Source organism: Camelus ferus, chromosome 14 (genome assembly GCF_009834535.1).
Source record: "Camelus ferus isolate YT-003-E chromosome 14, BCGSAC_Cfer_1.0, whole genome shotgun sequence".
Classification (NCBI taxonomy): Eukaryota; Metazoa; Chordata; class Mammalia; order Artiodactyla; family Camelidae; genus Camelus; species Camelus ferus.
Genome location: NC_045709.1, coordinates 6,003,634 through 6,291,991, shown reverse-complemented (window position 1 = coordinate 6,291,991; position 288,358 = coordinate 6,003,634). Strand labels below are relative to the sequence as shown.

General features: G+C 40.5%; 2 protein-coding genes and 2 long non-coding RNA genes across 15 annotated transcripts in view; 3 read left to right on the top strand and 1 right to left on the bottom strand.

Moving 5' to 3' along the window:
• The first annotated feature begins 33,006 nt into the window (after positions 1 to 33,006).
• On the top strand, positions 33,007 to 41,648 carry LOC116668523. The gene is made up of 3 exons (XR_004325635.1): positions 33,007 to 33,102; positions 38,047 to 38,461; positions 41,456 to 41,648. It is a non-coding gene; the product is annotated as an uncharacterized LOC116668523 (long non-coding RNA).
• Positions 41,649 to 46,185: 4,537 nt separating this feature from the next.
• Positions 46,186 to 55,246, top strand: LOC116668522. The gene is made up of 3 exons (XR_004325634.1): positions 46,186 to 46,706; positions 50,332 to 50,435; positions 54,608 to 55,246. It is a non-coding gene; the product is annotated as an uncharacterized LOC116668522 (long non-coding RNA).
• A 71,742-nt stretch (positions 55,247 to 126,988) lies between these two features.
• TSC22D1 (TSC22 domain family member 1) lies at positions 126,989 to 237,946 on the top strand. 8 transcript variants are annotated; one of them, XM_014551992.2, is made up of 3 exons: positions 126,990 to 131,146; positions 154,501 to 154,657; positions 155,560 to 158,607. In XM_014551992.2, exons 1-3 carry the CDS (start codon positions 128,256 to 128,258, stop codon positions 155,575 to 155,577), a joined length of 3,066 nt encoding a protein of 1,021 aa, XP_014407478.2. In that variant the 5' UTR covers positions 126,990 to 128,255; the 3' UTR covers positions 155,578 to 158,607. The 8 variants fall into 8 exon arrangements, 6 of the variants coding, with proteins under 6 accessions (XP_032352008.1, XP_014407478.2, XP_032352009.1 ...); XM_032496118.1 differs by having other exon boundaries at positions 155,513 to 158,607; XR_004325629.1 differs by having other exon boundaries at positions 126,991 to 131,146; positions 154,488 to 154,657.
• Positions 237,947 to 270,140: 32,194 nt separating this feature from the next.
• SERP2 (stress associated endoplasmic reticulum protein family member 2) overlaps positions 270,141 to 288,358 on the bottom strand; it is a 22,724-nt gene continuing 4,506 nt past the window's right edge. For 2 of the 5 annotated variants that reach the window (XM_032496114.1, XM_032496113.1), the window contains 3 exons: positions 287,791 to 287,863; positions 276,968 to 277,121; positions 270,141 to 270,562 (listed from right to left, as the gene is read on the bottom strand). In XM_032496114.1, coding sequence (XP_032352005.1) covers positions 270,466 to 270,562; positions 276,968 to 277,121; positions 287,791 to 287,863 — 324 coding nt within the window. In that variant the 3' untranslated portion in view covers positions 270,141 to 270,465. Of the gene's footprint in view, positions 270,563 to 276,967; positions 277,122 to 277,231; positions 277,288 to 286,462; positions 286,629 to 287,790; positions 287,864 to 288,358 lie in introns of those variants that run through there. The other 3 variants (XR_004325627.1, XR_004325628.1, XM_032496115.1) reach the window with 3 other exon arrangements.

Here is a 288,358-nt window from a genome sequence, read left to right as displayed (position 1 = left end):
AGGACTTCTTACCATCTGAAAATTTTAAGGTACCTTTAAATGAACAGTTTCTAAATAGAACACTACAAGTGGTTTTCTTGTTACTTTCCTGACAATCAGTGTGTGCAGATGTATTTGTATGTAAAACTAACATAGATATACCTATGAAGTATGTCATAGTCTGATGTAGCCAGACAGAAAATAAACAAAATGAGAAGCCTGTAGAAACTTCTTTGATTTGGAAAATCTTGGCCTTTTTGGACTTATTTCTCATGGTTTTTCCATTGGCAGTGGTTAGAACTGCGATGGTATTAAGAGTTGCCTGCCCTGAATTTCTTATTTTTTCTTTTCTCTTTCCATGTTCTACATTCACAGTATTTATCAAACCATAGTCTGCTTTATACTGGGAGGACAGTTCGATTTTTATATTCTGATGACAAAACCACTTCAGGCATTCCTGGGACTCCTGACACAGGAAGTGAGCTTCACCTCATTACATCAGGATTTTTTTTTTAATACATGAATGAGGTACAAACCGAAAAGTAAAATAAGAGTTTCTGAAATCTCTGCTCAAGCTCCCCAAATCAAGATGGAGTAATAGCTACTTCTGTAATTTCTGCCAATTAATCCTCCCCCACACCACAAACCAAAGATCCTAAAATAAGTTAAAGAGCAGCGTTAGTGACTCAGACAGAATGACTTCACCCACATGGCCCCGATGCAGTGGTTTCTCAGTGACCACTGGTATTTCCCTTTGTACTAACAGTGACATTTACCTGGGGAGATTGATGGGAGAACAGATGACATTACTTTCCCAGCAGCCCCTGCAGTCAGAGTCCTGGGACTTAGAAGTGAAGGAAGCAAACCATGCCTCAGGGGGTTTGGGTGCATGACGTCATGCTGTTCCCTGTTCAAGCCTTTCTCTGCTCCCCACTTGTATAGAACAGATCCCACAATAAAGCATGACAGTCGAGGCTCTCCCTGGTGATCTGCCCTGGTCTGCCTTTCCTGCTGCCCCATCAAACTGAATTATTCTAGTTCCCCCCAAAATGTCACATGCTTTTTTTTTTTTTTTTTTGCTTCCATCTCTGGCGCATGTTTTTACCCCTCCCCGGATGTCTTTCTCTCTCCTGGCTGAAAACCAAATTATGTTCATCTTTTAAGGCCTCTGAACTGTCTCTTAATTTCCCACAAATACGCGCATTCCTTAAAGCATTGCCTGCCACCTCTGCCTTATAATCAGATTATTTGTTTATATTTGTTTTAAGCTCCTTGAAGCATAGATCTCCTGCTATGTCTTTGTGTGTGGGACTCTGCTTAACATCGTTTTTTGCAGGGACTCAGTGATGACTTATTGACTTGAATCTCAAACTCAACATGTCTAGGGGGAGGGTATAGCTCAGTGGTAGAGTGTGTGCTTAGCATGCAACAGGTCCTGGGTTCAATCCCCAGTACTTCCATTAAAAAACAAACAAATAAGTAAATAAACCTAATTAACTCCCTCCACAAAAAGAAAACACCCATACAAACCCACAGCAAAACAAATCAAACTCAGTGTGTCTGAACTCAGCATTTCTTTTCTCTGCACCCACCCCACCTTCTTCCTCCTGAATTTCCCAGCCCGATGGTGGAAACCTCATTCATTGCACTGCCCAGGGCAGAGGATTTAGTGTCTTTCTTTCTCCTCTGTCCCACAATCCTGCAGTCTCCATTTAATCAATGACTGGGTCACTGGGTCCTGTCAACTCTGCCTTCTGAATAACTTTTTTTTTTTTTTGGTGGGTGAAGTAATTAGGTTTTTAATTTTGTTTTTTCAATAGAGGTACTTGGGATTGAATCCGGGACCTCCTGCCTGCTCAGCTTTACCACTGAGCTATACCCTCGCCCTCTGAATAACTCTTACATTTACACCCCTGTTCTTTCCTGCCACAGTGCTATGACTTTCTTTCTGGCCACCATCAACCCTCACCTGGATGACCACAGTCCCTCCTCCCTGGTCTGTTCTCTCTCTCCTTGCCCTCCCCTTCACCTCCACCCAAGTCCATTTTCCACACTGCAGCCAGTGTGATTTCTCCAAAATGCAGACCTGATTATGTCACTCCCTTGTCCACGAGTCTCAGAATCTAGTTCAGACTCTTTAACACGGTACAGAAAGTCTTTTAGAATCTGACACTTTCTCTCCCTTACCATTCACATCTCTCTTCCCATCCAGAATCCAAACTCTACCCCATAATGAACACACTGACTTCTTGGAAGGCTCTTTAGGAGTTCTGCAAGTCTGATTCAAATTTATGTTTTAATCATTTAAAATACTATAATGAACAGTATTCATTTCTATGTTTATATACCAGATTTCCATACATTCAGGACCATCGATGCATTCATTTGGACTATCAAATTAATTCTTCAGTAGGAACTTCTACCTTTTTTTGTAAATTTACATGAAATTCTTGTAAATGTGTCACTGATTTGAAGAGTTGATAGTGTTTTGTTTTGTTTTTTAACTAGGCCAGTGCTGTCCTGCTCAAGTACTAGTTGTGCGCCATTACTACAGACTCAATTAATGGAACAAGGCTAAGGCCCAGAGCTTCGGCGCCTGCGTCACTACATGGCAAAGCACCATCTTTTACGAGAGATATTTTAGCACTGACTTGAAGGTTAGGGTGTTTGCTGCTGACTTTTATATTGTGAGGAGAAAGGCAAACCATTGTTAACTATTGTTGTGATTAAATTTTGAAACTGAAATCTCTTCAACTTCTTGCCCAAGTTTTCGGATTAGTTCATTTGAAGGGTATACTCGGAAAAGAGCTGTTAAAAAAAACAGAGTTTCCATTTGTATCTACTTCTCTGTGTGAATTCACATTTTCTAGTTACTTGGAAATACAACAGTTTTCAAACCAGAGACAACTGAAATCATTTGGATGCAGAGACTGATACGAAGCAAAGCGTAACACCTCACTTCAGATATTTCTTTTCATCAGCATTATCTTGCTGTTCTTAGTGATTGATAAGTACATGTTAAAAATAGAAATGTTCCAAATAAATTTATATTAGTAAAATATCATTGATCTGTTTTATAGAATTAAGCACTAAGAAAAATTTCATTTAAAAAGGTAGGTTCCAGGGCTTAAGAAAAGAAAACAAGTGAGAAGCATTGAGATCTTAGCACAGCCTCTTTCTCTTAATCTGAGTAAGGCATTCACAATATGTCCTCCTTATGCGGAAGAGAAAGAACCAGCAGGTGCCCACAGCCACATTTTCGGTCCCAACCAGGATCAGCTCTGATTCAAATGGAGAACTGTCCCTATCCTGTTGGCACGTCTGTCTCAGGGGAACATGTGAAGGCATGCTGACTTTCCCATGGGATGTCCCCCATCTCTGCCCCATTTTCCCCAACTTCTCGTGGGGTTATACCTTTGAGAAATTTCTGGGGGCTGAGAACATGGACATACATATTCTTTCCTTTTGCTTTGACCGCACATCTCAAAACATGCACACATTACTACACCATTTCCAAATACTCCAAAGAACAGAACTTGCTCTGTAGAACCAATAAACTGCAACAAAGTCAGACACTTACCGTATGTATTTTTTTTTCAATAAAGAAGATACCACACCTTAATGTGGGATTATATATTTCTAGAATTTTTGACCCTTCCATGACCAGTAAGAAAATGTGTCAGTGTTGATTTTTGCTGAATCTTGCCTCCCTAAGAAGCACGAAATTAGTGGCATGTTTGGTGCTTATGATCGGCCAGTTAGATACTAGCTAGACTGCTCATGGGCTGATATGGTCTAACTGAATCCACCAAGGCATGGATGATAGTAATGCTAATTTCACTGGGTCAAATTCTAACAAGAGGACAGGTGCTCACAGCTGCCCAGAGTGGCACTGAGAAATACGAGTTTGTCCTTGTCCTTTTGACCACCGTATTGGCTGGATTCCTGAGAGCTTTAATTATCGTCCTGTGAACAGAGCCAGTCGTTGCCTGGGTGTTTATCAGCTCCAGAGCTGAGGAAATTGGGCCTTATCTCTTTCAGATTAGATCACTACAAGCCTCATTGGGTAAGGGGAAGGAACGATGGGGGATGGGATGGTAAAGCCCTTACTCCTTTTACTCAGAATGCTCTGCAAAGCCCATACCCTTTGTAGACAGAGCCCTAGAACTCCCCCCACGCCCACCTCCACCCCCCAACCCAACCAGGACAGCTAGCTGGGGGGGCGGGGGAGGTGTTATTTCTTTGTTTCTTTCATGGGCCTTTTAATCGGTAAACCTTTCCTTTAACTAAAATGCTGATCTCTTTCACGATAAGGCACTTTTGGCCTCAGGTCTCTACATCTCTCGTTTCCATTTCCTTCAGGTCTTATTAACTCTGTTGCCAGGTTGGGGGTGGCAGCTGCAGAGTTGGGGCATCTGCCCACTAAGCAGTTTGGTACTTACCCCTGCCTGCTAAGAGATTCCGCTCCACCCTCCACTCCATCCCCTTCAAGAAAAGAAAAGAAAAGAAAAGAAAAGAAAAGAAAAGAAAAGAAAAGAAAAGAAAAGAGAAAAGAAAAGAAAAGAAAAGAAAAGAAAAGAAAAGAAAAGAAAAGAAAAACAACCCCCCTCCCCGAGAAAAACAAACAAACAACCCCACCCTGCAGTTTTTCTATTTGATTCTGAGGTTAAAAGGAAACCTTTCCTCTGGCTCCCGGTTTGGCTGGGTGCTGACAGTATTCCATGGCTTTAGATCGTCTTAGGATGGAGAGGTGCGGGCCCCAGGTATGCTGTTCCGGGGGGGCGGGGCCTGCATCCTGCATAAGTGACAAGACTGTGGCTGCCTGGCCTCCACAGAGCATCTGTCTGTGGCTCAGCCCCTTCTGAACAGCTCTGACTCCCGCCCGCCATTTACTGTCTCTCTGCGCTGCACCTCGGTTCTTTGACCTCTGGTGATAGAACGACTACCAGGTTACCAAAACCCGGCCCCACCCACTTTCTCTGCCAGAAGCCAACCAAGAATTGCATGGGCTTCCATCGAAATTCATGGTTCGACTGTGAAGTTACCTCCTTGGGCGCTTTTATCCTGGGGACAATTGGGCTGCACTGAAGCTCCTGGTTATGAATCATCTCTTCTTTTGCTTTTTTTTTTTTTTAAATACCCACACAAAGGTTGGGAAAGGAAAATTCAATCCTTGACATTTTTATAGTGTCCAGTGGCAGGGTGGGCTGCATGTCTGTCTACAATACATCAGAGAAATTGGGGGTCCCCAAAGAGAGGTGGGCAGTAGCTAGACTGAGAGAAAAAAAAAGATCACAAACTCTCTGAAACTCAATTCAGCTGCATTCATGAGCAAATCAGTCCTCTCCTGGTTCTTGACCTCCTTTGGGCATTGTGAGGGCTGATGAGCTCATGCTTGTAAAGAGTGCAAGCCTTTAATTGAAGTGTAATTAATAATCATCTGATAAGTGAATAACAATAATAATGATGATGTAATCCCCTTCCCCCACAGCCCCACTCCTGCTTCCTTGGGTAGTAGTAACCTTATGAGACGATGTCCCAGTGGACTCAATTAGATGAACGACCGTACATGCAGACGAATCACCACTGCCTTGTGCTTGCTGGCACGGCCCAGGGTTGGCTGCCACTGGGAACCTGAGGGCACAGAACAATGCAGCAATGTTCTCTAAGTGTTGGGCTGTTCAGGTAATGGGAAAGTTCATGCTGTTTCATGACTCAGGCACTGGGACAGCCCATCTGCTTCTTGCCAATCTCGTGGCCTCCCAGTCGGGAGAGCTGAGTCTGGAAGCCTTGAGGTTGACAGATACTTATTTCCCTTGCTCCTCTGTCTCCTTGACATTCCACAGAGACCTCTACCCAGTTGGATGAGTGAGTGAGCCTCCCAAGGAGGGGGATAGAAATGGATCCAGCCACAGCCCTTATACAGTTGATTGTTGGAGGGACATTTGGATCAGTCACCGTGGTCAAAAGTCAAGTACCTAATGAGATGAATGAAGAAGCAATAGGTTTTAGAAAAAAGACAGAATCTTTTGAGTTCTTAGGCTTCTCATAGTTTAATGGAGAAAACAGAGTCCTCAAAGTAGAACCAAGCTTAAAAGAAGTGCCTAGAATGGGAACAGGAAAAAAAAAATTATGCAGGAGACAGTTCATCACTTACTTTTGCCCTAAAGGGCTTCTCAGGCCAACAGGGTGAGGTAGGCAGAATGGAATCCCCAGCTCGAAAAGATAATAACAGCTTTCATTTGTGAACAATTTACAGTTTACAAAGCACTTTCATATAGCATGACCTCATTTGAGCCTCTTTGTAAGATTGGCTGAGTTTACTGTCCCCAGTTTACAGATGAGGAAACTGAGGTCCAAAGAGGTTAAGTGACTCACTTGCACAGAAAGAAAATGGCAGTCAGAGCCAAACCCACATTTCTAGTAAGACGCTAAGACTTGTTCTGTGATGGGCAGATTCTGCAATCTTCTCTCCATTGGGAAGATTACTATTCCATTTAGTCAACAAACAGGTAAGGAACTCTGTGTTGGGCACTGTGCTAGGTGTTGGGGAGACAGCAGTGAGCTTGACTTCCAAGTTCGTTCCAGAGCATTCTCATCATTATACTAGCTTTGTGCTTGTGCTGCTGATATCTCTAGGCCGTGGGATCCTTCTAGAGAGAGTTTTAGTAAAGTTCTATTGGCCGCAAGAGTGAAAGTCAGGTTCTGGCTAGCTAATGTGCAAAAACAGGATTTATTAGAAAGATTATGGGTGTTTCATGGAATCTAAGCACTTATTAGTCCATCCCAAGCTTTGGGAAGGCCACGAACCTTCCCAAGTTTCCCAGGGTTTGGGAAGGGCAGCTTCTGGGCTCTCTGCAGAAAAATTAAGGAGACCTTTTCTTTCAGTCTAGAGTTTTGCCTGATTCTGTCTTTCTGCTTCCAAGTTCAAATTCCCAGCAGAGAGAATCTCATTGGCCCACTTTGGCCCAAAGTCTCTACCTTGAAGCAACCCAGGCTACCTCTAGGGGTCTATGCATGGGTCCTGGGGTAGTTCTCAGGGAAAAGAAATCACTTTAAGCTGAGGAAGTGAAGACTGAATGGCCTCACAGTAGAGCAGGTAGGCAGAATGAATGTCCCAAATTCTCAGTTATTGCCTCCCTCAGGCCCTTTTCTCCTAATTTTTCTCTTTAAATTCTCAATACTTCAGATAGAAATTTCTGTAACAAATGCAAATGAAAGAATCTTTATCAATATATTCTGAGATATTTATGGGTTAAATAGCAAAAGATCTGGGATTTTTCTTTAAAGTATTCCAAGGGAAAAAAAGGGATAGGACCAGATAAAGTAAGAAGGTCATATTTTGATATTGCTTGAAGCTGAGTGATGAATGTTCGGAGGAGGGAGGTTCCATTTTATTATTCTCTCTACTTTTCTATATATTTGCAAATGTCTATCAACAAGTTAGAAAAATACAAAGGGATTGTTCTGTGTCACTATGCTCTTTCCTTGGACCCTTTTGAAATTAATATATTTTTCTGTATAGATTTTTTTCCCAGTGATTCCCTATATGCTGGGTCTCCATTATTTGTTGTTTCTTGAAGGGCAGAATTATTTAATCAATTTTACAAGTTCAGTGTAGGTATTGAGGGCTTCCTATGGCTTAAGCAGTGTCTCTTGCTTCCAGGGCTAACAGCCCTGGCAATTTGGGATGTTTGTGTATTTCCTTCACATGACATCAGCCTTTTGTGCATGTTCTGTAAAATGTCCTGGGGACTCCCATTTCTGTGGTGGCTGGGCTGTCCCTTCTATGTTGACCCTTCTGCGACAGGACAGCACCAACCTGAGGAATGATTGAAATGAGGGCTTATGATGCCTCAGGGCATTTGCACCTGCAAGTGGCATTTCCTCCCCTGGCATCAGATGCCCAGCACACCTTCACATGGCGGTCAATGGCTCTGGGGTCAGGCCAGGTTCTGAAAAACATTTAGGAGCAACCTTTATTTTGACCCAACAGGAAAGAAGAAAATTGAGAGAGATGGCTCGCTTGGCCACAGCTCAGATGGGGTGGGGCCAGGTCAGGTGGCTCGAGGCAGGTGCCCAGTTTTCTCCGTTTCCAGCAGTTCCATTAACACTTGGCAAGTTTCACTCACCTTCAGCGTTTGCAACATGCAATCGTTGACATGACTAATATTACCTCATGCTCTTGGGTCTTTCTGTGTTTCTTTGGCCCTGTTGTCAGAACTCGAGATCTGAAGGGTTCATTTTCTGTGTGTGCATATTTGTTCATGGCAGGGAGACAGTTTAGACCCCCTTCCTCAGCCTTCCCATCCCAAACATGGTGCCGTCATTTTTCCTTTTGGGATTGATGTTAAGCACTTAACGTAATTGCCTTGCAGAAAAAATACCCAAAGATGTACAGTCAGCCACACCATGGCCTCATATTTCAAAACCAGCCAGGCTTCCTTGTAAATACTCCTTCTCGGGGTGTGAAGTCAATCATGTCGTGGCCAGGTCTCCCATGGCACAGGGGAGGCATCCGTCTCGGCTGACTTCAGAAACCCAGCCAATGACTTGATTCCTTCTGCCACCCACCACCCATCCCTAGCCATTCACCCCACAACTTCCCCACTGGCTCCTCTCCAGGGAGCTTCCTCTTTCAATTGGGCTGCTTGCTCTGTGATTCTCGTTCACTGTGTATAAAGAAACCATGACCAAACTGTTAACAGTCCACTCTCATCCCTGGTGTTGACCTGTCCCTTGGCCTTGGCTTCGGCTTCAGATAAAGCCAGTGTCATTCACACCGGCTAATTTCTCAGTGTGAGTCAGTCCCTGAACCCCGGCCATCCTCTTTACCGTCTCCTTCAATTCTTCATCCTTGGAATGCCTTCTTCCTTAGGATGTCCCCGGCTTCAAGCAGACCTGTCTCTTCCCCCAGCAACACTCTCCTCCACCTCTGGAAAGTCCAATTGTAGACATGGAAAAGGAGGAGGCTTTGGACAATCTGTTTTTGCTCATCTGTTGTCTCAAAGGGTGGGGCCAGGAGTAAAGTAAAAATAGCTTGGAAAAGTGAAACCTGCATCGAATTAACTCAATAAACCAACAGCTAAGCAAATGACATTCCATCTTTTGCTGGGAGTAATGGTTGGCAACTAAAGATAATAGCTGACTTCTACTCACTGCTTATCTACTAATGGAGACCGATCAAGGCTTATATTTAGAAAATGTAGGCAGAGAATGGTGTGGGGCGGCAAAGAGGGTGGATAATCTGTAAACCAGATAGACAGCTCCTAGCTGTAACTAAGTTTCATGCATTTCTTGGCCCTGCTAAATTGTTTCACTGCTGCTTGGGCAGAGCCAGACCATGTTCTGAAAGTCATTCCCTGCCTCTGTCCTGTTTGGTGGCAGCTCTCTTCATCTTATCACTTCTGTGATGTGTGTGTTGAGAGATCCCAGGAGGTGACGATAGGGTTATTATTGCTCCCTAGTAACCCTGCTTTGTAGAAAAAAAATCAAAACACACAAGTTTTGCTCCTTGATCTGACCTATTCAGATCAGCTTGAATATTTGTCCCGAGCCCTGTCCTAGGTGTGCACGTGCACCCTCACACACTCACCATCTCTGTGTGTCTTACAGTTACTAACTTAAGATCTGGATGGGATGATACCTTTTCTCCATAAGTCATGAATTAAGAGTTTGTAATGGTTTGTCTTGTCAAGATGCTTATGGCTATTTCAGAATAATTTGCGAGTGATATAAAGGATTCGGTTGGTTATAAGAAGCCTTGTGCCAACTCAGGGAACTCGCATCCCAGGTAAGGTAAGAAAGTCCTGAGTCATGAAACACTTTCAGATCCTGTAATATAATCTGTAGCCAGTGTTCCCGGAATATTCCTTAACGTTGACATCTTCATAACTCCATCTGGTTACTTAGGATATGAAATGTGGAAACATGATTTACTCTTAACTTGTTCAGTTGAATTAAAAACTTAAAATTTGTTGTTGTGTGTTTAAAAAATGAAGAGCTTAGAGTACAGAAAATAAAAACCCCTCTACTCCATAAGTCCATATGTTAGACAATAAATTCAGTCTCAAATGCCTCTCACCGTATCTCCTTGTCAATCTGGGCAGGTATTATTTCAGCCTCTAGGATGTAAGACTTGCTCCTGAGGCCATTCTGATGGTTGATTCCTCCTGACCTATTATTTTTCAGGACTGTAGCTGTCAATAGTTCGCTTTTTCCTTGATGAGAATGGTTTTTATCTTTGTGTGTATATACAAGGTTGTCAAAGGAAGGAACTTGCTTTTGATCTCAGAAACTTAACCTTTTCCTTTCTGCCCACACATCCCTGAATCACTCAGAAATCCTTAGTTTCTTTTTCTGAGAAATCTATTTAGGTGGCTTGGCATTTATTTTGTCATTTCTTTGACCACTTACCCTGTCAGAATTGGTGAGCAATTCCGGTCCCTTTCACACGTCTGTCTGTATGCTGTCTTTCCAGGTTTATCTCTTTGTGCTCGTCCCTTTTCTTTTCTGTCTCCAAGACATACTGTAGTCTCTCACATACATGCACAGATTTAAACTTACAAGAAATTATGTATTTACAAAGACTATGTACAAGAACCCAAACTCATCAAACTGAACACTGAAAATCTCTACATTTTGTTATATGTAAATTTTCCCTTAATAAGAAAAAGGAGCTTGGTGTTTACAAATTTGCAGTAAATTTAAAGAGAGTTTAAGCATCTCTTGAGTGGACTTATGAATTGATCACTGTTCCCAACAATATCCCAGGTAATATTACTGTGCAAAGATAATGCTTGTTGCTATGAGAAATGTCATAAACAATCATTTTTCAAAGGTCACATGTGCTCAAGTTTAACTTTAGTAATTTCTGCATATATGATCAGAGCCATTGGAAGCCCATTACCACCAGGAACTTGAAAACCCCAGAGCAGTTTCATTGCAACGAGACGCCATGTAATAAAGACTACATGAGGAATCTAGCAAACACCTTCTCCCAGTATGCCCAAGACAAGTAATTTTTTTCTCTCATCCTCAGGTTCCTTATCTGCAAAAGAGGACAGCATTTAATTCCCAACATCATTATGAGGATAATTAAATGTAAGTCAATTAAGCATATATTTAGTGTCCCCTAAACCACAACAAATTCTGTGGGCACAAAAGAAGGAAAAAGGATGCTTCCTGCCTTCCTGGAACTTCCCGATCTGTAGAGGAGGGAAGACCAGTACATAGTGTGTTCACAGTGGAACGTATCACGCAATCTACGTAATAAGGGTGCAGGATGATCTAGACACAAGTAAAAGAAACATGATTGGGGAAGGCTTCATGGATGCAGAAGCATTTGGAAAATACCTTGAAGGAGACGCTTTGGAAGAAAGTCTTTCCACGTAGAATGAGAGCAAAGCACGGAGATAGGTCATCAAGAGAATCAGATGAGTCTGTAAACTGTAAAGCACTATTTAGTTGTGAAGTATTACTTGTTTATGTCTACTGGGTACTGGAGCCGCTATTCAGCCTTCCCAGTTGTCATGGCTTCCTCTAGGTAATGGGATAGCATGGTGATTTAGAGAGAAATGTTCCCCACCAAAAAGGAAATCAGAAATGATCTTCTCTGTGCTGAAAACCTTGTCATTATACAAAGTGAGGAGTGTGACATTTACAGCAGACCCCCCTATCCCCGGATTCTGCAGAGGGCCGTTTGTACTATGTGTCCTTGGATTTTGGTATCCATGGGGTGGGGGTGTTCTGGAACCAACTCCCCTCTTCTCCCTGCTCCACCTACAGATACCAAGGGGTGACCGTTTATTATTATAAAGGCACAACCACTCAAAATATCCATGCTAAGTGCAGAATTCAGAGCAGAAGCATTGTGGGTAGAGGGGGCCTGGAGGTGCTTTAAGGTACCTAAGTGAAGAGTTTGCCTCAAGAAGAATCTAACTTGAAAGTTGTAGAAGAGCCCTATGAGGAGGTCTGTCCTAGAAAGTTCTAACATCTTAAGCCCCTTGTTTGACAGGGGCCACCGTCCAAAGAAGAAAAAGGAACATATTCTTTAATGAAGGTTCAACTTGCTGTTGCATGGCCAAGAAGACTCAATAATTTAAATAATATTCTCCAGCTTTAATAGTATTTGAGTGTGAAAAGTAGCCATTCAATTTGGGTACCTGCTGGGTTACAGTAGGTTGCAGACATTTCTGTGTAGTTGTAGAATTTTATATGCAATGTTAAACACTCAGGACTATGATAAAAGCAGGAGAACTTAGTTCAAGTAAATGCACTATTGGAGTTGACAATAGAAGTGTGAACTCCTTCCTAAGCAGTGTGCTCATTGCCCCTTCCTGGTAGGGAACTAGGAATGCATCTGGAGATAGAACCGCTTGTGAACTTGTCTCTGTTCTTGGCATAGATGCCGATTTGGTACAGGCTAGGCTCTTTCAAGAAGCCCTCTACTTGATGGATTAACTACAAATCTCTGAAACTTTTCTTCAGTTGTGGGAAGTGTTTGGAACACTCACCTACAGATACACGAGCATGGTGATATAGCCACCTTAATAAACCACAGAAACCAGCGTGTTTTAAATATGCACAAGTTGTATTTTTGCCTGACATCCCGTTACCGGTATAAACATATCATCTGCTATTTTGGTTATTTGCATAAAAAATTAATTAGGTGACTTTAAAATTCCCATTCCCCTCAAAGCTACTTTTTATAAGTGCTCAGTTTTTTTCTCTCAATTTCGTGAGAGAGTGATCCGTGTTTTACCAAATAAGTATTCTCCTGTGTAACTGATAAATGCACACAGACATAAAAAGTATTAACAGTTAAGAGCTAGTAAAATACTCCCATTATTTTTTAAATCAGATTTTATTTTTTTTTAATTTAAGTTGTTTTTTTTTTTTTTAATAGCGGTACTAGGGATTGAACCCAGGACCTTGTGCATGCTAAGCATGCACTTTACCACTGAACTATTTCCCTCCCCACTCTAAGCAGCTTTTAAACAGACTTAACGTCATACATACACACATCCACGTGGTTATCTTGATCAGTGAGGTTATCCTTGAACTATTCTTTCAAGGATACTGTCTTATTAGATGACAGTCCCTATCAGCTCACATGGAGAGAGTCAAAACCTCCTGCAACATTTGGAAATATATTTTCCCCAGATGCAATTGTAATGGAGTAAAATTAATGGATATGGAGGCTGGATTTTTGCTGCAAGTCTGTCAACAACCCAGATTACCTGTTACTAAGAGGGCCTTCTGTTTAAGCCATCAGAGCCTCAATTTTGCCGTCCTTGTAATGGAGAAGATAATAAATTTTTCCTTTTATATAGCTCATTGAATTAAATAATATTTAATTACATAATATTTGAGAAAAGCACTTGGTGAAAACTCTTAATATTAAACAGATATAAGACCTGCTGTTACATTTTATTTACCACACCACAACTTTGTAGCCCTTGTCTATTTTAACATACCCAAGCATTAATAACCACTAGCCACCTGCAGGTGCAGCTCTGCCCAAAACAAGGCCAGAGAGACTCTGTTTGATAGAATGTTAATCACTCACTGCAGAGAAAATCTTTCGGTTTTGCCTATCCTCCATCCAGGGCTCTTCTTCTGATAATAGTATGCCAGTTTTCCCTGGAGAACCACTTCTCTCCTACTACTTAATCCATGTGAATGGCTAGAGATTGTCTGATGTGATGTGTGTGGCCAGTCAGAGTAAGAGAATCCTCTGGACACAGTGACTGGTTCAGGAATGAATCTAAGATCAAACGAGGAAATAAAAACTGGATTCTGGAATTTATTGGGGACTCTGATTCCACTAGAAGAGGAAGTAATAAAGGTAAGAAGTAAGTCTGGAGGTACTAACACTCGTCTTATCACCACGTGGACTGAACTATTTAAGCTTATGATAAACTAACTACTGAAAGTAACACAGAGCAAAGCAGGAGATGAAGAAGGACATATCCTGGATTATATCATTTGAGTCCCTGGATCCAGCCATTCCTGAAGTTTTACCCATGCACTTTTTAGTTATCTACCCCATGGATTTCTTTCTCCACCTTAGTGTTTGGAGTTTAGTTTCTGTCCTTTGCCATGACTAATATACTTAATTCTTACTATGAAAGAGATGCTCTATAAAGAATTCATGGCTAAGCTATGACTCATACTTGCACTGATAGATACAGACCTAGATACTAGTGATAGTGTTGTGTGGTGGCTTTCATCCGACCTTCCTGTGTGTGGCTAGCCTGACTAACAGACCTTGAGCCTGGATCAAGCCTACTTCAACCCAGCCAACAGGTGAGTCTGTCCTTTTGTCAGGTTAATACCAGATTTATTTATTTATTTATTTTTTAGTGTTTCTAAAGAAAGATCTACATCAAAACATGCAGATATCAGCTTTTAACCCTAGGGTTAGGATAAGCTTCTAATAAATCCTCGTAGAATCTTTTCTGATGTGTCAGTGCCTCCTTGATCTAGTCAAGATTTCTGATTGGCCACAGTAGCTTAAATATTGCCCAGACTTGCCACTCCCTACCTGCTTGGCTCTCTTGGATTTGGTACCTGCCAGGACTGGATTTGAGCTTGTTCTGAATTACTCCTGAATATAGCACTGAATTTGAGCTCCTCACCATCCTCCTCTTCCACCCTGAACAGGACCAGCCTTTCTTTCTCAGTTTTCCCTGGTTCCTACTTAGACAATTCTTGTTTACCTTTCTACCTTTCTTTGGGAGTGCTGAAAACAATTTCATTTATAAACTCCTACACTTAGAAACTGGTATCCTGAGTCTGTATCAGGACTTTGTATCCCCTTTGTGAAACTAAATGAGATTTTCAATTTTCTATGTATCCTGTATGCCTCCCCCTACATCTCTGAAACCACTCTGGAGTTCTCTGATCAGACTCTACTTTGGAAACCAGTCAAAGGAAATCTCTGCCTCCGATTGGTCCAGTCTCATTTATGGCAGGGCAGTTGGAGAACACGTGACTCCAACAAGACAAAGTCTGCCTAGAATCCTTCAACACATCCTCATCCTGGCCCTGCAAAAGCAGAAAAAGTGGAGAATGCCCACTGAACCCAGGAGTGACTTGATGTTCCACTCTTGGAATTGCCTCTGAACTTGTCCTCAAAGTGGGTGTTGGGTGCTGACTAAGAGGTCTTTGATGATAGTTGGTACAGCTGCGGCATCTAGGTCCCTTGGTGGGACCCTCCTCTCGTTCTCAGGTTGGTGCATGAATCTCCCTGTCATCTGAAGGGATGAGTGCTGGGTTCCCTGCTTGGATGTGGGAAGCTGAGCACAGAGGTCTCAGACCTCATCTATCTTACTTATCCTGAGGAACCCTGGCAAACCTCCTGCCCAGACCACTGACCCAGCTGAGGTTTTCCTCTCTCCTGAAGGGCTGGCATCATCTCTGATCCCTATCAGGACCAGCCTGTGGAGCTCTGGGACTTCTGAGGGCCAATGGAGAGGATGTGGGTCCAAGAGAAGAGCCCAGAAGGCCCAACTCAACCTGCAACAGGAGAAGCTGAGTCGCAAAGCTGAAATCACATGTGGGCCCAAACTCAAAGGGGGCCAGCTCTCTCCTTAAGAACTGACAGAGTGGCTGAGCACCCAAGGAGCCAAGTTCAGAGGAAGAGACCCCAGAAACCAAAGCAGTGATCTGGCCCCTCCCACCGCAGTCCTGGGTTCTTTCCAGGGCTTGGGGAAGGGAGCCGGGTGGTGAGTCCCAGCCACTGAGCTATACACTGAAACGTGGGTAATACTTCCCATATAAACAATATGCTGGCCTACGCGCTAAGCCAGCCCACAAAAGTCTATTTAACACATAATATAGGAAACAAAGATGTATGCCTACAAGAAATCTGTTCTGAAATGTTTCTGTTTTTCTTTTGTTTTTTGTTTTTAGAAACAACCTACTAATGAACTTGGGCACACCTTCTGTGCAGCGCCAGAGATGGCCTGTACTATACTTGGGTAAATGCAGAGTGGTTCTGAACACGTGGTAAGTGCTTGATGACTTCTTTATGCTTGATATGTTTTTATTCTGTAAAAGTTTACCCATGTTGTTTCATTTGTTTTCTTTTTTTTGTAACTCGCTTTCAATTAGCTTTAGCATATGACACTCAGAATCCTACTAACAGGGACATCTTTAAAGGTGTACAATCCATATGTCAGTGCATCTCAAGCCTTCTTTTTCTTGGAATATACTTGCGGCTACATGTATATTACAAGGCAAACATGTGGGGTTTCTTTTGAGAGTTAACTGAAGGCTTGACTCTTACCATTCTTATAATAAAGTGCAAATTTTTCCTTAAAGGTAAATTCTCCATTTCAAAAAGGCTGGTGACAAGGGCAGCAGATAATAAAGAATTTCAAAAGTTTAAATTTAAGGTCCTAGAAAGAGTCTTAATGGAAGATATTTTCTGATCATGGGAAGATAGCATTTTTATTTGATTGTTTTTTGCAAAAGCAGAAAAAAAAATCCGGAGTGCAGTCAGTGGGGCTGAGAGACAGCAAGCCCTTCTGGTGTTTTTCCCCCACTGTACCAAGACTAAAGGGCACCACGTGACCAGCCAAGCTCACTGGGTGGAGGGGGTTCAGCTTTGGGAGCCACACAGATATAGTCATTCAGGCCCAGTTCTTGAATTTCAGCTTATTTTGTTTCTGAAAAGATAATAAACAATTATCGATAGCTATGCCGACCTCAGATATGCAGCGTATCATAGTGAAATTATCTTTTCCCACCATATTATTGCCAGTTAAAGGTGACCCTGAACTTGTTGACATAAGAGCAGTGAAAAAAAAAATACCCCACACACAACCACCAAAAAACATATTTTCTTTGCGTTTTGTGTGTTCAGTCAGCAACATGGTTTTGATCCCCTTCCAAAGGGTCCCCTTCGCCCTCTTTGCCAGCCCTGCTGTCTCTTACGAGGCATCCTTTGTAAGGCCATCCCCACCTCCACTGGTATCCCTAGTAGAGGGTTATTACACCATAGAGTTAGCTGTGTCCCACCTCTGTCTCCTCCGAAACAACGTGTCCTGAAGGGTGTGAGCCACAGCCGGCTCAGCGCTCTCCTCCTCTGGGGGCAGCAAGTGCTTTGAACATAGTGGATGTCGTAGATGCTCAGTAGAGGTGCTCTGGAATTTTGAAATCGAAGGGAACTCGTCTTTGCCAACATCAATTTATGACTAAAACAAGATTCAGATTAGGAGTTTCTCCTTCCTAAGCTCAGCCCCCACAACGCGACTCTCAGCTTCCTGTGGACTCCCCGGGAGCCCCACCCTGATGGTTCCCCCGCTCCACACCCTCCTGAGCTGCCCGCTCGCTGGACCCCTCAGCTCCTCCCCTAGGCAAGCAGCAGCCACCATCCCAGGGCTTTCCTCAGCCCCTCCACCTGTGTTGCCTGCTCAGCCTCTACCGCCCTGGGCTCTGGGCCCTGCTCTTAAGAAGGGTTGGAAGCCTTGAAGTCAGGGCTTCTGACATTTCATGACATCTATAAATAATAGTCATTATAAAGCTACCGTTTATTAAGGATCTGCTGTGCTGGACATGTTTGAGACATGTTATTTATTTACCTAGCCTTAAGCCAGAAGAGTCATTCTTTCTGCTTATTCATTTGTTTAAAAAATCTCTAATGAAGAGGACAGTGAAGATGCCTGCTCTAACAGAGCTTATACGCCTATGGAAAGAGAGAGACAATAGACAAGTGAGCAAGGTAATTCAGGGAGTGACTACACTGTGAAAGAATGACAACGGGTGATGATGTAGTGAGTGCTGCTTTAAATCTCAGGATCAGGGGAAACCTCTCTAAGGGCTGACGTTAGTGTTGAGGCCTGAACGTAGTAAAGGAGACTGATGATGTAGAAGCATTCCTGTGCAGGGACCAGCATGGGCAAAGGCCCCGTGGAGGGAGTGAGCTTATCACATTACTGCTGTTATCCTGTGGCTCTGTCTGCTTTCTCTGCTGGAATTTGAGCAATACCCTAGTGCCTTTGCACACGGACTGCAGGAAGGACTATGTTTTCCTTGCTCACCAGCCTTGTCTTGGCTCAGCTGGGCACCCTATTATACCCATCAGCATTTCCTCTCCCCTTTGTAATAAGTCAAATCCCTACCTCTGCTTGACCCAACTTGGTGTCCAGCACATTCACTTTGTATTTATTTTCTCCTGGCTTATTTATTTCACCATGAGAAACGTGGGTCATCGCATCTCCCCTGGCAGCTCTTGGCACTTATGATGCTCAGTGGGGATCATTCATTCAATAGGTTCCCCAATTTCCTGTCTTCATTGAGTTCTTATCCTTTGCACTTGTAACTCTGTCTTCAGTGACAGATGGACATTAGCCTAAATATGGAACTCAGCCATTTTTCTTGATTCACATATACACACGCATACAATATGAAGTCAAGTCACCCTTGCATGGTGGCTTTACTGAAAGCAAACAGAGGCAGATGGAACCTACGTCTGCCATCCTTTCTCTGCCCACTCAGAACACCCTCAAATGTCTACCATTTTTCTTATGCAAAGCAAGACTACGCTACCCCAGAGCTGCTTCCAGGCCTGTATTTACACGTCCAAGGATTTAGCAGATGCTTTGTGGTTTCACTTTAGGATCTGATTAAGTTCCTAGACAAGGGCTGTCTTCTTCCCTAGTCTCTACCCAGAGAGGGGGTGGTTTTACTCAGATATAGATAGACTATGGGGATAAATACAAAAATGTTTACATAAAAACTTAAACTATACATACATTGTTAGTAAAAAAATGACATCATTCTCTACATATTTTTTATTGCCTGCTCTTTTCCATCATAAGCATATTTTAATTATTTTCAGTGCTAATAAGTCTGATCTGGAACATGATTTTTAATGGCTACGTGTAATTCCAGCTTATGGCTATAGTGTAATTTTCATATGTAATTTTGACGGTTAGGTTGTTTTCAGTGTTTCCCCAACATAAATAATTTACTGGAGAACGTCTTAGGGTCGATACACTGTTGTATCCCTGCCACTTAGTAAATGCTCATTAAAATATTTGTTGAGTGATTGAGTAAATACGTCAATTCAATTTCTATTCTAAGCACTAGCCTTTCTTTTCATACTCTGTATTATTCAAGTGCAAAGGGTTTTTTTGTTGTTGTTTCTTTGTTTTTTGGTTTTGTTTTTTTTTTTAAATAACTACAGTTAACACAGAACTGTGCAAATCAAGGTCACCGTTCCAATGTGCAGAGTTTCAGTTAACATGACACTGTGCAAAGCAAGGACTGCCTGTATATACTTGTTTCCTTAGTTCAAAAGCAGTCCATGTTTTTGAAGAAAGGAAGAAAGGTAAAAATCACTTGTAATTACAACACAGTTCAGAGTTGACATTTTGATATATATCCTGTTAGTCTTTTTTTCTGAGCAAATACATGCTTTTATTATTTGTTTTAACAAAAAAGGGGTGATAATACTGAACATAATAGTAACTAGGTTTATTTATTTAATTTTCTAAAAAATAAAGGTACTAGGGGTTGAACCCAGGACCTCCTGTGCACTAAGCATGTGCTCTGTCACTGAGCTACACCCCACCTGAGTGACCTTTTCTATGAAAGACCTGACCAGCCCTCCACAGAACTATTAAGGTTATCAGAAATAAGGAAAATCTGAGACACAGTCACAGACTGGAAGAGACTAAAGAGATGTGATGACTAAATGCGGTGTGGAAACCTGAATCCGATCCAAAGAAGAAAAAGGACATTCCGTGGAAAAACTGGGGAAGTCTGAATAAAGTCTGGAGTTCAGTTAACCTCACTGAACCAACATTGGTTTCTTACTTTTCGTAAGTGTAGCACAGTTTTATAAGAATGATATTAAGGGTAACTAGGTGAGGAGTCTACACGAACCCTCTGTACATGTCTTTGTAATTTTTCTGTAAATATAAATCTATCATAAAATAAAAGTTTATTTTGAAAAATAAAAAATGTTTGCACCAATAAAAATGCCTATCCAATTATAAATAATGTTGCTGCTAATAGCGGGGTATATGTATCTTTTTGCATTCGTTCTTATTTTGTGGTTGGTTTTATTCCTTTGCTAACTATGTAAGTTTAAAAAGCTAAAGCTCTAAATGTTCTCAGAAACAATGAACAGTACATATATGTAAATTTTTAAAAATATGCAGTATATTGTGTATGTGTATTTATATGTAATATATTGTATATGTGCAGTCAATTTGTAACAATTCTACCTAATAAAACTGAAAAATGAAAAAAACCCTATCAGCAAGCATATTTATATATTAAAATGAAAGTGTTACTTTCCACCCTTTAAATGATATTTAATCATGTTATTATAAATACTATGAATTAGAATCATTTCTTTAGGCCCACATAGTCCAAAGCCTACATTTTTAATACTGTATTTTTCTCCTTTTTCAATAGTGTGGCCTCAGGCATGCCTGTGAGGTCATGGCTTTGTAAACATCCAGCTGGGACTTCTGATGGAGCCGAGGTCCCATCCTCTGTGCTGTATCTTAGCTGCCTGGACTCCCAATGGCTAGAATTCAGCCTGGGTGGATTTCTGCCTAACAGCCGAGAAGACTCTGGACCGCTTGCATTTTAATCTACCTTCTCTCAGTCAGTCGGGTCTTGGTAAGGATAAGAGCTAGTCTTGTTAAGGATCTTAAACTGTATTCTAAGAGCAACAGGAAGCTTTTGAAGGTTTTAAGTGAGAGAGATGAATAACCAGCAGAGTATGAGACAGAAGGGGAGGGAGAGAAGAGTATCTTTAGCAGCAAGTATTGGAGTCATCCAGGCAAGAGACATGGGCGCTTAGACTGGGGTGCTGGCATGTTGGACGGGGGGGTGGGGGTGCTTGTGATAACATGACAGTGAGTAATGGTAATAATAAACATGTATGTAATCCTGTAGAGTTTACATGGCAAATGCTTTGACATTCTTTGTCCATTAATGTTTACAACTTTGGGTAGAATTTTCATTTTGCAAATGAGGAAAACTGGAACCATAGGAAGTTAAGTGAATTGCTCAAGGCCGAGTAACCATTATTTTTTTAACTGAAGGCAATCTTTTTATTTTTACATATATGTAAATCTATTCTTTTTCAGATTCTCTTCCATTATAGGTCATTACAAGAAATTGAATGTAGTTCCCTGTGCCACACAGTAGGCCCTTGTTGGTTATCTATTTTTATGTATATTAATCCTAAACTCCTAATTTATCCCTCCTCCTCCTCTTCCCCTTTGGTAACCATAAGTTTGTTTTCTAAGTCTGTGAGACTATTTCTGTTTTGTAAATAAGTTCATTTGTATCTTTTTTTTTAAAGATTCCACACAGTGATATCATATGATACTTGTCTTTCTCTGTTTGACTTTAAGTAGCATAATTTTAACCCAAGCATTTTGATTCCAAGTCCAACGTGCTTTCTGGTGCCTGACTGTAAAACTGCCGTGGGTGGAGGGTGGGAGGCAGAATGTGTATTAACAATTTGTTTTTTCACCCTTTGGGTTAATGGTTTTCAAAATCACCCTACTTAATAAGCCTAAAAAAATACAGATTCCTGGGCCCCGCCCTCAGAGATTCTGACTCAATAGTTCTGCAGGGGGGCCTGGAAGTCTGTGGCACCCTTGAGTGATGCAAGGAAATAGGCTTGTGGACCAGGCTTTGAAGATTGGTACCACTGTGGGTCTCTTGTTTTCCCAGTTCCCATGCACAGGTGACCCTGAACCTGGGCAGTCGTTCTCCGTGTACACATTGTGATGATTTAAAATGAATATAGATTTTTAAAAACTATTGTTGGAGCAATCATCTCTTCTAGTCTGGATAGCATTAGCAAACTTTTCTTTGAAACTATCTTTGCTGTTTAATAACTACCTTGTCTCTTTGCTCCTGTCCCCTGGTCACTGTCCACATGTCCCTGGTCCTTCTCTCTGTGTGGCAGCAGGTCTCTAAGCCGCAGGACTGGCCGTGACTACCCCCCGCCCCAGGCCTCCCTGAACTCAGCCTGGCATTACCTGCCACATAGTCACTTTTTCACCGCAGAAGCCTCAGCCTGTAAGAATTAGTGCATGAGGTTTTTTTGTAGCCACAGGGAAAAGGGAATGGCAGAGGCTGGTTTGGGTATTTTCCCATCTTAAAGCTCTCCAGCCCAACTGCAGGTTATGACTTCAGTGTATTTGTCATTCTTCCTTTAAGAAAAGAACTAAGTTGCCGAAATCACTCCTTGTCTTATTTGGCCTGAAAAATGGATTTTCTTTGTATTTTGTTTAGCTTTTTGGCATGTCTAAAATCAGATGGAGTTCTTTCTGTAATTGCTTTTTGTTACTACTCCATGAGAAGGTCACTTAAGGCATGCAGCTCACTGTTTATGAATTTTATCTACTTTTCCATCACTACAGGAAAATAAATACCTGTGTGCTTGTACCTCAAGTTACAAAAGACAGCCAACTCACATGGTTTAGGTGCTTTGAAGAGCAAGACTGCAGGGATCTGTCAATGGTTTATTCTCACACGGTTCCCTCGGTCTCCATGGGCTCACCCTCCCCTCACCGTCCACAGAAATGTTCTCCTGGAAGGCAGAGTCAGGGGGAGAGGTAGGGAACCTGGAGAGAACTATTCTTTCCACGTGGTGTTGACTTTTCAGTCTCTCCCAGAGGCACGGCCTGAGTAGGAGGGGTGGAGGGGCATGTTTCCACTTCACCCAGAGGAGCCCTGGCTGCCGCATGGGGCACCTGCCAACCTCAGGGGATGTGACCCTCTCTCCACCTTGGCTGCTTGGTCTCTGAGGGGTTGAAGCTGTAAATGTTGATTGAGAACCTATGAACCAGGCACCGCAGAATTGGCTTTGATCAGTTACAAGCATCACTTCCTTTCAAGCAGGTGGATCTATGGTGGTGGCTGTCTTGGGGGTTGGTCTCTGGGATGCTTCAGCCCTAGGGAGCACACACCACACCACTTGGGCTTGGCTGGTTGTGATCCTAGAGGTCACAACTCCTGGCCGTGCCCATTGCAGGGACACCTGTAAACCCCATCTCAGCAGGACACAACTGGCTGTTACAGCCCCACAGTTCCCCTGGCTCCCAGCCTTGGATTTATCTGAGAACCCATTGCAAAGGGTTTTCCTCTCGCAGCAAGCCCCTCAGGGTCTGGAAATATCTCAGCTCTTGCTCAGACACTCCTTACCTCACAGGGGGAGCCTGGAGGGGGTCTTCTCCCAGAATTTCCCTCCAAGGAGCACGTATTCTTAGACCCTTTACAGTAGCATGGCCAGGTGAAGGCAGCAAACCTTGTTCCCTCAAATGCAGTGTGTAATTCTGGACCCTTTTGAGTCAGTCCTGTCTGCTGGTGGGGTTGAAGCACAGCCCTGTCCACAGTCACGGTCCCACAAACATGCCCCTGAAGTTGGGGGGCTGGATGCAGCCTCCACGTGGGCTACTCTAGGAAAGATGAGACCGCCATCTGTTTTTATAGCCTTTTTAAACAGTGGTTCAGCAGGTAAAGGGGAGGATCCAGGATTAATCTGAGCTGCCTTCTAAGGAGGACAGCCAGGAATTGACATCATGACTCTCCAGGGGTCTGGTTGGACGTGGGTCTAACTTTCCAGGGTATTTAATCAGAGAGGTGGAAGCATGGGATTGTTAGGGTTTCTGGGCAGAGGAGCATGCATGACAGGCAAGTGGTCTGATGGGGGTGGAATGTCTGGAGCATCGGGGTGGAAGCAGGACCCCTCCAAGCAGCTGAGGGAAGAGTGAGAAGACAAGTTCCAGGCCTTTAGAGGGAGAGAGTACTTGGGCAGGGAACGGGCAGATTTTCAGGCCCCCAGCCAGGCAGCTGCGGTTTGGGGCAGGCTTCCAGGGCCAGCAGGGAGCCGGAGTGCCAAATGGGAGCTGAGCAGGTGCCCAGTCACATGCCAGGCTTGGCCCACACGGTGGGTTTAGACACAAATACTCTGGCTGTAGGGCACCTGGGTGCCAAAGAGCTTTCCTCAGGCACCTGGATCCTGGGCCCAGGGCAGCAAGACTGACCAACTCCCCTCCCACCACTCGTGGCCAAAGGTCCCAGATTATGAAATAACGGATTTGTGTAGGATCAGCTCAGGTAGCTAGCAGGACATAATCAGGGTACAGACGTCCCTGGGATGTGGGGTTACCTTTGCCCCCATCCTTCCACCAGGTCCTTTCTCACAAGAGGCAGTCATTTCTATAAACTGAAACAGATCAGGTCTTGCAAAGGCTTCTGGTATTTTTTTTAAATCTATGAAAAACACTAAGAGACTAGAGATGATAGATTGATATGTACATCCATACATACACAGAGACATACTCACACATATTTAGGTCTTACACACATTGTAGCTGAATTCCTGAAAAGCTGCATTTAAATTCGGTTTTTGCAAATAATCCCTACTTGAAATTTATCAAGACAACGTCACCTAATGAATCTGTCTGTTCTCTTTAATTAAATAATGGAACATATGCAGCATAACTTTTTTTTTTCCTTTCTATTTTCTTGCCAGGAAGCTCAGAGCTAAACTTCATACTTCATTTCATTACTTCCTTAGTGTAAATCTCCTAATATAATTGTTTTCTTCTTTCAACCCATTTTATTACTTTACTTCTGTCAATAGGTCCTTGATATAGCAATTTTACGGATATCTATCAAAGGCAATTTTCAATGATTTTAGAAGTGATTAATGAATACGTAATAGATAAATGACTTGAATAGTCTAGAATCTGAAAAATAACTACCAATGAAAACACAACCGTACAAAATCTATGGGATGAAAAATGTGTACCAAGGAAGTTTGTCCATTGATGGATTGCTATGTTCTGGCAAAGCAGAGTTCTGTTGTAATGAACAGCATGCTATTATACAACCCACCCGGGTAGAGTTTGGAGTGTAGGATTCCCCTCTGCGGTTGAGTGTGAAAGTGCACGTACCACTGAGTTGTAAGGATTAATCAGTAGTACCTTTGGCAGGAGAGAACCTCTGGTCTCTGGATATGGGTGTGCTTTGCCAGCATCGCTCACTTTGCACCTACTCTCTCTGCCGTATTTGCAAACACACCTAGGAATGTTGGCCACATCCTCCCTGGGCAACTCGGACAATGTTTTTGCAGTCCTGTATCTGACCCACTTGGTCAGCACGGCGCCTTGACTCAAAGATAGCGGGGAAGAGAAAGGCCTGCAGTGTCACTGAGCCCATTCCTCTGGGTGAAGCAAGAGTGGAAAGCAATATGATCTGTCCCCTCCACCTCTGGGGAGCAGTGTGCGGTGAATCTCCTCTTTCTCCCCGGAGGCAGCCCTTGGCACCAGCCATCTTAGGAGGAACCAATTTAGTTTCCGACTCTGGCATCTCTCCTTCACCTCTCTGTATCCTCACTGCATTCTTGGAGATAATTTGCTGAAGCAGGAATGTGTGTTCAGAGATCTTCCAGAAGTCTTTCATGGGGCTAGTGGCTGATGGACCTCTGGCCTTGTTAACACTAGTTGAGGGTACAAGCTGAACCTACGCTTGGCTCGGGGAGTGGTGGGGCTGGATCTAGGAGGTTCCGCTGACACTCTGGGCTCTGGGGTGAGTGTGGTGAGCAGTACCGCCCCCTGGACAGCGAAGGTAAGCCATCGCCTTTAGCAGCTCTCCAGGGGGAGGGCGGCTGGGAGGCATCATGGTGTAATGAGAGGCACTGTGATGTTGAAGAGAGATTCTTCCCAGACATTCTAGGTTCTAGTTTTGTAGTTATTCAACCTCTCGGAGCATCACTTTCTGTGCCTGTAAAATCGGAAGGGTACTTTTTTTTTTTTTTTGCATAAATATAAAAGTAGTCTCTGAAAGTATCAACCACATAGTGATTTCCCGTTATTTCCAATAATAGTGATGTTCACACAATATTCATTTTTTCAAAAAGTTTTACATTTAAAAATTTTTACCACGACTTGTCTGTCAGTGATGAGGTTCTTGCCAAATTCATCAACCAGGAAATGAAGTCGATGCTGCCAAATATATTATCCTTGTTCTGTACTGACACGTCGTTGTCACCCTGCATTATTTGGGACACTCAGGAGTGTTTACAAAGGGAAGGTGATTTCATCTTGTTTGGGTTTCACTGAGACTCCCCCTAGGGTCCATCAGCAGCAGAGCTGAGACTTAGTCTCTTGACCCAGGAGACCCTTGGCACCACCGCATGGCTAACCACAGGGTCCTCCAGCTCTTGCCTAATTGCCTTAATTAGAGACTCTTCTGGTAGTGGTCCAAGAGGTCCCACATGAGCATTCAGCATCCCTGCCAAAGGACAAGTGGGAAAGGGAGGCCAAAGCCAACCAGGGGAAGTGAAGGCAGCAATACTTTATCCTAACTAACCCATCAGCATTTTGATGCTGTGGGGATCTCCTCCCTCTTAGCCAATCCCTGTGTGTACCTGCTTGCTGTTACCCAGGGCTTGAATTGATAAACTGCTAGAACACAGTGAAACCTCCACAAGGATTCGAGGGATAGAAAACTGTGAAATGTGAAGCCACTGTTCTAACTTGTCAATAGCACCTTGGGGCCGTGGGGGTACCTGCCACCAAGGCACAGAAAAGGAGATTTTGGGTTGTGTTCAAGCCAGCATGAAGTCCTCCACCCATTTCCCCACTTCCACTGAGGTGTATTTGACAGCACCTCGAAGTGATGACAGGCCGTAGGTAGGGCTGTCCAGCATTATCCACCAGTGGCCCAGGCTTGGATTTTGCCTGGTCCCCACCATCTAAGGCTCAGATACTTGCTGCCTCTCAGATGAGGGTAGCAGCAGGTTTTTGGGAGAGGGGCTCTACTCTATAAATCACCAGTTGTTTTGCCATGTACCTGACCATTTCTCTATACTTCACCCCCTTCTTGGTGTTTGATATAAAAGATTGCTTAGACCTACTGGTGACAGAAACCCAATTCAAACTAATTTAGGCAAATATGGGAACTGTCAGGCTCTTGGGAAATCTAAGGGTCAATCTAGGTAGCTGAATCCAGGAGCCCAAATCATGTCATCGTAATAATATTTTGTACTCCCTTTTTTCTCCACATTTCCTGTGTTGCCTTCATTCTTACATCTTTCTTACAAAGATGACCACCAAGATCTCCAGCTTTTTAAGCAGAAAGAGAGCTTCTTTTTTAATCATTCCGTTGTCAGGTGATTTTCTAGAGGTTGATCAAACACCAAAAATAACATTCAGTTCCTGTTTTCAAGCTTCTTACAGTGAATGGGTTAAGCCTATGAGATAATTGGAGCTTGACTGGTTTGTAAGAAGGAAGAAAAGATAATTTTGAAAGAGGATGTGCTTGTATGTGGAGCCTCTAGAAGGGCTTTTGGAGAACCGGGGAGCATAAAGTCAAGGAATAGGGGCTCCAGACAAGGGAGGAGAAGAAAAAGAGAAGGGCCCTCAAGAGAATTCTTGCTTTCTCACAACTCTGATTAGGGTTCTGAGGGTAACCACCATTTATATATCATTTCCAACAACTATCGTCAGTTCCTGGGCTCTAGATAATTGTGATGTATGGCAATCTAAACATGAAAACACTGGTCACTGCATAAAGTGTATGTGAATGAGTTGGTGAGACTCAGACCTCAAGGATCTGGCAAGGTGTCAGGAAGGAAATAGGAAAGAGAACCTGCTACTAGTATGACCAAAATAAAGGTTCCAGCATGATTAGTTATTATTAAAACACCTTCAGACTTGGAAAGGAACTCTAGAGTCACTAGGGAAGATTGTAAAAAAAAAGCATTCTTAACCACAAACATTCATTGAAGGGGATCAAAAGACTTGCTCCTGGCCAAGATAAAATAACAGAAAATGGATTCACCCTGTTGCCTTCAGTAACTAGAAAACTGGACAAAATATGTATAACAATACTTTTTAGATATTGAACAACAGGCAGCATAGACTAGGGCCTGAGAGGAGGGGGAAAAAGAGGTGACTCCTACAACTGTTTCAAGTTGCTGCCTGGAGACAGTTTCCAGACTGCAGTGCAAGGAGGGAGAAACAGCTCAACAGTCTCACTGCAGTGAGGAGCTAGATAGAGATTTAGGCAAAGGAGGTGGAAGCCACTGGAACTTAGGGATCAGGGTACTGGAAAGTGGGGAGCTGCAGAGTGAAAGCAAGATCCAGAGGTTTGCAGAGGGGTCACTTTGAAACTCTGGCTGAGCACTGCTCTATGTACACACGAGACTAGCGTATCCGAGAGGAAAGAACTACCCCAAAGCAGCAGGCTGAACGTTTCTTGGGGCTCACACAAGGCTGGGAATAGTTTGTGTTCCCACCAGCCAGAGTAGAAAGACCTCCTAGTCGAGGTCTGAATACACCCCAGGACTGATAACCATTATTAGTTATTAGCCATGCTCTAGACCCGTGATAATGAAAGTCAAAATCAAACTTGAAAAGATCCAATTGATCTCAGGTAACTTAACCCTCTGCCATAATATAGCTCAACGCTGTTTAAAGGAATATAACAAAATTCAGAAAACAATGATGTAGAATTACAGTTACCAGGTGTCTAGGCAAAAATGACCAAATATGCAAAAAAGCAGGAAAATATTATTCATAACCAGGAGGAAAACTGATCAAGAGACAGACCCAGGAAATTGTAGAAATAATGGGCCAGCAGAAAAGAACATTAAAACAGCTATTTTAAATATGTATAAGTAGAAGAAAACATAAACATGATGAGAAGATAAATTGATGATATAAATGGATGATGGGATACACCGAGATGAAGAATACAATATCTGAAATGAAAAATACTGGATGGGATTAATAGTTAATCAGACACTGCAGAAGAAAAGATAGTGAAGTTGAAGGCAGAGCAATATAAACATCCACATAGAGATATAAACTCTCCAAGCATAGAGGGCAAAAGACTGAAAAAATTAACAGAGCACTAGGAATTGTAAATGATATAGGTATAATCGAAGTCGACTACACATGTATAATTAAGATGCCAAGAGAATAGTGTGAGGGGTGGGCGTGAAATTATTTGACAAAATAATGAATAAAAATGTTCTAACTGATGAAAACTCAAAGCTGACAGAGTCAAGGAGTTCAGCAAACACCAAGCAGAATAAACAAGAAAATCATGTCAAGACACCTCATAATCAAACTGTTGAAAATCAGAGATAAGAAAATCTTAAAAATAGTTGGAGGATAAAGAACACATTTTATATATACACACCTGGGAATAAAAAATGACAATGACAGCAGATTTCATGTCAGAAACTACATAATCCAGAAGACAATGGAGCAACATCTTTAAAGTGATGAAAGAAAAACTGTCAATTTTGAATTTAATACCCAGTGAGCCTGTTTTAAAAATAAAAGTGAAATAAAAACTTTTCAAACAAAAATGAAAAAGCTCATCACTAGAAGTTCTTCACTGCAATAAATGTTAAAGGAAATTTGGGGGGGCAAGATATCATACAAGAAAAGGATCTAAATAAATGATTGAAGAGTGCCAGAAATAGTAAGTATATGTGTAATTTCTTTAAAAGATGATTGGCTATTTAGAGCAAAAATAATCACAGTGTATTATGGGATTCATAACACATGTTGAAGCAAAATGTATGAAAATAGCACAAAGATAGTAACAGAGAAATAGAAACATTCCACTGTAAGATTCTCATACTATACTTAACGTGGAATGGTATTATTTGAAGTTAGACTGTTATAAGTTAAAAAGTAGAATATGTACCTTGTGGGGACTAAAATATATTACACAGATCAAATCCTGTTAAACTCTAAAGTGCTATTTCAATGATTGTGTCATTCTCAAATCCGTGTCTTTCGTTTTGGCTTTAATTAGATATAATGACATTTGCAATTTTAAAATTTAACCTGTCTCTGTAGATCAACATCTGCTCCTCCTTTGTTAAACATTGTCAAGTAACAGCCGAGGAAGTATTTTCAGCATCACACTGGTCTCACCAAGCTAAATTTGGTACTGTGGAATTTGTTGGTGAGGATAAACTATGTGAGAATTCCTATGCTTAAAGTAATGCTGGCTTTGGGCCATTTCTATTTAAATAATGGGCTTGGAAAAAATCGTGTTTTCAAACAGATTCTGCCATTTACAAACCGCACTACCTTCTGTTGGGGAAAATATGTAAGATGTCTGTGCCTTGGAGGTCTCATGTCTTGCAAAGAAAACATACACTTCTCTGGTGCCTTTCCTTACTCATTTCACAATGAATAAGGCTTTCGGAAAACTTGATTACTTAGTAAGTAACCATTCTTGTCAGATGAGTAGTAAGTGATACTGACCTCATTGATTTTTTCCACCAATGTGTCTCCCTATTCAGGGCTACAAGTGGGTCATATTTGGAATGACGAGCTTTAAACAAAGCCTGCCACTTAGGGCTGGATAATTTGATAGTGGTACAACACGGTAAGTGGTAATGGATGGCTTAGAGAATTAAGATATATAGTTAGTAAGTATATCTTGATAGAAGTCCAGGCAGCCTGGCTTAAGTGGTAAGAACAGGTAAGGGATTCAGGAGGTCCAAAGAATTTCCTGGTTCTGCCATGTGTTAGACCTAAAGCATGTAACCTCCCTGGACCTTAGTTTCCACGTTAGACCAGAATAATGTTTCCATAGGTGGAGTGCATGCCACTGGTGATGTAACAGATTTTCTTCTTTTTAATATATATTAATGTCTTCTAGAATGTAACTATTTTAGAAAGTCTATGCAATCATAATTTTATGAATATCATCAAATAGGATGAGTTAAAACACAAAAATCAAGTCAATATAAAGAAAAATATTATGTAAATGGTAGCCTAAACAATTTCCACAGGAAAAAACTGAAAAAACTTATAATGATGTGTGTTAAAAAGATTGGTTTTAAAGCATACACAATTGTAGGGGAGAGGGTATAGCTCAGTGGTAGAGTGCATGCCTAACATTCACGAGGTCCTGAGTTCAATCCCCAGTACTCCCAATAAAAAATAGATAAATAGTTTATACTGTATAGCACAGGGACCTATGCTGAATATCTTGTAGTAACTTACGGTGAAAAAGAATATGAAAACGAATATATGTATGTTCCTATATGACTGAAGTTTTGTGCTGTATACCAGAAATTGACAAAACATTGTAAAGATTATATTTCAATAAAAATACATAGAAGAAAATAAATAAAAAAATAAAAACCTAATCACCTCCCCTAAAAAAATTAAATTAAAAAAATAAAATAAAGCATACACAATTGCACATAATTGGCACCTAGTAGGACGAATAAATGAGAGAAAGATGATGGCAATAAAATCTTCAAAACTAGACATCAGATGGACATGGGGTAATTGATGAGCAGACCTAGGAAAGATGAATCCTAAGCCAGCAGTGGGCGAAGTTGAGAGGCAACCTGATCTCAGAATTTCTGAAAGGCCTAAAAATTTGTAGCATCAATTATCTCTGGGAGCAGAGATGGGAAAGTAAGATTAAAAACAGAACAAGTGTGGTTAAAATCTGCTTAGGATCGAGTAGGACTCCAAACAGCCAGAAATCTGCCACTCCTCGCCCAGCTGGTCAGAAGACTCCAGAAAAGAATTCTTCAAGAAGATGAAACCATTGGGATACCAAAAGCATGAATGCAGAGAGAAGATTTATGCAACTAAGGGAAAGTTTGGAGGTATATTAGTGAAAAGTGTATAAAAATTCTTGTCCGACTTTAGTACTGTTATTTACTCTGCAGAATGTTTTCCAAGGAAAACAAAAAGCTGTGCAGAAAAGGAAAAGGAATCACACTTTACTACATGGCTCAGATGTCAATAGTTCATCCTTAAAGTAGTGTCAACTGAGTATTGATTTTATCCAAATGTCTCTATTGAAAGAATGGAGAAAGATGGGAAGTAGGGGTGAAAGCTGGGTAAGCAATATTGAAATTAAGCTTTATCTGAATCTTCCACAAAAGAAAATCAATAAATAATGCTAAAATGAAAAATCAAGTAGAAATATCAGGACTTGTTTTTTAAAAAATAAAGAATTGGAGGTAAATATAAAAATAATAATTTAGAAGTTTTAAAAGTGGTAACTTCAAGGGCTATAAGACAACTTTACTTCTTGTAATAATTATAGAACTTTTTAACTGCTGTTTGCAATAAAATTTTGATACAACTTTTAAAATTCCATTTAAAATATTATGAAGATGTTATGCAAATGGCTGAACGTTGGAAAAAACAAGCTGGAAGATTTTTAAGCTCTAACAGTCTGTGATTGATCTAAAGAAACAGTGAATTATCACTCTCCATTGCCACTTGTCCATTGTCATAATACCCAGACAGCATAAGTCACACACGTTTATTATTTAAATTATTTTGGGGATGGTGAATTGTTTTGGGGATTGTGTTATAGAGGAGTATAACAGTTATAACATGGAAACGTTATAAGGGTTCATAAATCAAGGCTGCAAGATCCCTGGGACACTTGAAAAACCTTAAGTGCTCATTTATAAAGGTGTATTTATACATTTTTGCCTGGTGAATACTATTTCCCACCCCACTCCTCCCCCACTTTTTAAGGTTAATAATGACTTCTAGAATGGCAGGGACCAGGATGCATACACCACAGCTGCATGTCTTTACCAGCTCCTCTGTGTGACTGTTGTTAAACTGAAAATATAAGAGGGGTGGGTAGGGGTGGGTGGGCATCTATTATAAAATGAGATAAAACATCTAAGATAGCAGGTACTGAATGAACATTTGCTACTTTCTCTCTCACCCACCTCCTCGGGAAAGGAGGTTAACTGGCAACCAATCACTCACATTATGATGAATCATTTCTTGGGTTTCTGGAATCTGGGACCAGAGTGATGGTTAGGATGGGAGGTGCTTCTTCCATAAAGCAGAGTCTGAAGAATCTAAAATTATATCAGAAGGAAGGAAAAATTAATGGGAAATAACTAGACTTTACACCCGATGGTTTGGAACATTCCAGAGCCAAGGAAAGTTCTTCTTGTCACACAAGATTTTGTAAAAATTAGGGCCAGCTGTAACTGGGCAATTCAGGTCAAGCCAGATGCCAAACCCCAACTCAAATGCTTACAGGAAGATCTTCATCATCCAAAGCTCCAAACATCCTGGAGAAAATCAAAAGAAGGTAAATTATGTTATCTCTTCCATTCTGCCAGAATGTTTCTCTCTTGAGTACTGATAACTTCTATGGTATTCCTTTGTACTTTGTATAAGACGATAATACAACTGATGTTGTTATATTGTGAATACATGGAAGAATTCTTTTTTTTTAAAAGTCTTCATTAACAACTTTTCCTTTCTGCTGGGATTTGTTCTTGGATTACTGCCCTAACACATAAGCCAGACCAACTCAGCCATAAGTCATGTATTTGTTGGCCAGTAAAGATGAACTGTCTCGGTATCTCTCTGACTTGGAGACGAACTGAATGTCTGGGAGGATGGGTTGTTAAGAGGGAGATTTTTATTATGCTCTGTTGTCAGTTTTGGATTTAAATGAAAAGATGTACAAGAATTTCCCATTCCAAATAGTAAGTACTATTTAAAAAAATTTTTTTTTCAGTAGAACATATGTATTTGTTTGCTGACTGACTCACTTCACGTAGAAGTTCGAGTGGACGTGAACTCTACTTAGAGACTGGAAACTTCTTTTCCTCCAAGTCATTTATGTTCTTTCCATTGAATTCTGGATTTCTTGGAGTATTTTAAATGGCAGGTCCTTTCATCAGCTGTTTCTTTTACTTCTTCTACTGCAGGAGTATTTTTTTAAAGCTACAGCTGACAGAGACTCCCAGTGAAGCCGCACAGCGATTTGCTTCAGTAGAACAAAAGTAGACCAAGGCTTAAGGCAGTGCTGGGAGGTTGCTTGGTCCCAGGGCGCCCTGCTTAACTCAAGCTGGTCTGCTCCTTCTCCTGTTTCCACTGGTCACTTTGTTGCAGCTGAAAAGGAAGTAGCACAAAAGCTACGGCTCTACTGCTATTTGCCATGGTGACTAAGTTGGGGCTAAATGTAGAATTCACTGCATTCCTGAAGTTGACTCACTTCCATCCAGACCCCTTGGGTTGGGGTTGGAACTCAGCTCAGGCTCTCTAAGGGGCTGCTCCTATGAGCCGGCCTTTGAGGATCTTTTCTGGACCAGCCTGGGGTGGTTCTCCACCTTGAGGACCTGAATCCAGCTTGTTCTAGAGCAAGTTGACTTAAAAAAAAAAAAAAGGCTTAGATATTCTGAGATGGGAAAGAGAATTCAGACAAGAAGATTTCGAATGGATCTTACACTCATCTGGGTTCCTTGACCGTAGAAGCTTCAGCAAAGCAGCCTCCTCCATCTGTCCTAGGACCCACTGCAGTGTCAAAGGTACAGCAGGAAACAGGCCATCTTCAGAAGTGTAGGGCACTCACATTTAATTTGCTCCCTAGCTTTGGTTGCCATCAGCCACAATCCTAGATTCCCTCAATTCCTGCAGCAAGACTAGTTTGAGAGATGCAATAATATTTTTCTTAAAGGCTTTTTAGTCTTTTTCCTGAATAATTCAACAATGAATAATAGAGCTCATACCATTGACCCCCAGATTTCCTCTGTTTAGAAGAAACATATACTCATTTTATAGATCAGTGGTCTCTAAAACGAAGTATTTATATCTGGTGGACATGCAAGACATTCTTTTGGAGCAGAGTAATTAACTATTTCAACTAAGATTTATTTTACCCAAGACAAAACAGAAATTAAGCTTTACTAGTACTTAATACATGGATTAAAACTGGTCCCCTCTCTACCCTACTTGGCAGAAGGTCAAGTGTTCTGGACAGTAGAGGAGAAAGCCTGAGGGAATCCTGTAATTCAGGGATGTTACAAGCATCACCATAACATGTTTGTTTTCAGTGTAGGACATACTGCAGTTTTGTGCAGCAGGTTGCGTGGATTTGCAGGATTTCTAAACTGGTTTTGATAAAACTAACCCTGATAAGAAATAGGCTAATGGCATACAATTATTTCTGTAGTGGAATTAGAGAGTAAAGCTAATAACAAATGCAAGCATAAGGAAACAGCATAAACACGGCAGCACAGACACCTCTCTTTAATTCATGTTACAGGAGATAAAAATAAGGACAATCTAACTCATCACATGGTCCCAACTAAAAATACTAATGAAAGCAGAGTTATAGTTCTTTTATCTTCATCTCATCCTTTTGAAATTTTGATTTAAGCAAAAATTTTTTGAAATACAGTCAATTACAGTTTGTCAATTTCTAGTGTACAGCACAATGTCCCAGTTATGCATATACATATATACATTGCTTTTCAATATTTTTTCATTAAAGGTAATTACAAGATATTGAATATAGTTCCCTGTACTATACAGAAAAAACTTGTTTAAAGTCTATTTTTATATATAGTGGCTAACATTTGTAAATCTCAAACTCCCAAATTTATCCCTTCCCCCCACTTTCCCCAGTAACCCTAAGATTGTTTATACTATGTTTGCGAGTCTGTTTCTGCTTTGTAGATGAGTTCATAGTGTCCTTCTTCCTTTCTTTTTATTTTTAGATTCCATATATGAGTGATATCATATGATATTTTTCTTTCTCTTTCTGGCTTACTTCACTTAGAATGACAATCTCCAGGTCCATCCATGTTGCTGCAAATGAAATTATTTTATTCTTGTTATGGCTGAGTAGTATTCCATTGTATAAATATACCACAACTTCTTTATCCAGTCATCTGTCAATGGACATTAGTAAATATTTTTAACATACATAAATGTTAGTGGATCTTTATATATATACATATTTAATTTTACAAATAGATAAACATTTTGTGAATAAGTGTGCTGAAACATTTTTTTACTGATGGGATATACAGTCAAAGCAGTTTGGAGACCACTGTTAGTTAGAGAGAGGCAAATTAAAGCAAGAGAACATTGAATTACTTCTCCAAATTCACAAGGCAATTAGTAGGAGCCAGAAATAAGTTCTGTCCTCATGTCCCAATCCCAGCAGGCCCCCACCTCTCAGGGTTTCTCTGATTCTCTAAACTGCCTCCTTCCTAAAACATTATTGCAAATCTTATGCATGACTTAGATCCCTGAGGCAGTAAGATAAAGCTGTGGAAAGAATGAAGGTTCTAGAGTCTGAGCCCTGGGACACAACCCAGATCCTGCAATGTCAGTTTTCTCATCTGTCAAATGGGGTCAATGAGCTCTCAGAGTTGTGAGGATTAAATAAGTGAATAAATACAAAGTCTCTGGCACATGTTAGCCTTCCCTTCCCTCCCCAACTCATTATATTTTAATTATAATTCATGAAATTTAACTCTATGTATTTGTCAAAATCCATTGAACTGTATAATCCGAAGAATGAATTTTACTGTATGCAAGTTAAAAAAAAAAAATCAACCAGGTTGTCAGAGGCCTAAAGATTCAATGCAGACTGTGGTAAGTAAATCTAACAGTATTACATATGAGTGATATCTCCATGCTTAAGGCGGTGAGGGAGAAAGGAGGCCATCTGAGTGGTTTTGGAAAATAGTGTTTTGAGTGGATACGGTAAGGCTAGAGACACAAAATTAGAGAGAAAGTTTATTTCTCACAACACAGAGTTTAGCAATGTTGAAGCTATTTTGCCTGTATATCAGGGTTGAGCAAATAAGTAAATATATTGTAGATGATGAGTCAGGGTCCTCCCTCTTGGAGAAGGAAGTTATACAAAAGCAAAGGAAGAACGCTAGAACAAAGCCAGTGGTGCTGGGTTGGATCAGAGGAATCAGTATGCACTCATGTTCTTGTGCGTTTTTGATACATAGACAGAACAGAGCTTCTCAGCTTTGTCACTACTGACATTTTGGGCTGCATAACTCTGCTTTGGGGGCCTGCACTGTGTATTATAAGATGTCCAGTAGCATCCGTAGCCTTTACCCAGCAGATCCCAGTAGCACCCTCCCCTTGAGTTGCGACACACCAAAATGCCTTTGGATGTTGCCAAATATCCCTTGAAGTGGGGCAAAGTTGCCCCAGATTAAGAACTACTGAGTTAGATCTATACAGAAGTAAATACAGATGTGTGTATACGTGTGGGTTAGTACACATTATTTCCTAGCTCTGTTCACTAAGGGCCTAGAAAACTGACACCACAGTAAAATTCAGCTCCCCTAACACCCAGATCTTGATTTCGAAATACCATCCTCCAACAAAAAGAATGAGGGCTCCTTAGAGAAGCAGTTGATTCTGGGACTGGGGCAGGAAGAGACAAAATGAGCCAGAAACATCCGCTGCTGTAAAATGAAGACGTGTTTAAAAATAAGGTGGGGAGCTTGTTGAAACCTGAAAGCACTTCCAATAGCCAAAGAGGGCACAATTCGAACAATGAAATAAATAACAGTAACGTGGGATTATAATGCAAAGAACAAAATAAGTATCCATGAGTTTATAGTGTTATAAATGAATAAATGAAAGAGAAAGGACAACTCTTCCTTCCCGAATTCAAATTGATAAATAGGAGGGACTAAAGAAAACAGAGAATCATTTGAATGCTGTAGAGTAATTGCAGCAGGCAAGAACCACTTATGGATGCTAAAATTAGTGAGTGAAAGTTTAAGGAGAGACAGATAGTAGAGAAACCTGGCAGACAAATGATAAGGGGTAACATCACTGGTAATTGACATACCAGTATTATCTACTCCCTGATACGATGCAATGAGGACTCCTCTCATGGTGTGGTGTTCTTCCCCAAAATTCATAACCTCAGGCTACCAGGAGACAACATCAGACAAACGCCAACTGAAAAACATTTTACAACACACTTGACCAGTACTCTTTAAAACTGTCAAGATCACAGACGATAAGGAAAGGCCAAGAAATTGTAATAGATTGGAAGAGACTAAGAAGCCGTGACAACTAAATATATAATATAATATAAAACATATAGTTTTCCCTATAAGTTGAGAGTTTGCTGTAACATTAAAAAAAGGATGTGACTCCTAAGGAGTTGTTAGAATCATTGTGAATGAAAATAAAAAGAGATGGGCAACTTGACTCTTTTCCCTGGTAAAACTGCTTCTTTTCCTCCTGTACATAGTTTTCACCAGGTCTTCACGTGGTCAACCAGAAGTGTGCAGCACTGCAAGAGGACTAGCCGGAGAGGGGATCTGGAACCACCAGGGGCAGAGGGCAAGACCCTACTTCAGAGACAGAGGCATGTAAGACCTTCGAGAAGGACAACCCTTCCTCCCTTCTGCTGAGCACTCACCGCAGACTAGACCCTGCACAGACGGTTCTATGACCATTTCACCTTCGTTCCTCACAACACCCCGGGAGGTACCGTTGATGTGGTCCTTGTTTGGTAGACAAGAAACTGAAGCCGAGGGCAGCAAAGTGATTTGCCCGAGGCCACACAGCCACAAGGAGCAGAGCCAGGTCTTGAAACCCAGCAGGCTCATGCCATAGCCAACACCATCACCACTTTCCCTCAAGTTCTGGAAGTGGCTGTGGAGGTAAGACAATCTAAGGCTGAGAAACCAGAAAGTCATTCCAGAAGCTAGCCATCTGGCCTTTGTGGTCAGAAGTAAGACAAGGGTCCGGAATTCAGACCAGATGGGCAGGGTCAAGGCTGGGAGAGGTCCTAGAGTTCAGTGGTGAAGAGAATGACTCCAGGAGCAGGGCGCAGGAATGGGTCTTCTCTTCAGGCAGGGAATTGAAGAGAACTTTCTCTCCCGTGGACTTTTTCTCCCACTAGGAATGTGAGCTATGCTGACTTGCGGTTGTGTGAGGAAGGAGGCAGGAAAGCTGAATGGTCAGGAGCCTGAGGTTGGACTCACACTGACATGACTTGAGCCCAAGCTCTGAGACTTATCTGCTGTGTGACATGTGGCAACTTTCTTACCTTTCTGAGCCTCAGATTCCCCATCTGTGCAATGGGGATCATAATTGTGAACCAGATCATGTCACTCCTCTACTCAGAACCCTCCAGTGATGTCTAATCCTACCCAGAACAAAATCCCCAAACCTACAAGGCCTCATGTAGTCTGGCCCCTGGGTCCTACCTGCCCTCTTATCCTGCTTCTTGCTCATGTTGTTCCAGCCACACCAGCCTCCTGGCTTTTCCTCCTACCCTTGCTCCCTCACTCAGTAGACAGTTTTGAAGACTAGTATTCAGGTGGTCTTGTAATAGGTGTTGCTTCTGCCTGGAATGCATGGTTCATTTCTTCATTCATCCGATCTCAGTTCAGAGGGTCCTTCCCTGCCCACCCTCCCTCTCCCCCATCATCCTTCTCTGTCCCCTTCCTCCCTTTCCTCTGCATTGGAGTCATCCCTTCACTTGGCACAGCAGTTACTTAACTAGAACAGGATTGACATGTAATCATTTCCAACAGGATCGAGATGTGGAAGTGAATTTATATAACTGAGCTCAAAACGGGATGGGGGAGAGAAGAATTAAGAAAGTTACCTAATGCTAGTGAACATTATTTATAAAGGTAAAGAACTGAAAACAACCTAAATATTCACCAACCAGGCACTCATTAAATAAATTGGAATAGATCCATGCTTTGTAACACGTGGTACCATCCTGAGAAAATATGTAAGATGTGTAGTTTAGTGAAAAGGGCAAGTTGAGAAACAAAACATATGGTACGATAGAACTTATGTTAGAAGAAACTTTCTATATAAGTGCATTAAAAATATACATTGTTGGGGGTGGGGGCTATAGCTCAGTGGTAGAGTGCATGCTTAGCACGCACGAGGTCCTGGGTTCAATTCCCAATGCCTCCATTAACAGAAATAAATAAATAAATTTTAAAAGAAAAACAAAATGTGTATACACATGCCCATACACACATACACACACATATATAATGTATTTTTCTTCCTGGAAGAATATGTATATTAAATGGTTAACAGCAGTTACCTCTAAGGAAAGAACCTGGAGAGGAAGGATGAATGGGGGAAGTAAGGGCTAATGTTCGGTTCTTATTCTTTATATTTATGTGTGATTTGAATTTATTATAATAAATGCATGTTATGTGTGCAATTAAAAACAACAACAGCAGCAAATCATTAAAAGAGAGGACATGTCCCAGGAGAGGTGTGTCAGAGTTGCAGTAAACACACCAAGGACTTAGAAACCTGGAGAGAGGAGGGTCAGCGGGCCACACAGAGAACTGAAGCTACTGTCCTCTGTTAGAATCTCTCCTGACTGCCGGGGGAACATGAGCTTGTCACCAGCTACCCCACCGTAACATAATCCTAGGGAGGAACCTGAGCATTCACCTGCCTGGTCGCCTTTGTTCTGAAATGGGGGGCAAATGGTTTTCTCTCTTGTTGGAAACATTTTCAGGAAAGGATTCAAGGATCCACCTTGGGAGTGCAGGCTGGAATTTACTCACCATTTCTCCCCATGTCTAATCTGGGCCACTCTGGTGGTATTTAAGTGTGTTCAATTCACACTGGAGCCTCCAGAAGGTACACCTAATCAATCTAATCAATACTTTCTTTCTTTCTTTCTTTCTTTCTTTCTTTCTTTCTTTCTTTCTTTCTTTCTTTCTTTCTTTCTTTCTTTCTTTCTTTCTTTCTTTCTTTCTTTCTTTCTTTTTCTTTCTTTCTCTTTCTTCTCTCTTTCTCTCTCTCTCTTTCTTTCTTTCTTTTTCTTTCTTTCCTTCCTTCCTTCTTTCCTTCTCTCTTTCTTCCTTTTTCTTTCTTCCTTCACTCCTTCCTTCCTTCCTCCCTCCCTCCCTTCCTTCCTTCCTTTCTTAATGGAGGTACTACGGATTGAACCCAGGACCTTGTGCATACTAAGCACACACTCTACCACTGAGCTATACCCTCCCCTCAAAACTTTTTAAAATAAGAGTTCATACACAATTCTGAAGGATATCTTTAAGTTACTCTTTGGTGTTCTGTTTTTTAGGTAAATTTGTCTTAATTCATCTTTCCTTCTTATACAAATCTATTGACTCTCAAACTGTTTCTGCTCCAAGCAAGATTTTGTTGGTTGTTTTTGTGCAAAGTCGGTGCAGGAGACAGAGCCCTGGATGCTGACTGTGCCCCAAGCCTTCTGGACAATCTGGTACAGAGCTGTTTTCTTCTCTGTGCTTCAGTGTCCTCTGCAGTTAAATGAAAAAGTTGTACTAGGTGACCTTCAGAGTCTAAGCACTAAGATTTATATTTCCTTTAAATGAACATAGACCCACTTCCCAGAGCTGTGTGGGGCACCATAAGGCCCAGTAACTTATATTTAAACAAATTTTAAATCCTTTCTCTTTTGATTGCTCTGTTGTGCTTCCAAAGCAAAAAACTAACACCTTCTATAACCTGCTGTGAAATCTGGCCATGAGGCACCCACAGAAAGCAGCAAAAAGCTACCTGAGGACACCCACTCTGCTGTGATCACAGATGGAGGCCCATGGTCCAGCACCACATCCAGCACCAAGAAGGTCTCAATACAAGTTCTTTGAACAAATAAATTAATGAAAAAATGATGTCACCAACAGAGAGAAAGGCCAGCCTGATGAGAGGAAAAATAATGCTGCCTGATGGACCTGGAGGACTAGCTTGAAGTCTCAGAGCCCACAGCCCTCTGACAGCCTGGAATTGCCTCCTCTTCCTGGAAGATCTCCCGGATTGACTGAAAGTTTCTGGGGCAGCAAATGAGAAAAAGAACACTTGTCATCCTCTGAGACTGGCTATATACCTCCACAGAATGTTCTCTGAGAAAGGTACTTTTAATCCATGCCTGAATAGAGCCTTTTATTTTTCAATTACCGTTACGAGTTGAATGAACACTATTGAAAAGATGCAAATGAAGGTTTTTTGGAGTCTGTTTTAGCAAATAGATGTTCCTCATTTAAAGACGGTCACTTGGATTTTTAAAAAAAAGCTTGAACAGGGTTTGAAAGTTATTTTACTATCTTTAATTAAGCTTTTTTTGGTCTATACTTTTATCCTTTATTTGGCTTAATAAGTTCTTTCTTCAAAGACAACACAAATATAAACTTCAGCCAACTTTAAGTTTTTTAAATTAGAGTTGTTTTACAATGTTTCAGTAAAGTGATTCAGTTATATGTATGTGTGTGTGTGTGTGTGTGTGTGTATTCTTTTTCGGATTCTTTTCCATTATAGGTTATTATAAGATACCAAATATAGTTCCCTGTGCTATACAGTAGGTCCTTGTTGTTTATCTATTTTGTATATAGTAGTGTATATCTGCTAATCTCAAATTCCCAATCTATCCCTCCTACTTTCCACTTTGGTAACCATAAGTTTGTTTTCTATGTCTGTGAGTCTATTTCTAGTTTGTAAATAAGTTCATTTATATCATTTTTTTAGATTTCACATATAAGTGATATCATATGACATTTGTCTTTCTCTGTCTGACTTACTTTACTCAGTATGATCATCTCTAGGTCCATCCACGTTGCTGCAAATGACATTATTTCATTCTATTTTATGGCTGAGTAGTATCCCATTGTATATATATATATATGCCACATCTTCTTTACTCATTCATCTGTCAAAGGACATTTAGGTTGTTTCCATGTCTTGGCTATTGTAAATAGTTCAGCCAACTTTAATTATCACAAACTCCTAAATTCAATCATTCAAATAAATTTATTAGAGCAATTATTTATTAACTTTTACGTGAATCTGACTCTTTCAGAGGCTCCTACCTTCTGATTTGTGGTGTCAGTCTTTGTCAACTCATGTTTTACTGTAATCTCTCTGATTTCAAATTCTTTTCTTTTTCTGCTGATCCTTGTTCCTGCCAGATTTTCTAGTTCTAACTCCTCATAACATCTCATGGCCGAGTGGTACCAAGCTTCACCCTCCTGGTGTTTCTGAAATGTTGAGTTTCTCCCCTAAACTTGTGTGCTCCCAGCAAATCAACAGACACGAAGAAGGATCCAAATGTAGGATGGTCTCTTTGAATGCCTCTTCAAGTCATGGACAAGGTGAAAAAGAAGCGAGCACCAGGGCAGCGCAGCCCAGGATGGGAAAAAAGCTTGTCCAGGGGTCACCAAGCCAGGCCTATGATCTCAGGGACGTGGTTTCACCTTGCTAAGCCTCAGTTTCCCATCGGCAGAAAGAGGCTGTTGAAGCCAAATGGCTTCTGTGTTTTCAGTTCTGACTTTCCACTGCATTGGCAGAGACAGCATTTGGAAGTAGCTGGTACGATTTATAAGCCATTTTTTGTTAATCAGAAAGGGATAATGTAAACTTTGAGAAATACAGCTGCTGGGGTGCCCATGAGACTTGTGTAATCACCTCTCTTCCTGGAGAGATTGGGAAATTGTGGCTGAAAAACAAAAAGCCCTAAGTTGCAGTCTTGCACTCATTGATTTAAATGAGAGAGAGAGAGAAAAGCTAAGTCAGTATTTTTGTTAAAACAAGAGTATAAACAGCACATTTTGAAGTGAAAGGAAAGTAAACAGGAATGAAAAAATGTTTATTAACATTAAAAAATTTTCAGTCCCACGATTGTTCCAGAACACAAAAGCCTTCTCTGTTTTTGTTATTAAGCGGCCTGTGATTTAAAGCTGCTGACAGCACCAGCCGCTCACAAAGCCACCGTCCCCCGTTCTTCCCCATGCAGACCTAGCAGACACTCATCTGTATGTATGGTTTCAGCCCGTCTGCAGTGTCTGGCCAAAGGGACAGATACGAATGGCATATGTTAATTACCATCCAACAACGTCCTTTCATTAGAGTGTTTATTAACATTCTCACTTCTGCCCATTGAACCAGCTGGCACGAGGCTACCCTGACAGCCCTGAGTTCACGGGCTGGTTTCACTCGGGGCTCACAAGACAGAATAGATTTTTTCCTTCTGGATTATGAAACCTGTTCTGTTTCTATCTCAGCCGAGAGCTTTCTGAGATGACACCAAAATAGCAACTTGGGGGAAAAAAAGTCTTGCTGTTGGGCCCATCTTCAGAGTTGTTCTGGATATATTTTGGTGCTATATAACCTGACAGACATCCATCCAGCTGTTTAGACTTCGCTTATTAGCACCAAAATAAGGGACCAAATAACCCTTATCCTAACCATATATACTCTGAAGATATGAAATAATTTGTGTACTGATGAGAGTATAAACTATTTTAGGAGGAACACCAAACTTCCCTAAATACATCTCTAGACTAGATTTCTCAACAGCACGACTGGACACAGTTCACCAAGATTTAGGGGGGTGGGGGTTACATAAGGAGTGGGGGCAAAGTAAGACAGCTGGGGAGAAGGTCTGAAAAGCCAAAACTTTGGCTAGCATAATGAACCCTGAACAAGCATGTTTTTATTTTTAACAATAGCAGCACAATGAACCGTAAAGAACTTCATTGGTTGCACGTGCCCGTTTAAGGTGCCCTGAGGTGGGAAATGGACAAGTCACCACCAGAATGACAAAGCAGGAATGACACGGTGACCAGCGTTCTCACCCAGTGACATCCCCCAGCGATCACTTGTCACAGGATATCAAATGTAGGAAAGAGAGCAGAATGCCAAAGAGGCACTTCTTAGTCGCTTTGTTGGGAAGTCACAGTAGGTCCTGCTTTCAAGGGGATCAGAATTTGTGTTCACGTCCGATGAGGCCACACATAGTAGACTAACGGGTTTTTTGCTTTTGTATTAGAGCAGAACTTTTGGTTTTTGTTGATTTTTTTCGGTGGTGGGAGGATGAGGGAAGTAATTAGGTTTATTTATGTATTTTTAAATTACTATTGTTTTTAGTGGAGGTCCTGGGGATTGAACCCAGGATCATGTGCATGCTAAGCACGCACTCTCTACCACTTGAGCTATACCCTCTCCCAGAACAGAGCTTTCGGGTACCATGCAAACAGCAGTGATTTTGCCCGGAGTGTCACAGCTGCCAACGACATTGGGGTTCTGTAACTTCATTTTAAAATAACGCTAGAGCAGGCCTGTGCTTTGTTCTGTGAATCCTGTGAAAAGGCCACATTCCTCCCTCTTCTCATCCCTCATATCCCCGCCACTGGGCCCAACCAGCTCCTGAGGTTATGGGACCTAAGGTTAAGACCGTGTTTAGAGACACTCTTTCCAGAGATCTGAGTCAAGGAGCTCTGGGAAGGAAGGTCTTTGGCATTTGCGGGGGGAGGGCAGATAATGGAGTACCAGCAACCATGGGAAGGATGCCTTAGAGAGAGGCTCTCATTTCATCAGCGAATAGTTGTTATACACAAACAAAGCTGATACTTAGCTATTCTGCACAAGTATGGCTGTAGCTACCAGTTTTCAAAATACCAAAATATTTCCATACTGATCGGTAAAATGTCACTACCCTGAACCAGCCCAGTGTTCCCTCTGCCCTAGATACACCAAGCCCCCCGTTCCTCCTGGATTCCCTAAGATCAAGTACCTACAAGACTCACACCTAGCGCCACAGGGGCGTCCAGGAGTCTGCTCCAGCACCAAGGCTCATGTTGTGTAGAAAGGACAGTACTGCTAATATGGGTGTAAATATTTAGACTATCACCCTTGCTTATAATGTCCCAGCACTGAGCTGGGTATCAGTGATATACAGAATAAAACATTGACCCCTGTCTTCCAGGACCTCCCAACATGGCAGTGAACTATCATGACAAAGGCTCTGTGCTAAGCCCGCAGGAATTTTGAGATGGTGTCACTTTGGTGAAATTGATTTGCGGACGTCTCATCTCGCTACAGCGGGCGAGGTTCTCAGGGACAGATTCACATCAGTCCAGCTCTCGAGAGACTGCTGTATAAACCCAAATCACAATTTATTAATTTGCCATGAGCAAGGAGAACTTTTAAGCAGAGTGGACATTTGTGTCACCTTGACTAACACGTTCTCTCCCAGTAGGAAACTAGATAGGAAGACAAATGGTAATGAGAACGCAGCTTGAGTACACAGCCTGAGCAGGGGATATTAGAGGGATGGTTTTAATGTCAAAGGGTGTCAAATTATCTGAAGCTCAAGCTTTCACCCCCTCTTTGGAAATGGACTTGCCAAACAGGACTGGATGTTCCCGTCAGCTCACCCATGCCCTCTCCCCTTGGCAAGACCTTTCCCTCTTACTCCCGCTTTCTCTTTCCATGCAGACAGTCCCCTTTGGTTGACACGTTCTATCTTTAGATTTGTTAATACCACTAAGAAAGCTCCAGCCAAACTCTGTTAGTTTCCTGTCCCTGGTGGAGAAGGCATTCTATCTTTTGAGTGCCCCACAGAGATCCTTGGTGTTTGGGTTGTATTGTTATTATTTAACTCATTCGTTCTCAGATTTGGTGAAACTTTAGAAACACCTGAGAAATCTGAAAAAAAAATACCAGTGCCTAGTTCCCACTCCCAGAAATTCTGATTTAATTGATACAGGGGTGCAATCCAAGCATTGGGCTTTGTTAAACCTCCCCAAGACATGCAACCAGAATCTGGGGTTCATGAAGCGTTGAAATTTAAAAAAAAAAAAAAAAGATTTGCATTTGAGACAAGTTTGAGAATGACTGATTTAACTCAGAATTGGAGGACGCTTGACCAGCACGAGTGTTCTGCTTCCAGCCCAAGATGATGATTTATTTGGTTTGGAGTGGGAGTTAGGCACAGGCACTTTTACAAAGCTCCCCAGATGATTCCATTGTGCAGCCAGGGTTGATTTTAAATGGTCTAAACGTTAATTTTAATTTTACTGAGTTTTTGGTATCAATTTCTCCTTGGACCTGGCACTGTACAGAATTGGGAACACAGAAGATGAACTGAGGGAAAGGTCTGTAGAGGTGAGTTTTCCCAGAGGGACAGCAGGGGGGTCTGTGTGTGTAAGTGCAGTGACTTCAGCAGGAAGAATGTGTGGGCAGGATGGATTGGGATACATAATCTTAGGGCCATTTTCTGCTGTGTCTTTTTTTTTTAATGGACCACTGAGCTATACCTCACCCCACCAGTCTCTGCCATATCTTAGAGAAACTTCAACAGAAACCAATTAAGTCAATGGATGGACTTGAGGAAAGTTTATTCTCCTGCATACTTTTCTACGAGGAATCTGACTCCTTGTCTTCTTTGAGTGCTCTTTTGGCCTGTTCTCCTGAGAACCTCCACCTGATCCCCCTGCTTTCCAAAGGTCACACCTTGAAGGAGGCTGAGCTGTATTTTGGTCCATATTGTCTTTAGCAGTAGCTATGTTTAGCAGAGAAGTAAGAGACTGGAGAAACTCAGCCTGTCATCTTCCTAAATAAGCTAAGGATTTTCCATTTTCTTCATAATTCCCTAATTTCCTGTTGTCATTTCTAACCTTTCCAGCATGCATTAAAATTCATTTGAGCTTTCTGGGTGTTTGCAAACTTGTCTGATCACAGGGCATCTGGGAAAGCCATCAATTCCACTTTGTAAGCAACTTAAAAAAAATGCATTCCTAGGAGAGGAAAAGGCAGTGGGAAGGGCAGAGGTCCACTCCAGTGCCTCCACCCTTCCTTCCCCTGGGACTGCTAGTCATAGGACTTGGAACTAAACGATTCCGAATAATGAAAAGGGGTATCCTTACTATACTAGTAATTTTCTTCTTCTAAGTACAGGGTGATAATTGAGTCTTAAAGGATCCACTTGGCTTGAAGTGAAGGGCTGTGAGCAGACCTTTGGGATGAATGTGGTCTGAAATAAGACTCTTGCCCTCTGTGCCTTGATTTCTCCATCCACAGTAGTTTTCCCCCATTTGCTCTGCTGGTAGGCAGGGATGGATCTAGGCTTTGTGGGCTCTGAAGCTAGTATGAGTTTTGGCTTCATCTTTAATAAAGAGAGCACAAAATACAAGCACTAAATCAAGTGTACACGAATGAACAGTTGTTTAGAATGAGAAAAGAAATCACAGCAAATTTTAAAGTTTAAAAAGCAGAGCAATAACAAAACACTACAAAACCCAGCAAAATGTAAAAATTTTTATTACTCATTTGTATTGGTACTCCCCTCTAATGCCTTTTTCACTACCTTTTTATTTGGCTGCACACTTATTAATTGCTTCTTTGTATTACTGAGATGTTATAGTATTATTTTCAATATTTCCTTTAGCATGACTGATGATTTATTTTTGACTATTAACAATTAGGAAAGTTTATTTTGGCTTCACAACATGTTATTGGTCATGTCATATAAACTCTTAGGATTGGGAGGACCTCTCTCAAATTTCTTTCATATATGAGCTGTAAGATTTCAGGACAGTTCAAGTTTCTCAGTACCTAATCTTCAATACTCATTGGATTGGTGATGATCATTCATTGCGGTCATGGGAGATTTCCACTGGAAGTAAACGGTCCTGAAGCTTAAGCCCCCTTTCCCTCCTACCATGGCTTCTCTGGAAAATGAGTAGAAAAATGCTCACCATGTCCTTTCTTCCCTGCCCACTCCCACCACGATGCGGGTTGGCCATGCGACCGTTGCTCAGACCAACTTAGAGCATAGAGTGTGTGTGTATCAGTGGCAGCTGCGCAGAGATTAAAAAAACTGAAATCAGTGTCCCTGATGCTTAAAGCGTTTCCAGTTAACACATGGATACATTTACATTGGATCAAGTCACTAAGCAAATGTTAGGAATGAATGAAAGAGCTTGTGGTGTCACGCTCATCACATCTTTCTCCTTCAATCCAGTAGTTTTCAAACCGTACTATACAGACCTCTCAGTTTCCGCAGAGTTCCCTGGGGGCCGCCTAGAGGGACGGTGGGGGAAGTGGTGGGGTGCCTGGGGAGGGTGGGGCTTCTCAGTGGGTAGGGCTCTGTCCTCTCCCCTCCCCCCAACCAGATTCAATCAGCTTCAACTGTTTTATATATTGAGGCTCTGTGAAAGATTTCCATTAAGTGAAAGTGTTTTGCTTAAAAGAAAAGTTTGACCATTTTTTCCCCATCAGTTTATTTTCATCAGGAACAAGTATTATGCATCCCAGACTTGGACTCTGTCATTTGGAAATACAAGCCATTTATTTGCCAATGATGACTAGTCAAACCATTGCATAAAGGCAATTAAATGATTTTTCCTGTCCTGTTTCACTACGACAGGTTTGTATGATACGTATGTCAGTTCCATTCAGGATTGCATTATTTCTGCTTTGCTTTGTGTTCAGTTTTCTATTTGAAATGCAACTGTTTGAACAAAAAAATATTTTGTTTCAGTTGCTTCACACAGATACTCTGGGAACACCAACAATTTCTTAGTACAGCAGGAACACATCCACTGATGTGTTGGCACTTAATAGGTTTTTTTTTTTAATTTTCCTTTTTAGCTCTCAGAGTTATTCCTGTATTCACTTGAGGTTTGTCCTAATATTTTTCTCTGGATTTCTTTATCAAGCTCTACATTTTGCCAACTCTTCCATTTAAGTGTTTGCTTTTGTAAGATAATTTGCTAATGAGATATGATTAGCATTTTTCAGATGTTGTTTACTTTTGGGCTATATCTTGTTCTCTTTTTTATAAAGGTCATAGGACGTTCTATTATCTTTCCTTCTTTCTTCTTCCTTATCTTCAAGAACTAGTCAGGAATTACATACCTTAGGCAATTAGTAAGTCAGTTTATACTTGAATGAGTAGATACTTGAACAACTTGGTATTTCTGATTCCAAGTTTTTCTTTTAGATCTTTTTCTCTTCCATGAATTTCTTGGGATCTAAGTCGGGTTCTTCTCTTATTCTAGTCTTTCTACCTGGGAAATCCCCCCCACAACCATGCCTTCAGCGCCACAGGTGCAAGAATGACATCCGTTTATCTCTGAGGCTGTGTTTATTTTCCTGAGTTCAAGACTCATATTTTTAATGGCTACTGAGTTATCACCAGGAAATCCTCCAGTGTCTCAAACAGGTGTCCAGTATTAAACCACTTTTTGTGAGGAAGGATTCATTTGCCTCCACATTATGTGATAAACCACTGCGTTTGCTCTGTAACGTTACTTTCTTTTTGAGTGAAGCATAATACCAGTTCAAGGAAGCTCCCTTTTCAGGGTCAGCCAAATTCAAAATGGTAAGAGTAAGTTTAAAAGAAAATAGCTGTAATTAGAAGTAATCTGTTACACTTTAATTAAGGTAGTCAAACCAAGTAATTGCTCATTGTGGTAAAAGTTTGCCAACCTTCTGGGAGTCTAACAGTTAACCCTCTGGTTAGGGATCCAGGCACATGCCCAAGCTGTGTCATGAACCATATTTATAAGACTATAAAATATGGAACGTAATTTTCTCTGTTAGAAATCTGATTTTTGAAATCAAATTGAAAACCAGTAGAAATATGTTCTTTTTTGATTGGAATTTGGAAAAAACAGTCTCTTTCCGAGAGTCATACTTTTATGTGTCTGAAAGTCTAGATCGTGTTCATCCCTTTAAAGCTTTTTACTCAGCTCACAGATATTTGCTAAGTGCTCTCTTGTCGCAGGCACAGTTCTAGATGCTGGGAGACCCTGGAGGACGGGGCACATATTACCTTCAAGAAGCCACTGAACAAGCAAACACACAAGTGACATATAACTTCAAAGAGTGGTAGGTAAAGTGGGGAGATGGCACAGAACAGGGTGAAGGAGGGTGATGGGTGAGCTGGGGGTGCTGTCTTCCCTAAGCGGGTGAGGGCGGGACTCTCCGAGAAAGCAACCTTTGGAAGTGAGAGTGAGCTGTGCAGAGATCTGGGGGAAGAGCATTCCAGGTGAGGGAACAGCAAGTGTAAAGTCCCAGAGGCAGGAATGGGTGCAGCGTGTTCAGCAGGAGTTTTGAACTGGGGGTCCATGGACAGAATCAGGGGGAAAATTACGTCTCTATTTTCACTGACTTCTAACTGAAATGTAATGATTTCCTCCACTCATGAATATAAGCAAGCAAACTGCAGTAGAAGTGGCAGCCTCCGTGACTCTGTCGGATGAATCACAGACACTTTCATGTCATGTTACAGTTGTTACAGATATCTGCAAATGTCATTGGCCCTCGTCATGACTTCAAAAGTGTAACAGCTTTCAGAGCTGTGGCTAGATTCTGTTATTTAGCACGTCCATGAAGAAGCACAAATTTGATCTTTAGTATTCTGTATCACAAATTTGATCTTTAATATTCTGATAATTGTATTTCAATGTAATGGTATCTTTTGTAACCTTATGCATCTTCTTTTATGCATTTAAAATTTTTCTTCTGGGAGGCGATCCGTAGGCTTTGCCAGGCTGCCAAGGGGATTCACAGCATGGAAAAGGTTAGAACTCATGTGTTACTTTTTTAGATTCCACATCAGAAATAGACTCATAGACATAGAGAAACCTACCGTTACCAAAGGGAGAGAGGGATAAATTAGGAGTTTGGGGTTAGCAGATACAAACTACTATACACAAAATAGATAAACAACAAGGTCCCACTGTATAGCACAGGGAACTGCATTCAATAGCTTGTAATAACCTGTAATGGAAAAGAATATGAAAACGAATATATATATGTGTGTGTGTGTGTGTGTGTGTGTGTATAACTGAATCACTGTGCTGTATACCAGAAACTAACACAACATTATGAATCAATTATACTTCAATAATAACAACAAAGCAAAACAAAACAAACAAAAAAAACCTTAGTGTTAGGACAGCAAGATGGCCAGCATGACTGGAGTGAAGTTCAAATTTAGTAGTTGAGCTGGACGGGGGTGGGGGGGGGAGGTGTCAGGTCACGAGGGCTGGAGAAGCCACAATAGAGAGCTGAGGGTTTATGTTAAGGCCAATGGGAAGTTATTGGAGGCTTTTGAGTCACAAGGCAACATGACCAATTTAAGTTTCAGGCCACTCTGGCTGCTGTGGGGAAAAAAGATGGTTGAGTTAAGAGTAGTGTCCTGGAGACCCTAAAAAGGCCAGCCCAATTGGGAGATGATGGTGGAGGCAGAGGTGACGAAAGAGGTCATGATTACCAATGTATTTTGACAGAATTTGACAGGATGTGGGCGTTTGAGGAGAAAGACTTTCAGGTTTAGAACAAATAAAGAGCAGTGACACTTACCAGGATGGACAAGCCTGGGAGGAGTACTTTTGGGAGTGGGGAGTGAAGTGGCTGTGGAACCAAGAGTTCCTTTTTGAACATACTAAATTTGAAATGCCTTCTAGTCATCCACATGAGGCTGCTGAGGGGGGAGCTGGGTATGAGTGTGGGGCTTGGGGACGGGGTTAGGGCTGGAGAACTACATTTGGCGGTCCCGGGGGCACAGCAGATCTGTAAGGTTGTGGGACAGGATAAGATTATCCAGGGAGAGAATAAATCCAGTGCTCTGGGGGCAGCGTTTCCACTTCTGAAGAGAAGGAAGGAGCTGGTAAAGCCAACTGAAAAGTAGCAGCTCATGAGGCAAGAAGATAGTACAAATGTTTAAAGAAATACTGAGAAAAAAGAAAGAAATTATTAAAGGTTATTATAAGATATTGAATATAGTATATATGTATGTATATGCATGACTGGGGCATGTGCTGTACACCAGAAACTGACACATTGTAACTGACTGTACTTCAATTAAAAAATAACAAATAAAGTTTATATAAATGATTATAAATGAACAAACAAAAAAATCACTTTAATTAGAAAATATGTCCTATTATTGTACTCAAAAAAATCTAATTTTGTAACCCAAACCATAACAGAGGAGCAGAACCTACTGCACCTCCTGGAACTTCACTTGAAACTCTGGTTTTAGCTGTGGACAAGGTTCTGGATTGAAGGACTTGAATTACAGACCGTGGTTGGCCTTTAGCATTTTATGTTCTTGGGTAAGTTGTTTGGCCATTTTGTTCTTCTTTTTTTTTTTTTTTGTCTATAAATTGAGATCCATACTGCTGACCTATCTCATGGGAAGACTGTGTGAAAAATCTCACTGAAGAGCAAATGGACCGCAATTTGCTTTACAATACCTGGGTGTTAAACATCAGGGTGGGATTTTACTCAGTTCAGTATGGCTCTTACTGGGACCCTGAGAGCACCAGTCTGAGTCTATTGTGTGACTCTAATGGGTCCCATTCTAGACAACAGTGATTAGTTTTTAGCTGTTTCCCGTCTTTTCAAGGCACTTCTAGCCTCACTGTTTCAGACCTCAAATGGGCCTCCTGAGCCTGACTTCTCCAAGGGTCTCACATGTGGACCATCTTTCCCAAATCTCATCCCCCCCAAGATATGGAAAGTCTTCCAGTTCCCTCGGGGCTGTGCCTCAGAAATGTCTGTGTCCCGTGCCCTGCCCTACACCCTCACCGATAGGCACCGAGCCCGTGGAGTCGTGGGAACAACTCAGTCCTTTACAGGTGATGGGTGGCTCCCACTTCGTTTCCCACTCTTCCATTGTCTGGAGCTCAGTGTGTCCCCCCAGTGCTGCCTCTTCCCTGTTGATGGCTAATTCCAGTCTCTTCCAGGTGTGCCAAGCTTTCCCAAGTTCCAAGATACAGATGTGGAAAGATCTTTAGTCTAATTTTGTAACCCAAACCATAACAGAGGAGCAGATTCTACTGCACCTCCTGGAACTCCACTTGAAACTCAGAGTTCCAAGTGAGAAGAGTAAGAGCCCTGGATTCTGATTCTGTGCCACGACAAGCCTTGAGCAGGTCACCTCAATGTGGAGTCTCTCTTTCCACTTGTAAAAAACACGTAGTTTAGGTAAATACTAACGTCCTCATCACTCAGCCAAACCAGTCTAATGGGAGGGACCAAACCTTGTTAAAATGTTAATGGATAGTAAGTGTTTCCTCTTCCAGGCCATATTTTTGTTTTTATTTTTGTTTTAGGGAAGTATAGTCAGTTATAAAAAAAAAGTGTAGTCAGTTATAATGTATCAATTTCTGGTGTACAGCATTATGCTTCAGTCATACATATGCATACATATATTCATTTTCATATTCTTTTTCATTATAGGCTACTACAAGATATTGAATATAGTCCCCTGTGCTATAGTGAAAAAACTTATTGTGTACCTATTATATGTATAGTAGTTAATATTTGCAAATCTTGAACTCCCAATTTATCCTTTACCACCCCATTCCCCTCTGGTAACCATAAATTTGTTTACTATGTCTGTGAGTCTGTTTCTGTTTTGCAGATAAGTTCATTAGTGTCTTTTTTCTTTTCTTTTTTAGATTCCACATATGAGTGATAGCATATGCTATTTTTCTTTTTCTTTCTCTTTCTGGCTTACTTCACTTAGCATGACGATTTCCAGGTCCGTCCATGTTGCTGCAGATGGCATTATTTTATTCTTTTTTATGGTTGAGTAGTGTTCCACTGTATATAAGTACCACAGCTTCTTTACTCAGTCCTCTAGCGATGAATATTTAAGTTGGTTCCGTGTCTTGGCTGTTGTAAACCATGCTGCTGTGAACACTGGGGTGCATGTGTCTTTGAATTAGAGTTCCCTCCAGATATATGCCCAGGAGTGGGATTGCTGGATCATACAGGTCACATTTTTGAACTTTACCTTGAGTGCCCTGAGGAATTTTGTCTTCCTTTATTCCAAAGGGTTTATTTCGATATTGATTATACATAAATAGCGGGGCAGGCCCATAGGAGTATTATTACTTCAGGTAGTTCAGCCTTTAGGAGCCCTCAAACCACCTTCTCACTTATATCCATGGACAGTCCTGACTGTGAGGACCAGTTGTTTAAATGGAAGGGACTTGGGGTGTAGGTCAGTGAGAATGATCTAATACAATGGCATTATGCTTCAGGCCCATAGAGTACGTCTCATGCCAGAGGGGAATCATTTGACGAGAAAATGAAAGACTGCAGTTCACCGATTGTGAGCTCCCTCTCCCCCCTCTCCACTGGCCTAAGAATAACCATATGAGGGTTTCCCATGGACAAAGGTGGAGAGTCAAGATAATTGGAAAGTCATCACCAGACATCACACCCAGCACATCTGTGTTCTGGCTCCCAGACTGCAGAAAGGACCCTCAGGTCTCTGCTAAATCCAGAGGGACAGCCTCGCTCTTCAGAGGCTGCCTGCCTCAGTGTCAGCATGGTTAAGAGGAAACCTATCAAAAACAAGGATTTGTGAGTCCCACCATTACCCCTCCCTCTGCTTCTCCAGAATCATCTTGGCACAGGATGACTCCTGTGGCCTTTTAAAGGCTGGATTGTGATGCCTTTGTCAGCTGTGCAAAAGGTCTAGAGAGGCACCCCATCGAGGAGAACAGGGAGGAAGATGTCCACTTCCACTCTTCAAGACCTGAAAGAGAACAAGCAGGTGGAATTGTGCAGCACTGAGCAGTGTCCCTGGGGAGAAGCAAGACATCTGCCATCTAACCGGCTTTGGGCTTTGTGGGGGAGCATCCAAGATCAGACAAAGGGTGCCTGGGAAAATAAGGTAGATCACTTGAATATTCAGTTTTCCAAAATGTCTACAATCTAATTAAACAACACAGTTGATCTTGGAGCTCTTGAAAAGGTCTTTTTAATTAAACTTTGTATTTCTTCTCTGTGCTCTGCTGAGACATTCCAGGATAGCATTTGGCTTTCAGTGAGCATTCATTCTGGCCACTCGCGATGGTCTGGAAAAGCCCCACTGCTGAGTTAACAGAATTCTTAAATGTGAATATCGTTGACTCTTCATTTTCACCCATACTCAGAAACGTTCATTTTTAAATGAAACTTGCATGTGATTATATTTATTCTTTTGTGAGCTGTCTGCAAAATATCTGACTCTACAGAGAACTCAGTTGTTTAAGTTTCAGGTCATATTTCAGTCCTTTCATCTCTAAAATGGTGTCACCGTTCTCACTCTTAATACAAAATTATTCTACACTTTGGGTTAGGACATGACAAAGAGAAAAAAAAGAAAAAGTTCATGACAATGTGTGTGGTATAACCTACAGCACAGTAGCCAGAATTCATCAGAAGCTGGATATCAATCATCCTGCATTAAAGTGAGGAAGCTAATACAGTGTAGAGATTGCTTGAGTCTAAAGCATCAATTTTAAAGCTTAGAGCAGAGAGAACCCCATCTTGGATGAAAAGGACATCAAATTATTATGTAGACATTATTCTTATAAACTACTCATGTTCTAACTGGGAGAGGGTTCTGTACACACTGGAGACAACTGATTGATTGACAGGTAAGAAAGAGAGGATGGGATTAGGAAAGATGGGTGAATGGAGATGGATGATGAATTGCCTTCCTGTAATACTGTTTGTAATAATTTGAAACTGTGCGACCATTTTCTTCCCTGTAGAAACACACTTTACCAAAAGAACCCTGTTTCAGCCGAATGCTCTATACATATCTACATAGTCCACATGCCTCCATCTAAACTCTTGGGAAAAAAATGAGTCAGGTCAGCATAGATTTCAAATTGGAAACAAAATACATCAAAGTAATTTGGATGATTAAAATCCAAGATCCACCATGATGGACTGGTGTTAAAAATATTACTGTAACCTTCCCAACAAATTTTGTTATAGAATATTATTTTAGAGTGCAGCAAAACAAACTCCTAAAACTGACCACCAGAATTTTTAAAAATAATTTGTAATATGAGAAGTCTGGCAGACTCTTTTCTGCTTTCCTATAAGCATTAGTATATTGTACTTCGGGAAACTTAATTTATTTTACAGCAAATGCTAAGTAAGTCAGAAGTAATTGCATTTTAATGTGTGTATAAGAAACAGGAAAGTTTAAGTTGGGAAGGAACCAAGAGGGTTTTCAAAGCTTGACTTTCTTCTTTTTGAGTACAATCACATGATGCATTTGTCTTTTTTCTTCTCCATATGAAAGTAGAGTAACTCTGCTTGCTCTGCGTTGCTGCCTTGGAGGGCTTTGCTTCTAATAACTCATCACAAACAATTTGAAAGTTATTCTTTTTAAAAAAATTCCTATGGGAGAGCGATGGCCTCTCTAGAGCATGCTTTGCTTCAAAAACGACTAATGTCCAGACTGTCCACATCATTAATGAACACAAGTGGCTTGAAATGTTATACAGGGAAATCTGTTCCTCTTAAGAACAAGATCAGGAAAATAGCAACGGAGAAGATAAGCCCATTTATAATAACATATGAGCAACCATGGGAGTAAAGAGCTGAGATCTCTTTCCAGCGCTAAACAAGGAACCAAACTATTAAAGGCAAAGAACTACTGTTAGTCCTATAACCCAAAATGTAAACTGGATCCTGAACCTCACCTTCACTGTAATTTTCTAAACTTCTGGAAAATGAACTCTGTAAGCTGGGCATGCTGAAGGCACAGACATAATGGACTTCATTAGGTAGATGCAATCAATGTTATGGTTACTCACCAACACTTTTAGCTAGTGGAGGATTTGGGTAGCATTATTTTATACAGGTCAAAGCTTGTTAAAAATAAACTCCAAGGTCAAATGATAAAATAACATGTGAAAAATCTTTTGAATGTTTAAAATGCAATGCTAATGTAAGAAAGTATTACGTTAATGTCAAATACAGGTAGAATGGATGACAGGGGCTGGGGACTCATTTTTAGATGGAAATTCCATGATATTTATTCTAAATGAAAGTAACCAGTACATTTATCCTTTGCCATTGAACTTGAAGAAAGAGAAAGAAATTGAAATTTGTATTAGTCAGGACTCTATTTTCAGATAACAGAAACTCAACTCGAACTAACTTAAGCAAAATGGGAATTTATTGGCTCACGTAAAACCGAAAGCCCAGAAAGAGAGTTGAATCCAGGGACTCAAATATCGTTTGGCCTCTCTCTCTCTCTCTCTCTCTGTTGGCCTTATCCTTTCTACTACTGATGCTCTTTTGTCAAGAGATAGAAAAGATGGTGTATTAGTCAAGGTTCTCCAGAGAAATAGAACCAATAGGATGTGTATTCAAAATCTGAAGCGGGGGCTGGGAGGCTGGAGACCCAGGGAGGAGCCAATGTTGAAGTTCAAGCTCCTCTTTCTTAGGGGAACTCCATCTTTTTTTGAAATTCAGGTCTTCAACTAATTGGGTGAGTCCCACCTGCATTATGGAGGGGAACCTGCTTTACTCAAGTCCACCTACTTAAATGTTAGTATCATCCAGAAATACCCTTACAGAAACTTCCAGAACACGGTGGGAGGACTGAACTAACCTCACGCAGGCTCCCTCTCACTCTCACACCCTTATTTTCTTTCCCTTTTTTCATCTATTGTACTTTTCTTTTATCTTGCAATGTTTTACTTATATCTGAAAACGACCTAAATCCTTTTTGGAAGAAGGCAGCATATAAATGAACAAACAATTCTTATTTTACAACGTGACTTCAGGTATTTTAATCAATGCATTTTGTTATCTTAATAAAATGCCCCTTAAAGACCCCTTTCAAGGAAACTTTCTGGTAGATACACGCATTAGAGAGAACTTCCCTGACCCGTCAGTCTAGACTCTAGATCCCGGAGTGGGCAAAATCAGATGAGCAGCCCTCTTACAGGGATGTGCCTCAAATATACATAACAGACACCTCCCTTTTAAAAGAAAATAATTATCATAAGCCTTCATTACTGATATTTTTACTATAGGACCTAAATATGTGGTTATAAATGAGATAAAAGCTCCTTATATATATGGTCAGTATACAACTACATAAAGCCAGAACAAGTTTATTAATTGAATTTTTCATAGCAAAGCTACAAACTAAAATATTAGCAATTTTATTGTGATGAAGAATGCCATTTTGCAGAAATTAAATTTCAAGTGCAGCTTTCCGTCTAATTTATATATATTTTCGGTTTCCCTTCTGTGACTTCTGTAATACTGATGTGGCTTCAATGTTACTAGTAGTAATACTTAATCACCTAAGTATATTTTCTGAGCCAGCAGTAACATTTTCAAGACTTTGTTTTTCACTTCAATAAAATCTTACCTCATACATAAGTAAAACTCTCAATGAGAAATCCAGGGATGTCTAGGTTAAAAGTAGCTCTGTAAAACTGCTCTGCTCTCTTGAAGATAAAATTCACATCACAATGTAATTGGAATATGTATTAAACGGGTACCAAAGCCAATTACCGCTTGAATAAGGACCAGGAAAATGCTTCACTGTATATTTAGTATTATGCTGGCTGCTAATGAATTTTTGCAAGTTGGTATATAAAATGGTGGGATCTGCTTACAAGAGGAATACATACTGACTGCAGTAGAGCGGATTCTTTTGAATGTAAAACTTTGACTATGGGATTAGTGAATCAACTCTCTCAGCACTTTCCTCTTTTCAAACTCCTGCACAATTTCTGTCCGCATAGCATCCTCATTGGAAGTACACGTATTGCATGGATATACTCAGAGTCCCACGTGATTCTGAAAGTAGTCATTCTTTTTAAAGATTATCGTTGAAATTCAAATGTAATATTACCAAAAAAAAAAAAAAAAAAAAGACCCCAGACCCCGAGGAAACACAGGCAGCCCACAGCTTGAGAAGTATTGCCTTATGGATGCTTCTGTACCAGGCAGACCCCTGGGAGGAAGAACAGCCGTGTCACTGGGTTGGGAGAGATGGGAAAGGAAGGCCGCCCTAAGCCCCAAGCCCAAGCCCTTCTTTTCTTTTCCTCCTCACCACTTGTCACCGTTTGTCCCTGGTGTGGATGGACCAACCCAAGGCTGCTCCTTCCCTGGTTGCAGAGGGGTCACTGTCCACGTTCACCAGATGGTCTGACAAAAGGAAGGCTGAGGAGCCCTCAGGCAGTGCTTCTCACACTTTAACGTGCACACAGCCCCCTGTAGACCTTGCCCAAATGCAGATTCTGGCTCAGTACGGGGGGCCTGAAATTCTATTTCTGACAAGCTCCTCGGAACCATCGCCGCCCTTGGCTGTGGCCCTCACTTGGAGGGTGAGTCTGAGGCTGCTGGCTCCCTTTGAGGATGCATCCTTGAGGAGGTGAATGTTCCATCTTTTGCCCTAAGTTGCTGGAAAGTTGCCTTAACCCTGTGTTTTGCTTGGGACTGCGGCATTTTGGCTTCTATGAAATGGAGCAGAGGCTTATTAAGCAGAATAAACAGATGACAACAGTGGTGTTTCAATCTGAGAGAAAGCAAGGTTTCACTCATGCCACTAGTTGCTATGAAGTTTCTATAAGATTAATAGCCAAAGACTCAGTATAAATAACTCTAGAAACTCTGAATTAATGATAATTCTACTTGGTGGTAAGTCAATAATTCGAATGATTTAGAAGTGAATTGAGTGATTTTATTTCCCTTCTGTGTTGAATTTCAGTGACTGCAGGGTAGCTTTAACACACCATTATATCAGTCTGGTCCCAGATTGATATTCGTGGTTAGGAAATAATTTTATTTTTAATTAAATGCTATGTATTATTAGAAGGCACTCATGACAAAGTTATCTCCCTTCTGTGAAGCCTATGGAAATATCCTTGTATCAGTTATAAATGCTGTTAGCTGTGAGCGACAGAAAAGCCAACTCACTGTGGTTCTAGCAGATGGTGAATTACTTTCCTCACATAGCAAGAAGCCTGATGTAGGTGGCCTGGTATCAGTTCAGCCGCTCAGTGATGTCAGGGTCACTATCTTGGCAATTCTTCTGGTCCTCCCCTCGTCCTCACAAGGTGGCTGCCTCTGTTTTAGACGTCAAATCTGCATTTATGGTAGGAAGAAGGTGGATAAGGACAGCATCAGACTTATCCATTGACTTGACCAGGAAAGTCAAACATTTCCCAGAAGCCCCCAGCAGAGTTTTGCTGGCGCATCACCAGCCAAAACTAGGTCACATGACCACTCCCTCCCCAACCCCCAGTGATGGAGGCAAGGGAGAAGTTTGGAAAAAGATGATGGATTAGTCATTCTTCTTCTTCTTTTTTTTTTTTTAATTTCAGACTTCTCTTCTGCTTAACTGTAAAGCAGAATATTTTTTATCTCTTTTTTATGCTACTTCTCTGTTGGCAGAAATTGAGGTAGTTTAAAAAGTACCTCAGAAATTCCTCAAAGGAACCTCAGAGTCCAAAGATTTCTGATTAATATGAAAAGTGGAACATAAAAGAATTCCATTACCTGACACTCCTAAGAAAATGGGGTGCGGTCCTAAGGCCAGCGGTCTCAGGGTCATTAACAAAGTCAAAGCATTCTTATGCTTTCATCCCCCTAAGTCTTTCACCGAGACTACAGAATTAAGCAGAGAAGATTCTCCTTTTCTTAGTTAGAGCAGAGTTGGGGCTTTTTGAATGAGAGTTTCCAGAAATAAAATGTAAGGTAATGATACAAATCTCCTGTCACTTGGCTCCTCTGTCCTTCCCTGTCTTATCTCAGCAGGTCGCTGCTCCCAGGGGTCCACCTACTGCTGGAGACCTCAGCCCAGTGGCTTTCTTGTTTCCTGCTTGCGCATCTTCATTAAGGAACCAAGAAATAACTCTGCAAAGACGCCAGTCCTTGCACAGTCTTTGATTCCTTGACCTCTTTGTTTTGACGCTTTGCTATGATGCAATAGTTCTTAGCACTAAACTTTGCATATTTGATAGATTTGTTTTGAGCTGGCCAGGGATTCTTGGCTTTTAGATCCTAAATTTCAAATTCTGTTTGTAAACACCACGGTTCTTAGTTACTATTTCTAAGGAAGGATTAATTTGGCTGCTCTGCATCTGTCTGTTGGGAGAGTCTTCTGTTTTCCTGGTTTTACTAGGAATTCTGCATTTCTTATCTTTTGTGCTGAACTGAGATATTGGATGGCTGCCGTTACGATGCTGGGCTAACTTATAAGTGGATTTCTTAGTTTACTTGTACTTAAGTCAATGCCATGCGGGAGGCTGGTGTTCCAGATCCTAATTCTTGGCCTGGTCCCCATCACTCCCAGATGTCAGCCTCCAACAGGATAGGAAATGTTTAACCATCTTTTCGGCCTTGCTTTCATTGTGTCTCGGACCACCATTACTGAAGAAGTACTGGATTATAATCACACAAGATTGTAACTGCAATAGAATGAGAAAGTCTATTAATATATATTTAAATATATAGCATCTTTTTGAGATTTATTTTAAGGAGTTATTTTTTTTAGTGGTATCTGTGTTTCAAAGAAGATATGGGGAAAGAACTCAGAGATAGGACTCTGCAGGCAAAGGGTTCAGCTCTTGAGCATCTGGATGAAAGCATTTTAAGCAGGGGGTCTTATCCAGGCCACTTAAATCATATGGTGTGGATGGAGCCGAGTCCACCCACTTCACCAGTCTTCACAGACTTGCCCCCCCCCCCCCCCCCGGAATGAGCAAAAAGATGTTGCATGAGGGAACCCAGCATGGAGCAGGTTGAAATACCACGAGTCTCTGGGGTAGGAGTGGTAGGGATGTAAGGAAATAGCGCAGGAGAAGGAGGAGATTCTGTTTTTCTCCATTTTTCTCCACCTGCCTTGGAGGGAACCCCGATCATTTCTCTAACTAAATACTTTCAGGAGATAAAGACTATAATTACTGTGGAAAGAAAAAAAATCATGAATTAAAAATCAGATTTTGTCTCAACTCCCTGACATAATACATTTTTAAAAAGAGCAGATTTGGGGCGACTCCACTTTTCTGCTTTACTTGGACAACACAAAAGATCCCCATTTAGTAAATGCTCAAGATGGTGATAGTGGTGAAACTAGGAGTGCTTTTGCTAAACAAAAAGCATTTCACCAGCAAACCGATGGAAAAGAATCGGAGCCAGAGATTTAAAGATGGAAAGAAACTTAGGAAGGTTAGTGTCAGGATTTTTGGAAATGACCAAAATGGGATGACTGCCTAAATACATACAGTGGCAAAAATATAGCCTGGCTCTTTGGAGCAGCAAACTAAGATGTGTCAGCTTATGGAACAAGGAAATGATGGGTCTGTACACACACTTTTTGATGAGCCACAGCTGGTGACTGTTTGACGTGTGGCATGGCAGAGTGTTTTTTTGTGTGTCCTAAAGTGCTGGAAGTTGGAGGTAACCACCAGCCAGGGCTTGGGGACATCTTTACCCCCTCAATCCAATCGTGGCCCTCAGAATTCCTAGGAGTCGTGAAGTCATACTCTTTTTGCATTGGAGAGGACTTGAAAGTTCTCTAGCAAAGTATTTCCTGATCTTTTTTGAGAATCCAGACCCCTTTTAACCTTAAAAAAAAAAAAGCTTCAAGGCCCTCCATATGCTAGTATTGTATTTTTAATATCTGTTCTTTGAGAAAATGCCAAAATAGCAAAAGACTTTTACAAATTCAGTGATGCTCATAATTTATTTTTACTGTATTAATCACAATAGCACCTACAAAATTTGAAATAGTATATAGAGTTGCCAGACATATTTTTAATTCTGTCTAAAGCAATATTCATGCCTATGGATTCACAGACCTCTTATAATGACTCCAGTGCTCACCACCCCATCCCTGGAGGTCTTTCATTCACAAATTGGGAAATATTACTCCAAGCACATTACCCTTTTGATACTCTACAACTGTCTTGTCAAGTTATTGTCCAGCCTGTACTGGAAGCCCTTCAGTGACGGGGAACTCACTATTTGTAAAGGTGTCTCATCCTGTCTTTGAATCATTCTCATTACTAGAGGATTAGACTTCATTATCTTGATACTCAAGTTCTTGTTACTTACATTACTTGCTTCTAACTATTTCCTTAGGTCATGCACACAAATCTGGCCCCTCGTCCACACACAGCCCTTCAAAAACTGTACACAGTGCAGCTACCTTCCCTGCTAAACTTCTCCAGGCTAAACTTACCTGGGTGCAGGGAGTATTTCTGAGTTAGTGTTTTCTTGAACTCGTTACATTTTAACATGTGAAATTGATATTATGATGATATTACCTCTGAACCAAGTCCTTGTCCCTTTTCCATCATCTTTAATTTCACCTGTTGTAATGGCCCATTTGTTCTCTGGGCTGTTGGGTATCACACCCAAAATGGAACAATTCAAATCTTGCCACATGAAGATATAAAATCGATACGGTTTTGTTTTTCTGTCACCCAGAACAAGAACTAAAAGGGAGAAGAGAAGGGTTTCTGCTTCTTTGTTTTTGTTTTTCTTCACCTTACCACTTCCGTTTCCAGTTTCATTTATTTAATGTTGCGTTGTGCAGAGGGGTGTGTGGTGGGAGCGCAGGGGCTGGGGTCAGAAGGTCTGTGTTCAAGTTCAGCTGCTCCCTCAAGGACCTTGGGAAAAGCCCTTAACTGCTCAGGATCTGTTTCATCTTCTGTAAAATCGACAGAGTAATTCGTATACCATTAATCTGCATAACGCTTTAGTATTATAGCCTATTTCCCCACATGTCCTTTTCCTAGTGTTCAGCTATGTCCCTGTGTCTCTCCTGAGTCTCTGTGAGATGCAGGGAGATACTGGAACTCTGCTGCCTGACCCTCTTCCCAGTGACTGCTTTCCCACCCTCGCTGGCTCCACAGTGTGTGTTCTCCCGCCACCCAGCTTGTTCTCGTGTTCCCCAAGGAAGCTTTGGTTTGCATTTTTATAATTTTCCTTAAGTGGTCTTCATCTCACCGTCTACCCTCCGGAAATGGTATACCCTTCTTTGTCAGTAAGAAAACAGAGGCTGTTTGGTCTAAACTTTATCAGCTGCCTTTCCCTCCATCATCAAAATGAATGATGTCTTTACTCATCCTTCCCTCCCTCTTGTCTCAGAGGAAGCTTCAGCCTTAATTCTTTCCAGGGCTAATGCATCTCCCTGTGGTCTGGGTCCTTGATATATCATTCGTCTCTTCTCTCTCCCTCTCTCTTCACAGCATTTCTCTAATCCGCAGACATGCTGAATTTCCACCAACCCTAAATAAAGCACATCACCTTTTCATGGCGACCCCCACTCGCTCCCTGCCTGTCACTGCTGCTGATCAGACCTGGGTCCCCACGTCACTGGGAAACAGTTGTTGCCCTAGCCTCACCTCCTCTCTGTTTGTCACCATCCTGGAGGCTCCTTGGTTCTGACAAGACCCCCTTCCTCATGCCACAATCTCCCTCTGAACACCAACTCCTCCCTGCTCTGGGGCTGGGTGCCCTCTGACCTCACTTGTCATCACCTTGACTTTCTCCCAAAACCTGGGGTCTGCTTTGGTTTAATTCCATTGGCAAAGACCTGCTGCCTGAGGACAGACCTCTGACAAAGGTAGAATGTGATGGAAGAAAGAACTAGGGCTTTGAGGTTCCACAAACGTGGGTTCAAATTCTGCTTTGTCATCTTGCTGGCTCCGGGCGGTCACGTGGCCTCTCTGAACCTCACTTTCCTCATTGTTGGACTGTACCTTGCAAAGCTGTTCTAAAGATTAAACGAGATAATGATGTGAAACCACATAAAAAGCACTTAAGAAACAGCAGCTCCAGTTAGAGCTAACTTCTCTGGACTGCAGAAAACTGACTCCAACACCGTGCACCTGGCCCCCACCCCTCTCTCCATCAGTCAGCCTCCCAGAACGGAGAGGGTGCTCATTCAACACGGCTGCCCTGTGCAGCTGGGCTTCAGGCACCAGCTGCCTCTCTGCCCTGCACCCACCCTGTTCCCACAGAACTTGAGTCCCCTGGCAGCCTGTATTTCCAGTTTCTGTTTTGTGCGAATAAGCGGACCACCCTACCCTCAACTCCACGAGACACATAATGCCTCAAACCCTGCACATAGGGTGGGACTTGCTAACTCGTTCCTCAACATCTAACCTCCTCTCTCCAAGTGCAGCCTCCCAGGGGCTGAGTCTGTTTCCCATCTCTCTGCACCTTCTGCAGACCAGCTCTTGAAAGCTCTCCTCCTATGACTGATGGCCCTCAAACTCCTTTCTCTCTCTGCCTTTTCTCATACCCACGACCCTGAGAGCCTCCCTGTCTTTTTACACCACTTTCTCATTTGAGCAATCGCATGCATTTAACAACTTTAGCCGTTGTCTACAAGCTGATAACCCCCGAACCACTGTAACATGAGTCCAAGTCCTCCCTAAGTCCAGATCCAGACGGCCTTCAAACTGTACGTGCCCCACAGTATCTTATTATTTATTTATGTATTATTGAAGTATGGTTGATTTACAATCTTGTGTTTCTGGTGTACAACAGTGATTCAGTTATATATATATATATATATATATATATATATATATATATATATATATATATTCCTTTTCATATTTTTTCATTAGAGGTTATTATAAGATACTGAATATAGTTCCCTGTGCTATATAGCATCTTATTACCTTCCTTGCTCCCATGTTCCCCAGCTCTGTGAATGGAACCCCCACCCAAAGCAGGAAAGTTAGTTATCACCTTCTGCCCCCAACTCCTATTTCATCTGTCTCTACTTTTGATCACTTTTCTTTCCCATCTTTTCGTTCTGCTTTGTTCAAATTTTTAGTGTTTCACCCCATTTCTATAACCTCCACACTAGTCTCCCTCACAGCCACCCTGTTTCCTGAGTCAGAGATATCTTTTTTAAAACAGAGAATTCACATTGCCACCTTGCTGAAGTCTCTGACAGATCTCCTTTGCCAAAATCATCAGTGAAGCAGTCCATATCCTTCACAATTTGTCCTTTGAAGCTCACCCCTTGCCAGAAGTCCCCTGGACCCAGGCTGAGTGCCATGTGGCTTCTGTTTGGTTTGTAATTCAGTTCATCAACCAATCACTTCCACTCACAGGGCCTCTCTTCTGCCAAAGAGCCCAGCTCTGCTTGAATTGTTTAGCATATGTAGGTGATTCAGTCCCAGAACATTTCTTTCGGTGGATATTTTTAGTCATCAAATGATATAAATACTCCACACGTTAATCACAGAGTTTATAAAATTTGAGAGGAAACCTATAACCATCTGATGACATCTCAGAGATGTTTGAAAGAACCATGGCACAATGATACTAGCAGAGTGATTCTCAAAACTTTTTCCGGTTAATTGAACTCTGTTCAAGCTAACGGAAGGAAGTATCACAAATAACACAGTATTAAGTACAGAAGTCCACATATTTTGGTGTATAATACACTATGTATTTTTTCCATCTTGCAGTGTAACTTTTCTAAAGAAACTTTCATTAGATTGACAAAAAAATAATTCTTAATCCCAGATATCAAGCAGCTAATGCTAAATTGAGGAGTGACTCAAAAGTATGGGAATTTCAAGTATCAGACTAACTGGGAGACCACATTTGTTGCGATATATAAATTTACAACTATAATTTGGACTGAGAAGATGTTTTTCTGTCTTCACTTGACTGTTGATTTGCTTATGTTCTATACGGTCATGTCTTAAGTCTTAGCTAAAGATTGTCATTAAGGCTACCCCAGCAACCTGCTTCCTGATACATACTCTGTACAGCGAGGCTCATGGAAAGCTGGCGATTTTTGGTTTCTTTGTCATTATGTGTGGGTCAGCTGTAAAGCCCGTTCATTCACCAGAATCTACAAAATATAGTCATTGTTGAAATGAGAGGTCGTTCTATTTTTACTCACTTTCTCTTTAATTGCAAATTGTTAATGCAGGAATTTCCACAAAAGGGTTATGCGAGCATGCCCAAATCGCTTGAAATATTTTCCACTCCTCTGACTTCCCATGGGAAAAGCCACTAGGTTGCATTTGTGGCATCTCAGTTGGTTCAAGCAGCCTAATTGGGATTTAGAAGCTTTAAACAGTACGGGTTTACAAAGGGACATCCAGGATTGGAACTCCCGTCTCCATTCCCTCCCTGGAATCTGGAAATGTGTAAATTACATATGTAAAAGACTATCTGAATGATGGCCGCTCACATCCAACTTTTGTTGATTTGTTCACAATCTCATTTTTATATTTATTCCTTACAGTGATTTTTTGAAAAGATTTGAACTGTGTGCCAGGAACTTCATCAGGAAGCAAAGTACACTGTTGTGTGTTTTTGTTTTTTTGTTTTTTTGTTTTTAGAGGGGTTCACATCTCATCTGGGAGAAATATACTCTTGGGCACAGGTAACTCTCCTGCCTCTTGAGCAGAAGCACCTAATCATTCTGGCCCATCTGTCAGAGACGCCTCATTATAAACACAGGCCCTTTCGCAATGTAGTGAACCAATGCAAAACAATTAATTAAAGCTCAGAGGGAAAGAATTGCTTAAAGGTATATACTCCACTCAGGAAGGAAAATGCTTACTGTGATGCTGCTTTGACCCTCTCTTGTGCTTTTTCATACAGCCCTAGCCATGCACCCATGCAAATTTCATTTGCCCTACTTTTCAATTTCTGCTGTCTACTTTTCCGCATAATTTAAATGAGTCGGGGAAAAGAGCCAAAGTAAGCAATTCATCATTTGCCCCTCAAACTTCAGCGTGCCTACACTTCGCCGGGGGATCTTGTTAGAGTGCAGATTCTGGTTCAGTGGGTCAGAGGAGGTGCCTGGGAAGTTGCATTTCCAGGGAGCTCCCAGATGTTCTAATGCTGCTGGTCCCAGACCACAATTTGAGTAAGAAGGATCTAGAATCTAGGACAATATTTCTGATGCAATTTAGACTTCACCTCTTCAGGACTGCTGTGCAAACTCATCTCCATCTTACTTGCTTGGTATGATGGGGACATCCCAGATTTATCTTGCCTGCTTCACCTCTGCTTAAACCCCTGTTTCTCCTTGGCCTTGTGGCTGTTTCCTCTGGAATCCTTAAGGAAGCGCATCAGTGTCCAGGACTTTGATAGATCACATAAGGAATATGTTCACGATGTGGTCCCTCCTGACAGTTTTAGAAACAAAACGATGCACATTTTTTTCTTTCCTTTTATAACTGAACTATTGTGCAGCAGTGCACTGTTTGGAAAAATGCATTGGGCCGGTAGGAATCTGTCAAAAACTCCCTGTGGGTCTTAAGATCATATGCCTCAGTTTTCTTCTCAATGAGAATTGACAAGGTTGAATTCAATGATCTCTAAAGCCCCTTTCTGCTATAATCTTTTATGATTCTGAGAGTTGGTCATTTAATCATCTGGATGAATTCTTATTGATTTAAACCAACGGATGCTCCTCTAGGAAAGTAGTTCTGTTAATGTGGAACCCTGTTGCATTTATCAGGTTCCACTCTCCCCTCTGTGCTACCAAGAGCATATTATTTGACCCGTAAGAACAGTGCGTTTTGGGGGTTGGGGGGGTCTAGCTTAGTGGTAGAGCATGTGCTTAGCATGAGAAAGGTCCTGAGTTCAATCCCCAGTACCTCCATTAACAACAACAACAAAAGAATAGTGCGATGACACTATTCTTTGTTAGTTTGTACCCACCTGTCTTTATGGCTAGACTCTGAGTGTCTGGGTGGGTTTGGGCTCCTTGTGGAGAAGGGAGGCAGCCATGAGGACTGTGCCTAGTTGCCAAGACCACAGGGCTTGGCTGGACTAGGCAAGAATTTACCCAAAGTTCATGAAATTAGCCTAATCCCAAACCAGAAGTAGGAAGCAAATCTAAGAAGTGAAGCCAGAAGATGAAGGCTAGGGTACTGCCACGGGAGTGATGTGGAACCACAGTCAGGAAAATAAGATGTGGTCAGAAACTTGGAGGTTTGGGAGCAGGCTAGGAAACAATTTGGAAGGATGTAGGGTGAATGGTTCTGGACGGAGGATGTGGACACTCTTAGAGGGTGGGACTAATTTTTGAGTTGCTAGATTAAAGGAGCTCCTCAGGGCTGGTCAGAGAGCTTTGTGAGGGCAGAAACTCTACATCACTCGTTTTTTGCTAAATATCTCTAACAAATGCCAGATACAATAAAAAAGATGAATTAAAGTAAGAATGAACAAACGAATTAATGAATGAATGAAACAAATCTATTTCTAGATCACATAATTTATCTTCGTACCTCTGAATGATATAAGTTCATATCCTCATTATTTCTCAGGCAAACCAAAGGGACTCCCTAATTCTCCAGTCTCTTCCAATTTCAATTCCTATTACGGACTGCAGCAGGATTAGTTCTCTTGTTTGTGCCTTAGTTATTTGCATATTCTGTTCCATCGAAGAAGGTAAGTTCCTTGAGGTCAGAGATAGTGCCCTATCATGTTTTCTATGTCCAGCATAGGTAGTATTCAGTAAATATAAGTTGAAGTGAATCACCTGTATCCATATGTTAAGTAATTATAAGGATCCAATATCCTGAACATTTAAAGCAATATCTTTCCTTCTATATTATTCTTTAATAATCAGATACTCGAGAGTTATATTTGACTAAAATGTTCTTATAAAATCTACCTCATTTAACCCCTCACATTAATTATTACTTTAGACTTATGACTTTAGGGTTAAATTCATTTTTTTTATAGTAAGAAATTTTTTTATGAAGCAGTGGTTCTTCGATTTTTTTCTTTAAGTAGCAGACTCTGTGAGCGCTACGGAGCCTCTTTCCACCCAATGCTGTGCAAAATCTCACATACAATTTCAAGGGAAGTCAATCCTGGAGCTTCTGCTGGAAAAAAAGAAAGGTCTTCTGCAGCTAAAAGGCTCTCTCTTATTTCCCCACTTCGCGCTTCAGCCCTGGGCCCTGCCCACCTAGCATTTAGGAGCGCAGAGGACCAGTACATCAATACCGATTTCGAGACTGAAAGCAGAAGTCATGCATGAGGCAGGGCACAGTATATTTTGTGCTCTTGTCAGCAATGGTCTTTATCGTGGGATAATGGAAAACAAGAATGGATTGGCTGGTGTGACCACTTCTGAAGCCTAGAAAAATAGGCAGGTGCTTTCAAAATTGCCAGCTGATGAAAGAAAGTACACAGGCCAATCCTGGTGGCCCCTGGGAGCTTCTAACTGTCCTCAGAGGATCTGCTGACAGCAAGGACTGATTCTCAACCTGAGGATGCCCCTTTCTTTCTTCTTTCTTTCATTCTTTCTTTCTCGACTCCTTTCCCTACCCTTTCAGCTTCAGACTTGCGCTTGGATCTGACATATAGGAAAGGTTGCTAGGAGAAGGGGGCTGATTCTGTCCTCAAAAATTAAAAAAAATGAAACTAACCTGTCAAATGTTGACTTTAGTTTAATTTCCTGGCAGTTTTATCACAGAAATAAGGGCTTCCAAGTTTCTGTTTCGAGATATTTCAATATCCTTTGCAATTTTGAAATAATACATAATACGGTGCAAGTTGTCATGGTATGATGGAAGAGAACAGAAAAATCTGTCGAGATCTCAGAATTCACTCACCCTTTTTCTTCCACCCTTCTTCTTTCAGAATTCATTCCAGCATTTTCTTTTTACTCTTTTCATGGGTAATCTGCCACTTTAGTGTGGTAGTTTCACTGAGATCCATCCAGCACTTGAAACAGGATCCTCGACCTCTCTCTAGGGTAAAGTAACCTTCCCCGGGCTCCACCTGCTCAGCTCATGATTGATTTCTCAACCTGTTGAGAGACGGACAGTTGGATAAGCAGCATATTGATGCATAAAAGGCACAATTGTTGGTGACCAATTATATAAGAAAACCATGGTTTAACAGACATCATGAATTTTGACTTAATGTCACCAGAATAAGCATGATTATGGGGCAGGAATAGCGTGCTTTTCATCTCATAAACCTGGGAGGAAACCAATCATTCTGCCACAGGATTCACACGCAGTTATTTTAAAAGGAGAGGGAAGCAAGTTGCAACCCGAATGGAAGGTATCAAGACACGTACCTCAGGTGAGGAGCCTGAATTTGGGAGGAGTATGAACTTAAAATTAATCCAAGGATCAGCTGAGAACAGCGTACAGAGAATATATGTGCATACAAAGCAGGGCTGTTCTAGGAGCCTATTCCTATAAATTCTGTTTGTTAATTAGTGCTCTTAATTATAATCTCTTACACAAATAAGTGGTGTGATTCATACCATTCTTAAGTAAAGATATTTACTTTTGTACCAAAAAAGGATGGTTTGCTTTAAGATATGACTTAGTTACCTGTGGATGGAAAAAAACCACAGAGGTTCAACTCTTCAAATTCAAAGGCCCCACCTGTAGAACAACAGTGAGCAAAAACGACACATAAAAGGCCGCTGAATTAATGCCACCACACTAATTGTTCTCTTTGACAATGACAAGCAAGACACTGTATACACAGGCGTTGAAGTGAATCTATTCGGAGTCTTGGGGGCAAGCTTGCTGCTGCTTCATTGTGTGGGTTTATGTGTCTGGGGCCCTGTTTCCCCATTTGTAAAGGACAGGATTATGATTGTAGGACCTGGCGCTTATTGAGCACTCTGTCAACCCCCGTGCCTGGCGTTTTAATGTATTATCTTTAATTCTTTAAGCAACTTCCCAAAGTAGATATTATCAACTCCACATTACAGAGGAGAAAGCTGAGGCTCAGAAAAGTAAATCAACTTGCCAGAAATGATGGAAGTATCTAGTGATGAATCTGCGATTGGAACCCTGCTCTCTATGGGGCTCCAAAATGGGGTTCTTGTCCCTAATGTGTTTGATTCATTTATTTATGGCTGCCATAGCAAAGTGTCACAGACCGACTGGCTTGAGAAACAGAAATTGATTGTCTCACAGTTCTGGAAGCCAGATGTCTGAGATCGATCAAGATGCTGGCAGGGTTGGTTTCTTCCGAGCCTGTGAGGGAGGATCCATGCCTCTCTCCTAGAGTCTGGTGGTTTCTGTCAATCTTTGGCACTCCTTGGCTTATGGCAGGATAACTCCAGTCTTCACATGGCATTCTCCCTGCGTGCATGTCTGTGTCTAAACTCCCCCCTTTTATCAGGATGCTAGCCATACTGGATTAGGGGCTCACTCTCACTCCAGTGTGACTCATCTTCATTAATTTCATCAGCAACAACCTTGTTTCCAAATAAGGTCACCTTCAAGGGTTCTGGGGATTAGGACTTCAACATATGAACTTGGTGAGGGGGATCCATCACAGTGCTTACAAACTTGGTAAAGCTCCAAGGGAGAAGTACACAAAGGGTTAATTAATAATAGGACATAAGCAATAGCTCCAGATGACACATGTCAGAGTGCATGCGTGTTTTCTTTGGTGGATAATTAGTGCTGGCCCTTCAGAAGCCTAAGAAAATCCCCTTTGGCTGGGATGACCAGGGACTATTGTATACTGGGATGGAATCTGAGCTGAGTGTGAAAAAATGGCAGAGCCCTGGGGTCAGCAGAGACAAGGAGGAGAACATTCCGGTGTGTGAAGGGACATTGTTCTTGTGGTCAAGGAGCTCACAATCTAGCTCCAGAGACAGAAATCAGACTTGAGAAAAGTTAACTATCAAGGCAAAGGTTTAAAACAGGACCTTCACAAATACATATGTGGAGTAATATGGCGAACTGCAGTGTCCACACAAATGACAAAGGCCATGGTGAGCTCCAGACTTTGGGGAATGTTCGTGGGTAAATTGTGATGTGAGATGAGTGGTTTTTTTTTTCAGTTGAAGTATAGTCAGTTTACAGCGATGTGTTAGATTCTGGTGTACAACATCATGATTATATTTCTTTTTATATTTTTTTTCATTATCAGTCATTACAGGATATTGAATATAGTTCTCTGTGCTATACAGTAGGACCTTATTGTTTACCTATTTTATATATAGTCGTGTGTATCTGAAAATCTCCATACTATAAGCGATATGGAGATTCCTCAAAAAACTAAAAATAGACTTACCACATGATCCAGCAATCTCACTCCTGGGCATTCATCTGGAGGAAACTAACTCGAAAGGATACATGCAGCCCAATGTTCACAGCAGCACTATGAACAATAGCCAAGATATGGAAGCAACCTAAATGTCCATCAACAGATGATTGGATAAAGAAGATGTGGTGTACAAATACAATGAAATACTACTCAGCCATAGAAAAGAATAAAATAATGCCATTTGCGGGAACATGGATGGGCATTTTTTTTTTTAAGGATGCACTTTGGATAGAATAAGAGTAGGGAGAGAGGTTCCCAGGGAGTGAAGGTGCTCTGCACAAAGCCTGAGACCTAACTAAAAACCATCAGATGTGCCAGTTGGGTGGAAACACCAGATTCTTGCAGGGGGATACTCTGGGGTGAGAGTGGAAAAGCTGTCAGCCTACCATCATCTTCCCAGAATCCTGCATTAAAGCCACTGCCTAGGAAAAGACATTTACCAAAGTAAAAGGTCAAAATCTTTCTCTGTCAGACATTGGTAGGTGTTCCTCAATTTAAAAAAAAAAAGTTATGAGTTTAATAAAATTGGAAATAATGAATCATTAACAGCAAGATTTCAGTTAGGTCATCTGGTGGGTAACAGATGGCACAAATTGAAGGAAGTTTTAGTAAATGGCAGGGCAGAGTTTGAGGAAACCAGAAAGGAGAGGAGAGTGGCCCAGGGCTGGTACCAGCGAGGAGACATTAACTATCCCTAGGCATGAAGGGTGGGGGAGAGGTAGGTAACTGCACCTGGAGAGGGATGCTCAACAAGACCTTGAAATGTGTCCTTGAATTGAGGGATACAGCCAGCCCATGGCGACCTGGCCAGGCAGAGACAGGGGAATAAGTACTCCTACCACATCTTCCTCCCTCCCCTGATCTCCTGTTCAAACCTAGCTGAGGCCAAAGGCACTGACGTCCATTAATAGAGAACATCAAGTCAGCCTCCCTGGGCACAGAGCAGGGTTGGGACACTGCACAGGGGAGGGGGGAACATGGTGAGACAAATGGGAAGTTTCCCGCACAAACAGTTACTTCACGGGAGGACTTCCTAGAGTATTTAATATGTCAAAGTGCTAATTTCCTTACAAAGCAAGCTATGGAAGGCACTATTCCTAAACTAACCTTATCACAAAATTCCTTTTTTTTTTTTTCGAAGGATCTCTAACACCAGTGATCAAAGGAAACCAAACTGGGAAGCTTTGATCTGTGGGATGAAATCCAAGCCTCTTCTATGAGTCAAGCTTGTTTCAAATGCAAGTGTCAGAAACCAACCTCAAGTTAGTTTAAACAAGAGGAGAATATTTTTTGGTTTTCACATCACTGGTGAGTCAGAAAGGGACTACTGATTCAGGCATGGTGGACCCAGGAGCTCTAAGGATGGTGAGAGCTGTCTGTCCATTTAGCATTCCACTCTGTCTGTCTTCTTTATTCTGCTTTATTCTGCATCCTGGCTCTTACCATGAGGTGGGCAGTACCACTCCTGACTGCCCCATACCACATCTTCCCAGCTCAGCAATCCTAGTGAAGAAGGGACTTTCCTCTCTCCATGTCTATATACAAATCTCATGCCAATTCTGATTGCTTCTGCCTAAGATAAAGTGTTTATCCCCAACCAATGTCTGTGGTCAGACATTGGAGTCCTTTGATTGACACTGCTCAGCCCTTTGGAGGTGGGGAGGGTGACTGACCCCATTTTCACAAACTCACCAGGACCATATCACCCCAGAGAGTGGGGAAGAAGTAGTCCAAAGAAACAAGAAAGCAGGTCACAAAAAGCATGCAAACTTACTGCAAACTAAAACTATAGCTACCATGATCTACCATATTTCTTTACAGGGTATTCATGGCTGCCCCCAAATTTGGCCTCAAACAAGGAGCTCCAATACCCACTGTTCTCCTATATAACCTCCCTGGTTCAGTCAGACTGATTCATTTACTGTTTCTTGAACACACCAGAAGTTCCCGTATTTGTTCCTCAGCCCTTCTGATCTGAATCTTTCTTCATCTGCATCAAGTCTCAAGATGCAATAGTCTGTCCACCGTGACCCAATTTCCTTATTCCAAACTGTAGCTCTTGTTCCCCATCCTCTTAACTCCTATTGCATTAAAATGTCTGCACCATCCATTTGATCTTTGTGACCCACTGTGCTTTCTTGGTTGTGCGTGCGTGTGTGTGTGTGTATGTATACGTGTGCATCCTGTATCCCTATAGACATAACTAGGTAGTGGGCTCCTTGAGCCCCGATGACATCATCGCCATATCTTCACATGCTCTGTGTCTACCTTGCTGGCACACTGTAGATGTTAATCAAATGTGTTTGGCTTGCTATTTCAAAAGTTCAAGTTTAGCATCCCACCTTTTCTTGCTTGCCTGCATTTTCATCAATCCTTTACATCCTCTAGGCCAACTTGTAGAGTGGTCTTGAAAAATGTTCTTACCTTAGTCAGGTCCCAGTTTCCCATCAAGTGAGTTAGCAATGCTGATATCATGGAAAAGAATAACCCATTAATTCATTTATTCATTCATTTACTCATTTGGCACTTACTGAACAACACACTATGTTAGGGATTGTGGAGCATACAAGGATATATAAAAAGTAGATTGTGCCTTGAGGATATTCAAAAATTTATACGAAATATAAAATAAGAATAAAATTTCTAAAAGACAAGTGTGTGTCAAAACATTTTACCAACCCCTGTAGTGGGGAATTTGGCAACATCTAACAAAACTATGTGTACATTCAGCCCTTGATCCAGCGACGCCAATTCTAGGAATTTACCCTAAAAATAGACTCCCATCTATATGAAACAACATATGTACAAGGTGTTTCATTGTAGCAATTTTGTAATACAAAAATTAGGAAACAATCTGAATATCTATCCTTAGAAGACTGATTGAATAAATTAGGGAACATCTACATAACGGAATACATGTAACCCTAAAAAAGACTGAGGAAGCTTGTTATAGGTTGAGTGAAGTGATTTCCAATATAATATAGTTAAGAGAAAAAAGAAGCAAGGTACAAAAGTGCATATAATGTGCTAGCTTTTGCCAATAAAATAAAGAAAAATTTAAATATGTATTTTTTTCCTTTTTTTTTACATGATGAAACAGAAGAAATGTATCAGAAATTAATAAAATCCCAACTAACAGGATATGGAGAAAACAGGTGGAAGGAATAGGGGAGGGAGCAAGGCTTCTAAAAGTTTTAACTTTTGAACCATATAAGTGTTTTACATATTCAAAAATGAAATTAATTTAAAAGAACGGAAGAAACCAAACATTCAAACTGAATGCAAACACAAACAAATAAACATAACTGTATATCAAAGTGATAACCTAACCACAGAGAGGAAAGAAAGCATTCAGGTAGCTTTGAAAGCCAGTACTCTGACTACATAGTTAGTGAAGGATGTTCTAAGGTCAAAAAGAAGCAAAGAAATCTTGAAGTTTAGTAAGTTTGTTGTCAGCCATTATATTGATGTTGCAATTCTGACACTATTTTGTGTGTGTGCATTGCAGGAGAGTGTAAATAAATAAGTACACTGATACTGGGGAGCAGAGAGTTCACGTTGCAAAGGAAGTGAAACACAACTAGGAAATGAGGGAAAGTGAAGGCAAATCCTGTGGCATTGGACTTAGAATTAAAAATATCAGTATCAACTCCCTCTCTCTCTTTAAAAAGAGATTTCCTAATTTGTCCTGTCCACTGAAAAGGCCTACAAACAATGACATTCCAGGGGAAATGAGCATATCAAGCACTCAGACTTTGTTTTCTAATTACCATTCTCCTCTAAAAGGAACCAGGGCCCCTCGAGAAATGACTCATTTCAGGTCTGGTACAATAAAAGCTTAAGGTAGACATGGTACATCTTGTCACTCCATAAAGCAAAGAAATAGTCAAACCTGAATGGGATTAACGTTAAAATACCATAGGAATGAACCTCAGGGTTTGCTGAACACATCAATTAGTTATAAAACACGCAAGTTGAGTATAAAAAAAAGAATATGGAATATAACATGTTGAATGAAAAAATTAATGAGACTACGTAGATTTAAATGAGAGAGATAAACAGAGTACCATTGAACAATAATAAGGAATGGACTGTTGAAACGCACAAACAATATGGATGAATCTCAAAATCAAGCAGAGTGAAAAAAAATTCAGACAAAAAGGGGTATATACTATAGGATCCCACTTACATAAAACCTAGAAAATGAAAACTAATCTATAGTGAGAGAAAGCAGCTCAGTAGTTGCCTGTGGACGGGGTTAGAGGAAAGAGGATAAAAAGAAATTTCGGAGGGGGGTGTTAGAAATTCTCGTTGTCTTAATCATGGTAATGGGTTCAAAAAAATATACCAAAATGCATCAAATTCTACATTTTAAACATATAAATTCATTGTGTGTTAATTTTACTTCAATAAAATTACAAGGAGAGAGACAAAGTATGTGAATGCATGTGAATGCTGGGGATTTTTCTTCCATTGCTAGGTAATAAATATGGAAGGAATGAAAGAAGTGGAAAATTGTCATTTTGCAACCTTCAGTGTAATAATTGATTCAGGCAGGAATCATCAGTAGAGGCTATCAACACTCAGGGGAAGGTTCCAAGTAACAGGATAGTCACATGATCTCAAAGTATCACCCCACAGATCAGTTATCAGTCCTAAAGGGGAAAATGTACCTACCTCTATGTTGGAGAGATATGGTGGTACCAACTTAGTCACAGCAGAAGACACATTCTTTTCAAGTGCACATGGAACATTCTCCAAGATAGATCACATGCTAGGTCACAAAAGAAGTCTCAACAAATTTAAGAGGATAGAAATTACCTCACATAGTAATTTGAAGGAGCTCTTCCCTGCACCTGTATCTGAAGCTAAGACTTCCTCTGCGGTAGATCTTGAGATATGAATGACATAAAGACCTCAATTATATTGCTACTTATGAGATCTCTACCATATTGGTAGGGGACCCCTGAAGACATCCTAGTCCCATTGCTTGGTACAAATCAATTGGAATATTTTGTTTCTGGTAAGACTGGGTTGTTCTTTTAAATAGTATATTGTTGTTTTTAAAAAGACTCATTAGCAGTTCCATTTCCCCCTCTACACACTGAGAAATAGTTTCTATTCTATCCATGTGCAAGTCATTACTTCCAATTCCAGTGTTTTGTCATATTGAATCATGGAGCTTGTAAATACTGTCAGAAGAAAACAAATTTATAAACTACTGTTACCACAATTCCTGGAGTGCTCTGCTGTGTGGAGAACTCATCTCATCAGTCACTCTTAAAAGATTTACCACCCTGGCAAATGGAGCTTCAGAGGTTTTCATGTGTGATTGAAGTGTGCATCCATTACAGCTGTTACTCAGTAGGTGCACAGATGGTTGCTGTGTGCTGAGAAGCAAGGTAAGCGGGGACCCAAAGGCACTCTCCTGGTGCCTGCAGAGGTCAATATGTGGGCTTGCAACAGAGTAAGAGAAGTGGATGCAGCCAAATTCGAGGTCTGAAACCCTCAATCAGCATGGGCCCCTGTTCTCGAGGGGAGTTTGGTAATGCAGTGTCGTCAAGGTTTTGGATCAGCCTGTGCCCCTAGGAGAACTTTACAGTGCACCGTGACCATGGCCACAGCAACTGAGCCCCCACTTTGGGTGAAGTGCTCTAAGTTCTGTAGCAGAGGTAAGTCATCCACCCCTGGCCCTTCTAGATCTTTCCTACAGGGATTTGTGCTTTCACCTCAGTGCATCTGTTTCCTCCCTGGGAAATGTCGGAGAGCGCCTGCAGCCTTGGGAAGGAAATCTTAGCTGCTTCTTCGGCTTCACTTCATAACCCATCACCCTCTTTGCCAACATGCACATTCCTCTTTCTTTCAGATTGCTACTGAAGTGCAGTGCATAAATCTAATCTTTAAAGTTTATCTTATTTCAAGTCTCTGAGGAGTGCTGAGTATTTAAAGAGAGCAATTGCAAATGCTGGAAAAATGTGAATAATTACAACATTATTGATTTATTCTGTAAACTTGCATCCTATTTCACTTAACTTGAGGCTGAGTGGGCAGCTGTCTTTTTCATTTATTTTTCGAAAGCAGAGGCAAGTTAATTCCTTTCCAGGATAGCAAGTCGTTGATCAAGAGATTGCAGTCTCCCTGACTAGTGAGCTGAGCTTTCTTCTTGCTGCCCTCTGTTGCCAGGGTATCTTCTTTAGATTTGGGGCAACCATCCCCAGCTTCCTTGTCTTCCCTCGCTTCCTCCACTGTACAGTGACTGAACAACCTCCAAAGGCTAATTTGGAAGGAGTTGAGGGCGTTCGAATGGGGCTTTGTATCTGTGATTCATTTCTGTTAGCCTTACAGAGATGATGGATGGCATTGAATAACACATCCAATTTTTGAGGCTTGATATTTGCTAACTACGTAGCCAGGCCCCTTTGGCTCTCACTGAAGGGGAAACTTAAGCCATTAACCGAGATTAAGTGACTCATTTTGAGGTCAAACAGTAAATCAGGGATAGAATGGGAATTAGAATCACAGCTCCAAAGAGCTACAAAAACAAGGACTTGAAGACAAGGAAAAAAAGATACAATTTAGGAAGATTACTCTTTCTCCTCTGGTTACAGTGACAGACGACCCTGGCTATGGATTCTTCTCAGGGATTAATAATTCATTTTGAACCTCAGTAATGAATTAGAGTGTTCAGGCACACAGCAGCTTGGTGTGACAGTTCTATGCTCTGCTCTAGAAGAAAACAGAAACAGATTTAAATGGTTCACCGATCTCCGCCCACCCTGATGCCTGCGGTGTGTTGACGCAGTTCAACTTATTTCAGTGAGAATTTATTCAGTACACACTGTGTGCCAAGCATTGTGTTAATTCTCTGAAATGAACATTGGAGAATTTAAACAAGACCCAGTCGTTTCCCACAGGAACTTGGAGTCAAGTGATCTACTCATTTATTCCCTGAAATGATTATGTGTGCCGTTCTCTTTCCAACTAGTATAATTACAAGAACACAAATTAGACTTTGACTTGAAAGTATCAAGAATACACAGTGTTCTTGAAGACACAAGTGGTTATTTTTCATTCAGCCAGATGAAGCGGCGAATGCCAATACAGTGACATCGGTGGCTGCCCTTCCGCTGTAGACTTGGAAAGCAGATTCTCAATCCTCCAGTGAAATGTTTTGACAAGCATTTTCATCCCAATATTATTAACAACAAAACTAAAACAATCCACTCATCAGTTCTGACTCCCAGGGAGGTCCTTGATGGAAATGGTAGCAGCAGCAATGTCAAGTGGTCTTGTCCAACTAAATCTCATTTCCCAATCAGTCATAAGCTTTTAAGGATCTTTTCTGTTTGGGGGTTAATAAAGCATCAGTGTGTCTTTGTCCAGCCACTTATTGCATTTTTCATTATTGTGACATTTTTGGAGGTTGACTGATCCATGGATTAACTACATAAGGATACGCTCAATAGCAAAAAGGCTGCTGGCAAAAACATCACACAAGTGTACAAACCACTGGGGATGGGAAAGAGTATGATCTGTGCAGTCCAATCATTCATCAAATATGTACTGAGTACTCTGCTGGACCTTGGACATCTTACACCCATGACTCCATCTCTTTGAGCCTCAGCTTTTCTCATCTGTGAAATGGGAATAATGATACCTACCTATCTTCAGCCTTAAGTAGCTATGTGGAAGTTCCCAGCCCAGGACCCACATAGGGGAGGTACTCAAAATATGGATTTTCTTCTCTGCTAGGGGAAAAGGGAAAAATGCATTTTCCCCCCTTTCTTCAAGTTGCCTTCCTCAATTCTGCCATCTTTACCTTTAACAGCTGCAACCTTGGAGAGTTCCTTAGACAGAAAATAGAGGTCACTGCTTGGGAATGCCTTCCTATTCCTGCCCTCTGACCTCTCCTCACTCCGTCCTCATCCTTACTTACATGGCTTCAGTGCAGCGCCATCCTTCCTGTTGATTAACTCACCCTTCTGCACTCTGGAATCCATTCCTCCCCAATTCCTAAGGACCTTTTGCCATCCAAAACATCTTTCTCTTCCTGTCCTTGGGTACTTGACTTTCTGCATATAAATAAGCTTGACTCTCCTTCTGGGCTCTTGAGCTCCCCCTGCCCACGGCTTTCTCTCTCTCCTTGACTTCAAAGCCAAGCTTCCAGAAGGAAGAAGGATGGGAGATGGCTCACTCCCTCCACTTTCTCACCCACCATTCATGCCTCAAGCCCTCACCCTCTGGCTTCCGGCTTCCTCCCACCACTGAGACAACTCTTGCCAAAGTCATTGTTCATTCCCAAGCCTACTAGATATTTTTTCCCCTGATTCTCCGTGGCTCTTTTGCAATGGTTTTCCTTCCTGAAATTGCTGCTCCCTTGGCTTTGTGGTACGTGATTCTGGTCCTCCCTTTTCCTTTCGTGGCCACCCCCGTCTACTCTAGGGGTTCCTCATTCATTATGTCTGATGATAATACCCAACTTTTACAGAGACCTCAATATACGCAGGTAGTTTTCTAAGTACTTTAGATAAATGATCCCATTCAAATCTTCACAATGAACCTCTAATGAGTACTAATATTGCCCCCTTTAATACACAAGGAAAGTAAGGCTTAGAAGGACTAAGCCTTCTGCCCAGAGGGACACACTTATAAGAAGTGGAGCCTGTGAATAACAAGTTTCTTCTGTACAACACAGGGAACTACAGTCAGTATCTTGCAGTATCCTATAAGGAAAATGAGTATGAAAACAAATATATGTATGTTCATGTATGACTGAAACATTACACTGTACCTCAGAAATTAACACACTGTAACTGACTATACTTCAATAAAATTTCTTTAAAAAGAAAAGAAAAGAAAAGAAAAGAAAAGAAAAGAAAAGAAAAGAAGTGGGGCCTGACTCAAACCCAGGCAGCCTCTCAAAAACAAGAATGAAAAAAAAAAAAAAAAAAGGAAAAAAACACTTGAAAAACCCACCCAGGCAGCCTGGCCCCAGAAGCCCCTCTTATCACTACCTAAATGTTAGTTTTCTCTCTACCCCTTCAATTAATTTTAACATTTCAATCCTTTTTCTTTTCCCTCCTTCTATAGGTCCTCCCAGATATATCTAATTTACTTCCATTCTTTTAATGATTACTGATGACTCCTGGGTCAGAGAGGGATCTCCAAGAAGCAGACACCAAAATGGAACTGAATGTCCAAGAGATTTACTGGGAGAAATGCCTGTAAGGGATAAAGGAGGAAGGGAGAGCCTGAGACATTTGTGCTGATCAACACCAATGAAAGGAGACCAGCAAGGAAGGAGGTTGGGCAGGGAGAGCCTCAGATGCCAGCAGAGCCCAAAGGAAGTCTGTGTTAGAGGACTCCTGAGGGGCGTGGCCACGCTCGGCCACTGGGTGGGAGCAGACCAGGGACTGAAGGTGAAGGGGCAGAAAGCTGTCTGCCGGCCTGCTTCCTTGCCCCAGGTTCTCTTGACGGATCACCACCAAACCCGTCTCTATTTTCAGTCCCAACCCGTCTTTGGACTCCACTTTTATCCCCCAGTTGCTTGTCTCCCACATCTATCCCACTCCCACGGAACCTCAAACTCAGCACATCCAACACCGAACTCTTTTAAGGCCCCCACCCCTTTCATATTCTCCACATCCCTACCCATTCATCACCCACATCACCCCCTTCCCTTCCCTCCTGTCTGCGCATACTACCAGTAACCAAGTCCTGTGGATTTTAGGTCCTATGCGTCTGTTACGTTGATCGGTCATTTCATCTCCGTATCTACTACTGCTGCCTTTTTCAGACCCTCATCACTTCTTTTGGTTATAAGAGATTTTTATCTGGTCTCTGCTGTCTTCCCATTGTGCCACCGACAGAATGACCTCTCCCTCTCAAACCTGACCTCATGAACTGATCATCATGCACCAGTGCAGCGTGGAGGTGAGCGCTGAGCAGCTACAAGAATCTAGGGAGGGATGTTTGGCTTCTGACAGAAGCACAAGGAAGGCTCCCTAGAGGAAAGCCCCTGAAAAATCACAAAGTAGATGACCAGCCCCTGCTTCAACAGGTAATTATTCACTCTGCCATGGCTGCTCACAGCCAAGAAAAGTTTAGTCCTGAGAAAGCTTCATGCTGCTGTGAAAACAGTGATCTGCTGAAGGCAAATAAGGAAGGTACTTCATTTTCCCTGAAATGTGAGGACCTCTGGGTTTGGGATTTCTGTCTTTTAAGCACAGTCAACGTTGACACGTATTGGTAGGCTGGGTTTCAAGTTCAGCCGCAGCCTTTGCCTTTGTGCTCCCTGACCCCCCTCACACCTCCCGTCTCCTTTTAACTCGAGAGGCAGACTCATTCTCACTTCCCTTCAGGGAAGGATTGTCTATTGTCTCTTCAAAGAGAAACTTGAGAAGGCCAACGGTATGGGCCTCTCCTGCAGGTACAATGAACTCTTGATGGGTCTGAGAAACAACAGGGTCTATTTTGGTTTCCAAGGGTATCAAAGAACTTGAGGAAATCACCCAAGTTTTGAGTGTATTAATTTCTGGCCAGGTCAATGGAGACATGACTATCATATGCTCTGGAGGACACCAGATATTTTGCTCAGTGAACTGACTTGTGAAAGTTTAATTGGCTAAATTATCCTTCCCCCGTCTCCACCCACCCAGGATACAGAAACGAACACTTTCCTCCTTTCAGAGGAAATTTACTCTGCCTTCTCCATGAGACAAGGTACTAGAAACTACAGTAGGTCAGATAAACTGACACACGTGAAGATGCTGTCAACCAGCAATAATACCAAATAGTGACCTTTCAGTTTTGATATTGAAATATAATTTCCCTAGAGGATGTCATTTTAATAACAAATAGTTAGAAACTTGCTTTATACTAGTGCTTATTTTATAAAGGCAATGACCCCATTATCATCCTTTTGCCTACAGGAGGGGAGGAGGGACCACAGGAGAAAGACAACGGAAGGAAAAGGTCATGGAAATCGATTTGATTTTTCAGGCAGATGATTTACTACCTCTGCAGACGCAGCCCCAAGAGCCACACAAGCCATTGCTCAATTTAAGACTTTCCCAAGTTTCCCTCTTTATTATTGAAATCTGATCTTTGTTTCATAGGCCGACATCAGTAACTTGATAAGTTTATTTTGTTGCCGAATTTCTCCTCCATGTTCAAGACTAGCAAAGCAGGTAACAGCTCAATGCAAGTGATACATCTTCACGCTGGGGTTTGTCTTCGCATGTTAAGGTGGCAAGGAACACGAGCTGGGAGAAGATGCCCAGAGAGGTCAGAGCACAGGGTGGGAGAGGAGGGGAGGTGTAACTGCCGCCTTTGGTGGCCGTTCATTCTCTTTTGGATTACTGGATTAACCCCGGTGCAAGCTATTTCCTGGTCAATCAAACTACTGGTTTTCTATAATCCATGTGGTTGAGACATCCTGGGGTATCAGGACCAGTTGTGAAATCTGTGTCACACACATTGCTAATAATAAAGCTGGAGAGATTTTATTAGTAGTGACCATTGTTATTACTAATTACATGTGAGTAGATTAAGGGTTATTCTTTTAAAAAATGACTCTCGCTCAGGTCCATTCTAATAAGCTTTCCTGGGGGAAAGGACTGGGGAGGCAGGTGGTTACTAAGGAGTCATGGAAATCACTCTATGGCAACTCCAGTGTTTTGTTCCCGAGAAGCTCATCTGTGTTGGGTGTCATGAGACGTGTCATAAAGCTGAGAATCGCTGGTCCAAGAACCATCCCCCAGGGAGACTGGGCCTCTAAGCTGGTGCATGACCTTGCTTATATGTGGCACCTTTCTTCCCTCTTCTTTCTCTCCTTGCATACTGACCACGGGTACTAACACAACACAGTGTTCAGTTGGCTCTTATATGTCACCTGAGTTTCCTCTGAAACCTTCTTTCACTGAGTTGTCTTGGACCAGGCTGCTGCCTCCAACTGGGTGCAGCAGCTCTGTCATCACGGCCCCAAGCATCCAAGGAGAAGAGGGAAACAGAACCCATCACCTGGCTGTTCCAAGACACCAGCATAGTGTACGTAACATGCCAGGAAAATTGGCTGTGTTTTTCGTTTTTTCAAGTAATCAGCATTCAAACTCCATCTGCCATTTAACTATGGTGTGACCTTGGGAAACTTTCTTAACCTTTCCAAGGCTCAGTTTTCTCACCTGGGAAATGGGAATACAGGAGGGTTGTTGCAAGGGATAAGTGAGAGAATGCTGTTGGGAGGAAAAATGTCCTCTTCCAACTTGAGTTCAGCTTATCAGGAGAAAAGACAAGGTTCATTTACTTTCACCAGAGCCTTTAGATGCAATGGTTCCCAGAGCAGTGAGAGATAGGGGTTTATATACCAACTAAATAGGGGAGAGTAAGGGAGGAGAGAGAGCATCTGTGGAAGAACAAAGGGAAGGTCTGGCAGTTTCAGATAAAGTTTGTTAAGCAGTTACCCATCCCAGTGATAGTGCTTAGCCTTCTCTCCAGCTGTAAATCTCCTGGACAGGGGATTTATGACGGCTGTATTTTTTGGGAGTTTCGGCTTAAGTCCCCAAAAGAAGTTTCCTTCTGTAAAGGTTTCTTTCTGTGGCTGCTGTTTGTTCAGATGTCTTTAGTTTAAAATAACCTTTATACCACTGAGGTGCATGTTGGTTTCCTTCATGGGAAATACATGGTGGTGCCATCTAGATGTTAGCAGTGGTGTTGTTACAGGAGAGGTAAATCTCTCAGAGTTCAGAGACATTTCCCCAAAGTGGCATCATCACCCTTGGGGCCAGTGGCTCCCTTCTGGGCACTGAGCAGTAGGAGGTGGCCATGAGGAGAAGGGCTCTTCTTGTCCTGAGAGGAGAAAAGAAATCCCCACTCTCCACTTGTCTACCATAAACACAAATGAAGGGTTCTTGTCCCTCCCCGACCCTCCCCTAAACAGTCTCTTATTTGACCCACATTACAGAAAAAATCAAGCTGAATAAAAATAATTTTCCTTATGAAGTTTTTACTCTAGGTGTCTGTAGAGATGTTTAAAATGAGGCAAAGCACATGGCAGAGGGATGTTGGAGTGGAGGCACGAATTACCATCACCTAACAAGGACCAGATGAAAATCCCCATGGAGGTTTGTGTATTTCTAAGTCCCAGGACACAGGCTGTATCAAAGTGTATAGCTTTATGCAAAGGTGTGATTTGGTTTCAAGGTATTTTAAGCCCTGATAAGAAAAATCTTTAACAATAAGAGAGAAATCTCTATTTTGCTTATTAGATAAAAGAACAGTGATTCATATTGCACAGATTTTCATGTTTTAATTCCATTTTTTTCCCCAGGAAATCTACTTCTCTTCTATTTGTGGTACAGCGTGGATACCTGGAAGTGAAGACATATTTGAAAAAATTCATGTAAGACATAATTGCATTGAAGATAGTTATCATACCAAAACAGATTAACTCCCAGTGAGAAATTTGCTTTATTATTTCTATTATTAAGGCTTTATTAATTGCATGCAGTGCAAAGGTCATTGCACCAAGCCTACAAATGTTATTCTTATATAATAATTATGCAAGTTTTGCAAATGACTTATGCAACTCAGAATGGCTAAATCTGACATTTTAACTGGGCATACATGACAAATATTTTCTTCAGTAAATAGATTCTCCCCTTCCCCATGTCAACTAAGGAGAGTAAGGTACTGTCGGCAGCCTTAAGTGAATAGGCCGTGGGCCCCAGACCAAAGTTCACAATAGCTTTCACTTGGTAAGGGGTAAATGTACGCATGCGCCAGTAGCGTGACTACCACGCATGCGCCAGTAGCGTGACTCCATATTATGAACAATAAGCATGCGCGGGCAGAATACATATAAAAAGGACAAGTGCACCACGCTGGGGGCGCACCATCTTGTTGAACTAGAAGAAAGTGCCACTGCCACCTGCCTGCTGCGGGCGCGCCACCTGCTTGCACTGCAGTAAAGTGCTGTTTTGCTCCATGTCGGCTCCTTGCGCCTTCTTCCAGTTGGGCAGCTCACCTTCTCAAATCCCTCTTCAGCCTCCCTCGGCTGACAGGTACATTGGTGGTTAGAAAAAGCAGTTTGTGTTTTAACGTAAACCCATCACTCAACATTTATTTGAGTGGCTCAGTTACTAATGCCAAATGTTATCAATCAGCCTAGTTGTAGATGCTAAGAACATGGAGTATATATTAACAAATAGGCATTTCTGGAATTATTTGATGAGATGTGGTATTTTTCTTATTCCAAGAGGAACCCTATGTTTACCTACTATTTCTTCCCCATGGGCACTTGCTTATGACCAGTAAATAACAGAATTGCCTGACAGGTCTGTTCACTTAAAAAAAATTGTTCTCTGCTTGTTGACAGCATTTTTACCTGTATTATTAATTCCTTTAGACTGTAAATCCTAAAGCAGTAGATTTCAGCCCTGATGTCATGAGCCATTGGTGTGTGATCATCTGTGCAAGAGAAAAGGAAAAAACCACAACTCATGGGGTGGGATGTGGGTGGGATTGAGCATAGCTTACAGCCCGCCCTATAGGTGCCTGGAGCCATAAAGCATCTTGGATGTCCAGGGGAGCGGGTCCCTCACGCAGGTGTCCTCTGTGTCCCTTCAGAACAAAGGTTGAGGCCCACCCAGAGCCCATATGGCTGGAGGTCATGTTGATCCAGGTGATTCTTCCCAGCTGGAGCAGTGACACTACAAGTGGGATTCTCAAACCCTGCCCCCACCCGTGATGATAAGGACAGTAATAACGACAATGAAGCTGCTGGTGGTGATGTAATGTGCCGTTGTTCTCAAGTGGTTCCCAGTTTCCTCTATTTCATCTCTTCTCAGCCTAGACCCAGAAATGTTGGAAATTTGGAAAGCCAAGGACCCCTTCCTCCCAGGAAGCGTAATGAAAGGTAAGAAGTAAGATGTGCCAACTCCTCTCCTCTGCCTGATACACCTGCAGACCTGGAAGAAGGTAAGAGCTGCTTTCCCATCTATGACACCCCTCTGGAGCCCCAGCAGAGTAAGGTCCGAGTTCAGCATCGCTCGGAAAGGATAACAGGTGTTGTTCGTGTGGCAGAGGGCTCAGGGAAGGTAGCCCCCCTGGGGAAAGCTTTTCCTCACTAATTAAAATAAAAAGATACACAGGAGGACACACTATTTTCCATTGGCTGGACATCTTTATGCTCGCAGGTGATAGATACCCGGAACTGCTGTAAACCCTGGGGGCCACGAGAGGAGCCACTGGCCACACAATGGGATGTTGAGCTTCTTGTTTAAACTGCTTTAAGGAAGGTAGATCTTCTACTGCTCCTGGGCAAAGGCGTTTCTAACAGACACACACTTTAGAGGCTCATCCAGCCTTGTGATCAGCCAATCAGGCATAGAGGAGGTTAGTAAGGAACCACAGGACCACATCCATAAGTTGTCTCAGCCACCTCGATTCAGTTGCTGGTTTTAAAAAAATCATTGAAAACTATAATGTTTCAGTTTTCTATATCCATTCATTCACTCACTCAATGATTATTCGGTTAGCTCTTACTATGGTCTTGCCATGAAGGACACAAAGAAACAGAGAATCTAGGAGTGACTGAGTACTCTAGCATTCACCAAGAGCTTCACTCGCACTGTTTGATGCCTGCAAGAACTCGGTGAACTCAGTATTATCATTCCCATTTTACCAATGACAAATCTGAGGCTCAGAAAAAATTGTTGAAATTTCCATAACCTGACGCGAAGGCCGGGGTTCTTTTCACCAGAACCTGAATTGTATCTTGCCCTTGTATCTTGCCTTTAGATCTAAAATCGGGGAGATGAGGTATCCATACATTTAAAATGAAAAAACAAACAAGATTTCGATGGCAACGCAAAACAGCTATTTGGGAAATTTCACAGGGTTGTAAGTGGTTAAATGCCTAATGTATAGGGCAAAGAGCAAACAAGCATCGCACAGGAGGAACTTACCACTCTTGATAGAGAAGCAGAATATGTGTTTATTGCAAATGGAAAATTATCTTTCTCACACAGGGACTAAGAGCCTGTATCTGGAATCTGGTTGAATCATAAAAAAAACTATTGTCAACTTCAAACAAGCAAAAATGCATAAACCAAATCCCTATTTCTTACCAGATCTGTGGTACCTACTTTTGGCACCTGTAAATAATTAATTCTAAGCTTGAAAAGACTTGATAAAAGAACTTCATTTAAAAAGCAACAATGTGTAGATGTTGAGACTACTGGAGGAAAAAAATTTAAGGTGATCTCAACTTGCTCCAATATTAACTGAAGTGTAGGGAATGGATTAACAATAGATTCTTATCTTTACTAATTTACATTATTAATAATACTTAAGCCTTTTAAAACTGTGCTGATTCAGATGTGAGTTAGGTGTGACTATTTAAATTTTAAGGCATTAAAAATTAAATAAAGTTTAAGAATTCAGCTTCTCAGTTGCACTAGCCACATCTGACATGCTCAATAGCCACATACGGTGACTGGCAATCATATTGAACGGTGCAAATATAGAACACATCCATCTCTGCAGGAAGTCCTGCTGGACACTGCTGCTTTAGGTTATGGTAAAGGATAGGCTGTGAAGGAGAATGTAAAATTGTACTTTAAGACAGTAAAGGGGAGAATATGGAGTCCTTATTTTAACACGTTTGCCTTGTTTGTATAATTATAGCATCAGAGTTGCTTCGTTCATTCATTATAAAACAAATATTTGCACTTTGCTAGGCACTGGGAGGTGCACTATTTCAGTTCTGCTAGGAACTGGCAGTTGTTTCTTCCAGAACCTAGCACCTCATGCTGTGCAGGAAAACAGTCCCACTCAATAATTGTTTATTGATGGAATGACTCTGAGGAACAATGCAGACCTTCAGACTTCTTCCTCTGCCCTGGTGCAGGTCAGGAATGAGACTAGCAACTCCACTGCTGAGGACAAGGCAAATTCTTGGTTGCCTACCCAATATCTCTTTCCTTCTTCCTTGGGAACAGAATTCCTAGTTTCATTCAAGGTAGTAATGTCCCCAGCTGGGGTGATGGATCAAGATTGTTCTATGCCCACAAGACAATTTTATCCCAACTTTCCCATCTTTTCTTTCATCCAGTATGGCCATGTAATCCAGAGTTGGCCAATGAGATCGAGGCAGAACTGTGTGTGGTGTTGCTATAAAATCTTAAAAGGAAATTGACTTAGCCACACCACCTGCCTGGGTTCCCCTTCTTTCTGCTTTGAATGTGGATGTGATATCTGGAGATGCCATGGGTACCTTGCAACCATGAGGAGAGAAGTATAAGGGAAAAACCAAGAGAAATACAGAGAGCGACTTTGTCATTGTTGAACTGCTGAGCCAAGGCCTAAGCTGTCTATTACCAGTCTTCTTATGTAGAAAAAAAGATGCTCATTCTTTTGAGTTACTTTTTTTTAAGTTGAAGTATAGTTGATTTACAATGTTGTGTAAGTTTCTGGTGTATGACATAATTATTCAGTTATATATATATATATATTCTCATAGGTTATTACAAGATTTTGACTGTAGTTCCCAGTGCTATACAGTAGGGCCTCGTTGTTTACCTATTTTATACAATCTGTTAATCCCAAACTCCTAATATATCCCTCCTCCCCTTCATTTGAGCCAGTTTTACCTAAGAGTTCTGTTACTTGCAGCTAAAAGCAATCCTAATGTATACAGAGCATTATATCACATGGTGTTGTGCAGAGAGACCAATCCTTCCTCATGAGGCAACTTTTTACCAGGTAAGATTCCACATTTGAAGTGGCCAATATATGGTTCTGTTCTCCTAATCTAGGGAGCATAATTGACTGATGGCTCCAGGGGCTGCCATTCTCGACCTACCTCTGAGCTCATGCCAAGACCATCCTTCCCATGGGATACTCTGAGTCTGTGACTGAGGATGGCAGGGAAACTAATGCAGAACCATTCCTGCAAGACGGGGGCCTCTTCAATGGGCATCTGTGGCCTGAGGACTCCCCATTAGCTGGCTGAAACTTTCTTACAATCATCCAGCATCTGAGAGTCTTCCTCTTGAAGCCTTCTTCCTTGCCCCTCCTCTTCATGAGCACCAGATTCGTCTGAAAATTCTCCTTGTCTTCTCTTTCTTCCTCCCCTTTATCCTTCAGAGACATTTCTCCTAATAAATCTCTTGTGTATCTAATTCTCTCTTGGTGTCTCCTTAAAGGACCCAATCTAAACAATACTCTTGGCTAAATATTAGGAACCTAGTCTAACCTGGGAAACCAGAAGAGGTTCAGCCTGATTGAAGCATGGAAGGCTGGAAATGTAAGAAGACTTGAAAGCTACTTTCAAACCACTGGTTTCTCAACCTCTCTCTGCTTTCCTACTTTTTAATTCTTGCCATTTAAAATTCTTGCCACTTTTTTTTTTTTTTTTAGATTGTAAACCACTCCCTAAGGATCATTTCCCAGAATCCACTCCTTCTGGATGATTCCTTTTAGCACCAGTTTGGTAGCTTGTCTCCAAGAGGGCCACTATCAGCTCTTTCCCTCCATATAAGCTCATGCCATTTCCTCATCAAGAGATGGAATCTGTTCCTACTCTCCCCCTTGAATCTTGGATGGCTTTAGTGATTTGCTGGACCAGCAAAATATGGCAGGAGTGACACCCTGTGACTTTCAAGACTCAGTCATGAGAAGGGGAGGGTATAGCTCAGTGGCAGAGCACATGTTTAGCATGCACGAGGTCCTGGGTCTAATCCCTAGTACCTCCATTAAAAAATAAAGAAAAATAAGAGGTAAAAAAAATTTTTTTTAAGTTATTTTAAATAAAAGACTCAGTCATAAGAAGTCTTACAGCTTCTGCCTATAAAACAGGCATGTTCTATCTTGGAACTCTCTCTCCTTAGAGGAAACCAGTGACCACGTAAGAAGTGGAACTAACCATGAGACTACCTGTGGAAAGAGAGAGAGTGATGCCGGCCAGCCCTCAACTATTCTAGCCATCCCAGCCCAGGACTGAACCTGAGTCAAGGAGCCATCTTGGACTTCCCATTCCCATCAGATGCTCCAAAGAGAGGAAAGGAAGTTCCAGACATTTGGCCCCAGTAGAGATATCCTTGCCATCTCCAATTATTTATGCCACTCCAGCTGAGGTCTCAAATTTCAAGGAGCAGAGATGAGCCATTGTCACTGTGCTCCACTCAAATTCCTGATGCATCAAATCATAAGCATAGTAAAATGTTTGTTGTTTTATGCCACTAGCTGTCAAGATGGTTTGTTATGCAACAAAAGATAACCGTAATATCCTTGGGATCTCTCACATCCATAAGAATAAATCATTTTAAACACTGGCTTCTCAGAATTTTATTTTAGTTCTTGGAACTACATCATCATATTGAGCTAATTCTTCTCCACAGTCTTTATCATCCTCCTGCCAGAATTCCTGTCTTCCTCACTGGATCTGGTACAGTTGTGGAGGTCGTGCACTGCACAGAGGTATCAAAGGGTTGAGTGGTGTTTTTCTTTAAGTTTACATAAATGTGTTATATAGCCTAGTGTCTGTCCTGACTGGGACAGCCAGTCCCTCAACTTTTTCAGTCTATCAGTTCTCTTTCCTGGTATTTGATTGCCTGTCCAGTGTAATCCAATCTTACCTTTACCCTTTTATTTTCCTTTTTCTTTTCTTTTTTTCTTTCCCCTTCCTTCCTTCCTTCCTTTTCTTTCTTTCTTTCATCTTTGATGCCTTGAAGTACTCATTGTATTTATCCCGAGTCTTGGGCAACTTTTTTCTCCTATTGAAAAACTTTTTTTTCTCTCTCTCACCAGAAATAGCCTATTTCCCTAATTACACACATTATTTGCCTATTTAGAAAATTTACATACATAAAAGCATAAAGAAAGCAAAAAACCTGAAATCCCACCCATGAGATAACTGTCATTAACATTTTGGTGACTTTTTTCACATGTTTATATATATCTGGGATTTTCTGGATCACTCTGCTTCCTCCAGTCCTTTCCCCAGATGATAAATGAAGAACCATCTCCTTAGAGCCCACTACAGATTTAGTTGTCAGCCTTCGCCTGGATGCTTACACTGCTTGGCAATGTTTTAAAATCCGTCTCATTTCCTTTCTACTGCATTTGGTTAGCTGATGTCTTCCCAGTTCTCCTCAGGCTCTGCCCACTTTGCTGAAAATAGTAAGTCCCTCCTCTACTCCCCTTCGCCTCAGCTAGACTTGTGTCACGGCCCACGCATCAAGAAGGGTGAAGAGGGACAAAGAGAAAGGAGGCAAGTCAGGGCTACCCTGGGAAGGACAGTTGGCAAGCTTAGGAGACAGAACCTAGGAAAGGGAAGTGTATCCAACCAGGATGGCATGTTCACTGAGCAACGCCAAGTCCAGATGCAAGAGCCAAAAAGTAAGATTTCAGTGGAAGTAAAAGAAGGGCCGTATAGAAATTCCGTTAGACACCCGAGTACGGCTCCAGCAGGGCTTTGTGACAATCAACTCCAGGTGCTAAAGTGCTTAAAGATTTAAATTTGACTCCCGCCAGGCTGGAGTTCTGGCTCTTGAGAACCAACCCATATGCATCCTTGGCCAGTGGCTCCACTCACTCCACTTGCCTGACTGTGAGCCTTGGAATCAGCTCCTGCCTGCGTGCAGGTGAAGCTTGGACCATTTTTTATACTACAGCTTGTCCATGGAACTTCTCTTCCAGGCTCGAGTTGGCCCAGGCCCTGATGTGCCCTGGGGAGTTGTCCTCTCAAAGCATTCTTCCTGATAGTCCTAAAACCCTTGCCAAGCTCTGGCAAAAGATAATACATTTATTACCACATGTCATGTTCTAAAGTGGGAAAACATCCTACATTTTGATGCTGCTGTGCAGAAAAGAGAGGAAAAAGTCCTTCAGTGTCCCGGTAAGACAGAATGGCTGCTGGAATGAATGAAGGAAGAGCTGTCTGCTGTGTTGAGTAGTGGAGAGGATTTGAGGGTCTTTTAGCTTCTTACGCAGACTTTCAGATAATCCACTCCTTAGCTGCGCACTCATCGTCAGTGCCCCAGGTGCCTGTGATTCCAGTTCTTAAGCACTTCAGAGATTTTTATGGCATAAATCAGGTCACTTCTAGACTTTCCTCGCTGCTGGTTTCGGATTCCGTTTTCACAAGTCTACTGAGTCAGTTGTCGCTTGTCCATCTGCTTTACAGCTTTTGAAATGTTGATGATGTTTGTCTTCATGGGTGTAAGCCCATCTTTTACATTTATTTATTTTTAACCTTTTCCTGTCATTTTCAGAGTTTGGGGAAGAAACTGGTTTGGGAAGTAAATGTGTGTTCAATCCATTGTCTTAAACCAGAAGTTAATAGGAGAGTATTTGCCAAGGGGAGCAATATGGTGAAAACATTATTTTAGGAAGCTCAGATCATCTGTAAAATACAGGATAAATTAGACAGAAACTTAAGTCCCGGAGTCAGGAGGGCACACAAAAATCCAAAAGGGAGAAAGTTAAAGTTCTAAAATATGATTGTAGAAAAGAGAAGGAAAAGAAAGAGAAAAACCTTTGAGAAAAGAAAAAGGAAGGAATCTGTTGATCAATTGACTAAAAGGAAGAAAGAAGAGTCCATGTGCTTGAGACAGAATGACTGAAAGAATCCTAGGAATTTATGAGAAGTAATAAAGAAGAGGAAGGGAACAGGTTTTGGGGACAGCTCATGGCTTCTGTTTTTAAAATGGTAAGTACTGAGAACGAGGGAAGGGGGAAGGTAGAGCTCAGTGGTAGAGCATGCGCTTAGCATGACCAAGGTCCTGGGTTCAGTCCCCAGTACCTCCATTAAAAAAAAAGAGAGAGAGTGGCACAGAGTTCTGAAATAGACTTACACAAATACTGTTCATTTCTCTTTACAAAGATATGAAATCAATTCAAATGTGGAAAACTGCATTTTCAACAAATGGCATTAAAATTACTGGATACATTTAAAGAGCTAAAAAAGGAAAAATGTGGAGTTCTTGAACTTTTTTATTGAAGTATAGTCAGTTGCAATGTGTCAGTTTCTGGTGTACAGCATAATGTTTCAGTCATACATATATATATACACACATATTCATTTTCATATTCTTTTTCATTATAGGTTACTACAGGACGTTGGGTATAGTTCCCTGTGCTATACAGAAGAAAACTACTGTTTATCTATTTTTAAAAGAATCACATTTGTGCCTGTGTTCACAATTGACTGTAAAGGGTACGGACAGGAGCCAGAAAACCAATTCCTAGGCTATTTCAACAATTCAGACAAGAGACCATGCTTAGTCCGGGTGATGGCACTGGAGGGGTAAACAGAGAGAGCCAACAAGATTTCCTGGCACATGGGATATGGGGTAGGAACAAAAGAAGGGGGTTAAAGATAACTCCTAGATTTCTGTCCTCTAGAAGAATGGAATTGTTGTCATCTAAAATGTGCAGGCAGATTGCGGGGGTCGGGGCCAGGGACAGCTTCCCTTTTGGAGATGTACTTTATCTACTTCATTTCCCAATTCTTACTCTTCAGTTCCTTTTTGTGTTTAAAATATAGTCTGTTTCAATGTTTAGTATCTAGATTTGTTACTTTTATATGATGTCTGTTTTTTTAAATAAGACTTTATGTTTTTAGAGTAATTTTAGGTTTACAGAAAAATTGAGATGAAGGTACAGAGAATTCCCATATATGCCCTGCATCCATTCAAGCATAGCCTCCCTCCTGCATTTTCAACATCCCTCACCAGAGCGGTACACTTGTTATAAGTGATGAACATACACTGACATATCATAATCACCCAAAGCCCACAGTTTACATTATGGCTTCCTCTTGGTGTTGTATATTCTGTAGGTTTAGACAAATGTGTAATAACATAAACCCATCATTATGGTATCATATAGTATATTTTCACTGCCCTAAAAATCCTCTGTGCTTTATGTACTCATTCCGCCACCTACTCCCTATCTGCAACCCTAGAAACCTCTGTTTTTTTTACTGTCATCATCGTTTTGCCTTTCCCAGAATGTCATACAGTCGGAATCATACAGTTTATAGTCTTTTCAGATTGGCTTCTTTCACTTAGTCACATGCGTTTAAGGTTCCTCCATGTCTTCATGATTTGATGGTAGCCCGTTTCTTTTTAGCACTGAATGACAGCCCATCGTCTGAATGTATCACAGCTTGCTTATCCTTTCACCTCCTGGAGTGCATCCTGGTTGCTTCCAGGTTTTGGCGATTATGAGTAAAGTTATAAGCATCTGCATTCAAGTTTTTGTGTGGACTTGTGTTTTTAACATAATTGCTGGATCTCTGACAAGAAAATGTATTGGAAGAAACATTTTTCTCATTTTATAAGAAACCACCAAACTGTCTTCCACACTGGCTGTGACATTTTGCCTACTTACTAGCAATGAATGGGAGTTTCTGCTAGGATTGGGGGTTATCCGTGTTCCAGATTTTGGCCTTTTTAATTTGTGTGTGTGGTATCTCATTGTTTAAACTTACATTTCCCTGATGACATGTAATGTGTAGAATATTTTCAAATGCTTATTTGCCAGTTATAGATCTTCTTTGATGAGATGTGTGTTTAGGGGCTTTGGCCTATTTTTTAATCAGGTTGCTTTCTTATTGTTGAGCTTTAAGAATTTTTGTACGTTTTGAACAGTTCTTTATCAGATGTGTCTTTTGAAAAGAAAAAGAGAGAGAGAATGAGGGGAAAGTAGGCTATTTTCATAGGGCAACTGAAATATAACAAAAATTCTGCCAAAACTCTTAAAACTTTTTAAATTAATTTATAGAGAAATAGATTTTTAAAAGAACTATTCAAGAACTTCTAAGTGAATGGACTCAGAGGTTCAGGAGGTAATGTCCTAAAGTCCTCTATTCCTCCATGTGAATGAAGGTCACAATTTTTCACGAAATGGGTTTTTACTCTCTGGAGAGAGGAAACCAGAGGATTTCTGATTTGGAAGTTTCCAGGCACAGTTTAAGTTTTGAGGTACCACAATGAAATCAAAGGATTAAGAAAAATCCTGCAGCCTTATCCTACTAGTAGCCAGGCTTACTTCTTAGTTAAGAGACTATGAGAGCCTTTAAAAAAAAAAATCTGACTAGGTCAAGAGGAAAAGCCTAAATATACAGACAACAGAGGCTCCCTGTGCCAGTCAAGGATCTCCATAGAAACACAGAATCAATAGGTTATGTGTATATTTACACTAAGAGATTTATTTTAAGGAACTGACTCAAGCAATCATAAGGGCCAGAAAGCCCAAAATCTATAGGGCAGGCCAACAGGCTGGAAAGTGAGGCAGGATTTCTTTGTTATGGTCTTAAGGAAGAATTACTTTTTTCTGGGACATAGTGTTTAGCTCTTCAGGTCTTTAACTGATTGGATGAGGCCCATCCACATGATTGCGGGTAAACACCTTTAAAGCAGACGTTAATCACGTCCACAAAATACTTTCACAACAATGTCTAGAGTAGTGTTCAATCAAGCAACTGGGCACCATAGCCTAGCCAAGTCGACACATAAAATTCAGCCCTCACACTCCCCATAGAAACTGCCCAACCAGACCACCCCAAAACCAAAGCCTGCCATCAACAAGGCCTACTTACGGAACACACCTCCCTTTTGGAATGCCCCATGCTAAAGAAAGAATAGTCAATCAAGAATCAGTACACATCTGAGGAAAGTCACATAGGAAAAATAAAAACAATTCAGGCAGACAGAAAAAAAAAAACCCAGAAACAAAAACAAAACACTATCGTTAGTATCTTCGGGGAGATAAGAGAAGACAATTCAATCATGAAACAAAGAAAGTACTGGGGAAAAAAAAGACTTCAGAGAACAAAAAGGAACTCTTGGAAATTATAAAAATTATAAACGTAAGTGAAAACTCGGTAGGAGAGTTATAAGATAAAGATGAGGAAATTTCCAAAAGAGTAAAACCAAGTAACAAAGAGATGGAAAGTAGGCAAGAAAAAAAAAAAAAGAGAGAGAGAGACAGGGGACTGACATCTGAATGAGGTTTCCAGAAAGAGAGAACAGAGAAAATGGAGGCGGGGAAATTATCAGAGAAATAACTCAAAACATTTCTGAGCTTTAAATGTCATAACTTTCCAGATTCTTTAAGGTTTATCAAGTTCCCAGCCCAGTGGTTAAATCTATATCCACACCAAGCCACCTCATCATGAAATTTAAGAAAATAAAGACAGGAAAGTAAAGTCTACATAAGGCGGGGCAGAGGGGACAGATTACATACAAATGATCAAGAGTCAGACTTGCCGGGCCTCTCAACAGCAGCAGCAGAGGGCAATGGAACAACGCCTTCAAAAGTCTAATGAAAAATGGTATTTTAACTCAATTCTATTCCCAACCAAACCTAGCCAATTTAAGGGTGGAAGAATGATATTTTCAGAAATGAAATTTCTCCAAAAAGTCACTTCTCATCAACTTTTCTCAGCAAGGAATTAAGGATGTATTCCTCCAAAAAAGGAAGTAAAAAGAGAATGAGGAGGACATGGAATTCAAGAATCAAGGGATCTAAGAAAAGAGAGGGGCAAAAAGAACAGTCAGCAGAATGGTGAGGGGAGATCCCAGGACACAGCTGCCCTGGACAGAGGTGGTAGTCAGGCCAAGCTGAGTCAGGTCAGAGGGTTCTGGGAGAGGACTCTCCACGCATAAGAAATTAATAGGGCATCTGGCACGTTTGAACTGATTAAGAGGAGAGTTACACCTCTTGGGAATGGTTTGGAGGTTGAAAACTAAGCAATTTAAAAAAAAAAAAGAAAAGAAAAATATTAAATCCAGGAAAAACAAAAGCTTACTTGAGAAAGGAAAAGTCACAATGTCAGTTAGAACTAGTTGGCTCAGTTATAAATAGTATTTATCTAGTCGAAATAACGTAAATAGTGAATATTGTTTAACGAAATTACATACTTGTTTGGAGGATATCTGTGGTGCAGGCAGAGAAATGGAGAAAGAGCTAAATTTTTATTTTGTATAACAAATAGAAATAGGTAATATGTAATACTGAAAAATCAAGAAGCTGTAGTTATTTCAGTAGCAGTCCAGTAATATTATTTAAGGATTTAGAGGTAAATAAAAAAACAATAATAATGAAGAGTTAAAAGAACTTGTCTCTGGGAGGAAAAAATTAATGGTGGGACAGAGAGAGAAGATTATTGTTTTTCACAATAAGCTTTGAAGAACTGTTTGATCCTTCTTGCATATATAATTTTGACAAAAATAAAAACTTAAAGAAAATTTTCCAAACCTGTAGCATAAAATCCAAGCTCCTGGCAGTGTAAGAACCCAGTTTATGGAGTCAGAGTGATCTGGGTTTCAAGACCAGCTTTTGCCACTCAGCAGCTATGTAACCTTGGGCAAGTTAACGAAGTTCTCCAAACTCTGTGAAAAGGAGATAAGAAATAGTAGTTCTCATGGTAACGGGTGCATGCTGACTGATTCACAGCCCTGCTTGTGAAGGATGAATGAAATAACCCATGTGAAGTCTAAGCATTATGCTTGATACACTTAGCGTCGTATAAACTCGCGTTAATGTTTTTTGCCATTATCAGTCTGAAGTTCAAAGGCTCTTTGTCATCTCTTCAATCTGCTTTTCCAACCTCAAGTTCCATCACTCTTCTAGACAAACTCTTAAGTTTGGCCAGGAGGTTTTCATTCTTTCTGAAATACACCACGCTCCTTCCTGCCTCCCCACTGTTGCTCAAGCCATTGTTTGTTTTCCTACTCCTCAACCTATTTTCATTGAAATAACAATGAAAATGAAATGTGTTACACCCTGTAAATAACTGGACAAGATTTGCATTCATAGGATTGAAATCCAAGATGTAAATATTTCCTCTCGGGGCCAAGAGCTGAAAGGAGGGGTTCCATTTTTGTTTAAGACGTGTTAATCTTGTCATTGCTCAAGGTTGCCATGGTTCCTGCTTGGTGCTTCCAGGACTTAAGCTTGTGCCTCTACATCTGAACAAGTGGAAATAACCCTATTTGACTGAGACAGGGAGACAGGCAGGGTGAGATTCTTGTGGGATAGGTCAATGCTGGAATTAGAAATATAAGCCAGGATTTTTGTGTCTCAGTTACAAACTGATCCTGGCTGCACCCAACATGGCATATTTCCAGCTTCGTTTTTCCTGGGGAGAGGGAGCAATTTATTTTGTAAACCAGAGAGATACTCTTTTCCCTTTCCTGTGGTACAATTTAAATTAAAAAAAAAACAAAAACAAAAACCAGTAACAATTTGCTTGCGGTGTTTTAAAATAAGGACTTCAATTGTCTAAGTAATTGGTTACAGCCAATTACATTATTAGAGAGACTTCATTACAATATAAAAATAAGTTCTAGCCTAAAAAAATAAAGATTAAACCAATAAAAATGAAGCTTTAATTAACTTTGGTAAATCATACTCTTCTGTCAACTTCACAGTCATTTTCAAACTCACAGTCATAGAACAGTTTCTTGAACAGAAATGAAAATAATTAAAAAAAATTAAAACTCACTAACCTGTGTCTGATGACATTTATGTACTTCCTTAGAGACTTTTGGTCTCTGGTGTATACAGAAAGTAAATAGTAATATGGGAATAGTGTTAATTGCTCTTGATTCCTTTAAAGGGTCACAAGATTTCACATTTTATGACCGCATAAATCATTTTATGAAATTTTCTTTTGCATATTGAAAGTGAGAAGAGGCATCATGTTATCTTCCTTCTAATGAACGTTCTAAGTTGAATTTAGGTAGACTATCCAGAATCTAATGCAAATTCACCAGCATTTCTTTGCCAACAGTATCTTGTTGATATGTGCCGACACTTTATGGATGTCCCTAAGGTATATGATGATAAATCAGTTGCTTTAAGGTGTACATTTGTGTGGACTATGGATATTCTCTTTCCTCAGAGGGTAAATAATTTGTGAGGGATTGTTTTATGAGAGCTGTATTAGTTTTTTAGGTAACAAAGTGAGAGATGAGAACATTTTCATGCAAAAATAGAAAATTTGAAACCCTCAGGTTAGGTTTTGAAAACTCTTATTCCCTCAGCTTTAAGGGGGATAAAACAGAAGACATTCAAGTGAGTGAAGGTCCTCTAAAACATACACTTTAGTTTCAACTTCTCAGTCCTATTCCTGTGTTCTTCCTACTAAACCAAATACTATTGTTTAGGATACTTCGGGAACAATTAGAGCACCGTTCAATTTCCATAGATAATTTCTTATAAACTGAGTATTAACCCATGATTTTCTTTTATTTCTAATTATTTTCTTGCTTATTCACATCTTTGTTAATGTAAACATATGTGCCTGCTTAAATCTCATGGAAACAGTCTTGAGAGTAGACAGGGATATTTTGCCAATGCGAAGTTGCCAACTACAGGTTGGGACTGTTCTTGAAACAAGAAAGTCAAATCCAAAAAAGGACCCATAAACCAAGTTTCCAGAACCCTTCATTATCTACTGGATACCAGTGAGTACACATGAAAGTGATACGAAATACCAACCTCTTCTGGTTCAAAAATTTCATTGGATAACAGCATCTTCCTTTGGTTCAATACTACCATGACTTCAAATACTACGGCTGCCAATTCCTCAATTAACAGATTGACAGATAAATTGAAAAATTGGGCTGTTCTCAAGTAGTGATCCCGCTAATGGATGTTATGTTTGATAAATTAATTCTGAGGCTTCACTTCAGTGTAGAGTGGAAAACAACTAGAAAATCAAGGAGAAAACAAAAATAAAATGATGATAGTACAAGATACAGATTTCAAACAAATGGCTTTTAGCCTCTCCTATAGAAGAGAACAGGAAGAAACAGACATTGCCAGAAATATGGCATGTGACATAAGAGGATGACCTCATCAGTTTGCCCCTGGTGGCTGGCTGGCATGGAGTGTCACTTCACACATGCACATGACTTGAGTACACAAGCTTTTTGTTCATGATTTTTCTGCTGTCCATGCAAGACTCACTCAGTTACATGTGATGACCACGTGCTTTTTCCACAGCAGTGTCTACAGGAATATTTCATTTGGATCTTCCAGAACAGTCTAATGGCCGACGGGGCCTCACATCCCATCCCATCAAGTGGTGCCCAGGGAACCCTATTCCTGATTGCAGTTGATAACTGAAAATTAGGTTTCAAATTCCCCTGATTTCTTTACTTTTCTTATTCTACTTTTTCCCCTCTTCTTTCAACTACATGTAATACACAGATTGGGGTAAAACACTTCACAAATTATTTCTAGTTTAATATTCCTCACTTTCAAATGTGCTTTTTCAGACCTTAATTAAACCTAGTCTCCCTAAGGGCTTCTAGGAAGCACTGTTTTTTCTGCTTTCCAGAAGGGGACAATGAAAAAGGAATAATGACTTCAGATAGTAAAACGGGACAGATAGAATAAAAAAGAAACTCTCCTCACTGATTCTGAATTTAGAAGATTTTCTGCCTTTCCTCAGGCCTCAATTCACACTATTAAGCATTTTGGGGAAATCTGTTTCCTTGAAGAGGTTGATAGGCATTATATTCTATTTCATAATATGAGAAAAAAACCTCATTAACTAATTTCTTATATGTGTAGCATCGCTTATAAATTAAAATATAAAATATAAGAACAATGTCTACTTAGACAAAAATTATTTTATTATTCATTATTAGGTAATAAATTTTTTCACTTTTAGGCAAAATTCATTCATAATTAGGCCAAAAATAATTATAATTTGACCCTAGCCTTTAAGCCATATAATTTGATAATCCCATATAACTAGAATTTATTGAGATAGTTTAAAATATAACCATTTTATCTTTAAAATCCACATATTAAGTGGACATAAAACAGTTAAACAACAAAACCTCAATGAGGCAGCCACTGGTTAGCTTTGGTTGTATTTACTGAGGCCAAAGAGTACATTTGCAAGCAGTATATTAAAAAAACAGAAAAATTTTGGGGAGGATAATAAAGTAGATCCTTGAGGAAGCACTAATCCTTTCCTCCAAATTCCACAGCAAGGCAAAGATAATTTTACTTTTAAAGGCAGATGCTGTAGGTCTTTTTTTTTTTTGGCAGAGAAGGGAAAAAGACTTCCCCTCCTTGAGGTACAGTGCTGCATGAATCTTTTTAACTGCTAATAGGAACAGAAGCAACTAGGTACAGAAATCAAATTGATGAAGACACTCTCACCTAAAATTTGTACTTTAATCACTGCAGACGATGAAATGAAAACAATGAGACGGTTCCACAGGTTTCATATCAGAAAGAAAACATTTTAGCATGGGCTGGTTTGGAATGGAGGAGCAGAAATGACAGAATCAAGTGGCATGCACGAGGTCCTGGGGTCAATCCGCGGCACCTTCTCTGAAAATAAATACCTAATTACCTCCCCTCACCAAAAAAAAAAAAAAAAAAAAAAAGAAAAAAAGAACAAGAAAAAGAGAAATTACAGGTCTTTCAGAAGGAGTATCTTTGGGTTAAAATTTGATCTTTTACAGTAGCATGGCAAAAGCACCACTACAATGGTGGGTCTGTGGAGGGTATGAATAGTAAAATGAAGTGGAACTGTCTCTAACCTAGGAATTCTTGCACCCTACAGTAGGGCCCCTTTGTATGAGTCTCAGGAGTCCTCTGTCTTTTTGCCAGGACTCTCTTGTCCTTAGTTTGACTCTGGTAATAGCACACAGGTAGCAAAGGGGGAAATTTGGTAGAGGAGATATTAATTCTTGCACCTAGTATTCTTTGGAATACATCCTTTGCTTTTATATTTATAGTCTTTCTAGTGCTTTAGTGCACTCAAGCACACCTCACAGTGCATCCAAGCTATTGCATCCTCTTGATCTTAAGTTACTTCCCACTTAAAATAAATCTCATGCTTCTGTCTAAATTGCCTTTCTTGCTCATAGTTCTATAATCCTCACGACAGCAAGAATGATTCTTTAAAAATATTAATTGGTATTTTTACCCTGTTACCACACAAGAGACTTGGAACCTTTTAACTTCATTTATCCTCCTCCTGACTTAAATGCTATTGTTGTATTTTAATTTCATATTCCAGAAGAAATTATTATTTTATAGAATCAATATTTATATTTATCCACATATTTACCTTTCTTATTGCTCTTTTTTCAGTCCTACATCTCTGGGCTTCCATCTGGAATCATTTTCTTTCTGCCAAAAAAAAAAAAAAAACCTTTATATTTTCTTTACTGTGAATCTGCTAATTTGAATTTTATCAATTTTTGCTTGTCTGGATATTCATTTCAGCTTCATTCTTGAAGGATATTTTCATTGAATATATAATTCTAGGTTGAAGGTTATTTTCTTCCAGAATTTTTGAATTAATTATTTCATTTTCTTCTGGCTTCCATGAGACCATGAAGAAGTTAGCTGTAAGTCTAATCTTTTTTGTTTTGAAATTTTTTGCTCCTTTTTTTCCAGATGATGTTAAGATTTTTCTCTTTGTCTTTTATTTAATGAGGATGAATCTAGGTGTGGAATTCTTTTATTTGTCCTGCTTGGGTTCATAGGGATCTTTGAATCTGTCACTGTCTTTCATAGATTTGGAAAATTATTAGCCCTTGTTTCTTCAACTATAGCTTCTGTCCCATTCTCTCTCTCTCTGCTTCCTGTTAGGGTTCCAATCACATGTATCTTGGACAGTGTCACTGTATGCTCTATGTCTCCTACCCTCTGCTCTGTATTTTCCATCCTTTTTTTCTCTCCACTCGGGGTATTTTCTTCTGCTCCATCTTCCAGTTCACTAATTCTCTTTTTAGCTTTATTTACTCTGTTGTTAATCTCTCCATTGAATCCTTCATTTTAGTTATTGTATTTTTCAGTTATAAATTTTCTATTTGGCTTATTTTTAGGTTTTCAGTTTGCTTCCAAATTTTCCATCTTGATTTTTATAATATTGACATATTAAATATAGCTATTTTAAAAGTCTGTGCTGGATGGAGGCCCAGTGTGCCTGTTCCTATTTTCTCTGGCTTATCTAGGTTTCTTTCATGTCCCTTCTTGTGTACTTGGCTATTTTGGGTGCCAGATGTTTTTAGAGAAATTTGCTTCCATAGGCAGCAATCTATCAATCCAATATCATAATTATAATGATGTGAAGCTGGAACTATCCCTGTGAAGGTCGGTTGACTCCCAGTTCACCCTTACTACTATAGTGTAGCCTGGAGTATCAGTCCAAAGCCTGAATGGTTTACCAGGTGTATTAGCCACCTCTTTGTGATTTCAGTTTTTTCTCCAGCTTATCAAGAACAGTACTTGGTTTCTCAGCCTCAGCCACTTCTTCCAGAACTGGTGAATGGCTCTATAGGGGAAAAGTTCCCCTAATTGCTAGGCTTATGTTTTCTATTTCTCCTGGAACTTGACCTTATAGTTCTTAATTGACTTATTTATTCTCTAATGCCTTCAAGAAATTTTTTAAGAAAACATTTTGTCCAGGGTTTTTGTTGTTGTTGTTGTTGTTGTTGTTGTTGTTGTTGTTGTTCTCAGTGGAAGTATTTGTTCAAATTACGCAGTCTACCATGCCAGAACTGAGAAATCTGATGTTTTTTAAAATATAAGTCAAATTATGCCACTGAAACTCTCCATGAATAGAATAAAAGTGCAATGTCTTTACAATGGTCCAGAAGATCTTGTGTAATCTAGCTCCAGACTACTTCTCCAACTTTATTTCCTATGAGTCTTAAGTAACTTTGCATGAATCTTATGTAATGTAAACTTCTAAACTAAAAGGACGATATGTTTATTTTGTAATCCCCATAGCATTTAGCATATTATCAAAGCAATATATCAATTTATTAAAATCTGAATAGGTACTAAAAAAATAAAGGTCCCTTAAATAGTGGCTTAAACTAAATAGTTAATTTCCCATTTAGAGGGAAGAAGTCTAGAGACAGGCAGTCTAAAACCCCTAGCATCTAGCCTAGTGTATAGGGCATAGTAGGTGTTCATTAAATAATTGTTCAAAGGAGGAGTAATTTAACCTTTACTGAACACCTATTATATGCCAGGCAGTGTGGTAAGCGCTTTGTAAATATCACTGACTTTTCATATCATCCAAATGTGGTAAGACTTCTACCTCCATTTCACAGATGAGGTAAATGAAGCTTGAAGAAGATAAATACTTTCACCAAGTTCACACAGTCAGAAAGAGGTGGATCTGAAGTGTGACCTATAACCTCTACATCCATAGTAAATGCCCAGTTTACTCTGCCACATTTATGTTGGCCAGGTGGGCTGTTCCCTAGCTTCCTGTGATAACAGGTTGACTGAGTTCATGAAAATATGGAAATAGTAAATAATAGATTAATATCCTTTCAATGGCAAATTCCTAAAGCCTCGTGGCTTTAGTTACAGAAATTAATTTATAGTCACTAAATTCTAGGCATAACGTAGGCAGCTGAATGAGCTGGTAGTTTAGAAAGGATACATTCAGGAATATGTCTTCAAAAGTCATACCATGTAGACATTTTCCTACTCAGCTAACACCAATTACCCACAGGGGTCAGTTGTTCAGGTGATGCAATTTTGATAGTAGGGTCTCTAGTAAAGAAGCAAGGACAATGACAAAAATTCCAGCCAAGATAACAAATAACTTTTAAAGGGCAAGGAAAAGGAAGTGGCAAGAAAGATAGAAAAGATAAAGGAGAAAAGAAGAGAGGAAAATGTATACAAAAGTAGAAGAAACAGTAAAGTGGAAAGGGGAGGGAATAGTAAGTACCCAGTGGCTTTTTTGTTATTTTGCATTTATTTCTTTTAGCTTTAAGTCCATGTCCTTTCAGTAATAGCATCCCCCATTTACTTTTTTGCGATGACATCCTTTCTTTTGGATACCATCTGGTGGGACTATTGCTCAGAAGAGGGCTGCCTTTCCCCAGCCAAGGACAGAAGAGTTGACCCTAGCTAAATCAGTCAAACGCTCTCTTCCTGGAATCTGAATCATTCCTTCTAGATGCAGCTGTTGAGATGTTCATGCTGTGGAGATTCATGTGAGCTGGCTGGTTCAGTCCTTTCCAACACTGGTTCTTTAGCCTTCTCTCCTTAATCCTTTGAGCTTTCCCAATTTGCCCAATAAATTACTTTCTTGCTTAAGTTTACCAGAGGTAGTTACTGTTGCTTGCAACCAAAGAGCTCTACCTAATATAGTCGAGGAAGAAGATAAGTGAAAATAAACGGAAATTAAGATCTGGAATGAGAGCCACCAAGAATATATTTTCAGATCCTAAAACAGTGAGTACTGGGGACAAAAAATTCTAGTTTAAATGTGAAGAAATGTGCAAATTAGCATTCAATCATCTCAGCTCTCTAGGAGCAAATATAATCATGCTGTAAAGTAGTGGAGGGTTTCCAAAAGGTGAGAGTAATATTCAAGGATAAGCTACTGTGGGATTGACATCACAATTTTGAATAATGAAAAGAGAATGTGTTTCCTGCAAGGCAGAGGTTTACCTCTGATTTTACTGTGCAAGATTTTTGTGTCTTTGATGATTTCACATCTTTGGCATGACTAAAGGATTTTTCAATTCAAATCAAACTCTTTCAATTTGGCTAGTCCCTCCTACCTGGCCCCCCTGACTTGCCCCCTGGGAGTCTTTCTTTTCACTGCCAAGGATTAAATTCTCTGTTGAGGGGAAAAAAAAAAAACCTTGAAGGCAATAGACATCTGTACTGGAAATGAGATACAAAACTGTCCAAAAAGAGAGAAGCAATCCCAAAGCTTAAGTGAGAAAATAACTGAACTCTTACTCATATTGGAAAAAAGGTCTGTTTCCAACTGAGTTTTTTATTGACTTTTTTTTTGGTCATAAAAGGATCATCATTTATGAATAAGAAACTCTTATTATTCTCCTGCTTTACCAAAGATACTAAGTCTTGCGTGCTTTAAGCACCAAACAAACATCTCCATAGAGAATGGCTGGCTGCCAGTATCTGGTGAGCACGCCAGACTTTCAAAACAGCCCAGTTGCACCAGCTCTGGGGTGGTGGGCGAGTGATTCAAGACAGAAAGCTGAATTAGAATTCAGTCCTGATCCTGCATGAGATGCTGGTTTTACTGGTTCATGGTTTGGTGGTTAGAAGACAACCCCACATGCCTACAGTAGCACAGATCCATTGCTCCCTCCTGAAGCCACACACGTGAAAGGCACAATGCTGTTAGCAATGTGACAACATCAGATGTGGTAAGTACAATTAAAAAGGATCCACAGTACATACTGTAGACCTTAACTATTACCTTGTTATGATATCAGTCCTTACTCTCTCCATCTCAAGTATGACATATCTTAATTTTATATTCCAGCAATTGATGTGCAGAGTCATAAGTTGTGCCAAACTAAATTGACTGCCAGTTTAGACTTGATGATAAGGGAGTTCATATAAGAACAATATATTATCAGAACTGTATTGTCTCAATTTCAGTCGGCTATTTGGTCTGTTAATCTGAAAGCTTGTGAGAAGCCTGAGGCTGGACGTAATGGAATATGATTCAATGGACAAGAATTGAGCTCTAGATATTAACTCTTATAAAATAGTCCCTTGAAAATGTCTTTTCTTTAAGTTTATTTGTCATGGGACATTTTTGTTTATTTTATTTTTGCTCACACATTTTTGCTCTCCGTGACAAAATTTAGCTTGGGGGAAGAATCACATAGGTTAATATGTCTGGACTCCCCAAATGGTTAGACAACACTTCTATAAAAAAAAAAAACCTGAGGGTCCTTTGCTTTTCTTATCATTGGTCAGGCTTTAATTCCATTGAAAAGTGACTGGAAAAGCCATTCTATGAAACAACTCTTTAATATTTGATAAATGAATCAGTCTGATGGGCCCATATGGTCCCATCTGTCATGCTTCTCAGCTAAGACTGCGTATCTTCACATGGGATGGTCATTAAGCAAAACTTTCAAGATGACAGGGGTTCAGTTCTTCTTTCCCATTTCCCAGAAAGAATAATAATGGAATAAAGTCTGGAAAGTGAAATGGAAAATGAAAGCGAATGTGCATGCACACACATTGTCTTTCTAACCTGTGTCTCTGCAACATAATTCGAGGCAAAGAGCTGCATTTGAAGCAGCAAAGTGAATAGGACACATTTATTCCTAAATCCTCATGACACTTTAATGAGATAGCAGGAGAGTATTATTATTTGGCCCTTAATGATTGGGAAAATTGAGGCAAAGGATGCTGAAAAGTATACTGAATATTATACTATTAATCTGAATTAAAAGACTAGAACTTCCTGAAATACCTTAGTTGAGGGAAATGAGCCTTAAGCTGGAGAGTGAATTGGACGTCACAGATACCAGACAGCTTCCATCTGGATCCAGATGTTATTTCCATTCTACTCCAAGTGAGATAGCACTGCTTTTAACTACAGACTAAGAGAGCTCTGGTCCCTCCCTAGAGAAATCAGACTGTCAGCCCTCTCCCTGGGATTTCTCCTCCCCATCACCCACTCCCACACCCATGCTCTCTACACAAACCTACCAGCAGCCCACCAGAAACAGCTGCCTCAAGTACACGGCTGTCAGGAGAAGTCTTCCTATGAATGGACAGTCCTTGGCAGCAGCAGGAACCCTTCAGCAAAGCTGTCCTTTGGCCTCAGTTCCAACTTTTGGCTCTGACCCAGGTCTGGCAAAAGATAACATATACCCACTGTAGAAAACATAAAAATACACAGAAATCTTTTTTAAAAAATAAATCATAATCTCATTACCCAGAGTCATGTCTGTCCATATTCTGGTACAGTAAAAAAAAAAAAAAAAAGTTCAATCTAAATAAAACATGTAAATATTCATTCAGTTGGGCTCACACTGTACTTACAATTTTGAGTCCTGTTTTACTTTTTTTCAATTTAACTTTATATTGTGAGCATTTCTCTATGTCACAAAACCACTCTTTGTAATCACCACACACATCTAGTCCATAAAAAATAAAGATTATAGAGATCAAGGAGAAACTACAAAACCGAAGGGGGAAAAGTACACAATCTAAAAACTTGAAAAGGATAGAAGGATGATCGTTTCAATTAGCAGTCTGCAAATCCTAAAGGTTATAGGGGATAATGTTCAAGAAAAAATTAGAAGCTAGTAAAAGAGGAATTAAGCTACTCTGATAAATGTATAAAATAATAAAAAGGTAGTTACTGGGTGGCAGGGTACAGCTCAGTGTTAGAGCATGTGCTTAGCATGCACGAGGTCCTGGGTTCAATCCCCAGTACCTCTACTGAAATAAATAAACCAATAAAATAAATAAATAAAAATCTAAAAAAAAAAGATAGCTGCTAACAAAGGCATAATATATAAATACCAAGAAAATACTGCTATTTTGCAGCACCAAATTATATTGGTAAGATCAATTAATATGGTTTCATTAAATAAAAGGGGAATGCCTACATTTTTAAAAGATGCCTAGAGAAAATATACATAAAGGAGCTCATTAAGTGTGAGTATGATATTCTTAATATGGCACTGCAGGTTCTAACATTAGATTCCCTATGTGAGCTTTAGTGAGGACTTAGAAAAAGAGGTGGGCAGTATGTTAACGGAAGAACTACCCAGTTCCTCCCCACTTCTGCCACCAAAGGTTATTATCAAGGACAAGAAAAAAATGTGGTGACATTTAACGTCTAGCAAAGTATTTCATGTTCACTGGAGATTGATCCTGATACTTCCAGCCCCTCCCTTTGCTTCAGAGCTTTCTCTCACTTCTCAGTTACAGCCAGTGGGGTGGCCTGGACCTGGGCTAGAGCTGGGAGGAAAGGCTCAGATAAGGGCCTTGGAGAAGACTGCTAAGATGATGTGCTGTGGAGTCAGAAGCTGCATTCCAATCCCAGCTTGTCACTTCTAGCTGTGTCACCTGGGCAAGTGACCCAAACTGTCTGCAGTTCCTTTTCCTCATTTATATGGCAGAGATCATGAAAATCTATTTCTGACAGATGTTTCCTGAAAGCTGGTAATTGTCATTTATATTTCATTTTCATTTTATCACATCTTTATACTTCCCCTTTTTTCTGAACATGGAATTGTAGTTCATTTCAACAGTGGTTCTGGTTTCTTGCTGTTTGTTTCATCTTCATTATTAATCCACTGGAGTTGTGTCATGGTAAGCCAGCAAGATTCTGTCCCTCCCAGGACTTGTCATTTGATATTTAGTAAAGCTCATAGGTGGCACTAATACTACTCTTTAAATATTCATTAAACAAAAAATTTCCTAAATAAACTCTTTATTGTGAGCCTAATATGTGCTCAGCACTATGCCAAATGGCATGGCTAGAAGTTAATAAATATTGGCCGGATAAGAAAAGTTAAAAAAATTGTCTAACTATATTTAGAAAAAGGCTCAGACAACTATTTTTTAAATGTATAATAGATAAAGCTAACAAAAAAGTAAAATTCTAGCTGTAATATGAGTTAAAGACAATGTTGATTTAATTTCAAGACACTTCTGATAGGATAAAGAACATCAATTAAGAAACTGGAAAGACAAAGTGGAGTAGGAATCAGGAAACTTTTTTCACTCATGCATTTGCTATACAATTTTGAGCAAGACATTTAATTTTTCTGGACTTACTTTATCTATAAAAGAGAATTCAGGGATCACAAACTAAAATCTAAAAAAAAAAACTCTCCTAAAGAACTCATGGATTCAAGAGGAAATCACAATGGAAATTATAAAATATTTTTATATGGGTAACAGCATAATAAAACTTCTGGGTAATCAGAAAAGTAATGGTAATTAATGTTAATTAGAATGAAATGAATACATGGCAATGAATTTATTTAAAATACAAGACAGATTGAAAATAATTGAGCTACATATGTAATTCGAAAAGCTAGGAAAAAACAAAGGAGAAAAGGAAAATAATGAAGTTAACCATGGAGATTAAGGAATAGAAAAAATAATTAAAATATTGATTATCAACAAAACCCAAATCTGGTTTTTTGAAACAACCTAGACAAGGCAATTTGTGGAAAGAAAATAATAGGCCAATCTCACTTATGAATTTAGATGTAAAATTTCTAAATTAAATACTAACAAAGCATATGCAAAAATGTATAAAAAATACACTGTGATCAGTGGTGCAGCCATTATGGGAAACAATATGAGATTCCACAAAAAGTTAAAAATAGGATTGCCATATGATCCAGCAACCCCATTTCTGGGCATGTATCCAAAAGAATTCAAAGCAGCATCTCAAAGATATATTTGTACACCCATATTCACTGCAGAACTATTCACAATAGCCAAGAGGTAGAAGCAACTCAAATGTCCATAAACAGAAGAATAGACAAAGGAAATGTGTATATACAGTGGAATATTATGCAGACTTAAAAAAGAAGGAAATCCTATCACACACTACAACATGTGTGAACCTTGAGAACACTATAGTAAGCAAACTAAGCCAGTCACAAAAGGATAAACACCATATGAGTTAACTCATATGAAGAAGCTAAAGTAGTCAAAACCATAAACACAGAAAAGAGAAAAGCGGTTACCAAGAGCTGAGGGGAGAGGGTAGCAGAATTAGTGGTGGATATAGAGCTTCAAGCAAGATGAAAAAGTTCTAGCGGTCTCTTTCACAACAACGTGAATATAATTAACACTGCTGAACTGTACAGTTAAAAATGATTAAGATGGTAAATTTAGTGTTATGTGTTTTTCGCCACAATTTAAAAAAAAAGTGATTACAGCAAAGTGGATAATACTCAGACTCTGGACTGAGACGGTCTGGTTTCCAGTCCTAGCCCTACCATTTATCGCTGTAACCTTGGGTCCATTACTTTTCTTTAGTTTCTTATTAAAACTAGGATAAGGAAAGATCCTTAAAAACAAACAAACAGACCAACAAGAAACACTGTGACCAAGTAAGGTCTATCCTAATAGTTGTCAGTCTAAAATCCATCTCATTAACAGATATAAGGATTGAAAGGTACACGAAAATTTTGCTAAAATTCAAAACTTGAAATGTTCTTCTCTATGATTTACGTGGCTTTTCTTTCTCTTCTGTTAGGTCCCTGCTCAAATGTTTTATCAGTGAGGCGTTTTGGGACCACCCACATATAATATCACTCTACCCCATCTCCTTATTCTCTAACCCACTTTCTATTTTTTCATAGCAGTATTCCCAGGCATTACGATAACTGAAGAAATTACAAAGATAAAAACAGACAAGTTTGACTACTTAAACATGTAAAACTTCTTGATGCCAAAAAACCACAATAAGCAAAATTAAAAGGCAAGTTTAAAAACTGGGGAAAATATTTATCATCAATATAACTGGACAAGGGGAATGAGTTCATACATAATAAGAAAGTTTTTAGAGAAAAAGTGGGCCAGGGACATAAACAGATTAATTCATTTGCAGAACATGAGTTGATGTATTAAATTTTTGGAAAAAAATTCAACCTCACAAGTAGTCTAAGAAATGCAAAATTTAAATAAGCAGATGCTTTAAAAAAAAAAAAAAAAGCTTTGAAATTAAGACTGATTTTAAAAAGGAATACAGCTCCCTGTGGTAAAATAGGCCCCCATGCCCTGCTGGTGAGACTATAAAATGATGCACACTTTCTTATGTTAATTATGTATTGTCGTGTAACAAGTTACTACTAAACTTCGGAGTTCAAAGCAACCAAGGTACACCCAGCATTTCGCAGTTTCTGTGGGTCAGGGGTCCAGAAACTGCTTACCCTGCTACTCAGGAAGGGCAGTCTGTAGCTGGGGATGGTCACTACAGGCTCACGTGGGGCAGGAGAACCTACTTTTATGCTCACTCATGTGGCTGCTGGCGGGCCTCAGTGCCTCATGGCTGTTGGTCAGCAACCTCTGTCCCCACCACGTGGACTTCCCCATAGGCTTCAGACATATCCCCTCAACGTGGCAGCTGGCTTCTCTCAGGACTAGTGACCCGAAAGAGTGACCAAGACAGAAGTCAGTGTCTTCTATAACCTAACCTTGCAGGTGACCTATCGTCACTCTGCTGTATTCTCCTGGTCACACAGTTCAACCCTGGTAAAATGTGGATCGGGACTACATGAAGGTATGAAGACCAGGAGGCAGGGACCATCGGGGGCCCTCTTGAAAGTTGGTTGCCAGCATATTTTAAAGCAAATTGTCAATATTTGTAAGTTTATACTTATCCCTTGATCTACTATTAGTTACATTTGCAGCAATTTATTCTAAGAAAATAACCATATATGTGGACAAATATTCTGCCCAGACATGTTTACTATAGCATTTTTATAATAGTAAAATATGGAAATAATTTAGATGTGTAATAATAGAGGATTTATTTATCAGACAAATGGTAATATCATATGATGGACTCTTAGTATCATATGATGGATTTTGAAGAATTTTCATATCATGGGAAAATGATGATATAATGCTTTTTTAAAAAATAAAGGCAGGGTATAAACACTTATATATAACATACCAACTATGTAAACATTAAAATGCATACATAATTATGTTTAAAAAAAAGATTGGGCATCCTCTAATGCAGTGACAAGATAAAATAACACTTGTAGTATTCCTAGCACTCCTCCCTCCCACCCCACCAGAAAAGCTTAATCTGTATCAGATTATGAAGAAATGATCAAACAAATCTAGCTTGTGGGTCATATTGTAAAACGACTGGTCTGCAATCTTTTAAAATGTCAGGAAAGACAGAAAAAGAGTAGGTAATTGTCCCAGATTAAAAGACGGTGCAATGGGTTTTCCTCAATTGACTTCTGGATTTTTTAAAAAAGGTATAAAAGACACTATTACAGCAATGCCTGAGGAAAGTCGAACATGGATTTTATATTAGATAATAGCATTTTATCAATGTTATATTTGCTGAGTGTCATCATAGTACCATGACTATGGAGAAGAATGCTATTTTGGTTAGGAGACCCATGTTAAGTCTTTAGGGTTGAAGTGTCATGCAATGAGATTTCGTGTGTGTGTGTGTGTGTGTGTGTTAATAATAGGTGAATTCAGGTAAAGGGTATAAGGTATTCATCTTACTATTCTTGCAACTTTGCAAGTGGTTTGAAAGTTGAAGAAAATAATCTTTTACAAGTAAATGTGGCTTTAGAAAGGACTGAGACAGTAAGAGTGGCTTTATTTTATAGTAAAATTAAGACAAAAATTTCTACTTCACTGTAGTTACATATTTCAGTATTTTAACATGTTGAGCCTGTTGTTTCTTTAATTGGCAAATAATAAATGTATAAAAAGAGATTTTTCCATGTTGCAATGTCCATTTAAGTTTTTGTACCTGATGCTACAATTCTTTACCTGGCTTTATTTAACAAGGCAGACATTTTGCCTTGAAACTGCAAAGAAGATGACAACATACAGAACAACTATATATGTTGGTTGTAAAAGATCTAAGTTAACCACATGGATGACCCTCAGAAAAGCATTATGCTCATTATATAAAATATCTTTAAAAAGGGCAAATATATAGAGACAGAAAGTAGATTAAATGGACTGGGACTGGGAACAATGACTATAAATGAGCATGAGGTTTCTTTTTGGGGTGATGGAGTTGTTCTAAAATTAGATGGTGGTGATGTTTGTACAATCTTGTAAATATACTAAAATTCATTGAATGCTGTACTTAAAACAGGTGAATTTTATGGTATATAAGTTATATGTCATTTGTTAAAAAAATACAGATGAAATACTTTAGCCAGATGAAACATACAATCCCAACTTGAAGAAATATAAAAGGTATGAGAAATCTATTGGGATTACTTGAGAAAGAGCCAATAGAATCTTATTGTTCTATCCTTAGATTTTCCTTATTTTTTCCAAGAGAAGCATCATTAATTCAGACTTCCTGGAGGCATTTAGATGTAAAGGAACATCTGACTTATAGACTAACTGTCTAAAACATATTTTTATAAATTAAAAACACACAAGCTAATTGTGGATCATAGAAGACTCATTGCTTAAGTCATGGATTAAGCTGCTTTGGAACTTCAGTTTAAAATTTTAACTCTTTCAGCAATTGATTATTGAATGTTTACTATGGCCAGTTTTAGAGGGAACCGCCAACATACAATTGTCTGTATAGAGGTGATGGTACAGGTAAAGATTTAAGAATGCTCTTTGGAGTCAGGTTTATATGCTTAATTTCTAAGCATATCCTTTCTTCAAGAAATAGATAATACCAATGTAAATTTACTCTCAGTTCATGAATCATAATGGTTAATGTAGTCTGAATTAGTGACATATCACTGTGTTCTCAAAAGTGTTAATGAGGTTATTCTTGGTAAATTTAAATGACTCTATAAAATATTAATTAAAAGAGATTTGATCAGAATTAGAAAATCCTATTCTAATTCCAATTGTGGCAGTCAGTTCTGAAGTCCTGTGATGACTGGACACCTCTGGTGATTCCTCTTGGACCTGTCTCTTTCTCGACCACTTACTGACTCCACAAGGCCTTGAATAACTTTACATAAATGTGACAGAATGAGGCTGGGGGTGGCATAAAGCTCAGTGGTAAAGTGTGTGCTTAGCACGCACAAGGTCCTAGGTTCAAGCCCCAGTACCTCTGCCGAGAATAAATAAATAAATAAATAAATAAATAAATAAGTAAGTAAGTAAGTAAGTAAGTAAGTAAGTAAGTAAGTAAGTAAATAAACAAACCTAGTTACTACAACCCTCCTCAAAAAAGACAAACAAAAGGTCTCTCTACCCACAAACATTTATTAAGGACTTGCCTAAATTATAGCTCATTTTTATGTGGAACAGAAAACTTTGTTTTTGTTTGTGGGCAGAGAGGCCCCACTGACACAACAGTGATCAACTCTTCATTTTCTTTGCTATTAGAAGAAAGCAATGATGGAGCAATACTTTCACAATAGTGGATAACGTACAGCAGACTTAGACTGCTCCCTGAATGGGTCCACCCGCCTAGGCCTTTTTCTCTTTTGGTCTAGAACAAATTCTAAATGATTCCCCATCCCTTGTGCACACATCGTAGCGTGAGGATGGGGGACTGAACTGGTGTTGACTGGGAGGTACAAGATGGCCTGGGAAAGCAAACCGTCCACGGGAAATTCACATGAGGTGGTGGCTGTACCTGAAATACTGATTAAAATGCAGTTCAGTCTGTGCAATAGACTCTGGGCTCTGCCATTCTGGCCCTGGGACTGCCACAGCCTGGACAGTAGAACAGGGGCCTTTCCTGAACAGGACAAGCAAGTTTAAGCTTTTAAAATGGTCCCTAGTTTCCTTGTTGAAAATGGAGCTCAAGGGGGTAGGTGCAGATAGTGCAGTGGTAGAACGTGTGCTTAGCATGCAGGAAGTTCTGGGTTCAATCCCCAGTACCTCCATTAGGAAAAAAAAAAAAGAAAGAAAAGAATAGAGAGCTTAAGCTTACGTTTTTAAAACTTCATTTCAGTGCTTAAAAGGTGATAACTTATTATTGTTATTTATTTTTAAATACAAACCCCCCTGTCTAGTTTTTCTCCTTATGGAATAGTCTGTCTGTCCCTATATAGATAATGGGCTGTTATGGAATAAAATTACTGAATGTTAAACGTATGAGGTAGGGAAATAATTTTATTCTAGTGCTGATTTATCAGGAAATAAGTATCCTCAAAGAATCCTTTTGGGTGTTGTTATTGTCCCTACTTTCTGCTAAGTTTGGTGTATTTTCCTGGTCTTATTAGTAATATTGCTATATTTAGTTACAACAGGAAAACAGAAGTCTTCTCCTCCCCAACGTCTGCCATTAAAAAAATGAACAAAAGCAAAAACCCAAAAACAAAAAATTAAGACAAGAAACAAAACTTATACACTGACTCAGAATCAATTATCATGCTAAGGAGCCATAATTGCAGTTTTTACATCTGTACCAGGAATCACCATATGCTCATTCCCCAGCTGATGTATGCATCAATGAGGCATCACAATTTCTAAACTATACTGTTGCTATTACTTCACATTAAAATTATTCTTATCTAATTTCCAAAGAGCTGCGTTGTGCCTGTATGTAACTGGTGGATTAAGAGGTGCTTGCAGTGACTTGGAAGTCTCTGGTTACCTTCAACCTGGAGGAAAAATGTCTTTGGTGAAACATGAACCAAATTGTTCTCCTGCTGCTTTCTATTTGTCCTTTGTTTAGAATAAAGTTATGTAAATACACCTTTGAGCTGAGGGTGAGGGTCCAGGGTAAGGCTGCCTCCTTTTGTGCCCTCATGGGTATATAAGAGACCATTGCACATGCAATTTTGCCTCCTAAAGAACAGGCAGTATATATTCAATTTATGACATTGAACTTGGATCAGTCTTCTCTTTCCTATTCTAGTTCTTCTAAGGAGAACTGCCCATTTTCTAGTCCTTACCAATAGAGCAGACCACAGATTACTGTATACTTTCAGTTAATTCTACTTAAAATACTTTTCAGGGAAAAATGTTTTAACCTAATAAGGTGAAACATATCTGCAGTAACTCAGATGACATTAGCCATGGTTGTTAATATGTATTTGTGGAATGTTGAATTTTTTTAATAAATTAGTCAATGTCCTTTTATTTACTCTTATCCTCTATGTTTTTGCAGTGGTCCTATTCATGAACTACAACTCATCATGTACTTAGGATGAAAAGCATTGCAAGTGGTGTTATTAGTGGACTACTGCTGCACAATTATCACTGAGAAGAAAAGGAAATATTACTATTTTGGGATTTCATTAAAGTGAAGACGGTTGTCATGTCAAGTTCTGAGATACGGTGAGGGAAATGGGAGTTGGGGGAGGGGCAGGTTGGAAGCACTGACTGTGAAGGGAAGAGAAAGAGGGATGGGGAGTGACGTCCATTAGAAAATCTATTCAGCATCCAAAACATTTTTGACTTGTGGATCAAAGCCATCTGAAAATATTAAGGCCTGAGTCTTAAATGAGTGACTCATCTGGGAATAAGATGAATGTTAATGTCTTATTAGAACAGAGTCACTGGAAACAGTGCCAAAGACTGTTCTCTTTTAATATTAATTGATATTAAAATGATATTTTAATAATGCTGAGCTGGGTGGAAAAGGTGACTGGCCTCCTCTGAAGATCCTACAGATCTGAGAGGCTCTGGGGCCAAAATCTCCGTGTTCTTCCAAAAGAAGGAATGACATAAAGAAGTCCTACTTTCAGTCAATTGCTATGGGTTCACGGAGAGTATATTCAGCTACAGAATCATTATTATTAAAAAAGAAGGTATTGAACACTTGAGTACTGGACTGAATACTATGTACTTAATTTAAAAAACATATCCATAGTAATAAACAAGGTAGCTTTGTCTTAACCTTAGTTATAGAAAGAAGGTGGTTTTATTACAATGACAATTGTAGGGGAGGAAAAATAATCCTCCCTCTACCCATCTGAGTTTTTAGCTGAGTCCCTTGTAAGAAAAGATAGGTTAACATTGAGAATTACAAATAAGAACCACAAATTAAGAGAAAAAAGTCTAGAAGTTTATTAACTAACATATATACCTTATGCATACATGGGAGATACCCAGGAAAAATGTGTAACTCTCCAAGGTGGTTTAAAATTTAGGATTAAATATTATCTTAATAGAAAAAGGTAGAGAGGATATAGGCCTCTTAGGGGAGAGTAAGTGACTTTTAGGAAAGATGAATGGACCCCAAGAAGAACAGATGGGAAGCATGACAGTTTGTGACAGTTTGTCTGAGTGTGGTGCCGACTTCTAGTCTCCTCTCCTGTGCTGAGTCCATCTTTCCTGGTTGATGAAACTCCCCGGGAGCGGATTTATGACAACTGAGTTCCTTCTGGAGGATCTGTCTTTAGGCAGATAAGGGAGCTCAGAGAAAGCCTCTCCCTGCATTTGTTGGGTTTTTAAAGTGCCTACAGATCAAAATATTAATACACCAAAGCAGTGTATTTTGAGGGGGCATGCCTTGCTACCCTTTACAATTATAAATAAAAGGAAAAAGTGTTTCAGGCGGGGAGAAATCAAAAATAATAGCAGAGTCCTTATTTAACATTAATACTTCAAAATGGAAGTTTTGACCAATAAACGGATAATAAATATTTTAGATGTACTGACTAAATCAAAGTTTAAAAATCAATCATTTTATCTGAAATTATGCATTGTAGTCTTTGTATGAGCTCTGTGACTAGTCACACCAAGTAAGCTTCTTAGAAAATAGCTCATTTGAGTGGAAGCAGCACATGAATTCTCCATATCTTAAAGGGAGGATGTGAGGAATGCATTTGCAAAATCCACAATGGTTAAGGACTCCAGTTCTTAACAGTATTTGACATAATGCACTGTCCCTAAACAAATGCAAAGCTATCAGAAAAGGAGATACAGTTCAATTCCTATCTTCTTACCATTTTCACTGAACTTCCTTCTTACAAAAAAAAAAAAAAGCTTTGGGCATGATGTTCTGTGAAAAAGAGTAGTCAGCAAGTTGTTTTAAGCTTAGGTTGGGCAAGGAGAATTTTACAGAGAACAAGTAAAGAGCCGCGAAGGAAATTTAATACTGTTGGATGTCCTTGACCTAAAATTTTAATAGTGAGCTTGAGCTTGTTACCTAATGTTCTTCAGAAACATCTTGTGAAAAGCTCAGTAGTGAAAGTTCATGTGATAACTTATGTTGAAAGTATTATTGCAAAATGTGGGATTTAAGAAATTCTTTACAAGTATTTATTGAGTTCCTATCATATGTTTGACAGAATAAAGAGAACATAGCTCCTTTCTCAAGATGCTTTTCACTGAAGTATTTCTTTCAAAACTCTTGCTTTTATTTATCAAATAATTTAGGATCAACACTTGTGTAACACAGAGTATTACCCCATTTTATTCAAAATACATTATTGATGGAGGTATGACAACCATTTTTGGGTGTCAGTTATGACTCGGATTAAAAGGGCATTTAGAAACTCTTTCAAAACATCAAAGTTAAACCACTGAGTTGGCATTATGGTATGATCCCATTCCTGTCTATAAATAACCAGGGCAAGAAAAGCACCTGGACCTTTGCTTCCAGTTTTTGATGGAAAGCTCTGTTGGCATCTTTGCAATTAACTTTATATTTAACTCAGTGAAGGGACTGAGTCAGTTATATATTTAATTTTCTTGAGTTTGACAAGTGTATAAATACATTACATGTAATAAATCAGTTTTGTTAGGCTTTTTCTCCAAAATCCCATCTCATGCTTTTCTCTGAATTTCCAATGTTTCCCCTTTAACTGATCCAGTTTTATCAAATAGAAGGGTTCTGTAAACACTTTCTGTATGTAAGCAGTACTGTTGTCTTTAATATTCTGTGGTCATACTATTAACAGGATTTTATCTTGTGCTTCTGACTCTAATTTAGCTGGCATGTATCTAAGATTTTCTTCTCTTTTTCTACTACGGTATTATAATCAGGAAAGATTTTGGCCTTTATGACTACTGATTTCCTGTTTTAATTCTACAATGAAATCAACTGGAATTGTCAATTTAAGTAAAAGTTACTAAAAACTATTTTATCAATTTTCTTCTCCTAAAAGATAGCTCAGGGTAGAGGGAGAAAATGAATGAACAAAGGAAAATCCTGCACTAAGGAATGACTTCAACAGCCATTCTTTTTCTCTTGAGCTTTGAGACTTGAGATATAGCTAAGTGTTTGTGAACTTGATCTTTAAATACAAATAAATTCTGGCTGCCATGATTTGTTTGTACTTCACCTGGTTTTGTTTCACATATGGTGGAAGGACAGAGATCTTTTTTGAATTATGATACAAAGAAAAATAATAAATGTGTTTATTTCTATAACTTTAAGTATTCGAAAACATGTACAAATACAAATTGGTCCTTAGAACATGTGGGAAAGACTAGGTTATTATTGTCTTTATTCTACAGGCCCTCATGTTCAATAAACGCTAATTGCTAAAGTGGGAAAACATTTATCTTGTCCTATATAGACAGTATTCCTCAATTATGTGTGATTAATGCCTTTTTTCAAGCATTTGACATCTGTTTTTGATCAGTGAAGGATCATCCAACTTATCAAGCCATTGTTCTGTTCATTTATGTCCAATTCTACTCAGTCATGGTAGACTCTAAAATGCACATTCTTTCTTATAATGTCTCTGCATTAGGAGAAAATGGTGCTCCTAGGTTCTCTGGAAAAATTAAAACATGAGTATTCTGTAGAAATTTAACTTGAAAGCTAGAATTGGCAGAAGGCTGATTTAACAATGTGTCTCCAAGTCAGCCATGAAGGAAGAGGCGGTTACACTGCAGGGACTGGTATCTCAGCCCTACTACTTGCCAAGTTGTGAGACCTCAAACTCTGTACCTCATTTTCCTCATTTGCAAATGGGGTAATTATAGCTCCTATGTTATACAGTTATGAGGATTAAGTGATAAAAAACAGTTAAAGCATTTAGAGCAACATATGGTATAGAGTAGGCATTAAATAAATAATAGCTATTATCTGGGGAGATTTGGAAGGTTATTTGATGATAAACTTAAACAAACTAAATTAACAAATTATTTCTTTTTTCAACATTACTTTGCAGTTTTATAACAGAAGTTAGAAGTCATTTTTTTTTAAGTTGTGAGGAAATTCTCCAAATTAACACATTCATAAGTCAGAAAAGATGGACTGTGCAAGAATCGGTAACCAATGTAAATTTACATTGGTTCAAACAGGGAAGAAGTCTTTTATCTTCTTCATGTAGAAGAAATGCTGTGTGCAATTAGTGTGTGTGCAGCATTATCTTCCTTGGCATCCAAAAGAATTAAAAGAATACTCATCAATTTCCCAAAGAGCTTTGAAAAATACTAGTCTCTAGAGGTCAGACTGCTTTTTCAGAAAAATACCTCAGCATAGAGGCATGGAATCTGAAATTAAGAGGACCTGAGCATCCAGTTTTTGGCAGAAACTTTGGACAAGTTATTTGACTTCGTTGTGATCACTTACTTCTAAAATGAGAATGACAATGCCTCCTACCTCAAAGGGTAGACTGTAATGAGCTAATACATATCAGTGTGCCCCTGAACCATAAACTCAAATTTCTGTTCTTTATGATATTCATGAATTGTTGTTTCATACGCGTATCTCTTGAAGCATATAAAATGGTTTAGCTGACCAGAAACATATTTATATTGAAAATTTAACAAATCCTGCAAAATTTAATCAGTTATAAGCTAGGCTGTAATCATTGAAATTTCAATGAAAAGTTTCAAAATAAGTATTTTGTGCAATCTACAAAAGCCAAACAGCACATACTGCTCCTGGTCTCATTTAAAGAATTTTCTAGAGAGCAAATTGATTTGTAAAGCTGTAATATCCCTGTGCAAAAACATATAAAAATGTTTTTGTCATACTTACAACAGTATTTTTAAAAATTGACTTTTTTTTTCAGATGACATTCAGAAATTACAGAAAAGTACTACTGCATGACTGAAGCGCTGGTTAGCCATTACTGGAGTGGATCAGTGGCATATTTTCTGCCCACATTTCTCGTTAGTATTTATCTTTGCACTCACAGCCATTCTGAGTGCAAGGTATTCCTTTCCTGTTCTTCTAGGGCGTTCCTTTTGGAGAATTACTTAGTTTTAAATACAACCTATTTCACAGTTCTCACAAATAAGTAAATTGAGACATAATATTCACTAAGTTTTCTATTTTATGGTAGGAAAAAAGCTCTAAACATAGCCAAATATACATGCTGACGTGCAATGTAACAATAGTGAGATTTACGTGAACACTGCACTACAGACTAAACTTTACATCAATAGAGAGTAATTCAGAACTACAACTTCAGAATGTAAACAGGTGAAATGCAGTATTTCAAAAGGCAAAGGATAACTAAGTACTGGATTCAAAGGAGTTAATGACTTCATTGCACATAGCAGTAGGCATTTGATATTAGTGTAAAAAAAAATCCATACTTTTTTTTTATTAAAAGGTGGTGGTATAACAATACCTGGTTGCTCAAGTGCTTCTGCTTGTTTTTATGTACTTGTATTCTTGTATTGCAGGTCACGGAAGTTGGCAACTGGAGAACAGAGAGAGAGAGAGATGTTTTCAAACTCAGGTTTCCAAAATTGTAGAGTTGCTCTTCTTATCTTAGTGGGACTTGATGCAGCCCAACCAGGAATTTGAAGGTGATATGGCAGACAAAAGTGAAACACATTTCAAAAGACTGTATTTTCTTATAGTCTTACTTTATCCTGGAAAAGTTAAAACAAGAAAAACTTTTTTCTAAAAGAAATAGAATAGCCCCATCAAAACAGCCCCAAACAACAATACCCATTACTGCTGGTTATTAGAAGTACCTGCTTTTACAGGGTTATCTCACCAACTCATTCGGTCAACTTCGGAAGACTTCATTTTATGTGTTTCTTCTGCTTCAAATCCTGTCAGCACAATCATGCAGGGTATTTAGGTGGCCCGAGGGGTGCTGAGCTGCTGTTTGGGGTAATTTAAAACTTTGACCTAAGGCAACATTTTGAGAGATCCAGAGCATTTTCTTTCACACTGTAGCCCAGAGAAACACATTTTGCCCTTCTACATTCCATTGCAGTTTCAATTCGTTAGGACAGTTTCCATTTTCCATTCAAAAACTGTTGAAAAAGCATGCCAGAGTTGCATTTCAACAATGAATGGTGGCCATGAACCAGGCATTATCACTTGCAACAAAAGCCCTTGAGGTATTAAGAAATGATTATTTTTGTAAAATACACAAATGGCCATGGTTATGTTAAAAACCGATCATTCACATATTAATTCACGAATGTCATAAAACAAGTCTGATCTTTTCAAATGTATTTGATTTTTATTGCCATATCACTTTCAATATTTCTGAGCACCTACTCTGTACCTATCACAGAGCTCCATATTAAAAACAATGTCCTGCCTCTTAGCTTTAGTAAGGGAGACTACAGAAAAAACAATATATCATAGTTCTGATACAGGCTATACAGGGATGTTGAGGGTGCGTTTCTATTCAGTGATAGAATGGTGACATTCTCAACCTTTTGGAGGATGGAATGAGGGGAAAGTTTAGAGAAACCTAGAAGTAACATGTTGAATTGACAACTAGGTACCTATCAAAACATTGCTATTTATGTTTTAACAAGCTCCTGAAATACGATTGTAGATCTGTAATTCTGTGAGATTTACTGAATCAGAGGTCTAACTATAAACGTTTAGATCCTCAACAACTTAGTCTGAAAAAACAAACATTCCTCTCTAGGGTCTTCTATATTACTTTGCTTTTTAATTCCTGGCGAGAAGTACATTCTCACTTAATAGTAAAAAATGCTTGGAGCTAGAATGTTTTGACGTGTAATGCCAGGGAAGCTACTTCCAATAAACTGCCTTCAATCAAACCTAACATTGCTTCTGTAGAACTAAGCTCAGACCCCCCACCCCCACCTTTTTTTAAAAACTGTAATTGCAGATGGTTCTTTTCCTTTTCTAACCCTAACAGGTAGTCTTCGTTTATCAATGCACTCTGGTTGCCACCATGGCTGAGCCACTTTGTCTTTTGAGTCAAACTCATGGGGGCTACGGTCTGGACAAGTAAACCAAAAGATATCCCTGCTGGAGAAAAGTTCCACCTGTTGAGGTCGGTTATTTATTGGGCCAGGCTACAGCTTCCCTCCAGGTAAGAATGGATTGCAAGCGCTCCCACTCTAGAGGCGAGCTTAGGCAGTTAACTGCAAACAGCTGCAACATCTGCCCGGCTGGCTCGCCCCTGCCCGTGGAAGGGCGAGGGGACCGCATGGCAGCGGCAAGTGCACTGCGTAAAAGGGGGCGCCTATCATGAGGAGCCACCGGCCTTCCGCGGACCCCGCAGCTCCCGGCGATGGGGCATCCTCCGAGGGGGCGCGGGGTGCGCGGCTGCGCGGGCAGGGGGCGAGCCCAGGTGCGGCGAGGGGGAGGAGAGCTCCGCCACGCGCCGAAGAAGAAAGCCTGACTCATGTCGTGGCGGCGGCGACGGACTCCAGGGAACTGAAACTCGTGATGCTGTTGCTGCGGAGAAAAGCCTCATTACCCATTCCGCAGGCGGGTGGAACACCACCCAGGGCGCGTACACCCGAGACCCGGGGCTCCAGCGGCCTCCGCGGGTCCCTCCCCGCCGCGCCCCCTCCCCTGCCGCGTGACCCCGCGCGCGCTCACGCGCGCGCCCTAGCCGCGCGTGAGAAAAGAGCGGACACACCTAACCTGCGCGCGCCCCGCACCCTGCCCCACCCCCATCAGGCAGATTCTGGCCGACCCGGATTCGCTCCCCCGGCCGAAATTCCCCACCCCCACCCCCACCACGGCCGTCGGCGCCTCCAACAGCCTTCGGCAATTTCCGCCGGGAGACCCGGCGCTCGGCGAGGCCCGAACACCCGCCGCCTCCTTCTCCGCCCGAGCCGGCTTTATGTCTGCGGCGCCGGAGCGCATGCGCAGACGCCATCTTCCCTCCTTCTCCCCGCCTGCCCCTCCCCCCGTCACCGCCGCCGCCACCGCCTCCTCTCGCCGGCGGTCGCCCCTCCTCCTCCTGCGCTCGGGCGCTGGTCCCTCCTCTCCCGATGCCGCGAGAGACCGGGGGATACGGTGGAGCCGGAGAAGAGCACTAGTAACAACCACCACAGCCCCCTCCCCGCCCGCCGTCCTCCCTCGGCACCCACCCACTCACCCGCCCCGTTTGCCGACACCGACCAACCCCACCTCTCGTTCCTTTGAACGGCGTCGGCTGCAGTCGCTGCACCAGCCCGTCTGGCCACCAACGCCGCCGAGAAAGAAGTCGCCGCCGCCGCCTGCGGGCCCCCTCCCGCCCGGGCCGCGGGAGCAGCGGGGTGAGGACTAGCGGGCTGCGGAGGAAGAGGACGAGAGCCGCTCTCACCGTCGGCGCTAGCGCACGTCCCGCCGCCCTCCGGGGAGGCTCGGGCGCCGGCCCCTTCCTCCCCGAGGACGTGTGCCGAGCCGAGGCGCCTGCCCGGAGGGAGGAAAATGCTCGGGCTCCATGGCTGCCAGTGATGGAGCGGTCCCTGGGCTCCCGCTGCCACCGCCGCCGCCGCGCCCCGGCCGTGTTCCGCGAGGACCCGGCGTCTCTGCGCGCCCGCCCGCGCCTCGTTGCTGGGCTCACCGTACCGGGCGCCCCGCCGCCGCCCCGCTCCAAGCCTCGCCGCGCCGGCCTCAGCCGCGGCCAGCGTTTCCTCACGGAGCAGACGCCGCGAGCCCAGGGGGTTTGAAAGGGTCCGCGGGGCGTGGGGGGAGGGCCGAGCGGGGCCGGCGGGGCCGGGAGGGGAGGTTTGAGCGACACTGAGCTCGGGGCTTGCCGGCGGCGGCGGGTGGCGAGGGGAAGGCGACACTCGCTCGGCGCTGCCTTCGTGCAGAGCGACCGGGAGGGTTTTGCAGCGGCGGCGGCCGCCGCCGCGGCGGGAAGAGGGGTGGAGGTGGCTTCGGAGTCGTCGGGAGAAGGTGGGCATTTCTCGGCTTTCCCACCCCCTCCTCTTGCCTCCCCCTCCCCTGCTGTCCTCCCTCCCTCCCTCCCGCCCCGCACCCCACGTGAAGCGGAATATAAAGGGGGGTGTGAAGCTAGAGGGGGAAAGTGAATGGCGAAGGACTGAAGGGGTCCCCCCTTCGGGTCCCCGGCTGCCCCGTTCACCCTCGTTCATCCTCCCTTCCTGAAGCTCGCCCTCGAAGGCAGGAGCGGCCAGCGCTTGCGGCTGAGGAGGAGGACAAGGAGGAATTGCGCCGGGCGGAGCGTCAGGTCCCGTTTTCCTCCTCGGCGTCTTGAATACAAAGATTACCGTGCAGAAGGAAATTGCACTCGCCTCCTCCGCCCCCCGGTACCCAACACAATGCACCAGCCGCCCGAGTCCACAGCCGCCGCGGCCGCGGCCGCTGCAGACATTAGTGCTAGGAAGATGGCGCACCCGGCAATGTTCCCTCGAAGGGGCAGTGGTAGTGGCAGCGCCTCTGCTCTCAGTGCAGCAGGTACCGGCGTTGCTAGTAGTGCCCCATCTTCCGAGGATTTTCCGCCGCCGCCGTCGCTCCTCCAGCCACCACCTCCCGCAGCATCTTCTCTGTCGGGACCACAGCCTCCGCCTCCACAAAGCCTGAACCTCCTTTCGCAGGCTCAGCTGCAGGCACAGCCTCTTGCGCCAGGCGGAACTCAGATGAAAAAGAAAAGTGGCTTCCAGATAACCAGCGTGACCCCCGCTCAGATCTCCGCCAGCATCAGCTCTAACAACAGCATCGCAGAGGACACCGAGAGCTATGATGATCTGGATGAATCTCACACGGAAGATCTGTCTTCTTCCGAGATCCTTGATGTGTCACTTTCCAGGGCGACTGACTTAGGGGAGCCCGAACGCAGCTCCTCAGAAGAGACTCTCAATAACTTCCAGGAAGCAGAGACACCTGGGGCAGTCTCTCCCAACCAGCCCCATCTTCCTCAGCCTCATCTGCCTCACCTTCCACAAGCGAATGTTGTGATCAATGGAAATGCTCATCCACACCACCTCCATCACCACCATCACATTCATCATGGGCACCACCTCCACCATGGGCACCACCATCCATCCCATGCCGCTGTGGCCAGTACATCCATTCCTGGAGGGCCACCTTCAAGCCCAGTATCCAGAAAACTCTCTACAACTGGAAGCTCTGACAGTGTTCAGCCAGCTGCACCAACTTCTGCTGTATCATCGGGTGGCACACCTGCATCTGTAATGACTAATATCCGTGCTCCGAGTACCACCGGCAGTATAGGTATAAGTTCTGTCACTGGCACTAATACGATGAATAATGCTAACATTACTGCTGTGGGTAGTTTTAGTCCTAATGTGACAAGCAGCATGCTTGGTAGTGCTAATATAAGTGCAAGCAGTATCCCCAGTGCTGCTAGTGTGAGCGTTGGGCCTGGAGTGAGCAGCGGTGTTAATGTGAATGTCTTGAGTGGCATGGGCAATGGTACTATTTCTTCCACCGCTGTCGTTACCAGTGCACCCAGTGCAGCTGCAGGGATGACTGTGGGATCAGTTCCAAGTCAGCAGCCACAACCAACAGTTAACACGTCAAGGTTCAGAGTTGTGAAGTTAGATTCTAGTTCTGAGCCCTTTAAAAAAGGTAGATGGACTTGCACTGAGTTTTATGAAAAAGAAAATGCTGTACCTGCTGCTGAAGGTGTGGTGATAAATAAAGTGGTGGAAACTGTAAAACACAACCCGACAGAAGTGACTTCCGAGAGGGAGAGCACTAGTGGTAGTTCAGTGAGCAGTAGTGTCAGCACACTGAGTCACTACACGGAGAGTGTGGGAAGTGGAGAGATGGGAGCCCCTGCTGTGGTGGTGCAGCAGCAGCAGCCACCAGCTCTGCAAGGTGTGGCCCTTCCGCAGATGGACTTCAGTGGCCCTGGTCCACAGAGCATCTCAGCAGTCAGTGTACCACAGAGTATTTCTCAGTCGCAGATCTCGCAAGTACAGTTACAGTCTCAAGAACTGAGCTATAAGCAAAAGCAAGGTCTGCAACCAGTACCTCTGCAAGCTGCTGTCAATGCTGCAACTGGTATCCAGCCATCACCTGTCAGCGCGGTTGGTGTAACTTCAGCTTTAGGTCAGCCGCCTTCCATTTCCAGTTTGGCTCAGCCCCAGCTGCCGTATTCTCAGCCGGCCCCTCCAGTGCAGGCTCCCCTTCCAGGCACACCACCCCAACAGTTACAGTATGGACAACAGCAGCCGACCGTGTCGACACAGATGGCCCCAAGCCATGGTACATTGGTGACTCCGAAAGTGACCTCAGAGTATGTACAGCAGCCACCGATTCTTCAAACAGCCGTGTCCTCTGGACAGCCCCCTTCTGCCGGAGCGGGAGCAGGAGCAGCGGTGATTCCTATGGCCCAGCCACAGAGTATCCAGCTGCCGGTGCCGCCCGCAGCAGTCCAAGCACAGCCTGCAGGGCCGTCTGGCCAACCTGTTGGTCAGGCTCAGACCTCAGTATCTGCTGTACCTCCTGGCAGTCAAATTGCAAATATTAGTCAACAAACAAACATACCCACAGCAGTGCCGCAGCCCTCTCCCCAGGTCACACCTTCAGTTATTCCGCAAGGTGCTCCTCCATCTTCACAGATAGTTCCACCTGCTCAAACTGCGATTCTTCATCAGGGAGTTCAAACTAGTGCTTCAAGCCTTCCTCAGCAATTGGTCATTGCACCCCAAAGTACCCTGTTAACTGTGCCTCCCCAGCCGCAGGGAGCAGAGCCAGTTGCTCAAGGAGTTATTCCTCAGCAGTTGCCTGCAATTAGTCCTTTGCCCTCTGCTAGTAGTATTTCTGTTACAAATCAGGTTACTTCAGCTGGTCCTTCTGGAATGCCTTCTGCCCCAACAAACTTGGTTCCATCACAGAGTATAGCACAAGCCCCTGCCACTCAAAATGGTAATTTGGTTCAAAGTGTTAGTCAACCTCCTTTGATAGTATCTAATATAAATTTGCCTTTGGCACAGCAGATACCACTAAGTTCCACTCAGTTCTCTGCACAATCGTTAGCTCAGGCAATTGGAAGCCAAATTGAAGATGCCAGGCGCCCAGCGGAACCGTCCGTAGTTGGCTTACCTCAGACCGTCAGTGGTGACAGTGGGGGCATGTCAGCAGTTTCAGATGGGAGTAGCAGCAGCCTAGCAGCCTCTGCTTCTCTTTTCCCGTTGAAGGTGCTACCTCTGACGACACCCCTGGTGGATGGCGAGGATGAGAGGTAAGATCATGCCATGTTTCTGCAGACAGTAAACAGAGTTAATCTGTTCAGTAGCTATGTACATGCACAAGATTAGTCTAAAGCATTATATATATTTATGTACGTGAAAATGCATTTTTCTGGTAAGTTTTCTAGAGCAGGAGTGTTATGGAATGGTTTCAGACTGGATAGGAAGTGGTATAAATACGTAAACAGTATTGGACAGAAGAGTTTTTGAGCGCTAAGAATAGGTTTGGGAGCACCAAGTGGTCTTGTTACCATAAAATGGTTTTTAGAATTTATTACTTATGAACAGAAGCTTAATTTTTGCTAACCCATAGAGTAGTTAATCTATTCTCTTGAATTACTAAAATCAACGATCATCTCTTTATTGGGGGGTAGATTGTGATTCCCACATTTGTTTCTCCTTCACTGGACTGGACAATCCTTTTCAGTTCCACTGTGTTTGAGCTTAGGCTGTGAAAGATAATGTTACCTGCTTTTCCTAGTCAGATATTATAGGAAAGATGACCTAAGCTGGGTTATACAGGTTGCCCTTAGACTGTAATTGACCAGTTTTTGTGTACGTATTTAATGGTCGTTTTATTTGAAAAGTAAAGGAATGGAATCTTAAAGAGTGTTTTGTTGGGGAGGAGGGCATACACTGTCAAAATAACCAGATTTATCTTTGATAGTATGCTGTACATTTTCCCTTTTGCATAGTAGATCAAGGTGGTAGCCATTTTAAAGAGTAAAGAAAAAGTCTTGGAGGGTTGAATTTATAGGACATGAAACTGACTTTGTTCTCCTGCTAATTTACTCCACCTGTTCCCTCTTCCCTTACTGAAAAAATGCATAAAGCCTAGAATACATTATTAAGCCAGTGTTTTCTTAGTTGGATTGGAAATGTGGTCATCACACTTACTGGATCAAATCACGTCTTTGAAGCTGGTTAGCTAGAAAAGTTGTGAAATCTCTCAAGATACTACATGGCTTTAAACTAAGTTGATTTTTAAAGGAATGTTTTTTTCACAAATTTGACAGTCTGTGACTAAACTTGGTCAAAATAATATGGGAGTTATGATAAAGGCTATTCATTTTCACTATGGAATTTTGAATAGTCTTGAAAGATATTTAATTAGTATTAGTTAGAGATTTTTGTGATTGAACTTTTATCACGCTAATTGGAACATTTACATTCTAAATATTTATCTGTGGTTTTCACTTTGGAAAAATTGAGCATATTTGAAAAGAATTGCAGTTTTAGAAAAACAAAGACCAAATGTTTCAGTGAGGTTTTCATGATTTTTTTTTAAATTTTTTAGTTACTTAAAAGATATAAAGTAAAAGCATGGTTAATTGAAATAATTTAAAATCTTGTCTTTAAGGATTTTTATTATTTTTCTAATAGTCAGTTAAAATCTTGTTACTAGCCAAATGTATTTTGCATCATGTGTCCAAAACTGTGTTAAAAGACCTTTTCTAGGAGGTGGTTTCCTTAATACTCCTATTATAATTATTAAGCCTTTAAATTTATGAGTTTATGCTAATACCTGTCATTTTAAACAATTATTTACCCCAAATATTAATGTTTTCTAAATCTAAAAGTTGTGATCTGAGTAAATCCTCTATAAAAACAGGTACATTATGTTGGTTGCCAAATTTAGAGAAATAAAAGATGGATCAGATACACAAATGAAAACCACATATTTTGAATTCAAACCGGCCATGGTTTTTGCTAATTACCATTTGTGGTCTCCTGGCATGACTCTCTCTCTCTTTTTTTTTTTTTCCCTCCTGGTGGTAGGGCATGATAGAGCTTTCCACAACTTACTGTTCCAGACGATTAAAGTCAGATGTTGCTACTTACAACTAGGTTCTTAACTGTAGAGATAGTCCCAATTTAAAGTAATAGTATAAAATTAATTTTTCCATATAGTAACTGAGATGATTAATTAGGGGCAGATTACCTAGAAATGTTTGAAATTAAAGGGACAAAAAGAGATCTTGAGCTACTGAGAAATATGATTAAATATTGTTGTAAAGTAATTTGAGTTGACTTTACCTGTTTTGAATTAACTATGTATCTAAGCCTTTGTCAACATCAAAGTTAAGTCATTAGAACCAGGAAAAAGTTTTTTCAGAGGTATCCTTTAAATTCTGAAAAATCAAAATGATTCAAATTGTCTGTAAAGGTCAGATAGGATAAATTTGTGTATTTATTGTGTTTTACTGCAGATTATTTCTTGTATCACTGTAGTTTGGAGAAAGAAATGTTCATTTAACTTTGTTCTTGGAAGGGAAATTTGAGAATATGAGAGAAAAAAGTGATAATGATTAAAAACTTTTTTTTAACTTTTCTTTCCCATGTTAGTTTCTGTGTCACTTACATCTTCTGGGCTTGGGCACCTGTTGGTCTCTTATGGGAGAAAGAACATTATAGTTTCAATATTATGACTTAGAAAACATGTTAATGGTAGAACTTTGGGTGGTAGGACACATGAAAATTGGTTATTCTTAATCATCTGGTGGAATAATATTCTCACACTTAAAATTTTAAAGCGTTTATTACACATGTGGAAAATGCTTTCAGATGAGATCAGACGCGTTCAGGGTGGTATGGCCGTAGACTGGAAAATGCTTTCAGTTGACTATAAAGATTAGGAACATGGATCAGGCATTAAGATTTATTTTTAAAAAGTCATTCTCATTGAAAAAGGTCTTGATGTCTTATTTTAGCCTTTAATGTGAACTTATTTTTACAACTCAAGGAAGATGTAGGTATTTCACACTGGATAATGCTTTCAATGTCTTGTGACTTTTTTAATATAGTCTCTTCTGTGAAATTGATCAAACTTCTATTCGTCCCTTCAGATGTTCCCTCTGACACGTTCTCTTCACCAGGGAATGTTGTCTCCTTAGCGCTTTTTAGTGTTCCTCTATCCATGGCACTGCACACATTCAGTGATAATTATGTTTACCCGTTTTCCCCATAAGACTATGAGTTCCTCAAGGGCAAGAGCTACATATTTTTTAACAGATCTTTCTCTGCTTTTTCTATCATGATTTAAAATTTATATAGTCTCTCGCCTTAAGAACAGCAGTTCAAGATGCAGGATCACATCATTTAATGCAACACATTGAAAAGAAATGAATAAAAAGACTTACTTTTTGAACGTCTATTACCTTATCATTCCTTGAGGTAAATTGATATCAATCTTCTAAATACAGTGCCTGTTATAGTGGACCCTCAAATATTTATTAAAGAGGAATGAGAGTTTTCTTATCAAATAGGAGTAATACTCATTTTACCTACTTCTTAGAATGGTAGCATCAGATTGAATACTTCAATTGTAAAATACTAAATGATAAGTTGTAAGTTTTGTTTAGGTTGTACCTGTAAAGAGCCAAATCGTTTACATGGTTATCAGAACAAGCAAAATTTCCTGCCCTCTTCATTTTCATTTTCTTTTTCCCAGCAGCAATCACTTTCTCCTCTTTTAGATGATGATTGTAATATTTACCTCCTAGTCTTTAAATAACTTCTTGTATTGCTCCTGAATGTGCAGCATAGCCAGGTAGTTAACAGCATCGACTCTGGAATTAGACTACTTAGGTCTGATCCATCCTGTATTATTTACTAGTCTTTTTGGGTTGCTTAACCTCTCTGTGTCTCAGTTTGCTCATTTTAAAAAGTGAGGATAATGGTACCTACCTCATAGGGTTGTTAAAAGAATTAAGTGAATTTGGAAAACCCTGAGAACTATGTCTAACTCACATGCCCTATTTAAATATGTGTTAAATAAAACACTCCTTGCTTTTGTTTTTGGCTTTATTGACTTCCTGGATAGAAAATGAAGATTTACTTTGTCATCACCTACTCAGCTTGTTCCCCCATCCTCCTGATCCCACTTCCTCTTAATAGTTATGATTGCATCACCACTGATTATTCAGTGTTCTTGTAAAATACAATTACTTGTCCCTTCCTGTACAGTGTCCTGCACTCGCCGCCCTCCTCCCACCCCAGGTATCTAGTGTATATTGTATACTTGTATATATACTTCTGTATACTGTTTAGCATATAGAAATGTTAGTGGGTAACCCCCCCAAGTTTTCATCTGTTATCATAGTCTGTTTCCTCCAAGTTGCCTTTCTCCCCATTTTTGTATGTTTTGGGCTTTACCTTTTGTGATAGCGCCTTTCCTCAGGCTTCTGGCAATCCTTGGTCTTCTGCTTGTACCTAGCTGTAGGAGACTAAAGAGCTGATAAGAAGTTCTTAATGTGACTTATTGACTGTTAGCTTTACCATAGGATGATCTGGCTGGAATTCCTTGTCCCCCACCCCCTATGCCTTGTTTAGTTTTTTTCTGCAATAATCACTAATTCAACTTTATATCAGGTATCTCCTGAGATATTTGGACATAACAGGTATGGTTATCAATTTTATCTTCTTGAGGAAGTCTCTCATATTTCTCCGACCTCCATTCTGGACTGATTGTCCTCTAGACTTGGTATGCAGCTAGTAATGTTGTGGGATTCCTTGCACTGTCTCCTGTGGTTGGATCTCCATTTTCCAGTGACCTATGGCATGTTCATTCTTGGTTCACGCGATGTTTTAAAATGGCTTTAGCTTACTGTGACACTTGTTTGATTCTTTGGTTAGGTGTAGAATATTGGATTGGAAATTGTATCATTTTATAATTTTGTTCCATTGCTTTCTAGCTTCCATATTGTTTTTGAGAAGTCTGAAGCCATTCTGATTCCTTATGTATTACATGTGACCTATGTCTATGTGTTTTGCTTTTCATTTACCCTTATTTATTCTTCCTTTCCTTCCCATTTGTCATTCTTTAAATCTCTGAAAACTTTTAAGATTGTATTTTTAGTATTCTAAAATTTCACAATGATGGGTCCTTGTGTGGGTTTCTTTTCATCCAGGGTGCTGAGTACTTGGTGTGCCCCTTCAGTTTGGAAACATCTTTTAATTCTAGGGCTTTTCCTTGAATGAGGTTGTTGATTATTTCTTTCCAATTTCTTTTTTTTCTTTCTCAAACTCCTATATTGGGATAATGGACTTTCTTGACCAGTCTTCTAATTTTCCTCACATTTCCCCCCCTATTTTCCATCTCTTTTTCTTTTTGCTCTACTTCTGTTGAATTTTCATCAATTATCATATACTTAATTTCCAAGAGCTTTTGTTTTGTCTCTGGTCCTTTTAAATAGTAATAATATCCTTTTCTAATGATAACAGTACTTTCTCTTAGCTGTCTGAGTACATGTTCGATTTTTTTTTTAAGGTTTCTTCCCCCTGTGTGATCTGTGTCCTCCAGTTTTTGCTTTCTTAGTTTTTATTTGTTTGGTCTTTATCTTTCATGTTGCAGCCTTTCCCTAGATGGCAGTTATGCGAGAGAGTAGGGGAATAAATGCTGATTAGAACCTCTCATCGTTTTGTTAGCTTCAACTTTATGGTAACGTGGCTGGGCATCCTCATGTGTTCTTCCCTCAGTCGGCCTGTGTTCAGTATGTTCTGCGTAGTGCTGTGCCTCTTCCTCAGTCCTGGGATCTTGTGTTTTATATTCACCAGACAATATAGTTTCAGTTTTTTGTTGGGATTGGGGAGGGGCAGTTGGGATCCGTGGGGCTGGTTGCTTCTTAAACAGACTTTTAAACAATCTTCCTTATTTTAGCATTCTCTCTCCCCCACATCCCACTTCAGATATATGTGGTACTGCCAATTCCTGAGTCTTTTGGGGATTTTACAGTTTAAATTGGTTTTGTTCTTGGCTTTCCCCGCTGTTTGCTAAGGATTTGATTTCCTAGTGTTTGCTAAGTCATTTGTCACTCAACCATCTGCTTTCTAGCTTCCAAATTTTTGTTGCTATTGTCTTTTCAACTGTTCTCTCAATTTTTTGTGGGTTTATGTCTTTATATCTTAAAAACCTATTCTGTCATTTTAGTGGAGTTTTTAGGAAAGTGTAAAATAGATGTGTGTTTAACATTACAGACCTATTTCAGTTGTAGAATACTGTACTGTTAAATGTAAAGAATCATGCTAATTTTGACAATTCATGTCCAAGAGCTAATCTATAATTAGCAGATAAATTTTAAGAGTGGAATTACTTGGCTTATATCCAGCAGAAATAAGAATGGTGTATAACTCAGTATTTTAGTTCACAGAAGTGATTAAAAATGTTAGGATTAGATTCAGTTAATATTCATCAGCACATTTAACCACTCAACATCCTTGCGTATTAAGTTTTTTTTCTCATTTACTTGTGAATAAACTGAAACTTAGTTTATTAGGCCAAATGAGTTGTGTAAGGTTACATACATAATAGTAAAGCAGAGCTAGGATTAAAAGCCATTTTAACAACTAAAAATCTAGTGCCGTTTCTACTACTTAAAAAGCTAACAAGAGGTAAGACTGATGCCTATAAGTAATATTAATTAGAGTGGCTGAAAACTTGAAAAAAGGCAGGCTTCGTTGATTTGTATATTAGTACAAATGATAGAATTGTTATAGGACATACTGACATTTACCTCTGAGCCCCTGTTGAGAAAAAAGTGTGTGAAGTCATCACAGTGGTATATGTGGAATGCAGTAGACAGTCAAATGAATTAATTTTAACATTTTTTTCAAATTGTATGAAAATGATCTTTTTGGGAAAACCACTTTAATTTTCGAATAATTTAAATTCAGGCTTTGTAACATTCACCTCAGAATTGCAAAACATTTTAGGTTTTATTTCTTTGTTTAGAAAGTTTTAATTTTAAAACATGAAACTGTCCAAAGCATGACCCGTTCTGGTGCGGCAGTGTCAAAACCCTGGTGGTAGGTTACTGTTGCATCACTGTGTTGTCAGGGTTGAATATGTCATGGTAGTAAGAATATGCTTTAATGGCTCATTAAAAGAAATTACATGAAGGAAAAAATGATAAAGGATGTTTACATTATTTTAAAAGAACTATTTATAATGAATTTTGGATTCCGAGTTGACTTTTCTTCTAGTCTCACATATGTTCAGACGTCCCCCTCTCTCCCACCCTCCATTTCTTCCTGACCAGGTAGCTTGACTTGAAAATCTTACTGGACCTTTCAGCCTCATTAGGCCTGGCTGACCTTTGTTTTCCTTCCTTGAAACACTCACTCTCTTGTGCTTTCAGTGATACCCTGTGTGGTTTCTTCCCACCTTTCTAGCCACTCCTTTTCAGTCTCCTTCAGATTCACCTCCTCTGTCAGACTCTTAGTGTTGGAGTTTCTTTGGATTTGAGTCCTCTTCCCAACTACTACCTTTTCCCTAGGTAGTCGGCTGTTCTTTGGCTTTAAATACACTCCGTGCTATCAACTCCTGAATACCTATCACTGGCCCACGCTTCTCTTCTTTAGACTGACCTGCCTTCATATTAGCTCTGCTTGCGTTCTCATAGGCCTCTCAGTCTCCACAAATCAGAGCTTAAACTCTTAATCTCTTAACCTCACATTTCTTTCTCCTTTAGTCATCCTCATTTTAATAAATGCCACTTCTTCTCTAGTTCTTCACTTTAGAAACCTGAGTCGTTCTCCATAGCTCCCTTTTCCTCACCCTCTACATCTGACCATTATATTCAAAGTATATCTTGAATTTATCTTTTCTTTCCTCCTCTCTGTTGCCACAATTCTAGTCTAAGATAACATATTCAACTCTTAAAGTACTGCAGTAGCTTCCTCTCCAACTTCTGCTGACATCCTTGCCTTTCTCTGATTTTGTATCTTGTAGTTGAATGATTTTCTTAAAATAGAAATCTGTTCAGGTCATTTACTTGCCCAAAACCCCTTAAAGCCTTCCTGTTTCTTTTTAAGGAACTTACGTTTTGCTTTTGCTTACTCCTGGTCTCATATGCTGCTTTCCCCCTCACTTTCTGTGTCCCTGCTGTCTTCTTTCAGTTCTTCACTTCCATCCTGTCTTACTCTCTCCTCCAGGCTGTGGCATGTGCTGTTCCTTTAAAAGCCTGAACATTTCCTGTGTCACCTTCCTTCCATTCCTCCTTCAAGCCTCTCTGTCACTTTTTAAGAGACCTTCGTTAATACTGTTTAGGATCACCTTGTTCTTTTATAGTGCTTATTACGGTTTGTAGTTAGTTGTGTGTGTGTGTGTGTGTGTGTGTGTGCACGCGCGCACACGTGAGAGATAATCTGTTTAATGATTTTAAGCTTCATGAACAAGAGATGTTTGGTATGCTACTGTATATTCAAAGTATATCTCAGTGCCTAACAGATAGTAGGTACTCAGTAAAAATCTGCTTAATGAATAAGTGAAGAAAAAATAATGGCATAAGGACAACTTTTTTTTAAAAAACACTATCATGACATATTTGAAAGGTAAAAAGTTCTTTATAGGTCATGGGCTATCACTATTTTCACCTTAATAGAGATTCTTGAGAATTAATTACTTTTTGCTATGTTTATGAGCAAAACGAATAAACAAGAAATCCGTTTATTTCTAAATTAGAATGTCAGTGTTCTTTACCTCCCTTTGACTGGTTCAGCTCTTTAGCATATAATGATTCTCAAATATCTAAGTATTACCTTGGAAGTCCTTTGGTGCAGTGTCAGCTGTTTAAAATATAAACATTTAATTTGTAAAATGACACTTGTTTGTATTAAGAGTTTTCTTTATTAGACAGTTTAGTAAACATTGAGTTAATTACTTGTTTAAAATCCCTAACTGATCTATTTTACTTATGGTATTGTAGTTACATGTTATTAAACTAGTAAGTTATGGATTATATAAAGGGAAAAGAACAATGAGAAAGGTTTGGCAGTGATTAGAATTAGTAATAAATTTAATTGAGTATATATGAGTATTAAATGGGAGTAAGAAAGTATTAAGAGGTGAGACCTTTACTTTTAAGGTTGAGGTGATTAAAAACAAGGGAAAACAGAATCTGATATGGTAGTTGATGATCATCAGAGGCTAGTTCTGAGAATCCTTAAAGGTTTTCATATCCTTTTTGTGGACATACCAGTGTTAAACCTGGCTGCCTGGCTTAAACCCATATTTGTGTTGACTGAGAAGATTTACTGTGGCTTGATTTTATTAAGGATAAACTTTAGACCATGGTGAATAGTACTGCCTTTTCTTATCCACAGAGCCATAAAGAGAACTCTGAGCTTCGGGTGGATAGGACAGATGAGGTAGCATCTTACTTTTCCAGGCATCCCAGATTATCTTTGTAGTATCAGTTCACTACTTAGGTCGGAACTTCTGATACCCTGTGCACATTCCTCAGTATTCTTTTTTTGAGTGAATTGTAGATGGATGGATTGATTATAAAGTTGCTCATTGTTGATGAGACTTCATTCTCTCCCAGCTCACCTAATTATCTAATTTCTATGGTTATTAGGCTTTCTTAGTGTATATTCACATGGTAACAAACAGCATATTGACTATTTAGGAACATATAAATGTTCAATAGGAATAAAACCTAATATTAAATTTTTGCTGTCATATAGCTATGATATATTTCTAGTGGTGATAGTAATAAAAACCTTATTCTTGTATGATTTTGGGGGGAGTTTTAACATAAGTTTGAAATAGATTATATCCTCTTGAGTCATAGCAGTCTTAAAGTTGATAGGATCCTTTAGTTCAGTTTTCACAGAGGAACAAACTGAGTCTTGGGTTCATTTATTCAGTCAGTAATTAAATATTGACTTCCTACCATTTGTTATATATTGTTTTTATCTTGTTCATGGACAGACTATACAATGTAGTAGCAATAGTAGTAGGAATAGTTGTAGTAGTAGTTGAAAACTGTAGTACTTGTTATATGCAAGACTGTTCTAAGCACTTTATATATATCAACTTATTTAATTCTCAGAACAACCTTATGAAGGGGGGATGGTATAGCTCAAGTGGTAGAGTGCATGCCTGGCATGCACAAGGTCCTGGGTTCAATCCCCAGTACCTCCTCCTAAATAAATAAATAAACAAACAAACAAACAAACCTAATTACCTGCCTCCCCCCACCAAAAAAACCAAAAAAACAAAAAAACAGCCTTATGAGATGTAACTACCATTATTACCTCCATTTTGCAGGTAGGGAAATTGAGGTATAGATTGATTAGATAATTTATTCAAGGTCAGATAGCTAGTAAGTGGGAGCTGGGATTTAAATCCAGGCAGTCTGGGTCTGGAGCCTGTGCCCTGAATGACTTCTGTGCTCTGCTGGCTCTGTCGCATAAGATCAGAACCAAGATGTTCTAAATGTTGTTTCCTCAGTTAGTTTAAGTACATTGGAAGGCACTGGGAACTGCAGGTGCTACTCCTCTTCTTGTCCAGCAGGATATAAGCTCCTTAAGAGCAAGGATGTTACCTATCTGTTTTACCTCTATGCCCGCTGCATGCCGTCAAACCTGACTGAGTGTGTACTGAAATATTTGTTCAGTAAGTGAATTCAGATTTAGGGCAGAAAAAAACCTCCGCAAACATCCAAGATATGAATATAATTACTGCCAAGTACTTTGCCATCCTGTTACCATTATTGCATAGCTGTTTTGATAGACAAGAGTAAGGTTCAATTCTTTTCAGCTATGTTACTGTACCTATTACATTAAATTCTGTCTCTACCTCACTGGTCTATCAAATGGGTGTATTTATTGAGTAGACTGTAGGTATAAATCATTATATCTAGTAATGGTGTAGGCAAAGATGTAATCTAACATGGTTCTTGTTTTCAAGCAGTGTATGCGATCTATACACAGGGAAATTACAAGAGCTAGAAACCCATTTCAAACAACAAGAAATATGAAATCAAGGAATCAGAAATTTAGAGCTGGAAATCTTGGTAATGCTCAACGTTTGGCTTACAGATGGAGGAACAAGTTAAGAAAGGCTACATGAATTCCTGACATAGTCTGAAGATTGCTTTGGGGAGTGATTTTTGCCCTCAACGGTTGTTGACTAACTGATGTTCAAGGAAGATTAGTATAAAAGGAATCTGTAATTTGGATTGGAGTGGGGTGTACCTGGAAGCAGAAAGGTCAAGTTAGAAAGTTATGTTTTTCTGTTACTTGTTAATGAAGAAAATAAGTTAGGGGCAGAGTGATTTCCATTGTAAAATGATTCAGTACAGGAGTCCTTTGGTTAGCAGACTTCTCAATTTATAAAAATACTGTGTTCACTTTCTTCCTCCCTCAAAGCAACATTTCTCATTTTGAAAAAGAAAAAAAAACCAAAACCTAATTTCCCAGAAAAGCTATTATCTATAGCTGCAGTTTTAAAGGTCTGAAGGATAAGTGGTTATAACCTTCAGGTAGGATTTTTGGCAATAGAATGTTTTCATAGGGTTTATCTGTGTCTGTAATCCAAAGCAGATGTGTCCCAAATGTATTAGTGAAAAGAAATCCAAGTGAATGTGAACTAAATATTTAGGATTGGTTCTTCACATTAGTGATTGTGGCTGCTTTCTTTTCATACTAACCAGATTCCGTTGCCAGTCTCTTCCAGGCACTGGAAAGAGGTGGAATTATTTCTTGCTATCCCCTGAGCACTCCTAGGTCTCTACTAAAAGGGAAATGATACAGATTTATTTAAAATGTGAAAAGCATTAATGCTCCCATTGCCAATAAATGTGAGTAATTTGATTATTTTATTGACATTAAAAGTACCACAAAATATATTCTTTTATATATTAGCGACTTTTTTCATTTTGCTTGCCATTTAAAAAGTTTGAGACTATATACACATATATGGGTATTCATATAAAGGAATATAATCTTTTAGAAGACATTTTGAAATTGTCCTTAGATTACAAAGCCCCCGAGTATTTGAAAGGATGTAATTTATACAATATGTATATGCACAGCACTATCTATATCCTTAAAGAGAGCCTGCAGTTGAAATTTGTACATGTACATATATGTGTATGTATACATGGAAGAAAAAGATAACACATAACAGATCAAAAGTATATTACTCTTCTAGTTTTGGTCCTTTGCTTCAGTTTTTTTTTTTTTTTACCTGTTTATAATTTACTTTATCTTGTAATATTTGTATCTATCATTGTAAGCTTTTTGAAACATTTTAGGGAATGACTTGGGATAGAAATCCAATAAATGGGAAAAGTACGACAAGGTTGGTTATGATGTGTCATGAGAGATACTGATAAAGCAGTATTGGGGGACGGAAGGTAAAGATCACATGCTTCTGAGGAGGTGGCATTTGAGAGAAGTTTGATAGCCATGGGATTAGTATGTCATTTTAGTAGAGAAAACATACCAGAAATGTTCAAGGTGCAGGGAGTATTTATAGAAAAGAACATAGGACATAGTTGGTAGGAGGTAGTGTCTATATACAGGACACAGAAGACAGGCTAACTTCGAAGAGCCTTTAAGGTGGGATTGAGAAGTTTGGACTTAATTGGACATAGAATGGAGGGCCCTTTTTGTTTTTGTGTAGTGGCCTGATCAGTGCTGTGTTTTAGGAAAGTGCTGACTTCATGCAATGTCTAGTTGCTTCCTTCCTTTAATGGGGTATGAGAAATTCAGTAACTCCTTTTCTGTCAGTGGTGGAAATGGAGGCACATTCTCTTTGTGGTTGCAATCTGAGATAATGGTTTGAATCAGTGACCTTGGCCTCTTTAGGAAAGCTAAGAAGGTAAGGAAGGACCCAGCCTACACATGGTAACATTCCACTTACCCAGTGTGGGTAACCTGATCCTTTGGAACACAGCTCTGGCTTCCAGAACTGCTTGAATTGCTATCACAAAATAAAGCCATGTGGGTTTTTTTTTTTTTTCCTTGACTATTTTTGTATAGCATTTCTGGCCCCTTTTTAGACTTTTTTTTTTTTTTTAAAAGTCTTAACTTTTACAAGCTTTATCATCTTAAAGCAGATGAAGGGAGGGGAAAGAAAAAGGGATTCTGAGGCATGTAAGATGACATTGGGAAAGCAGCAGTTTATAGCCTGACAGCAAGGAAGGAGTTAGAAATTTTAAGAAAACCCTAAAGAAATGTGATATGATATTGAATGTTCACCAGTTGAAAGGTAGATTATGTTTTGTATATTATTTTAAGGAAGCATGGACTTAAATAAATTCTAAATGGTGTTAATTACTGAGCTATGGATAAGTATAAAGAGACCATAGTTTTAGTTATATCTGCCTCCTTTGTATCATTTAACCATCGACAAATCACTATACTGCTCCATGTTGCTTTTTTTCTTGTTTTATTTTAAAATAAGGCAAGTGCTTCACATTTTCCTAGCTTTCAGGCTGGTAAGATTATTCTGTAAGAAATTCATAATGTGTTATAAATAAAAGACTTTTACAGATAGAAATTACAGAGAATATTTTCAGTAGTAAAACTAAAATTCCCTACTAGATGCTAAGATTTAAGTAATCATTATTAGTGACTTTTTTTTTGTGAAATAACTGATGAATAAGCTACCTACGTGGCATAAGGTATTTTGTAGATACCTACGTATTTGGATATTTTGCTGTAATAAAGATGATTCTCCGCTCAGTTTTTCTTTTAAATATTTTTATAAATTACCTTTTTCAACACAGTAAATCAAACAATTGTATCTAAGAAAGCAGCTTTCTCTCATTTCACATGTTTTTAATCCCTTTTTTTTTTTAGAAATGGATAACCCAACCCACTTAACTTTCATTCATAAGGAAATTTTTGTTTACGCTTAATATTAATTTTGTTTTTTCTGTTGTGTCCTTTTAGACAGTTTTGTGGCATTTTCAACAATGATAAGAATTCTCTTTCTGTTGAGGGAAATAACTCATGTTTTAAAAATTACTTTTTAAAGATGGTATTCAGTGAAACATAGTAGCACATTGATTTTGGAAAAATGCTACTTTGTAGTTACCTTTTTTGCTTGATTTTTGTTTCATCAAATGCATTGTTTTAGGTGCAAGGCAGTGAGGTCAACTGGTAAACCCCTGCTTTTGGCTGTAGTGCTGTCCACTGATCAGGTGCTAATAAGCTGTCACATGTCTGGATCTTTCCTTTTCTTCCTATTTTAAAGCACTTTATCACTGTAGGATTTGTCTTACTTTCCCTTTTAGAGTCAAGCATGGAGCCACATCTTTGATGTTCCATAACACTGCAGAATCTTGGAATAAGGGATCTGACTGATTCCTAAGCTGTTCATCTTCATTGTGTAATTCTTGTCTTTGGGGATCTACCAAACACTATTTATCAGTTATTCTCTGAAATGACATCAGGATTTATATGTTTGTACAACTGGCTGTATTATTAGGAATTTTATCTGTTTTGAGGTTCCAGGGAGGAGGGCTGGATCCAGAATAAGGAGGATGGGCTAAGTCCAAACTAGGTATCTATCTTACTAATTTCCTGCCTCCATTTTTGAATCCTATAATAATAAGCCACAAAACTGCATCCCAATCCTTTTAGAAACAAGTCTCTTTAATGCTTATTGAAGGTGAATGATATTTGGATTAGCAACCTCTTTAACTCCTCTTTTTTGTAAATTTATGTAAGATTGATGTTAAATTCATGGGGGACCTGAAGATTGTGTGACAGATGAGTCTAAAATTTCTTTTGCTGTATTATTGGCTGATATATTACTGTAGGTAAAATATTATCAAGTACCTTGGTCACATGACGACTTAGTGATGGAGCTAGTGTTCCACAGATGATTTGATTCCAAAGCTTGTACCGTTCGGCCCTCCGTATCTGTGGATTCTGCATCCATGGATTCAACCATTCTCCACTTGGTTGAATCTGAGGATGTAGAACCTGCCAATGGGGAGGGCCAACAGCACTACTTTGGATTTGATATCCCCACGTGGACCTGGAACCAATTCCCCGCAGATACCAAGGGATTACTGTATTCTTAAGCACTTTGGAGAGTGCCGTGGCCCACTGGTAAGCAGCAAGAGGCGACAGCTGACAGCTATAGAAAGCAGTCCTTCGCCTACGAGTGTGAAGTCATTTGGCCCTGTACACTTCATTGGTTCCTCGTTATAGAGTGGTACAGTGACTGCTGTTCCTCATGATGATCCTTTCAATCTTCATTTACTTTTTCTTAATACATTTTGAAAGTATTTTCTACTCAAAATGATTACATTTTCCAAGTTTTTGCTAAAGAGTAAACTTTCAATTTGGAAAATTTGCTTAAGTGGAATCTAATTTCTGAATAATAAACTGATAGTTTTATGACACAAACATTTCAGTAGTCAGATTGGTGGCCTTCCATTGATCTCAGTGAGCTTTACATAAAAGCTGTCGATACTTAGGGTATTTTTGTTTCATATGATCAAACTGCATTACAGTACTTTTTAAAGTAGATAACTCACTTTAATCAATTGAATCATAATAGCACATTCTGACTCAGATCTTTAATTTTGAACAGCTTCTGTTCACATCGCATGCTTATTACTGGAACAAGAAAATGCTAATTTACATGAACATTTTTATATTAAGTTGGAAAGCAGGATTTACCTTGTCTTTTTTGCTCATGAACCTAGAAGGGGGAGTGTATTTTTTTTTATGTAAGACAATTGTATTAGTTATTCTTTTAATTCAGAGCTTTTGTATGAAACCTGCTTTCCTTCATTTTTATTATATTTTTCTTGATTCATTTATAAACATTAGAACTACAGGAAGAAGCAATTGGGATTTTTTTTGAATTGTAGTTAACAGTAAAGATTTATCTTAAAGAATATAGTAACTTAATTTATCAATTAATAGTAATGTAGTATAAATCTTATTCACATGTTCCATAATTTCACTTTCCACTGATATGAAATAGCCAAGAGCTCTCAAAAGCCAGTAATTTTCACATCTTGTACAGTTTTTGCATTTTTAGAAATTTTACTTACTGATACGCTTTCAACAACCAAAATTTGCCGTTCTCCCTAGTCCATGAGGCAATTACATTGAAGAGAGAATGTTTTAGAAGTGAAGTTAGGGTCTTTTGTGAAATGGACAGTCTAAAAGACCTACTTTGTTTTTTCTTTGTATAAAGATTTAGTGATGTTTCCAGTTATATTCAGATTCTTAACCAATTAGAATCTACCAGTAGCTTAAGTTAGTTTATTAAGAGATCGATCCCCGCCCCCCCCCAAATCGATATAATATGCAAAAACAACAGCTTTTATGAAGTGGACCCATTGGCCTAACAAAAATCAAGTATTTGAGCTTATGAATATGTGACCTAAATGCCATTAATACCAATGTTCTGAGTTGAGAGGCTCAAAGCATGAACAGGGAGAAGAAACAGAGAAATAGAAAAGTAGTAGAAGACCATTAAAAGGAATGAAAGGGAAAAAGGAAGATCTGGTGATAACTGCTAATTTATTAAACAATTTTGTGACCTACATCTGTGAATCTAGTTATGTAAAGTATTTTAGAAAAATTAACTAGTTAAGCAGTTATCTGTTAGCCTAGAAGGCTTTTTACAGTATTTCTGTCCTTTCCTGTTATTGTGATGATTTATTTATTTGTTTAAGAAATATTTATTAAATGCTGGTTATGTTTATTAACACTGAGCGAAGTTACTAAGGATGCAAAGAAAAAAAGTCGTGGTTTTTGTCTTCAAGAGTTTTGTCTAGTAACCTGTGGAAATATCATGTAAGATCTTGATATATCTTCTGCACTATCCAAATTAAGTTATATTATGCTTAGTTATTCTGTGTGTGGTATGCATGACAGCCTTTTTATTCACATAAGTTGATTAATCTAGGCTGTAGATTAATGAGCATAGAGCGTAATGAGGTAGAGTTTAATGGGCATTAGTCTTGGCATCAGATCAGGTATCTAATCTTGTTTATGCTATCTCTTCATTGTATGACCTTTGTAAATGTATGTGTCAGTCCAATTTCCTTACCTGTTAAATGGGAGTAATAGCTACCCTTGCACTGTTGTTTGGAGGATTAAAGGAGATAAAATATATAGTGCACCCAGCTCAGTTCTTAATTTTATGAACGGTAGCTGCTCTTACTGTGCCAAATAAGAGTGATTCCTTTCTTAAGCACTGTAAATTAAAATTAAAAGCTTGCCTACGTATTCACAGACTTTCTCCATACTATAGCCTTCAAAACCTATGATTCTAAACTACGTTTTTGGTATAGCCTTTCTCACTTGGGGTTCCATAAGAGAATTAATCCTTATAGGAAGAGTGACTACTCTCTCAATTCTCCTAATAGTGTGTATCTAGTATCACCATTGTAGATGCAGTAAAGTAATTCATTACATATAATGGAAGCATCGTGGACTGAATTCTTTTGCTGAATTTCAGGATGCTAGTATTATATCTGATTAGTTGAGAATGCTTCAAAATTCTGAATGTTACAGAAATAAAAGTTGTTACAAAGCACACTTTCCTCTTTCTTAATGGGGGCAGGGAACATGTAGAAGGAAGGTAGTGTCATGTGGCAGTCTGTTGATACTCCAAAATAGAATCATTACCCTAATCAAATGATTCTTAAACTTTTTTCGTGGTTAAGATTGCTTTAGACAGGCATAATGCCCTGAAGACCATCTGTTCCATGCTCAGTCCCATATGGGACTGAAGACTTATCGCCTTAGAATGAATGGAATTAATCAGTTTATTTTTAATGAGTCAGTACCTGGTTTTTAAGTTTCAAAGATCCATTGAACTGGATTTTGAAATCTAATCTAAAAGTTTCAAAACTAGTGTTTTGAAATACTAATTCTAGTGAAAAAAAAATAGTTCTTGAGCCCAGGAATTTGGGGGAGTGCTTTTTGTTATATACACCTTGGAGATTAACATTGCATTTTAGTTTATTGAAGACTGAGAAGTTCTGCAGAAGGGAGACAATTTGAGATAATTTGATTTACTGATTCCAACTCTTTTGATCATATAGCACCTATATTAGTCCTGTACTCTGGGTCGTATAGTCAAGTGATGGCAGGTTTCAACTGGAGCCACCTCTGCCTTTATTATTCTATCCTAACGGTTCTTTTTCTGCTATACCACCCTGTTTTCTGTAAGTATTTGATTTATATTAGAAATAAAAGCGTAATTGTTGTCATGTGAGAGTATATACCAACTGAACCATCTGGCAGAAGTTTAAGAACATATTTTAAGAAGTACAGCACTGATATATTTGCAGCCTCATTTAATTGGCCCTGTCATTGGAAATGGTTTGCAGACCTTAGGGATGGACTTCATATGAGTTAGTATACTCCTGGGAGAAAGCTGTAAACAGGATAGAAAGAACTTGTTAACTCCATAATCATTCAAAGATAGGGAAGCCAATCAGAATTTGGTGTATGCTTGGATTACCATTAATATAGAACATTTTACTAACTTTACTTTATTTTTCTTGTGTTTTAGAGTTAAAGCTTGACATTGCTAACAAAGTAAAGGAGCCAATTGAACATTCTCACCTCCCATTTGTCCATGTCCTGTATTAAACTTATTTGAGCAATGGAATAAGGAAGGCGTACAAAACGAGATGTCAGATTCTGAGGAGAAAAACTGAAGTCTTTTGGGAACTAAAAGATTTATCAAAGGGGTGAAAAGAATGGTTATTGGAGATGTTCCTGAAGGTATATTGGTAGATTAAGGTATTTTTGCTCTTTTGGGAATATCTTTGAAGATAGACCACCATAAAACTGCAGGAAGTCAGAATTTTTAAAGTATTAGCTGCATTTGGCAGTATCAGAGATTTGATTCAAGTTTTGAAGGAATAATGGGAAAAGGGTTTTTTTTCCCTACTTAGAAATAGTATAATCTGTTGTTCTGAATAAAATGTAAAGGAGTGACTTATTGACTGGCTCTGTTGCGCAATGGATAGTGCACTGGACTTCTAAAGGAGTGACTTATTAAAAACATCTGAAGGAATATACATGAGTTTCATTTCTTAATGGAAGTATATCCACATTTGTTGTTTTCTCACTTACTAAATTGAAAACTTGAGTTCAGGTAGTATCGGCACTTTCAAGGGCTTAATCCAAGATCTGTTGAGGCTTTTACAGTTTTATTGCTAGCCCGTACAGTGTTAACTAAACTTAGTGTATCTCTACATATATTATATCAAATCATATTTCTTAAATTGTTGATTTGATGATAGTGATGTTCTTTTCCCGTCGGATCTTTTCACCATTTTCTTTTTGACAATATTTTCCTTTTCAAAACCTGGATTGTGACTATAAAAATCTTACTTGCAAAAGGTTGGGAAAGTGAGATCAGCTGTGAAAGCAGTGAAAGGCCAGTAAAATACCAGGATTAAAGTTTTTTTCCAGGATTTAAATTTAGTATAGCATATCAGGTTGGGCATTTTTATTTTTCTGGTTTGTAGTCTCATTACTGTGTAGAAATTAACTGCCTGGTGAGTACTTGACAAATACAGGCAATATCTGGTGTGTTTTCTTGCTAATTTTAAGTCTGGAAAATAACATTAGAAAATCTAAAATGGGTGTTGTAATTTAGCTAAAGTTTGTATCATCTCAGTATAATGCCTTTGAAGTTTCTGCTGACCGTACTTAGAAATTAATCCTAGAAGCTGATAACCCCCCCAAAAGAAAATCCATGAAACTAACACTTTCAGTAGTTTTTATTTCCTTTAATATTAGCTACTTGACAAAATTCTCCTTTTCTGACTTTTTGTTTTTTGACCGGTAGACTTCATTCATTTGTAAAAACATTTACTGAATTTATTTAACTCAGTGTGTCAGGCATTCCTCCAGGGGCTGGAGATACAAAGACTCGCTGCTTCTCTTGAGAAGATTCTTTCATTTTCTTCTTAATACCAGCTGGGACTGATCTGGACACTTGGAGGGATTTGTAAGAAATTCTTTTTCTTTTTAGAAGTGCCTTAGAACTAGCGAGAGCGAGTGATAAAAGAGGAATAGAAAAAGGTATTACTGTATCGTGCTTCCAATTTAGAGTAGAATGTCTTGTTTTATGAATAATCTGTAAATCTATAAATTAGTTTGACTTCAGGTCAGTCATCTATAACACAAGTGAATAGAAATCATAGTCTTTGTAAAAATACGTTACCTTCTATTTCATTGCTTGAAAATGATGAGGTGTAGCTTTCCCTCTTGTTGGTGTTAGAAATGCTTCAAACTAATAAATAGTATATGCTCACTTAATAGTTTAGTATTGAGAACAAATACTGCAAATAGTCTAGTTGATACATTTCAGGAGAATTTTTCAGTGGTATTTATATATAAAATACTTAAATTGTTTCTGATTTGAGTATAAGTAGATTTTCAGTAAGAATCTTCGAACATTTAAGTATTTATGGAAAATGTTAAAATGGTAGGTTAATAGACCTTCTTATACCTTGTTTGAGTTCCTTTGTGGCATTGCAGCATTGCTGATATTGTTAGCTTTGGTTTGGAATTTATTCTTTAGTGATTGAAATGCAAGTCCTGAAGTGGAGTAGTTTCTTTTTCCCTTTTGAAACATCACATGGAAGAATGCTGTCTGTTAAAACAGAATTAAGTTAGGTCCTACTGTGTCATTCTTATGAGCCTCCATCAGTAGTATTCTTGCAAAAACTGTTCCTTTCCTGTTTGAATAATGATCTCAATTTGAAAACACCTTTACATTTTTCTATGTAAGTGATACGTTATCAAATCCACAGTCTTCATAAATTATTAACTCCTGAAGCAAGAGAGATACAGTTCTCCTCAATGATTCAAAATAATTTCTCTTTAGGGAAATCTGTTTGTTAATTCATTTTTGAGTATGAATATGTTGGATATACAAGTTTGGGAATACTTCAGGCAAAATAAAAAAATTATAACCTGAAAGTAATCTGACTTGGGAGAAATTTTTAAGTGGATCTGTTTCTCCAGGCAACTCTCATATTTAACTTATTCTATAACGTAACCTAAGGACATGTGTTCTTTTAATCTAAGTTTGTTGCATTTTAAATTTATATATTCTATCGGGTCTGGTAAATAAATCAAGGGTTTGGAGCTCTTACTGAAGGATAAATTGTACATTTAGACTTATTAATCTGAGCAAGCTACAATTCCTTGGGAGTTGTTTTTCATTTTCAAAGTGAAATGGGCTTATAAACTTAAATTACCAGGTATTTTCTGTTCCAAAATAGAATGCCCCCATTTTGCCTATGTTTTCAACCAGATATATTGTTACTACTGATTGGTATTTAATAAATGAAGGAAAAGTTGGAAAATCATATTTATAGTTTCTGAATATATTTTTAACTGTATCTTAAAGTAGTTTCTAAATATATATTTTAACTGTGTCTCAAAGTACTTAATCAAACCAAAGTAGGTAGTCAAAGTTTTATTTAGGTCTCATTAATTTGGAAATCCTTAATAATTTTCATGGTTTATACTGAAATATCATTAGACATGAAAAAGAATGATTTGTCAAGGAAATTGATTAGGAAAGGCTAGAGGATGATTGTTTTATAATTTTAGAAGTACTTTTGTAGCACCTGTTTCCACTGTATAGGTACAATGAAAACAAACAAAATAGCTCTGATGTATTAATTTTAAGCCTTTTTCATATGTTAAAGACCCACCCCTTAAGGACTCCAGCTGCGGATTACTTTGCTAATCTATTTGGGATTTTTGGACTCTTGAAAATACTTAGATTGCGTTTCTTGAGATATTCAGTACTCAGACTCTTTTTTTGTGCTCCTTTCTTCTTGTCATCCCTCATATACCTCCTCAATGTGATTATACTGGAGAATACTATTTTAAGCTCAAAAAATATAGTTTCTTCAAAACTGAAACACTTTAGGACTTAAAGTCTGTTGGAAATGTATAATGAAAAAATAGCTTCCACAGAGGCTCTTTGAATACTTTTGTGGTTATTTGATACTTCTTGTTAGCTGGCAGTTTCACCCCCTTGACTTCCTTCAGATTTCTTTTTTCATTTTCTTTAAATTTGGGAAGTTACAGTTTTGGTGCTTAAATTTACAGGTTTTCTTTTCTTAGTCCAAACTGTTTTCATTTCTCACTTGTACAGAATTGAACATATTCCTAAAGTACAGAAGGATTATTAGCTTATTCTTTCATCTTCAGGCTTTAAAAAAATTTTGGTCTAACTGTTGCTAGGTAATGGAATAACCATTCCTTTTCAGCTGTTGGTATATTTCCAAACTGGCTGGCAGAGCCAGGGGGAAGCGAAAGCATTAAAACACTAACTTTGGTTGGTTGCTACCTTCTTAGTGCTGAGCCTATAACCTTTGTTGGTTGGTTGATAGAGAACAAGAGAGCACAGTCCTCGTTCCACTAACAGGTAAGGAGCCCTTGTGATGACCAGTTGGTGTGAGAGAAAGATTACTTGGCAGCAGTTTTTCCTTAATTTATCCCAATATATAACAAATCCCTGAAATAGGACACTGTCACTGCCTGTGTTCCATACAGCAGGAATATGCAGCACCTTTCTATTTAGAGTAAGATCTGAAATTTAGTGAGGATGTATCACTCTGTACAACAAAGTATAATTGACCTGTTTTCCCCTGTTAAAATTTATCCTGCAGTCCCTGTAACTTTAAATACATATCTGCCTATCTTATTCTCCTTTCAGCTTTTCCTTGATCAGGTGCTATGTGCTTTGAACTTCCTTCTCTTATTTACCTTATTTCTATAGTAAAGCATACTATTTTCCAGTATCTTTATCATCATCTGTTATTTGGGTATATCTTACTGCTTTAATTTCTGCATTGTAGCCATTAATGATTATTTCCTGGTCCTTCTTGACCCAAAACCAAATGATCATACATTTGAAAAAGATTTTTTAAGTCTGTATTGCCTATGTCCACTATTCTGCCCTCCCACTTTTAAATATGAGTGCTTGAAGAATAGATCTTTTTCAGTGACAGTAGTCATAGCTTGATAAAATTCAGGTTTAACTTTGTATTGCTACAATATGGGACTGTAGTCTGATTAATTCTTTAAATTATTGAAGACTTAAGAACCAAGAAAATATTCAGCTTCTTAGACAATTCCCAAAATTCAGTAGTATTCCTGTTAATATGCTCGATTATTCTATTTCTACTTTTCAATCCGTCTTCCTCTCTTTGACAGAAGAATTAACTGGGACTCCTCCTTTGGTATATCTGAAGTCGAGTGCCTTTCCCTGTCCCATTAAGACAACTATGATCTTGTTTCTAGTCCTAATTTACCATTTTTCGATTTGGTCTTCCACTTGAAGTTGAGTGGTTTGTCACAGAATGTGTTATGGCTTAGACCAGGATAGGTCCCTTCTTAATAGTTACTGAGGAATTAGTCATTTGTGGTGACAGACTTCCACAATTCGAATTAAGAAGGCACTAAAGAAAGTGCCCAAAGGTAGCTCTTTTTTATCCTGAGGATAAGTCATTACAAGCTCAAATGACTGGAGAATGTAATTTCTTAATAAGAATTTTTTCTTAAATCTATATTCAGCTCTCTATTTCAGTGCTTCTCTCCTACCAGAGGTGCAAGGAGTGATCCTAGAACCACAGATACAGCCAAGACCACGGAGAGCTTTTGACGTCAGGGGTCCACTTTCTCCACTGAACCTTTGGAGGCAGAATATCCAGCTTCTGGAGAGAGTGGGAAAGGATAATAAACAAGTGGGTGCTTTCCATTATTTACTTGGGTTTATTTATAGATTGGAGTGTCCTTCCATTGCCCGTTTAATTCTCATGTTAAACTCCTTGGGTTCATATAAGAACCAAGTGGGGCTGCAATCTGTTTGTTTTTCTAAGACTAACTAGTGCCCATTCAGAAAAGAGACCTAAAATTTATTTAATTTTCTCTCCAGATAATTAAAGCAGTGGATGATTTGGGGGCACTCTTGATTTGGTGAATGCCTGTGTAGTCCACAGGAATTTTAAAAAGGGTGCATTTGCCCATTTTAGTCTTTACTGGTATTCATGGACTTCTGAGTGCTTTTTTAGAGTCCAGTATTTAAGAAGTTCCTTTATTTTGTCTTTGGGCAAGCTGGACATCTGAACTCTACTAATTTACACAGTCTGATGTCCAGATGTTATCCTGCCCTGTTAGTGAGAACTTTTGGGTCTTTTTCCTACCTCAAACTTTAGGACTTCATATTAAGTAGATCTCTAACAAGATGCAATGATAGTACCATTATGGTTTTACTGTCAAATCTAGGCTTCAATCTTTAATAAGGTAAATATGAATGAATTTAAGTTTCAGGATATAATATCCCTGAAAGCTATGTTAAATATACTCACAAGTAGTTTTCCAGTCCCTAGGAATAATGTTACTTGTGTTAAAAGAGCCTTGTCCTAGATTTTCCCCATGGCATTAAGATGGTTTTCTCTTAGTTTCTTTGATGCCAAGGGTAGGATTTGATTCCAGGAAGTTCTTATCATCTACAGTGGATGGAACAGTGGGTAGAACGTGAACTTGGTGCCTTTGGCAAGTTTTCATTTTTCCTTGGTGGATTCCTTCTGTGACTCCAGGTATCTTGATAATGGGAGACCGGTTTATTTGTTCTCTAATTGCCCAGATTTCTTTCAACTGGTAAACATCATACTTCAGCAAAAGGAACTCTTCTAGCAGAGCCTTCATGGATGATATCTGTCACACATGCAGCACCTGCAGTTTGGAAGGCAGTGGTGAACGGAGCCATGCAATGTATCTAGAAGACACAAGGATGAGAGAGCCTCCTGATCTTGTCATTTATAAACTTTAAGATTTACTCTGGTGTACTCTTGGTCTGGAAATGGAAAGGCTCAAATAACGAAATAATTTTTTCAAATTGGAATTTTACATGGTCATGAAAATACTCCTTTCTATTCAGAAGACCGAAATAGAGGAAGCATGAGAGACTTCTTTCAAAAGCAGCTCTCTGTACCTTAAAAGATTTGTGGGATTGAAAAATCACCTTAATGAAGCAGGCAAACTTTTTATTTTTTAGTAGCACAGGAGATCCAAAAAGCTTAAACTATTGTTGCCTGACACTGAAAGGAACTAGTAAATAAGCGTGAACTGCTTAATTATTCCCAGATTATTTTTAATATTAGGATGTACTATTTTAGCTTAATCTTTTTCTAGTCTTGAGCCTTATTCTTATTTGTCAAATCAAGGATTCCAGGATAGTAGAGAGATAACTTTTGAGTTCAGTCTTCTAAAAATAGTAAATACCTGCTGAACTTAAGGTATTGTTCTGCATTGCAGGCATACTAAAGGTGAATGATACTGAAACAAAGAGGTATTTATAAAGGCAATTAGTAGTATTAGAATGTGCCTCTGTGTGTGAATAAGTGTTGCAAGATAGTCATCCATCCATACTGTCGATTAATTGATGAAAGTAGTGATCAGAATGTTTTAATTCTCTTTTTGGTATCTATTTATTGACCGGGCAGTCAAAAGCTATTAAAGAAGATTTTAGAAGTTACCCTATACTGCCAGTTTGTTTTATTTGATATAAATTTAATAGAAATTCTCGAGTTAATAATATGGAAGCATCTAAATTTTTTTGGAGTCTTAAATAAGGGTTTTAAGATACCACGTTTGCTAAGTTATAACCTGGCCTTTAGTCTTTCTTGGCTATCTGTGAGACCCGTTTTCCCCTAATTAATTATAAATACATTTTTGTATGTATAGTACTTAGAAGTAAGTTTAAAAGATCAATTTGAACTAAAATTTCCCCAGAGAGCTCTGAATTCCCATAAACAATTAAAGCTTATTTCTGTTAAATGTTACTATGATAGTTGTTACAAACACATATAAATTAAGAAATAACTACTCACTCAACATTTTAGAAAGAACTCAGGGAATGGAAAGTGAAATTTGCTTGGAAATTAAGTTAGTTGAACTCTTTGAACTACAGGGCAACCTGTTTTATGGCCTGTGAGATTATTAGCCTTCTGTTTCAGCTTTGAAGGTGAAAAGTGATTTAATCTCTTAATTCCATTAATCTCATGCTTTGATTAAATTTTAGCTCTGTTCTTTAAAGTGCAAAAGAAATGTAAGTGCATTTCTATTCACCTCATGCCACCAAAAGCTATTTGAAAGTGAAACTTTATGTATATTAATGTGAACTGATTTGTTTATTTAAACTTTTATTTTGATACATTTTCCTTTCAGATTTTTAAGTATTTCGTGTCTCAATATGCAATCCTATATTTTTCACTGTTTATTTTATGAATATTAATATAAGCTGATTTTTTTCTAGAATGACTAATTGTGTAATATTTGTATTATGTGATCATTTGAAAAACTAATAAATATTTTCTCCATGAAAAAAATGCACTTACTGATAAATGGCTTATTTTTGTTTCAGGAGTAGAAAATGAAAACTACAACAGTATTTTTAAATGTATTTTAATTTTATGTGTCTTCCTCTAAGTATTTCTGAATATATATCCTATCCTTGTGTATGTTAACCTTTTCTTGAGAAAAAAATTATTTTAAACTGTTGAATGAAAATGATTCTTCATTGGGTCACCCAGTGCCAAATGTATGAAATAGGTGATCTATTTAGTCTATTTTTGCATTTTTCTGATTAGCTTCATCTTAGCTTTGTTTCCAGAATTGGATTTTTTTAGATGCCATTTTTGTATGTCAATTTTGCAAATCATTAAAACTCTTTGAAGTTAATATTGTAAATACCAGGAGCAATATGGTCAAATCTCTTAAAGTGAGATTTTGATAAACATAACACCTTAAAAAATAATATACAAAAGATAGTTCCTCTGTGCAGAAAAAAAACATTGAAAATAGTGGCCGATTGGAGAGCTTCCCAATTCATAGGTGCTGTTAATAGAAGAAGAAAATATTTCATATTTTATGTTCTGCTTGAACAAATAATTGGAGAGGGAGAAGTCTTGGCTTAAGAGTCTCTTGCTTTTAACCTTGTCAAAACAACATGGAAAAGGATAAAATTCAGTTTTAATGGCTCTTATCTTTATATCTACTTAAACTAATTAAAGCCACTGGAACAATTTACCTTTTTCTATGCAAAGACTGCTAGAAGCAAGAGGATTTCCCTTTTCATTTGAAGAAAACTCATAGAGAAGTGGACTCCTAAAATTAAAAATAAACTTTATGATGGGGTCCTAGGCAAGAAATAAAAGTTTAGTTAATGATAACTTGTGGATAAAAATGAAATAATTTGGCTCCCTAAAGAAATGATACTCTGGAAAAATGAGAATTATAAAAGGAAATTATGATTTAGAATAGCTACTGTATTTGGGAGGTGGGAAAGCTAAATTTCTTGGCTTTATTAGTCTGGTAAGTTTGGAAAAGATGAGTAAAGATTCTGTGGGTAAAATTCTGTTTTTAGAATTAAAGCTACTAAAAGGTTTACAGACATAATGTATTTCCATGGAAGGTGGAAGGGTATATTTTACTTGAATACAAATAAATATATCAGTCTTACCTATATGTTTATAGAGGGGTGGGGTGAAGGGTTAAATAAAAATCTTGCACCAGATATTTCAAACATAATGTAAAAATAATGGTGAAATGAGAGTTTTAAATTATTTTTATTACATGGATTGTTCCCTACACCGTCAGTAGCTTCAAAATAAAAACATTACAGAATGTTGAATGTGGCTTACCTTTATATCTTCGAGGTGTAAGAACATAGGCTTATTGTTTCACCATGATTCATGGGATTAGCTATAGTATTAAATTTTGTTTTGTTCTTTAGTAAGGAAACAGGTTTTTTTTTAAAAATAGCTTCAGTTTAAAAAAAAAAGGGTAAATGTCACATAAGCAATGTGACTGCAAAGTACTGACCTTACTGTAAAAATGTGCACAGATCTTATTTTGCTGTATTGAAACAGTTGAGCAAAATGTCACTGCCTAGATGTCCTAAGCGATTTCTTGCTTTCTTTTTATTCAGGTATTTCCCATTAAAAAAAATTCATATTTATTTAGTCCTAAAATGTGAAAGATTCATATTTCCAAAAATAAGCACATAAGTGCTCTCTAAAGTTTTTTCCCACTAAATGTACGTCTAAGGTAATTAGATTATTGCAGTAAAAACGCTAGGGAACTTTGAAGTGTGCGTCGGAGTTTTCAGGAATTATGATCAAAGGGATCTCTACTCAAGAGGTAAGGTATGGCATAGGGAGAAAAATGTTCAAAATGTGTGCAATGTAATGTGTGATGGTAAAGTAAACTATAACAGATATCCTTGGATTTTCAGACAGGTGTAGAATTAGGAAAATATTTTTTCTTAAAAATCTCTCCCAGAGAAGAGAAATAGATAAGCCAAAAATTTATGACTTTGGAGTGCATTTAGAAACCTATATCCACAGACATCGTATTTTTGTACCTGGCCTGCTGTTTTCCCAGGCATCTCCTTCCCTTGCTCTCTTAATGTTTATGATCCATATTTAGTTTAGTATTTCTTAAGCCCTGAGCACTGTTAAAATACTGTACTTTGCATGGAACATTGAGTACATATTCCATGAGGTTATTGCTTGGTTTCATGTTTGCTGTGTGTACCTGTTTTTATTAAATGATACCTAGAATTTAGAAAACAGTAGCTGTACTGAGTAATTTTAACTTTGAGAAATTAATTTGCATTTTATAAACATTCACTTAGACTGTAACTTGGGAATCTGTTACGTTAAGGATTAAGAAATAATATTGTTTGCTAGCATATGAAGTCATTCAGACAAGAAAGTTGTATTGTTATTCTCTAAGGTATATTAAGTAGGTTCAAAGAATCAAGTATTAGCATAATATTTAGTATATGCAGAAACAGGAAAATGCAGTATTGAGTACAGATGAGCTAGACAAATGATTTAGGATTTTTTTTCTAGAATTAAATTACTAGTATAATTTACTCAATAGATGGAAACATAGGATGGAAAATAATTGTGTTTTCTCTCTTAAAGCTCGTGGACACTGGCTTTTTAAAAAATTACTTTGCTGTCTGTTCTACTTTCGCCTTTATGTAGAGCAGATTGTAATGTTGATAGGAACTTGTGATAGCACTCCCTGCTGCGGTGAGGTAGCGGACGCCGTATTCACGGTGCTCTCGTGGTGAGAAGTTGATCCAGAATATGCTTACATGTCATTTTTTTAATTTGAAAATTACTTAAGAAATTACCTAGGTTAGCACCCAGATTTTACATACAAGATAACTGATATCCAGGAATGTCACATACATTTCTAATATCCCACTGTTGATAAACAAAAGGTTTGTTGGGTTCAAGTCTCTTGACTTCAAGCCCAGAGATCTATACCTACGTGTACTTTACTGCCTCCTCATGCTAGTCCTAGTTCTGGGCACACAGAGCAACACACAGAGCAAGTCTAATTCCCTGCAAATATGATTAGCCTTCAGGTATTTAAAGATGGCTATTATACTCCATCAATTCCAAGCACAAGTTTTTTTTTTTTTCCTACAAGTTAAGCACACTTCCATTTTCTTGCTCTTACTCATGTAGTATGACTTTGAAATCCTTAAGGTTTTTGTAGATCTCTGAACATGTTTCAGTTTATTGTTTTTCTTAACGTGTGACATGGAGCCAACACAGTACAGGTGTGCTCAGCCTGTGTTTGGCCCTGTAATACTCACACCACTTTGTTTATCCTTACATGTTTATCCAGGCAGGTGCTTAGTTTTACGAGATTCTCTTGGATGAAAGTTACATAGTGATATGCAAAATATTTTATTTCTAAAAATCAGGCTAGTCTGTGTACAGACTAATGTGCACAGTCCAGTGGAAAAGAAAAAAACTGGCTCAAGGTAGTAGCTAAGACCTTGAGAAAGCAGTCAGAAAAGTACCATCTTCATTTCAATTATTAATTCTGACTCACGTGACTGTAAGCTCCGTATTAAGTGACTTGTGGGGTCTAAAGTGTTACTTTTCAGGCTGTCCTTAGTCATTTAAGGGTAGCCAGGCCCATTGGAACCAACTGTTGACACGGGACTGACATTGAGAAGGAACTGAATTTATGTTTAGTAACATAATTAAAACTAGAAATGAAAGGCAGCGCTTCAGTGGCAAAGTGTGAGATGTATCCCAAACAGCAGAAGACGTTGAGGCAGTAGCCCTGGCAGTCTGAGAACATGGCCTAAATTCTGATGTGAGCACAGTTGCCTTTTGAAATACAGTACAAATACTTCCTACAGCAACACTGTTTTGGTGTAACAGTGTTTTAAGTTACCAGTTAAGTAGCTCCCTTCCCTCCCAAATTTTAAACTGAGCTCCAGGAAGACGCAAGGTGTTTATTTAAAGGTTACATGTACCTTTTAGGGCACAAATACCTTTGAGAAACACTGGTTTGGGATAGAGTATGTTCTATCTACCTGATTTAGAACGAATCTTGAGGCAGATGAGGAAGAAGGGAAACAACCATGTACACGCCCACTCTGTGCAGCTCTTGCTGGGTGCTTCACATCTGTTTATCTAAATTAATCCAGGTGACCTGTGAGAAAGGTAGTTTTTTATTTTACACAAAAAGATGCTGAAACTCAGAGATTAAAACCTGCCCAGGGGCACATGATAAGCAATGAAAATGGCATCTAAAAGATTTGTCAAAATCTAAAGAATTCTGTCATACCATTGATGGTCAAACATCTTTGCCACAAAGAGTGCATATACTCAGGAAAATTTCATATAGAACCACAGTGTTTAAAGTAGCTAAAAGGAATATTTTACTTAATATGCATTTTTAAATGGACTCTTTAAAAGAATTGTTTTAGTTTTACAGAAAAATTGACCAGAAAGTAGAGTTCCTCTTCCCTCCCCATATATCTTGTTACCCTTCCCATAGTTTGCCCTATCATTGACATCTAGCATTACAATTAATGAATTAATAATACTGATACATTATTAGTTGAAGTCCATGGTTTACTGGTTTTGCCACGTACATAGTCATGTTCACAATTATAGTGTCATACGGAATAGTCTTACTGACCTACAAATGATGTTCCACCTGTATTCATCCTTCCCTCCGCTCCCCATCCCTGGCAACTACAGATCTTTTTCTGTATCTGTAGTTTTGCCTTTAGCTTTCTCAGACTGGCTTCTTTCACTTAGCAGTGTAGTGTCTTTTTATGACTCTAGAGTACATTCATTACTGAATGATGTTCCATCATATAGATTTACCACAGTTTGTTTATCCATTCATCTTTGAAGAACATCTTGATTGCATCCAATTTTTGGCACTTGAACAAAGCTGCTATAAACATTTATGTATGGGTTTTTTGAGGACAGAAGTTTTCAACTCATTTGGAAAAATACCTAATAGTGCAATTGCTGGATCTTAAATGGTAAGCCTATGCTTAGTTTTGTAAGAAACCACCAAACTGTCTTCCAAAGTGGCTGTACAATTTTTTTGCCTTCCCACCTGCAATGAACTAGAGTTCCTGTTGCTCTACATCCTTGCCAGCCTTTGTTGTTGTTAGTGTCTTAGATTGTAGTCACTCTGATAGGTGTGTAGTGGCATCTTACTGTTTTATTTTGCAGTTCCCTAGTAATACCATTTTCCATCTGTGTATTCTCTTCAGTGAGGTGTCTGTTTAGATCTTTTCCCATTTTAAAAATTAGTTTTCTTCTTGTTGAGTTGTAAGAGTTCTTTGTATATTTTGGATACCAGTCCTTTACCAGATAAATGTTTTCCAAGTATTTTTCACTCTCTCAACAGTGTCTCTCTTGGGCAGAAGTTTTAAATTTTAATGAAGTCTGCTTCATCAGTTTTTTCTTTAATGGATGGCGCTTTTGATGTTATATCTAAAAAGTCATTGTCAAACCAATGGTCACCAGAAAGTTTTGCAGTTTTGAGTTTTATGTTTAGGCCTATTTTGTTTTTCTTGCTTTAGGGATTTTCAACACACATAGTCATGTCATCTGCAAACAAAGACAGTGTTATGTTTTCCTTCTCAGTCTTTATACCTTTCATTTCTTTTGCTTGCTGCACTGGCTGGGACTTCCCAGTACAGTGTTGAATAGGAATGGAGAGAAGGGGACTTGCTTGTCATGATATTAGGTGGAAATCATCTAGTTTCTCACCAATAAGTATGATGTTAGCTGTAGGTTTTTCATAGATATTTATCACATTAAGGAAGTTCCCCTCGAGTTCTGGTTCATCAGAAGGGGTGTGTGTGTGTGTGGAGGGGGGTTAATCTTGAATTGATGTTGGCTTTTGTCAAATGCTTTTTCTGCATATATTGATATGATCATATGATTTTTCTTTAGCTGTTGATGTTTTTAATTGACTTTTGAATATTAAGTCAGCCTCATATATGTGGAATAAATGGAACTTGGCCATGCTGTATAATTCTTTTAATGTATTGTTGGATTCAATTTGTTAATATTTTGTCAAGGATTCTTAGATCAAGGTTAGTGAGAGATACTGGTCTGTAATTAAAAAAAATTTTTTTTGGAGGGGAGAAGTAATTAGATTTGTTGGTTTGCTTATTTATTTTATTTAATGGAGGTACTGAGGATTGAGCCTAGGACCTCGTACATGCTAAGCACGCACTCTACCACCGAGCTATACTCTCCTCCTGATCTGTAATTTTTTTTTTCTTGTAATGTCTTTGTCTGATTTTGATGTTAGACTTGCCTCATAGAATAAGTAAGGAATTGTTCTCTTTGTTTCTACTTTCTGAAAGGTATTGTAGAGAATTGGTGTCATTTTATTAAATATTTGGTAGAATTTACCAGTGAAACCATGTGGTGCTTTCTGTTGATTCAGTTCCTTTAGCAGATGTAAACCTTTTCAGTTTGTTTCTGTGTAAGTTTTGGTAGATTGTATCGTTTTAAGGAATTGGTTCATTTCATCTAAGTTATCAAATTTGTGGAGAGTTTTTCTTAATATTCCTTACTATCCTTTTACTGTCTGTGGGATCAGTAGTAATGGTTCCTCTTTCCTTTGTGATGTTGGTTGTGTTTTCTTTCATTTTATTTGTTAGCCTAGCTAGTTTATCACTTTTATTGATAAAATAACCAGATCTTGGTTTTGTTGATTTTCTTTGTTTTACTGTTTCAGTTTCATTGACCTCTAATTGTTATTTCTTTTACCTGCCTTAGGTTTATATTGCTCTTCTTTCTAAGCACTGTTTTTGCTGTATCCCAGCATTTTCATAAATTGTATTTTCATTTCCTTTTAGTCTTAAATATTTAAAAATTTCTCCTGAGACTTTTTTTTAGAAGTGTTGTTTAATGTCAAACCATTTTGGGGTTGTCCATCTATCTGTAAATATTTGATATCTGTTACTAATTTCAGTTTAATTCCATTGTGATCTGAGAGCATACTTAGTGTGCTTTCTATTTTTTAAAATTTTGAGGTGTATTTATGGCCCTTAACCTTGGTGAATTTTCCGTGTGATCTTTAGAAGGTGTATTTTGTTGTTGTTGGATGAAGTAATCTTTAGATGTCAGATCCACTTGATTGATGGTGCTGTTCAGTTCAATTGTCTTTACTGATTTTCTGCCTGCTGGATATGTCAGTTACTGGTAGAGTGGTGTTGAAGTCTTTAAATATAATAGTGGATTCATCAGTTTCTCATTTCAGTTCTGTCAGTTTTTGGCTCATGTATATTGATGCTCTGTTGTTAGGCAAATACATATTAAGAATAGCTGTGTCTTCATGGAGAATTGACCTCTTTATCGTTATGTAATGCCCCCTCTTTATGCCTGATAACTTCTTCTTGTTCTAAAGTCTGATGTTTCTGAAATTATTGTGGTTATTCTTGCTTGCTTTTAATTAGTGTTATCATGTTATGTCTTCCTCATCCCTTTACTTTTAATATACCTATATCTTCATATTTAATGAGGGGTTTTTAATAGATAACATAGAGTTGGGTTCTTTTTAAAGTCCATTTGATAGCCTCTGGCTTTTAATTGATACAGTTCAACCATTTGCATTTAGAGCAATATCTCTATAGTTGGGTTTATATCTGTCTTGTTTGAAATTTTTCCATTCATTGCTCTTGTCCTTTTAAAACTTACTTGCCTTACATTCTATTTCTGTCTTCTCTGATATTAAGTATAATTCCATTTCCTCTCTTCTTAGCATGTCAGTTAATACTTCTAAAACTTTTCTTAGTTGTTGGTCTAGAGTGTGCAGTATACATTTACAACTAATTCACCTTCAAATAACATTATACCACTTCATGACTGGTGCAGGTGTCTTAGAACACAGTATTCCAACTTCCTCCCTCCCATCCCTTAAACACTGCTGTCCTTTTTGTCACTTTTCCATCAGCTAAGATCATCCAATATACTGTTGCTGTCATTCTGAGCGACCTGTATGTTAGCTCAATTTAGCATTTTTAGAGTAAAAGATTTTGTTTTACCTTGTATTTCTTCTCTGATGCTCTTCTAGAAGGAAATTGTGTAGATCCATAACCTATATAATTTTTCTTTTCTTATTTTTGCATTTATTTCAAGGCAGTGACAAATTCCCTCCAGTCTTGTTTGAGAAAGATTTTTTTTCCTTCTCTTTTGAAGGACAGTTTTGTTGGATACGAAATTCTGGATTAGTAGTTTTTTCTTTCTTTCACACTTTAAATATTCAACTCCACTCTCTTCTTACTCACATGTTTTTTTTTTGAAGAAATGTCTGATGTAATACTTCCCTTTATTCCTCTATGGGTAAGGTTCCCCTCCCTTACTTCTTCCCTTGGCTTTGCTCAAGATTTTTTCTTTGTCTTTGATTTGTGATATGTGAATGTGATATGCCTGAAGTGTAGATATTTTGGTATTTATTGTGCTTCATGATCTCTGAGCTTCCTGGATCTGTGGTTTGGTGTCTGTTAAAAATCCTGGAAAATTCTCAGCCATTATTTATTTAAACATTTCTTCTATTCCTTTCTCTCTTTCTTCTGGTATTCCCATTGTTTGTATGTTACATCTTTTTAAATTGTCTCAGCTTTTGGATATTCTGTTCCTTTTATTATTTTTTTCCCGCTTTACAGTTTAGGAAATTTCTTTTGACATAATCTTTTCACTCACTGATTCTTAGGTCATGTCTGATCTACTTATAAAACCATGAAATGCATTTTTCGTTTTTGTTACCGTTTTTGATTTCTGATATTTCCTTTTGATTCTTTCTTAGAGTTTTCATATATCTGTGTATATTATCCATCTGTTCTTGCATGCTACCTACTTTTTTCCCTTGGTACTTTTAGCATATTAGTAAGGTGTTTGAAATTGTTGGTCTAGTAATTCAAAAGTCTCTGCCATACCTGAATCTGGTTCTGATGCTTTCTTAGTATACTCAGATTGCATATTTTGCCTTTTAGAATGCCTTGTAATTTTTTGTTAAATACTAGACATGATGTATTGGGTAAAAAGGAGCTTAGACACAGATAGGCCTCTTGTGTGAGGTTTTATGTTGATCTGGCTAGGTGTTAGTCTGTTTACCCTTTGCTGTACCTGTATGTGTCAGAGGCTAAAATTTCCTCTACTGTCTTTTTTTGGGGGGTCTACTCTGTTACCTTTGGGATTCCTTAGAAATTCCTTTATAAGTAGAATCTGAGTCCTGCCATTCTTTCAGTTGTAATTCCCTTTTCATGTGGTCAGGTGCTGGGGAGGGATGTGCTTTGTGGTCCTTTGTGGTCTTAGTCTTTTTGTGGTTTGTGCTGGAGCTTTTGCCTTCAAAAATTGTCTCCCCCACCCACACACACATGTACACTTAGATGGGACAGGAATGTCCTGATTTGGGTATTTCCTTTTCTCCATTTGGTTAGGCTTTGCTGTAATCCATGAGGTTTTGCTAAATGTATATTTCATGTATCCACCATTACGCTATCTTACAGAAAAGTTTCACTGCGTTTAAAAATCCTCTGTGCTCTCTACCTTTTCACCCCTCACCATCTCAGTCCCTGGCAACCACTGATCTTTTTACTGTCTCTCTAGTTTTGCCTTTCCCAGAAGGCCATACTGTTGGAATCATACAGTATTTATTCTTTTCTGCTGGTTTCTTTCATGTAGTAATATGCAGTTAAGGTTTGTCCTTGTCTTTTTGTGGCTTGATAGCACATTTCTTTTTATTACTGTATAGATCTACCACTCATCTATTAAAGGATATCTTGGTTGCTTCCATTTTTTGGCACTTATGAATAAAGAAAGCTACTATAAACATTCATGTGCAAGTGTTTTGAAGACATTACATTTTCAACTCTTTGGAAAAATACCACGTAGTGTGACTGACTACTGGATTTTAGACAGTAAGGCTGTGCTTAGATTTGTAAGAAACCACCAAACTGTACTCCAAAGTAGCTGCACCATTTTGCATTCCCACCAGCAGTAAATGAGAGTTCCTGTTGCTCCATAATCTTGCCAGCATTTGATGGTGTCAGTGTTTTGAATTGTAGCCACTTTGATAAATGTGTGGTGGTATCTCATTGTTTTAATATGCAATCCCCTAATGACATGATATTAAGCATCTTTTCATAAGCTTATTTTCCATTTGCAAATACACTCTTCAGTGTTTAGGTATGGCTAATGTGTTTAGATTGATAGTTTTTTTTTTTTCCCCAATGTGGATGTTTATTTGTTCTAACACCACTTTTGGAGACTGCCCTTTCACCTTTGACTTGCCTTCACTCCTTTTTCAAAGATCAGATTTACCTCCTAAATCTCTCTCAGACCTGTTCAGCTTTTCACCATTTCCATCTACCAACCTCTACTCCAGGCTACAATCATATCTTTCCTGAACTGTTGCAATAGCCCTTACTGGTCTCCTTGTTTTATCTCTTGCCTTCTGTGTTCTTCATAGAATAGGATTATCATTTTAAAGCATACATAAAATCATGTCTGTTTCCTGCTGGGTACTCTGTTGCTTTTCTTTGTAAAGACTGTAAAATCCAACTTCTTTATCATAACCTATGATCTCGCCTCCAGCTTTACCCTTACTTCTGCTTTCCAGCCAACCTTGGGTTTATTTCATTTCATTTCTAAATTGTTTATTTTCTACCTTAGGGGATTCCCAGTGACTGGAATGCCCCTTCCTTTGCCTTTAGGTCTCGGCTGAAATACTTCCTTTTCAGAGATGCCTTCCCTAGTCACTGTGCCTAAACACCCAGTTCTACATCTTGACCTTCATGCTCTGATATTGATTCTTTCCTAGTATTTTTGTCAATTTAAAAGCATGTATTATTAGTCTCTTTATTGACTGACTTCCTGAGACCAGGGGTCTCTTGTTTATATTGTTAGCACCTGGCAGAATAGTTGTCACACAGTAGGCACTGAAATATTTCAATGAGGAAGACATAGGTAGCCTTTGAGATGCCCAGATCTAGCGAGGGAGATCCACACATAAATAGGTGAATTGCAGTGCCACCTTAATGTTGTTGGATAGCTGTTGTAGTCCTGGAAAATAAGTGATAAAAGACTAAAAAAGAAATCTTTGGGATTCTTTTTCAGTAGTGTAAACTAGTGATTACGGAGGTCAGTTTATGAAGTCTTACTGTCCTAGGCTTATTTATGAAGCATTATTGCCTAGCCCATAAATTAACATTTTCATTATTTGATAATGTGGAGTCAGCGTAGCTCTCCTAGCAGTACAAGACTTAGGATCTCAGGTGTTCCAGAAATCGTCCGTCTGTAGTGACAACATGGGACCGTCTCAAGCCCGCCGAGAGATCTTAACAGCAATACTGACTGAGCGCTGGCTGTAGAGTCGGTGCTTGGTTTTGAACACCCAGTGCTGCTATTCACCCTGGGCAAGTCATTTACCCTCTGTGTGTGTCAGCTCCCTCATCTGTGAAGGCCCTAATAAACATCCTTACTGCACAGGGTTGTTTTGAGGGTTAAATGGACTAATACATATAAAGCATTTTTCCGTGTGCTATGTATTGAAATAAACATAAAAGTATTTGTCATTCAACTAAAATCTTATTACATTGGAATACGCTTACACTGAGTAATATGCGGCTTTGTTAACAGATGCTGCCCTTCCTGCTTTGAAGAGAAAGACTTCGTTCTAGTGCCTAACATGTCTTACCTTTTCAGCACCCATCCTTTTCTCCTCTACTTGTGGTCTACATCATATCACTGCTGTTTTCTAATATGTCTTAAGATTTTCTTTATTCTTTTTCATATTTATTTCTTTGAACTAGGTCTTTCTCATAAGCATACAAATATGTTAAAGTCTCTCCAATTACAAAAAAAAAAGATAGATCTAACTGTAGACACTGTCCCACCTCTTCCTTTGTACCCAAACTTAACATTCTCTATAACATCCTCTCCATTTCTTTTGGTGCCACTCACTTCTCAGTCTCCTCCAAGCTTGTTTTCTACCTCTTAACTTCACTGAAATAATACTATTGAGGTGATCAGTGACCTTGCTACCAAACCATATGGACTTTTCATACCTTGTCATACGTGTGCTTTCAGCAGCATCAACACAATTGATGGCATTCTCCTCTTTTGACATTTTGGATTCTGTGAGTTTTCATTCTGATTTCCTCATATCTTTCTGGCTGGTTCCTAGTTTGGTTTGCACTGTCGAGGCTTTATTTTACATATTGGAGTTTCTAAGACTGGGTCCTCAATCATTAGCTCTCAGTTCTTTGCGTCTATCCATACTGTAAGGTTAATTACCTTTATGCTGGTTTATACTGACTCAAGTTCAATAATACTGGTCCAACTTTAGAGACCGAACGACCAACTTGGCGTCTCTTTTCCTTTCTTTGTGTCCAAGGGCACTTCAAACACGCTTTATGATTTTATGATCTTTACCCCCTCAAACCTGTGCTTCCTGTAACATTCTTCCTTCTAGTGAGGATCACCCCCATGCATCCATGTATGCATATCTGTGTATTCCTTACACCTCCTTCACCCCATCTGTCATCCAGTCCTGTTGATTTTCCTGTCTTGAAATATCTTAACAACCCATTTCTCTGCTGTCAGTCCCCTGGCTCAATCAATCGTTTCCTAACTTGGACTGTAACAGTTCTAACTGGTCTCCTCGTATACGTCCTTATGCTAATCACATTCATTCTCCACGGTGAGTGCCGCCCGAGTGATGTTTCTGAGGCTTCAGATTCAACGATATTACACCTTTCATTAAAACAGTCAGCTTCCTATTGCTCTTAGGCAGCATCCATGGGTAGGACAGAGACAAAAATCCTTAATATAATTTGTGAAGCCCCGAAAGACCAAGTTCCTGTTGACTTCTCCACCCTCACCTTTGGCCACTTCCTATTGTTTTTCTGTCTCTCCCTCTTCCTTTTTGCCTCAGTTTATTTCCTTACCCCAGGAACGCCTCTGATGTTCTTGAGTCGGTCAGATCACCACCCTGTTTGTTCTCCCGGTGCCACATGCATGCTGTTCCAATGCTCCCAGTTTTACATTCTCATGTGCCTTTTTTCTCTCTAGCTCAAAGCCCCCAAGAGACCGTGGATCTTGTTTGCTTCTACTTAACCATTTGCCAGTGCTTAACACAGTACCTGGCTTATACGCTTCATTTCTTCAAAGCTTGAGATGCCACCTTTATTTTTCTTTTACTAAAGAAAAAAAAAAAAGGAAAGTAACCAATGAAAGATAAGCTCACAATAAATTATTGAAAGAATTTTCTATAAAAGCTGAATTAACTTAAACTGCTAATTTTCTCCCAGCCCTCTGTCTTTCCTTGATGATAAAAGAATGTTATTTAAGAAAAATACTCTAGAGTTTATTTCTAGACTCTGATACTTCATGAAAATAATTGGCACTTAATCCTGGTTCCATTATTCAAAAAAGATTAAGAAATTAGATTTGTTTCTAACTTTGGAAATGAAATGTTCATGCTAGTTTTGATTTGGCTTTAAGTGCAGGTTTGATGACTCTGAACTCCTGAGCGATGCTGATTTGTTATATCTCTGGTAAGGATATTTAGTGATAATTTGAGTTTAAGAACAAGAATTTTAAAATTTAGGGCAATGTGTAGTGGCTGTTTACTTGTTTGTCTAGCTCTTCATCTCATTAATTTATTGTTTCTTTCTCTCTCATATTTTTGTTTCCTGTAGGAAGATACCCATTGTCAGCACTTCTGTTTCCATTCCTAAGTTCATGAGGTTCTCTGCACCGTCCTTATAGGGGGTCCAAGAGGTCGTTTCCATAACATTTAATTTTTGTCTTGACTCAGTTTATGTTTTGTACTAGAGAAATTTAGAATGGAAAAACTCAGTTTGCCATTTAATATTGTGTTTCTCAAACCTTTAAAAATCTATTTTTTAACCCCCCCCCCCCCTTTTTTTTGTAATTTCAAGGCCTGTTTTGCTAGGTTCTGAATAATAAACACTCCTGGTAGCCTGGCATTTGGTAGCTGGAATAAACTAATCACTTCAGCCTTTTGCAATCACTTAAAATACTCATCAACTCTGAGTCATTGTTTTGAAATAAGGTACATTATAGCTTTTTTGTTTTTCTTGCTTGAATTGCCCAACATTCTTTAGAACAGCTTTGTGGCAGTTGTGAGCTTAGCATACATTCTTATTCCGAAAATTGAGTGGTGCCAAAGCACATTGCTGGACAACAAACTATTCCCATGCAATCAAATTGGTAGTAAGATGTCCTTTTGTAGAGCAAAAAGTACACCCAAGTATAGAACTGTTTTTCTTCTTGCTGAGATTCTGATAAGTTTACTTTGAAAAAAATGTATAGGTTTGAATTAATAGAGAACTAATTACTTCCAGCATCTTAAAAACTTATAAACATGTTTCTTGGCTAAAGATGGAAGTGCATTTCTCTATTTTTGGAATTAAATTTATATAGTCCTTTGAAAGCAGAGAATAATCTTCATATTTATTTGAGTCACTATTATCACATTAATTAAAATATATATAAAATAGCTTATTAAATGCTTGCTAAAATTTCTAGTTTTAATTATAAGGACTCTAATTTTTTCACAAATAATTTTTAACATTTAAAAAATGTAGTCTACTGTTTTTAAGTTGGTGGCAGATACTATACATATTCTAATATAAGCTTTTTCTTCATGGAAAATGTGACTTAATAATGAACTCTTGTGTTTTTCAATACTGTCTTTTAGAAGTGATGAAAAACGATCTTGTAATGGCTATCAGGTTTTTAAAAACAATCAGCTTTGATTCCACTTTTCGTATGAACCAGAGCTTTGATATTTTAGTTGTACAATTCAGTGCATTAAAGACAAAAACAAACCAGTAACCACCCCCTAACAGTCACTTTCTTTGTTCTCTGAACTCTTTGTGTTGGTGGTGAATCAAGACACATTTTATGTATGTTTTCCTATTAAATAGTCTAAATTCTGAAACCTTTGTTTAAATATATTCATCTTCCTGTAATGCAGTTTCTTAATAGGGCTGTAGCATATCGGTATTGGCAGATTTAGATTTCCTTTCTCACTTAGTTTACTAAATATATCAGGTTACCTATAATGAAGAGGAGATGACCCTAAAGGATTTAACACCTTTTGTATATTCTTGGAAACATTTTCAATTGTTGTGACCTCCACCAGGAGTGAAGATATTTATGTGTAAATTCTGTCATGATCACTTTTTGGTGAGAAACTGGATATTATTTATTGGCTATGCTTTGGGCTTCATTTTATTTTCTATTTAAGTGTGACTTCTTGATAGGAAAAGGGGGATCAAATTTATGTAAGTTGGTTTTTTATTTTTCACCTCTGTAAATCAGAAGTTTTTGTAAAGCCCACCCCTAATATAAGGACGTGTTTTGAGTGTGCAGATGTGAGAGATTTTTTTAGATAATTCTCAACATTTCATTGCAAATCACAGAATGGCGAGGATGTTTCTAAACTTTCATCTGTAACATGCTTCATTATTTTTTAAGATCTTGGCTAAACTCTCTGACAACAATGTGAATCCGATTCCATGGCCATTTTATTTTGACATTTATTTTTTATGGCTATCAGAGGTGGTTCATAAAGATACATAGACTCAAATGGCCATGATACTAAGATTGTAATACCATCCAGCAGTTATGCAGAGGTTTTGGTGGTACTTGGCTAGTCCCTAGTAGTCTGTCCTTGCACCTGATGGAAGGATTTTTAATTTCCATCATTTTAAGAAATGGATTAGAAACCTGGTGTACTTCTTCTGGAAGATTTTGAAAACGGGTAAAAAGTTTTGTTTCTAAACTTTGGGTGTACACTTAAACGAGAGGTTTTAAGAAATTACTCCCTCAGCATTTTTAGTCCAAATCACAAAATGATATAGCTGTTTTGAAACACCCATCTTCAAAATTCCCGTAGAAATTACTCTAGAAAAGCAGCTGTTCTCTCGTAAACTGTGAGAACATTCCCTGTACATCGAAAGTACAGGTTCACCGTGTTTATTATTTTGAAGATTCTGCTTGGTGGCTTAACCTCTCGTCATCACAGAAAAGCTTAGCAAAATTTGAATGTTTTTCTTTCCATAAAAAAAAAATCCATAGCCCATCTTTTAAGTTCAACAATTCTTTTAAGTTCTTTACAATAGACAGTTAGCAAGGTGAATAAAGGAATTAGCCATTCCCTCTCATTAAAAATACCCTCATGATCTTTTTACTTTATGGTCTTTTTTTTTTTTTTTTAATAAAATTAACCACATTGATGATATCCTGGAGCATTTAGTTCACACATCTTATTTCAACTTATTTGCTGCAATAACTTGCCTGTGACTGAATGACTCATTGATTTTCACATGAGTTGCTGTCTCTGAATTATCTGAAAATCCTTTTTCTAGTTAAAGCAGCTGCTCCATCAAAAGTTACACATACAATTTATGAAAGAAGAAATTTGCTGTTGAGATTACATCTTCGGTAAAACTTTAATTCTTTATGTACACAAACATACAATATTTTATTTTGAAAACAGAATTTAACACATACCATAGACTGAGACATGTAAGAAGTGTGTCTTCTTTTTTTATCATATACCCAACCTTTGGGACTACATAGTTAGCTCTAATACTTCTTTCTTCAAACATTATGCGATCTTCCCTGTAATTCTTCTGACGGTATTTACTGATTAAGGATTGCATTTTAGTTTTTCACTGTTTTTTTTTTTTTTAAATCATTTACCCAATTTTTGCCATACGAGGAAGAGCAAGTATTTTCCCCATATAACTTACGCGGTAGTAATATTTATTGAGTGTTGAAAAGTGTTGAACGAACTGGATTGATCATTGCATGGCTTTAACATATCTTTAAAAAATATAGATGTTTGTCTTTATGTTCTGGATGTTTAATTTTTAGATGTCTTGCTAATAGGGATGGCTTCATATTCTCATTGATTATTATAGCACAGTGTATATTTAGGACTATGATTGTTTTTAGTAGTGAACATAAATTTATATTTCAGATGAATTCTTGATAGTTTTGCGGGGGTTCTTTTTTCGTAGATCTGATTAGTAGGTGTGTTTATCAACTGTTGTGGTTAATAGTTGGAACTACCACCAAGGAAACCTTAACTGGAACACAGCTTGAAGACTGTCTCTGACCACGGGATGCACTGAGGGTGCCAGTGTCAGTTTACATATTACATGTCAGCACAGCTCAGTGTCTTTCTTAACTTTTTAAGATGAAAAATTGTTTTAAATATATTTTCTTCCTACACCAAATAGATTGTCTTTTATACCCTGTTTTGGAGTTTACTGGTTTAAATTATGGTTTTAAAAATTGGCGTTTTCTCTCTCATAGTCCCTCAAAATGAGGATAATTTGCGTGTCCATTAAAATGAATTCCAGCCTCATTTAACAGTTCATGATTTTTTCCATAACCTTAATTCCCTCAGATGTTTTTCACTTCCGAGGTTATTGAACTCTTTCTGGATCAAACCATTGTGTAATTTTAGATACATATTAAAGCAAAGTTTGATGAAAGTAATAATACTATGTCCATGATACTTTGATAGCTAGATACTGTAATTAGGACTGTCCGTGAATAAAATAAACAATCTATATTTAACTTTGCTCTTTTTTAGGGGATGGGACCATTTGTTTAATTGGAAATACTCTTTGTGAATTAACATATAATTTATTTACCTCCACTTTGAAGCAGCATGTTTATTTTCTTATGGGATTTTTAACTTCCTTTTTTTTTTTTTTGTCAAAACTATTTTTGAATATGCTGACATTTTCTTGAGATTGATTTAATTTGTAGACATGTAAAGAAGATAACTACATTAGGCTCAGAAATACTTTAAAACACTCAGGTTTTGAGAGATCCTGCAAGTTTAAAATAGATTTAATGTTCCTGCACATTTTCAGTTTGAATTTTAATGCTTATTTTCTGTTATTGATGTGTCTTAGAACTTATAGGGGATAATAAATTCTTCTGGGGTATTTTCTAATTTATACTTTTTATTTTCTCCAATTTTTACTTAATATTTTAGTGAGTAGGAAAAAAAATTTTTTTTTTTTGCAGTAACAATGATGTTACCATGGTTTCAGGTTTTTTGGAGGTAATGGTTATAGATAAGTGCACACTGTGTAAGAAAAATAAGTATAAGTTTGTGAAATGGACCGTAGCATGGGATGAATTAAGAAGTTTGAAAAATTAGCTTTCATTTTAGCCGTTACCTCTGATGACTAAAAGTGTGTGTGTATTTTACACACATACAGTCCGGATCTAATTATGTTTATACATATGCATATACGTGTATTGTGTAAGCACACAAACACATGCACACACACATGTATACATGTGCATAAACACTTTGTTGATCCCTGACTAGAAGGGAGCATCGCAGATCGAATGGCTGTCCTTCTGGGTTGCATTTGTAGATGGTGGGCTTGTTAAAGAGCTAAGCAGTCAGGAGGCCACAGGGGTGGTCACAGAGGGGTGACTAAACACAGGGTAGGCCTGGGGAGGAAACTGCTGTCTTTTTCTTCCTTCATCTTAGTGGTCATCCGCCTGCTCTTGCTGAAATGTTTTATTTGCTTCTTTGAGAAGCTTCTGTTAGTAGTATTGCTGTTTCCAGAAAGGAAGGGAATTACAAAGGCAAAGCTTGACTTTTAAAATTCTGTCTTGGAAGGGAGAAATTGCAAGTGCCTTGATCTCATCTGTTCTATCTAGTGGACTTTGAAAAAAAATTGGTTTAGGGCTGATTTATGGTATTTATTTCAGGTCTACAACATGGTGGTTCAGTATTTTTATAGATTATACTCCCTTTATAGTTACTATAAAATATTGGCTATATTCCCTGTACTGTACAGAATATCCTGGTAGCTTATTTGTTTTATACCTAGTAGTTTGTAACTCTTAATCCACTAGTCCTCTCTTGCCCCTCGATTTACTTAGTGGATTTTTGATGGAATGTTTTTAAAGAGTCCCTTTCTGCATTTTGCTACCTTTAACAAACAAATCAAGCAGTATTTCATTTGTAATATTATTATTTTTTCATTATAAGTAAGGGAGAATTTCTTTACTGGTGTAATATAGTCACTGGGTGTGTCTGGAAGATAGCCTGAGAGTGTCTGATGTGTTCGGATGTCCTGGGTTTCTTTTCTGTCATATGGCTACCGTATGGCTAGTTTCTGTTAGCCATTATACCCAGGTACTGTTTTAGAGCCTGAATCCCAAGTCTTCAGGAAATCTTATTTATTGAGATCTTTTCTTTTTTTTTTTTTTTTTTTTTAGAGCAGGGCCATCAGAATTGAGGGAGCTCCTCCATGGTAGAGGGGAAATGGGAAGAGGGGGTGCTTATCATTCAGCATCAATTTCTAGTGCTCCCAAAGATTCCCAAGCACACTAAGAAAACTTTTTTAAAAATAGGGTAGGTGCTGAAGTTCACATTACTCTAGGGATAATAAGATCAAGTTACACATTTCTCTAGGGACAATACAGATCAGCTAAAACATTTCAGAAATAATTTTTGGGCATGGGATATGTCTTATTAAAATGAACTTCACTTCCTAGTTCAACCATCCATTTCAAGAAGTATTATAGATGGGCAACATGAAAAGAGTTTATCTACTCTCCAAAATAGCATACATTGAAGTGTGGATTTTGTTTATATGAATATCCTTATTTTTCTGTGAAGTTACTGCTTATTTGAACTGAGATTTCTTTTTAAAAAGTTTTTAATAGGTTTAAAAATGGTACATGTTGTAAAGTATTGCTCTCACCTCTGTTCTGAATTCATCCAGTACTACCTACCTCCTACCTCCCTAACCCTGGCCCTAGGTAGCCACTGTTAAGTTCTTTATTCTTCTTTCAGACATTCTATATGCTATATTCAACCAATTCAGAATTAGTATTCTTATTTTTTCCCTTTTAAAAATTTTACCCAAAAGGTAGCACGCTATACACACTGTTCTGTCTCTTGCTTTTTTCCCATAAGGTAGCTAGACTACCTCCTCATTTTTTTTTTTAACGATTGTATAGTACCGCATTACAGACATAAACCGTATTTTACCTACCCAGTTTCTAATTCATGTATATTTAGGTTGTGTCTTATATTTTGCTAATACTGTAATGAGTAACCTTGTGTATATGTCATTTGGTAACTATGTAAGGGTATTCATAAGTTAAATTCCTAGAAGAAGTAGAATTTCAGGATCAAAGGGTATGATTTTGTAATTCTGAGGAATGTTGTCAAATTGCCACCCATAAGGGTTGTACGAATTTACGCTCCCACTAGTAATGGTTGAGAGTGCCTGTTTCCTTACTGCTTTGTCATTAAGAGTATACTATTGAATTTCCAGATTTCTGCCTATCTGTTAGGTGGAAATTGTATCTCAGAGTAGTTCTGATTTGCATATTTCTTTTGAGTGACAGTAAGCTTCTTTTCATATGTTTTTGTTTCCTCGTATTGCTGGCTTATATTTTTTGCCCATTTTCTATTGAGTTGGTTTTTCTTTTTTTGATTAGTCTTTTGTTGGTGATATGAGGAGTAGCTAGTATTTTTCTTAGTTAGACATTTGTCTTTTGATTTCGCTCCTGGTGGACTGGAGTCGGGGGCAGGCAGAGGTTTTTTATTTTTATATAGTCAAAAAATTCCTCTTACAATTCCTCTTAGGACTAAAATTTTGAATCAGAAAGACCTTTACTCCAAGGGTATAGAGAAATTATGTTTTCTTTAACTGTTAGCTTCCTTGTTCTCTGTATAAATCTTCGCCTCCTTTGTAGTTTATTTTGGATAATCTCTAGGTCCATTTATGTTGCTGCAAATCCACCCCACTTTTAAATTGTGGTAAACTACGCATAACATAAAATTTACCATCTTAACCATTTTTAAGTGTCCAGTTCAGTAGCGTTAAGAACATTCATATTGTTGTGAGTCACTGTCATCCTCCCCTGTTGATCTTTTTGATCACTCCTGTAGCATAATGTTGGCTTTGAAATTCACTGGTGTTGCCTGTAGCATTCTTCTTGTTAGTGAACCATTCTTTTGATTACTATTTTTATAATAATTTTGTGGAGATCTGTTGGCTTGTCTGGTGTGGAAGCATACTGACGAGGTGCAGAAGCTATTTCGAGTTCATACTGGATCTTGGGCTGTTACTGGTAATTTGGAGTCCCTCATTCAATGCATATGGCTTGTTAGCATTAATTTCAGTTCTGCGTAAACTATTTTGTGCTGCCCAGACTGATGCTCATCTGCAAGTCATGCTTATCACTTGAGGCCTCATGACATGGTTCTATGGTTTGATGTTCTTTTTGACTAGACGCTTTGCTAGCCAGGGATCATTACCCATGAGGATGGGGCTGTGAGTTTGTCTCTTTCTCTGTGTCCTGGCAGAGGGCACAGGGTGTACAAAGGCTCTGCTGGGGAAGGAGCTTGATTTGCTCAAGGAACAGAGAGGGGGCCTGGGTGGCTGGGGATGAGGAGCAAGGGGGCGTTAATGTGAGATGAAACTGCACGGGTCAGGTACTGTGGGGGCTGTGTAGGTGTGAGGTTCTGCGCCGTGAATAGAACTCTTAAAAGATTTTAACCAAAGCTGGGAGTGGACGGAGTCTTATATGTGCTTTTTAAAAAGATCACAATGGCTGCTGGATGGAGAAAAACGGATTCTAGAAGAGTATTCGAAGCAGGGAAATATGCTGGGGTGGTTGGTGCACGTGTAATCCAGGCAGCAGTGCGATCCTGACTTATTTCCCCTCTCTCAATCCCTCTCTCAATCCCTCTCTCTCTTTGAAAAACTAAATCCACATTGTGACCATCTGCAGCACAACTGAAGATAACTTGCCAGGTTTACTCCGTGGAAAAGTGATACTTACCAGAATGTATAAACATCAGAACGATGGGTTCATTAATATCATACTTTAACCAAGCTAATTAACCCCAGGCTAAATATAGTTTGCATATGGAACTCAAAAGTTCATTGTCAACTATCTTTAGACATTCCGGTGAGGGTAAATGAACTTTAATTATATAGGATTTAGTGAATTCAGAAAGATATTTATATGCCTGTTTTATACGTGAAGAATAAGATGTGCAGTTGTTAATCATACCAAAATAAAAAGCAGAACGTTTGTCAGTTTCTCCTTACTATGAGCACTGTTTTGTCCACATCATCCTTTTAAAAAGTTTAATTCCTTCCAAATCCAATATAACTTCAGGGTATAGATGAAATCTGAGGGTTGTATGCACATTTTTGGCATGTTATTTTGGTGTCCCAGTTGAAAGGTCGTGTAATTCTTCCTTTGATTGCCTCTGATGCCCCAAGACTGGGAAAAGGCCCCTCTTATGTGCTCTTATAAAACCTTATACCTTCTCCTCTGTTAAGCACTGATCATGCTGAATTATAACACTCTTGGAGGACAAAGATGAAGATTGGGGAGAAAGAAGGCAAATGTAGGGGGGAATTTGGAGAAGCAAACTTGAAGGAACTTGAGGCAAGTGTGAAATTTCTGTGAAGTCTTAAGAATCTTCTGTTTCAGTGCATAAGAGAGTTTTGTTTTCACAGGGAATCGTATTTTAAATGACGAAACACTGAGTAAGATTGACATTACAGGGAGCTGTGCACTGTTTGCACTGCGGCTTCATCTATTTCAAGTGGGAGGAGTTACAGTTCTATAGTATTTTGGGAACTTGAAGGTTTCTATGTTGGCTTTAGGCGGTGGCATCTATACCTACATGATTAGACTGAATTTTAAAAAACAGTTTAATATATTTACTTTCTTTTTTTTTTGAGGTACAGTTGATGTACAATATTACATAAGTTTCAGGTGTACAACATAGTGATTCACAATTTTTTAAGGTTACATTCCACTTATAAAATATTGGCTATATTCTGTGTGCTGTACAATATAGCCTTGTAGCTTATTTATTTTATACATAGTAGTTTGTACCTCTTAATTCCCTACCCCTATATAAGATATTTACTTTGAGTGTAAAATTTTGAAAGGACTTCAGATCCTTATTTCTTCAGTGTAACATTACCCTGACTCCTTGCCTTGTCAGACTCTCTAAGCTTGGTCTTTTCATCCCTTTTGGAGTCTTCCTTATTCTCACTACTCTGGTTTACTCTTTACTTCTGCTCTTTTTAGCTCATTTCTTGGCTATTTCCCCTTCCTCCCATGAGCTACGTATAAGTATGTAAAAGTTTCCTCCTCAGTTCTGACCCTTTCTGTCAACTTACTCTTGGAACATTTGCCAGTTCTTAAACTCTGAAGTTCTGGATGACTCCACAACCTTCCACCTTGGGCCTCTGTCCCCCGGCCCTGTGCTGTGTAGCTGCCTGACTGCCTCATGTTCTGTGTGGGCTCCTTCTCCTGAGCTTGGAGCTTCTTTTAACGTTTGCCCTGATGTTCCAGCCATGTCAGCCATGTCAGCCATCTCAGCCACATCAGCCATCTCAGCCACGTCAGCCACGTCAGCCATGTCAGCCATCTCTGAAGCTTAGACACTCTGACGCCACGTTCTCATGCCCCCTGGGTCCCACGTGCCTGGTTCATAGCAGACACTCTGGTTTATCCAGTTCTGTAATCTCTGATTCTATAACATGTCTTGCTTTTTTGTTCTCTCCTTTTCCACCCCGATGATCACCACTACAGTGCAGGCTGTTAAGACTTTTTTGGACTATTTGTGGGAGACACCTTCCTGATTACCCGGCCTCCAAGCCTACCTGTCTCCTTCCCAATTGTAGGATCAGTGTCACTAAAACATTCCCTCTCAGTACCCAGTTCAGGGAATCTTTTTTGGCTTCCTGTTGTTTTCTTCTAGCTGACTACTTATTCATATGTTTAATGTATTACTTTAACATACCCCCTTGCTTTTTTCTTGTGCATCCCTCTTTACCTAGAATTCTCACTCCATTCTTCCCCTCAAACTTACTGCATTTCAAGTTCTTGATTGGATGTGATCTTTTGAAAATTCAATCCATATACAGTGCATATATATACAGTGTGTGTGTGTGTGTGTGTGTGTGTGTGTGTGTGTATAACTTTAAAAAAACTGCCACTCTTCCAACCCCTACCTTAATCATTTTTTCAAGTCATCCTATGCAGACTGGTTAAAAGAATGGACTCTGGAGCTGCATCGCCAGCATTCTCATCCCATTACCACCTCTTCCGAGTTCTGCACCTTGAGCTGATTGCTGACCCTCTCTGAGCCTCATTTTTCTCACCTGTAAATTGGGAGCAGTAGTAGGACCTAGCACACACACCACTTGTGAGGAATAAGCGAGTTAATATATGTTTAAAACACTGCCCAATACCATATAGGTGTTTGCTAATATTACCTGTTTTAAAAACATTTATCCTATTCAGTAAGCTCTTTAAGGGTAGGGAATATCTTATTCTCATTTGGAATGCCCCACAGAATCTTATCATGGTAACTTCTACTTAGTAGGCATTCAGTAATATTTATTGAATGAAATTAAAATTTATTGGAAAAATCCAGTTGATAACAGCTACTTTTGGTTTTGAAATAAGATTGTTTAACCTTGTACAGGGTAGTTCCGGCAGCCATAAAATGAGGTCACAGAGTTTTTCTGGGATAATTTAGTAGCGCAGTATACTGTTTCCTTGTTTAATTACATGCTTTGAAAAGAAAAAACAGCTATGTACTTTAAAAAATACATTTTAAACAAAATCGTATGAAGATGATGAAATAGTGAAACTTTGAACACTAAAACTTTTAAAGCATAAGCTTTTGTATTTTAAAATTAAAAAGCAATAACTAAGAATCACACTGGACAACAATTTGCATGCAGTAGAGACAGTCTTCTAAGTGAAAGCAACCCAGAGCTGAACTAGCCAGTTATGTATCATTTTCTTTCAAGGACACTAGTTCTAGGCCCCACCCTGTGGTTTTTAACTCATGTATGCATTTGGCTTTTCTAACATACATTTAATAGAGTCTTTAAGTAACTCTTTGAATTGAATAACAGATGTCTAGGACTAACGTTTGCTGTTGATCTTGTATGTTAAACTTTAATACATTGTAAAATGTATTAAATGTGTTAATGACGTTTCGGGCTTAAATATTTAAAGGAATGGGAAACATTGTTAGGGGGATGGACATTTCATCTAAATTACTTGAGACCTTAATAGGAACTTGAAGTAGCTCTAAACTAGATCACAGATAAAATTTGTTTAGTTTTGATGGGAAAAAGGGAATAAATATCCATAAATATAGACTTAATTTTTCTGGCTCCAGGAGAAGAAAAATTGAATTTTCACTGGTAAACAGAAACCTGACTAAATTGCCCCCAGAAAGGAAAGTTTTTTTTCCTCACTTTAAAGTGTTTTATTCCGTTTGATAATATTAGGTAAAGTAGCTTTTTCTTCTGTATGTTTTACAGGGGCTTTGAAATACTGGCCAAAGAACCACTTGAATGTCAATTCACCCAGGAGCTCAAATTCCCATGAACTAATCATTATTTATAATAAAATCTAGGTATATTATCTTGCATATTTGACAGTAAAAAACCATGTTTCCATTTTTTAATGTTACTGTGCTGTAAGATTTATTCAACTAATGTCTCCTAATTTTGTCACGAGTTTATTTAAAATACTTTTTAATATGAAAGTGTTCTAAGTATTCCTAATCAAAATGAAAACATAGATATATTTAAGAATCTATAAAATTAGGCTTTGTAATGGATCAGCGTTTAAGTAAAGGGAGGAAAGGTATCGAGTAATTGTAATGAAATATTCACCAGCTGTAGAGTGACCTGCTCATCCATTTGCCAGGTCTTACCCTCTGTTTCTGTTTCATTTGTCTTTGAACCTTCGTGTTGAAACACTGGAGCTGCTTTAGAGTTGGAAATACTGAAAGATTTTGACATTCAAGATTACGTCTCCTCCTCCTAAAAGCTGATGAAAATTCTTGGGAAAGTAGTTGACTTACAAACTTAGTAGCAATGGCATATGAAAATCCAAAGGATTTTTGTGTGGCATTCTGGGGTTTTGATGGATATCACTTATTTTCCTTTCTCTTCTGCCATGTTAGCTTTAGTCTAGATTAATATATTCCAAAATAAAGCCCCGGCCGATTTCCAGAGACTTTCATTTTTTACCATGTCACCTGACTGTCCTCTGTTTTTCCGATGTACTTTTAGAGTGTCTGTGTGGTACACTAGAACCTGTCAGAAGGAACTAGAAAGTAAAATTGTTGAAACAGCAACCTTCCTGTTAGTAATTATATGATAACTTGAAATTTTTTCATTCATATGTCTATGTTGTGTGAATCTTTTGCATATTTTTATCTTCAAATTTCATTATGTTCAATATGCACATATGAGCATGTCTCTAATGACTGACAACTATATTTTGGCTCAAGCAAGGCTTAAAGTCAAGTAAGTTAGGTCGACTGCTTGAATTCCCTCTTTGTTTCTTGATTTCTTATGGCTATGCTTAGTTGCAGTGATCAATTAAATAGTCTGAATACTTTTTTGTGGGCCAAGGGTTGTGGGAATAAAAGGGAAATATGTTGTGGTCCTTATATTAAACAGATTTCAGTTCTGTTGTGAAAAAAATGTATGCGTGGGAAATAATTATAAAAATAGTAAATCATTAAAGATTAGGTCATAAAGTATAGCCTATGCGTGAAGGAAGAGCTAAGTGGCTTCAGAGGAACAGGGTTGAACTTATTGAATAAGGACTCTGAACTATTGAATAGGACTGTGCAGCATGAATGCCTGGATTTGAATCCTGGTTCCACCACTTACTTAATAGCAATGTGAGCCTAGTCAAGTAATGCAACTTCTGCCTCAGTTTCCTCATCTGTCAAATGGGGATAATAATATAACTACCTGCTGGGATTGTTAACTTGTGGCCTTTCTGAAAAGGACTTTCTTGAGAAAATTAAGCTGTAATAACCTTAGGCATATGTTTCTGTAATGACTTAACTTCTCTCCTGCGTATCTGCAATGGCACTAGTTATGAACCATCCTTGGGAGATTTGAGAAAACCACTCAGATCACTTTCCCTGTGTAGTGGTTCCAGTAAGGAACCCTAGTTGAGGATAACGTGAGTAATAAATCATGTGGAACAGGGCTTGAAAGTGTTAGTTATCATTGTTGTTAGACTCTGAAAAAAAGAGGATTTAATTAGAGGTAAAGGGTTTTTCATGCTGAGAGAAGCTAAAGGTTATCTCAGAGTGTTTTCCATCTCAAACAGGGATCCAGTTACTTTGTGTCTCTGGAACCAAGATGGGACTTGGAAAATCAACACTTCGTCATCAGTCAGAAAAGCATGGAGCATTTGAAAGGAAGATTACGCATAGAAAAAAACGCTTCTTAATAAGCATGTTACCTATATCCAAGTCACATACATTTGTAAATATCATATTGAAATTATGAGAGAGAAAAAAGTTTTTAGTGAGCAGGAGAAGGCAAATGGAAATTAACCATGTACCAAAAAGGTGAATTGACACATCTTTTTTTTTTTTTTTTTGGTGGTTATATATATATATTTTTGGTTGCATATAAAGGCAAGTTAGACATTGGTTTCATTTGATCTACAGTGCCATGGGAGCACAACTTTAGGTAGGTTAAATACTAACAGTTGGCTGTTGAGTATAAAGATATTGGTGACATTGGGAGAGTCATTGCAATGGGGTTCACCCCACAGTGCACGTTAGTACGTGTGTGCGCGCTCTTCCTCTCTCTCTTTCTCTCTCTCTCTCACACACACACACACACACAGGTTCAGTAAATTTGTAAATTCATCTGGCTTTGACACAGTTAATATGCTTATTAAGAAGTCTGTGGTTTGTTGTTGTTGCTTACTGCAGTAGACCCCTAACTCGTCATCCCGCATTCAGAGTCCCTCCTCCCTGAATTTTACCCTGCATGTCACATCTGTGATCATTTTCTATCACTGTTCCACTTGACCTCCACTAGTGTGCTCACCCCTTCCTCATCCCAGCCTCTGGAACCAAGTCAGACTTTAGGGAAGATTTAGAGTTCCAGTTCAATACTGGCAGATTCAGCAGTCGCGATAGTTGATGCTGTATTGTTTAGTAGTATTTATAATTGGTGTACTGCTTTGTTCCAATGATCAGTTCCCCACCTTACACCCCAGTTTGGGTACCTGGGCTACTTTAATTTCTCTTTGCAGAGTCCTTTGATAACTCTAAGCCTATTCATGACACTCAGGGGCTGACTCTCTCTGATGTGTGACATTTGCAGTGCCCCATCTGTTGATTTATGCTGCAACTCCCTGAGATTAACCTCCTGATTAATTATTACCTGTTGCCTGTCAGGGTTTTATCTGTTTTCTACCTACTAAATTTTCCATCACTGCCTGCTGTTGGCTCATCACCTCCCAGTTTCTAGTTCCAAATCATCCTTTCCAGGTTCTCACTGCAGAGACCTCGGGCACTGCCTGAAAACTGACAGTGGCAGAGGGGGAAATGTTCTTTATAAAACAAAGGAAGAAGCCAGCTGAGGAGATGCTATTAAATGCATGAGGTAAAATAAGGCTATAGGAAAAAACTGAGAAAGTTTTAGCATTAAGAACCCAGATAAAAGCCTTTTCTTTCTTTTGTTTGAGACTATAATGTAGAAATTTTAAGCTGGAATGTGGGGAGGAGAGTGAGGGAATTTGATTGACTCTATCATCTCTAAAGTTTAGGTAGAGATGTTACTTGTTGATAAATAAATTGCAGTGGCTCCAAGAGAATAAAAAAAAAAAACCAGAATGGTTTAAACGGGGATGGATATAGTCAACCAAGAATGTATACAAGGATTATTGAACAGCTGTGGAATAAGTCTGATTATGTTTGGCTCCTGTAGCTTTTGGGAGCCCTATTTATTAGCAGACTGGCTAATTAATTCGTCAAGTGTGTACATAAAGTTTTTCTAGGAGGATATTCCAGAAGGAGTTAAAGGAAGCTTACAAAAATATATCTAGCATGGCAAAATAAAATTAAGTATATATTAAAAATATGTATATTAAAAAAGGATAAGATGGAGCTCAGAATATTACTCAGACAATATATTAGGAAGTCTAGAAGTGGGTCATAAATTAGATGTGGGCTTCCTAGCAGCCAGGGTAAAGATGGAAATAGTAATTACTAATTCCAACCCTGTAAGATGTAAAACAAATGAGTTAACTAGGCAAAACACAAGACTTGTTGACACTGAGAAAATATTTGCTCAAGGTCTTTTCTGGGAACTTATGAACTAATGAAAATGGGGGACATGTGTTGGGTCAGCATAAATAGCTCTAGGAAAAATCAGTCTTGACCATAAGAAAGTAAGTTAGTTAATAGCAGTGTTTCATCTTTCAGGTGTTGGAATCTATAGATGTTAAGTGGGCAGAATTAGATTGGATTAGAACAATTAGGGTAAAAATATTCCGGTTACCAGTGAAAACACATAACTATAGTTTGTCATTCAAGCACTGTTTTCTAGGAAGTATTTGTAAATTTTAGATATTTGAAAATATCAGTTTATTCCTAATCATCAAGGCAGTCTAGATGTATATATATCCCTGCTCATCTTGGGTTTACGTGGATACATTCAAATTCAGATTGTTGAAACATTCTTAGATATCAAGTGTTTCCAGCACAAATGAGTAAAAGAAAAAAGTAGAGAATACTTTCTTTTGAAACATATTTTGAAAGAATCTAGTCTAGCATAGTATCTAAAGCCAACTAAATTATTTGGTGAGGCTAAGAACATGGCAGTGTGCCCAGGGAACCGGTGCCTACAGGAGTGAGCAGGACCGGATGTCTAACTCTGCAGGCCAAAACTGAATTGTATTTCCAGTGAGGGAGAAACCGTTAGTTAAATTTTTATATTTAGGTTTTTCATCTCAAAACTAATTAAGGGATTTTACCTTGACTGTAGCCTTATTTAATAAGAAAAAGATTTACATTTCCTTAGATTGACTTAGAGCAGTTTTTTAATAAGAAGGATTAGAAAATATTCCTTCATGTATTAAATGCATTAATCAAGTCAGAAGCTCTTATTTTAATTAGCCTGAGGGTGGATTACTAAGCAGCAAGGTTGTACAAACAAGCTGCTAATTATTCTCTCAGATATTGGCCAGCCATGAAGACCTAATGATCAAGTAGCAGAGGGTGAACAGATCTATGAATTATTTTATGTTTGACTGACTAAATGACTGAACGGATGAACATTTGCTGAGCGAGGTACCTGGGATAGAAATACGATAAAGTCATGGTCTCTGCCCTCAAAGTCTTCTAGGGGGTTATCTGGTCTATTTGGAATGTAAGCCAGTTATACTACAGTGTGGCAAGTTCTCTGATAAATACTTGGTATGCTGTGAAAATAAGGAATGAGGGGCTGGGGGATAAACTTTTCTAGAGGATGAGACATTTAGTTGAATTTTTAAAAAAAATTTTATTGAAGTGTGGTTGATTTACAGTGTTAATTTCAGGTGTACAGCAAAGTGATTCAGTTATAAATATACATACATAGATATTTTTTCTTTTCAGATTGTTTTCCATTATGTTATTATAAAAAATTGAATGTAGTTCCCTGTGCTATACAGTAGGTCCTCGTTGTTTATCTATTTTATATGTAGTAACATGTGTCTGTTAATCCCCAATCCCTAATTTATCCCTCCCTACCCTTTCCCTTTGGTAACCATAGTTTGGTTTCTATGTCCGTGAGTCTGTTTTTGGTTGTCATTTAGTTGAATTTTGAGGGAAGTTACTCACTTGGGAAAGGATTTCCCAGAGAAAGTACAGACCTCTCACTCTTAAGCAGTGTAGGTCTCTGAAGTAGGAAGGTTATCCCCTATGTATGCTGGGGAAAAGGCAAGGAAAGGCAGGAGATGAGGCCAGAGGGGTAAGGAAGGGGCTAGAATAGGAAGGACTTTTGTGCTAGGATAAGGATCTTCACTTTGTCCTAAAAACTATAGGGAAACAGAAGGATTTCTGAGCAGAAAAATTAGATGATTAGATTCACATTTTGGAAAGACGGATCTGGCTGCAATTTAGAGAAGGGATTAGCTGTGGAGAGCAGTGCTGTTGGCAGTGAGACTATGTAGGACACTGTTGTCATTAGTAGGTGAGAAGTGATCGTCCTGAATTAAGGCAGGGACAGCGGCAAGGAAAGGAGGGGGAGAGTGATAGCCTCAAGGGGACGCAGAATCTACTTTGAGTCACTGCCAGATGGGGTGTGAGGGATGATGGAAAAAAGGGATTGAAGATAATTTGTGGTTTTCTGATTCCAGCCACAGGTTTTTGTTTTGTTTTAAGTTGAGGTAAAATTCAATTTAATGTAAACAATATAAAATTAACCATTTTAAAGTGTACAAACCAGTGGTATTAAGTACATTCACAATAGTGTGTAATTTGTCAAATTCCAAAACATTTTTATCACCCCAAAGGAAAACCCTGTACCCGTTAAGCAGTGATTCCCATTTTTCCCCTGCCCTCAGGCCCTGGCAACCACCTGCTCTCTGTTTCTGTGGATTTAACCTATTCTGAATATTTTATATGAATGGCATCATACAATAGGTGATATCTTTTGTCTGGCTACTTTTACTGAGCATAAAGATTCCCAGGTTCATCCATGTCATTCATTTTTTATGGCCGAATAATGTTCCTTGGGTGTATGCACCACATTTTGTTTATACATCTGTTAAGGGACATTTGAGTTGTTTCCACCTTTTGACTATTGTCGGTGCTGATAAGAACATTTGTGTATAAGTATTTGTATCTGTTTTCAGTGTTTTTGGATATCCACCTAAGAGTGGAATTGCTGGGCCATATGGTATTTCTTTAATTTTTTTGAGAAACCACCAAACCTTTTGCCACAGTTGCTATACTATTCTACATTCCCACCAGCAAGGTACAAGGGTTCTAATTTCTCCACATCCTCACCAACACTTATTTTCTGTATTTTTAATTACAGCCATCCTGGTGGGTGTGCAGTGGTATCCTAGTGCAGTTTTGATTTGCATTTCCCTAACGACTAAAGATGTTAAACATCTTTCATGTGCTTGTTAGCCGTTTGTATTACCTTCTTAATTCCGCTGCTACGTATATACCCCAAAGGTCTGTTCAGTATATACCAGACCCTTATCAGATATATGATTCACAAATACTTTCCCCCATTCTGTAAGTTATCTTCTCACTTTCTTTATTACTGTCCTTTGATCCACAAAAGTTTTAATTTTGATGAAATCCAACTCCTCTATTTTTGTTGTTGTTCATTGTGCTTTTGGTGATCTATCCACCTAAGAATCCAGTGTCAAATCCAAGGTCGTGAAATTTTTATTCTGTTTTGCTCTAAGAAGTTTTAAAATTTTTGCTCTTATGGTTTGATCATTGGTCTGTTTTGAGTTTGTATATGATGTGAGCAGGAGTCCAACTTTCTTTTTCTCATGTTGATGTCCAGTTGCCATCAGTACCATTTGTTCAAGAGACTGTTCTTTCCCTATCAAATGGTCTTGGCACCCATTTCTAAAATCAGTTGGCCATAGTTTATAGGTTTATTTCTGTATCTTTGTCGTGGGTGATCTCTGAAATGTCTGTTCCTTTAGCTTATGGTCAGCTAGTGTTTTGACAGATTGCCTTAATACCTGCAGTCCCCCCCGCCCCTCTCCCTCCCCAAGCTTTCCCAGTCTTGCAGACTGGCCCTGCTTTGGGACACTCCTTTAAAGCTGAGCTAAGCTCCTTACAGGTCTCCCTGAGCCTTCACTTCCTGATTGCACTGAACCCAGAGATCAGTAAGGGGTGACATTTTAGGGTCTCCTCACATCCTGCCCTGGACATGCATGTTGGCTTTCTAAATTCCCCAGTATATAAAGGAGCTTTCCAATGTACCAATTTTCCAAACTCTCTCTCCCCAAGCCTTCAGCAGATCTTCTGTGTACCTTACCTGTAATCTATGGCCCAAGTGACAGTGGGCTGGTCATTTGCCTTTCAGTGTTTTCTAGGAATGCCCTCTGCTTAGCCACTTTTCCACCCTGAGTGAGTCTAAGTTAGGTGAAGCAAAGGCAAGTGCCTGTCAGTCCTTCAGGTTGTCCCCAGATAGGTCAAACCAAACACGATTCTTTGGGAACAAGGTCTGCTCTGCTCCCTGTGCAGCCGGGGACCGGCGTCCCACCCCGGGAATGTGGGCACCATCATCAAGACCATAGCAGAGCCAGGGAGTTGGGTGGGGCTAGGGCATGGAAAAATGCTGCAGCGTTCACCTTACCGTTCTCATGTTTCCTCTTTTTTTGATTCACTATTTGCTTGGTTGCTCATAAACCTTTGACTATTTTCTAGAATTCAGACTAAGTTGATTCTGATAGTTTTGCTCATTTTTGGGGGTGTTTATGTAGAGGGATGGGCCCCTGGGGCTACCTACTTTGCCACTTTTGCTGCTATCACTCCCACGGGTGGCTTTTTGAGGCATACATTTGATGGGAGAAGTGAAGAATGTCTGAGCCAAAGAGAGAGAGAGTTATCGCAGGTAGAGAGCTACCCAGAGAGAGTGTATCTCTCGAGCATTTTTCAAGGGAAATATTAGAACTCAAATTTATATATTTTAAGGTTTTTTTGTCATTTGATGTGGGATTCATGTAAAAGAATTACATAGTATTTAAGTAAATTATGAACCAAAATAAACACCTGTGAGTCTACTACCCAACTTAACAAAACTAAAATATTAGAGCATCTTTGAAACTATTTTGTATTCCACCCTCACCTCCATCCTCCTCCACCTTCCCCCATCTTCTCAGGTCGCCACTATAGTGATTTGTTTGTTTTTTTGCTTATATTCCTGTGTTTTAAAACAAAACAAATCCCACAGCAGCTTAACTAGGTAAGTACATATCCCTAAACAATGAGTTGTTGGTTTTGTCTGTTTATGAGCTTTATAAAAATGGAATCCTGAAGGGAGTCTTGTATGTGTTACATTTTTCACTCAGTACTGTTTTAAGAGCATCCACATTCTGTATAGCTGCAGATCCTTCATTTTCATGAATGCATAAAACTTAGATGTGTACATGCCCCAAGGTTTATCTAGTCTCCTCTTGATAGGCATTTAGAGTTGTTCCCAGTTGTTGTTGTTGTCTTTTACCAGCATGAACAGTGCTACTGTGGACATTTTTATGCATGTGCACAAGACGTGTATAGTGTTTGCACTGGAGTGAAATGGCCGAATCATAGAAGAGACACACGTTCCGCTTTCCAAGTTGACGTCACATGGCTTTCCACAAAGATTGTTCCAATCTGCCCTCCCATCAGCAGCACATAAAAAACCTCGCTGGTATTTTCACCATCATTTGATTTTGACAGACTGCTTCAGTTTTGCTAACACAACGCGTGTAAGTGTTAGTGCACTGTGATCTTAATTTGAAGCTGAGTACTTTTCTAATATGTTTAAAGCCACTCGGATCACCTCTTCTGTAAAATTCCTTTTCCCATTTTTCCATTGCATTTTTTGTATCGTACTTATTTGCGGAAGCTTTTTACGTACTCTGCAGACTGCTCTTTTGTTGGCTTTGTATGTTACCAGTATTATTGTCCAGTTAGTGGTATGCCTTTTCACTTTCTTTATGAAGTCCTTTGAGCAGAAGTTCTTAATTTTGATGTATTTAAATTTATGAATATACTTTCTACAGTTGATGATTTGGGGTTTAAGGAATCTTATAACCTCAAAATCATCAAGACAGTTTCCTATAATTTCTTTTAAAATATTAAAGTTTGTTTTGCACATTTATGTCTTTAATCACCCAGAATTAATTTTTTAAATGAAGTACAGCATACAGGAAGTGCAAATGTTGTATTACTTGATGAATTACCACAAAATAATGGATATGTCACCTCCACTCAGATTAAAAAAGACCTAGAACATTACTAGCATTCTAGAATCCCATTTCAAATCACCTCCTAAAGACTACCCTCGTTCTTCTCCCTAAAGATACCTAGTCTGTGGATTTCTAACAGTGTCAGTTACGTTTGTCCATTTTGAACTTTATAGAAATGAAATTGTATGCTGTATATGCTTGTATTTCCAGTTTTCCTTGCTCAGTGTTATATTTGTGAGATTCATCTATGTTGAGTTTAATGGGAGTTTGCGTGTTTTCATAGCTGTGTAGTATTTCATTGCATATGTTATACCACATTCTATTTTTCTATTGATAGACACTTAGGTTGTTTCCATTTGGAGATTCTTAGGAATATTCAGCTATGAACATTCTTACGGATATCCTTTTGGTGCGTATATGTTTGCGTTTCTGTTGGGGGTAGTCCTAGGAATAAGAGTTGCTAGTTGGTTTGTGTATGTTTATCTTTGGGAGATATTACCAGGTTTCCAAAGTGGCTGTACCTATTTTCATACCTTCCAGCTGTATATGGGTGTTCCGTTTGCCCCAAACCCCATCCATCACTTACATTTAAATCCACTTGTCAGTCTTTCTAATTTTAGCCATCTTGGTGAGTGTGTAGAGTTACCTCTTGTGGTTTTTAAATGGCATTTCCCTTATTAACAATGATATCGAGGACAGACAGATTGAAAGGGAGACAGACATGCTATTTGGATATACTGTTTTGTAAAATACCTGTTCAAGTCTCTTGCCTGTTTTTCTATTCAGTTGTTGCCTTTTTCTTATTGATTCTTAGAGTTCTTTAAATATACCTGAAATGAGCTCTTTGATGTATTACAAATACCTATCACAATGTGAGGTAGCTTTTCCTTCTTTTATTAGTATCTTTTAATGAACATAAATTGCCAGTTTTGATGTAGTTCAGTTTGTTCATTATTTTCCTTTATTGTTAATGCTTTTGTGTTCTGTTTAAGAAATCTTTGCCTATTCCCAAGATATTCTCCTGTGTTATTTTCTAGAAACTTTTACCTTTTACGTTTAGAGCTACAATCCATCTGATTTGATTTTCTTTTTCACAAGGTATGGCATAGAGATCAACAGTAATTTTTTCCATATAGGGGCAGCCGATTAGCTGAGCACTAATATTTGAAAAGACCATCCTTCTTCCTCTTTGCAATGCTGTCTTTGTCATAAATCTTTATGTATATATATAGGGTCCATTTCTGCATTCTGTTCTTTTTTGTCATGATTTTTACTAAAAAATTTTGTTGGGATATTATTGGCATTAGTTTCAGGTATATAACATAATGATTTGATATATGTGAAATGATCACAATTAGTCTAGTTAACATCCATCACCATATCTAGTTACAATTTTTCTTTTCTTGTGATGAGGACTTTTAAGAATGTCTCTTTTAGCAACTTTCACAAATACAGTATTATTATTTATAGTCACCATGCTGTACTTGACATCCCAATGACTCTTTTTTTTAAATTCTTTTTGAGGACGGAGGTAATTAGGTTTTTATGTTTTAACGGAGATACTGGGGATTGAACCCAGGACCTTGTGCATGCTAGGCACATGCTCTACCGCTGAGCTATGCCCTCCTTCCAATGACTTATTTTATAACTGGAAGTTTGCACCTTTTGACCTCCTTCACTCATTTTGTCCAACAGATTGACAACCACCAATCTGTTCTCTGTACCTATGATTTTTGTTTTAAGATTCCACATACATAAATGAGATCATACATCTGTCTGCATGACTTACTTCACTTAGTATATGCCCTCAAGGGCTTTCCATGTTGTCAAAGATGGCAAGATTTCCTTTTTTTTCAGGATGGAACAATATTCCATTGTGTATGTATACCACATTTTCTTCATCCATTCATCCATTGATAGATACTTAGGTTGTTTCCCTGTCTCAGCTAATGTAAAAATGATGCAAATAACGTGGGGATGCATGTATCTTTTTGAGTTCGTGTTTTTTGTTTCCTTCAGATAAATACCCAGAAGTAAATTGGCTGACTCATACGGTAGTTCTATCTTTAAGTTTTTGAGTAACCGCTATACTGTTTTTCACAGTGGCTGCACGAATTTCCATTCCCTCCAACAGTGCACAAGGGTCGCCAACACTTATTTCTTCTCTTTTTGATAATAGCCATTCTGACAGGTATGAAGTATATAGGTTTTGTAGTAGTCATATTAAAAAAACATAAAGAACGGGTGCAATTAATTTTAATGGTATGCTTTATTTAACCCAATATTGTCATTTTAGCATATAATCAATATAAAAATTACTAATGAGATAGTTTACTTCTATTTTGGTACTGTATCTTCCAAAGCTTTATGCATTTTACACTTACCAACACATCTCAGTTTGGACTAGCTATATTTTAAGTACTCACAGCCACATGTTGCTTGCTGGTGGCTACTGTATTGGACGATGGAAGACTAGATAATTTCTAGTAGAGTGCTAATACTGGGAGCGCTTAGCTTGTTCCTGATTTTAAAACAAATGCTTCTGACATTTCACCATGAGGAAGCATATGTTCTGTAGGTTTTAGTAGATATCTTTTACGTGGTTAAAGAAATTTTCTTCTATTTTTAGTTTTCTAAGTTTTCTAAGATAAATTATAAGATTAACATCGTAAGATAAATTAATAAGATACTTATATTGAATTTTGTCAGAATTTTTTTTATCTCTTGAGGTCATTTTTTCTTTTTCCTTTAATCGGTTAAAGTGATAAATAAAATTTAAAGATTTTTCCATGGATAAACCAGTCTCCTATTGCTGGGATAAACCCAGTTTGGTCATGATATCTTTTTCAGTCACTACTGGATTTGTTTTATTTTTGTTTGTTTGCTTTGAAGCAAAACACTATTCATAAAAGAGGATGGCCTATAATTTGCTTCTCAGTCGATGCTTTTCTGATTTTGGTTTCAGGAATTTACTAGCTTCTTAAAATAAGCTGGAGAGTAAAGAATTTCATATATATTGTAAAATCTGTAGAGAAGTTTTTATGAGTGTCATCTTCTGTTACTTAGATGTTTGACAGAAATTTACATGCAAAAACTCCGAGGTCTGATGTTTTTAGTGTTCCCTTAAACTTCATCATTCTCTATTCTAATTTTTGCTGTTTGTGTGATTATATCACCCTTTTATTCCTGGTACTGTTTATATTTGCATCCTGTTTTCTTCATTGATGTTTTTAGAGTTCTACCTATTTTATTAGTCTTTTCAAAGAGCCAAATGTAAAAATCTTACTTAAAAAGTTTATTAATTTTTGCTTTATATTCATTCTTCCTTCCCTCTGCATTTTAGGTTTATTCTAGTCCCTATTCTATCATATTAAGTTGAAATTTTAGCTCATTAATTTTCAAGTTTTCTTCTTTAACACTATATAACATTAAAAGCTATAAAATTTCTTCAAAATTATTACTTTGGCAGCATATCTTTCAAGTCTGTATTTTCTTCTCAGTTTAAGTGTTTAAAATGATTTTATTTTTGACCCCAAAATGATTTATAAGTGTGTTCTTGAAATCAGCCAATGTAGATGTTTTTACATTTTTATCATTTTGTTAGTGAATTATATATTAGTGAATTGCATAGTGATCTACAACTTGGTTGCATGATAGTGTTTCTTTAAAATGTGTTTGGTCTTGCCTGATGGTTTAGCACATGAACAGTTTATATACATGTTCCTTGGATGCTTGTAGAGGATGTATATTCTTTAATTGTGAAGTCGGGAATTCTCTTTGTATCCATTAAGTCAAATTTTTTTAATTGCTTTTTTTAGATTTTTAGTATTTTAACTGATTTTATCTGCTTGACCTAACAATAGTGGAGAAAAATGATATCACACTTTCTCCCTTATAATTCTATCAATTTTTGCTTAATATATTTGTGTGTATTCAGCATGTACAAGTTGAGAATTCTTATGTATTCCCAGTGCAGTAAATCTGTTATGTCTTGACTGTCTTTAACCGTAAGGATGCCTTTTGCCTAGATCTATTTTGTCTAATTTTAGAAAGGTTATTCCAGCTTCCTTTAGTTGATATTGCCAATAATATCATCTTTCCACTTTCTATCTTTTAGCACTTCCATGCCCTTATATTTTAGTGTGTGTCTCTTGTAAATACTATAGAGCAGGATTTTGGTGTGTGGGGGCAGACTTTTTGGTTTTTTCCCCTCTACTGTGATTTGAGAGCTATTTATTCTACTTAACGTTCTTTTAGTTTATACCTTTTGTATAATCAACTTAACAAAATCTAAGGTTAATCAATATCTTAAAACCCACTCCTACTAGAAAAAATACAGATCTTACCACATTTTAACACTAACGACTACCTTCCCCATCTCCCACAATTTACATGATATTGTTATCCATAATTTTAACCTCATTTTATAAAAGTTCCACAAATTTAACATTATTATTTTCCATAGACAATGTTTAGTTTTTCCCATGTGTTTGTGAGCTTCTTTGCTTATTATTCCCTCTTGTAACTCAGATCTTTTTAAGGGAACATTTTTCTTCTTCCTAAAAAATGTTTTTTGGGAGTTCCTTCCATGACTGTTAAATGGTGGTAAATTCTGATTTTATATTTACCTGAAATTGTCTTTATTTTACTCTAGCTCTTGAAAGATCTTGGGGACCCGATTCTCAGTTGAGAATTATCCTATTCAGCTGTTCTTTCTGCAATAGCAGGACATTTTTGAAATGTCTTTCTAATGAAAAATGTAATCAGAAGTCTAATATTTATTATGTGTGGGCTTAATAAAAAAGATCTTACTAAAAAGCCTCTTAATAACCTTGTACAAAGTTTGTGTTAGGTTATTGGCAGAATTGCTATACATTAAAAGACTGAAATATTCCATACATATATGTGTGGTGACCGTCCTTAGGTTTGTAACTAGGGTCACTATTTATACTATTATTGTTTATGGCCTTGAGTTTTTATTTACTTATACTAATTAAGCACCTGTTTTTCAGAAACTCGTACTTTATTAGTTCTTTGTGATTGGACGGCAAGCTGTCTGCATTTCAGTCTTTTAAAACCTTATTTTCTAACTATGGCCTTGATTAAATGGATTTTACTTTTCTTTCTATCTGCTCCTTACTACTTCTATAATACGATAAAAGGAAGATGTAGTCCCACATTCTCTGAATCTTTCTCCATCACTCATGCTACATGCTCTCCATATCTTTTATGTTTTAGTTTTCACTATAATCCTACCTTGCTTCTGTTTTGTAAATGAGGAAATTGAGTTTAAAAGGTATTTAAGTGACTTCCCAAGGTATCATTGTGTATAAGTGTTGGGACTAGGGGCTAGGAGTCAAAACACAACCACTCATGTATTTTCTACAATTCTGGTCTCATTTAGGTTAAGATATCCTATGGTAATCAGTTCTCTTTATGCAGATCAGTAGGTAGACAGGATAACCACCTGTGGAGCTTGATACATGCAAAAGCAAAACTCAACTAAAAATACTGCTGTACTGGTATTTTGTGTTGCGTCAAAGGCATATATTTAGATTTACTTCTAGAATTTGAGATCACTGTCTTATGCCACAAATCATTAAATGTTTATCATGAGTATCATTTGTATTTATTATAATTTCTATCACTCCCTGCCTTCCCCTCCCCCAACTCCCATCCTAGACTAACGTGACAAGTCATAATAAATAACTATGTGTTTTTTTCCTCTTCCAGACCAATTAAAATAACTTTATTGCATACTTATAAGCCCAATATTCAGAGATTATTTATCTCTGGGTTGGCATTATTATTTACAATATAAAAGTCTGGGAAGTGGGGGGAGGACTGTGTTCTCTTACCTGTCAGGGAAATTGGAATATTCTGTGTAGTCTTAAAGGATTTCATAGAAAGATAGGGAAATCCATTATTGTAAATACTAGAGGTTTTAGGGGGATGTTTGAACGTTCTTACAGTTGACTACAGAAATAATTTCAAACTTTCTGGCAACTCTAACCTCAAAATATTCAGGTACTATTTTTGAGTTTCTTTTATCTGTTCTTGTTTTTCCCCCAGTTTTTCAAATTTTATGACAGTATGTCTATTAAGTTTGTTAACATACTATAAATTTTAATTCTGTAGTTAAGCAATACGTTTTTTAAAGTGGCCCAGATTTGTGTATAAGATGCCTATGTGTTCAGCTTTAAAAGAAACTGGTTAGAAATTAAATTATATAGACTCTTATATAAACAAGATTATACTTAATTTAAGATAGCCCGGGTTGTGTATGTAAAAATGTCTCCTAGAACGGAATAGACAGCTATTTTTTTTTAAATAGCATGTGATGTGTTAGCGCCATCTACTGTTGAGTAAGAATAGTCACCTTGTGTATACTTGGGTTTTTCCCAGCCTCTATTAAGTTCTGCGTATTACTGTGGGTATTCTTACCTAGTTGACAACTCTGTAAAATCTGAGTGTTTGGGGATATTCAGATGATATCCTATCTATGTTCACAGTTGGCCAGTTTTTGGAGATTCTGTTTCATAATTCTTGTCAATAGCAGTGGCAGATTTCCTGTAGGATTTTAAAATCATCATCATCGTCGTCATCATCATCATCTGACTATGCTAGCTTTCCATATAGCATCCTTGTTTTAAAACTTGCTAATTGATTGGCCATTGCTATAAAAAGACTGGTGGATTAAAATTGGGATTTAAATTGAATGTCCCATTTGTAGTTGAAAGACTATCCATGGAAACCCATGTTTCAGTTTGTTGCTTGTTATTTAATTAATTGAATGTCCAAATCTCATAGCAGAGTGTTGAGTGTATTTGTAATTTAGAGGAAAACCTGTGTCTAAATAATATAGCAATTTTCTTGGAGTTTAAGTTGTTAATGGAAAGGACATTGCAAAAATAGGTTCATATAATGCTGTTCATTTTACCACTTGTGATCTTGAGACCAATGACCTTAACTTCTCGGAGCCTCAGTTTTCTCATCTGTAAATGAGAATAACAATTAATAGTACCTACTTCTTGAGATTATTGTAAAGCATACATAAAATAGTCTTTCTAAAAGCACTTAGCATAGCTTCTGGCACGTAATAATAAACACTCAATAAATGTTACCATTATCATCATTATTAATATTTAATCACTTTATATATTCAAAGTGAATAGAATGTTTCAATAAATATATTTTTATCTTAGTTACTAATACCTGTTTAAAAACCTATAATGTTTGAATAAAAGTTATAGCTTAAGTATATAAATGGTCAAAATGTTTCTGCACATCATTTAGAGGAGAGAATATACGGTAGGGTGGAAAGTACTAGCCTTCAGGATCTCTGGTCCTGGATCTGTCAGTTACTAGCAGTGTAACTTGCAGTGAATGATTTAATCTCTCTAAAGCTCAGTTTCCTCATCTGAAAAATGAGGATGTTTTGAACATTAAATGATGTATGTAGAGAGCCATTGGCATTTTGTAGACTAACAGAACATAAATGTTAATTCTCTCTTTCAGTAACAACATACTACAAGTTTACTAACATGCACATATTTCTATAATTTTGATTTATGTTACTCTTCCTAAAATAAAAAGATGTTTAGCATCTTTATGAAAGCATTGGAATTTGAAAGGATGCAAAGAAATTATAACATCTTCAAGGAGTATAATTAAGGAGATAGGATCTAAATACATGAAGGTTTTCTTTTTAATTTGAATAATGCAGTAATATTTGTACGTGACTGTTAGTAAATTATACAGAAAATGTTTTTTAGGAGTTCAAAGGAGAAATACTTTTTACACTGGACCAGCTTGCCTCCCCCCCACCAACATTATTATTATTTTTTAAAAATCATTATTATTATTTAAAAATTATTTTGGTAGTTGTGGCCCCTTGGATATTCTAGGGGGACATAAAGAAGATAAAATCCATTCATGGATTAATAGAAATATTTACCATTTACATGTTATCTACCAGCATCATGGACCAAACCTCAAGGTGGGGCAGGAGTTATGTGTGGCGGTAACTGATCAACACTGAGTATTGTTCTGAGCACAGTACGTGCTCAGAAATACACGAACAAACAAATGAAAGCCTCTGCATCCCAGTAGTAATACCAACTGAAACCAGTGTTCTCATCACACAATAAATTTCTCCGTATAATTATAAAGAGCTAATTCCCTCCTGTGTCCTCTGGGTCTTGGCTTTATCAGGATGCATCACTTCTAGTTATCTTTCATCTCCACTTAACTGGCCGTGTGTGTGGACCAGCAAGCCCCCAGCCTCACCCCAGACCTCGTCTTCCTCACTCCGCATTCATCTCTGCGGCTGTGGGGTGGCTGTTCCCACTTCCTCACCACCCTGCAACCCAAGCTTCTGAAATTGTTCTTTTGCAGATATGCCCAGTGACTTCCTAACTGTCCAGCGTCGAGTCCGAGGAGCACCGAGCTCTGCTAGTTCTCTTCCCTTGACCTTGTCCTTTTTAGTCTTATTATCACCCCTTCCCTTTTTTTTCCCCTCCCAGCCCTCTTAACTGCTGGTGTGTCCTTAGGTCCTATCATTGGCCCTCTCTTCTTTTTACTCTACAGGTTTTGTTTGCATGCCAGGGATCCTGCCCCTGTCTGATTATGGGGTGCCTCCACTTGAGTTTTACCTGTGGGATCCAGGTCAACCCCTTGTAGTGCAGGGGGTACAGGGGATGGGCTTTAGCCCCTCAGAACCTCCATCACCTGTCAACACACTAGAGCTTCCCTGAGTAAGCAGACAACCTATGTAAAACAACCGACCAGAAAACACAAACACATGCAGAAGTAATCTGCTTGATATGGAAACTCAGCCTCAGGAAGTGTCTCTAACCCTTTCTGCCTCTGAATTGCTCCTCTGTAGACTTTTCTGGAGCTGCCCTTGAGTGGCCTCAGTTTCCCTGTGAGCACATCTACTGCCCGTCCCATCCAAGCTGGGCTCCTCGTTTATCACTCCTTGCAGACAGTCTTGTGCTCCTGTATTCTGCCACAGTTAACAGTCCCAAGATGTGCTCTGTAGCACAGCCAGACGCCCTGATCATCCTGAATTCTGCTACTTCTCTCTTATCTTAAGTACCCAGTCAGTCCTGGGATAACTACTGCCTTAATATCTTTCATCCACGATGGAATTTACTCCACTATGTTAGAATTATTTGATCAACGTCTTGTTCCTTTCACGTGGGATTTTATGTCCCACGTACCTATCATAATTTGTATAGAGTAGTAAATGCTCAATTAATATTTTTATATGCAGAAATAAATTTATTAACAATCCCTAGATCCCAAAGAATTAATAGCATCACTCTATTGTCCTAAAAAAACCCCAGAGCACTATGGAACAATAGGTCTTCTAATCTTAATTTTTTTAAAATGTTATATTAATGAATGTTAATGTTATATTAAAGTGAAATACTTTAGATTTTCTTTTATAGTTTCTCAGTTTAAAAGAGAGTGTTTTATGTGCTATCAGTACATCTTGGAACTTGTACACTTCTAATTCCTTCAGTTTTTAAAAATGAAGTCCAAATTCCCTGTCAGTCTTATTAATCCAGTTTTTCTTATTTAATAATATTTCTCACTATTATTTTTGTTCCTTGGATGTTCTCAAATGGTGGTTTGATAGTGACATTTTTGTTAAATGCATACTGTGCAATTCTCTTATTTGTTGTCATTTTTGAAATGAATTGTTCTCATTATACAGCAGTCCTCTCAGGGCCAGCCTCAGAGGGGTGGATTTTCTCCATTTCAGTCCTAAATAAATAGCCCAAGAGAGGGTGGCGTGTTCCAACTTCTAAATGGTTACAACTTATTTGTGTAGGCTTCCCAGTGTATTTGACATAAGAGAAGCATTCAGATAACTGAAGCAGACTTTCGGACCCCTAACCTCATTTCAACCTTCTAACCTTATTTTATTTACCCTTCTGAGGTGATGATGGTTTGATGACCACTCAGGTTCAGCTCCAGGGTGATGAGTTTTGTCTATAAGGAGTTGTCTACCACGTGGCTCTCAGCCTAACAAGACAGAAAAATGATCTCTTCTTCAGCCTCTGTGTGACTGGTAACAGTCTGCCCTTTTCGTTCCGTTGCTATTAATCTCCTGAGGCCCAGGAAGCCAGATAATCAGGTTTTAAGAATTACGTGATAAACGAGTCAGTAGTTCTGAAGCAAGATCTAAGCAACAGGGTATATGTCTTTGGTGCAGTGGCTTTATACAAGCTTCTTCAACGTTCAGAGTTAGTCTTTGATCTTTGAGTTTCTAGGCTGTGGACTGAAGGTTAGTTAGGGTTGCTGATTCTAGGTTCCTCAATACACTTCCCAGTCATCTGTGGTTCATCCAGTTCTGGTGTTTTCTGGAATCAGCCAGTCTCGTATAATTTATTTCACTGCATCTGCTCAGAGAGCCACTTGGGACAGAGCAAGAGGCCTTAATTTCTTTTCTTTCAGTAATATTCAGGGGGCTTTTATCTTCGGAGATGGAGGGCCTGAGTGATAGTCTCTGCCGCACACGGTACACGTGTGTGTTTGTGTGTATATACACACGTAGCACGCATTCCTGCCTTGTGCTGTTAGTTCACGGCCAGAGTCCCCACCTAGCGCTGTGTATAAAGAACATTAGCGCCATGTGTGCGTCCTGGGCTCTCTTGCTGGGTGGCTGGTGTGCACAGCAGGCAGCAGGAAAGACTTGACTAATAGAATGTGGGAAACTGTCTATGAGTTTTCCGTCAATAGTTTAATGCTGGCTTATGTTTTGGAATGTGATGTAAATTTATTGTCTTTGCCTTATTTTAATTATTATTTATTTAATTATTAGGGCCTGCATTTGCTACATATTAAAAATATGAAGAAATTTCAATATTCCATAATTTACTTCTTTCAAATTTTGAGCTGTCATATTTGTTCTTTGTAGAGGCAATAGAGCTGTACGTTCAGGCATCAGGCTGCCAGATTCTAAGCCTGACTCAAAAAATGATTCACTTATGCCCATGAACTTGGGTATATTTCTTAGTCTTTCTGTGCCTCAGTTCTCCTGCCTATAAAATGGTAAAATAAAGTTATTGTGGGGATTATGTGAGATACTATGTAAGTACTTAGACTAGTGCGTGGATACTAGTCCCTCAGTAGTGGTAATACTACCATCCCCTCTATTTTTCCTATGGCAAACATTTGAAATGTGATTTTTAATGTAAATTTAAATTTTAATATTTCTTTAAACTTAAGACTTCTGGAATCTTCTGGCATCTATGAGAGAATGTTGTGGTTTAACTATTTAAGCACCTTAAAAGTGGTTCAGATTTGAAGTTCTCTCCCAGCTTTCACAAAGCCTCTGGTGAAATTATTTTACCTTTTACATAAGGACTTTATTTAAAAATAGGAGTAGCACTTGCTGTGTTCTCCACGGTACCCCCTTTTCTCTCCTTCACACCCATCTGATCTCCAGATCGGTGTGTTTGGCGCCGGGGGTACAACCTACAGGGTCATCAGAATGTGCCACCTTCTACTATACAGGTGATCTGATTCTGCAAAGCAGTGATTTTCAGATCTCTGAGAGCATCTGACAGGGAGACATTGCCTGGTCTAAGAGTTCAGGAAAGACTCCCTTTGGGAAGGAACTTGAGATGAAGTCTAAAGAATCTTCAGTATCATTAACTAGAAACAGTCAACAGGGCAGGGCCTGTATTTCCGGCAGAGATGGATGTTTGAATGGCTGAGATGGGAGGGAGCCATTATATATGAGGAAATTGTATTTAAAAAAGTAATGAATTCTTATTTTTTGCAGTTACAATATTTTACTATCAAATATATTCTAGGAATGGCCACATAACACTCTTAAAATTTTTAAATTAATTAGTAACTGCAGTAGTCTAATCTTTTGATAAAATCTTTATGTTTAAGAAAATGTAAAAAGAAACTATTTTTAGTGTAAATTGTAATTACTAAATGTAGAAAATCATCATCACAAAATTTGATCCAATTAGCTATGCTTTTAAAATTAAAGATTGACTTCAAGTATAAGACATGATAGTTTAGGGGTCAGATCATGCAGTTAAGGAATCATTTTCATTACTTTTTAAAAAATAGAGCCTATTCTCCATGTTTTTCTATACTGGACTTTATATACTGGCACCACATGTTAGATGAGAACAAAAGGAGGAGAATCAGTTTATTAGTTATTTTAAGCTTTCTTCAAATTACAAATAATTTGTATTTTTTTGACTGATAGAACTAACCATTGTGTGTTATAATAATTCTGATGTATTTTTCTATACTTATATTCCTGGGAATAAATAACACAAGTTGTTCTGTAGTTTGTAGTTTATGTAACTGTTAAAGTAGAAAGTTGAATGGAGTTTGAGTATGATACCTAATTTACATATTTTGTCAGCAATCACATTTCAGCTCCTTTATAGAAACTCTGTATCCCTAACGACTTAAACATTTCTTGTTAGAATGTTAGTTTGCCATGACTGGATAATCTATGTTTCATCGGCTGATGACCCTCCTCCAAGTGTTTCTTGGAGTCAGAGTATCTCACAAGGGCTCATGTAGCTTATCTAGTGTTAACCACATGGCATTCGTTTCAATTTTTCTCCATCTCTTCAGACCACCCACCAAAGTTCTGCCCTGTTCAGTGGGCAGTGCCACTTTGGGTGGTTTTTTGCTGCTGATCCTCCTCTTGGCCATTGCAGGGACCACCTAGGCTGGGTCACTGAATGATTTCTAGGTCTTGCTGATGACGCTGTCTAGTCTGGGAGTTTTATTTGCAAAAATATTTTTCACTAACAAATTAATTTTCTTTAGTGGCATATACAGGACTGTTCCCATGCCATATCTCTTCATCAGTCTGTTTCAGAAAACTGTATTTTTCTATCAACTTGCCCACTTAATCTATATCTTTTAAATTATGGTTATATTCCTTTTTCATTCCTGATACTGCTTATTTCTGCCTTCTCTTCTTTCTTAATTAATCATACTGGGGGTTTAACAGTTTGTTTTACAGTCATTTTCGCAGAGCCCATTTTGGACTCTGTTGATCTAATATATATTTGTTTTTTATTTTAATGGCTTTTGCCATTGTCTTTATTATCTCCTTTTATTTTCTTCAGGTTTATTTTGTTGGGTTTCCCCCCAGTTTTCTTCATAAAGCCTTATTCCACTAATCTTTAGCCTTTATTTTAATATTCAAGAGTGTACATTTCTCCTAAATGTTACTTCAGTTGCATTCTCCAAGTTTTGATATGTACTATATTTGTTGTTATTCATTTTAATCTCATAGTTTAAAAGAAAATCTGTGATGTTGACTCCTTTGCATTATATTTTCCTATCATAAAATTTCCTTAATTTTCTAGACTTTAAGCTCTTTTTTAAAAGCTCCAACTTGGACATTTACTAGTTATTTTCTGTTTTATAACAGACACCACCCTGCTTTTGTAGATGTCAGTTCCTTCCCCTTTGGTTGATTTTATCCATCTTTTCCTACCTTCTGGAGTAGCACTGCAGACTGTGTAGGAGAAAAACAAATGAAGAACTATGTGTTTCTCTTTCTTTCCCACCCCATCCCCACCTCTGCTCCAGTAAGTGGTATATTTATAGGACTCGAGTGGAATATCTTGGGCTCAAACTGCAGGAAGTACTGTGGGGCCTCCTGGGGATGGAAAGGCTGTGGGCAGCTAGTTTCTCCATCTCTCTCTGAGCCCTCCTATCTGCTCGTTCCAGTTTGGCTTTGCTTGTCAGCTTGATTTTTCCTCCCTTCCCTCCTTTGCTCCTTCTCTTCTTGTCTGCCTCTCTCCCTGCCCCTCCCACCCACCTCTCTTCCCTCCCCCTCTCCTTTCCTGCCTTCATTCCTTCCTTCATCTTTTCTCTTCCTCAAGTCTTCCATTCTTGCATCCTCATTGTTCCACTCGCCACCCCAAACATGTTTCAATAGTTGGGAAACCCCCTACTACTCCTGGTTTTTAGATCAAGGACACCCCCAGAAGCCATAAGAGCACTGACTCAGTTACACCCTCAGAAAACCTGAAGAAACTCTCCTGCGCCCTTTAAAATCCTAAACATAGCAAGTCACTGTGTTCACATTTTTTTTGTGTGTCCCCTCGGAGGCCCAGTCATCATCAATAAATTGAGTCCCTGCCCCTTTAAACAGAAACTGCCTTGGGGGAGGGATGGAACCTGGGCTGCTTCCTGGAGCTCTGGGGCCACCAGGGGTGTCAGTTGGGCCTGGATGAAAAGAGCAGCCCAGGGAAGCCACGGTGGCTGGCGCGTGTGTCACGAGAATTTTTCTGTAGCCTAGTGATAGACCAGCTGTGAGTACTTACATGTAATTCATTAACTGGAGAGAATTGCCCCTCTGTGATCCTGAAGTGGTCCTGAACGGTGTTCCTTACCTTGAAAGGCAGTTGGCTTCCACATACCCATCTGGGAAGGTGAAAGAAGGTTCAGTTCAGCCATTTTTGTTTTTGTTTTTGTTTTTTCTAGTTGGGACATTTTAGAAGCTGTTTTTTAAAAACTACTTGGAGGATTATTTGGAGATTATGAAGGAAGGGATTTTTTTTCCTTTCCTTGTTAACTGAGATGAACTGTAGAAAGTCCTATTTTAGTTGAAGATCTTTAAAATTGTAGTTTCATAACAGCTTTTTAATTTGTTTGGTTCCCTGGGGGAAACCATTATGAAGTGACTTAAAACTGCAGATGCTTTAGAATTTTATGTTGAGCTTTTCTATCAGAACATAGTACCTTCATTTAGCCTTACTTGAAAATGATGTTAGTATGTTTATAGTATGTTTTCAAAACAGAGGCCTTTAGATTTATATGTAAGCATCAGGTGCATGGTTCTTTTGAAATGTTCAAAATTTTTGTGAATGCTTCTTAGAGCTGGTGAATTCTAGCTTAATTAAAAACATATATTTTATATACTGTATATATTTTATAACAGTATATATATGTATTGTTTCTGTAACTTAAGCTGACTTGAATGCTAGCAAAAGTACTCATGTGTAGTTCAACATAAATTTAAAATTCTTAAGAGTAGTTGATATTAACTCTTAGGGATTAATTTAGAATTATGATTTTAAAACGGTTTAAGTTTCAAAAACAGTTGTTCACTAGCTTAAAATTAAAGAAAATAATTATAGGAATTTTGCAGTTGGCTTACTATACAAAGACATAGATTTTAATTAGTTTTATTTAAAGAGAGATACACCAAAAAGATAATGGACAAATAAACTTTAAGTCTTTTATAGTTAAATCTGTAGAGTTCATCAGTATTAACAGTTTAAAGAAAAGATACATCATGCCTTAGAGCTGAAAGTACAAAAGGGAAGTTTTTCTGCTTAGCATAAATGAAAATTCTTGAATCTTAAAGGAGAAACAAGCTTTTTGCCTAAATTAACTCTTGCATATGATGGCAAAATTTTCTAATTATTTTTAGTGAAAAATTAATGAATCCATTTTTTAAAATTCTACTTTATTTTTCATTTATGGGCTCCAGAAGTGTTTGTAAACTTTATGATTTTAGGGTAGTGAGGGAACTAAGAGATCTGATTGCTAATGGTCAAATAATGTCTGTTTTCATAATGGTATAGATACAGATGCAAAGATTGATTGTTTTTTTTAAAAGTCACTGAAATAACTTAGATTTTAGTTATTGACAAATAGATGACCAGGAGTTGTGGTTTATGATGTAATTTTTTCAGAACTGGCTTGTGATGATTTAAAAAAAGACGTACTTTGTTAAACCAAATAGAACCTATGATTCACGAATATGCCACTGAGATTAATGGTTAATTGAGAATATTTTGGATATATAAGATAAATTTCATCTCAATTATAGTATTAAGTGATCTTATTTGCCCACCTATTTTGTAATGACCTGCATCTCTGATTACTGGCTTTAGAAGCAACTTAATACTTTATAAGTGCTTTTACATGTGTTGCTTCATCTGGATCCTTAGAATAACTTGTGAGGGAGGGAAGGCAAATAATTCATCCTTATTGCTACTTATGGAAGCATAGCTCGTCAGTCAGACTAAGTCCCAGTCTTTCAGCGCGTGTTTGTCCTTTTTATATATATGCAATACATATAAAGTACGCTTAATAAACATTTGTTGAATGAATTAGCATAATTTTGATCATAAAGCAATATATACTATTAATGATTTAATTAGAAATTTCTTTAATAAATTAGAAGGGAAAATTCTTCAAATCCATCTACATAGTATTGGATGAAAGATAAAAAAATTATCTCACATATGTCATTTGTATGTGATTGTAATATGTAAAATGTAATTATATATCTGTATGTACATTAAAAATATATAATTATAGTGTATATTATGGTGTATATATACATATACATATGTATATGCACTTGTAAGTATATGTATTAACTAACATTTTATTGGCAATTTAAAATCTGATAGCAGAGCTGGTCTGATTGAAGAAGTGTAGAGAAATTTGTCTAATTTTAAGGACATTTAAGGAGAAAATTAAGAAAAGCAGTTTATCTAAAAAGCTAATGGAAATGGAGTACAGAAAGGGCTGTGATAGAGCTTTAAAAGCTGGTGCTTGGTTAAAACAATGGAATTTAAAGCTAACAAACTTGAAAAATCTTTGTTTCTTTAGTTTTCTTTAATCTTCTATTTTTCTGAGTTTACTTATGGAATTCATAGGTAATACTGATATCCTTGTTTCTCCTGTAGCCATTCAGTGGGTTATTTGGACATTTTAACTTGTCAACAGAAAAGCTAAAAAGATTGTGAAAACATTTACTTGCATAATCATTATCCCTGATAAAACTTTTTGTTTTGTATTTTTTTCTATTAACATAGTACAAGACTTTATGTGGTAAAAGTAAACACTTAGCACAGTTGTACAATTAAATGTGAAGCTTATTTGGAGAATGATTTTGAAGATGGAAGGGACAAAAATAGAGACCTCAAAACACAATTAGCTGCCATTCTTCCCAAATTCCATTACACTCTCTGCATGTGTGTCTTGAAATAATTATCCTTACACTGTCCCATTGTCTCTCCTACTAAAATTTTTCAAGGTAAAGACTCTGCCTTTTCATGTTTTTGTCCTCAGCCCCTGGTACAAATAGCAAGTTCTCAGAGATTTGCTGGCTGGATGGGTGGGTGAGAGGGGAGGGAGAAATCAGATATGCCCATAGTTATAAAGGTCTGAGGCACTGATGCCGGCATGCAAGTGAAAAACTGCTGGTATATATGAAAAAAGAGAAGGCAGAGTCCTGGCACTGTGAGATAAAAGAGATGACCAGTGTTTGTTGAACCAAAGATGTAAGTTCAGATGATGCTGTAGAACAGAAAAATCCAACAGTCTCCTTGGCCTTCTTTCCGGGAAGTTTTAATAGTGAGAAGGCAACATAAATGTAATTTAGAGCCTTCATTAAAAGAAAGACAAGAAACAAACAAAAATTTAGCCAGAAGTTCTAATTTATTACTTTTCAGAAACATTTTAAGCAGATACTCTACTTTTATCTATATGAATACCTATGCTATTGGAAATGGTGCTTGGAAACTGAAAGCAGACAGGCTGTCACTTAGGACAGGCTATTTGACCCCCAAGCCTCAATGACCTTGTTGGTAAGTTGGGGATATGAGTGGTTACCTCCTCCACAAGGTTAACATGAGGATTATTAAATGAGATAGATCAGCTCAATCACAGATTTAGAGGAAGCTCTCAATAAATATTAGGTCTTACAATGAACTATCTAATTATAGCTGAGCAATATTCAACAGTTTTTGACCTTTATAAATAGAATTCCATATGGTCCATCCTAGTATTACTGTCATCATATGTTTGTGTAATCGGTGTTCTTATTTTCACAGAATAAACTTCCACTCCCTTATCTGTCAAGAGACTTAGTCTTCATTGAATAGTTTTCTTAAAAGGAATTAATTGTTACAGATGGCGCTCTGAAAATGTCAATGGTCCTGTATTTTTATCCACTGTTTTAAAACTAGTTTTTTTTATGTCAACATGATATTAAGAAACTCCATAGTATTTTATTTGGGAGTCGGTACAATTTAAGCTATAAAATATATGTAGTCAAGGTGCTATAGAATTTTACCATACTTATCCTACTTCAGAATTTAAAGTTGATCAAGCAAGGCTATCTAGCGGGCAATAAAAAATTTGCAGGTCCATTTATTCACCATGAGGGTTATTTAATTACCAGAAAGGAGAGCGCCATCCATTACTGATGTGAAGAGTTTATTGAGAGTTCCAAGTGCTCACTATTGCATTTCTACATCTTACTTTTGAAGAGCCGGCTTAGTTCTGACCTTAGAAACAACTTCATTAAGCCAAACATTGACAATTTAATAGTTTTTTGTAAATTTCATGACCATTAGTATCAGCATTTAAGATTTTAAAGTACTTCTTATCAGCATTTAAGATTCTAAAGTAATTAAAGTGATTAATGTTTTTCTAAATAAGCACATTTTTAAAAATCAAAATTTGTTTTAAAATATGAGGTGGTGAAGTGCTTTTGAATAAGTACCACAAGGTGGCAGGATTGTATTTTTGTCGATTCTTTTTGCTTTGATGTACTGCAAACTCAGTTATCTAAAATCAAAGTTTTCCGTGTGGTTAACTGTTAAGCATTTCATAAACCAGAACTTTTAAATTTTAACTTTTCTGATGGAAAACTTTCTAAACTACATTCCATGCTTTCCTGAATTCGTAAGCAGAAGAATATAACTTAGCCTTTATCAATAAGCCATTTGAATCCCAGTCATTGGGTTGTGATTAAGATGAAGTGATCGATAAAGGCGGTACAAGGAATGAGGACTGGCCCCAGCAGAGACTCGAGAACTTGTGCTCTTAAGAGCTGTGCTTGGGTCAGCTTGCTTTCTGCTGATCCACATTTTTTCCTGTTGAAGTGAAGTGAATCATGTCAAGTGGAAGACTCTGGTGTAGTCAAACGTAATTGCTTTCTGCAAAATTAAATAGCAAATGAAGCAGACATTGCCTTCTCCTGGGGTGTGGGGGTGGGTGTGACAGGTGGTTTAGGGGAAGGAAAATAAACTATGAGGCTTTAGAAAGTCTTCATCAAAAGCCACTCTGGAAAAGGCAGTCCCAAACCATAAGGAATAGGATTCTATCAATATGAGGGACGTTAGAAACTAATGTAACCATAGTGGAGCAGCTTTAAGAAAAATTATTTCCTGTGATAATATTTTAGACTCCGAATCATACATAATCTGTGTGAAAGAGAGAATATTGATTATAAACGACATATTCAGGGATGGATGTCTTTCCTTGGTGACTCTGTCCTCCTGCTCTGGTCAAGGAAGAGCTGTTTCAAGGCAGTTTGTGCCTTTATTGGTGAGACACAAGCGTTGGGTAGAATCTTCTGTCTCTTGGATGCTGCCTTTTTGCCAGAGCCTGTCTTTCCCCTCCCACGTGCTTCCAGGTCTACAGTTGCTCTGTGAATCTGTTACAAAAGACTGGACAAAAGACAGGTTTTCTTCTGGATATCGTTCCTTCATTCATTATTTGCATATTTTTCTCACTCTTTAAAAAAGATTGTATATAGAATTCATTGGGTCGAATTTCAGAACGAGTCCACATAAGACCTCCCATCAGCACGAAGAAAGCACTAGCTGAGCTCTGCTGATTCAGGGGAGAGAAGAGGACGAGGTTTCCAGCAGCTGCCCTGTGTTTCTCTGGCTCCCTGCTGTGGTCCTCGACCTGCCTGCCGCTTCCCTGCCCTCCCTAGTGAGCATCGACTCACGGAGGGTTTTGTTTTTTCCCTCATCTTTCATTCGGCTCTTCTGGGGTAATCGGAGAACTTCATCAGAACTCCAGAGAAGCCCCGAGAAGTGACTGCTAAATGAGCTCTGAAATAGATACAGAGCATAGACACTTGAGCCTTTCTTCTTGGTTCTCCTCGGTGGTACAACTTTTTTCTTTTTTTAAACTTATAGTAGACAAGGGAGTAGAAGTTTCATGACTAAAACATACGGATAAATTTCTCTGGCTTGTAATTTAAGGATGTATACATTTTCCTCCTGGCAAGGTATCATATGTTTTTAAGTAAAAGCTGTCTTATTCAAGATTTGAAAACTGGTTTTGTGGATTATATAAAAGATTCATGCTTTAAGAAACAACCTGAACCCTCTTTGTTGTCTTGGGGCAGTTTTTGTGTAACTGCACACGCTGAAACTAAATTCACTCTAGCTCTGAGATGACCTGAGAGATCAGATGTGATAGCTTAGCTGTGTTAAGAACACCCTCCTACACATTCTGCAGAAAACTTAAAAACTATTAGCATAAGCAGCTGGTTTGAATTGGAGCCAAGTTTGAATATTTAACTCCAAGATAGAATCACATTAAAAGTATCTAAAGAATTAGTCCGCAATTTAAGTGTTTTTCTCATTTTAAATGTAGTTTTAAGGTATATTTAATTCTTGTTTTGATGAAGGAATTTTGGATTGAAAATGCATTGTAGTTTAATTTTTTTAAAAAAGAAGTTAGAAATAGGTTACAGACTTTGATTGCCAAGCTAAAGATTGAGATTTTTATCCTATAGGTAGGGTGTAGTCATTAAAGGACTTGTAATTGAACAAGTGACAGATAAGAAATTAAGAAAAAAATTAAGAATATTAGCCTGGAAGCAGTATACAAGATGGATTTGCTTGGATCCAGCTGGATAGAGATTAGAGCCAGACGGACCAGTTGGGATTAAATGGCAATAATCCAGAAGTCTTCTGATATGGGTCTGGATTAGGGTGTTGGCAACAGAAATAAAAAAAGAATTAAAGGCAGAGATATTAGCAGAGAAGAATTGATAAGACAGCAGATTGCTAAGTGAGTAAAGAAAAAAGTATGTGATATAAAATTTCTATTTTTGTCCGAGACAGAAGTCTTAGACACAAGCCCATCTTCTAGAGGAAAACTATTTTGGTACATTTAGCATTTTGCAAATTCTTCATAATGTAGGAGATAATGCTGCTTGATTTAAAGCCCAGTAAAGGGAGACACAGTTGATACTGAGCCCGATTTCACAGGCTGATAAGGCTAAAAGTGACTTTGAAAGATCATAGTGCAGTGGTTCTCAAATACTAGCAGCCTCAAAATCACTTGGTTTATTGGGGATGGGGAGGGTGTTTTAGAAGATGCAGAATGTCATGGTTAAGAGCACAGACTCTATGGAGGTCTGCAGGTTGGAAGCTTGGATCCACCCTTTACTATGGGCCAAGCTACTCTGTTAACTGCTCTGTGTCCCGGTTAACTATTAGGGGAATTACAGGAACAGAATCAGATGATTCATACAAAATGCTTAGAAGATTGCCTGGCACGTTGTAAATGCCGAATAAATGGTAGCAGCTCTTATTGTTATCAATTTATCATTTCCTCCCTCTGGAGAGTAATTCATACCTTTGACATTGGACTCAGGAATCTGTATTTTAAAAATATCCCTTCCTACAGCTCTGATTACTAAATTTGCAAACTTTTGTTGCAACCTGCTTTTCTACCTCCATATGCTAGGACTGTGTTTCAATCTCCCAATCCATTTTCATTCTTTATTTTGACATTCCAAAGACAGCCATGTTTATAAATGGTGTGTGCTACAGTTTCAGTGTGCTCGGTCAGGAACTCCTTTTGAGTAGCTTATCTGAATCCCTCTGGAAATTCCTCTAAGCCTCTCCCCCACATTGCTCTCCCCTTCAAGTCTCCCAGTGGGACTGAGCATCCTGGCCCTTAGGTGCCAGGGCCACGTGCTGCCTCCCCCGAAGCCGAATTATTGCTCCCTGGTCTTGGTCCTCACCCTCCAGCCCTGCTTATTTCCAGCCCTACCTGCGCCCTCAGAAATATCTTTGTAAGTTGGGGGAAATGAATATACAGTCTTACTGACTAATTACAACTGAAACCTTTTTTTAAAATGCATAAATATGATCAGGTTTTGGGTTTTGTTGTTGTTTAAATTCTGCCTAAGACATATTCTCCAGTTCTCTGTTGCTGGTGTCTTGCTCTGGTTAACCCTGGCTTCACTTTGAAATCACCCTGGGGAACTTTTAAAACCTACCAGAGCTCAGGATGGGCCTCAGCACCTATGTTTGTGAAAAACTTCCCACTTGAGTCTAAGGTTCCACCAAGGTTGAGAAGCACTGAATTAGCTTCAGTCTCATCATTGTCCTTTTCTCCACCCACCGCTGCCCCGCTCCAGCCCACCGACACAGTGCTGTTAGACAAGGAATGCCTCAGCCATCTGAAGTGAGCATGGCTCTCCTAGTGCGGCAGAAGAGTTGAGGGGATAAAGAGAAAGCTTACTGAAGCCTGTGTTTTTCCTGGTGGGCGCCCTCTGTACTCCTGACTCTCTGCTTTAGACCTTCGCACATCTTATTCCCGTATGAGGTCAGAGTCTTCTAAAACTGTACAATTTTCCTTAATAGTGCAGGCATTTCTTCTATACCATGATAACGTTGTCTCTAAAAACCTTCTCATTTTCCAAAATTGTATGCAAAAAATAAGACAGTTTATGGAGAAAACAGCTGGGGCCAGCCACCCACACTTAAGTGGCTTTGTAACCAGAGCCCTGAGAAGATAAAAAATGGGTACCAGCTCCACATAGCTGGAAGCTCTTATGGTAGATATTAAAAATACATTCAGAAAAGTAGAGTGAAATGCCAGCAACATGTTAATTAGAGCAGAGGCGGCAGGTGCAAAGATAACGCAGAAGGAAATGAAGCTTGAAGCCAGCAGGGCGGTGAGGCTGGCGGGGGGACTCCTGGGGAAGCGTGTGCTTTTAAGTTTCGTTAAACACACATGAAAGGGTTTCTGCTGCTGCTAAACAGCAACAGAGCCTGGAACTCTTTCCTTTCTTGCTGAAGATTGTAATTCACTGGCTGTTCTGACAACTCTTGGGTAGGAAAACCCCCTGTGAAGCAACACCGCTTCTGTGTTAGACTGACATCATTTTTCCACTTACTAATCACTTATGAATTAATTTGCCTTCCAGAAACACACGTTATAGCAAAAAAGACTATATATCAAAAAAAAAAAAGACTGTATATCACAGTTTGTACTCCCAGACTAATTTGTGACATGAATCGATTAAGGCCTCTCTTGGCCACTAGAATCTGAGCTCCATGAGGTCAGGGACTGGGACTGTTTGGACTTCCCATCCTAGGAGGCATTTGTGGAATGAATGAATGACTTAGAACTTCTTTAAAGAAAGTGGTGGGAGTCCTTAAAGTTAGAGGCATTCAGCTGAACAGTAAAAATGATAGAACTTTACAGAGGGTTTAGGAAGTAGAAGAAATCATCCCTGATCTTCCTCTACTACAGTCATTCTTTATTCTTATTCTTATTCTTATTCTTATTCTTATTCTTATTCTTATTCTTATTCTTATTCTTATTCTTATTCTTATTCCTATTCTTATTCTTATTCCATGACCTTTTGAAATATACATTTTATTAGTTCTCTGTTGCTGTAACAAATTACCTTAAAATTTAGTGGCTTAGAACAACAATAAACATTTGTTTTCTTACTCGGTTTCTGGGGGTTAGGAACTCGAGAGTGGCTTAGCTGGATGGTTCTGGCTCAGGGTCTCTCCTGAGGTTATGGTCAAGATGTCAGCCAGGAGGCAGTCATCTAAAGCCTTGACACTGGGCTGGGGGATCCACTTTCAAGAGAGCTCACTCACATGGTTGGCACGTTGTTGCTGCGTGTTGGCAGGGTGCCTTCCATTTCTTGCCACATAGGCTTCTCCGTAGGCTGCATGAGGGTCTTCATGCGTGACAGCTAGCCTCTCCCAGAGAGAGTGATCAAAGAAGTCACACCCCATCATTTGTGCAATATTTTTCACAGGTCAGCACTATTTGTTGTGGAAGGTGGAAGGGGATTACACAAGGATGTGCATACCTAGAGGGGAGGGTCACCGGAGGCCATCTTGGAGGCTGGGTACCACACGTATGCATTCATGGTTCTAGCTGTCATCATAGGATATGCACAGTCTGTATTGCTTTGTCCACTTAACATGTGAAGTGTTTTCATGTTGCTTAGTTTCTGTTATTTTTGGTGTCTGTAACTCCCTAGTTTCTTTTGTTTCTAAACATGAGATTATAACATGTAATAGTTAGACTTAATTTTCCCTAAAATTCAATTCAGCAGGCATCGAAGTCCCCTCTATGTACATAGCTAAGCATTTTAAATTTGCCACTATATCCCTGAATGTTACAAAAATGTAGGCTATGTACATACATGTAAAATAACTCAATTACGGATACAGTAAACAGTATGGAAAGTGACTGACTTTTTTCTTTTTTCTTTCATGATTCAATCTACTTCTGGCATTGTTCTTTAACAATTACTGTAATTGGATTGCAGGTAAGGAGCCTTAAATTTTTTCTCCTTCATCATATCTTAAGAGCAAATGAGTATAAATTGGCAAATAAAATTTTGTAGAAACCATTGAATCAGGTACCACACATTTAAGGATTCAGATACTTCTTTTAAAAGGCCATCTTCATAAACTTCCTTATGAAATTCAGTAGTTAATCTGAATTTATTCCCATTGAGTCATCTCTGAGGTCATGTGCACAGTGATTTACCCATGGGCAGGACAACTACCTTAATTTCTAGTTCAGAGTCAAGAGTACAACCAGTCACTGAGCTGCAGTTAAGCCAAAGCTACTGTTTCTGTTCTTCTGGGTAGACTGAAGACTAACACAGGTGTGTGAGAAGTTTGCGAGCATGTCTAATGAGTTGAATGTGATTTACAGACACAGGTCATTACTATACTTTTCCATTCCATAATTTTAACTGATATTCCGTAATTTTAGGAAATCACATACAGTTTTTATATCCATGTATACTTTCTCTCCTCATAAAGCTTATACACAGATGATGATGTCTGTTTTTGTTACTTTGTCAAGAAAAATTGATCCCTTTGATCAAACGCTTGAGAAACTTACATGCAAAATTTTTTATATGATCAATTTTAGGTCTTTTTTTTTTTCAGAATTAGGATTAGTGGGAGTAAGGACTAAAATTATTAAGTGGATCTCGTTTATTGAAAAAAGGGACGTGATTTATTTTTCATATTTCTTAAGCTTTTAATAAGTGTAACATGCATCTAAAGTCTTATTTGTAATTATGTACGTTAACTTGATTTGTATACATTATATGTTTTAATGTAGGCTTTACTTTTCGCAGATGGGTAAACAGTTTTTAAGACTCAGAAGGCTTACTAGAAATGTATCATTACTACTTTCTTTTGTTGTACAAAGTCTGCTCTTATTTTCCATAAAAGAGATTGAATGAGGCCACTGTGATGTAGCGTTTACAGAGCCATATTTACTGCTGCGTAGTAGCTTTCTAAAATGTTTGTGTGTGTAAAGTAGATGTTTGATGTTCCATAACCTGAGCAAAACAAGGTGAACTTCATAACTGTTCTTGAGATTTTGCTGAAATAACATTTGTGTGTATGTATTTTGACAATCTAGGAGTCACCAGTCTGGATTACTCTTATTGTATAATGGTTTCTGTCTAATATATATACTTATTTGTTACAGTGATAGGGCCATTTGAATTGATGATTATACTTTGATTACCTGGCTTCCTTTCAAATCATTCTTCCTCCCTCATTAAAGGGCTAAGCCCCTTAAACAGAACTTTTTTCTAGTCTTTGCTTTAGTCCTCCTTTCATGGAGCCTCCATGCTGTATCTGGAACGGTCGCGTCTGTTCTGAAGGAATGCGGTTTCTGAAGTCGAGGGCACTGCGCTGCAGTAATCCGTCCTCTCAGCGGCTGCTCCCGCTTCCTAGAGGCCGGGTTGATTTGGCTGGTGTGCACTAGTTAGGTTCAACTGGCTGTTTGCAGCCAGTCTCTATTCTGATTGGCTAGGCTCATGTGTTGTGGGGTAGATTTCAGATTCCTTAGCAGCATTTTCAAGATTCTTGGGAATTGGAAGGTCTCTGAATACTTCTGCCTTCATCTTTAGCTAGATACCTGTTTCTCATCAACCTGGCAATTTGGTTGGATATAGATAACCACCTTCTTCAATTAACTTGTGTATTATTGCTGGAAATTCTTCAGCAGTTTTCTCATCTGCAATCTCTGCTTCACCTGACAGCTGAAAGCTTTGAAATTATAGACATTTTTGAAACTACTAAACTGGTCATTAGTAGCACTAAACGAAGCTACTTCTGCAGGACCTGGTGATTTCCACGTAAGGGCTTCGTATAGAGACAGTGCTTTCTCTTTGATTGTGAGAAAGGCTGTTCCTGGATTTTTGTTTGGGTTTGTTATGTTTTGCTATTTGTTCTTCAGTCCGTGTACTCAGCAATCTTTGCGTTTCCCCTCTTTTCTTTAGCGCTTGTTCTTACTGACTTCACAGCACTTGAAGTTCCTCTACTTGTGGGTGTTTCATTTTCATGTGTTATCTTTGGTGATCCAGGTGTGGGCTCCTTTATGCTTGCTGCTCTGGAGATATCCCATGTTCTCTTGTTTCTTTCCAAAGCGTCTCCCTTAATAGTTAAATGTTTTTCTTTTGCATGCACTGCTTGGTATTTTTGAACCAGAGTGGTTAGACTCTGTTTGGGATTTGAGTAAGTGCATTTTTTTACAGACAAAAGTTAACATTTGCAAAAGAAGAGCAAAACAACCTTGTAGGATAACAAACGTGAACCGAGTAGCTGGTATATGTTTGAGATGTGTGTGTGTATGTGTTTTCCCAGGCAGCTTGGTTCAGCTGGGTGCAGTTTCCTGTGTTTAGCTAGTATTTCTTTTTTCTCTCTCTCTTTTTTTTTTTTAGCTACTATTTCTGAAGGCATAAGCATAAGCAAAATGTGAAATACGAATTTTGTCAAATTGTTCTCTAACGTATAGATTGTGTTGGAACAAATTTGCGTTTTCCGAACAAGTTTTATAGCAGAACAGATTGTGCTTGATAGGCTTTTTAAATTTAAAAAAGCGTGATCTGTAGTTCTAGGAAATTTTCTTGAATTATTTTATGATACTTTCCTCCATATTCTCTGTTCTGCTTCCAAAACTTCTGCCATTGAGATGTTAGTCTTTCTTTCTTTCTTTCTTTTCCTAATGGACGTCCTGGGGATTGAACCCAGGACCTGGTGCATGCTAAGCACACACTCTACCACTGAGCTATACACCCACCTCCAGATGTTAGCCCTTCTAAACTGCTGTTCTTTCCCTTCTTTCCTCTTTTTCCCTCTTTGGTATTTGTTCTAGTTCTGAGATATTTCTTCAACTTCACTTTGCATTTATTCTAGGGAATTTTCGCTTGTGGTCTCGTAATACCAGTTTTCAATTTTCCAAGAGCTTCCGGTGCTGGTTTGGTGTTGCCCACCCCCTCCCCATTATTTTATCCATGTCATCTTTTAGGATCTTTAAAGTTTCTTCATTTCCATACACTGCTTCTGTTTCCTCTAGGTTCCTCTTTTCTGAGTGTTGGTTCTATTAGAGGATGGTTAGCCCTTGCTCTAATATTCAGTTAGTAAGGGTAAGGAAGGGTCTGTGTTTCCTACAGACTCTCATTTTGCCTGAACCTTGTACTTTGAGAAGCCTGTGCTTTGGAAGTATTGGATTCTTCAACGCATATCAGCTATCTTCTGGATTCTCTTTACTGCTTGCTTAGGTTTCAGCTTGATGAATTACCATCTTTCTTCCCCCAGGCTGCTGAAACGGACATCTCTCCCATTTATTCCATTCTTCTATGTTTAGAACTTGATCCTCTGTTTCTTTGGTGGTTTGTAGAAAGCAACAGAGATAATATAAATGAGTGTATTCAATCTACCATATTCACTTAGAAGTAGCTTTAAACAGCTTTGTAGTAGAAGAAAGTAAAGCCTGGTGTGAGATTCTCATGGCTTCATGAAACCCCCCAAACCAAGATTCAGAAAAGAGCTATCATTGCATTTCTAGCGCTTGAACGTTGTAGACAGATGATTCTACAAAAGGACGTCACTTGTTTATACTTCCAGACAGGAAAAGATTTTGAGTTTTTATTGGAATTGGAAAGTGAAAAGCACTGCAAAATAATCTCTGAAGAAACCCGTTTGGGAGAATACCAAGTGCTGTGTAATTCCAGGGCCACATTGCTGTAATACACACAGCAGTGCTTCTTAAGTGCACTGTGTAGCATGATGCTGATCTCAGTAAGTGCTCTTCTCCACCAAAGAGGAGAGGAGTCTTTTGGAAAACCAAGAAAGCCAGGGCCGTCTCTGGCATCATGTGTACTGCTCACTGCATGTTCTCGTGATGCTTCGTGATGGCTTGACTTTGCAGGGACTCTTGATTATCAGACAACCATTACTTCTTCTTGTTCTCCTCTTCTCTCTGAGAAGCTCTTTTGTGGCTGATTCCTTTATTTCCTTCAGGTTTTTAGTCCAAATTCACTTTCTCAGGGAGGCCTTCCTTGATGACTTGATCTGAAATTTTCTCCTCTCCGATCTTGCACATCCCTGCTTCCCTTTTCAGTGGTCTCCCCAGTACCGTCCGTATCTCACACACCTTGTATTTGGATGTTTGTCTTGTTTACTTTTTTAATCCCACTTGAATGTAGGTTCCACGAGGGCAGGGATTTTGTTCATGACTGAATCCCCAGTGCCTGGCACAGAACAGGTGCTCTATGTATAGGTGTTGGGTTCTCACCGCTTCCCCAACTATTTCAATGTTCCAGGCATAACCAGTCTTTCAAAGGACTATGTGAAGGCATGTGTTATGTTAAAACTGCAGAAATGTTTTTGGCTTTTCATAGCGGTGACAAGTATGGCCTTGATCATGTCACGTAACTCCTCTGTGCCTTGGTTTCCTCATCTGTATACATGAGGACAATAATGGTACTGAGATGAGCAGACTGTTGAGGTAGTTAAATGAGTAAATGTGTGTAATGAGCTTTATTCCGCTGCCCTCGGAATAAAGTCCAGTCTCTGGGCTGGTCTGGCAAGTAGTTAAGTGCAGTTAAGTGTTTGCCACTGTGACTATTCACTGTGACTATCATGACCGTCCATGTTCCTTCCTACAGCAGCACAATAGCGAGTGTTTACCATAGACCAGGCTCAGATCCAGGTGCTTGGGACACAGTGGTAAATAAACCAGTCAACACCCCCGACCCTAGCCCTTTTCTAGTGGAGGGAGGCAGACAGTAACCATAGAAACTCAATAAACAGGAATGACTTTGAACACTTTCAGGCCAGGGTAGCACACGGCCCTCCCTCGGTGCGAGATGAGGGAGTGGGGAGGAGCAGCCTGGGTTTCAGTGGTGAGGGTCACCTCCTTAGTTAGGTGGTGGGTTTGGGGGTGTCTGTTCTACTGTTATGTTTCCTAATTTACATATATGTTACATGTATTTTGTATGCTTTAAATACTTTGTTAAAACCCTTTTCTGTCTCGAGCACACTTCACTGTTGAAATAGGTTAATTGTTCATTTAACTTAATTATCCTAGTAGGTTAAGATACTTGATTTTTTAAAAATTTTCTCAATATAACCTAATCCCCCCCCCCCCCCCGCATTTATTAAAGGTGGTCAAAGTTGTATTTCATTAGCTCGGTTTTTACTCACAATATGTATCTGAAGCATTCAGTTTTATGTGATTTGTGTAGAATTATCCTAATTTGGGGTAGCAGGTGATGGGATTCATGCTTTGTCACTGACACCATTTTAAGGACGTTAGCAAAACGTCTTGTTTTATTCAAAATATTACGATTGAATTTTAAAATATATGCAGTATTTAATTTGTGTAACGGAGCGAAGGATTTAACTTTTGTACATTGCATAAAAGTAATGAATCATTTTGTATTTTAACTTTACCTTCCAACCACCTATGAAACTTAAAATGAAAGCACATTCAATTAAGAATATCTCTTTATTAGAAATGCATGTCTAATCATGTAATAAATCAGTATATTTAAGGTATAATTTGTCCCAATGTGTCTAACCCTCATAGCTGTCGGTGCCTTTACAGTTTTAAGGACAGACTCCAGTTTTTCACTAAGTGCACTGAATTGGGCGTTTCTGAGGTGTCTGCAAACAGCCTGGCAGCTCTCAGTTCTGTGTGGTGGTTCCAGACGAGACTCGACTGGCTTGAGTTTGGATCTTGGCTCTGCTGTGTTTTTAAGGGTTATGTCACCTTGGGCGGTGTTTGGCTCAGTTTTCTTTACGTGAAGAAAATAATGGTACCTACTACCTTATAGTTGTTGTGAGGATTACATAAGAAAATGCGTGTAGAACCAGTTTATTGAGAAGTCTTAATATGTCAGGGGTATGAATGTGGAGCAGTGTTACTTTTCTAACAATGGCCATCAGATTTGCCCTTTGGAAACACCTCCTTTTTGTTACATAGCGGGGCTGCTTCAGTGTCTCCCTTGAGCTGTGTGACTTTTCAGTTACTTTTGATTACTCAAACCACCTCACTTTGGTTCTCCAGACTTAGTTCTCTTATTTAATAACTGTATCATTTGCTTCAGACCTCTCCTCTTCGGCCAACTCCCGGATATTTTTTGAATTCATCCCCCCTTTTCTCTATCTCGCTTCCCCTTGGTTCTGGCGCTCATTCTTTCCTTCCCTTCACCCCAGGTCTCATCTCCTCTAGTCTTGTACACTGTGGTCAGGGCGACCTTGCTAAGACACAGATCTAAGTGCATCACTTGCCTGTTTAAAACCCTTTTGTGTGAACCCCCGCTGCCCTCAGAATAAAGTCCATGGCCCACGAGGCCCCAGCCTGTGTGCAGCCTTTTTTCCTCCTACGGCTTCTCTTTGCACCCCCAGCACTGCCCCCGCCTTCCTGCTCCGTGGCCACACTCGACCACCGACAGAGCTGTGGGGATGCGGCGTGCTGCTTCCAGACCCAGGCTCTCCCTCTTCGTGGGGTGTCCTCATTCACTTAGTACTGGGTGTCCAACCAGGCAGCTCCGCTTACTTTTCAGAGGGAAGAGGCCCAGGGGCAGTCTTCTGCTTTCAGAAACATCTCCCGGCTTCTTTCTGCCAGCCATCATTCCCAGATGACCCGAAGCGTCAGGTGTCTTCCTCTCCCCATCCCACAACTGTCCCAGGGTCCCTGAAAGCAGGGACTATGTCTTCTTCACCTCCGTCATTTTAGAGCCAACCCTAAAGCTCCAGGCCTTTCGTGGGTGCTCTGTTGGATAAGTATAATAATGAACGAAGGAACACCCAAAGAGCTAATGGGTGGAAATGTGTTATTCTAGTTCGTATCCTTCTGGCTAAGATGTGTTGCAGTGGCCATGTCTTTTACAGCGGTCAGCAGCAAGTTTAAATCCTAAAAAGTGACCCTAATGCTCGTGGTAAGTGTGTGTCTCCCACTCCTTTGGCCTTGGGAGCCCACGCAGCACTTGACTGTTTTCATTATGTTGTTGACTTCTCACATGTACTTACCTGCGAGGAAAGGGGGACATAGCAATGTCAGGGTCACACTGTGGCCGAGACATAGGAAGGGGATCCTAGGTGATGCACGGAGAGTCAAGGCCTGCGGGGCTGTGTTGGGAAGCCAGAGGTTCTCAGGGGACGTGCTGATGAGCCGGGGACGCAGCCCACCTGCCTTCTCCACGAGTGCACGTTGTTGTCCCTGGTCCACTTGGGCTCCCTTTGATCCTTCTCACAGCTCCTGAGAGGTGTGACAGGCTCTCCAGGGAAGCACCATGGCTTATGAAAAGACATCTGAAAATCAACCAGGCATGTTCACAAAGCCACATGCCTGTCAGCAGGGCGTGTCTGTGTGTTGTGGGGGCCCCCTTGCTCCAGGACCTCCTCCCGGTGGTTGGAAAGCACCTCAGACCGTGGGACTCCTGGCACTGGGACTAGGCTGGGTGCCCATCAGCCTCTCCAGCATCATAATCTAATATGAAGCCGGGGGTCGGGGGGTGGCGTTCATCAAAAGCTCAATGTCTGTACTCAGGACAAGGCCTAGAAACCCTGCAGCCAGGCTGCCAGGCCCATACACCACCTGGGCTCTGGCTCTGGTCTCCACAAAGACTCCTGGCCAGTGTCTTCACCTGTGAAGTGGGCAGCTTTACGTGATGAATGAGGTTCCATTGAGCTTGGCAGGAGGGACCTCCACCTGACTCCTCCAGCACGAATATTCCTTAGTTTAGACCTTTACACGTGAATCTGGAATTCCTGGTCTGCATGTCCAGAGGACAGCGTATTGAATCAGAAGATGGCTCTCTGCCCCATCCTGCAATGAATTCCATAAATGCTGCACAAAACACACAATGTCTTTGAGCTTCAATTTCTAAACCTACAGAATAAGGAAATTAGGATGAGGTGATCTCTAAGGTCCATTTCACCTCTAAAAATTCTAAATAGACCATTTAAAGAAAGCGGGAGTCTAAAGAGAGAGGCCGTAACATGGAAACGTGTCCCTTGAACAAAGCAGAGGATATTTATTAAACACTCAGTGTCCCTCGCACACAGAGTTAACCTTTTCCAATTTAATGCTTACCTAAGGCTGTACCACATTAGAAATTCAGTAGCTGTGTCTTCTAGAATTTATCTTTGCCTTTGTCAATAAAACTGTTCAGTCAAGCTTCATCTTACTGTTTTAGGATCAACAAGGACGAGCTCTAATGGCTCTAAGTACTTCCGTGGGCAGAGAATGATGGTTAACCTGGTTCCTATTGGCTCTTCTTTCTCTAGTGCTGTCATCTTAGGGAATTTAACGTGAAAAATTAGCTTAAACTAACAAATCACTTTGAAAAAGTACAAGAGCTTGAAGCATCTATTTTCCATAGCTGTGCAAAAAGTAAAATAGAAATAGTATTCATATCTGATAGGAGACTTGCACGAGGTTCTTGAAACAACAAATCATAATCAGGACAACTTTTCACTTCAAGTGTTTTATATAGAACATCATTTGGTTTCTAAATCTGTGATGCCCTTTTTGCCCGTGGCTTCTGATTTTCATAATCTACCACAATTTAGCAAATGGTGATTTATGAAGAAACTTGGCTTTGAGGAGCTTATTTTCATGAAGGAAAAAAAGAAGAAAAGACAAAGTTAACCCTCTTGAGTCCTCTTGCTTAAAGGCATTTCAGAATATGGGCATTCTTTTGGAATTAGTAGTTATATTAAATAAAACAAAGAAAGAGAGCAGACAGGTATGGAAGAACCAGAGATAGTTTCTAGAATTACAGAATAATTTTAAAGTAATTGTAAATGTTTAGAGAGAAACTACACTGATACAGGAAAATTATATTCATAGAGCCTTATATGCTATACATGTGTGTGTATAAATAAATAGAAAGTTATATTTAAATTTGCTAGTATTTTGTTAGGATTTTTGAAATTCTAAGCAAGTAATTTAAGTCTTTAAATACTCATGTGGGATTTAGGGAACCTGTAGTATCAATATACCTGAGTTAGTTCTCCTGGAGATTAGTCACCAATAAATCTGACAGCTTTAAGACAAAGCAAAACTATACTTTAAAATTCAAACCCAATAATACATTTCATATGGTTATAGAACAGTTAATTAGTTGTAAAATAGACATTTTTAGGTCTTGTCAATGAAAGTATTCAACTCCTTGGATTATAACTTTTCAATCGCTTTTTTTCCTTGTTTTTACTTTAAAATATTTTTTTACCAAATTCCGTTGGATTGGATCCAATTGGGTTTTGTTTTGCTTTGTTCTTAATATGGCTGTCCAGCTGTTTCAGCACTACTGTTGAAAAGACTGTCTTTCTGCACTGAATCACTTTTCCATCTTTGTCAAGTCAATTTGCCATATTTGTGTGGGACTGTTTCTTACCTCTCTGTTCTCTCCCATTGCTCTACACTTGTCTTTTTATCAGTGCCACACTAGCATGATCAGAGTAGCTTTACAGAACGTCTTGAGTGGGAACCCATAAGCTTTATTCTAAATTTGTTTTGCTTATTCCAGTTCCTTTACCTTTACGTATAAATTTTAGAAACACTTTGTCATTTTTTTTGTGAAAAATCTTCATGGAATTTTGATTGGGATTACATTGAATCTATACATTGGTTGGGGGGGAGAGGCAACTGACGTATTAACAATATTGAGTCTTTTAATTAGTGAACACGGTGTATCTCACCACTTATTTGGTTCTCTTTAACGTCTTTCATCCGTGTTTTATAGTTTTCAGCATGCAGATTTTACACATATTTTGTTAGATTTATACCTAGTTCATGTATTTTTATGATATCATAAATGGAACTCTAAAATTTTTCAGCTTTTGTTTTTGCTAATATGTAGGAATACAGTTGATTTTTTCTATCCTGAGCTTTTATCCTCTGACCTTGACCTTGATAAACATGCTTATTGTTAGTTCCTGTAGCTTTTTGTACATTCTTTGGGATTTTCTGTATGGATAATCATTTTATCTGTGAATAGGATAATTTTATTTTTTTCTTTCTAGTCTGGATGTCCATTCGTTCGTTTGTTCGTCCTTCCATCCTTCTTTCCTTCCTTCCTTTCTTCTTCCCTCCCTCCCTTCCTTCCTCTTTATCTTTCATGTTATTGCCCGCCTGCCACTATTACCTCCAGTCTGATATTGAGTAGTATTGCTGAGAGTGGACATTCTTGCCTTTTTTTCCAGCCTTAGGGGGAAAGCATTCATTCTTTTACCATTAAGTGTGATGTCAGCTGAATGTTTTTTGTAGATGCCCTTTATCAAGTTGAAGAACTTCAATTCCTATTTTGCTGAAAGTTTTTATCATGAATGGATGTTGAATTTTGTGACACTGCTTTTTCTGCATCTATTGAGATGACTCTATCATTTTTCTACTTTAGTCTATTGATACAGCGAATCACATTGATATTCCAGTGCTTATACCTTGCATTCACAGGATAAATGCCATTTGGTCCTGATGTATTTATTATCCTTATTATATATAGTTGGATTCAAGTTGCTAAAATTTTTTTAAAGAACTTTTGCATGTGTGTTCATCAGGGCTGTTGGCCTGCAGTTTTCTTTTTCCTTTAAAATGTCTTTGCCTGGTTTTACTATTAGGGTCATGCTGGCCTTGTAGAATGAGTTGGAAAATGTTTTCTCCTTTTCAGTTTTCTGAAAGAGGGTTTGTGTGGAATTAGAATGATTCCTTCCTTAAATGTGCAGTAGAATTCACAAGTGAAACTATCTGGGCCTGAGATTCTTGGTGTTGGAAGACTGTAAACTACAAATTCATTTTAAAAATAGAAATAGAGCTATTTATCTTTTCTCCTCAAATGAGTTTTGGTGGCTCTGTCTTTCTAGGAATTGGTCCATTTCATCTAAATTGTTAAATTTATTAAGTAAATTGGATACACCATGTTTTATTTTTATTCAATTCAAAATACTTCCCAGTTTCCCTTTTATTTGACCCTCATGGATCATTTAGTTATGTGTTAAATATTTGGAGATTTTCCAGATAATTTTCTGTAACTGAATTCTAATTTAATTCCATTGTGCTCATAGGACATGCTTTGCGTAATTTGAATCTTTTAAAATTTATTGAGACTTGTGGCTCAGAATATGGTTGATCATGGTAAAAATTCCATGTGTGCTTGAAATTAATGTGTATTCTGCGGTTATGGGATGGAATGTTCCACAAAAACCAATTAGGTCACGTGGTTGACAGTGTTATTCAAGTGTTCTATACCCTTATTTATCTTCTGCTTCTTTAGTCTTTTTCTTATTGAGAGAGGATTGTTGAAAATTCTAACTTTAATTGTGGATTTTTCTATTTCTCCTTACAATTCTATCTATCCTATTTTGCTTCATAAGCTTTGAAGCTCTGTTATCAACATGTTAACATTTAGGATTTTTATGACCTCTTGGCACATTGACTCTTCCATTCATTATAAAATGATTTTAGCCCTGCACTCCACTTTGTCCAAATAATATAGCCACTTCAGACTTCTTCTGATTATTTTTAACATAGATGACCCTCTTGCAATCTCTTATTTTACCTATTTATGCCTTTATATTTAAAGTATTATTTTAAAGGCAGCAATAGTTTTGTCTTGCTCTTTTTTAATCCAATCTGACCACCTCTACCTTTTACTTAAGGTACTTAATTGAGGATATTTATATTTAATGTGATTATTGCTGCAGTTGGTTTAAATCTGCTATCTTGCTATTTGTTTTTTTATTTCATTCTTTATTCCTTTTCTCCTTTTCTACATCTTTTAGGTTATATTTTTCTCTAATGATTCCATTTTATCTCCTTTATTAGCTTATTGGCTATAACTCTTTTGTTATTTCAGTTGTTCCTTTAGAGTTCGTAGTACGGTCTATTTGCAGATAATGTAAGGACCTTACAGCAGTGTATGTCCCTTCTCCTCTCCCGGCTTGTGTTCTGTTTCTGTCATACATTTCACTCCAACATATGCTACAGCCCCTCTTCACCCATACATTATTATTATTTTGGTTTTAAACAACCAATTATCTTTTAAAAAGAGATTTAAATAGTTAAGGGAAATATTTTTTGTATTTAACTACATAGTTAACCATCTCTGATGCTCTTCATTCTTTTGTGTACATCTTCAGTTTCCATCTGGTATCATTTTCCTCTTCCTGAAGGACTTACTTTAAAATTTCTTATAGCGCAGGTCGGCCAGTGACTGAATCCTTTCAGCTTCCGTGTGTGTGAAAAAGAATTTCATCTTCATTTTTGACAAGATATTTTCACTGGGCATAGACTTGTAGTTTGACAGGCTTTTCAATATTTCCTTTCAGCACTTTAGAGATATTGCCGCTTCGTCTTCTGTCACCTGGAAGTCTGTTCCCAACCTTTTCCTTGGTGCTCTGTGTGTAATTTAGTTCTTTCCCTGGTCTGCTTTTCAGATGATCTGTTTGTCACTGGTTTGCAGCCACTCGATTACGACGCACCTTGTTGCAGTTTCACTGTTCTCTTGCTTGAGCTTTGTTACGCTTCTTGCATCTGTGGATTTTTTTTTTTAAATAAAATTTGGGGAAAATTGCCATTATTTCTTCAAATACTTTTTTTTCTCTCCTTCCCTCGCCTCTTTTTTAGGGACTTCACTAAAGATTTATTTGGTTGTTTGAAATTGCTCACAGTTTAATGGTGTTTTCTTCTTTTTTTGTTCTTTTTTTCTGTTTGTTTTTTTTCCCCTGTGTGTGTGTGTGGTTTTTGTTTTGTTTTTGGTTTTTTTTGGACAATTTCTGTTGCTAATATATCACTAATATTTCTTCTGCCTTGTCTAATCTGCAGTTAATCCCATGCAGTGTATTTTTCTTCTGAAATTGTATTTTGTATCTTCATATCTAATTTGGGTTTTCTTTATACCTCACATGCCTCTACCTCATATGCTAATATTTACCTCTTCCTTCTTGAACATACGAAATGTGGTTATAATACTTCTTTTCATGTCCTGGTCTACAGAGTACATCATCTTTGTTACATCCGGGTCATCCTGATTGATTGATTTTCCTTCTCATTATGAATCAAATTTCCCTGCTTGTTTGTGCGCCTGGTACTTTTCATTGGGTTCCAGACACTGTGAATTATTGGTTGCTAACTGTATTTTATTTAATATCCTTGAGCCTTACTTGGGGAAAAATTAAGTTACTTGGAAACAGTTTGATCTTTTCAAGGCTTCCTTTTAAACTGTTTCACATAAGACGAAAATACCCTTCATAAAAACATGTCGATGTCATATATTTATACTGGGTTTTTTGCTTTTTCAATTGTAGATATGTTATCATCAGGCTGTAGGAGATTAGGATTTTGCACTTTTAAACCATTCTTACCCCACATTTTTTCTCCCCACCACACGTTTCTTCTTCCCATCACCTTCCCAATAAAGTTAACTTTTGAAAGTGAAACCAATAAAACATTTATTAATAGAATCATGTACATTTTATTTATGTATATATGTATTTATATAGCCTATATTTTTCTTTCTTACTTTTGTTTTCTGTCGGACTGTCTTTGAACTCACCTCCTTGCTCCATTAGATCTGGCCCATCCTCGCTGTCACTCCCCGCCCCCTGCGCGTGCTCAGATGTGTTAGATCATTTTTGTTTATTCCCACCGAAGCCTCCCTCCCACAGGCTCCGCTGCCTCCATGGTTACACGCTAGGTGCTGGTTAGGCTTGCTTAGCACCTGTCATCCCAAGACTTCCTCCCCCATCATCCTATTGACTCCCTTCCAGTCTCCAGCATTTGAGTCCCTGGTTCATGTTTCCCATGCCTTCCTTTTTTTTTTTTTCTTTTGAAATATACAATATTTCTCATTAAAAAAAATTTTAATTTATGGTGGTAAGAACACTTAACCTGAGATCCATCCTCTTATTAAGCATACAACACAGTGTTGTTTGTACATACATACAACTGTACATACCACCCAGTGTTTGCACTTGCAGGGCTGTACATACAACCCAGTGCTGTTTGACCGTAGGTGCAGGGATGTACATACAACCCAGTGCTGTTTGATTGTAGGTGCAGGGCTGTACATACAACCCAGTGTTGTTTGGCTGTAGGTGCAGGGCTGTACATACAACCCAGTGCTGTTTGACCGTAGGTGCAGGGATGTACATACAACCCAGTGCTGTTTGATTGTAGGTGCAGGGCTGTACATACAACCCAGTGTTGTTTGGCTGTAGGTGCAGGGCTGTACATACAACCCAGTGTTGTTTGGCTGTAGGTGCACGGCTGTACATACAACCCAGTGCTGTTTGATTGTAGGTGCAGGGCTGTACATACAACCCAGTGTTGTTTGGCTGTAGGTGCACGGCTGTACATACAACCCAGTGCTGTTTGACTGTAGGTGCAGGGCTGTACGGCAGATCTCTGGAACTCATTCTTCTTGTTTAACCCTGTTTCCTGATTTGCTCCTCCACTGTGGTGTCTAAAATGTCTGAACATGTTTTTATGCTACTTTACACTTCACTGATTTGGCCAAGCGAAAAACCTTTTTACTCTTAGAATTTTATAGATACTTCTCCCATTGTTTTTTGGCAGCCAGCAAAACCATTCTGATACGAGCACCGGTGTTTGTACCTTGTTTTTTCTGTTTGGAGGCTTTTAGGATTTTCTGTCCTACATGATCTTTAATTTCATGATGCTGTGCTCTGCTGTGGGGCTCTTGGCATTGACTGTGTTGGCCGTGTGTTCGTCTCGTTTAATCTGGAGATGTGTGCCCTTCCATTCTGGAAAAATTCTGAAATTATTTCTTTGATAATTTCCTTCCCTCTGTTCTCTGTTTTTGGAATTCGTTCTTTTTTTGGTGTTGGACCTCTTAGATTTATCCTTTTAGTCTCTTGTATCTCTCAATTCTATCTCTTTATTTCGTTCTAATTTGGGGAAGATTTTCTCAACTTTATCTTCCAACTTTTCTCTGGAAATTAAGAAAATTTAAAGTACGGTTGAATTTTCTTTTTCTTCTTCTTTTTTTAAAATATCTTTGGCATTGTTTCTTTTTCCAGCAGCGTATGAGACCCTAACACTAAAACATTATTCGTTGTTTACCTGCAATTCGGCTTTAACTGGGAGTCCTGTGGTTTCATTTGCGAAACCTGGGAACCCTACTCCCAGTGGCCAGTGAGAGTAAATGGGGAAGGGGAGGTGATGTGGTGTGCAGACCCTGGGCAACGATGTGATCAGGCACAAGGTGATGTGCTTTAGCCTCTTCCCTGGCAGTCACTTTAGATTTGCAAGGAGTTTGGACAGAGGGAGAAACAGGTTATCCTATTTCAGTGGTGAGTCCCCAGCAGCACCTATATTGGCCAAGTCAGATCAAGTTTGGAAGAAAAGCACATGTTACTGAACTAGAAACACACAGGCCCTGCCCCTCCTCCCCTTCTCCCATCCTAGCATACGTGCTCCCAGCATGCAAAAGTGACTGAACTGGCATCCAAGCAAAAAGGCTCTTAGGCAAAGCGGAACAGAAAAACAAAAGCAGCAGCAAAGAACCATCTCAATCTCAAGTGTCCAGGCTGTTTCCCAGGCTCCAGATTCCCCACCCAAGTGAGACCTCCTGATCTCTGCACAGTGCCTGGAGTTGCCTAGTAGCATCCGTGCCTCTAGGGGTCTCTCCTGGAGTCACGGGAGTGTTTATCCTGCCTATCAGCTGGTCTTGGTTGAGCTCTGACTGGACACTAGATTCATAGATGCTGTGTTTTGCAAATGGAAGAAACTTTTGTAAATGGCTATAAAGTAAATTTAGCCATCTGTTCAAGGGTGTATGTACAAGGGTATCTCTTGGAAAATTATCTAAAATAGCAAAGTATTGGAGGTGACCATAACATCCAATGGTAGAGATATATGGGTTAGGACAGACTATGGTTCGTATATTGACTTCTGTAGCTTAATACTTGTTTCTTTCCGACTGTTAAAGAACGTCATGAGTAAATAAGATTCTGTTAATTTAGTAATCTTAAACTTCAGTGGGAATTTAAGATTCATTTCCTTATATGACCTTAGAGTTTTGGTTTTTTATGCTCTTTTTACAGCTTAAGATGATGCTTTAATAACTTTTCCTGTGCAGTTGGCATTCCGTCCAAATATGTAAATGATTTAATCATACAGATAGTTTTAGTGATAACTGTAATTTTCAAAATATAGAAACTATCATGTAGTAAATAAGAATTGTATCTAGCACTGGTAGATTATCATAGAGACCACATGCTTGCTTGCTAAATTATGATGATTTTGAGCTTCCACTTGTTTCCTTTTACTAAAAATGGGTGTCTTCCTCAAATAAATTTGTATCATATGAGATAATGTATATTTAATTTTTGCAAACTGTAAGTATGCCAACACATATTTGAGTACTATTTGAATATTATGTTATTCAAAAGCAAAGCCTTAAAATTTATAGAACAATAGGAACCTTACAATAAAAAAAGAATGATACTGCCTTATGGTTAGTCACACTTTAGCTTTTTAACCCCAAAAGAGTAGTGCTCTTTCATCAGCTACCACATTCACCCAGATTTGGTTCCTAATCACTTTGGAGAATTTCTAAAACTAGATACACTCTACCAGCATTGGGGCAACTTACAAGAATGTCTAAGAGGCCCCAGTGGCAACTAAAATAGGAAATTTTAGTTAAAGGATGCTGCTTGAGGGAGAATGCTTGTTTGAGAAAAAAGAATCCGTGAGTGTGTGTGTGTGTGTGTGTGTGTGTAAATCAAATATATACATATAAATGCTCTATGGTCAAATTTTATGTTGTAATTATTTGTGACGATACAACTTGGATTAAGGAAGTCTTCAGTATTTGTAGTTTTTTTTGTTTGTTTCTGTTTTTATAAGATTATGCCGTTAGAGGGCAGTATTGTAGAGGTTTAAATGTACCTTCTAAATGTATTGAATTGCAAACTTTAAATAATCGAGTGAATTTAAGACTTTAGGCTTATAGTATCCTAAATTGTAACCTCATGTGTTATATCCTTGCAAATATTTTTAATTAATAGAGGAAATTATGTAATAGGTTAAGCTATTTTACACCCAGCTCTCTTAATTTTGGTTTGGAGAAGAGAATTACTTGGTCAGTGTGGCTAGGGGGTGACACAAAATACTTTACAATAGTTCAACTCCTCTGATGTAAGAAGGCTCAGAGGATTCAGTCTTGTAAGAATTGCGCTTAACTTCCAAAAATTTGCCTTAGGGACTTACTGAAAATAGATCTATGTAGGTAGGATTCAACCTGTGGATTTTTTTTTTTAATCTATAAATGGAAAGAGGAGATCCAGTTTTAAGGTTTATGGCTCTAAGGACATTTTAAGAAGATCTGATTTCATCTGGTGGATTCCTTTTGGCCTCTATTTATGTATGTCTAACAAAGAATATGTAGTGTTTTTTGTTTTGTTTCTACACGTAATTGATAAATTCACGAAAAGGTAGAATCTCTCAAAAGGGAAATGTGATTTTTTTTTTCCCTCTAAAATTCACTGGCTTAAAAGAAGTACTACAGTATGGTTGTTATCCTTATAAATAAAAACGCCTATAAAATCCTCCCGTTACTGTTGTCTGTAAGAACCAGATAATTGAAATCGAGACACTCAGGCTCCTGCAAGTCTTTAGTGGTGAGACTGGGCATGCCCAGTAGCACAGACGGTTCTGGTTGCAAATAAGCAGCTTTCGCCGTTCAGCAGCCACGGGGACAAGCAGCTCCGGGGACGGGGGTCTGATTCCCTTAAACGTAAGCACGTGTGGGGTCCCCATCGTATTTCTCAGGGCCCCTTGGCGTTTTTCCGCCGGAGCACTGCTCGGGCCTTCCGAGCCTCGCTGGGCCCTAGAAAGCCCCACGCTCCAGCCCCTCCGAGCGCGGCCTGGGCCAGCCCACCCGAGGAGCAGATAGGGAGGTTGGGGGCGGAGTGGGGGTGCGGAGGAAGGCGGGGAAGCGGGAGGAGGGCGGGGAAGGGAGAAGGGGGCGGCTCCAGTGGCGTGCTGGCCAATCGGCGCGGCTCTTCCCTGCATATATTTTGCACGGAGAGTGGGAGTTCTGGATTAGAGCCTAGTGGAGCCCGGCCGTCGACCTGAGAGGCTTCTCTGCACAGCAGTAGGATCTGCATCTTCCCGGAATCGCCAAGCCCCAGAAGCCGGATTTCTTTAAATCAGGGCTGCTATTTTCTATTTCTCCCTGAGCTGCATAAAGCTAGAAGATTTTTATCTAGCTCAAACAAGGCTGCTACTATTCCCTCTTTTTTTTTTCCGTGAGGGTGTTTTTGGCTGCAATTGCATGAAATCCCAATGGTGTAGACCAGTGGCGATGGATCTAGGAGTTTACCAACTGAGACATTTTTCAATTTCTTTCTTGTCATCCTTGCTTGGGACTGAAAACGCCTCTGTGAGACTTGACAATAGGTAAATGTCGGCTGGGACAGTTTCTTTAAATTTACTCGTGAGATACTTGTAATAATGCAGGTGAAAGATAGCCAGGCGAATTCCTTTGTCCATTGCTGAGAGACTACGGTGACATGGATGGTGCTTTTTGAAATAAGAAGAATAGCCTTTTTTTTTTTTTACAGGTCTGGCCAGAGAACAGGCTTTTACCACATTATGTAATTTAGCCTTTGTGGCTCACTAAAATAGGGAAATGTCTGAGTATTCGTTAGTAAGAGAGTGGCTGGTGTTTTCTGGAGGGTGATATATTACATAGCATTAAAGAATATTCCAAAAAATGATGCTAGTAATATCACAGAATTGGGAAATCCTCTTTGTCTTGGATATTTAAGATAAATTCCATTTATCGATTTTTTCCCCTTTTCTTTTCCAGCTCTTCTGGTGCGAGTGTGGTAGCTATTGACAACAAAATCGAGCAAGCTATGGTATGTACTGATTAAATATCGTTTGTACCGAATGTGGGCACAGTACAAAAAGCGAGGTGTCTTGGGATGGAACCAGGGCATCCGTGGTTGAGATGATGACTGCTCTTCATACATTTAGAAATGCCAGCACTATCTCCATTTTGCCAGCATGAAGCCACATACCGCGGCTCTAAGGAGAGAGAATGGGGGCCCTGAGGGTATTCCGTGTCCCTTCCAGGACCGATCTCACACAGCCGTCGGGATTTTTGCGGAGGTGTCCCTTTTTGCTGGGGAATTGCTAGGGAGGCGCTGGCCCGGCGTGTCCTTTGGTCGTGGGCACATCTAGCGACATGGCTTTACTGGGAATCCTAAGGTTTACCGGGGAGCCGGGATGGGTGAGGGCCCCAGAAGAAGGGATCTGGGGAAGGGGCCTCCTAGACCAGGCGCAAACAGACCCCCGATGATGTAGGCTACTGCACGATTTAGACAACCGGAGAAAAGTTTCGTCTTCTCAACCTGCGCCTGGATTTCTCCTATTTTTTATTTCCGCCTTGGCTGTTCTTTGTTATTGGAGCAGCGCCTGTGGCTCTTCTCACGGGATTCTCTGCCCACTGTTGCTAGGCAAACTCCGAACCTTTAATTCGGAGCTATAAATAACTCGAGCTCCCATTGGCTGCGACGGCTGCCCAGGTTTCTGTGATGTCAGCTTAATCACGAAAAGGGAGGGGGTTGGGGGTGGAGGGAGGAAAATGCGGCAACACGCTCTGTAGGAACTGGCTGCAGCCGGTGCTGAGGGAGGCGGTCCGGCGGGCGGAGGGAGGGACTTGGGGGCGGGGAAGCGGCTACCGTTGCTCCGGGGCTGGACGGCCCTGGGCCGGGCCCTGGGCCGGGCTTCTGCCCCAGTGCATTTGGCCATCTCAAATAGGAAACCTGACCGTGGGCAGTCCTGGCTAACGGCTGCAGAGAAAGCAGACTTTTGAATAGCTTGATCACTTACACGTTAAACAAGTATTGTACAGTTGAGGTTATATTCCGTAGATTTCCCCAAAGTCAGCTAGATGAACTCTAATTAGGTAGGATATGGAAGTGGTTAGGGAGAGCCGTGCAAAATAATACTTTTGAAATTTTAAGAGTCCAGGAAACAGTAAATAGTAAGTTAATAGGAAGTTAACCTTTTTTTCTCCCCTCTCTCTCCCTTTCAGGATCTGGTGAAAAGCCATTTGATGTATGCGGTTAGAGAGGAGGTGGAGGTCCTCAAAGAGCAAATCAAAGAACTAATAGAGAAAAATTCCCAGCTGGAGCAGGAAAATAATCTGCTGAAGACACTGGCCAGTCCCGAGCAGCTTGCCCAGTTTCAGGCCCAGCTGCAGACTGGCTCCCCGCCTGCCACCACACAGCCACAGGGGACCACGCAGCCCCCTGCCCAACCAGCGTCCCAGGGCTCAGGACCCACCGCGTAGCCTCGTACGCCCCCGCAGAACTGGCTGCTGCTGTCTGAACTGAACAGACCAGAGAAGATGTGCTAGGGGGATCCGCCTCCACCGTCACCCATTTCATTGCTCGCTGCAAAAGAGACGTGAGACTGACATATGCCATTATCTCTTTTTTCCAGCATTAAACACTCACATGCTTTGGGCTTGAAGAAATTTCTTAGTTGGGTGAATTAAAGGTTAATCTGAGAATTAGCATGGAGATACTGGGACATCATGCAGCTTGGCAGATCCGTGAGAAATGGTTCCATTCATGCTGAGGAGCTGTGTGCCTTTCCATCCCTCCTTGCTCCCCATCCCCACTTCCAAGAGTTCTTCCTGCTTGCACACAGTGTGTACTCCATGGGGTTCCGAAGCAGTGGAGTGCCACTGGACTTTCCTCTCTCTCCTCCCCTATGAGGACCTTGAAAGGGAGGTGAAAGTCAAGACTGAAGCTTAGTCTCACCTAAAATGAGGGGAAACGTAGTTCATTGTACAAATTGACGACTGTCACCAAATCCATAAAAAAAAAAAAAAAGTACTGTGCCTCTTTCCGAAACAGTGGATGACACAAAACTATTAGAGTGATTAAACGGTGACAGGTAGCTGGGACCTAGGCTGTCTTTACCATGAAGGTTGTTTTGCTTATTGTATATTTGTGTATGTAGTGTAACTATTTTGTATAATAGAGGACTGTAACTACTATTTAGGTTGTACAGATTGAAATTTAGATGTTTCATTGGCCGTCTGAAGAGGTGTGGATTGTCTTTTATATAGAGATCTACAGAAAAAATTACTCCACGAAGAAAAACACACCTACCTAAAGAGATTTTAAGCATTTGGCACAGTTAGTCACTTGGTGTAATCTGCAACCTACTAGCTGCTGAATATCTTGAAGTAAATCCCTGTTCACTGAAGTCATTTCATTGAGTTGATTGAATACTTTGGCAAATGATCAGTTGTAGCTGATGAGATGGGTTTCCCAGTAGGGGTTTCTGCATATTACCTGTATAGTAGTTATATGCATACGTTTCTGTGCATGTTCTCCACACAGTTGTAAGGTGTCACTGTATTTCATTGTTGCACTTGTCAACTTTCAATAAAGCATATAAAATGTTGATAAACAAGTGTTTCCATGTCACAGTATTAACGTATATAATTGCAGTCATTTCCACAAATATTTCCGGATAATGTTAGAACGATTTGACTAGTAAACTCCTAAAGAGGGGTGAAAGAGTTGGGCAGAGTAGTGGTGCTAGTGGTTTGACCAGAGAAGTAAAAGGAATTAGCCGCTGCATCAGTTCAGCACATAAGGATAGAGAGACATAATGAAGGACACAGGAGCCTCGTTCTGCAGACTAATTGTGTGACCTGGGCAAGTGGCTTACCCCCTCGGGCTGAAGTTCTCCCCTGTGGCTTTAGAATTCTAGGAGTCGGTGAAAAATCTTAATCTTCCAGTGTTTACCAGCTGAGGGGAATGAACCTTATTCTGTGTATAATCCCAACTGGCAGCTCTAAGATCAGAAGATGGGAGTTAGAGAGAGGCTGATTTCCACTTCAAGAACTGTCCCCTTGGGATGGGACATCTTTCCTAGTGTGGGTCGAGTTCTCATTTCCTGGGAATGTCCAAACAAAAAATAGGATAATTCTAGGGGTTTCCTCTTCTGGGTTTGAGGAAGGACCAGATGAGCAAGGGAGTCCCTCCAAATTGATTCTTTAAGGTTGTAAAATAAGTGGAAATTTGAAACATGGAATCCTACAGCAAACCGGCATCTGAGAATTGAGCCTGCGGGGTCCCACTCTGCTGTAGGAGCCGTGTCCGGGGTGGGTTTTCAGCTCTGTAATCTGCTCCAGCATCTCAGCAACTGCCCCTCCACCCGGTGGGGGCATTCCCAGGCTCTAAGTCTTACTCAAGCCTTTGTAGGACAGGAGTTAACTCTGAATCCTTCACTTCTCTAATGTAGAGCTGGTGGCAGGCTGATGGGTGAATGGAGGGAACATCAGAGCTCCTTAAAAAGAAACGGACAGGATGTGTGTGTTATGAAGCTCAAAGCAACTGGTGTGGTGACACTGCCTCCTGCAGAAAGCAGTAGACTGCTGACTGCCGTGGGAGGTTTGGGGAATTTGGAGAGGACTTAAAACAGTCTTTGTCATGTTCCTTTGAAGGTTATGTAACTTTGAAATAAAGGGATACTTATGTAGTAATTACATTTCCTTGAAAAAGAAAACGATAGTGAATAGAAATCTTTAACCATTTCATCTTTTATGTTTTAATGAAGACCCTCAATCGCAAAGGTGGTAATTGTGGAAAATTTGAAATTTTTCGTGTCAATGAATCTTTAAGATAATGGGCAACAATCTTCATTATTTAGTGGGATTTGGGGCCTTTTTATTAAAAATGTGAGAGTCCTACATTTTTGGGAGCTGAATATTGTGTGTGACGTACAACTGAATTATTAACATCAAAAGATGTTTTTCCATACGTGTTCATTTTAGTAATTACTAAACATGTTTTAAGTGATTTGACATATTTTAGGATGTTTCAGGTAATTAAAAAAGGCATTTTACTCTCTGCTTACAGGCCTGATTAGACCTTTGTTGGCCTGTGGGTTGTCGTATCATTGATTATATTGTACTTCTGTTCTGTGGAGCGGGAATGAATTTGAAAGGGGACAGAATGTGATAGCAGCACCGGGTGCCTGTGGCACCAGCACTTACGGCAGGGGAGGCCACCATCCCAAGAAGGAGAAACAGAAGGCATTTTGCAGGATTTTAATGAATGAATGCTTTCTGTTTCAAATTAACGGTACTCGTAACTCAGTAATTCTGTGCTTTTATTTTTGTATACTTTAAAAGCAAAAATTTCTTTTTCATTATGTGATAAATACGCAATGCCAGAATTGATTTTAAATTTACCCAAGAAATGTATAAAAGTTGACCATAACTGAAATTAGAAATGAAAAATTAATTTCCACAGGCACGACTCTGCTGTTGCTTTATGTAAAGTTAAGTAGTCGAAGCTACCAGGACGACAGCTTTTAGTCAACTTCACATCCATTCGGACAGCAATAATGGTCTAAAGATGAGAAATGGAGGCAGAGCACGTGTTGTGTCCTCCCTTTTAGATAAAATCGCCTGAAAATGGAGAAATGTGCCCACCAACGGAACTTGAAGCAGGTTGTGCAGTGAGCTTCCGGCTTGGGTGTTGGGAGAGGAACCGGAGCAGAGGGTGAAGCCTGCAGTAACGAGCTCTTTGACCTTTGAATGCGGAATGGGACCTCTCAGACCTGCTTTCTTACCCGTAAAATAGGAGGTTGGATCAGATCTCGAAGATTCTGTCCTGCCATAAGATGCTACAGTTTTCCCCAATGACTTTCTTCTATTCTAACTTTTTTTTGGGGGGGGGGGGAAGGTGCCATTTTATTTGTTTATTAACATCTTGGACTAAAATTAATTTGGTTTTAATCCTAGCTTGCCCAGTTACTAGCTAAGTGACCTCGGGCAGGTTCCTTTACTTGCTGATCTGTTTCTTCATGCTCAAATGGGGACATGCTATCGCCAGGGGTTTTTTGTAAGGGTCATGCTGGAAAGCTGTAAACGCAGAGGTGGGTTCAGAGCAAGGGTTCAAGAAATGTTAGCCTTTCTGTTATTGTTGAGAGTCATTTGTTCTCTTGTTAATGTTTATGTATTTGATTTTGTATTTTTTGTAGGCATAAAGCGGCGGCAGGCTTATTTTCTCATAGCTTTTGATTTTGCATGAGATAATAGTGGTGGCTGTGAAAATTTTATTACAAAAACACATGTTTTAAAAAGCCATTTAGAATATGGACAGAAATGCATCATTTCTTCTGTACCTAAGAAATAATATTGAAGGCAGCTGTTTGATTTATGTGAGTCAGAGAAAGAATTTGTTCAGAATTGTTCATGTTTGAAAGTCACATTGGTAGTAGTAAATACACAATTACAGGTAGAATATCTATATCTTAAATTATTTATTTCCTTATGGGAAAAAGTTCTGGGTAAAACAGCGCTATGGAATGCCACGGGGACCAAGGCCACTGGGATTAGTAATCAGGTTTTATCAACAGCTATTCTGAAAGGTTCTCTGGCCACTTTTAAAGTGTATAAAAATTACTACACTATTACAGTATAAATCTGTGCTTTAATCCAGCTGTTTTAGACACAGATGTCTATAGGATAGGACAGAGAAGTTTCTTGAGACATAATGTTAGGCAGTAGGGAGTGGTCACGACCGTGGCCATTGGAGGGTAGGCTCCATCCACACACGAAGGGCGCCTGTGCTCCTCAGCTCCAGGCACTCATTGCTGTGCAGGAACTCAAGCCCTGTGTTGCCAGATCTTTGCGTTTTTCAAGATCCTGAAATCCAGGCTCTGTGAGAATATTCCTGATTTTTAGACACAGTGCAGACCAGACAAAAGCACAACTATTATGCTGCTCTGGCCCGAGTTTCCACTCTCTACTTTCTAGGTCTGAATCAAGAGCCAAACTCCTGGCAGAAACAGGCAGCTCATCCTTCAGCACGAAACAAAACAGAAAACCTCTTCCTTTTGATGAGAGAAAAGGGGCACAGGCTCTCTGGTGAGCTGTGTGTGAATTTACTCTGAGAATGTTTCCTGAGCATCTTCTACAAGCCAGAGACAGGACAGAGGACAAGGCACCGCCCCTGCCCTCATGCGCAGCCCAAGTATTGCCTGTAAGAGAAGTGTGGTGCTCTGTTTGGCGAAATTTGCCTTCTGTGACATGATACCTGAGTCACTCCTCCTCTGTTCCTTCTCAGATGAATCCTTTGGCAAAAGTATTTCTGGGAGTCCTTTTAGGAGCTGTTGTTAAATTGGTAGCAATTCCTCATGGTGTGATAACCCCCTCTGCTACATTTTATAACTGACTCACTTGAGGACAAAGACGTTGTTTGCTGATGTGTGTGCTACAGGGTCACGTCACACATGCCCCACATTTCCGGGAATAACATTTATTTCAATTAATCTGCCCTATCATGTCAAGTACATTCAGGCATGCCCCGAAAGTGGTTTGTAGTCTGTGCAGACTAGGAGACAAAGAAAAAGGAAGACAGTTTCTCTCCTAAGGAGCAGAGAGAGATGGAGACATTAGGGTGACCAACCGTACTGGTTTCCCCGGGATGGAGGGCATTCCCGGAATTGGGATTCTCAGTGCTAAGACCAGGAGAGTCCTGGGCAAACCGGGACCAGCTGGTCTCCCTAGATCCCATTTCCTCTTCTGCTTGGACACACAGCTGGATTACACCTCCCAGCCCCTTGAAGTTAGGTGTGACATGGGACTCAGTTTTAGTCAATGGATCAGTGGCTGAAGTGATGGAACATTTGGCCAGGAGAAGTCCCACCTGCTGTGCTCCTTCCTCTTCCGCTGACCCGATGGGGAGGGCCTGGTGCCCTTGAATGACTGGTGTGCCCTCCCCCACTAACCTGGAACCGGCCAGCAAGGCCTCCTGAGCTGGAGTGTGTCGGTCATCAGGCATCTTAGAATCCGACCCTAATTAACACGGAAAGGAGGACGCCGACCTGGGGTGCTGCCGTCCAAGCTGAAATGCGTGGCATTGGCTGTGGTTGGGTGATGAAACCACTGGCAGCGGGAGAGGTTGGGACCCTTACTGTTGGCGGTGATACCTTCAAAGCCGCCCAGGTGCCCAGCTGAGCCTGTGGCCCTGAGGAGCCACAAAGTTAGTGACCTGTGGCTCTTCACTGTGTTTGACCAAGGCTTTTCTGAAAAGAAAGTGAGCTCAGGAAAGAGTGAGACCAGTTTATACGCAGAGAGGAAAGGGAATAAAAGATACAGAAATCTGGGGCTGTCTGGTATGGAGAAACCTGTTGCTTCTCCATCCCAAAGAGCTGGAAATAAGACTAACGGGTCAGTAAAGGCCTGTTAAGACCTTTCAGTTAAGCAAGGTGCTCCACCCCTTCAGCAAATATGGAATAAAGGGTCTGGACTCTCCATAGATGCCTTTGGTTCTAGGTGGCTTCCAGGTGCTGACTGTAGGCAAGACCAAGTACTGACTCACAACAATCTTGTCCAGAAAAATATTTTTGGCCGTGTTATTGACACAATGAATCAATCAGATACAAATAGGAGGGAAGCCTACAAATCTTTTGAGGAACTTTCATTGCCAAGGAAAACACAAGCCCAGACTTCAGCAGTAACAACAAAACTTCGTTGAAACCTTCCAATAATCCCCTGGCCTTGGAACAAGCAGGAGCTGGAGGTGGGCGAAGTGAGCCACTAAAGCTGTCCGGCTCCCAAGGAGAGCATTCTCTAATGCCCAGTTCACACGGGGTGGATACCAGGTGCGAAAGCCTCCCAGAGGTGGGAACCTGGAGTCTGGAGAATAACAGGCCAAGGATTTCCTCCCAGAGAGCAAAACCAGGGTCTAATCAGCAATTTAGCCCATTCTCAATGCCTAACCAGCAAGGTCTCATAACTGCTGAGGATGGGGACCTACTGTGTGTCCCCCATGCTTCCAGTGGGAGCTTTTTCCCAGTCGTGGTGCCCCGGGCTCTACCACGTGCACTGTCAGTGGAGGGGGAGGTAAATTTCGTCTTAGTTCTAGAACTTTAAGAGCCATACCCAGACCGGTGCCTCAGCTGGAGATCTTGGACTTTGTGAACTGGATGCAGCGGCTGGATGGGACGCAGGGAGGGCAAGAAGATGAAAAGTACCTTTGGAACCAAAGGGAGTCCTGTGCCAGGGACTGGTAGGTGTTTCTGGAAACACCTTCCCGGGCACACAGACTGTGCTTCCCTGATTCCCTTGCAGCAGGGAGAGCCTGTGATTGAAGCCTAGCCGAAAGAATGTGGGCAGGAAAGCTGTTTGGTTGTTTCCACGCCTGGTTCACAAACACTGCTCACAGACCATGCAACATACTCGTTCCCCTACAGCCAACTGGTTGGGGACAGACAACGACAACTACTTTGTAAACCATGTGTTGGAGATGATACAGCCTTAGCAGCCTGGGCCCCTGCATGACTGAGTGGAGTAGAGGCCCTCTCCTGCCTCCCCATCCCCCAACCTGAAACTATTCAGGATGGTTATAAGATAGCAAGAAACAAATTTCTGTTATGTTTCAGATACACACTTTTTTAGTCTGTTACCTTAACTGGTACACGGACCTGTGGATAATCAGAAGCAACAGTACAAAGCAAAGGGCATAGAGAACCAGGGGGCAGTAAGTAGAGTGAGACGAGTTAGACCCCATCACAGAGGGTTCCAGAAAGAGGGGACTCTTGCAGGTTGACTTGGAAGGAGCTGGGAAATAACACATGAGAAAAAGAACCTTTGCATAGTTATCAAAAAACAACTGGCTTCCCATGTGATAGGAGTGAGTTATCTTCCCAAGTGTTTGGAAAAGCACTTCTCTGCAGTGAGAACTGGCCTGCTGAGCTTGTGAAGTGTGACTCATTTTGAGAAGGAGTCAGCTAAGATCAGAGGTTGCAATCTGGTGACCCTTGGGCTATATCAAGCCTACTGACCAGAGCTGGCTCTCAGATGTGTTTTTTTAATAGTATTTGGAGGGGGAAAAAGTGAATTAGTGACATCCCTTTTGAAACTTGGATATCATTCCAAGTTCTGGCAACCAACCTTGAGTCTGTCTGGTCCTGCACGACTGTCAGCAGCTGCTCCTGAGTTGAGCTGCTGTTCACTTTAAACGGGGCGTGGCCTCCAGCCTGCCAGAGCCCACGCACTGGGATAGCCTCACGGCCACTTGCTGTCATGCCTCACTCATCTGGCTGCATCCCTGGCTCAGGTAGGCGTTTGAGGTTGTGTTCCAGACCCAGACTATAACACCTCATTCATAAAATCTGATGGCTTAATTCATTAAAAAAATTTTTTTCTACTTTTTTTTTTTTTAATGGAGGTACTGGGGATTGAACCCAGGAACTCATGCATGCTAAGCATGTGCTCTACCACTAAGCTCTACCCCTCCACGCTGGCTTAATTCATTTCAACCCTGTTTTTAAAGTTCACATGATCTGAACCCTTAAAGAAGAAAAGAACTAGAATTTGTTCTATTACCTATTGGGTTTTATTTTGCTCCATAGATTCAGCTCTTGAAAAGGAGTCAAGTTATGCTTTTTCTACCACGGATGTGAAATGATCGAACAGGGCGCCAGCATGAAGACCTGCAGCCTCCTTTTGGGAAAAGGAAAATGGAATCCGTTTGTACTATTATGACGTGTTATTGAGCACTTACTGTGTGCTGAGCACTTGAAATGCAGCATCTCATTTCTTCTCTGCACCAGCCCTGTGAAGAAAGTATTGCCCCGTATTATAAAGGCAGAAGTAAATTGCCAACTATAAAGAGCTGATCAGTGTGATGCAAACCAGGTATGTCTGACACCAAGGTTGGTGCTCTTAGCCACCATTTTGGTCCCTTCCAATGCCCGGCAGCCCTGTCCAGGAGAGCATGTCTGGGGCCCGTGGCTGCCCCAGTGTGGACATTCTGTCCGTCCCTCAGTGTGTACCCCCAAAAAGGAGTGCATGTGGCGGTGCAGGTCAGTGCTGGCCTGTGAATCCTGTTTCTTCCAGAAAACAGTAATAGATAACACCCTGTCCCAAACTCTCCTTGGTCTGTTAAGCTGCTTGGTTAGCAGGGTCCTGTGGAATTCTGGGAATTTTGTAAGGGAATTTTACAGAGGGAGGAGTAGGTGCAGATGGAGTCCGAGAGGGTCCGTAGGTGAATGGAGAGCACAAAGGCAAGTAGACTTCCCGCTTCCTCCTGCCCAGCACGGCACCAGGTGGATCCACAGCACAGATGAGACAGCCACCTTTCCTGCGCCAGTATCGCTGCCACTTGACCCAGAAAAGCCATCACTGGAGGATGAAATGATCCCATGGAGGATGCTAATATTCATTCATTCATTCATAAAACCCACCACATATATTAAGCACCCACAATGTGCCAACCTTAGGGAGCCCCTCTATGCCATGCAGGTACTGTTGTACATTATTATAAAAACACTTCTGCTTTTGAGGCAAAGACAGATCATATTAAGAATTATTATAATGCAAGACTATCTCCCTCAGCGTTATTGGACATGGAAGTGTTGTGGAACAAACTGGCGGGAAGAATTAATTCTGTCTGGGAAGTGGGTAATTGAGGGAGGGAAGAGACAGTTCAGAGAGGGTATTTTTGGTCTCGTTCCATGCTTGTTTGGGTAAGAGGTGTTGGAATACTGTCTGCTGTTGGCTGCCCAACATTCATTCTTGATCCTTCCATTGGGAGACCCCAAGGTGGCTACAGGAACGGCCCTGCTTGACAACTGACCCTCCCCTGGTCACGGTGACCTAACCTGATCCAGTCATGGTGAACTTTAACCCTCAAAGGACTCAGGAGTCTTGCTCTGGCCTCTCTCTTCTGGGATTGGCCATTTGAAAATGAAATGCTTAAAAGTGCCAAAGCCATGAACTAAAAGTTTAGGGCACCTGTAGGACCCATTGTGTGGATCCAGAAGATAGAAGCAGCCTAAAGAAAGCTGGGCTGAGATGTGAATCTTTGTGACAACATTTGAACGCTGCATTCAACTGGATCTGAAGCCAGGTCTACCCCTGGGCACTGCTCTTTCCTCTGAAGCTGGTTTAAGTTAGGTTTCCTGTGGCTGGCAAACCAGAGGACCCCTCATTAATACAGATCCTTTCTGTTCCCTTGTCAACAGATTGGAAGTCTGGTTTTTTTTTTTTTTCCATAAGAATAATTATGATTGCATACTTTGAATTTTGGAAGGAATAATTTTTGCTGTGTACTTTGAATTCCCAAAGCTCTATAGGATGGCTAAGTCTGTCATGAGATGAAAGAAGAAAAGAGAAAGAAAGAAAGAGAGAAAGAGAGAAAGAAGGAAAGAAAAAAAGAGAGAAAGAAAGAAAGAAAGGGAGAAAGAGAGAAAGAGAGAAAGAGAGAAAGAGAGAAAGAGAGAAAGAAGGAAAGAAGGAAAGAAAGAAAGAAAGAAAGAAAGAAAGAAAGAAAGAAAGGAAGGAAGGAAGGAAGGAAGGAAGAAAGGAAGAAAGGAAGAAAGAAAGAAAGAAAGAAAGAAAGGAAGAAAGAAAGAAAGAAAGAAAGAAAGACATCTTTCCCATGGTTTCAAATTGAATCAGTTGGCATATGAAAATTTTACTAATACTATAGATGAAGGACACCATATTCAACTGGTCCACGTGGTTGAGACCATTCTGTAAATGACCAACTGTAATCTACATGGAGGTAGTACTCAACTCTGTCTGGGAAGGTCCTCGAAGGCTCCCCGAGAACATGATACCTGAGCTGTGCCTTCTAAGATAAATTGCCAAGAGGGAGGGGGAGGAATGTTGGTGGCGTCTTGTGAACATGCAGAGAGGAATGGAAACTTTGGGATAATTTCCTTTAACTAGAAAACAAGCTGGAGGGATATGGGGCAGGAGAGGGAGGGCTCAGGCCTGGAGGGCCCTGTAATCACACTAAGGAATTGTAGAGAAAGAAAACACTATAAAGTCCATTTTAGGAAGAATTTAGGAGGAGTGTGGGAGTTTCTGGCTTAGGTAACTGGGTGAGTGATAGTGGTCCCCAGGGCAGGAATACGAAGGCAGAGCCAACCTGGGAGACTAACCAAGGTCAGTTTTGAATGTGTAGAGTAGGGAGCCTGTAAGGTATCCTAGGGGAGATTTCCTCCAGCCAGCCCCACCTCCGGCTCCGGGACGGGGGAGGTCCGGACTAGCTGGCAGAGATGCTCGTGCGCATGATGCCTGTGCTTTTCTCTTCTTCCAGGGCACGCCCAGACCACCTTCCCAACCTCCTTGTGGTAATGTGTGCCATGCCTTGCCCATGGACGGTGAGCAGAAGGGAGGTGTGCCACCTGCGGGCATAGCCCCGAGGGACCTTCCCATGCTCTCAGCATCCATCCCCGGGCTGGTTGGGAGGGCTGTGAGCCCACGGGGAGGGCAGAGCTACAGTCTGAAGGAGCCAGGCATCCTGCATGACTGTGTGGCCCAGAGAACCTCCTCTCCACACCCCCTCCCAACTCAGAGGAGAGGGAAGAGTGACCTTGGCCTGTGCTGCGCCTCAGACATTTGGGGATGTTTATTACAGCAGTTCGCCTGCCTTGACTAACGCAGCTGAAGAAAGTGAGTTGAGAGTCATTTTCTTACCAAGTCCAAGCTCATCCTCCTCACTTCACAACAGGCCAATAATTTGACAGATGAGTTGTTGGGGCAAGAAATAGAGACTTTATTCAGAAAGCCAGCAGACCGAGAAGGTGGGAGACTGGTGTCCCAAAAAGATGGTGTCCCATCTTCCCTAAGTTAGAATTCAGGCTTCCTTTATACTAAAAGGCGAGGGGATGGGGTTGGTTGTTGCAAACTTCTTGGTGTCAGAATCCTTTGTTCTTGTAGCTGTCAGGTCACAATGTTCCTATAAACTTCCAAATGTTGTTCTCTGTTCTGCAGCTTTTTATCTCTATATTAACAGACAAGTGTTATGTACGCCTTCAAACGTCAGAGGCTTAAGTATGGGCTACCTTGTATATTTCAGGCAATAGGCAACGTTCTTTTACAAAAGGTGCAGAACCAGCACGACGAAGCCCAGGCAACAGAGCACAGAGGTTAGAGCTAAAGGAATACATTCAATATGGAGTCAGATTTGTTCTTGCCTGTTATAGGACCACAACACAGGTGGAGGAATCAGGTCTTCTCAGAGAACAGGCAGGAAAGTGAAGGTGGTGGCAAATACAGATGGATTTTCCCCCTGTGAATTAGGAAGTCGGGGTCTGTGCAGAAAAATTCAGATGGCAGAGGCTAGAAGTTTGAGAAAAGTGGTGAAGGTAGAATCACACAGATTTTTGGGAGGAAGCCATTGACATTAGGGACTTTTGGTTCCAAGAACAAATCCAGACCTCGTAGGATCCTAGTGGTCTCTGCAGAACCTCTGCCTCCAGGTCAGGTGGCCTGGGGACCAGGCTCCTGGACTGGTGGTCTGGGTCTGAGCAGAAGATGAACTCAGATGAGACAGGAGACACCGGGGCGGTGACCAAGACAATACACATGGGAAAAAATGGGGATCTGGATTTCAGTGGTGGTTTAAGGGAAAAGCAGGGGGCGTAAGGGGTTATTTAAAGACACGAAGGCTGTAGAAATGAGAGGACTGTGTGACTGACTAGATACAAGGGTTAGGACGTTGGTCCTGGAGGGGTGCCTGCAACAGAGAGCGGCCTTGGGAGGTTCTTCTATCCCAGCCGTACTGACACCTACAAAGTTACACAGCTGACTCACATTACACAGGAGCGAGGGGAGGGGCTCTCTAAACAGCCTCTGCTTCTATTCCCTCCCTCCTCTTACAGAGGGGACGCTGAGTGCCAGGGACATGACGTCACATATCCATGACACAGAGTTCGTGGCCAAGATAGCCCTGGAACCGAAAGTGAATAGAAGGGAAAGGGAAAAGTTGGTGACAGATGGGAGGAGACAAGAGGAGGGGACACTCATTCATTCATTCTTCCACTCACTTCTTCATCCACCAAGTGTGTATTGCCTTTTAGGCCAAATATGAATATGACCTGGTAACATCCTTTAAGGAGCTTCTCGGCAAAAAGTGGACACAGACAGCTGCTGGAAAAAGTGTGCAGGAGACAGTGGGTCAGGAAGCAGGAGTCATTTTTGCCGGTATTGTTGGAGTGGGTGGATGATGAGCATCAGAAAAGCTTCCAAAAGGGAAAAACTCAACTGAATCTTAGAAGATGAGGTGGGCCAAATGGGAAAGGATCTCTTAGCGGAGGAAGCAGACAGCAGGCAGAAAGCAAGCTGTGCTCTAAAGCAGCCCTTGGGTTGGAAAAGTGAGTGCTTCTCCTTGGAAATGACGTTGTGATTGGTGGGGAATTTGAAGGAGACTTCAGAGAGAGAGGTCTTGGGGTAGCACGTGTTACAGCTTTGCCCCTCGGAGGTCTGGCCAGTGCACATCAGCCAGTGGAGCGGGGAGTAAGTTGCACCTGTCAACTCAGCTAAGAACCGGAGGAGGCAGTGCTCAGAATCAACCTCTGGGCTCTGGGATCAGCTCCACTGACTGCACCACGAGCTGCCAGACACCACATGGAGGGCTGGGATCCTGCAGGCGAAGCAGACTCATAAATAACACAAATAAAAAGTGACAGTGCTGAAGTCCCCGAGGGAGGGTTGGGGGGGTGATTCACTCTAGCTTGGGAGGGGCAGCAGAGGTAGGAGCTTGAGGAATGAGCAGGGTTTTGATAGAGTGGATGGGGAGTCATAGAGTGGTAAGAGCTATGCTGGGGAAAGCGTGAAATATTCTGATGGAATTTTTACCTTAGGGAGGAGCCTTCTTGGATTTCAAAGCAATGAATAGCTGGAATCTGCATTTTCTGTGAGCCCGGATTCTTTGGGTCTGCCCAGCCCTTGTCCTCTCACCTGCCAGGTTCAGCAATTCTCTTACCAAGTTTCATTTTTTTCCCAGTTCATCTGGTACTTTGTAGATGCTAAATAAATGTTGAATGAATGAATAAATGGAAAAGGGTGATGAAAAAAGATTTGGAAGGGTCTCTCTCCTTCCACTACTCGGGAAATCTTTTGTAATTCTGAGATTATAAAACAGAAGATTTGGTTTACTCAGAAGACCCAAATCTTAGCTTCCTCCTCCGGTGTTCTTAATCATTTTTTGTGCTTTGCAGCCCTTTGGTGTCTGTTGACCCCTTCTCAGAATAAGGGTTTTGTTGTTGTTTAATAGTCTTTGTCAGGGAACAGATTAGTTCCTTTTGTTTGTTTTGAAACAAGGTTTTAAATATTAAAATTAAATATACAAAATCAGAAAAACTTATATTAAAATTTAGTTATGGGGAGAGGATATAGCTCAGTGGTAGAGCACATGCTTAGCATGCAGGAGGTCCTGGGTTCAATCTCCAGTACCTCCATTAAAAATAAGTAAATAAATAAACATAATTACCAGCCCCCCCCAAAAAAACCCAAACAGTAAATTAATTAAATAAATAAATTTTAAAAAGACTTTAAAAAATAATATGAAAAAATACAGTTATAAGAATTTTTAAAAATAAATTAGTGTCATACTAATAGACAATGCTGATTTATTAATACATTCAGTAACTAGATCGAGTAGCAGGTCTCATAAATGACTGTAATTTCAAAGTAGCGATGAGCTTAATGGCATTTTGCGGTGTCCGCAACACTCCTAATAAAGCGGAAGATATCTATGTTTTCTATTGGTGATAAAGTCACAGGAAGTGCTAACACAACTACTGTCTGTTGCCTGTGTTGGTTACCAAAGGAAACACGTAAGGACAGTTAGAGGTTAGTGAAACAAAGATGCTTGATTTTCCCCCCAGCTAAGGTTGGGCAGCCACTGATTCTCTCCCTGGCTGTGAGCTTCTTCCCGCCACCCCTCAACATCTTCACCTGCTCTGCTACCAAGGCCGTGGGTGCTGGGGCAGGGGCATCCCCAGGACCGGGTGCCTGCTGCCAGAAACCACCACAGGGAGGTCAGTCAAGGAAGCCACCGAGTTGGTACTTTGGAGTAATTTTGGCCCTTTGGATGCAGGAGGAAATGGTTTGTCTCCAGGAAAATTACTGGACTCAAAAGCTGGAATAACAGACTAGAATAAAGCAGGCTGTTGGAATAAAGTGCGCAGGATACCGTGGGGCAAGAAGGAGGCTTCTAACTTGGGAAGTTTTAAGCAGCTCTAATCTCTAAATTTTCTTCTTTTCACCTCACTGGACAAAAACTCAAGGAGACCCCGGGAGCTGCATAAAGGCCTTTGAGTTGCCAGGAGTCAGCTGAAGGGGCTCATTTGTGTATTTATTTGTTTGTTCGTATACTTGTGTGTTTGTTTGATTTGTGTATCAAATTGGAAATGATGAAACAGTTGATGACGGTGTGTGGAAACAGACTTACTCTGGGTGAGGGTCAACATTTCTGCAGGACCCTTTGGCAACAGTACCTGAAACCTTAAATACATGCCTATGCTTTGGTCTGGCGATCTTGCTGTTGACATTTTTTCTTAAGAAAATAACTATATGGCTTCCTATGTGTATAAAATGTTTATTGGTGTTTTAAACAATAGCAAAATTAAAAATTGAGTCAAACAAAACAAAACCCCAAAACGCAGGAGAAGTCATTCACCATATACGCAAAGAGGGCAGAACCACATGCTGCTGGATCCAAAAGTGCATAACAGTTGGAAGAGCTGAGTCACACATTCACGGAAAACGTCAGAAGCCCTCAAAGGCTAACAGCGGTCGTCTTTGCTTGTGGGATTGCGCTGGCCCTGTTTTCTCGCCGTGCCCTCCTGGGGTTTCTCGAGGTCTTGCGGGGAGTATGGAGTTTGGAGCTCAGCTAGAGACACCCATTTCCCAGGACACGTGTGGTGAATTTGTGTCTGAAAGAAGGACCACTGCATTTCTTTCAAAAAGCATTTCTCCAAGAGCTCAACTCAGACTTGCCTAACTGTGTGAATTCAATGAGGATAACTTAAAAAAAAAAGAAAGAAAAAGAAAAAAGAAAAGAAAAGCTGGGATGGGGAAAGATGAGGAAATGCCTGAAGTGTTTGCCTGTTTCATTATCCAAAGCCAGAATCTCTGGTAGAGAGTTGGCATCACCACCCACCCCTTGAATCTCCCCCCACCACGGAGAGTAAACCTGGTGATCAGATGGGGTCCACGTGGGCCTTAGCTGCTTACAAGTGAGCATATAACTATCAAGCTGCCATGCAGGCTGGGAAACGGGCCTGGGAGGGGTGAGTGTCTCGTGGGCTTAGGGGCCACTGGGCTCAGTGGACTCCTCCTCACTCCTGACCCCTCACTGCCTCTTCTCACCTAGATGACACAGAGGTCCAGGTGACATTGAGCAAGGAACTTATATTCCTTTTATGAAATCCTTAGGCTTCTGAATTCGCTAAGTTTAAATGCCTGACCATCCTGATACTTTGCTTTGGCTTTGCAAACTTTTTCTTCCAGAGATTGATTGCATCTCCATTTCAACAAATATTTATAGCCCGTTCATGCCTTCGCTCCACAAATATTTACTGAGTGCTCACGTCAGCAAGAGCAAACTGTCGTGCTCCCTCCAGGACTGCGGGTCCCCTCCATCCACCATCCTGGCAGATTCCAGCCATTCTTCCCAGTTTGGTTAAGGGAGGCCCTTGGGGTGGGGACATGGAGCGCTGAGGGGAGGGACTCACATTCTGGGCAGGTGGGGGCCTCACTGGGGGGCTGCTGGGAGGCGGGAGGGCACCAGGGTGGACGAGGGCAGGACTGCTGAGGTTGTCGCCAGCTCAGCAACAAGGAGCGATGCTGGGCATGCGGGGGGCAGGCAAGGCTGCGGCCCCTCTGGAGTGAGCTGGTTTCTATGTGACACTAATCGGCAATCTTTATGCGGTTCACTCCTTCCTCCACCCATCCACCTACACCTGGAGAGATCTTTGCCTGTACCTCCCCTAGGTTTTGTGCAGCCCTGAGCGCCTAACACAGCCCCTGCTGCCTGGGAGAAGAGTCAGGAAAGTCAGTGGCGGGAATCTAGAAAAGGGCTGGGCGGGCATCAGTGGAAGGGGCAGCCTGGAGCAAAGGAGGAAGTGACCAGCTCCGCTGGAGGGGCGGGGACGAGGGAAGAGGGAATTCCAAGGAAGGAAGAGGGGGTGTTAACAGCAGAGATGTGTGAAGCAAGACTGCCTGGCCCCGAACCAGGTCTTGCCTTCACAGCCAGGCTGCTTGTCCCAGAGGCAGCAGGCTGCATGGCAGGGAGCATCGTGGTCACACCAGGGGCCACTGAGAGCCGAGGCCAGAGTCAACGTACTCAGATTCGCCTTTGGAAATCCTGAGCTGACATCTGGGGGGAGGGCAGGTTAGGGATGAAGGGCTGGGCTGGGATCGTGGCTGATGCTGGGGCACTGAGACCACTTGGGAACCTGCAACCACGGGCAGTGGCGGTGACCCAAGGAAGAGGTGACGGAGCTGAGAAATATCTAGGAATAAAATGGACAGGCAGCGTGTAGGGGGCAGTCAGGAAACCAAGGGAGGGAGGCCAGCAGTTACGAGTGCTGTGTGGGCCACTTGCCTGCTTGGCTGTAGAAAGCTGGGTCCAGTGTTGAGTTGGTTCTGGGACAGCCTGGTAGGGAGCCTGGATGCAGCTGTTTGCTGGAATTTGGAGTTGCGGAGAGAGGAGGACCTTGGGCCAGAGCTGAGCTTTACATAGCACTGTCCTGGTACATGGGACCTGCGACAGAGCCAGGCAGCTGAGGGGCCACCAGAGCTTCCACCTGCGACCTGGGGCCAGTCCTTTCCCCTCTCAGTCCTCGGTGTCCTGCTCTGTACCCTGGGTTGGGCGGTGGTGCGGATGTAATGACCGAACCTAAATAATGTGCTTAGAACAATGCCGCTATACAGATGTGCCCAAAGCGTGGTAGCTACTCTCCTCAGGACTGTTTGGGACCCCTCAGGGTGTACGTGGTGGCCGATTCTTATGAATGGATGAGATGGCTCAGGGAGACGGAGCTGTGGGAGGACGCGAGAGACAGAGGGCAGCTGTGACCCTCAGCACGTAAGGACGTTTTCTCGTTCCGCCCCGAGTCTCTGAGTCAGAATGGTGGCCAGAGCAGATGACGGGGCTGTGGTTTAAAATCTTTTCAAAACAAATTCTCATCAGACCTTCTAAATATATCAAGGGGTTTAGTTTTATGAGCAAGGCAAATTAAGCCTTTACTCTTTGTGTTTTGAAAAGAACAAAGTGGTACTGTAACCACCATATGGGATATTTTTAAGGTACATGGGAAAAACTTGGTGTTAACCAGCTGTGTGACATTCAGGAGTCACCCGCTCTCTCTGAGCCTGAGTTAATTCACCGTAAAATGAGTCACTTGGATCATAGTCATTGCTCGGGTTTCTTCCAGTCCTAAAAATCTAGTTCTGAAGGCAACCAACTGTCTGGCTGGTTTTAGTTACTTGATGTATTTGAAAGTCAAATGGCGGATTGTCTTTAAAAATATGTGTATGGGACGGGTAAGGGGAGGCTTTGTCCATAGCAGGCGGGATACCAAAGCAGGTGGGGAAAGGACGGTGTGAGGGAGGTCAAGGGGTCCCACAGCTCCACAGGGAGGTCAGTCAGTGGGTCAGCGGCCCGGCCTGGGCCCCTGTGTGTGCTAGAAGCAAACACCCTCCCACAACGATGGCAGACACCATCTCTGCCTCCACTGTATTTACAATCTGTTGGGAAAGTGAGAGAACGAACTCATTCCAACAATGAGTGAAACGATGCTAAGACCACACGCAAGTCTCTGAATCTTTTCAAGCTTCTCTGTGAAATGGGGACACAGATGTTCCCCTCAAGTTATGAGAGTAACTGCCCTAACACGGTTTGTTTCTTTATATTTGATGGGACTTGCAGAGATGCATAGAGTACAACAGAAGTGAATAAGTGAGGACATGGAGATGAAGGGACAAAAAGATAAAGGAAAGGTAAATTAATCTCCAAATTGTGCATGGATGGCCTGTGAGAGTTGCTAGCAGTGGTCTGAAAATTCAGTTCTGAGCTTCTCAGCTATCAAAGAAAGAAGGAAATGTGATCAGTCTGATCATATCACTTCTGGTGACAGTTTTGCAGTGGCCCTACTGCCTTTAGATAAAAGCCAGGCATCTTCTTTGTCTCACAGCTTCCCTGGCTCCCACCAGCCGCCCACAGGCCATGGTGAAGAGCCACCAGCCTTCTCCCTTTCATGGACCGGCCACTTTGCCACTCTCTCATTCTTTCTTTCCAGGCTCAGCTCACCCATCTCTTCCTCTAGGAAGCTTTCCTGACCCCAGAGTGCTGCTCTCTGTTCCCCAAGAATCCTGTCTTTCTTGCCTGTAATTGCAGGTCTGTCTTCTCTCTGGTTACCCACCTCCTTCCCCAGGGCTCCATCCCTCTCAGGGCGCTGGACCACAGTAGGCGCTCCGTAATTATTGGCAGAATGACTGGAAAGTTGCGCAGCTTTTCCGGTCCCGAGATCTCTGGGTCAGGCTACCCCCCCACAGATCTTCAGAATGAGGGTTCCCTGTGGAGTGGGGGACACACTGCAGGACCCCACAGCCTGGCTGGTCGGACTGAGTAAATGGTGAGCTAGCAGAAGTGGATAGAGGCTAATGGTGTCCTGGTGACAGCAGGACTTGCTACAGGAAGTAATCTCAGATGATGAGAACTGAGGTGGGAGTTTCCTGCAAGGGAGGGAAGGAGAAGGGGAAAGAGTGAATTTAAGGTAGTTTACAGAAAATCTGCAAAAGTCACATTAGGAACCCCGCTATCTATGACCACCCCTCACACAGTGGAGCTGTAGACGTTAGTGAGATTTTTGAAAATAAACAAAAGATCAACCCCAGAAAAGATAAGGCAGAGGATGATACAAACCCATACACCCAGGGGACATATTCTAGGGCGAAGGTCACAGAGGTGAAGGGCCAGCAACTAATCTGAAATATTCAGGCAATGAGAAATTCACATGGTGAAACCTTTCAGACTTGCTGAGCTGGGAAGATGCGGTGGTGAACTTCATGGAAAAGTCATAGTGAACAGTCCACACTGACATTGTGTGTAGACGTTGGCCCAAAGATCTTTAATCATTTTATATATAGATGCCTTATTTTATGTGTGTGTGTATAATTGGATTCTAAGTTACTTACTTAAAAAGAGCAAGAAAATGTCCTTTTCTTGCATTTTCCCACAGTATCTGTCCTAGAATCTTCACATCTTATGCGCTTGTTGAGTTAAACTGGATTCAAAGGTTTGAAGAGATACAGTTTTCAGACATAGGGAAGTCTTGCTAAGTGTAATAGTATAGGCTTGTACTTCAGATAGGTTACAAAGGATCACTCACTTGTAAAAATATTCACTCTCCCATTAAAAAAAAAAATGACCCAGACCCTCTGTGCAAAAAGACTCAGGAGTTTTACACAATAAAATACTCCATGTGAGTCATCACTGTGAAATGACTTCCAAGGAGATTCTCAGGACTCCTGGGCTGCATTCATTTTTTAAGTGTGTGATGGTCCTCTCCTCTGCTGATCAAATCAGATCTGCATAAGATGTTCTGTTCTGGGCCCCATATCTCAGAGATGAGATGGGTAAACCCAGAATGCATTCAGGAAATGGTGACCAGGAAGGAGAGGACGCTCAGAGTTAAGAGATGCAGGAGACAACCAAAGGAAGAGGATTCCACTTACACTCTCATTCACCGTCTCACCCAAAACGGAACCTTGGTACCAATCCTAGACTCCTTCGCCTCCCTCAGTCCCTCTTGGACCCCCACATTGCTCCGCATTCCCCACTGTCCCCAGCCAAGTTCTGGTGCCCCTTGTGCCTCCCCCAAGATCTGCAGCCACCCTCTTCCCCCAGGCCTGCTCCCCTCCACCCGTCCTCCCATGATTCTCAAGCTGAGCTTTCTAAAATGCACATCAGTTTGTGCCCCTCCCTGCTGGAACTCCTTAATAAATACTCACACATTCAGCCTCCGACTCAAGCCCACTGTTAACAGCCTTATCCTGTTCCCTCCCCTTCACAAGCATCCTCAGCTCTGGCTGGCCGTAAATCCAGCAGGTCCTCCAATATGCCATGCATTTTCTCACCTCCCACTTTTGCGTATAAGGGTTTCATCTCCATGCTGAGCTGGAACAGAAACTCAACTTCAGGACTATGCTAGGACAGAAACAACTCCAGCTAACAAACGAAAAACGAAAGTATTATCACGAATGTAATATATGCCTGAATACAAGGTAACTTTGAATATAAAACATTTCCCAATAAGAAGGTTCTCTGCCTCGCCTCGATTTTCTTCCCCCTGTGTTGGATATTTACACTTATCGGGGAGGAGGGAGAGATGGCAGCCAGTAGCTGTAACTTTATAACCACCCAACATCCTGAATTAAACAGTTTTCCTCCCCAGCAGAAGATCCCCAGGGAACATTCTGAAGGGCCGAGCTTGGGACCTTTCCTGAGCCAATCACTGTGAGCAGGGCTAGAGGTTCACTCTGATTGGTCCTTATAGTAGAGAGGGGCAGGGCAGAGTCTGGGAGCAGGGAGCCCTCTGCAAGGAAGGAAGCAGACAAAGTGGTTCCCAAAGGAAAGGATGCTAGGGAGATGGACCACAGTGTCTTCTCTCTTACAAGCCCTCCCTCACCTTCCCTGAAGAGTTAAGTGCTGCTTCCTAGGTGATTCCAGAAGTCCTCATTAACACCTCTCTCCCAGTGTGGGTTATTTCACCCTGGTTTTGGGGGGTTATATGCCTTCTCACCCATCAGATATAAATTCCTGGAGAGCAAGGATTTTGTTTGTACTGATCACCGTCTGTCTGCCCTCCGTGTTCCCTCCCCACCTTCTTCCCCCTGCTCGCCCATGGGGACTGCATCACTAGGACCCTGGGCCTGGCTTGGCAGGTGGGGCTCATCAGCAGGAGATGAGAGGGAGAGAGGTAATCGAGGCTGAGATATTTGTCTCTCTGGCTCCTTGCTCTGCTGTTCACAGCCCCGGGGTTCTGTGCTATCTCTTTACATTTCCTTGAACCCGTTCCACACCAGATAAATAGCTCCTTTATTAAACTCTCCTCGTATTACCCAATTAGAGCATGCCACCTGGTTCCTGCCAGACCCTGCCTAACACAGTGTTCTATTCATCTTTGTTTCCTCAGGACCCAGCACTGAGCCTTCCGCACCATGGGCACTTAATAAATTCAGGAGTTAAGGAATGAATGAGCGTCGGCTGGATCAAGGAGTGTTGAGCTCTATATGGAAAATGGTCTCAGGGAGTAGGTTTCGAATTTTTTTTGGTCAGAACACATAATAAGAAAGGCGGCTCCAACTGCAGTGCAGTGGACACATACATATTTATATGTAACTAAACAAGAAGTTTTGTGAAGCAATGGTTGTTTACCTTTACTATTTGCAATGCATTGCGGTATTTTCTGTTTTATTCTCCTGTCCCAAGTTCAAATTTTGTTATGGTCTGTTAAATTGTTTTATGACCCCTCCCAAATTGTTGCAGCCATGGCTTAAGAAGCACCAGCCCAGTGACCATTAGCCTTCTTTCCATGCTGGAGAGTCTGTGATTCCAGAGGTAGAATTCTGGCACAACGAGTGAGAACATAATAGCGTCACAGTGACGATGCATGTAGTGGGAGTTGGCTTCATTACCTTGAAAAATCAAACAAAATTCCAGCTTCCATTTTTTTTTTAATAGAATTCTTTCTCAAAGTTTTTTTTTTTTTTTTGAAATTTTGGAGGAGATGAGTGGATGAGAGCTCTCAAAACCCACTGGTGTACATGAGCAATTTTAAGTGTCGGGTTCATAAAAGCCAGTGTGGGGACCACAGGCCTGGGCACCCCAGAGAAAACGTGAAGAGGAGAGCTAATCTTGTGTGCCTGTCTATGTAAGAGGGAAGAGCAAATCTGACTCCATATTGGACCTGTTTCTTTTACTTGAACCTTTGATTGTATTGCTTTTGCTACAAGTTAAGAATGTTGCCTATGGCCGGAAATATACAGGACAGCCTATTCTCAAGGCTCTGACCTTTAAGGGCACCACACTTTTCCATTCATATAGAGATAAAAAGTTGCAGAACAGAGAATAACAGTTGTCTTGTCAGGAACATCATGACCTGACCTACAAGGACAGCTACAAGAACAAAGGATTTTGACACCAAGAGGTTTGCAGCGACCAGCGACATCCCCTTCCCTTTTAGTATAAGAGACCGGAATTCTTACTTGGGAAGATGGTTCGTTCGGACACTAGTCACCATCTTCTCAGTCTGCCAGCCTTCTGAATGGTCACTACTTCTTGCCCCAACAACTCGGCTCCTTCTCCTCAGCAAAAGCATGTGTTAGTGCCCTGGTTACATGTAAAGCCTGACCAAGAGGACAATGCCGGCCGGTCCCTGTCACCAGGGGCTGGTAGTCAGCAGGCCATGGCACCTACTTGCAACTGGGTATTGTCTCCCTCTTTAAACCTCAGCCCAAGTCTGTGGTCCTCTCCACCTCAAAATTTGTATGATTCTATTTTAAAAACTGAGTTCTATGTTCTCTGAAATTGACTCTCCCCTCCCAATTCACCATCTGTCATTCTCCTGGTATCTGAACTGTAAAGCCAACTTGGAAGATGGGAATAGTTATTATTTGGTTGTGATTCAGAATCAGATCCTCAAAACCCCATCTTCAACTGGACATCACCTCCCTGCGAGGTTCTTGAGAGTGATAAACACAAAGAAGACAAGCCCAGGTGGGTGGGCACATGACCAGATGGGGCCCCAAAGTGGAGGCTTGGCCCACCAGGCAGGCGAGCTGTCATTTACTTGTTTATTCCTCGTCATTCTTTCAAAAATTCATATCAGCGCCTACGATATGTCAGGCACTGGGGAGAGAACAGTGAACAGAGTCTTTGTCCTGGTGAAGCTTATCTGCTGGTGGGGGAATCAGGAAAGAAACAAGTAAACCAATATACAGATACCAACATATGAGATGGGGGCCAGTGCAGGTGGCAGGTGAACCCAGCTGAGGTGCATGCAGGCCGTGAGTGTGTGTGTGTGTGTGTGTGTGAGTGTATGTGGGTGTGTGATTGCACCGGAGAGCGGTACTTTAGTTAGTAATGTGAGTGAGGTCTCTTTGAGGAAGGGACGTTTGATGAGACAGTCAAGTGGATTCGAGGCAAGGAAATATTTAGAGGAAAAGCATCTGGAGCAAGGAAGAGCACACACAGAGGCCTTGAGGCCATGAAGAAGACTCTTTAACACCCAGTGGGAGAGGCGGGCCCGGGCTCAGTGTCCTCCTCTGTGCTTCTTTACCCTAGCCCATGCCAAACTTGGCCATCTTTTTAACACCTAGACTCAAAGAATTCTAAAGCTATTTTTAATTGTGATAAAATATACATAACATAAAATTTACCATCTTAACCAGTTTTAAGTGCACAGTTCAGCAGCATTAAGCATATTCACACTGCTGTTCAACCATCACCACTGTCCTTCTCTAGAACACTTTTCGTCTTGCAAAACTGAAACTCTATATCCATTAAACAACGGCCTATTTTCATCCACCCCCAGCCCCTGGGAGTCACCATTCCACATTCTGTCTCTAGGAATTTGACCATTCTAGGTACATCATTTAAGTGGAATCATACAATATTTGTCCTTTCATGACTGACTGACTTCACTTAGTACCATGTCCTCAAGGTTCATCTATGTCAGAGCATATAGCAGAATTCCCCTCCTTTTTCAAGGCTGAATAATATTCCATTTACTTGTATACCACATTTTACTTATCTGTTCATCAGTCGATGGACACTAGGTAGCTTCTACCACCTCTTGGCTATGGTAAATAATGCTGCCTTCAACATGGCTGAGCAGATGTCTCTTCCAGTCCCTGCTTTCAATTCTTTTGGGAATATTCCCAGAAGTGGATCAACAATTTTAGAGCATCTTCCCTTGAATTGACCTACTGATCTTTGCACGTGGCCCCTGTTAATTACACGCCTATCAAGTGGCCACATCTCTGTTCACATCCCTCTCCCCTCTGGACTGTAGGTTCCTGGTGAGCTGGTTTCTGTGGAAGGAACACAGTCTGCACTCCAGAAGGATTTACTAAATGTGCAAATCTGGACAGGGCTGCTGCTGAGAGGAGGGTAAAGGGTGGGCCTGCACCCCCACCATGTGTATTTTATATACTGGGCTTCTTGGATTTTGTTTGTAAGGAGGGCATTGCCCCGAAATAAAAGCTGATATTAATCAGTTGCCTGGGGGAGAAGTGGAAACTGACAGAGGGTAAGTCATCTGCCAGGCGTCCAGGTGCACATAGCTGCCCGGCCAGGATCCCAGTCCAGGCCCCTCTGTTCAGAGCTGCTGCCACCATAGCCTTAGCCAGGAAAGGTAATTGTCTGCTGTTCGTTTCTCCTTTCCCTCTGCCTGACTCTGTCCCTCACCTCAAAGGTCAGAGCAGAGCCAAGGACAGAGGAGAGGGCAGACCCCTCACCAAATCCAGCCTTGGCCCTGGGCGCCTGCCGGGCTGGGCAGAGCAGCCCCACGTGGAGCGAGCAGGGCCCCCATCTGCAGGGACGTGTGCTTAACTTTCCCATGAGTTTCAGTCCAGGTCAGCGGGTCTGACAGAGAGAAGGAGAGTATGATGCAGAGAAACAGAAACTCCCTAATGGAGTTTAGGGGTTAAATGATCGGAAAAGCTCTTGGAACAGAACTCAGAAGACAGCAAGGGCTCTGTGGGTGATTTTTATTATCCCAGAAGCAGAGAGAAAGAGAGAAGGTGGGTGGGAGAAGGGAAGGTGGGAGGCAGGGATGAAGAACAGGTCCTTGAAATCGAACAAAAGGTAGAATCTGGGCAGCGCTCCCTTGCCTGGTGCTTCTCCGGTAAAGGTGACTATGCTCACCTTCCTCCCCCATTGTATTTCTAATTTTAAATAACAGCCTCCATTGTGTAAAGGAAAACAATATTCTGGATTCCCTGCAGTACCTCGGCACTCTGTGCAGTGAGTCTGCCTGCAACGCCCGTGGAGGTGGTGGGGACAGGGCTTCAGGGTCTAGTCTCCCCTCCCTGCTGGCCTCAGCCCTCGCTGCCTGCCCCCCAACCCCCATAAATCATCTGGGCTTCAACCCACCTTTGACATGAGGAAAATTCTTCCCAGTTGTGTAGGTGAATCCCAGAGCCTCCAGGACCTGGATTGAGATGGTTCCTGGCTCCCACCAGGCCCCAAAAAGACTTCCCCAGTGTGGCCTCAGCTGAGACCATCCCCTACCTGTGACTTGAAGACACGCCCCCACCCTCACCCGCTTTGTGATGGCTCAGAAGGGACGAGACCTGTGCGGCCCCTACAATATCTATGTTGATTTACAATCCAGGCCATCACAGGGGGATTTTTTTGGTTCACACTTGAAGAATGCTGTCTTGTTTTTCCATGGAGACTGACAAGAGGCTTGCAGGAGGGCTCCCTTCCCAGCGGGGCTGGCTGGCTGGCGGGACTGTGTCCCTGGACCCGTCCTGGTACTTCGTGCTAGTGGTGGTGCACTAACTACACTTCTTCTCCACCTTTGCGCCAAGAAAAAGGCACATAGCCAGGCCCAATAATTGTTCCCTTTTCTCCATATCCTCTCGGGCTGTGGGAAGAGATCACTGAGCCACATCCAGTGGGAAGGAGAGGGGTTGGTTCTCTGGTGAGAGGATGCAAGGGCTGGCGGGGCGTGGGGAAGGAGGACCGTGTGCAGCCCCGTGCAGGACTAAGCGAGGGACGCTGCAGGCATAGCTAAAGAAGCATGAAGAGGCAATGCTATTACACACCCCAAGGCTAGTGCATGAGAATACGTCGTCTTTTCAGAAACAGAGTAGAAATCGCTGCTCCTTAGTGAGAGAGACAGACAGGAGACCAAGGCATAAAGAGGCAGCCCCATATCCCCTAGGGATGTGCTGTCATGGGTAGCATCCTAGGGAAAACCTGAGCCCTCCCTGCGAGGACTCAAGGCTATTTTAAAGGCTGGTCCCCCGAGGCCCAGCATTGCTGCGCAGGGAAGCCGCCTTCCTCCGGTCTCTGTTGCCACTGGCAGCAAAAACCCAAGCTGGGTTATTACATCAGTGACTTTCCCCATCTTGGGCCCCTGGGGAGCCCAGCCAGGTTGGAAAGCAGCAGGAGCCTTTTCCAACACAAATAAATGATGATCTCAGATAGCAGCGCTGATATTAGAAAATGGAGAGAGATGTCTTAGGGGTTTCACTCAGATTCAAAGGGATCGAGCCAAACCCAGTCCCTTTCAGGGTGACAAGCCAGTCTGGGTGACAGAGAGTGCAGAGATGGCCCTTGAAATACAGGGTCAGTGACTTCTGACAGTGAGTGGCCTTAATTCACGGGGGAGCATTCCTGCTCCTTTGCCGATTTGCAGTATTTGCTGTGAAACAGCAGTGATCTCCCAGCCGGCCAGGCTCTCCTGTCCTAAAGCGGGGAACAGAAGTCATGTGTCCCTACTGTGTGACGAGCCCACGTTTTCCCATGTGCAGACCACGGATCAACGTCATCAACCTTTCCTCTTCCTTTTATTTTCCCAAATAACCTTCCAGAACAAATGTCTGTTTTGTGGAAGTTAGTCTAATATACAGATACTTTTTGTGTCACTGTCACAGTGAGTGTCATTGTCTTCCTGCAGCCACCAAGTGCCCATGTGCAAGGAAGGGGTCTGAGGACGCCGAATGTTACTCAGCCCCCACAAGGTGACTTCATGCTCCTGAAGGCTTTAGGAGCCTGGGAGCCCAGGAAGGGGCTGGCAGCCCCCAGCCCACCCTGCTCTCTGCTCTTCCTGGGCTTCTGCGGGACCAAGGATGCTTCTCCTGTGTGTGTCTTGCTCCCTGACAATCCTGTCCTGCCTTGTCACCAGAAATGTACCTAGAGTCTACCTACAGGTGAAAACCTGTCCCTGGTCACCCCCAGCTTATCTAGTCTGAAGATGGTTTATCAAAATAACACTAGTCAGATGAAAAACGGGAAAGAAATAAGCCCTTTTCTCACATAGAAATAATGCAGGTCTTGGAACTGGATACATTTTTCTCATCCCTCCTGAAAACATTCCCTTGTGAGATGTGGTTGTGAGAGTGGAGACAGGGAGTGTGGGAGGTGTCACATGCCGGACCCTGTAACCTGGTCCCGGCACAACAGAGCTGGTGATTTTGAGTGGATGGTAGAGTGAATCACTAGAATGTCAAAGAATCCCTTTCTTCCCTCCATTTTCTCCTTCCTCCCTCCTTCCAGCCCTCCTTCCCTCCCTCCCTCCCCCCATTTGTCTCTCCATCTCTCTCACCCCTCCCCCGACTCCCCATCTGTTTGGAATCTCCAGTGCTGTGTCAATTGCCTGCATATCCTGTCTCCATTCTAACATATTCAGAGGTTTGAAGATAATAAACATATAATCAGAATGAAACCAGCAGTAGGTCAGCCTCTTAACAGACACCAGTTGTCATCCAGAGCCCAGATTCATTTTGAAGCTCAGCCGAAAACTCCACCTTCAGGAATGACTATACGTAACAGTTATAATATAGGAAACCATGGCAGTAACATTAGCATATGTCTTTGAATTCTTTCTTCATCAGCCGCCATGGATTATGTTGGTCCACACTTTCCCTTCTGGGCATTCCTGCTGCTGACAGCGTGTTTTTCTAAGATAGAGCCCGGGCAGAAGTAGGATTTTGAACATGTAGCAATGTTCTTCTCTGTGTAGTCTCCACCTGCCCTGAGAAGCAATGATTATTACATTATACTATGATTGCCAACAATGATTATGTATATAACTGTATACATAGATATAATTATATATACAATGTGCATAGCATTCTACAATTTTTTCAGAGCAATGCTGCATACATCAGATCATTTGCTTCCCACAACAACCCTGTGGTGTGGGAGGGCAGTGTATCTTCAAATGTACGAATGAGGAAATCAAACCAGAGGACAAGTGATGGGCAGGAACCTAGGGGCCTGACTTCTGGTCCTGGGCTGTTTCTATGATTCTATCTTTCCTTCCACCCCTCCAGCCTCCATCCTCACCAAGAGGCTATTGTTCACTGACTTATTTATTCCCTCATTTCATCAAAGTGTATAGAGCTTGTAGGTCTTGGACATATAGCAGTAAAAATTAAAAAAAAAAATCAAAACAAAATCAGCCCTTTCTGTGAGTAGGGCCAGGAGCTGGTTAAGGTGAGTGCAGTGGTCAAAAGCACAGATGAGGGGCCAGCCTGCACGGGGCTGCATCCCAGCACATCTGTTTACCTGTGGCCTGAACTCTGGCAAGTGTTTCAAACCTCCTGGTCTGTTTCTTCACTGGTAAGACAGGGATAATTATAGCCCCGTCAGAGGGGCATTTCGTGTGGCTGTAATGAGTTGCTACTCACAGGTACTGTAATAGGATCTGGCCCACAGTAAACTGGCCATGAGAGAGACTTGAGAGTCTACGCAACCTTTTGGGGAGACTGAAAAAAAAAATGTGTGCACAAGATTATAAAATACTTAAGAATGCTTTGCAGCAAATTTTGGGTGATGACTCCATACTCCATGCTTATTTCTTTCTGGCCTTTTCTTTTCCTCAGTAACGCATCTTCTCTCACCCACATCCTGCCTCCATCTTTCCCCCACCAAGAAGTAACAGACTAGTTACAAACATCTCAGGGCCAATGTTTAAAATACTCATTTGGACTTCTCTTCTAGGACCCTAGGCAGCTCTGCTCAGGTCTCTTTGTGTTCCTAATGCAATATTTAAAGTTTGTATCTGTCCCAGTAAGATAAAATAGAAGTCTCTGCATACAGGTTTGTGTATTAGGGACCCTCAAGATGTCACGACAGAATCTGTGCCTCTGTTTTGAACATTCATGGCTGAGACTCTCCAGTTACTTCTCAGAAACATCTTGACTCCCCGCCCAGTCCCCCACCTTAAACTTTGCTTTGCCCTCATGGTCCTGCTCCCACCCCCGCACTCATACCAAGGTACTCATGGAATTAATATCCTTTGTATTCATCTCCAAAGATTTCCTCACAGCTCTGCTAAGGCAGATCAATTACCTGTATGACTTTCACTATTTAAATTCTAAATTCCTTCTTAGGAGAGTCTGTCTCATGTCATGAACATGGTGCCAGGGGGCGTGCAAAACCTTCCAGCTTAATCCAGCATTTCTTGAGATGAGGGCTTGTGCACCATAATTTGAGAACTGCCCCTCAAGAGCAGGGGTTGGCAGTTGGCAGGACCCACTGGTTTGTTAAATAAAGTTTTATTGGTACAGAGCCCGTCCATTCGTGTACATATTATCCATGGCTGCTTCCAAGCTGCAGCAGCATAGCTGAGTAGTCTCGAGACCATATGGCTCACAAAGCCTAAAATATTTACTCTCTGGCCTCTATGGAGGAAATCTGCTGACCCCCAGGCAGGAAGTGAGACCCCCGGCAGGCGGATGGAAGCCTCAGGACTTGATTTTTCAAAGGAAGTGGCCCGTGGCTGAGAGCTATTGATGTGAGTTCACAATTTGCAGCTGAAGCCTGTTAATGACTCATGTAGGATAAAAGATATCATTCAAATGATACTTTGCCTTCAAAGCTTTGGGGCCCAAAGGTGGAATATCCGCAGGAATGCTATGTCAGAACATTCTCATATCTGGATGGGAAGAGAACTGTCTTACGGCAAAGTGCAACCTGCATGCCTGTGTGTGTTTGCTTCCCTTCTGAAGCTGCAAGGACATTCCCCCGGTACCTGCCTTCCCAGAAGCAGTGTTTGGTTTGTAGTTATGCCCTGGGGGCTGAGGACCTGGAAAGAGCCCTCCGCCTTTCCACCGCACAGATGACTTCCCTCTTCCAGAGCTTTTGAGGGTCAAGTATTAAGCACCCTGTGCCTGATCTGCGCTCTTCCTTGGACAAGAAAGACATGCAGGACCCGGAGCAAAACAAGATGCAGTGTGTGATGGTCGCTGAGCTCTGCGGAGCGCCCCAGATGCTTGAAATGTCAGAGGAAGGGCAAACTCGGGTGCATCAGAATTGCTGCAGTGTCAGGTTTGGGGGTATTATCTCTGGATCTCTGCTTTGATTTAATTAAACTAAGTTTGCTGGTGAATTGGTTCCCAAATGCTAATTAGTGGATGGGCAGCATCAGAATTATCTGGGTATTTTCTAAAAATATGCATGAACATCTTCCCCAGGGAGTTTGATTTTCAGCAGGCCCAGGGTGGATTCCTGTTTTTTTTTTTTTTTTTAAACCCATCCCCCAAGGGATTGTGACGCACAGCAAATGAATGCTGACAAATGGAATCTGCTGTTTATTTCACGTTGTTTCAATGGATTCAGGGGATGCTGGCACTTTCTCTGCAGGATCTGCCAACGCACCTTAAATCCCCAAAGAAGCTGCTTATGTGCCTCCGCAGGTGCTGATTGGCTGTGATTGAGAAGTGACATCGGGTTCTCATCAGGATTCAAAGTGGGATTCAGACTTTTTTTTTTTTTAACCTCAGGAGCCCTTCTTATCTGTCTTTTACGAAGGGCTTGATCTTCTCCTGAAGAGCAGTGTTTTTCACACTGTGGGGTTGCAATCTACCCAGGGTTATAAAATCCTTTGAGGAGGGTGCAACAGCATTTTTTGAAAAGAGATTAGGAAAAAAAATCATGGTGCATCACATGCATGAAGGATCAATGTTGTCCTGTGAAAGCTGTGTTAGTGGCTATGTTGTGCATGGGGTGGCTGTGTATTTCTTACTACGTAAAAAAAATGTAAGTCTCAGCTGTACAGCATAAATCAGCCATGACTCTAATTTTCTTAAGGACGCTCCCGTCTGTCTCCGCTTGCGGAGAGCTGATGGAAGAAGTCATCAGGGAACAGACTGTAATATAGAAGCACTTCCAGGGAGGCTACCTGGAAACTAACAGAAAACCAATTTGTGGAGGATCGCATAGCCTGGGGAGATAAATCAATGACAGGAAGTTTTATGGGCAGCAGCCGACTCGGCCCGCCCACCACACCTGTCACCTGGGGACAGCTGGGTTTATCTGGAGCTCAGCCTGGCCAAAATTCAGGTTCCCTTTCCTTGAAATGGGAATAATCACCCTACTGATTATTACTGTCGTGGGAAAGGGCACGTTGGGTCGGGGGAGGGGACTCTATCCAATATAGGATGAACCTCAAAGCTCAAGCCCAGCAATGACTTTCCATGATGGTCTGGTGAGTGTGCTTTTTTTTTTTTTTTTTTTTTTTTTTTTGGCATTAGGGGAGGAAGAGGAAGGCCATTCTTAGATAAAGTCCAGGCCACCTGGGAGTCAGAGAGGGTGTATATGGAAGCACAGACCAGGGGAACCTTATGTTAAGGGGGCTTCCTTCTGTTGGCTTCTTGGCAGGCAGCCTTGGGGGTCTGATCTTAGTCACCAAGAAGAGGATGGCCAGACGGAGCCGAGACAATGAGCTCGCAGAGAATCTGCTGTTTGCAGCCCTCAGTGGCGGGGAATGTCTTCCGCAGGCTCGGGAGGGGTTTGGGGTGGGAAAGGGGAGCACATGGTGGTAGACCATCCCTGGGGTGGCTAATTTTGGAACAGCCCTGCCATCCTCTTCTCAGTGGGAAAGAGGAAGGAGGGGAAATCAGAGGATGGGAGAAAAGAAAGCTTTCAAGAACATCACTAAAAGGTCTGGGGTGAAACACTCTTGTGGACAAAAAGCCCCCACCCTCTATGCTGAAGGGCCATTTACAACAAAGACCTTAAATGTCCGAAAGAGGTCTTGGCCACTTCTGTCACTGCTGTTTTTAAAGCTCTCACAATATTAAGGGATGAAAAAAATTGGCAAGAACGCAAAGACGGAATTAAGAAAACACCAAAACCAGCAAAGGCCTGTTTGAAGTTGCCTGGTGAGCATCTTTAATCCTGCTGGTGATCTGGGTGGTTGTCCGGATGATTTCCTTAGGCGAGGTCAGAAGTTCCCACCAAGGGGCAGGCCGAACGTTGCCCGATCCCTGCCAGGAGAGGCTTTGCTCTTAAGAGCAAGCTCAGCCGCCTGCACTACTTGGAAGGGGACAGAACCTCACTCCCTCTTCAGCTGGGCTTTCTCGGGATCGTGGTGTAGAGGACACGAGCCTCCCCAAGGGAGCTGGTACCAAATATTCTTCTTAGCATCCTCCACCTGCTGCAGCCACCAGCGGTGGGGATTTGGATTTAGCAGTCTTGAGGTGGAACCCAGGAGCCTGCATTTTAAGACACACCCCCTTCACACACGCACAGAGACGGGCCGCAGGCTGCCCACACTTTGAGAGGCTGTGGGGAAGGCTGGCTAGGGAGAGGAGGGTTTCATCCATCAGCCCTGGGCCTCGCCCTGCTGTCCTCCCAGCCGACCACCCAGAGTGAAGCGGGACTCCTGCCTGCCCCATGCTCTACATCAGGGCAGGGCTGGGCCTGAGGTTGGATGGTTTTCCCGAAAAGGCCTCAGACATCAGTGGCTCATCAAGCCCCGAGGCAGCCCACAAAGAAGATAAGGGCTAATCACACTTTAACACACATTGTAGATGCCTTTTCTGGATTGAAAAAAATGACAAAAAACCCCAAAAGACAAAAAAAAAAAAAAAAAAAAAAAAGCCAAGCATGTGGAAAACTCAAGGTCCTGAGAGCCACCCAAGGGCTGCAATTCAGGCGAAGACCCTGAGGGTGTCCAGCCCATCTGGGTAAATCTAGCCCTGGTTCCCTGCCCTTCCCCAGTGACAGAATCTAGTGCCCCCACCCGCCCACCCCCTGGAGCTAGCCTGACATCACCTTCACTTCGCTTTTCTCACTGGAACCCATGCGTGGTACACAGTTGAACAAAGACATTTATTTGTAAAAGCAATTCCCAGTGGAGGAGAGATTGTATCCATAGAAAGTAAAGCAGTGATCATTCAGAGGCCCCCATGCACACATCAGTGAAACCCAAGGCGAAACCACTGCAGACACTCGGGGAGCCACCAACCCTGCCAACTGCAAAGCACAAGGTCCTTTCCGCTCGAGAACATGGATGTACCGAGATGTCCTGTGAGAAGGCAATTTGGTCTGACATCCACGATGAAGTGATCAGGGGACAATTGAGGGAGCCTTTTTTTTCTTTTCTGGGTGGCTTGTTGGCTTCCCACAGATACCCGGCTAAGAGCTGAAGTGGTCCTCCACCCTCCAGCGGGAGGGGGCGGTGTCAAACCTGCTCACATGCCCATCCTTATGCTCTGAATGATCTGGAAGATAGCTGAACAAGGAAAACAAAACAGACGGCTCAGACACCAGACAGCACACAGCTGGAAACCCAATCCCACCACAAGCTCTGCTTCTGCTGCCCCCCGGGCCCCTGGCGTGTTAGCACATAGCTGATTAGATATTTCCTAACAAGGAGTTAAGTTAACAAGAGGTCAGTGAACTTCTTTAAAAAGGCAGCCTTGCCCTGTCTGCTGATGGATGCCTCGGGGATTTATGGATAACTCCTGCTAATTCCACCAGGAGTGAGGGCCAGCAAGCCCTCGGGCGCTGAGAGCATTGGCCCCCTTCCCCAGAACCGTCCGCTGGGGCTGGAGCAGTGGGGCGGGGCTTCCATATAACAGGTCAGTGATGTTGCCTCTTCAGAATGGCTGTGACCTGGAAAAGAAGCTGCCCTTGAACTGGACGGCAGGCCAGGTGCTGGGAGCAGACACGCGGAGCTGGGCCCCCCCGGCTGCCGATGACCTTTGATACGAGTGCATCTTCAGGCGGCCTGGAACTTTCTGAAATGCAGGTTAACATGCACTGAGAGTAACACCGACTTATTCAGGGCTCCATCTTCACTAAGTGGAACTCCTTCCTGATCGGAGAGGTGGGTAGCCTGTAGCCCACAGGTAATTCCTGGGATGCCCGTCCCCCGCCCCCGCTTATTTTGGTGAGACCTGCTTAGATAGCTCCCAGCCTGATTTGATCTTTGGGGTTTCAATGTGTTCCAGCGGAGTAGAGTCCCAGCTCCTTTTCCACATCCTCCCCGGAAGTGAAATATACAAATTGGTCGATCATGATAAAGACAGTCATGATGACAATCACAACGAACATGTACAGAATGATTTTGTTTTTCAGGGGAGGCTGGGTATCATTGCATGTAATCATGTGTAAAAACAACAAACGGAGCATTCGGGGGGTCTTACCCCTTCTCTCTTTCATGAAGTCATCCTGGAATACACCCAGGAACGCTGCTTCCTAAGTGACCATAGTGAAGCAGACTCCCCAGAACCCTCAAAAACCAAACTGTTTGATATTTCATCATCTAATGTTAGTGAGAACACACTGTGTGCCAGGCACTGTGCTTCGGGGGTACAAAAATAAATCACACAGAGGGTCCCAGGGCATCTTCCTCGAATAGCTAGATTTGAAGGGTAAAGCACTAATGCATTTTTTTTTAACTAAAAAACTCACTGTATGTATCATCACTACTTTCCTAAATTGGACATATACCAAACATGATTTAATATTATGTTTTTATGAATGTCCAGGGTGACTATAATAAAAAATTATAACTGGTGCGGCTCTGCTGTAATGTTACTACTGAGGACGCACAGTGTTTGATCTGATACCAAAATGGCTCTGGTTGGCTCTACTTAGGTTCTCATTCTGCTTCTCACCATTTTGTGTGTGTGTGTGTGTGTGTGTGTGTGTCAATCATTCTTATCTCTGGTCACATCTCTGGTGTTACTACACCAATCTGCAGTGAGCCCTCTTCTGTTTTTATGTTTCTGTAGACTCAGTTGAAAACAAAGACTGTTGGAACTACGTGTACAATTAAAGTCAACCAGTTCTGTGTGAGGGTCGGAAGGACTCCTCTCTTCGATACAGTAAAGGAGTTAACCCAACATGCTGTGATAGTTAACTCTGGTTGTGCTTAGAGTTTTTCTTGGCTTATTCTGGATTCTGGGCTGGCTGTTGACAGGAGAGTTTGCTAGACAGATGAGAAAGTACCTCACCAAAATGTAGACGCCTGCCGGAAGTTTCTGCCCTCCTCTACCAAAGCTGACAAGGAATAAAAATTAAATAAACATTCTGTGTTCTGGCTCCACAGAAGTGCTGGGAGGCAGCTGTGTATTCAACTACATTAGGAAAAAAATATTTACATCTACCATGCCTCGGGCTTTGTTCTTGGGATCAGGAAAACATCCCTAATCTTGACAAACAAGCTTACTTTAGAGGGGAACGTTGTGGGCCAGAGGGAATTGGGTTTGATTCCCCGCCCCCCATGTTCCCTGAAGGGCTGTGTGACTGCATGAATAATTTAACCTCTTCAAGCCTGTTTCCTCTTCTGTGAACTGAGGACCATGATGCTTGCAGCGTTAATATAGGACTTAAACGAGATGACAATACAGGAGGCTCCTCACTCACAGAAGATCGGATGCCTGGGAGCTATTGCTATGACTACCGTTGCTACCACTACAACAATGGCTGCTGCCTCTCCACGTATGAGGTATGAGCATGATGACAAGAGCTCAAGCTCTAACTGCCACCCTCTAGAGGTGTGAATTTGGAGAATTCACTAAATAGTTCTGAGCCCTGATTCCTTTATTTATAAAACTGTAGGTCATCTGTATCTCAAAGGATTGCAAGGAATAAATATGATAACACAAGTAAAAGATCTGCCCATCACAGATGCTCAAAAATGTCATTTTTCCCTGAGTTTTATTTCTAGACAAGAAATCCTGATCAGCAAGATGCAGGTCAATGAATGGGAAAGAGTCTGTGCTTTGGTCCATCATACCTCATTAAGTTAAGTCATGACTTCAAAAGCGCTGGGTAAGGATAAAGCCACTCAATTCTTTTTAAGGAACTGCTGCAAATTTCTCTTAAGAATCTTAGACACAATTTGCCTGTCTCAGAGTAGCAACACTTCTATTGAAACAACTTACCTATTTGCAAGTCTGCTTAAAAAACTCATTAAAGATCATTCCTGCCCCTAATTGAATCCATGAATTAACACGTAAAAATCTAACGGTCCTTAACAAGTTTGTAGGTGACCCTTTAAAATTGAACCCTCTTGGAGAAATTACTTTGAATATAGCCGATTTTAAGTTCACCATTTGTCTCCACATCTAAGATAATGGAGAGAAGGCTGGGTTTTATTATCCCTTATTCAGTTGTATCAATGTCTTTAAGAAGCCTTCAAATTCCTATACCAATTATATTAACTGTACTTCTGTGTGCCTGCCAGGAATGACGCACAGAGCAACCCGGGCCTCCCCATTGCTGACTTTCCTAGGCGGTGAATGGGGAAGGAGCCAGGAGTGGGTTCAAAGTGGGAAAGAAGGTGGGGAGTCTAGACCCTGACAAGTTAATAGCTTAACAGTGGGTGAACAAAGCAGAGAAAACAGCTGAGCAGCGGCAGGGAAGGGGCTGCGGGCAGGCGAGTCAGCAGGGAAGGGGGATGGGGAGAAAAGAGGGATGGTGGGCATTCAAGATCAGCAGGTCACAGAGGTCCAGAAAAATCCAGGCTCACGCACACAGAACCCCAGAGCCTCTGCCCTCTCCCACCTGTGCTGAGGGTGCTAGTCCTCGGTAACCCTGGATAGTCACCTCTCTCTTTTATCCAACCATCCTCCTTCAATGAGATTCTTAGGCTTTTACGTGCAAGAAGCCCTTGCAACTCAAACATCAAACCAGAACAATCCTCTTGACTCCACATCTCCCATCAACAGGTGCCCTCTCTTCCTCTTTACAACCGTTTCCCGGAAGCTGTCTATGGTATTCACTTTCTCCACGTCCTTACCTTCCACTTCCACCTCGCTCCACTGCATTCTAGCTTCTGTTCTCTTCACTCCACTGAAATAGCTCTTGCCAAAGCTACAAATGACCTTCCATGTCACTTAATCCAGCAAGCATCCTCAGCTGCCTCTTACTATACATCCCTACTCACCATCGCCGAGTGCTGCCTCCTTGAAACTCTCTCTTCCCTTGCCCTCTGTGACACACTATCCCCCTGGTTTCTAGTTTTCTTCCTTCTCTTCGGTTCTTTACAGCTCAACTCATTTTATGGGAGTCATCCCAACTCCACCTGCCCAGTAAACAAGAATGTTGAAGTTCCTCAGTGAGCATTCTGATTTTCTTCCCTTCATCACATTCCTTCTCCCAGGTGATCTCATCTGGCCCACAATTTCAGTTGCCACTCAGCTTTTGATGACTCACCAATGCATACTGCCAGGCTTGACCTCTCCCCAGAGCGCTAGACGCACACCTTCCCCCGTGTAACTGATACCTACACACAGGTGGCTCAAAGGTACATCAAACAGAACAGGATCTTCTCACGATCTCTTCCCACTGCCAGACCTGGCATCATCCTCCTCCGTCTCACATGCAAACCAAAATTGCCAGAGTCATCATCGTCACCTCCAATGGATGACCAAGATGTGTGGACATTACCGAATAAGCTTTTGATCATGCATTTTTCTCTCCATCCCTCCAGAAGCTACCTCAGTCCAAGTTATCACCATCTTTCCCCAGCTCCCACGATGACCTCCAACTGGTCTACTTTGCTCCTCTTCAATTCTTTCTCCATACTGTGGCTAGAATTATTCTTTAAATAAAAGCAAGTGAGATTGCAAAACATCCCTGTGTTTACAGCACACCAGAAGCTTTCTATTGCCCAATCCTTGATGACGCCCCCATGACCTGCATCTCCTGGCCCCAGCAACTGGCCCAGACCCACCTTCTCCACTCTTCTCTCTTCCACGACTCCCTCATGTTTCAAAAGCTCCCTGCTCTTACTACTGGGTTTCCATACATGCCATTCTTTGTATCTAAAATACTTCCCCACCCTACTCTACTGACTAGTTTTTCTCTGTAATTCAGAAGTTATTTCTTCAGAGAAGCCTTCTTTGACCATCTGGAGCAGGCATTCTCAAACCTGTGTATCACAGTCCCCTGAGGATATGTGAAAATGGATGCTGGGCTCCACCCCCAGAGTTTCTAATCCAGTGGATCTGGGCTGGGAACTGACAATGTGTATTTCTAACGAGTTCATAGGTGATGCTGAGGTGCTGGTCACTGACCTGGAGCACGGCAGCCCTTTGTGTTACAGGCACACCTCATTTTATTGCGCTGGGCTTTATTGCAGCTTTGCAGATATTGCATTTTTTGTTTGTTTGTTTGTTTGTTTTACAAATTGAGAGTCTGTGGCAACATTGCATTGAGCAAGTCTCTTGGCACCATTTTTCCAACAGCATTTGCTCACTTCGTGCCTTTGTGTCCCATTTTGGTAAGTCTCACAATATTTCAAACTTTATTATTATATTTGTTACGGTGACCTGTGATCAGTGATCGCTGATGTTACTCTTGCAAAGAGATTACGACTTGCTGAAGGCTCAGGTGATGGTTAGCATTTTTTAGCAATAAAGTATTTTCTAATTGAGTATTGCACTTTTTTTAGACATAATGCTATTTCACACTTAATAGACTACAGTACAATCTAAACATAACCGCTGTATGCACTGGGACACTGAAAAATTTATATGACCTGCTTTGTTGTGAAACTGGGTTTATTGCAGTGATCTGGAGCTGAACCAGCAGTATCTCCGAGGTCTGCCTGCACCTGCTCTCACAGCCCTCCGTGCCTCTCCTTCCAACATTTTCATGGCTGAAATTGGACATGTTTTAGCAGAATTACTTGATTGACTCATCTTTCCTCCCCACTAGACCACAAGCTCCAGGAGAGCAGGGACCATGGACGATTCTGCCCGCAGCTCCACCCCTAGGCCTAGCTCAGCATCTGGCACGTAGTAGGTCCTCAGTCAATACTTATTAAAGGACTGGAGGTGAAAAATTGCAAAGAGCATGGAGGAAAATACATTTTAAAAACCTCAATGGATCATTTTTGCAAACCAAAAGATTCAGCAGCAAATGGCGACCTTGAGACTCAGTTGTCCCAAGAGCTCAGTCCTTGAGGAGAAGCAAAGTCATGACAACATAAACTCCTTAAGGCTGTCAGCCCCCTCCACTCTTTCCCTGGGGCCGGACCCACCTCTGCTAACTGGGAGTGCCAGAAGGATGCAGGGATGTCCCAAGTGGGTCCCCTAGGAGACCGTCAGAAAACTGGACTCCAGCCAGACAACGGGGGCTTCTGGAAACAGCATTTATTGAAAGTAGAGGGTTGATGATAAGAGAGCTTAAGGAAGCTGCTGAGAGGAGAGATCAAGACAGAGGCCAGAGGCAGATTCTGTAGGAGAATAAGGCAACTCTAGAAATCACATCCCTTTGATTCTTTTTCATTTAAAAACTTTTTTAAAAAGTGAAAGCACTGGTAAGAAAAGTATGGGCCCTGCAAGAGACAAGCAGAAACATTAGGAGACAAGACATCGCCAAGGCGGGTGGTTAATGTCTCCGTAAGAATCAGCACAAAGAAAGTCAAAGGCAAGATGCCATATCCTGCAGCTTCTGCAGAGATGGAAGGGGAGGAAAGAGCAGGAGCCAGGGTCAGGCGAGGGCAGGAGAACACTGTTAAAAGGAGGGATATTATTCGCAAAGAATGGGATGCTCTCTCTCCACATTAACATGGCAGACAGCAGAAGCACTCTTCCGAGAAAGGAACCGTACGCAAACCCGAATGGTCCAAGGGGCACAGGGCAGAGGGAAGCACGTGACAAGGGAGGCTGCTGGTCACCTTGAGGGAGCCAATGGCTGATGAGACATCTTTTCCAGATTGTCCATCTCAGATCCTGAGGCAGGAGTTCCAGAGCAGAGGCATGTCCTCAGTCTTTCCTTCGTGGTGAAACAGAAGGGTTTCTCCAGGAAAGGCCAGTGTTTATGCGGTCGACCTGCAAACACGATGAATTCAAATCTGCCCTGGAGCAAGTGTCCAGGAAAAGAGCAAGGTGACGGAGCACCCCGGTGGCCCAGTCAAGAGGCGGACCATGGCTTTACCCACCTGGGAGCAGGCCCAGGATGGCCGGACCTCTGGAACCTCTGGACAATGCACCTTTCCTGGCAGGGGAAGTAGGAGGGAGATGTTTTAACACGGCTTCTTTTCAATACATAGTCGTATGCTACAGGCCTAAAGTTGGTGGAAACCTTCTGCTCCATAGCATTGTGGGTGAAATGGTAAGAGAAAGGTTGCAGGGTAAGAAAGAGCCTTTTGGGCTTTGGCGTGTAGGTTTTGGTCCTAGCTCTCTTCTCTGATTTCCTCTATAAACCTCCATTTTGTGATCTGGAAAAATGAGCACCGTAACGTGTGATGAGAAGAGAAAATATAATTGTAGGGCCTGGCATTATAATAAGTACTCAGAGGGGGAAGGCACAGCTCAGTGGTAGAGCGTGTGCTTAGCATGCACAAAGTCCTGGGTTCAATCCCCAGTACTTCCACTAAAAATAGATAAATAAAAACCTAATTACCTCCCTCCCCCCCAAAAAAATAAATAAACAAAAATAATAAGTAGTAAAGAAACGGTAGCCAAAACAGTCAGGTGAATAGACCCTGTTCATCCCCACAGGCTGCTTTTTAGAGTTCTTTCTAGACGTAGAGAGGAGGTCCCAGCTCCAGATGCCCCTGCAGAGGTGACAAGCTGCCCTCTGGCTGGTAAACCCTGCCCTCTGCCTGTCCAGGTGGGACGGGAGCTCCTGGGTGGGGCTCCAGCAGCTTCCTTGATCTCAGAGCCATGCTCTACGCGTTTTTCTCGCCATCACAAAGGTCAAAGGGTTAGCCTTCTTTCCAGGGAAGCATTCAGAATCTTGGTCAGAACCCTGCCAGGGGGGTTGGGAAATGCTGACTAAGGGCCAGCAACACGATGATGACAACAACAACAATCTGTAAGACCGTTTCCAGGACTCCACTAAGCATGTGGCACGCATCGTCTCGTTTAACCCGCGGATGGATTTCCCTGGGGGTGCTGGAAGTCAGCAGCCAGTATGATCCCTTTTGAGAAGGGAGAGCTGAGACTTAGGGTGGGCGTGGGTCACCTGGACAAGGCGGCACAGCTGTGTTTTGAACCCAAGGGGGCTGGCCCTGGAGCTGGTACACACGTGACTCAGCCCTCTCCCTCCTCCGCACCGTCCTTAACAAAGCAGCCAGGCCCAAGGAGGGCAGGGGCCCGGGCCCTTCCAGAAATGGAGAGGCCTCCAGCGTGGTAAGGAAGGGCGAGGGCTGGATGGACCATCCGAAACAGGAAGCTGGGAGGCGGGGAGGAGTTCGGGCCAGCCACGAACATCTCAGGGAATCGCTTCTTCCTATCTGTGCGGAATAGGTTCTCCTGAAAACCGGTCCTGTCTGGGACACGTCATCTGTCCCGCCCCCACCCCCTCCCCCAGGCAGAGTGCCCATGGGGTACAGAAGAGGACAGATTGTTAACCAACAGACAAAGTGAACATCCTTGCCCAGCAACAGGGCAGCTACTCCCAGCTGATGGTGCTGGACGACCTCGCAGGCTCTTCGGGAAAGGCATTCACTCTAATCACAGAGGCCAGCTCTGGGCCGGACACAATTTCCTATTTGCTGGACAAAGGGGGTTCAGATGTGTTTTCCCTTCTGGGGGTGAAAAATATCAGAATATCCGGCAACACAGGAGGAACCCCCTAAACCCACACATACACAAAACACACAACACACGGATACACAAACACACACACAAAGATGTACTCACAGATACACACATATGTACGCACATACAGACACAAGACACACACACACACAAACACAGAGATACACACACACAAGATGCACTCAGACACGCAAACAGATATGCACACACATACAGACAAAAACACACAGGCAGTACACACAAACACAAAACACACACACAAACGTGCACACAGACACATAAACACATGTATGCACACACAGACACAAACACACACACATGGCAGATCCCACTTCAACCAGAACAGCTGCTCTTTCGTTTGTTTCCCTCGGAGATCTGAACAAAGAGTTCTGCTGCTTTAAAAAAAAAAGGAAAGGGCTAAAACCACTAGTCTAGATGCTTTGTTCTTAAAATATGCTTATTTTTTCTGATTATGCAAGTAAAATATGCTCATTGACAAAACTAGAAAATGTAGAAAACTATGAAGGAAGTAGCAGTCACTGTTGATCCTGTCACCCTGGAGGTTCCCTTTGATGGGGGCTATAAGCTCATCAGTGTCAGGACCACCCAGGCTTCAGGAACCACTAGGACTGGCACCATCTCTAATTAGGACAGGAGTATCCGGCCTGGCCAGAGAGAGAGAAGTCAAACTGAAAGTTGGGGATGGATGAGGGAGAAACAGTCTGAGGGAGGGAAGTGGGGTGTGGCTGGTGTGTCAGTTTCCCTTTGAGAATCAAACATGATGGTGTTAAATGGTGGCTCCACTGATCCCAGCTGGAGCCTCAGTGAGGGATGAAGATGGAGGAGATTCTCTCAGATCACTGCTTCCCGTCCACGTACGGGATCACACCAGGGCTCGGAAGAGGTCAGCGGTACCACAGGATCAGAAAAACTTGGATGCACGCATTAAACAACCCAACTGTGTGATGCACTAGCATGTGAAGAAAAAGACCTCGTCTCAGAGTCCAGGTGAAAGTTCTAGTCCAAGAGGAAAGCTGAAAATGCTGAAGACAGTCGCCCTAGGAACACTGTGGCACTGACACTGTTAAGAGGGTAGGCCAGGGATGTCCCTGGTGACCCTGCTGTCACTACCATGCTCATGACAGACATTTCTTACTTTTTAAAAATTTTTTATTTTTATTTTTAAAAACACTTTTGATGGAGGTACTGGGAATTGAACCCAGGACCTCACTCATGCTAAGTACGTGCTCTACCACTGAGCTATCCCCTCCCCCCATGGCAGAGAGTCCTGATCAACAGCAGGTGGCTTCCCACGGAGCTTTGGAGCTTTGGAGTTCTCAGAGTCCTTCCCCACAAGGCTCTTGGAAGAGCTGAGGATGCTTTCATGTCTTGGCTATTGTAAAAAGTGCTTCTGTGAACACTGGGGTACGTGTTTCTTTTCAAATTAGAGTTTCCTCCACATATATGCCCAAGAAGCAACCCAAATGTCTATTGACAGATGATTGGATAGAGAAGATGTGGTATATTTATACAATGGAACACTAAAAAGAATGAAATAATGCCATTTGCAGCAACATGGTTGGACCTGGAGATTATCATACTAAATGAAGTAGGTCAGACAGAAAAAGAAAATACCATATGATATCACTTATATATGGAATCTAAAAAAAATGAGACAAATTTATTTACAAAACAGAAACAGACTCACAGACATAGAAAACAAACTTGTGGTTACCAGAGGGGAATGGAGTGGGTGGGGAGGGATAAATTGGGAGTTCAGGATTTGCAGATACTACAATATATAAAATAGATAAACAACAAGGTCCTACTGTATAGCACAGGGAACTATATTCAATACCTTGTAATAGCCTATAATGAAAAATAATATGAAAAGGAATATATATATATGAAATACTGAATCACTATGCTGTACACCATAAGTTAATACAACACTGTGAACTGACTACTTCAATTTAAAAAGAAAGAAAGAAAAGAAAGAAAGAAAAAGGAAGGAAGGAAGGAAAGAAGAAAGAAAGAGAAAGAAAGAAGGAAAGAAAGAACGAATGAAGTAAGTACGAACGAATGAACATAAGTAAGTACGAACGAACGAACAAACTGAGGACAGAAGGGAGAGGAAAACATCAGGGGCGAGGGCTCCAGGCGCAGTGGGACGGGCTTCCTCCATGGTCTGGGGACACGCACGCAGACAGCAAGTGTCCCGTGCAGATAGCATTTGTCATATCTGTGTCACAGCATCTCTGCCGCCTCAGATGGACATTCCAGGTCACGCTTGTCTCTGAGTCTCAAGATAAAAGCAAGTACTCTTCAGAAGCTATCAAAAGCTCTCTAGAGAGGCAGGTTTCAAAACTGGGGACTCAGAGAGCCAGGATGAGCTGCTTATCTGGAAAGAGCCCCACTGCCTGCAGGAACGGAAGATAATGTTTCTATAAAAACAGGAGGGAAAAAAACTGGCCAGGTCTCTAAGAAGGTTGGGGGTGGGGTGCTTAAATCCTTGGGGCTTCAGTGTGAATCTGGGGTCCTAGGAGATCAAATAAAGACAAATAAACGTAACCAGTTAAAAAGGCTCAAGCCAAACAAAGTCCCGGGCCAAGACCTGAACAAGAGAAGTTTCTGGTCTGTTTGGAATAATCATCCAAGGGGACCCAGGACAGGTATTTGACTGAGAAACAGGTTTTTGATTTCTGCCGGAATGTATATAATATTAACGACACAAAGGCTAGCTTCCAAACTAAATCAGACAAAGCAAGATAAGGCCCTGAGAGGTCCTATATGCACAATTCTGTGTCTCAAAAGAACACCCTGTTCCCAAGGCTTTTGTATCTCACAAAGGAAACTTTCTTTTTTTTTTTTTAATAGCAAAACAGTGGTGCCTTTGGGTTGCTTTAAGGGCATGAAATTGACACTTTATTTCTCACATTCAACTTGAAGTACAAACCCCTATTCACTGATTTTAGTCTGCCTGTGGGTGCTTCCTTTCTCCCGCGTGGGTTGGTCTGCATGATCCCGATGCTTTCTCGTGGGAACATAGTCTCACATGCCTGGAGTGTTATCACTTCATTTGCTCACACTCCTCCCTGGAGTGGAGAGGTGGGGCTTAAACTCTTTGGAAGATCAAGACCACGGTGCGTGGCTGAGCGTGCCCAGTACGGCACAGCCTGGGAGGATGAGAGCCTAAACAGCCCACAGCTCACCAGTCCCATTTTTGGTGCCACTACTTTCCACGAGGGCGATGGGGATCTAGGAGGTGGTGACTGAAGCTGCAGGCTTCAAGCTCGCTGTGGGCCAGCACCTAAGACGTCCCTGGAACCGCTCAGTGCCAGGACAACCTTTGGGGCAGGGGGTGGGGGGTGGGGGTCCTACTCTCCCCGTTTGATCAATAAGGAAATCAGTACAGAGGGAGAGTCATGAACGTGTCCCCAGGTTTTTCCGCTGATCCCGAGCAAATCCAGGCTTTGAACCCACATCTGGCAGAGTCCAAAACTATCCTCCCCTCTGAAGCCTCTTATCCTTTTACTGCCCACTGGTCAGTTTTCAAAGAAGTGTCTTGCCTTAGAGAACTTTTACAATTCTGGAAAGTGGAAATTGACTTCCTCTGAGGAGGGATGTATTTAGGATTGAGATGACATCCTCTGACTGCCTCTCCATGGGGTCACGTGTGAGAGCTCACACCCATGGACCTGGGCTGGACTGGGACCCTGGGGGCCGCTGGTGACTTCCTGGTGAGGGGTGGCCATTCCCTGGGGTCTCGGGGTGTCTGTGTGCTGCACCTTCACTGCTCCCCTGGGTTCTCTTCCCTCCTTTCCATCATCTGGCTCTCATCAGCACCAGCGCTGCTGGCGTGAAAGGCGTGTGGAGAACGAGGGAGGCCACCGGAGAGCGGCCGAGGGGGACGGGGTCAAGAGTTTGCTGAACACGTCACTCCCCATAATAAAGGGGTCCCATAACCTCTTGGAGGCTTATTAACTTGTTTTCCCACATAAAATGGAGTAAGGGTGACCCATAAGTGAGCATATACTTAAAATGTCAACATTTCAGCAGCTTTCATTCTTTTCCAGAAGATCCTAGGACGAGAGATAAAACATGCATTCCTTATGACTTGCCTGACCGGAATAGTTATTTACCCTCGGGACACTGACCCTAGTTCTAAAAAGACCAGCTCGCCCAAGCAGCCGTGAATTACGAGACTGGGTTAACAGAGTGAGGAAGAATCAGATCCACGGTCAGCGCCTTTACTAATATTAGAAGACTTCATATTTTTCCTGCCTGTGTAACGATCTACCAAACATGAATAACCAACCACGTGACCGCAGAGAGGGCGAGCGACCGCCGAGGTGTCCCTGGGACTCGGTGACATGGAATGCAAGCCTGGTGTCTGGTAGACCCCAGACAAAGGAAGAGAGACATACTGGACGGGGACAGGAAGGCGTGTGTCTGCAGAGGTGGGAAATCCCAGCAGAAAGTCCGGGGGCTTCTGTGTGAGCCTGGCGGGCAAGAGCAGGAGGGAGGGGCTGCTGTGCCCAGCCCAGGCGGACGGCCGGGTGTGAGGTGAGGGGGTCTCTCCTGCTCTGTGTTAGAGAACCGGAACAGAGCCAGAGGGAGGACAGCGAGAAGGGGCCTCCATCCTCCAGGCACCTGCAAGGCTCATGGCGTGAAGCAGAGGAACTGATAAAGAGGATGGCTAGGCTTGAGGGAATCGCCTTTTTTTAAACATAGAGAATAGAGAGATAGGAGTTTATGGCCCTAGACTCTGAAAAGGGAGAAACTCGGGAGGAACAGTGGGAGCTGTGAGATAAGCTGATCCCAGAGAGGTGGGAATGGGACGGATCTAAAGGAGCTATTGTGTTTTTCAAGGCATGTTTGGTTTAGAAAAGGACATGTACAAAGACAGAAGGAAGGGCACAGTACCAAGGGCAAACTGAGAAGAGGGACACATTTCTGTAAGAACAGTACTCGACTTGAGCTGAAGATTGGGTGGAAAAATGTCAAAGCTGACAAAAAAAAAAAAAAAAGAGAGAGAGAGAAAAAGAAAACAAAAAGGTGGGGTAGTAGTGGATTATTTTTATTTATGATTAAAAAAGGGATGGGGCCCATTGCTTGGGGATCATGGAGCATGTTAACAGAGGGTAGAGATGGTTAAGATGACCCAACTCCCGTTCGGTGTGTAGCCTCTCCACAGAAGCCAAGTGGTCTTAACTAGAAAGATTTAAAGAAGCATCATCAGAACAACGCTGGACACGAAGGCAGGGGATGTGGTGTGTTCTTTTAGTCAGTTAAAGTCCAAATCCCCAGGCCCTGCAGGCTCCCAGGCCAGGCCCCTGGACAAATCTACAGAGAGGCCAACAGAGACAATGTTCTTGATCCCAGAAAAAACGAATGGAGACTGGGAGGGTTCCCAAAGATTGCTGTCAGCAAATGTCCCAATTTACCCAAGGGAGCGTAGGGGGAAGATACAGTTCCTACTCTGTGAACCAATACGCCTGGCAAAATTTTAATTAAAATGTAATTTAGAGGAGGTTTTTCATCTCTTTGTAAGGGATGGATACTGGGAGCTAGTTTGAGAAGAATAAACCAGACTAAGTAACTCACTGGCTCCCCCCACCCCCCCGCTGATGCTACCTCAGGGCACAGAGCCAGGAGGGCCCCATTACTGTGTATCTTGAAGCCAAAAAAGAAAAAAAAAAATCAGCTCTGTATCTGTTTAGTCCCTGATAACATGGGCTGCATGATGACTGGGTTCACAGATTCCTGTGACTGGGCTTTGGCTATGCTTGAGCCCGGGGTACTATCTCAGGCCTCTGAGTCTTTGTCACACAGTGTCCCTTCATGTGGAATAACCTTCCCTTTGTCTGGCTGTTTGTCCTTCAAACTCAGCTCAACTGGCACCTCCTCTGGGAAACTTTCTCTTCTGCTGAGCATGGTTTTGAAGTCCCCGTGATAGTCTGTGTTCTCCCAGATGCACACGTTGGACTCCTAACACCCAGTGTGATGGTGGTAGAAGATAGTTCCTTTGGGAGGTGATTAGATCCTAAGGGTGGAGGCCTCATTAATGGGTTGAGTGCTCTTATGCAAGAGACCCCACAGAGCTCCCCAGCCCCTTCTGCCAGGTGGGGACCCAAGGAGAAGTCTGTGATTGGGAAGGGGGCCCTCACCTGACCATGCCTGCACCCTCATCTGACATCCAGCCGCCAGAACAAGGAGGAGTAAATTTCTTCTGTTTAGAAGCCACCCAGTCTGTGGGGTTTTGTTATAGCAGCCCAAACAGACTCAGACCACCCCTTATCCGTGCTTGCCAAGCACTCTGGTGGCTCTGCTATCGTAGCGCTCTTTCCCTGGGTTACAACGGTCAGCTTCCTTATCTGCCTCCCCAGGGCCCGCTGCCCCCGGAGGAGTTAGTATTTCCAAAGCCCACACAGTGCCGGGGTGCACCCGGGACCCTTAAGACATGAGGACTGCTTGCAGGAGTTTAGCTGAGAGGTTCAAAGTCGACCTGAGGGGAGCTGTTGCTAATTGTGTCCTGTGGGCTTCTCCAAGTCTAGACTTTAATCAGTGACTTGGAAAAATAATAAATTTCAAGAAACCATAAAGGAGAAGAGAAAGATAATTAGATAAAAGGCTCAAGGTTCAAGATCTAACAATCTACAGGTTGGCCATAAAGCCTGAAAACATTGACAACTTTTTTTTATATAGATGGCTTTTTCTTGATTTTTCTGTGGCATGATAAAGGCATGGATTTTTTTTTTTTTTTTTTTGGTTTGGTTTGTGTTTGGAAGAAAATCAGAGACAGGTTGTCCGAGGCTAAGCATCATGGATGAATATGCAGGAGATGCTGCATTAATGTGCTGCAATCATTGCAATTTTTCACAATGCTCTGAACTATGCATCACTAATGCAAGGCAATACACTGAATATACCATGTAATGTCACTAACCATACTGCACATTATAAAGGAATATCGGTAACCATTTATCATGTATGTTCTATGTTTTCCAGACTTTATGGCTGCTCTGCAGAAAAACAGTCGACAACCAACAATGAAATCAATAACAGAAATGTCCATGAAGCTTTATATTAGGTTTAAAAAAAGTCAACATAATATCTACAGCATGGGAAATATCTGGCTTTATCCATCCATCCATCCATCCATCCAACCAGATTAAGCACTCACCATGTGCTAAATACTGTGCTAGGATCTAAAAATTTAGTGGAAGATAAACACTGCCTTCCTTGAGCTCATATCCTAGTAGAGGGAAATGGATAATAGTAAACATATTAAATCATTTCAAATGTTGATGAGGGCCATGAGTAAAATAAAACCATGTGTGATGCAGCTAAGGGACAACTGTAGATGGCAGGGGCAGGGGCAGGGGCGGGTAGAGGCATCTTTGAAGCTTGCAAGAAGTTTATGTAAAGAAGAGCTTGGTAGGGACTGGCTGGCCAATAGCCCGATGTGAGTCTCAGATGTGCCATGACTGTTAAAAACAAACTGCAAGCCTGGGGCGTATTAATAGAAGCCAGGTGATGAGATCAAGGGCAGTGACAGCCCTACTGCCTCTGTGGCAGTCGCACCACTTTTAGACCAACTTCTGCAGTTGCAAATGCTATACCTTAAGAGAGTCATGGCGTGGAATCAGAAGAAGGGTCTAGAAACCACATCTGATGAGGACGAGGTTGAGAGAACTAGGGGAGTTGAGTCTTCAGAAGGAACTGCTAGGCAGTCTTGAAAATATCCAAAGATTCAAGACATTCCGAAGAAAAACAGTCCATGCTGATCTATTAAGAAGACAGCACAATGTTGTAGTTCAAAAGAGAGGAGAGTTTCTAATTGAATCAGAGCTACACAGAAATGGGACAGGCTTTTCAAAGGAGTGAGCACTCCTGAAGTATCCCAGCAGTGGCTGGGTAAATTCTGTTACAGACATGGGAATTCCCATATGGGGCAGAAGATTCCCTTGGAGGGCACATCTTTGGGAATGAGGAACACTCTTATTTCTCTGAGTAGAAGATCTTTTTATCTTGGAATCAAGCAACTGCAGCACCAAGACATTCAGGCCCCTCCTTCCTCCTAAGATCTGTTGCTTCGTCAGAAGAGTGGTCTCCCAAAGGTCAGTGGCACTGATCTACCTTTAGTCACAGGTGTCTCTTGTCACTGGGGCAGAATGACATCTTCCTGGGAGGCCTAGGTCTTTGCAGGAAGATGTGGACTCTTTGCCTTCCCTGCCCTCAGCTACAGTGAAGTGATGGGGGATGGGAGCGGCTGAAGGCCGACCTCGTTACTAGAAGGGACCTCCATCACTGGTCCTTCAGAGACTCAACTCATGGGGACCAGGAATTATGTCAAGGCTCCCAGTTACAAATCAACAAGAAACAACTGCATGATCCGTTTGGTCAAGTCTCCACCGTGTGTGCGTGTGCGTGTGCGTGTGCGTGTGCGTGTGCGTGTTCGAACCTGAGTGTAAGTAAAGCTCTCCAAACCTGCCACCTTCCAGCATCAGGTGACTGAACCTTGAGGCGCAGGTCTCAGGCTCTGTTCTATCGAGCAGCTCTGCACAGCTTCTCTAAAGGCACAAGGCCTCTCCCTCTCTCTGGAACGTGGATTTATCTCAGGCAGACAGGTGCTCCACTTTCTGTTCAAATGCCCTTTTTAGGCCAGGTCTTCAGAGAAAGCTTTAACTCTAAAGTGTCGCTAGCCAATTTAATTGCTCAGCGCAATCATTTTATGATTATGATTTGATAGTATATCAGTACTGTCTGGACTCATATTTGGTTTGCTGGGATGGAAACTAAATCAAAATCCATTACGATGAAGCCTTCGGGCAATGATTGACTTGAATCCCAGATCGGTGTATTTTTTCTCTATTTGCCTTGTGAATAAAACATGCTTTTACAGGACAGAGGAGACCATGGGATACAAAGTCAGCGAAAAAACCCATACCTGAGCCACAGACAACAAAAACAAAGAGGGCCAGCAGCCACGGTCCCACAGGATATTTCTCTTCTTGCGGCCTCTAAAAGGGAATGGGAGGGAGAAAGCAGGATTAGGCTCATTCGTTGAAGGAACTTGTACTAAGCACCACTAGTCACTGTACTGGGGGCTGGGACACCTCTGCGAAGGAGACAGAGCCAGTGTCAATGCCCATGGGCAGATGGAGGCAAATAAAGTCAATTTTAAAGGATCAAGATAGGTTTGGAAAAATTCATCAATAACCTCATTTACACTCTGTAACTCAGTGAACTTGGTGGTCCTTAAACGTTCTAGGGACGGATAATGTATAAATACATAAAGCGATATAGTGATTTTGGAGCCCAAAATGATTATACCATAATACTAGTTAATGACTATACTATAATACTAATAATTGTTTCCACTTGCTGAAAGCACACTTCATGCCTGGTGCACTAGGAAGCAGCCTGCATCTACTGTTTCCAGCATTCACAACTCCACGCAAGGCAATCTCCATCCTGCAGTTGAGAAACTGAGGCTCAAAGTTTGCTAACTTGAT

Excerpts from the sequence above, each read along its gene's own strand:
- TSC22D1 (XM_032496116.1), top strand. The coding sequence starts at position 128,256 with ATGCACCAGCCGCCCGAGTCCACAGCCGCCGCGGCCGCGGCCGCTGCA. Across the intron at positions 131,147-235,322 it reads GTGGATGGCGAGGATGAGAG|CTCTTCTGGTGCGAGTGTGG; the intron begins GTAAGATCATGC and ends TTTCTTTTCCAG. Across the intron at positions 235,375-236,555 it reads ACAAAATCGAGCAAGCTATG|GATCTGGTGAAAAGCCATTT; the intron begins GTATGTACTGAT and ends TCTCCCTTTCAG.